A 288,358-nucleotide genomic window follows, 5' to 3' on the forward strand; every position below is an offset into this window, starting at 1 on the left:
TTCAAATTAGAGTTTTCATCTTTTCTGGATATATGTCCAGGAGTGGACATGCTGGATCATATGGTAGCTCCCCCTTTACTTTGAAAGGTGGTTTGGGTGAATAGATATTTCTAGACTCAAAGTTATTTTTTCATGAAACTTTGAAGATATCATACCGTTATCATCTGACTTTTATTGTTGAGAAGTCTCCTGTCAATCTAATTGTTATTCATCTACAGGTAGTCTTGTCAACCCTCCTCTGCTGCATATCCAACCCTCTGCTCACTCCATAGCCTTTAAGATTTTCCTGTTGCCTTTTGAGGTCCACAGCTTCACCACCATGTTTTTAACTTGTGGATTTTATTTTTATATCTTATTCTCACTCATCTCAGAAAACCTTTTTTTTTTTGGCTGTGCCATGTGGCTTGTGGGATCTTAGTTCCTCGACCAGGATTGAACTGGCCCTGGCCATGAAAGTGCCAAGTCCTAACGACTGGACTGCCAGGGAATTCCCTCAGAACAACTTTTGAAAATAAAGATTCATGACTTTTTTTAAGGCATGGAAAACTCTTAGCTAACATATCTTTGATATTTCCCCCGTCCCTATATTCTTTTTCCAAAGTCAGGATTACTGAAGAACAATTTACATGCAGTAAAATTTACCTTATGGAGACAATACCGTTGGGTGAATTTTGACGTACGTAGTCATGTAACCATCACTGCAATCGTAGCATATTTCCATCACCCCCAAAAGTTCCAGTTCCCTCATTTCCTGTGGTCAATCCCCTGTTTTCACCCCAGCCCCTGAAAACCATTCATCTGATTTATGTCTGCAGTTTTGCCTTTTCCAGATCGCCAAGTGAATGGAATCACAGTCTATAAGCTTTGTGTCTGGGCTTTTCACTTATGAGATTTGTTGATGTTGCTGCATGTACTCAGTATTTCCTTCCTTCTTACTCCCCTGTAGTATCTCTTTGTCAGGCTATATACCACTATTTGTTCATGTCTTCACCAGTTAATGGACATTTGCATTATTTCCTGGTTTGGGCAATTAAGAGTAAAGCTGCTATAAATATTCATGTATAGATCTTTGAGGGACCAATGTTTCATTTCTCTTGGGTAAATATTTAGGATTGGAATTGCTGGGTCATATGGTAATTGTATTGTAACTTTATAAGAGACTGTCAAACTGTGTTCTAAAGTGGCTTATAGCACTTTGTATTCCCACTACCACCTGTGTTTAGAGATCTCTTTGCTTCATGTTCTCACCAGCACTTAGTATTGACAGTTTTTTTTTAAAGATATTCATCAGTCTAATAGTGTAGTGGTATTTTAATTAATTTATTTATTTTTGCTGCTTCATTGCTGTGCACAGGCTTTCTCTAGTTGCGGTGAGCGGGGGCTACTCTTCATCGTGGTGCGCGGGCTTCTCATTGCGGTGGCTTCTCTTGTTGCAGAGCATGGGCTCTAGACACACGGGCTCAGTAGTTGTGGCTAGCAGGCTCTAGAGCGCAGGCTCAGTAGTTGTGGTGCACGGGCTTAGTTGCTTCGCAGCATGTGGGATCTTCCTGGACCAGGACTCCAACCCATGTTCCCTGCGTTGGCAGGCGGACTCTCAACCACTGCACCACCAGGGAAGTCCCTGTAGTGGTATTTTAATTTGTATTTCCCTAATAACCAATTACCAATATAGCAAGCATCTTTTCATGTTCCTGTTTTGCCATCTATATATCTTCTTTGGTGAGGTGTTTGTGCAAATCCTTTGCTCAGTTTTAAAATTAAGCCTTTAAAATTATTGTGTGTATTTTAAGAGTTCTTTAAATATTCTGAATGTAAGTCCTTTATCAGATATGTGTTTTGCAAATATTTTCTCCCAGTCTGTGGCTTGTCTTTTCTTTTTCTTGAGTCAGACATTTTAAGTTTTGATGAAGTTTATCTTTTTTTTTTTTCTTTCATGGTCTATACTTTTTATGCCCCATGTAAGAAATCTTATCCCTCTCATGATCACAAAGATTTTTTTCTTAGGATTTTTCTAGAAGTTTTATAGTTCAGATTTTATACTTAGGTCTGTGACCTAACTTTTCACATATGTTATAAGGTAAGTATTGAAGTTCCCTTCCTCACTTCCCACAAATGTTGATATTTTGTGCTTTCATTTCCATTTAGTTCAAACACTTTACAATTTCCATGATTTCTTCTTTGAGCCATAGATTATTTTAGAATTGTCTCATTTCATTTTCACATATTTGGGGGATTTCCCAGAGATCTTTCTGTTATAGGTTTCTAATTTAATTCTTTTATGGTCAGAGAACCCATTTTGTATGACATGAATATTTTATGTTTATTGAATCTTCTTTCATGGCTCAGAATATGAACTATATTGATAAGTGTTTCATGTACACTTAAAAAGAATGTCATCTTGCTATTTTTGCCAGAGCGTTCTGTAAATGTCAATTACATCAAGTTGATTTATATTGTTGTCCAAATCTTCTGTATAGTTACTGATTTTCTCTTTGTTCTATAAATTATTTAGATCAGTTTTGAAATAAATTCTAATTTTGCATTTATCTATATTGCCTTATAATTCAATCAGTTTTTGCTTCATGAATTTCAAAGATCAGTTATTGGGTACAAAATATTTAGGATTGTTTTCTACTCTTCATGAATTGACCCCTTTATCATTGGAAATGATTTTATTTATCCTTGGTGATATTCTTTGCTTTGAAATCTACTTTGTCTGATTTTAATATATCTTCCCCAGATTTCTCTTGGTTAGTGTTAGCATCCTTTTACTTTTACTTATTTGTGTCTTTATATTTGAAGTGCTTTTCCTGTAGGTAGCAAACAGTTGAATCTTGATTTTTTTAATCCAGTCTGATAGTCTGTGACTTTCAATTGGGGTATCCAGGCAATTTACATTTAATGTGGTTACTAATATAATTAAGTTTAAATGTATAATCTTGCCATTTCTTTTCTCTTTGTCTCATGTATTCTTTGTTCCCTTTTTTCTTTTCTTCTGCCTTCTTTTGGATTAATTAAATTATTTTGTGATTCCATTTTGTCTCCTTTGTTGGCTTATCATACATAACCCTTTCCTTGGTTATTTCAATGAGTGCTTTAGGGTTTATAGTATGTATATTTAACTTATTACAGTCTACTTTTTGTTTGATTTTTTTTGATGGGGACCAGTTTTTAAAGTCTTTATTGCACTTGTTAAAATATTGAACTTGTTACAATATTGCTTCTGTTTTATGTTTTGGGTTTTTTTTGGTCTTAACCACTGGACCACCAGGGAAGTCCCTACAGTCTACTTTCAAGTGATATTATACCACTTTACATATGAGAACTTTACAGTAGTCCCCCCTTATCCATGGTTCTGCTTTCTGTGGTCTCAGTTACCTCTGGTCAACCAATATCTGAAAGTATTAAATGGAAAATTCCAGAAACAAACAATTCATAAGTTTTAAATTGCACACGATTCTGAGTAGCATGATGAATCTTGTGCTGTCCTGCTCCATCCCATGCAGGATATGAATCATCCCTTTGTCCAGTGTAACCATATGGTATATTCTACCTGCCCCTTAGTCACTTAGTAGCCGCCTTGGTTATCAGACTGACTGTTGCAGTATCACAGAGACTGTATTTGAGTAACCCTTATTTTATTTAATAATGGTTCCAGAGTGCAAGAGGAGTGATGCTGGCAATTCAGATATTTCCTTACTGTTCCTAATTTATAAATTAAACTTTTTTCATGAGTATGTATGTACCATAGGAAAAACATATATAGGATTAGATACTATCTGCAGTTTCAAGTATCCACTGGGGGTACCATCTCCGCTGATAGGGGGACCACTGTACTTCCATTTCTGTCCTCCTAACCCTTGTGCTATGGTGTCATACATTTTATTTTTACATATGATATAAACTCCATTCTACGTTGTCATAGTTTTTATAGCCAATTATGCTTTTTAAAAAAACAGCTTTATTTAGGTATAATTTGCCCATTGTAAATGTACAATTTAATGATTCTTAGCACATTTATAGAAGTGTGCGATCATCACCATAATCCATTTCTACCACCCTACAAAGTTCCCTCATGCCCATTTGCAGTTAATCCACATTTGCAACTTCAGCCCTAGGAAAAAACTAATCTGTTTTCTCTCTCCACAAATTACATACTCTGGAATTTTATAGCATGTAGTCCTTTGTGTCTAGTTTCTTTCCCTTAACATAATGCTCTTGAGATCCATTCATACTGTTGCATGGATTATTAGATTGTTTACTTTTATTGCTGAGTAATATTCCATTGTATGGATGTACATAGTTTGTCTTTTCATTTGCACATTGAAGAACATTTAGATTGTTTCAGTTTTAGGCTATCCCAAATAAAGCTGCTTTGAACATTCATGTTCAGATTTTTGTATGAACTGAAGTTTCATTTCTCTAGGATAAATACCCAGGAGTGTGATTGCTCAATTGTATGTTAAAGTATGCTTAATTGTACAAGAAACCGTCATACTTTTTTCCAGAGTGGCTCCCCCATTTTACATTCCAACTAGCCATATATGAGAGGTCCAGTTGCTCCACATCCTTTCTAACAGTTGGTATTGTCAGTCTTAATTTTAGCCAGTGTGCAGTAGTATCTCATTCTGCCTTTAATTTATATTTCTCTAATGACTAGAGAGGTTGAACATCTTTTCACATACTTACTTGCTATCTGTATATCCTTTTAATCTTTTGCATAACTCTCAGTCACGGAGACTTTCTCCAATATTTTCTTCTAAAAATTTTATAGTTTTACATTTGTTATATAAATGACCCAAAGATGGCTTCTGTGTATTGACCCCTAGGTTGTTTATTTCTTCACTGCAGGCGGAGACTTATTAGCTCAAAGCCCACTGGTGCCAAACGCAAATTTTTACACATTTAATTATTTTAAAAAATAGCCGAAACAAGGATATTCAGAGCCTGCTTGCTTTGCATACCTTGTGAAACCTCACAGAGTATCTGCTGACCATTAGTAAGATAGAGCTTTTTAGTTATAAGACCCCCAAGAAGGGACTTCCCTGGTGGTCCAGTGGGTAAGTCTCCACGTTCCCAATGTAGTGGGCCCAGGTTCGATCCCTGGTCAGGGAACTAGATCCCACATGCATGCTGCAGCTAAGAGTCCACATGCTGCTACTAAGAAGCCCGCATGCCACAACTATGAACCCACGTGCCTCAACTAAAAGATCCCACATGATGCAACTAAAGATCCCGCATGCCTCAAAGAAGATCCTGCATGCTGCGACGAAGACCTGGTGCAGCCAAAATAAATAAATAAATATTTTTTAAAAAGGAAAGACACCAAGGAGCTCTCTAAGAGACTCTCTACTGTGCAGCTAAGTGACAGCACCTAGACATGTAAACCTCCTCTCAGATCATCCTCTTCTCCAGGAGCTCCTTTGCCCTCCTCCCATCCTGGGTGGAGGCCCCCCAACTGTGAACCTCTGGATGGTCTCATACTGTGAGGGAGTTTCCCTCTCAGGCAATCCTGTCCAACCCCTGCCCAATAGAGCATGTGTATTACTGCCTCTCATGGTCATGTCTTTTTTTATTGATCAGCTCCCAAATCCCTTGAACCCCCTATAATATTTTACATTTAAATCTATGATCCATACTGAGTAATTATTTTTGTGTAAGGTGTGATTTCTTATTTTTTTTTTGCTATGAGTTCCAATTGTTCCAATGTCATTTGTTTAAGAGTATCGCCTGTCCATTGGATTACTTTTATATCTTTATTGAAAATCAGTTGATCATACTCGTTTGGGTCCATTTCTGGGCTCCATATTATGTTCCATTATTTTTTTTCTATTTTGATACTATTGTGAATGGAGTTGTTTTCTTCATTTTTGGATTCTTTATTATCAATATATATAGATACAATTGACATTTGTATGGTGATCTTAGATCCTATGACCTTGCTAAACTTGTTTATTTGTTATTATATTGTGTTACATTATTTTATATTATAATATTAGGTTTTCTTTTTTTTTCCCCTTTGGGATTTTCTATATACAGTATCATGTCAACGGTCAATAAAAACAGTTGTATTTCCTTCTTTCCAATTTGAATTGTTTTAATTTCTTTTCTTCTTTTTTCTTTTTTTGGCTTTATTTTGTCATCTAGACCATCCATCATGATGTTGAATAGATTTATTGAAAGCAGACATTTATGCCTAGCTCCTGATCTTAGGGGAAAATCATTCAGTTTTTACACTTAAGTATGGAACAAGTTGTATATTTTTCATATATTATCTATCAGGTTGAGGAAGCTCCCTTAGAATCCTCATTTTTGGGGGAGATTTTTATCATGAATGAGTGTTAGATTTTGTCAATTACATTTTCTTCATTCACTAAGAATATCATGTGCTACCCACCTTGCATTCCTGGGTAAGTCACAGGATAAATACATTCTTGGTGTGATTATATAATTTGTTGATGTGCTGGTGAATTCAGTTCGCTAATATTATGTTTAAGATTTTTGCATTTATACTAATGGTGGATATTGATTTGTAGTTTTCTTTTGTTGTGATATTTTTGCCTTTGTTATCAGGGTAATTCTGGCCTCTTAGAATTCATTGGGAAGTGCTTACTTCTCCTTTATATTTTGAAAAAAAAATTGTGAAGAATTGATAATATTTCTTCTTTAAATGTTTGATAATATTTACCAGTGAAGCCAATTTGGCCTTGGCTTTTCTTTGTGAGAAGATTGTAATTATTAACCTAATTTCTTTACACGCTATAGGTCTATGAGACTTTCTTTTTCTTTTTGAATGAATTTGGAATTTCTTTCTAGGAATTTGTTCATCTCATGTAGGTTAGTTATCTAATTTCTTGGCCTAAAGTTGCTCATAATATTATTTTATGGTTCTTTTATTTTCTGCAGGGTGAGTAATTATGTCCCCTTTTTCAGTCTTGTTTTTTGCTTGTTTTCTTTTTCTCTGTTCTTTTTTTGGTTGGTTAATCTAAAGGTTTGTCACTTTTGTTGATTTTTTCTTTTTCTTTTAAAATTTTATTTATTTATTTATTTATTTTTGGCTACATTGGGTCTTCATTGCTGCGTGTGGGCTTTCTCTAGTTGCGGTGAGCGGGGACTACTCTTCGTTGTGGTGTGTGGGCTTCTCATTGAGGTGGCTTCTCTTGTTGCAGAGCATGGGCTCTAGGTGCATGGGCTTCAGTAGTTGTGGCATGTGGGCTCAGTAGTTGTGGCTTGCGGGCTCTAGAACGCAGGCTTAGTAGTTGTGGTGTATGGGCTTAGTTGCTCCGCGGCATGTTGGATCTTCCTGGACCAGGGCTCGAACCCATGTCCCCTGATTGGCAGGCAGATTCTTAACCACTGTGCTACCAGGGAAGCCCCTGTTGATCTTTTCCAGGAACCAACTTTTGGTTTCTTTGTTTTTCTGTTTCGGATGCCATTTATTTTACTCTTTTTTTTAATCTCTTAATTTAGAGGTCAATTATTGATTTGAGACTGTTCTTCTTTTCTGATACAGGCATGTAATGCTGGCTCTAACTGCGTTTCATAACCCTTACTATATTGTGCTTTTATTTTCATTCAATTCAAAATATTTTCTAATTTCCCTTCTGACTATTTCTTTGAGCCATTAGTAATATAGAAATATGTTATTTAAATTCCAAATAATTGAGTTTTCCCAGATTTCTTTCTGTTGTTGATTTCTAATTTAGTTCCATTGTGGTTAGATAACATACTTCGTAGGATTTCAGTTCATTTAAGTTTATTGTGGCTTGCTTTGTGGCCTAATATATAGCCTATCCTGGAGAATGTTTTGTGTGTGCTTGAAAAGAATGTGCATTCCTCAGTAATCGCATTGTGCATTCTAAATATGTTAAGTTGGTTGATAATGTTGTTCAAGTGTTTCATATCCTTGTTGAATTTCTGTATATTCGTTCTATTGATTATTGAGCGTGATTTATTGAAATATCCAACTCTTATTGTTGATTTGTCTATTTTTCCTTCAGTTCTGTCATTTTTGATTCATATGTTTTGAGACTTCATTATTAGTTACATATACATTTATAATTATTATATCTTTATGATATATATTGACCCTTTTATCATTATGAGATATTCCTCTCTTAGGTACTATTTCTTGTTTTGAAGTTTATTTTCTCATAGATTAATATAGTCACTCTACCTTGATTATTGTTACAATTAGCTTTGTAAATCTTTTTCCATCCCTTTAGTTCCTACCTATTTGTGTCTGAATTTAAGGTGTTTTCCATAGACAGCATGTAGTTGGCTCTTGCTTTTTTTACCTCCAATGTGATAATCTCTGCATTTTGATTGGAGGCATTCAAACTATTCATGTTAATGTAATTATTTACATGGTTGGATTTACATTGGTCATTTTTCTATTTGTTTTCTGTGTCTTCCTCCTATACATAAATGTTTCTTTTTAAATGCCTCTGTTGATTTTTTTTACTATATTTTTAGTTATTTTCTTAGTGATTACTATAAAGATTATTATATGCATCTCAATTTTTCACAGTTGCCTTCAGATTAACATACTCTCAACTTTCCTAAAATACAGAAACTCTGCTGCAATATGGCTCCATTCCTATCCCCACTTTGTACTACCATGTTATCATATACATTCCATCAATACATGGTAAAATGCAACAATACAATATTATTGTCATTGCTTTACACAACGTAATGTCTTTTAAAACAATTAAGAGAAGATACAATATATGTATAAAATATTTTATATTGGCCTATTTATTTACCATTTCCAGTGATTTTCATTTCTTCTGTGTATTCAAATAACTGTCTGTTGTCATTTCCTTTTAGCCTAAAAGATGCCTTTTATTATTACTTGTAATATAGGTCTGCTAGCAACAAATTCTCTCAATCTTTGCTTATCTGGGAAAGTCATCGTTTCATAATCATTTTTTTTTTTTTTTTTTTTTTTTTTGCGGTACGTGGACTTCTCACTGTTGTGGCCTCGCCCATTGCGGAGCACAGGCTCCGGACGCGCAGGCTCAGTGGCCATGGCTCATGGGCCCAGCCGCTCCGCGGCATGTGGGATCCTCCCGGACCAGGGCACGAACCCATGTCCCCTGCATCGGCAGGCGGACTCTCAACCACTGTGCCACCAGGGAAGCCCTCATAATCATTTTTGAAGGATAGTTTTGCTGGTTATAAAGTTATTGGCTGCGAGTCTTTTCTTTCAGTACTTTAAGTGTCATCCCACTGCCTTCTGGCTTCTATTGTTTTTGATGAGAAGTCTGTTGTTAATCTTATTGTGGTTGTCGTGAGGGCAACTGCTTTTCAAGTAGCACGGGGCTCTGGCCAGGATAATTCTGCCATCACTGCCAGCCTCCTAGATCTCTGCCTCAAGCACTGCCTCCGAATATGATCTCAGGCTGATGGTGGCTGGAGCTTGGAGAAAATGATATACAAGTGACCAAATAGTGCTTGCATAACTGGGTCCAGGACTGGGATGGATCTGTGTCTCCAGGCCAGTGACAGTACATCTTTGGCTGACTGGACACCTGGCCTTGTCCTGATCTCCCTTGGACTTCATGTCATTTTTCTCTTGCTATTTTCAATATTTTCTCTTTGTCTTTTGTTTTCTACAATTTGACTATGATGTTTCTGGGTGTGGATCTATTTATTTTCAACATACTTAGAGTTTGTTCAGGCTTCTTGGATGGATATATTAGTGCTTTTATAAATTTTGAGAGGTGTTCAAGCATTATTTCTTCAAAAAATCTTATGTCTCCTTCTCTCTCTTGTTACATGTATGCTGGTGTGCTTGATGTTTCCCCATAGATTTCTGAGTCTCTATTTATTTTAAAAAAATCTTTTTCCTTAATTTTTCAGACTGGATAATTTCTATTGCTCTATCTTCAAGTTCACAGATTCTTTCTTCTACATTCTGTGGGTTTGGACAACTATATAATGACATATTTCCATCATTACAGTATCATACAAAGTATTTTCTCTGTCCTAAATAACCTCTGTGCTCCACCTATTCATTCCTCCCCCTTCCCCTAGTCCCTCACAACCACTGGTGTTTTTATTGTCTTAATAGTCTTGCCTTTTCCAGAAACTCGTATCGTTGGAATCATACAGCATGTAGTCTTTTCAGTCTGACTTTTTTCACTTAGTTATAACATTTAAGTTTCCTCCTTTTCTTTTCATGGCTTAATAGTTCATTTGTTTTCGGTGCTGAATAATATTCCATTGTCTGAATGCATCAGTTTATTTATCCATTTACATCTGGAAGGATTTCTTGGTTGATTCCAAGTTTTGACAATTATGAATAAAGCTGCTATAAACATCCATGTGTGGGTTTTTTTTGTGGACATGTTCTCAACTCCTTTCTGTAAATATCAAGGAGTGCAGTTGCTGGACCATGTGGTAAGAGTATGTTTAGTTTTGTGAGAAGCTGCCAAACTGTCTTCCAATGTGGCTGTACCATTTTGCATTCTTACCAGCAATGAATGAGAGTTCCTCTTGCTCCACATCTTCACCAGCATTTGGTGTTGTCAGTGTTCCAGATTTTGGCCATTCTAATAGGTGTGTCATGGTATGTCATTGTTGTTTTAATTTTCATTTTCCTAATAACATAAGATGTGGAGCATCTTTTTATGTGCTTATTTGCCATCTGTATATCTTCTTTGGTGGGGTATCTGTTGAGGTCTTTGGCTCATTTTTAAATTGGATTATTTGTTTTCTGGCTAAAAGAATTTAACCCAAATAAGGAGGAAAGAGAATCTTCCCTAAGCAAGTAATAACTTGAAAGAAGAAACTTGAATGATGAGTCAGAGTTGGATAGGTTAAGAGATAGGAAGTGGGAAGGAAAAAAATTTATAGACAAAGGGGAAAATTATATGCCAGCACAAGTATTTAAGAAATAGGTGTCACATTTGAGGAAGCCTGGAGGAGAATCAAGCAAAGGGGAGAATCCTGCCTAAAGTATGCAGGATCATGGGTTCTACAAGGTTACTTGAGATTTGAGATATTTTCCTAAAAGAAGAGCCAAAATGAAAAGTTTTAAAGAGCTGTAGGTGGTGGGTTTGGGTAAGCAACGTGATCATCTTTCTAGTTTACAAAGACCTCTCTGGTTGCAAAATGGTGAATGGATTTAGGTGGGACACAAGATGGGTTGCTAGGAAGCCAGATTGGAGGCTACTATAGGAGGCTGGTTGAAAGGTCATTGTGGCTTGGACAATGGTGACCATAGTGTGGATGGAGAGAGACATACAGATATGAGATGTGCTTAACATGTTGAATCAAGAGGACTAAGTTTTTGAGGTATGCAAGAGAGGGAGAGAAAGTAGTTAAAAATAACCTTTAGATTTCTGGCTTGAGCATCAGAATAGATAATGGTGCCATTTATTGAGGTGGGGAACAATGTCACAGGGACAGGTTTGGGAGAGGAAGAGAGAAAAGTTATGTGGTCAAGTCTAGCCATATCCAGGAAATATAATATATGGATTTGGAGCTTGTGGGAAAGGACTGAGTTAGATATATGGATTTGGGAATTGTTGGCATATCCCTGGTAATGGAAGCTTGGGGAGAAGATAGGGTTGCACACACAAGCTGTGTAGATGGAGTCAAGAAGAAAGACAGAGCCTGTAAGATTGCCTGACATTAGGATGATTCCAGGAAAGGAGAATGCATAAAAATGCTTAGGAAAGATGGGAGGGAAACCAGGGAAGTTTGGCACCCTGGAAACCAAGGAAAAGGATATTTCTCAAAAAGAGTAGTCAGTGGTATCAAATGGCAGATCAAGGAAAATAAGGACTGAAAATTGTTCTTTGGATTAGTCACAAGAAGGAATCAATTTTTCTTGGTAAGAGGAGTTTCAGTGGAATAGGTGGAATAATGAACTGGTTGAGGACTAAGCTAGTGGTAAAGAAATTAAGGTCATGAGCTTTGAGTCAAGAAGTTTGGCTCTTACCCTGACTTCTGGGTTGCCTAATCCAAAGGCCACTTTCCAGTCTTTTTTTTTTTTTGAACATGTGACCATTATGTGTTTTGGTGAGGATGTTCATTTGTCAGTTTTGCCTGAAATATCTCATTCTCAAAAGTTTAAAAATGCTTAGTTTGTATAGACTTTCTCTTATTATACTTTTGAGTATTGCTTTGCTGTATTTGCTCTTTTTCTGCAGAAAGATCCACTCATTAGTGAAATTTTTGTAATGTGTCCAATTTATCTGCCAACTCCTCTAATATTTTTATTTTCATTCAATATTGCTTTAATAGTTGATTAAAAAAATTCTGTTAGTGTTTCTCAAATTTGTTCTATGCAGCATTTAATCAAGTTTGGGCAGCATTGTTTTTGCCATGTCCCATACAAATGTTTTTTTAATTAAAAATGTTTATATCAGTTGGTGTTTTATATCAGTTTGTTTTTATTTAATAAAAATATTTCCCTTGTATCCTACTGAACATAAGCAGTGGATCTTTTATGAATCATTCTTTTATTTCGTGAAGTTTAGTAGAATATCATTTATCCAAGAGTCTAAACATAAGTATGTGATGGAATTATTACATACTTGTTATATCCTTAGTTTTGAAAAGAAAAAACATTGCCCACTTTAAAAAATCATTTATTATAGAAATTGAAGAATGATTTCCTGAAGTGAATGATCCATGGTGATGCTGAGTTCCACTAAGCTGGATCTGTGATGGTGAGAGTTGAAATGGATGGGTGAAGAATGCCTTTATCTGATGCTATTTTATACTGTGAAAAGCTCATAAATTTCATGGGACAAATATCATTTATTACTGAGGAGAAGATGGCTCAGATGTCGAGGCTGAAACAGAAACCTGAACGAGAACAGCAGAGGAAGGAAAAGCAGATGATGGATCTTTTCATCAGTGCTGTGGCACCGTTCCATTCTCGGTTTCTGTGCTGCTGTTACATCAAACCCTGTTGATAAGGGACCCTAGTCACATCCCTCTCTTCAGATCAAGAAGGATTTCCTGGGAAATAAAAACTTCATTTCAAAAAGTAATTTATCATTTTTATAAATGTGTCATTTTTAAAGGAAATGAGGGTAAAGCAAATTCCATGTGTTTGAATTGATAAGTAAAATATAGTTGCTGTATTCCCATTATTAAATATTAGTTATATGTTATTTTTTCATTTTCAAGTTAATCCGGATGTTTTTCATTGGTGCAAAATGATGGCTTAATATTTAGCATTCTTCAGTTAGGTTGCATGATACATTTATATTAGATAAAACTCTACTAGGATATATAAAACTTTAAAACTAATTTATTTTTTACTCTGCCATAGGTACCACATAATATTTAGATATCTTAGCTTGTTTGAAGTTAAGATATCTAAATCTGGAAATACTACATTGTTCTGTAAGAATTCAAATCATGCACATACTGGTGAAATGATCTTCCATTGGAAAACTGTTTTACAGGAAACTCTTCTTTGAACCTTACTTAGAACTTTACACCTTTCTCTTGAACTTCAGAACATTTTATGATCTCTCTTGATTTCTTATCATAGCATCCCCAGGTGGACTCGCCATTTCTGGCGTGTAAGGAAAAGGAAGAGCGATTGCTGGCTGCCACTATAGCTGGCACCACTGGTCAACATTCAGAAACTGTCAGACAAGTAATTTCATCATCTTGGTGTCCAATATTTTCTTCCCACAGCACAGCTTTTAAGCTAGAGAGGAGAGTCAACATAGATGGTTTCATGCTTGCAGAGTTGGAAGCATAAAAATGGAAAGAGATGGCAGGATGAAACCTCACGAAGGTGTTCTCATGCACAAAGGCTCAATATATCCCTGTTACCTATCCCTAAAGGAGTTTATTATGTCAGCTACAGAAACTCCTGTCAACCTGCACTACACTGTCTCCCCTACCTCTCTCTTTTATTTGCATTTCCATTCTTTATCTGGTCCACAGTCTCAAGTGTTTTTCTAATGGGGATGTGATTTTTTAATAAAACTGAGATGTCTGTCTAATTCTGATTCAGTAATTCTCTTTCAGTCACCACAGCAGTACAGTCTAAATCATCCCATACTTTCATCACCATATATGGAACCTCATACAAGGTTTCCAGGTGTGATATTTAACCAGACCCAAATGTCTTCCTATTTAAGGCACTATTTTTCAATCTTGATCCTTATGACCCATCTGACTCTACATGGGTTTTTATTTCCCATCTATTCCTTCTTGAACATACAGTAGCATATGAATATCCAGTGTTGGGCAGCAATTAGTATTGTTTCTAATCCTCAGGATGCTGGTTGATAACCTTTCCCATACCTGAGGTTGGCGGTGGCTTTGTATCATGTGTCTAGCTGTTACTGGTGCATAGCAAATGTTTAATGAAATTTCCTAAACATCCAAACAATCTAGGCAAGACTAAAGGCTTTTGTAAGTAGAGTTGCATTTCAGGAAATGAAGAACTGTGAGAACAATCAGTTTTTCAAAACTGATTGTGAGGGCTTCCCTGGTGGCGCAGTGGTTGAGAGTCCGCCTGCCGATGCAAGGGACACGGGTTCGTGCCCCGGTCCGGGAAGATCCCACATGCTGCGGAGCAGCTGGGCCCGTGAGCCATGGCCACTGAGCCTGCACGTTCGGAGCCTGTGCTCCACAATGGGAGAGGCCACAACAGTGAGAGGCCCGCGTACAACAAAACAAACAAACAAAAATACTGATTGTGAGATAACTGAGGCCGTGGCTCACAGAAGGGGTGATGGCTAAGGGGAGAGGGTTCCATTTTGGAGCAGTGAAAATGCTCTAATATTGGTTGTGGTGATGGACACACAACCCTCAATATACCAAAAGCCATTGAGCCTCGTAGGCAGAGAAATGCAGGGAGGGTAAACCTAGAGGTGGGGGAGTAAAGTTCATGGCATGTTCTAGGAATGGAAATTACTTCATAATCACTTATTTTAATTATTAATTTTTTAACTTTATTTTTTGCTGATTTCATCAGATTGCTGTTCATTCCATTTTTCTTTCTGTTTTCCCCCTTGTTAATTTGGGTATTTGATCAAACATTTGTGTTTCATTCTGTTCCCTTTTGCTGTGTTCATAAGATCTATATATTATGATTTGCAAATAAGATTCCAACTCTTTACTCAAGAAAGGCACACTGTTCCTCCACCAGGGTATTCTGCTCCCTGTGCGTCCCAAGCCCAAGGGTAATGGTCCCCTCTTCCTGGGATCTGTCACTTACAATCTCTGCCTCAAGGTTCTGTGATGCTGGCCGCACGGGTCTTGCCCAGCTCAGAGGGGAGAAACTCTATAGAGTCTCTGCCTATTGGAACCCATTCCCTCCCACCTCCAGTCTGTCCATTTGAGAAGCTGACCATCTCAAGAGAGGAACCAGGAAGGAATAAGAAGGGGAGACAGGTGTGGAATACTTCAAAAGACCTGAAAGATGCAATCTGCTCCAGAAAATGACTATCAGATTAGGTGTGAGCTAAAGACCTGTAAAAAATTTAGGAAAAAATATTAAAATCTAAAAGGATTCTGCTCTCAGAGTGTGTCACAATTGTCTTTAAATTCTCACTCCATTTTAAGGAAACCGAGACTGAAAACCAGAGAGGAGGCATATGGGTGTGGTTTATGCAGGAAAGATAACACAGGAGTCATATCCTGTGCTGGCCAATACCACACACAGGTGTTGTGCCTTCAGCCACATGTGGCTGGTGATGACTGCATTAGGACAGGTATAGAACATTTCCAGCATCACAGAGAGTTCCACTGGACAGCACTGCAAGCAGGTGTCCCCGCTCACAGAAAAGTCCTTGCCTCCCCATTACAGACATCAGTTAACCAGCATGCACATGTACGTCGTATATATTTAACACATGCATTGTTTAATGGCATGCTTTTGTAACTGGCTAAGACTTTTAAGCAATCAATGGCTCATCTCCCAATCTCATTGGAGAATGACATTCTACTGTGGTTATAAGTTGTTATGTGCAAAGTGAAACGAATAAATAATGATTCAGAAGACGGGGAAAGCTGGAGAATGAACAGTAGGTGGAGCCTCTGTTTTCTTTACAGAAAAAAATAAGTAAAGGACTTTTTATTTAGTTAGAGAGCACTAGTTTTTAGGATGGACTTCACGGAGGATATGTGATTCAGTACTTTGCCCCATGATTCTGGAGGTGAAGGCGCTTGTAGTACTTAGTCAGTTGGCTAGCAGATTGGGTTAGTCTGCCTGTCCTGGACAGCCACGCCTGGTCTGTGGCCCAGCTAATCATTCCGGGAAGCCCTCTCAGGACCACCCAGCAGACTGTACTTTCTATGTCAGACTTACTCGTGTTTCTCTTGTTTTTTTTGTGTGTGTGGTACGCGGGCCTCTCACTGCTGTGGCCTCTCCGTCGTGGAGCACAGGCTCCGGACGCGCAGGCTCAGCGGCCATGGCTCACGGGCCCAGCCATTCCGTTGCACGTGGGATCTTCCCGGACCAGGGCACGAACCCGCATCCCCTCCATCGGCAGGCGGACCCTCAACCACTGCGCCACAAGGGAAGCCATCGTGTTTCCCTTTAACTTGTAATTTTCTTCCCCTACTGTAAGTTCCATGAGGGCAGGGACCATGACTGGTTTTGCTCACCACTGTATCCTTGGTACCTAGCACATAAAAGGACATCATTAAGTATTAGTTGAATGGAAGATTATATCAACAAAAAAGGTTTAAGAGCCTGGTGATCACAGGTGTGCATCAAGGGGGGCTTATTCCTTCAAGGAATGAGAGGTTGGTCCCTCCACCCCTGGAGACAAGAGCATATTTCATTTACACTTACGCCTTGGCACCCCACGTCACCAGATTTTACAACTCATTTACAATAGTGTCTGGCTCATAAATAACCAGGCAAGTTAAGGCTAAAGAAAAAAAAAAAACAGTTGAAGAATTAATTGCTTGTTTTAAAAAACTCATTTCACAATGCATTTTCTTTCTTCTTATCAAAGAGGCAGGAAGCTCAATGTGTATGAATGTTTAATGTTACACGTCCCCCTTTGAAATGAGGACAAGTTCTTAAACCTCTCTGTTAAGCAATCTCTTCGTGCAAGTTTATGATGTATTGGGAATAGAGTGTGCTCATTTAAGTGGGATGCACAGGGAAAAAAGAACACTGCAAAAGAAAAAAACAAACCTTAATTTTACTTAATCTCAAATCATGACTGATAATTACACAAGAAAGAATAAGGATCTTCAAAAATATAAGCAGTCTTTTATATTTCTATTGACAACTTGGTTGTGTACCCTAGCAATCAGAAAGAGGTGTTAAAGTTCATTTTCAAGGACTTGAAATAAAAAGGCAAATAGCAAAGCGTATGCCAAAACAGGCCACTTGTGAGTAACTTCTTACCCCAGGACTCAATGACTTTGTGAGAGATATCAATAAGGAAACTTCGTACATAAATAAGCTGAAGGAAATGTCTTGATTTTTAGAACTGATAGGATTTCAAAACAGGAAAGTCTTCAAAGCAGATGCATTTTTTTAAAAAAAAGAATGAAATAGTTCTTCCCAAGGCAACATTCATACTCTAGAAATAGCTGAGCAATCTCCCTGTTGAACTTTCCTTTTGTTCTGAAAACTTTAATGATGACTTGGGTGCCATTTTCTCACCCTGTTCTTGAGTAGATGTGGTGCCCTGAGTTTCAGTCCCTAAATAAAAGTCTATATTTGTAAATTCTCCACCTTGAGAATGAAATATACATCTAAATCACAAGAAGGAACGGTTATGGCAGCTTTGCATTATTCTGATTTGTGGAGACAAAGGAATCCTTTAAGCACCAACTACGTAGGATTTCTCTACAAAACCCTCATCATTCCCTTATAGACTGACTCCTTTCTGGAATCTTGGGCCACCTGAAAGACTCAAAGCTGTGTAAATGCAACACACTAGTTGTTGGAAACACAATAGCTTCTTGTCTTCTTACTGTTGGGTTGTGAGCATTTGTAAATGTGGCCACCTGAAAGCAGTTGGGGAGTGGAAACAAAAATTGTAGGGTAGCAGTTGTGCCTTTTGGCTTCATGTAGGACTGAGCTCTTCTGTTCCAATGGCTTTTCTTTCTTTTAAAGAAATCTTTTAAAAAATTGCAGTATAGTTGCTGTACAATATTATATGTTTCAGGTATACAATATAGTGGTTCACAATTTTTAAAGGTTATGCCCCACTTAGAGTTATTATAAAATACTGGCTATATTCCTTGTGTGGTACAATATAAGCTTGTAGCTTATTTTACATCTAATAGTTTGTATCTCTTAATTCACCACCCCTCTGTTGCCCCTCCCCCCTTCCCTCTCTCCAGTGGTAACCATTAGTTTGTTCTCTATATCTGTGAGTCTGCTTCTTTTTTGTTATATTCACTAGTTTGTTGTATTCTTTAGATTCCACATATGTTATATCATATAGTATTTTTCTTTCTCTGTCTGGTTTATTTCACTTAGCATAATGCCATCTAAGTCCATCCATGGTTCTACAATGGCATTATTTCATTCTCTTTTATGGCTGTGTAATATTCCATTGTATGTATGTGCCACATCTTCTTTATCCATTCACCTGTTGATGGACACATAGGTTGCTTCCATGTCTTGCCATGCCTTTTCTTGACCTTCTTCTCCATCTTGGCATTGACTTGTTTCCTTAGACACAGCAGATGTGCAACTTCATCCCCCTTACTATTGGAAAAGAGCCTGTGCAGGTGTGTTGGAGTTTCTTCCAATGGCCATTCTTTTGCATCCTCAAGGAGAATTACTTTGAGACCTTGGTCAAGGGGCATCATTCCTGAGGAGAGGAGTGATTATATGGTAACTTTGGTCCATCTCACAGGTTGCCTTCTCTAGAACTGCTTCCTTCTTCCTTTCCCTTGTCGTGTGGTTGACCGTTCTCTTTTGTGTGCCTTCACTGTACTCCATGAGATTTCTGTCCTGGCACCCAGCACCCTTGGCTGCATTAACTGTCTACTTTCCTGATCCCCTCACCCTGACACATACTTGATTTTGAGCTTCCTGAGAAGAGTGAAAACAGCATTAAGAAATATCATGATGACTGCCATCATCATCTCTAACATTTATAGATTACTGACTGTGTACCAAAGCCTGTGTTAAGTACCTTGTATCACTTTCTCATTTCACTTTTACAATACTTTTACAGAAGAGTACATTGAGGCTCAGGAAGGGTGAGTGACTTGCACAAATTGGTAAGTGGCAGAGACAGGATTGGAACACAGATATATCTGAACTGGGGACCTGTGTTCTTCATCATGATGCTCTGCTTCCTCATCATTTATTCATTCTTGGATCTCCAGTCACTAGTGAAGGCCATAGCTCACAGCAGTCCTTGGCCAACTTTTATGAAATAGATGAATGAATGAGAGTGTGGAGAATTGAATGGAGCAGCCCACGAAACTGACTAAACAGAAGCAGGGCTGCTCTTGGCCAAGTGTGGAAGGAGGCCAATGTTTTCCTTGCCCTTATTAGGAGGAATGTCCCCTTCTTATATTCCACTGGACTACCTTAGTCTTCCCATTTTCCTTTCTAGCCAGGCTTATTTTTATAAAGGGTGGGATCAATTCATTGATGTGGTCAAGATGTGACCCTCCTACCAGAAGCAATGGCATTGTAATGAGATGTCAAATTTTAAAGGTGACCCTGAAAAAAAGAACTTGGCCTTAGACATCCCTGTTGGAAACAAGTTTGTAGGGAAGTTCGTGGGGTTTTATGACCTGCAAAGCTACTCAATTTAGATGTTAAACAGGCTAGTTCTTCCTAATTGTGCCTTACTTCAACTGTGTCCTCTTGACATGAAGGGTTCCCCAGGGATTGGGCTGGGTATAAGCCTGCAAAAGAGTGAAAGATGTCCCTGTGCTCTGCGGCTGCTAGTGGGAAGCAGCCGCATAGCACAGGGAGATCAGCTCGGTGCTTTGTGACCACCTAGAGGGGTGGGATAGGGAGGGTGGGAGGGAGGGAGACGCAAGAGGGAAGAGATATGGGAACATATGTATATGTATAACTGATTCACTTGGTTATAAAACAGAAACTAACACACCATTATAAAGCAATTATACTCCAATAAAGATGTAAAAAAAATAATAAAAAGAAAAAGAGTGAAAGATGAAAAAGTTTGTTCAATCATTGGGAATTGCTAGCATACTAAAAATTGGATAAATTAACATTCAACCAGATGTTTTGGTTCTGGCCAGCCAGACAAAGCCAATTTCTATATTTGAACTGCTTAGGAATCTTCTTCAGGGATTTCTTTTTCTTTCTTTCTTTTTTTTTTTTTTTTTGGCCGCACTGTGCAACTTGCGGGATCTTAGTTTCTTGACCAGGGATCGAACCTGCGCCCTCAGCAGTGAAAGCGTGGAGTCCTAACCACTGGACCACCAGGGAATTCCCTCTTCAGGGATTTCTTGATAGATTGCTTCAGGGACAGCCAGTCCATCACAGGAGTCCTAAGACGTAGCCAACACCTCATCCACATTGGTTTCTTTTGGCAATCTGAAGCTGTTGTGGTTTTTCAGAGCACCCAGGAGATGAAAGAGTGACATGACAAGTGAAAATCATGTTCAGTAGACCAGTGGTTGCCCACCTGAGTCATTTTGCCCCAGCAGAATATTTGGCAATGTTGTGGCATGGTTTTGGTTATTACAGTGGTGGAGAGGTGCTAGGGGTGTTCCATAGTACTCTGACATGATGCTTTAAAGAAAAACAAAACTCACTCAGAAAGCAAATGAGGAGGGAAATTAAATATGGAGGGAAGTGAATTTATTGACTGTGTTTGTCTTGATATAGCTTGATAGGATCATGAGTCAGTGTGGCAGAAAGAAAAAAAATGCTGTTTAATGAAAAAAAATGAGTGTCAAGTTTCCATCTGTTAGGGACAGAACAGCATGAATGTTAGAGATGAATGGCTCTTTGATGGATAAAATACTTCGATGGGCTGTGTGGCTGAGAAAGGTGAGCCTCTGTCTTGCTTTTTTGCCAACTTCTAGGCAAAGCCTAGGTTTTTGAGGGTGAGAGGGCTCAACTGCTTCCACTAGAAAAGTAAGGATTTTGAGTGTTGATGGACAGCCCAAGAAAGAGGGTTTGAGGGACCCAGTACGTGAGAAGAGGGCCTCAGTAATATGGCAACAGGCAGCACCTTAGGGAAAATCATGGCAGTGAGAAATTCCTTGTGGAGGAGGAAATTGGGGACCTACGAACGAAATGGCACCATTTTAAATTGGGTGTTGAGTTTCTCCGGTTGTGAGGAAGTGATTTTGAAGAAACCTCTTTTGTTGTCCTTAAAAGCCTCAGTGAAAGTGAACCACACACAGTAGCCTTGGATAGTGCTGTTTGGAGAGAGAGGGGAAGAAGCAAGATGAGTGGTAATCAGAAGAAGCAGAACAAAGATGTGACCAGTAGAAATGTGTTTTGTCCCATTCTCTCCTCCCCATTCACACTCTCTCAGACCCTAGAAAAGAAACAGGACTTCTCATGGTACTAAGATGGGGCCTTGAGCCATGTTGTTTGGATAATAAAAGAAAATGTGCCCTCAGCAAGCCAGACAGTACTGGGGGCATCTGGCTTACAGAACTAAGTGAATGAGAAGAATTGTCAAGCAATGGTACAAAGTGGGCCCTGCCTTTTCACGAGTCTCCCTGGGCACGTGTGTCCTGCACAGGTATCTGTGGCTTTCTCAAGGTCACGTACAGCCTGAAGCTTTCCCAAGGGGCAGGAGTCTAATCCTTCTTGCCTGACCTGGCTACATGAAGGAGAGGAAGGGAGATGAGGTAGGAGATGGCTCTAAGATGGTAGAGCCTGGGGTTGCATGGGCTGGAGCCCAGGCTTTTTGCTGGCATCACTTGCTTCAGAAGATGGATGAATTCTACGTCATCTTCTGAAGTGTGTCCCCCAAACATCTCTTAGTTTTGTTGCATCGCAAAGATCGTGTCTGCTATGTCTCCCTACAGTTCTGGGAGTTCCCAGCTGCCAGCTGGGAACAAGCACAAGAGGCCATTGAAAAGGCTGTTTGCCAAAGGTGAAAAGTTGGAGGTGCCAAGGCACTCGCTGCAGTCATTTTTCTTGCCCAATATTCATTCTCTTCCATTAGTCAGGAGTACTAATGAATAGTCAGAGTGTCCAAATGACAATAATTCACCTTTCCCCCAATCCTACCAAGACTGTTTAAATGCAGCTGTAGGAATTGTAACGTTTGTGTATTATTGCTGTGGTCTCAGTTCCATAGGCTTTCCTTTCTCCTGGAGTTTTGCTCACTAAATCAGCCCTAACACACTTTCATCCTCTCTCTCTGTCTCTCGACTTTCTCCTAAATCTTGTCCCTAGATATTCGCTTGGTTGGTTCCTCATCATTGCTCGTGTCTTAGTTCAAATGTTACCTCTTTGGAGAGACCTTCATTGCCCCCCGCCAGCCAACCCTCCCCATTTAGAGTGTTCCTCCCCTGCCTCTCTGCCATTCTGTAGTTCTGTTTGTTTTTGTTTGTTTGCTTGTTTGTTTGTTAGGTAGTATTTATCACTAACTGCATTGGCTTGTTTAACTCCTCCTTGGTTATTGCCTTTCTCCTTCTACTAGAATACAAGCTCAGTGAAGACCAAGGTCTCATCTGACATATTCATCATTGTATCTGCATTACCCTACACTGTGCCCTGCATGTAGTAGTAGGTTCTCAATAAATATTCATTCAGTAAATGGAGAAATGAATGAATAAGTGAAACTACTCTTTTTTTTTTTGCGGTACGCGGGCCTCTCACTGTTGTGGCCTCTCCTGTTGCGGAGCACAGGCTCCAGACACGCAGACTCAGCGGCCATGGCTCACGGGCCCAGCCGTTCCGTGGCACGTGGGATCCTCCCGGACCGGGGCACGAACCCATGTCCCCTACATTGGCAGGCGGACTCTCAACCACTGCGCCACCAGGGAAGCCCAAAACTACTCTTTTTAACGAATAACTTTATGATCTTGCCCCCAATCTCATTCTCCTCAATGTCCCTGTTGGTTTTCCACCACATTCAGAATGACTTTTTATCTTTCCATGCATGTGAGTCCTTACCTAATCAAGGGCTGGTCTACTTACCTTTCTATCTCCTGCCACTCTTTGCCTTGCTCCAATCATGCTATCTTTTCTTTATTTGAACAAGGTAAACTTATTCTTTTTTTTCCCATGCATTTAACTTTTACTCGTACAGGAAACACAGAGAGCAGTTACAAACCAAAAATAAAATGCTATTTGCATTTACTTCTGTAGTTTCCTTTACTGGAATTCTTTATTTCTTCATATGGCTTTGGGTTACTGTCTAGTGTACTTTCATTTTAGTATGAAGAAATCCCTTTAGCATTTCTTGTAGGGCAGATCTACTAACGATGAACTCCTTCAGCTTTTATTATCTGAGAATGTGCTAAGCTTATTCTTGATAGTCAAGAGCACAGGCTCAGGACTCAGCTGCATCTGGGTTGGAACCCCAGCTCTGCTTGTTGCTAGCTGTGTGATGCTGGGCAAATTCTTCCCCTTGTCTAACCCTCATTTCCCTCACTTATAAAGTGCAAGTAATGATAGCACCTACCTGATATGTGGTCACTACATGGGGCCGCATACTCAGAGAATTAATGAAGTCTCAGTGAATGTTAACTCTTGTGGACACAGGATGGATTGGGTCAGGGTTGCAGACTTCAGTTTGCAAGGCTTTTACAGGAACATAAAAAGTTGGTGATAGGTGTGGCTGAGTTCTCTAGTGGGAAGAGTGTGGAGCAAGGAGGTGGAGGATCAAAGGTTGTGTGTTGCATCTACAGCGAGATGGAAAAGCCTCAGAGGGAAGGCATCAGAAAGGGTGGGAAGCAGATCAGGGCAGCTGTTTGGGAAGCTGGGAGAAGTGGGGTGGCTGCAGAAAATGAGGTCAGAGATATGAGATGGTGGTAAAGTCTGAAGCCCGTGGAGTATCATCCAGGACATCCTGGAATGTCATCCCCAGAGCTTGGGATGTCCTTTGTCCTTAAGTATTTAGGGTCATGGATCCTTAGTGGATTGAATAGTGTCCTCCCAAAATTCACGTCCCCCTCAGAATGTGACTTCGTATGGAAATAAGAGTCCTTGCAGATGTAATTAAGGTAAGGATCAAGCCGAGGTCATGCTGGATTAGGGTGAGGCCTAAATCCAACTAGTGTCTCTATAAGAGACAGAAAAGAACACATAGAGACACAGGGAGGAAGGCCACGTGAAGACGGAGGCAGAGATTTGAATGATGTGACCACAAGCAAGGGAACACCAGGAGCCACCAGAAGCTGAAAGAGGCAAGGAAGGAACCTCCCCTAGAGCCTTTGGAGAGAATGTGGTCCTGGGAACATCTTGATTTTGGACTTCTGTCCTCAAAAACTCTGAGACAGCAATTCCTGTCGTTTTAAGCCAGGAAGCTTTTAGTCATTTGTTATGACCGCTTTAGGAAACTAATCCAGTCTTTTAGAGAATATGATAAAATCTATGGATCTTTTCTCCAGAAAAAGACACGTATGCACACACGTACAATTTTGCTTTCAGTTTAATGGATGTTCTGAAGCTCACCCATGGGTGCCAAGTTTAATGGGGCACCATTAACCCAATTGGGTATGAATTTCAAAACAGTAATCATGGAAGCAATATTGAGATGAAAAGGAATTAAGGGAGATTTTAACTACTAAAGACTTATAGTACAATCACTTCCCTTTTCACACTTTTGCAAAATATAACATTATTTTCTTCTGGAAAATGTTAAATACAAAAGTAACTCAATAAGGTTGCTTATCATGTGTCCCAAAGCAGGATTTTTATTAAACAAAAAGGAGCAATGATTTTAATTTCTGCAGTGTGCTCGCAAATGATGGTACCGTTGTGAAGAGGAAAAACACCCAAGTGTAAATACTGTTTTGTCTCAATTCACTGGAATTAGGTGGAGAGGTGAGGGAGATGTGAGTGGAATAGTTGAATTTTCTGAATTCTGAGGCCAAAGGTGAGGCTGTGCTGAAAGTTCAATACCTGAGTCGAGGTAGGTGCCTGATGAAGTTGGAGGCCGTGACCAAGCAGCCCTGGCAAGAGGCAGGAGAGCGATGCTATCTTGGAGCCGTGGAGAAGGAGCAGCACACTGAGTGGTGCTCTCTCTGTGTATCGCACACTGAGTGTATCCCCGCTCTATGGAAGTGACCACTCTGCCTTTACAAATTTGGGTGAAGAGAAAGATAATACTTCTTGGAAGATTCTGTATATATTGGGGAAATAGCTTTACTCCACATGCTGGAATATATTTTCTAAATATGAATGGTGTGTTTTTACTGCCATTGTGTGGTCATGGAGAGAGGAAGAGCAATAGGTTCAAATTCAAATTTTGCCTTGTGTGCATTGGGACCAGTCACATATCTAAGCCTCAGTTTCCCTATTACAATAAAACAAGTTATTGTTAGGTTAAATGAGGCAATATCTGCCTGGTGTACATTGTCTGTGGACTACTCAGTAGCCTTCCCCACCCATACATTTTTTATACTTTTTTTTTTTTTTTTGCTAACAGCATCCTAATTTATTTCAGGATAATAGAACCCTATCTCAGGGAATTCCCAGTCAGGACTTGGTGCTTTCACTGCCATGGCCCTGGTTCAATCCGTGGTTGGGGAACTAAGATCCTGCAAGCCACATGGCACAGTCAAAAAAAAAAAGGAACCCTATCTCAGCCCAGGGGCCTGTGACCTAGATCTGGATAAGCAGATGAAAGGGGAAATTTCCCAAAGAAGGCCAAGCTTCCAAATAAAAAGTCTCACAGGGATAAAATCTTTGTCCCTTCTTCTTCATTTTGCTTCGAACATTGGAAGTGATGTCTGGGGCTGCAGCAGCCATCTTGTAACCACCAGGATATAGGCAGTTTGTGAATGATGGCAGAACAGAATAAGAAAGAGCCCAGATCTCTGACAGTATCACTGAGAAATTGAACCACAGGCAGCAACCACTAACTTTTAGGCTTTTTGTTAGAAAAGTTAAATAAATTCCTGTTTTCTGTTGCAGATGAATGGAATCCTAACTGTGAATCCTAAATGTGAAACAGTATGTTCTCATCCCAGTACTTGGCAATAGTGAGTGTCAATAAATGCCAAGAACTTTCCCTTCCCTCCTTTCTTCTGGTTTGGTTTAAGTTGTGCTTTTTCCTGTATCATTTCCCAAGGACCCCATTTCTTTCTTTTGCACATACCTTCATTACATGTTTAATTTTATTCAATAACATCTTATTTGACCGAATGTCACCTATCCACCAAACCTACCTTTCTTCAACATAGTTAGGAATCCAGGGGAAAAAAAAACAATTAGTGGCGATTGTGCAGAAAATTAGAGATGAAAAACTTCATTCTCTAAAGGTAGTATGAATCTAAAAGCAGAATCTAAGCAGAGAACCTCACATCTTTCTTGTAGCTTATATATTTTTACTTTGGATTCAATTTTTATCAAAACTTGGCTAAATGGTTGGAAGCCTGCTCAAATAAAAAAAGTGATGATAGCATGGGAGGAGACCAAAAAAACTATAAAAAGAAAAAGTATGAAGTCAGCATTGTAGTAGCTCTAAGTCATTTCATGTAGCTGCAGTCACCCTGTATGCTTGAAAATCCCCAGGGGGATCTCTATATCACAGCATAGTGCAAAAGCTGACATACCTAATTATCCAGAGACATATAGAAAAGGTTAATCTATGTTCCATATATTCTGCCCAAGGCACAGAAATGTTTTAGCTTCTTCTGAAAGATTTCCATTAAAAAAAATCTTTTGCTTGAAAACAGTAAACTTCTCATATCTGACACATTTCACTTTAAATATTTGGATATACATGTTATCTTGTTGCCTAGACATTTTACAGCTTTAGAAATTATCATCCTGAATCCTTAATTTATATCTCTGCTCACACTTTCTACAGAGATAAACCATGAGAGACAGGCAATACAGTCCTATTGATTTGACTTACCTTTACATGTAGAAGCTGTTGGGTATCATAACTTCATTTAATCTTTCAGCTTTTGAGAGTTTGTGTCACACTTAGAAGAATTCAAGTGACACCAGTTATGGTTGGGTGGGTGATCTCAGGGTCTCAGGGGCCTTCAGAATGCCTTGTCTATGAGAGAAAAAGCACACTCTTCAGAGCCCCATGTTACAAAGTGTGAACTGGCTAGATAAGGGCTAGTGCTGCTGTAGTCTTGGCATGGAAGGAGGTGATGGGTTTTCGGTTTGGGTCTCAACCATTCGTGCCCTTCGGTTAAGGGGAAGAACATAGACCCTCCTTCACTCCATCATTAGAATAAGATGGTGAGAGAACAAAACAGGCAAAGCGGACACAGATATAGAACAAAATTCAGGTGAGAAAGCTGCAGCACCACTCAGTCTGGATAAAGACTTAGGGACCTCAGCATGGGACATGTGGAGCCTCAAACATGGGAAGAAGATCAGACCAGACCAGAGCAGAATATGTTTCTTCATTTCTCTTGGCTGTCCTGGTTAAGGGAATGCACACTTTGCTTTGGAAGGACAGACAGTCAATTCAGGAACCCTGGATATACTTCCTAGTACCTTGTTTCTAGTGATGGGGGGGATTAATGATGCTGTTCTCATGACAGACCTTGCCATCATTCATTCTTAAAACGTTGTCAACTTAAGAAAACACTAAGTTAAACAACGCTGGGTCTTGTTCATTTTAGATACGTGGGCTGAGCGGACCCAAGGTTATGACTTCCAGAGTAGACAGAAATGAGGTGTACAATACTTAACGTCAAGCGTTCTTCATCTAGATGTCCATGGATTTATATTCAAGAGAAATGACAAGTCACTGGAAATCCATACAAAGTTCTGTGTCTCGCTGTATGTGTGCATTTTCAAGGTCAGCCAATCAATAGCCTTCCATATGTTCTCAGAGATCTGTCACCCTAATGAGGTTTAAGCAACACAGCTTTTTAGAATACTCTCAAAAAATTTATTATTTTTCTAATACATAAATAATACATTGTTGAACTTTTAGAAAATGCATATGAATGAAAGAAAAAAAATATACCAAAAATTACTTATTTAGCTATTCCTCCAGTTTTAGATATTAAAAAAATATGTATGGATACAAATATGTACACACAACTGAAATATACATATATACATATTATTTATACTATATATTCTTAGAATAAAATAATTGGTTATAACCAAACTTTTTAATTAATTTTTATTGGAGTATAGTTGCTTTACAATGTTGTGTTAGTTTCTGCTGTACAGCAAAGTGAATCAGTTATACATATACATACATCCCTCTTTTTTGGATTTCCTTCCCATTTAGGTCACCACAGAGCACTAAGTAGAGTTCAACCAAATTTTTATTGTTGTTGTTGCTTGCGTTAGGTCTTTGTTGCTGCGTGCGGGAGCTACTCGTTGTTGCAGTGCGCAGGCTTCTCTTTGCCGGGGCTTCTCTTTTTGCCGAGCACTGGCTCTAGACGCACGGGCTTCAGTAGTTCTGGCTCATGGGCTCAGTAGTTGTGGCGCATGGGCTTAGTTGCTCCACAACATGTGAGATCTTCCCGGACCCCGGATCGAACCCGTGCCCCCTGAATTGGCAGGTGATTCCTAACCACTGTGCCACCAGGAAAGTCCCTAACCAAATATTTTTAAGTTGTGTTTTGCCTTTTTAAGTCATATATGTCTTTTCTTATAAATATACATTTACATAACCATCCTCAATGACTGTATGGAATTCCATTGTATAAATGTATGATAAATTTATTTAACCATTTAAGATTTTAAAAGAGATTTCCCTATTATAAATGATAATGATATGTATCTATATTTTTGCCCATATCCAATTATTTTTAAGGATAAACTCCAGGAAGTAGACTTTCTGAGTCACTTTTTAAGTCTTCTAATATTTTGTCCAATTACTTTCCAAAAAATTTGCACTCTTAAGAACAGTATAAGAGAGTGCCTCTCTCCCTATTCCTTTGCCAACATTGGGCATGATCATACTTTTTATCTTTGTTAATAAGATTGTTAAAAAAACGAACCTCAATATTTATTAGCATTTATTTGGTGATAGTGAGGTTAAATATATTTTAACATTTTCTGTGGTTATTTATATCCTTTCTTTTAAGAATGAACTTTTAAAAAATATCCTTGGCCCCTTAAAACATTACTTTTTAAAAAAATACTTTATTTTCTTTCTTTTCTTTTCTTTCTTTTTTTTTTGGCTGCGTTGGGTCTTCGTTGCAGCACGTGGGCTTCTCTCTAGTTGTGGTGTGCACGTTTTCTCTCTCTAGTTGTGGCGCGCGGGCTCCAAACACGTGGGCTCTGTAGTTTGCCGCACGCGGGCTCTCTTGTTGAGGCATGGGCTCAGTATTTGTGGCGTATGGGCTTAGTTGCCCCGTAGCATGTGGGGTCTTAGTTCCCCAACCAGAGATGGAACCCGCGTCCCCTGCATTGGGAGGCAGATTCTTTACCACTGGATGACCAGGGAAATCCCAACATTACTTTTTTCCACTGGTAAAAATTTTTTCATATGAATCCTTTGACATATGTGTTGTACATAAATTTTCCCAGTGTGTTGTTGGCTGAATATTTTGTAGAAAAGAAATTTTAACCTGTTATGTAGCCAAAGCTTTAAATTGATTCATTTAAGTAATGTCCCTCCATGTTACATTTAAATAGACATAAGATTATATAAACATTCATCCATATTTTCCTCTAGAGACTTCATAGTTTCTTTTTTACGTTTCATCTTTCTATTTCTATACCACCCAAATTTTCTTTAGGTTGTTCATGGTAACGAATGATCCCTAAATTTTAATGGCTTGTAATCATACATATTTATTTCTCACTCACTTTGCATATTGGCTGTAGGCTAGCTTTGGTACTGGTCTAGGTGTGCTTCGTTCTGGGACCCCACCTGAAGGAGCAGCCTCTATCTCCTGCCAGAGGGACAAAGAGCCCTGGTGGAACCATGCAATGGCACACTGAACTTCTACTAGGATGTGGCATATTCACTGACCAAATCAAGTCACATGGCCAAGTCTATGCCATGGGACATGGAAATATAATCTAATAGGAAGAGCAGTCGACAATTCAGAATTAAGTATAACTTACCGTATGTTTATTGTAGGGTCTAACTTTTTATTTTTTGAAGTACTTAGCCTGTTGTTTCAATACCATTTATTAATAGTCTTATTTTCCATGCTGCTCTGTGATGCTGCTTTTATCACATGCCACTTTCTTTTAGATCCTTCTTTTAGTTCCTGGACATTCTGTTGGGTTGTACTTTTAAAGTCACCTAGGGAAAGGTTCATTTTATTTCCCTTTGTTTAATAAATGTCTTGAGTAATCTCTGTGTTTATTATTCTAGTTGAATTTTTGAAAACCTGTACCATTTATTTAAAAAAAAAGTCATATTGAAATAATGGTTGGATTGCATTATATGTTTGGATTAATTTGGAGGAGAACTAATTTGTTTGCAATATTAAGTCTTCTCATCCTTGAACATAGTATGTTATTTTATTTGCCCAAACTATGCTTTACATTTTCTTAGAGTTTTTTAGATATGACAAAGTGTGTCTTAAACTTAAAATGTACTTCAAGAAATTTTATAGTTTTTGATACTTTTATGAAATAATTCCCCCCCATGATATTTTATAAATGATTGTAACTAGTATATAGGAAAGCTATTATCTTGGTTTATATTTATTTTCTAATAAAATTAGAACTCTGAACTCATTTATTTATTTAATAGTTTTTAGTTAATTCTCTTTGGTTTTTGAAACCAAATAGTGATATATGTTTTTTTCCCTGAAATTTACATATTATTTCTTTTTCCAACTTACTGCACTGACCCAAAGTTCCAAGACAATACTGGTTATTTCAGGAATCATTTTCTTACTCCTGATTTTAGAAGAGGAAATCTTATTGATGTTTATGAACTATTCTTCTAACTCTACTGTTAGGATTGTTTAACCAGACATGTAGTTGGATTTTATCAAAGTGTTTTCTTTTTATACTTTTTTATACTTAAAGATCCTCACAGAGTTTTTATCTGTGGGTCTATCACCATGGTGAATCAGATTGATGATTTCATATATTGAGCTATCCTGTACATCTGGAAATAATGCTCACTGGACACGGTGTGATATTTTTGACTATATAATTTTATTTATCTTGTTATAATTTTTAAAATGACTTTTGCTTCCATATTTAATATTGTAATATCTTTAAATTTCCTTTTTGGGGGTATTTTTGTTAGATTTTTTATGCCGTCAGGGTTATACTGATTTTAAAAAATTAATTAGAGAGTCTTCCTCTTTTTCTAAATTTCAGAACAGTTTCAAGAGTATAGGTATTTTCATAAAAGAACCTCACCTGTAATACTCTCTGGTCCTAAAACAAGTTGGGGAAAGCTTTTTTAAAAAAAATTTCTTATATAGTCATTTGTGTTTTTGACATTTGTACTTCTCAAGTCAGTTTTAGTGATTTATAATTTCCAACACATTTTCCCACTTAGTTAAGTTTTTACGGTTAATTGACATAGCATGCACAGCAAAGGAAACTATCAATGAAATGAAAAGGCCACCCACTGAATGGGAGAAGATCTTTGCAAACTCTGTGTCTCATAAGGGGTTAATATTAAAATATACAGAGATGTTATACAATTCATCATCAAAAAACAAACAACCCAATTATAAAATGGGCAGAGGACCTGAACAGACATTTTTTAAAAGAAGACATACAGATGCCCAACAGAAACATCAAAAGATGTCACCATTACTAATCATCAGGGAAATGCAAATCAAAGCCACAATGAATATCACCTCATACCTGTCAGAAAAACTATTATCAAAAAGACAATAAATAACAAGATTTGGTGAGGATGCAGAGAAAAAGGAACTCTAGCACACGGTTCATGGGAATGTAAATTGGTGCAACCACTATGGAAAACAGTATGAAGATTCCTCAAAAAATTAAAAACAGAATTATTATATGATCCAGCAACTTGACTTCTGGGTATTTTTCCAAAGAAAACAGAAACACTAGTTTGAAAAGATATAGGCATCTCTATGTTCATTGCAGCAGTATTTACAACAGCCAAGATATAGAAGCAACCTAAGTCCATCAATAGATGTGGTATATATACACAATGGAATATTACTCAGCCATAAAAAGAATGAAATTCTGCCATTTGCAATAACATGGATGGACCTGGAGGGTATCACGCTCAGTGAAATAAGTCAGACAGAGAAAGATAAGTACCATATGATTTCACTTATATGTGGAAGCTAAAAAGCAAAACAAATGAACAAACAGAACAGAACAGACTCATGGATACAGAGAACAAATATGTGGTTACCAGAGGGGAGGGAGTGGGGGAGAATGAGTGAAATAAGTGAAGGAGATTTAGAGGTACAAATTTTCAGTTAGAAAAAAAAAAAAAAGAGTCACGAGGCTGAAATGCACAGCATGGGGAATATAACCAATGATATTGTAATAGCTTTGTATGGTGACATATGGTAACTATACTTATCATGGTGATCATTTTATAATGTATAGAAATATTGAATCACTGTGTTGTGCACCTGGAACTAACATAGTGATGTAGGTCAATTATACCCCAATTAAAACAATATGTAGACACTGGGAGGAAATGAATCAAAATGATAATGATGGTTATCTCTGGGGGGTGGGGATTATGAGTGATTGCTAATTTTCACTTTATGCTTTTATGTATTTCTAATTGTCTTCAATGAAACTGTATTGCTTGTAAAATTAGAAAACAATAAATGTCATTAAAAATGAAAAAAATTTTATTGACATAACATCTAAGGTATCTTGTACCATTTAAAATATTTCAGAAGCTGTAAATTTAAAATAACTTGGAAACTTTGATTTACAAGATTTCTTAGATGGGAACAAAGCCAGAGGAAAGTTGTCAACTCTGTCTGCCACCAACAGATGGCGATAGCAGTCACTTTATATTGTTAATTTCGTTTTAAGAACAAATGGACTTTGAAAGTCTTCCAGGGGCAGGAGAGGAATAAAGACGCAGACATAGAGAATGGACTTGAGGACACGGGGAGGGGGAAGGGTAAGCTGGGACGAAGTGAGAGAGTGGCATGGACATATATACACTACCAAATGTAAAATAGATAGCGAGTGGGAAGCAGCCGCAGAGCGCAGGGAGATCAGCTCGGTGCATTGTGACCACCTAGAGGGGTGGGATAGGGAGGGTGGGAGGGAGACGCAAGAGCGAGGAAATATATGTATATGCATAGCTGATTCACTTTGTTATACAGCAGAAATTAACACACCATTGTAAAGCAATTATACTCCAATAAAGATGTTTAAAAAAAAAAAGTCTTCCAGAACCTGATCTCTTCTGGAGACCTTTTTGCCATTCCTAACTTTATGTAATTGTGCCCTGTTTACTCCCTTTTTCCTCTGCTTCCCTCATTTCTTTCTTTCTCATTTCACTCCTCTCTCCCTCCCTCCCTCCCTTCCTTCCTTCCTTTGCTTAGACTTGGAATGTGTTGTTCTTTTCAAAGAATCAGAGTTTAATTTTTGACCGCCATTTATATCTTTAACTCCTTGTTTTTAGATTCCATGCCTTTTCCCAGTTTTTTTTGAAGTTAAGTGCTTAGTTTATTTATTTTCAATATTACTTAATAATGAAAGCATTTAACTCCATAAATTCCACTACTGATTAACACCTTGGCTCTATTTCATTAGTTTTTTTTTTCATTCCATTAGTTTTGATATCATCTGTTTTCATTGTGATTAACTTCTAAATAAGCTGTCATTGCAATTTTGACATCTTCTCACACATAATTATGTAGGATAGTTTGTTTTACATTCCAAGAAGGGGAGACTTCAATATCTAACTCCCTACGGTTATGAAGTTGTATAGGGTAGCAAAATTGTCACAACATGAAATGTTTACTGAGGAATTAAGCATTTATAAAATCGATCTCGTCTTAAAGGTCCTTTCACCGGTAAGACCAGGGTCTTTACCTGGCCATCTGGTTGATCATGGTCATTTAGTTGATTATTGGATGTTTTCCTGACAAAACAAAGCAAACATATTATATTCGATCAAAAAGAGAGCCTGAAGAATTTTTAAGGTTGAAGGTGATGTTGGAGAACTGCTGCAATCACCCAAATTTCTTTGACAAATGAGGATCTGGCAGAATGCAAGTGAAAGAAGAGGAAAATCACAAGATGATGGCGTATAGTGTCAGGGGAGAAACATCTAAAGAGAAAAGCATTGAAAGGACCCTTGGGAAACTGATAAAAGCTTTGATTTTTTTTTTCAGCAAAGTTTTTCTTTCTATTATTCAAACATGAGGGGTGTTGTATCATGAGATCACAAATTTGTCAGAATATGCCAAAATCAATATTTTTTGTTCTTTAATTTCATTAAATATGTAATAAAATAAATTTACCTTGATAATTTTTTGTTTCATTTTTCAAGATAAAATTCCACTCCAACTTTTCTTCAGTGCTTCTTATGAAGTTTTGAACTTCCTTTTAAGGAGATTTACTTTGAAAGGATTAGTCTCAGTATCAACTATCCTCAAGGAATGTCTGTTATTAAGAAATAATTGTACTGAATTTGTGCATTTTATTATTATATGTTTTATGTTTATAAATTTTCCATAATTTCCAGGAAAATGTACTCACTCCTCACCTCATTTTAAAAGTTAAGCTTACTCATTTTATGAGTTAAATCCTTTATATTTTGTTTATTTTTGTCTAGTTTATCTTCTAAAAACAATAATGGTATGTTGACATTTCACAAAATTACAGTGTTTGTGTCAGTTTTTCTTTGTATTTCTAAGAGGTTTTTTTCTTTATATACTTAAATGAAATATTTGTAAGCAGCAGAACCACTCAAGAAAGTTACACACTTATTTTAAATTTTAGTAGTAGCTAACATTAAATGTTTCATGCATTTTTTTGTTCCTAAAAGGCTGTGGGAATTGATAAGTATTTGCTGAATATTGCACCCTATCTTCATTTTGAATTATATCCCTTGTTACCATAAAAGTTTCCCTTCTGGCACATTTATTGTTTTTTCCTAGATTTCTTTTTCATCTAGTATTCATTTTTCATTTATACCACATCTTCTTGTAGTCTTTTGTTTTTTAAACACATTATATCACTTTTATTTTATATTTATATTTTGTGAAAAACGTACAGTTGACCCTTGAAAAATGTCTGTTTGAACTGCGGGGATCCTCTTATAGGTGGATTTTTTTCAATAGTAAAATCTATGGTACTACAGGATCCCTTGTTGGTGGAATCCAAGGATGCAGTATCTCGGATGCAGAGGACTTGCGGATTCAGAGAAACGATGGATATAGAAGACCAACTTTAAGTCACACAGAGATTTTCCACTGTGTGCAGAAGGTGGGCACCCCTAAGCCCCCGCGTTGTTCAAGGGTCATCTGTAGTTTTTGGCTTAACATGTTTTTGTAGCCTAATTTAAGTGTCTTTGCCTCTCTTTTGGGCCTTTATCCCATTTACTTTTGTCATTATAGTAAATATTACCCCTGTCATCTTCACTCATGTTTCCTGTTTTTTATTCTTCCTTGCTATCTCTATTTTTTGTCTTATGCTCTATGGACTGTATCGACTTTGCTTTTATATTTGTCTGTGTTTAGAGGCTAATGTAACATGTAAATTCTCATAGAGATTATCTTTAGTGTTTCAGATTTGTTCTGTGATTTTTTTTCTAATTGCAGGGTCAGGAGCAAAGGGGTATCTTTGGACTCCCCAACCCACCATCTCCCATTTGAGGCAAAGTATTTAATACAGTTTACTTCCCCCTTCTTCACAGGCTTTAAGTACCTGATATTATTACATTGTTGCTTTTACATTCACTTTCAGTTTTAAAAGTAGATTTCAAACAGTTACTTAGACCTCACTATTTTGACATATCTCAGTGTTTATTGCTGGTTTCTTTATGATAGTTCCATTCCTGAGGCTTTTTTAATTGGAATATATAATTAGTAATTTTTAAAAATAGATTTTATTTATTTATTTATTTATTGGCTGCGTTGCGTCTTCTGTGGCTGTGTGCGGGCTTTCTCTAGTTGCCGAGGGCTTCTCATTGTGGTGGCTTCTCTTGTTGCGGAGCACAGGCTCCAGGCACGCAGGCTTCAGTAGTTGTGGCACATGGGCTCAGTAGTTGTGGCACACGGGCTTAGTTGCTCTGCGGCATGTGGGATCTTCCTGGACCAGGGCTGGAACCCGTGTCCCCTGCATTGGCAGGTGGATGCTTAACCACTGCGCCACCAGGGAAGCGCTAGGTAATTTTTTTCCCCCCCAAAAAAGCATATTTTCTGAGTTCATGTTCATATGGGAATGTTATTGTATTGTCTTTACATATAAATGACTAACTTCTTGGTATAAAATGCTTAACATTTAAAATTTCTATAAAGTGGTAAGTCTTTAGTGCATCACTGTTTTCTTCCTTTACAGCTTCAGATCTTGCTTCCGTTCTGTTTTTCCTCTTCTTTAGTAGCACTTAAAAAAAATTATATCTTTGTTCTCCATCCTCCATCTTCCATGATTATCATATTTTCTCTCTTCATCTCAATCTCTTTGTCCTTTTATTCTAAATTCTGGGAGGTATTCTTAAGTTTGCTGTCCACATCACGTACTATCATTTATTGTCTGTAATGTTGATTTTAATTCTTCTACAACATTTTAAATTTCCTTGAAATCTTTTATGTCACTCACTTCCCTTTTTATTTTTTTCTTTTGCCTATTAATCTTTATCTTTTCTTAGGATACTCTGGTCATTATTTATAGAACCTATTTTTTGGGTTTTTTTTTTTGTCCTTTGAGAATCCCAACCGGAAAACTTCCAGTTTTCTTCTGAATTTTGGAGTAGCTCATCTTCAGAGGCAAGTTCTTCCCTGGATCCCTCCTCTTTCCAGATTTCTTGTTGTTTAGGTGTGCCTTTTCCTCAGATGAATTCACTATTTTCCCTCTTACTTTGTGATAAAGTAGAGTGAAATTACAGCCTTATGGACATCTATATGTTCAGGAAAATGCAATATTTCACTCTTATCTTAATGAAAAGAAAAATATTTCTCCTCTTAGTGTGTATTTTTAGATATGCTGTTAGTTGAAATCAATATAATAAAGTTTTTCTCCAGAAAAAACCTTGTCTTTAATGGCCTCCTTCAGAGCCCTGCAGAGATAATTTCTGAAAGTGCTTTTATTGTATTTTGTTACAGAACTTTGCTTTAAAAAATAAACTTTATTTCTTAGAATAGTTTTATATTCACAGAAAAATTGCAGAGATAGTACAGAGAGTTCTTATATACTTCTCACCTAGTTTCCCCTATTATTAACACTTTACATTGGTATGGTACATTTATCACAATTAGCAGCTAATGCTGATACATTGCTATTAACTAAAGGCCATACTTTATTTACATGTCCTTAATTTTTACTAATACCATTTTTTTCTGTTCCAACATCCTATCCAAGTTACCACATTACATTTAGTCATCATATCTCCTTAGACTCTTCTTGGTTGTGACAGTTTCTCAGACTTTCCTTGTTTTTGGTGAGCTTTTGACGAGTACTGGTTGGATATTTTGTAGAATGTCCCTCAGTTGGGATTTGCCTGATAACTTCCTATTGATTAGAATGGGGTCTTTGGTTTTTGAGAAGAAGACTACAGGAGTAGAGTGCCATTTTCGTCACATCATATCAAGGGTACATACTATCAGCACAGCTTATCACTATTTGACCTTGGTCTTGATCACCTGGCTGAGGTTGTGTTTGTCAGGTTTCTGTACTCTAAAATTGGTCTCCCCCACTCCTTTCCATACTGTGCTCTTTGGAAGGAATTCACTATATGCAGCTCACACCTAAGGAGTGGGGAGTTATGCTCCACCTCCTTGAGTGTGGAGTATCTACATAAATTATTTGGAATTCTTCTGCACAGGAAAATTTGTCGCTTCTAACCCATTTATTTATTTATTTAATCATCCATTTATATTAGTATTTGACTCATGAGTATTTATTTTATACTTTGGATATAATCCAATACTACTAAATTTATTTTGTTACTCAAATTGTTCCAGCTTTGGCTATTGGAAGCTTTTTCAGTTGGCTTCTTTGACATACTCCCATCACTGTGGGTTTATTTATTCATTTTGAGTACTTCTTTATTTTCTGGTACTATAAGATATTCTAGGTTCATTTTGTATATTTTCTGCCTTAGTCCTAGAATCAGCCATTTCTCTAAAAAGCCCTGGTTCTTTTTACAGGATAATGAATAGTTCTAGCTACCTCCCATTACTTTTCTGTAAACTCCCACTACCAAACCTTGCTTTACTTTTTAAAAAAATTTATTTTATTTAAGTATAGTTGATTTACAATGTTGTGTTAGTTTCTAGTGTACAGCAAAGTGATTCAGTTATACATACATATACATTCTTTTTCACATTCTTTTCTATTATGGTTTATTACAGGATATTGAATATAGTTCCCTGTGCTATACAGTAGGACCTTGTTGTTTATCCATTCTATATATAATAGTTTGAACCTTGCTTTACTTTTAAAATAACATTTCCTTAAACAAAATGTCCTGATTCTATAAATGTGTCTGTTTATGTGTATGTATATTATATGATCATTGTGGAACATTTAAAAATTCAACAATGTCTATGGAGAAACCCCAAATATCCTTCTATATTCAATCACTGTTAACATTTTACCACACACACATTGTTACACATTTACACACACACACACACACACACACAGTTTTATGAATAAAACTGTAATCATACTAGATATACTATTTTGTAATCTGCCTTTTCCACTCAACAATGTATAATGAACTTTTCCCCATGTTCGTAACTATTCTTGAAGGTCATGATTTTAATTACCTGAAGAATATTAACCTTTTAGGCATGTACATTTTAATCATTTTTGGTATTATAAATGACTATAATAAATACTCTTAAACATGTCATTATACAAATACCTAATTTTTTGTTTAGAATAATTTGTGGAAGTTCAATTACTTAGGATATGACCATTTTAAGGAGAATGATAAACAATGTCAAATTTCCTTCCAGAAAAGATAGCAACAATTTAGCTTCCTACCAACATTGTACATAAGCTGTTTTCTCTACATTCTTAGCAATACCAAGTATTGGACTAATTTTTAAACATCATTAATTGATTAATTAAAATGACATCTTGCTGTTCTTTTACATTGAATTTCTTTTATAACAAGTGTGTTTGAATAGTCTTTTCCTAAGTTACTTGCCCATTCATATTTCTTCATTTCTATATTGCCTATTAATTCCCTTGCCTTGCCCAGTTTTTTGAGTTAGGTATTTTCATTTCAAAATAACATTTTAATATAAAAATTTTTCAAAAACAAAGAAAAATACAAAGAAAAATAATTACCCATGATCTCATCACCCATTCTAAGTTTATTGCTATCATTTCCATTTTGATGTGTCTATTTACACACCAGAAATCAATATTTTACATTTTATAAATGGTTAATTAGAAAAATGGTACTGGACTCCTTGTTTTGTAGTTGCTTATTAATCACTTAATGTTATATCATTAATATTTCCTCAGTCAACACACAATGGTCTTTTTCTACTTAAAAGAAAAGACCTCTTGAGAATGAGTTTCTATCCATCTATGTGCTTCTTCTGTGGCCAACCTTCGTCAGGAAGTCTGACTCCACTCAACAGGCTGATAAGGACCCAAACCTGGACCATCTCTTAATTCTATGACACCATTCTCTGGGTCACAAGGATTTCTATAGGATTAGCATTCACTGACTTCCTGGAATCATGAGCCACTCTGTTCCCTCGAGCTGCTTCTGCTGCTACCCTGCTGCCTTGGGGGCACGGCATAAGGACAGACGGCTACTCTCTGCTTTATCAGTACATTCCAATCATACATACAGGCTTGACTCTGAATTCCCCATAGCATAACTAAGATAGTGCTGCAACGTTTCACAAAACTGAAGACTTTGAGATAAGAGACATTGAACACAGAGAAAGTTAAGATTAATTATTGGGCTATCCTTAAAGACCACAGGTCCGAGTTCCTCCACCTGAGTCCCCATCTGGCACTGCCAAGGCCACTTCCTAAACTGGGTAATTCTGGTTGAGGTCCATCTCATTCTCGTTTTCTCCAATGGCTTCCTCCACTGGCTTTCTTTTTCGTGGAGCCTCAGGTTCCCTCCCCAATGCAAGTACCCATATATCACCTCCAGATTAGTTTTCTGCCATAATGATTGACAGTTGCAGTGGCTACTCCTCTCAGAAAGAAAAATAAACCTAGCACCCTCCCCACAGGGGTGAGGCTTGCTTTGGGGCACCCTTGCTCCCAACAGATTGTAACGATCAGTACATTTTCTGAAGTCAAGTTTCAAAAAATTGAAATCTTGCTATAGGCTAGCAAAAATTCAAAAAAGATACAGGCATAAAGCTAATCATTGTAGTACCATTTGTAACTGCAAAAGGCTGTCCATCAACAATGGGCTGACTGAATAAACTATGATACTGACACATCATGGAATATTAAGCAGCTGTAAGAATAATAATTCTAAATAATGCTAAGGAATGATCTACAAGATATGATGTTTAGTGAGAAAAGCAAGGTAGAGAAAAGTGTGCATAGTATACTAACAGTTATCTAAGAAATGGGGTATATGAATGTATATGCATTTTTATTTATGTTAAAAAATTCATTAATAAACCATGAAGTAAAATGGTTACCTACAGAGGGAGGGAGGGAACAGACTGGAGGGAAAATGGTAGAAGCTAGACTTCCCTAAATATACTGTGTTTACAAATTTAATTTTGGAATGATGTAAATATTTATACAATTAAAAAATTAAATAGAAAATAAAAATGTAATCTCTAAACATCAAAATCAAAATGAAAACAAATGACTCTAAGTGCGTAGTGAGCTGGTGGCTTAACCAAGCATGGAGAAGTTATTTCAAGGGACTATAAGACAAAGAAATGTGACTGGACATCCCTTGTGGGATATACCCTAAGGACCAAAAGGACTACAAAAAATTTCTATCTTTGTTCATTGAAAAGGTCTAGAAACAATGACCAACCCATAGGTACAAGTTGATGTTCACTTTATGGCATCTTGATGACGTTTCTCAGTGAAAAGAACCAGGGATCATTGGTGAAATGGTAGATTCCAGATCTGGTGCAGGAAGTGGTTATTATACCTGAGTATGTTTTCATACTGGAAAGTGAGGGTGCATTCAAAGATTCAAGAACCAACTGCAAAAACAGGAACAATTTGATCAATAAGAAGAGAAACAATGACAGTGGGGTGAGATATATTAAATATGTTAAAATTCATGAGTTCATCATGGCACTAAAACAAATAGCGTATGATCTTTTGGAGGATGTTGGAGAACCAACTCATAATTTGGAAAACATAAATAAAAGGAAAAAATGAAGAATTTAGCAATCCTTTCCTGTACAGATATGCCTTAGGGCAACCAAAGAGTTGGTCAGGGAAGATTTCATAGAAGTATCCAGCTGATAAATAAGGAAGGAGTGATAAATGACCACCATTTTGCAACACCTAATGAAATGGATCTAGGCAGAGATCACCAGTGGCTGCTAAAATTACAAAAAGAAAGACAGGCAGACACTATGTGCCTTCTGGTGGGAGTGTACAACACCAGCTATGAAGTATTCTTGCCCCCCAAACAAACCCAAATCTAGATCTAGCTACCAGCATGTAGAAGATACTAGGTACCAAAGCATATGCTAAATGACGCTGCTGACAAATGCTTTAGTTCTTCCAACAAATAAATTGCAAGAAAAAGAGACAGGGGTCATGATCTATACAAACCAACTGTGAAAAAGTATTTATGAGACAACTGGGGAAATTTGGACATCAACTGAATATTTGATGATATCAAACAATTAGTGTTGATCTAGGTGCGATGGTGGTATTGTAGTTACATGCTACCTGTCCTTCTATATTAGAGATATTGACACACTTTCAGATGAAGTGATGTAATTTCTTAGACTTGCTTAAAAATAATCTAGCATGTGGGGTGAGGGAATGGGACAGTAGAGAAGAAATAAGAATGGGCTCGGGCTGGTGTTTTTTGTACCTAGTAATGGGTATGTATATGCAGGCTTACTGCATTATTCTCTCTACTTTTGCATTGGTTTGGAATTTTTCATGTAAAAAAAAAAGGTAAAAAAAAAAAGATTAAAAAAGAAGAAAGGAGGGCTTCCCTAGTGGCGCAGTGGTTAAGAATCTGCCTGCTAATGCAGGGGACATGGGTTCGAGCCCTGGTCTGGGAAGATCCCCCATGCCACGGAGCAACAAAGCCGGTGTGCCACAACTACTGAGCCTGTGCTATGGAGCCTGCACGCCACAACTACTGAAGCCCGCGCACCTAAAGCCCGTGCTCTGCAACAAGAGAAGCCACCACAATCAGAAGCCTGTGCACAGCAACGAAGAGTAGCCCCCGCTCGCTGCAACTAGAGAAAGCCTGCACAGAGCAATGAAGACCCAACACAGCCAAAAATAAATAAATAAATAAATGTATAAAAATAAAAAGAAGAAGGAGAAGAAGAGGAGGAGGAGAAAAGAGGGAGAAGTACCCCTGTAGGTCTTCTTTAGTACTAGATTTCTGTCCCCTTAGGGTTCCTCCAGAAGCTTGTGGTGAAGAAAGAGGCTCTCAGGTCCTGTGTAAGGGCCTCTGAGCATTTATTTCTGGGCTCCTCTTGGGGGACTTCGTGGTTGAGAACATACACACTCACCTCCTATAATGTAGGAACCATGCCGTCTAAGTCTATTTAGAAAAGAAACATTTCCATATAATATTCAAAGATGCAACTTTACCCACAACAGAGATAGCCTTTTACACAATTCTGTAGAATTGCAGTTCTCAAAGAGTGGTCCAGGTCCCTCAGGATCCCTGAAATCGTTTCGGGGATTCACACAGTCAAAACTATTTCCGTAATAATACCAAGATACTTTTGCCTTTTTCACTCTCATTCTCTCACTAGTGTATGGAGTACTTTTCTAGAAGTTTCATGATTCTAGACAACTGTATTCCTCTGGTGGCTAACAAGAGTGTGTGCTTGTGTGTTATTTTTGTGTGTGAACTCCTGTTTTAAAATGTTTTCAACTTAATGTCTAATACCGTGAATAACAGTAGACATGTAAACACAAGTTCTTTGGCGTTCCCAGTCTTGCTGAAGACTGTCAATGGATCTTGAGAGCAAAAATTGAGATCCTCTGATAGAGTTTAGTCACTTGAAGCTATACTGATAGACATATCTCCTTCACAGTCATGTCATTGATATACTATGTACAAAAAAAATTGCATTTTGATCTTCTTAGACAAAGGAGTGTTGGGCCAATAAATTTAAGTCCACATTCCTTCTTCTTACAACACACACACACACAGACACGCACACACACGCACACACACAGACACACAACTAAAAAACATACTTTTTGCTTCCCAATATTCACCCATTTCCTACTCCAAGATTTCAAAATCACAGGACCAATTTCTTAGTTAAGGCTTAAAGCCAAACACTTGGGTTTTCTTTCTCCCGGTGGGCTCTGCAAGAAATAACTTTTTCCTGTGCACATAGCCCACAGGGAGTCTGGGCCTACTTCAGGCAACAGAAGGTCTACCTTCCCTTTCTGGAGCATATCTCCAGGGTTATGACCTTTATTTCTTACATCTATAAAATAAGGCCAATTGTTTTTCTTGTTGAAATGATAAAATGATACAATATGCATATAATAATTCAGTTCTGCATACAATGCGTAGAAGAAAAGGCAGATTCACTCCACTGAAAATCACCTGAGTCTGTAAACAGCTCAACACATTTCTTTACTTTTCCTTTCAATTAAGGTCATTCAAAGACTCTCTCGGTTGGGTTTCTGGAAGGTTCTTCCTTTTCCTTCTCCCTCCCTCTTTTCTCAGCCCCTCTTCCAGCCCCAATATCCATGGTCTTTTCCAACCCTCAGTTCCTACCTCGGATTCACCCTCTGTTCTTAAGGTCTTCAAGGTTCTGAATATGGATCCCGCCTCTGTCCTGCTGGGACAACAGTAGGTCCTTACCGTGTGAGTAGAGGAAACAAGAAAGAGGCAGTGGAAACAAAAGATGGTCATATGTGGAAAGCATGTGGGGACTTCCTGGCAGTCCAGTGGTTAGGACTCTGTGCTTCCACTGCAGGGGGGCACGGGTTCAATCCGTGGTCGGGGAACTAAGATCCCATGAGTTGGGTGGTGTGACCAAAAAAAAAAAAAAACTGAAACAAAAGCATGCAGCTCAAGGTAATTGCTCACGAGTGGTCACTGCCGTCACTGACTGCACCATTTGAAGAGCTCTTGTCACTTGCAGCAGTCCTCACTCGAACAATCTTTGTACCAATTCACTGACCAACAATCTTGTTTGTATCATCTCTACACGGCCCCCACGTTGTCACATGCCTCCTTATCTAGCTTAGGTTTGGTCACCATCATCCTTTCGTTACAATCACTTCCTTACATATACTATTAACTCCATTTCCTCTCTCTCCTTCCATTGAACTCACATGGCAAATCCCACCCTTGCTTAAACACAATGCCCAGCTTGCCCTGAACAACGGAAAGTTATTGGATAAAGGACAACCTTGCTGACTGGTTTAATTCACTTCTGATCACAGATATCCAGTGGGCCTTCCGTACCTCCCAGCAACACCTCCCTATTTTCCTAGTCAGTCCTCTCTTCTCCCAAGTCAACTTTTCATATTTTAAAATCTGTCTTCAAACATCTAACACTAGAAAAACGATACATGTTTGGTCTAAATCTAGATAGCCTGAGGAGTAAAAGGGGGTGTTATTAATAATGCTGGGGGGACAACAGATTAAAGAAGTATTGTTCCAGGCAAACCACATTTTCCTATCTGATACCCCTCACTTTCCATCTGCTGATTTCGTGGCTCATTTCATGGGGAATATAGAAATACAGTAAGTCCCTTACATATGAACAAGTTTCATTCTGAGAGCATGTTTGTAAGTCCAACAAAGTTAGCCTAGGCGCCCAACTAACACGATCGGCTATTAGTACTGTGCTGTAATAGGTTTATAATACTTTTCGCACAAATAATACATAAAAAACAAACAGAAAATAAAGACAACTTTTTTTTTTTTTTTGTGGTACGCGGGCCTCTCACTGTTGTGGCCTCTCCCGTTGTGGAGCACAGGCTCTGGACGTGCAGGCTCAGCGGCCATGGCTCATGGGCCCAGCCGCTCCGTGGCATGCAGGATCCTCCCATACCGGAGCACAAACCCATGTCCCCTGCGTCGGCAGGAGGACTGTCAACCACTGCGCCACTAGGGAAGCCCTAAAGACAACATTTTTAATCTTACAGTACAGTACCTTGAAAAGTGCAGTAGTACAGTACAACAGCTGGCATACAGGGGCTGGCATCGAGGGAACAGGCAAGAAGAGTTACTGGAAGAGGTTGAGAAGGTGGGAGATGGTAGAGCTGAAGGATCGTCAGCAACAGGAGACAGAGGGCAAGCTGCACTTTCACTAATGCCTTATGTGATTGGACATGTGAAAACATGTTCGCATCTTTGAAAGTTCGCAACTTGAAGGTCCGTATGTAGGGGACTTACTGTAATAGAAGAGAGCTCCAAACTTGCCAGTGACTTCATATGCAGCCACGCGCTTGGCCTGCCTTGTTCTTCCAGAGAATGATGTATTAGTTTCCTGTGGCTGCCATAACAACTTACCACAAACCTGATGGCTGAAAGCAACAAAAAGGTATTCTCTCGCAGTACTGGGGGCTAGAATTCTGAAATCAAGGTGTCAGCTGGACCACACTCCCGGCAATGGCTCTGGGGAAGAATTCTTCCTTCCTAGCCTCTGGTGATTGCTGGCAGTCCTTGGCATTCCTTGACTTTTAGACACATTTCTCCCATCACTGTTTCCATTGTCACATGGCATTCTCCCTATTGGTCTCTGTCTCTATTTTAAGGACACTAGTTATTGGTTTAGGGCCAACCTGAATCATGTATGACCTCATCTTAACTAATTACACCTGCAAATAAGGTCATGTTCTGGGGTTCCGGGTGGACACAACTTTTAGGGGGACACTATTCAACCCAGTACAGATGGACTCTGTGCTCCTAAGTCTAGCCCCTCCACTTTGGCCTTTTGCATCCCTTCTTCATTGGCCTTTTCAAGGACCCTGTTCCTGCAATTCTTCTCTTTACTGCATAACCATTTCCTCCTCATTACTGTGTCATTCCTATCATTCTACAGACTTGTTATCATATCGTCTGTATTAAAAACCCTTCCTGCATCTGATGCCCCCTCCATCTACTGACCCACTTCTCTGCTGTTTATAGCAAAAGGCCTTGAATGAGTAACCTGTGCTCACCATCTGTACTTCCTCTCTGCCTAAGTCTCTTGAACTCACTTCCGTCTAACTTTCAACTTTCCTGCTCCACCAAAACGGGCCCTGTCAGGGCCACCAAAGATCTCCACGTTGCCAGATGCTATGATCAGTCCTCTTCTCACCCAGCCTCCCACAGACATTTAATGATCTGTCCTCTGTCTCTCACTTGGCTTTGGGACACAACACTCTCTTGATTCCCTCCTATTTCAATCACCCCTTCTCAGACTCCTTTGCTGGTTCCTCACCCTCTCCCTGACCTCTAAATGCTAAACTGCTCTAGGGCTCCGTCCTAGGCCCCCTTTCCTTCCAGGTATGTGCCCAGTCCTTACCATTTGTGTGCTGACCACTGCCACCATATCTAGCCTCAGTTTCAGATTCACATTATTATTATTATTATTATTTGGCGGTACACGGGCCTCTCACTGTTGTGGCCTCTCCCGTTGCGGAGCACAGGCTCCGGACGCGCAGGCTCAGTGGCCATGTCTCATAGGCCCAGCCGCTCTGCGGCATGTGGGATCTTCCCGGACCAGGGCACGAACCCGCGTCCCCTGCATCGGCAGACGGACTCTCAACCATTGCGCCACCAGGGAAGCCCCTCTGATTCACATTATTGAATCCCCACTCATGTCCACTTGGATGTCTAAACACATCTCACAATTAACATGTTCTAAAACTGAATTATTGATTTCCCCACACCCAGGCCTAATACAAATACAAATACCTACCAATTACATTTCTCCCAGTTTTCTACGTCTCAGTAAATGGCACTTCCATTCTCCCAGACACTCAGACCAAAAATTTAGGATTCTTCTAAGTTCCTCATAGCCCACTTATCCCGCTCTACACCTCCCATCCAACCACTTCTCTTTGTCTTGACACTTTCCCTCTTAGTCCACACCACAAGGATCTTATACCTGGACTTCCAGCATGGTGTCCAGCAGCCCTCTTGTTCCTCTTCATTCCAGTCTCTACCCAGGAGCCAAGTGATCCAACCATATCATCTCCTTGTTCACAGCTTCCCCAATGACCTCTCACATCACTGAGAGTGGAATCTCAATTCTTTACATGGCCTACCAGGTCCTATCTATCTATCTATTTATCTATCTATCTATCTATCTGGTCCTTGGTTAGCTCTCGGGCTGACCTCTACCTGTGCTCTTGCTCACTCAGCTTCAGCCACCTTGCTTAACGGCTGGACCTTGAACATACCAAGCTTCTTCAGCCCCAGGGCTTTGCCTTTGCTGTTTTCTCTCTGACATTCTCTGTCCTCTGATTTGATTTGTGTTCTCTTTCACTTTCTTTTGGGTTTCAGCTCAAATGTCATCACCTTAGTGAGGTCTCAGCTAACCACCTTATCTAAACCAGTATGCTCTTCCAAGCATACACCCGTGTCAGTTCCTTTCTGTCTCTTTACCTGGGTTCATTTTTCTTTGTGGTTATCAGTCCAGGAAATAATATTACATATGTATGTTATTTTCTTATTTCCTTCACTGTCTCCTCCACTGTACTGTAAACTCCTTGAGGGCAGGGCATTATTAGTTTTGTTCAGTGAGAAAAATAACTAACATGCTGTAGACACTGAATAAGTATGACTTTACTTCAATTACTATTGTTATTATCATGATTATTACCATTGAAGTAAAATGTTTTAAAATTAATGCTAAAAATAAAGTTTAGTTAGTAACAAGGGTTTCTATGTGGCTTAAAAACAATACTCAGTTTGAAGGTTTTATTTGATTTAATGCCTTTCTACAGGAATCTTGAACATTCAAAGATATTAGTGACACAAGTTTGAAGCTGGTAGTAGTAGTTGTAATATTAATTATAACAGATACCATTATTCAGCCGTTATTAGTGGCAGGTGCCTTGCATGGATTATCTTATCTAATTCTACAAAAACTCTATGGGTTATCTATCACCTCAATTTACAGATGTAGTGTGGTGGTTTTAAAATATGTCCACAAATTCTTTGATGGTCCTCCCTTTAGAAGGTGGAAGCTAATTCATCTCTCCTTGAGTGTGGGCTCAGCTAAGCTGCTTCTGAATCCCTAACCTACAGAAACTGTGAGACAAGAAATACCTTTTGTTTTAAGCCACTAAGTTTTGGGGATAATTTATCGTGTAGCAATAAATAACAAATACTTTTGGAAATGGAAGGACAGAAAGGTTAAGTAAAGAGCGTCATAGCATACACCTAGCAGTGATGATGCAGGAATTGGAACCCAGGCGATCTGAATCTAGAGCAGAAATGTTCAACCACCCCACTATACAGGAGGTCAAGATCAGGTCTCAAGTGATATCAGAAGGAGATTGCCACTTTCTAATGTGGCAGTGGCTCTGTCAGGGCAGTGGATACAATCTATCCTTGGATATTAAACTGGCTGTTCTTGGTCTATTGCAAGGCCATGTTCTAGGCAGCCACTGCCCTTGCTTCTAAGTTCCCTTTCTGCCCCAGGCTTGTTCTAGAATATAGTGAATATCTATCTTCCCAGCATCCATTCTCCCATTCCTTTGGGCTTCTGCTCATCCTCAATTCCAAGCAGGTAATGCTGGTAAAGCTGCCAGTCATTCCACTCTTCCTGCCCCATAGGTGGGCATGTGACTTAAGCTGAGCACTGTCAGTGATTGGCTACAGTCATTGGGCCAAGACAAGAACATATGATGCACATCAGCCAAGCAGAGCCTTTCCCTGGGAGTTCGAAATACTCTATGAGGTCTCTAAGCTGGGATGATGTGAGCTGCCAGGTGCCATATTCTCAGATGCCTGGAGGAAGTCCATCTTCAACAGGAAAGGGTCCAGCATGGGGGGTGGAGAGGCAGAGTGAGAGACTCCATTTTATATCCTTTGAGACCTTGAATCCAGCCAACGCTGAGAGCAATTCCATCTTTTTCTAATCTACGTGAGTCAGTAAATTCTCTCTTTGTTTTAAATTAGTTTGAGTTTCTATCAGCTGTCCTTGATTGTGACTAGTATGAAGAGTCCATCCATCCCACTTTGTGGAAGATAGTAGTTATCTTCCATTCTCCATGAGCAACGATGGTTGTATGTCATCCGAAGAACCTGGAGCAGCTCTGTCCATTGGTTGGGCTGACCTTCCCACAGAGGGTGAAGAACCTTCTCTTCATCCTTTAGGAAGCTTTTCCAAAAGCCAGCAATGGTCTGGGGGCAAGCTCAAAAGAAAATGGTGTTAGGGGAGGGCTTCCCTGGTGGCGCAGTGGTTGAGAGTCCACCTGCCGATGCAGGGGACGTGGGTTCGTGCCCTGGTCCAGGAAGATCCCACATGCCGCAGAGCGGCTGGGCCCGTGAGCCATGGCCGCTGAGCCTGCGCGTCCGGAGCCTGTGCTCCGCAATGGGAGAGGCCACAAAAGTGAGAGGCCCGCGTACCGCAAAAAAAAAAAAGAAAAAAAAATGGTGTTATGACGGATGGGGTGCTCAGTCACTCAGTTTAAAACCTTAGTCATCTCTGTATCCTTTCTTTCCTTAGTTGCTCACCCCCTCCCTCAATGCCACACACACACACACACACACACACACACACACACACACACACACATCCTGTTAGTCATCAAGTCCTGTTGATGTGGATCAAATACTTTATGGAAGTAGGTGGAGTAGCCATAAGGAAAGTCTGTGGCCAGCGGGTCCTTCCTTCAGAACATCCTGTAAATCCAGTTTTTCTTCTTCATTTCTACCTCTACCACCGTGGTCCACTGCCCCTGGTCTCCCTGCCTCTAACCTCAACCCCTGCAGTCCGTTTTTCATATTTCTTCTAGAATTTGTCTTCTAACACAACTTTTGATTGCCACATGCTTTTGATGGATTCAACAGTCTTCAACCAGTTTTCCACTGCGGACTAGCTAAATTGCAAGCTTCTTAGCTTGGTATTCAAGACTCTCCATGAACAGAGCCACATTCATTTTCCAATGTGCTGTGACTTCCACGAATCAATCTTCTAGTCTTCTAACGCCCATCCCACTGCAGCACTGCCCACCATCTACACTTACCTCTTTCTCCAAAGTCACTCCTTTTCTATGAGTCTTCGAGGTCCATTACAACACTATCTCCTCCATAAAGTACTCCCCGAGCACGCCAATCCGCAGTTAATATCTCCTTCTCTGAACTCCGTAAACAATTGTTGTCTAGACGAAGGTTTTTTCAAACTGTGCTCACATCCCCAGGGAGTTCTTGGCCAGCACAAGTTTTTGGTGTTTTTGTAAAACTACTGATTATATATTCAAATTTGGCTGAGCGTATTATTTCCAAACCCAGTTTCTTTCTTGTCTTCTACTTCCAAATTACATCCTTATGCTATGGTGGTGCATTTATTCCCAAGTACAAATTAAGGATCATTATAATTTGTTTTGTGACCTACAGATAGAGAACTGCTTATTATTAATATTATTATTTAAAACAATGACCATGGGGAAATTATCAGTATGAAAAGGGAAGAGAACTGCTATGACAATCTCCACAGTTTCTAAACCAAATACACTTTATTTATTTCCACATCCTCACCCTTCCTCCCCCCATCATAGTAATATGGGATTTTAACTACAAATTGGTATAAAATCGGTTGTATTGGTATAATCTACAAACATTCATTGTGTACCCACTCTGCCAGGAATAGGAATAGTGATCACATTGCCATGCTTATGATACAAAGATAAACAAGCTGCTGCAGGAACAGTTTTCCAGATGGATTCAGTGTGGAAGGACATTCTAGTCAGAGGGAACAGCATATGCAAACTCATGTGTCCTGGAATGAGCCAGACATGAACACCCTGTGGTCCAGATTCTGTGGAATTTTTTTTAACTGAAAAATTTGGTGACTTTTAAAAATTTGATAATGTCTGGATTAAACCCTTCCTCTTGTTGTAATTCCTCTTTGCCATCTCCCTCTCCATAAGGGCAGTTCAGGGTTCAAGTTCAGACACAAATAACTTTATGGAATTCTGCTGGGTTAGGCCACTTTATGTATGCAGAGATCCTCTCTTCGATTCTCACATCACCTTAGGTGTGTATTACCATCTCCAATTTAGAGATGAGGAAAGCAAGGCTCAGACGGGTAAAGTAACTTGTCCATAGTCTCACAAATAGGAAAAGACGGAGGGAGGATGTGAGTTAAGTCCACATCACAGCTGGAGAAAGAGACCAACTGGGCATTTTTTGGGCGAGGATGAGGAAGACCTTTCTTCCAATTTCAGAACAGCCTGCCTTCCCAAGTCCTCAGTTAAGTGTATCTTTAAACATAAAGGTGACCACTTGTCCACAATGAAGTAGGAAGAGATAACTTAAGAACTCGTTTGGATTTCAGAGTCCCTCCAGCTCTGGAGCCTATCACATAGTAGGAGCTCCTTTTGGCTGAGCGATTGAATCCGCCTCACATGCGCGTGGTTCATCTCTCCACTTGGATTCAAACTCCCTTGTGGGCAGGGTCCCCGTCATGCCTACCAGGGACACGGTGCAGTTGGGTAGACTTTGGAAGATGTTTGTTGAATAATGGATGAGTGAATGAATGGGGGCTGGGGGTGGTTGAGGGAAGGCCACGCCCGGCTCTAAAGACTTTCCAGGGTTGACCGGGGTGCAGTCCTGGCTCTCTCGGGCGCCTCTGGATGGGCCATTGCGTCCCTCCTCCTGGGGCCTCCACATCTCACTAACCAGACTGGAGGGAGGGGCTATGCAGCTGGGGAGGGGCCGCGTCTCCCCGGGCGGCGCCCACTCCCTCGCGGGGGTTGGGGGCGAGAGGGGAGGCCCCCTGGCCGGCCGAGCCTGCCGGCGGCCCCTTCCCCGCCGCGGCCCGAAGCCCTCTACCTGCCTCCGGCCGCCCCTTCGCAGTCGGGGCCGGGTGCGCCCGGCGGGTACCTGGCCCGCCACCCCCGGGGTGCCCCGCCGGCCGCCTCCGGGGCTGGCCCGGGGCGGCGGGGCGGGCCCGGGCGCTCCCCGGCTCCGGGACTGGTCCCCTGGGGCGCGGCCGGGCAGCCGCCCCCGCCCCCCCCGCCCGGGGGGCCGGGCCGGGCTCCCGGGGGGCGGGGACTCGCCCAGTGGCAGCAGCGTCCGGGCCGGCGGCGGGCGCGGGGCGGCTTCCTGCAGGCGGCGCCGGGGCGAGCCGTTGCCCGCCGCAGCCACCGCCGCCGGGTCGCCGGGTCGTGGGGGCCGCGGCGCTCGGGCCGCGTCTGTGCCTCTCGGGCGCGCTGCGCGGCCGTCGCTACTGCCCGCGCTCGTGCCGCCGCCGCCGCCGCCGCTGCCGGTTACGCCAGCCCCGCCGCCGCCCGCTCTGATTCTGCGCATAGGCAGCCCCCAAGCCTGTCATTCTGCAAAAACACAGTTTACTCAACACACCACACACACACTCACACACACACGCGCGCACACACACACGCGCACACTGCCCCCCTCGCGCACACGCACGGAGGGCGCGAGCGAGAAGACGCGCACACCCGGCGAGCCAAGTTCCGCAGCCTGGCATGGCTTCTGGGGACCTTTACGAGGTACGGGGACGTGGGTGCGCGGGCCGGCCCCAGCCCGCGGGCGGCGGGCGGCGGGCGGGCGGCGGGCGGCGGGGACCGGGCCGGGGCCGGGGCCAGGCGCGAGCCGGAGTTGCCGAGCCCGCGGCGGCGGCGGCGGCCAGAGGGCGGCGGGGGCCGGGCGCTCCTCCCGCCCGCCCTCCCGCGGCGCCCGCGCCCGCTCCCTCTTTCTCTTTCTCTCGCACACACACTCTCTTACTCCATCTACTTTGCGGCCTTGGAGGGGAAGGAGGAAGCCGGGCGGAGCCGGGGCGGGGGAGGTAGCGGTCCCGGGGAGGTGTTTCTCGCCCGACGAGCCGCCTCGAGTGCAGAAAGTACAGGTAAAAGTCGGCGCCAGACGTGCCGGGAATGCGGGGGGCCACGCGGCGGCCGGCGGGGGTGCGGGCCCGGGGGTGCGCGGCCCGGGCTGGGCCGGGGGCGCGGGAGGGGATGGAGGCGGGCCGACGGAGCGGAGCCCGGCCGGGCCGAGGCGGGGTCCTGGGGGGGGCGGCCGCGGGGGGGCGGCCGGGTGGGGAGTTCGGGAGGCACCCGCCAAACTGCTCCCCGGGGCCACCAGGCCACCTCCGCCCTCCTCCCACCTGCTGCCCCCGCCACGGGCTCGGGGCTGGGGCGTGGGGGCGGTCCTTGCGGGTGTCGTGCTCACTGGGGGCGAGAGGGGGCGCTGTAGAGGGCCTTCGGTGGAAGGAAGAGCACATGGAAGGCGGAGGTGGGTGGTAGCACGTTGCTAGAGGACATGGGATGTGAGCCCAGCTTCTAACGCTCTACGTCACCCTCGGTGGATACCTGTCTCCAGGTCCACACAGGTTAGTGGCCAGCATCAGATACTTTGAAAGCGTCTCAAAAGTGCTCAAGGAAGACATTAGTCTGGCGTCTTTGAAACAGTGGAGAAATAGCCGTGGCCTCTGGGAGTTAGGTTTTACTAGCTCTGGATACAACAGTTACTGCTTTTGGATTCCCGACAAGTGGACAAAACAAGAAGCAACCCCCTTTCCCTGGGGAGAATGCCCGAAAGAGCTGTTGGCCCCAAGAGAAGGTTCAGGATAAGGAAGCTAAGAGACCTGCCATCTTCAACCCGAAGGCCTGCTGATCCTCCAAGAAGCAAGTCAGAGTTCAGCCTGGACCTGGACTCCCCTGCACATAAATCGATGAACACTAGCTCTAGTTCTCAAGGCTTTTGGTTAAATTGAGATGAGCACCCCAAGGGGTGGAATTAGCCTTCTGGGTAGGAGACCACAGGGGTGATTCACCCACAGTGAGCTTTTTCCTCTGGGCTTTCTGGACAGCTGAAGCGTTTTCAGATGGTGGATTTGCTGGCGGGTGTGAGAGAGGAAGAGTGGAGAACAGGCAAGGTAGCATCTCAGCTTCCTGTGCATCCAGGGTCTTTTGGATGATTCTGGACTTGGTGAGGTGCAGTCATGGACCACTAGTGGGCTCAGGTGTCATGAGAGGACACTCCAGTCCTATGCAGAGGTCCATGTGGTGAGGAGTTGACACCTCCTGCCAACAACCAGCACGAGCTTAGCAAGCTTGTGTTTGTGAGCCACCTTGGAAGCATAACCTCCAGCCCCATTCAAGCATTCAGATGACCACAGCGCTGGTGAACATACTGACTGAAACCCCATGATATTTGCTGGGGCTGAACCATCCAGCTAACATGTTCCTGGGTTCCTTGAAAGAATGATCCAAGTTGACCTCTTCTCTACTCTACTGCCTTCCTCATCCCTGTGCTGACAGAGAAGATGAAGTTGGGTAGAGACCTGGTGAAGAACTTTGGAAGATTGTGCCCAATGGGTCATCCAAGCACTTTTGCCTATTTTAAGATGGTGGAGCAATTTCTGAAACCAAGAAAGTTGAAGCACAGTAAAATGGGATGTTTGAGCTTCCCGAAGTATAACCAGCACGATTAGGACATTGGCCAAAAGTAGATATTGTTCAGGGGCAAAGCTCATCTCGCTGGGAGTATGGATTTTTCTACCCATTGATCTTGAGTCATCTTAGAGCTGCTGACCTTGCCTGGTGAAAAGCTGCATCAAGAGGGAATTAAGAGGACACGTTAGGAGCTGTCAGTATTTCTCCATTTAAAGTTTGGAACTTATGAACCTTCTGGGGATAATTTCTTGTTTAATGATCATCTGAAATGCCCTCCTTAACATGGGTAATTATAGTTGCCAGATGAGTCTGTTAAGAGGGGAGTTTTCACACCTGCCTTGGAAGTATCTTAGCACCTCAGCGAGTTCTTATTGAAGTTCAGTAAACAAGACAATAATAATAATTACTTCTGTGATAGTAGGTAATTGTACTAGATGTAAAATAGTTTTCCTGTGGCTGATTATTTGCACAGTCATTACTAAAAGGGCTAAATTGCATTACGAGTATATAACCAATGTCAACATTTTTATAGCCTGTGTCTACATTACATAACACATACTGAGGAATTTGTTGACCAAATTTAGCTTTAAAAACAATTAAGAAGTGCTAACTGTCCATTAGCATATATATTTGTAACTGTAAAACTGTTGTGTGTGTAAAAAATAGGATGTTGATTTAAGGACAAATCTTGGAATATCCAGTACATTGATTGACCTTTAAAGAAAAAAAAAAGAGGAAAACTGATACCATTCTCAATTATCATATTACTTTAATTAAATATTATACTCAAGGGTATATAAAATGGCTTCTTGTAACCTCCAACCAAGAACCCACATTTTGAGTGGGCAAGAACTATTACATTTGTAATTGATTTATTTCACCTGTGTGTCTGCTGACACTGTCCTTGACCTTTTATGGTGAAGATGTGATTTGGATTGTAGAAATTCTTCAACTTCTCTTTGGTGCCTCAGACAATGAAATTGTAAAGAGTAAACCTTCCCTGAATAGCATCTTTTAAGGAATAGGTGCTAATTTTAAAGACACCAACAAATGAAAACTTTGTTTATGTAATGACACTCTTCAGTCATAATGAAGAAATATGGAATCAAGCTCAGTTTCCAAAATTTTGGTTCTTGATAGATTATTTCTCTTATAGCAGGGTTCTCATCATCGTCCGGTATATCATAGCCATCACCTATAGGAAGGTGATCTTAAATAGGGGTTGAGCATTTTAAAATCAGATAATCTAGATGCAAAATGAAATTCCTTATCCAGATGCTCTGGTCTACATTTTGCTAAACGTAAGAGTCATGAAATGGTAATCTGTGAGCCACGTCTAGGCTAGCTGTGTGTTTTGCCTCACCTTGATGGTAGATAAGAGAATTGGATTTGAATGTCTTTAGATGGGGCATGTGATGTCTAGTTTATAATTGACCCAGTGCTCCCTCTTACCAGGTACCCTTTCTACTTCACTCGTAAATTACTTATCTGGCTCCAGTAGGCATTAGAGTTTGTAGCCCCAGGATGCTTGTCAACATTCACTAAGATGCTTGGATATCAGGAAGACGTAATCAGTGGAATAAGGAGCCCAGTTGTCTTGTCCATCTCTGTGTCCTTGCGCATTCAAATACTTGTTACTGAATCACTGAACAGAAGACTGACTTAAGTATAGATAAAGTACCTTGGCTGACCTTGTTATGCTTGTGTTGAGCACTGCTCTCTGTTCTCTTTTCTGCTCTGGCTTGTGGTCTCTCCGTGGTGGTAGTACCATGTGTAGGGGTGGCTCTCAGTTCTCTCTGAAAGGAAGTTTGAGTGATTCACCTTCCAGAGAGCTAGACGGTTATTCACTAAAAGATGCGTTCATTGAATGCATCTAAGCTTCAACCATGTGGCTTTCCCTGTGGCTGTTGGGTGGTATTTTATACTCTCTCCTGTGTGATTAGCTGACATGGAGGAGGTCTCCCCTTTGGTGGCAGAAATGTTCAAAGAGAGTGCTGTATGTCTATAGAGAAGGTCAGTAGTGGCCAAGTTGAAATTTATCGAGATGGACTTAGCAGTGTCAGTTCCTGATGTTTGTCAACATTCTGTTGATTTATATTTCCCAAAGTTTTATCTTAAAAGGATCAAATGTGCCATGTGTTTTTTGGGGGGGGGATTGATATGCATGCATGTATCCATATCTCATAAATATGTATGTGTTTATATCATACGTATATAATATATACATATATATGTTTATATAATACGTGCATAATGTGTATATATATTAAAAAATACTGCTTTCATTTCATTCCAAATAAAATAAATAGCAATAATAATAGGATTTTAGTTTTGTTGAAAGAAATTTACTCTAGTTAAAAATCGATGCTGCTAGCACAGGCAGATCAGCTAGGTGGTTTGTGACCACCTAGAGGGGTGGGAGGGAGGGAGACGCAAGAGGGAAGAGATATGGGAACATATGTACAGCTGATTCAGTTTGTTATAGAGCAGAAACTAATACGCCATTGTAAAGCAATTATACTCCAATAAAGATGTGAAAAAAAAATCTGTGCTGCTGCACTGATGAACACTGGTGTCTCCGCGACAGCGCCACATACGCACCCTGCGTCCTGCCACATCACGCACTGAAAATAACAGGCTTGTGGGAAAAAGAGGATTGAGGCCGACTGCTGAAAGCATTGGGAACTTCGTAACCAGGAACAAAAACAAAACCAAATCTAGTAAACATACAGCTCAGTTAAATCTCCACCTGGCTGGTGTTTGCCCTCACCAGGTCAGTCCATCCTTTACAGCCTTCAAATTGGGCTTGTTGCTTCTTTCTTCTCTCTGTAGATCACAGACGTCATTCTCTTCTAATAGAGACCATTTTCACTGAAATTAAATCTGGCCCAGAGCGTAGCGCTCTGCATTCATCTGTATAGAGAGAAACCTTTCTGTAGCTTCTTCATCTGAAATTTGCAGCATTGCTAGGCAAGGTACGATGGTGGAAAGGTAGTAGTGCTTGATGCCACGATCGGCCCCACTCATATTGGAGGGAGGCACTTGAGCGTGTTTCCAGCTCCGTTCTGAGGTCTTCAGACATCTTTGTCCTTCTCTTTCCTTGTGAGAGCTCTTTCCTGTGATTGTGGTCAGTGATAAAACTTCTGAATCTCCGTACCAGTATTTGCAGAGGAAAATATCATCAAAGAAAATATATCGGATGAGTTGAATTGATGTCTTGGCACATGGTAGGCACCTGAGGAATATTGAATGGCTGTATGATTCTCCCAGCTTTTGAAAGTTATTTTAAATTATCCCATGTGGGTAGATATCAGCTTGTTTTCAAGTAGTATAGACTTTTATGTGAAGTCATTCCAGCTCTGTTCTAAGGTCTTCAGACATCTTTGTCCTTCTCTTTCCTTGTGAGAGCTCTTTCCTGTGATCGCTTAAAAATATTAACAAACTATGAAAAGCACATGAGAATCGACACAATTTGTTATCGTGGCATATTCTCCTCCTTACCACCCGTGCCTGAGGTGAAACGTGTGGTCAGTGATAAAACTTCTGAATCTCTGTACCAGTATTTGCAGAGGAAAATATCATCAAAGAAAATATATCGGATGAGTTGAATTGATGTCTTGGCACATGGTAGGCACCTGAGGAATATTGAATGGGTGTATGATTCTCCCAGCTTTTGAAAGTTATTTTAAATTATCCCATGTGGGTAGATATCAGCTTGTTTTCAAGTAGTATAGACTTTTATGTGAAGTCATTCCAGCTCTGTTCTAAGGTCTTCAGACATCTTTGTCTTTCTCTTTCCTTGTGAGAGCTCTTTCCTATGATTGCTTAAAAATATTAACAAACTATGAAAAGCACATAAGAATCGACACAATTTGTTATCTTGGCATATTCTCCTACTTACCACCCGTGCCTGAGGTGAAACGTGTGGTCAGTGATAAAACTTCTGAATCTCTGTACCAGTATTTGCAGAGGAAAATATCATCAAAGAAAATATATCGGATGAGTTGAATTGATGTCTTGGCACATGGTAGGCACCTGAGGAATATTGAATGGGTGTATGATTCTCCCAGCTTTTGAAAGTTATTTTAAATTATCCCATGTGGGTAGATATCAGCTTGTTTTCAAGTAGTATAGACTTTTATGTGAAGTCATTCCAGCTCTGTTCTAAGGTCTTCAGACATCTTTGTCCTTCTCTTTCCTTGTGAGAGCTCTTTCCTATGATTGCTTAAAAATATTAACAAACTATGAAAATCACATAAGAATCGACACAATTTGTTATCTTGGCATATTCTCCTACTTACCACCCGTGCCTGAGGTGAAACGTGTGGTCAGTGATAAAACTTCTGAATCTCTGTACCAGTATTTGCAGAGGAAAATATCATCAAAGAAAATATATCGGATGAGTTGAATTGATGTCTTGGCACATGGTAGGCACCTGAGGAATATTGAATGGGTGTATGATTCTCCCAGCTTTTGAAAGTTATTTTAAATTATCCCATGTGGGTAGATATCAGCTTGTTTTCAAGTAGTATAGACTTTTATGTGAAGTCATTCCAGCTCTGTTCTAAGGTCTTCAGACATCTTTGTCTTTCTCTTTCCTTGTGAGAGCTCTTTCCTATGATTGCTTAAAAATATTAACAAACTATGAAAATCACATAAGAATCGACACAATTTGTTATCTTGGCATATTCTCCTACTTACCACCCGTGCCTGAGGTGAAACGTGTGGTCAGTGATAAAACTTCTGAATCTCTGTACCAGTATTTGCAGAGGAAAATATCATCAAAGAAAATATATCGGATGAGTTGAATTGATGTCTTGGCACATGGTAGGCACCTGAGGAATATTGAATGGCTGTATGATTCTCCCAGCTTTTGAAAGTTATTTTAAATTATCCCATGTGGGTAGATATCAGCTTGTTTTCAAGTAGTATAGACTTTTATGTGAAGTCATTCCAGCTCTGTTCTAAGGTCTTCAGACATCTTTGTCTTTCTCTTTCCTTGTGAGAGCTCTTTCCTATGATTGCTTAAAAATATTAACAAACTATGAAAATCACATAAGAATCGACACAATTTGTTATCTTGGCATATTCTCCTACTTACCACCCGTGCCTGAGGTGAAACGTGTGGTCAGTGATAAAACTTCTGAATCTCTGTACCAGTATTTGCAGAGGAAAATATCATCAAAGAAAATATATCGGATGAGTTGAATTGATGTCTTGGCACATGGTAGGCACCTGAGGAATATTGAATGGGTGTATGATTCTCCCAGCTTTTGAAAGTTATTTTAAATTATCCCATGTGGGTAGATATCAGCTTGTTTTCAAGTAGTATAGACTTTTATGTGAAGTCATTCCAGCTCTGTTCTAAGGTCTTCAGACATCTTTGTCCTTCTCTTTCCTTGTGAGAGCTCTTTCCTATGATTGCTTAAAAATATTAACAAACTATGAAAATCACATAAGAATCGACACAATTTGTTATCTTGGCATATTCTCCTACTTACCACCCGTGCCTGAGGTGAAACGTGTGGTCAGTGATAAAACTTCTGAATCTCTGTACCAGTATTTGCAGAGGAAAATATCATCAAAGAAAATATATCGGATGAGTTGAATTGATGTCTTGGCACATGGTAGGCACCTGAGGAATATTGAATGGGTGTATGATTCTCCCAGCTTTTGAAAGTTATTTTAAATTATCCCATGTGGGTAGATATCAGCTTGTTTTCAAGTAGTATAGACTTTTATGTGAAGTCATTCCAGCTCTGTTCTAAGGTCTTCAGACATCTTTGTCTTTCTCTTTCCTTGTGAGAGCTCTTTCCTGTGATTGCTTAAAAATATTAACAAACTATGAAAATCACATAAGAATCGACACAATTTGTTATCGTGGCATATTCTCCTACTTACCACCCGTGCCTGAGGTGAAACGTGTGGTCAGTGATAAAACTTCTGAATCTCTGTACCAGTATTTGCAGAGGAAAATATCATCAAAGAAAATATATCGGATGAGTTGAATTGATGTCTTGGCACATGGTAGGCACCTGAGGAATATTGAATGGGTGTATGATTCTCCCAGCTTTTGAAAGTTATTTTAAATTATCCCATGTGGGTAGATATCAGCTTGTTTTCAAGTAGTATAGACTTTTATGTGAAGTCATTCCAGCTCTGTTCTAAGGTCTTCAGACATCTTTGTCTTTCTCTTTCCTTGTGAGAGCTCTTTCCTATGATTGCTTAAAAATATTAACAAACTATGAAAAGCACATAAGAATCGACACAATTTGTTATCGTGGCATATTCTCCTACTTACCACCCGTGCCTGAGGTGAAACGTGTGGTCAGTGATAAAACTTCTGAATCTCTGTACCAGTATTTGCAGAGGAAAATATCATCAAAGAAAATATATCGGATGAGTTGAATTGATGTCTTGGCACATGGTAGGCACCTGAGGAATATTGAATGGGTGTATGATTCTCCCAGCTTTTGAAAGTTATTTTAAATTATCCCATGTGGGTAGATATCAGCTTGTTTTCAAGTAGTATAGACTTTTATGTGAAGTCATTCCAGCTCTGTTCTAAGGTCTTCAGACATCTTTGTCCTTCTCTTTCCTTGTGAGAGCTCTTTCCTGTGATTGCTTAAAAATATTAACAAACTATGAAAAGCACATAAGAATCGACACAATTTGTTATCGTGGCATATTCTCCTACTTACCACCCGTGCCTGAGGTGAAACGTGTGGTCAGTGATAAAACTTCTGAATCTCTGTACCAGTATTTGCAGAGGAAAATATCATCAAAGAAAATATATCGGATGAGTTGAATTGATGTCTTGGCACATGGTAGGCACCTGAGGAATATTGAATGGGTGTATGATTCTCCCAGCTTTTGAAAGTTATTTTAAATTATCCCATGTGGGTAGATATCAGCTTGTTTTCAAGTAGTATAGACTTTTATGTGAAGTCATTCCAGCTCTGTTCTAAGGTCTTCAGACATCTTTGTCTTTCTCTTTCCTTGTGAGAGCTCTTTCCTGTGATTGCTTAAAAATATTAACAAACTATGAAAATCACATAAGAATCGACACAATTTGTTATCTTGGCATATTCTCCTACTTACCACCCGTGCCTGAGGTGAAACGTGTGGTCAGTGATAAAACTTCTGAATCTCTGTACCAGTATTTGCAGAGGAAAATATCATCAAAGAAAATATATCGGATGAGTTGAATTGATGTCTTGGCACATGGTAGGCACCTGAGGAATATTGAATGGGTGTATGATTCTCCCAGCTTTTGAAAGTTATTTTAAATTATCCCATGTGGGTAGATATCAGCTTGTTTTCAAGTAGTATAGACTTTTATGTGAAGTCATTCCAGCTCTGTTCTAAGGTCTTCAGACATCTTTGTCCTTCTCTTTCCTTGTGAGAGCTCTTTCCTGTGATTGCTTAAAAATATTAACAAACTATGAAAATCACATAAGAATCGACACAATTTGTTATCTTGGCATATTCTCCTACTTACCACCCGTGCCTGAGGTGAAACGTGTGGTCAGTGATAAAACTTCTGAATCTCTGTACCAGTATTTGCAGAGGAAAATATCATCAAAGAAAATATATCGGATGAGTTGAATTGATGTCTTGGCACATGGTAGGCACCTGAGGAATATTGAATGGGTGTATGATTCTCCCAGCTTTTGAAAGTTATTTTAAATTATCCCATGTGGGTAGATATCAGCTTGTTTTCAAGTAGTATAGACTTTTATGTGAAGTCATTCCAGCTCTGTTCTAAGGTCTTCAGACATCTTTGTCTTTCTCTTTCCTTGTGAGAGCTCTTTCCTATGATTGCTTAAAAATATTAACAAACTATGAAAATCACATAAGAATCGACACAATTTGTTATCTTGGCATATTCTCCTACTTACCACCCGTGCCTGAGGTGAAACGTGTGGTCAGTGATAAAACTTCTGAATCTCTGTACCAGTATTTGCAGAGGAAAATATCATCAAAGAAAATATATCGGATGAGTTGAATTGATGTCTTGGCACATGGTAGGCACCTGAGGAATATTGAATGGGTGTATGATTCTCCCAGCTTTTGAAAGTTATTTTAAATTATCCCATGTGGGTAGATATCAGCTTGTTTTCAAGTAGTATAGACTTTTATGTGAAGTCATTCCAGCTCTGTTCTAAGGTCTTCAGACATCTTTGTCCTTCTCTTTCCTTGTGAGAGCTCTTTCCTGTGATCGCTTAAAAATATTAACAAACTATGAAAAGCACATGAGAATCGACACAATTTGTTATCGTGGCATATTCTCCTCCTTACCACCCGTGCCTGAGGTGAAACGTGTGGTCAGTGATAAAACTTCTGAATCTCTGTACCAGTATTTGCAGAGGAAAATATCATCAAAGAAAATATATCGGATGAGTTGAATTGATGTCTTGGCACATGGTAGGCACCTGAGGAATATTGAATGGCTGTATGATTCTCCCAGCTTTTGAAAGTTATTTTAAATTATCCCATGTGGGTAGATATCAGCTTGTTTTCAAGTAGTATAGACTTTTATGTGAAGTCATTCCAGCTCTGTTCTAAGGTCTTCAGACATCTTTGTCTTTCTCTTTCCTTGTGAGAGCTCTTTCCTATGATTGCTTAAAAATATTAACAAACTATGAAAATCACATAAGAATCGACACAATTTGTTATCTTGGCATATTCTCCTACTTACCACCCGTGCCTGAGGTGAAACGTGTGGTCAGTGATAAAACTTCTGAATCTCTGTACCAGTATTTGCAGAGGAAAATATCATCAAAGAAAATATATCGGATGAGTTGAATTGATGTCTTGGCACATGGTAGGCACCTGAGGAATATTGAATGGGTGTATGATTCTCCCAGCTTTTGAAAGTTATTTTAAATTATCCCATGTGGGTAGATATCAGCTTGTTTTCAAGTAGTATAGACTTTTATGTGAAGTCATTCCAGCTCTGTTCTAAGGTCTTCAGACATCTTTGTCCTTCTCTTTCCTTGTGAGAGCTCTTTCCTATGATTGCTTAAAAATATTAACAAACTATGAAAATCACATAAGAATCGACACAATTTGTTATCTTGGCATATTCTCCTACTTACCACCCGTGCCTGAGGTGAAACGTGTGGTCAGTGATAAAACTTCTGAATCTCTGTACCAGTATTTGCAGAGGAAAATATCATCAAAGAAAATATATCGGATGAGTTGAATTGATGTCTTGGCACATGGTAGGCACCTGAGGAATATTGAATGGGTGTATGATTCTCCCAGCTTTTGAAAGTTATTTTAAATTATCCCATGTGGGTAGATATCAGCTTGTTTTCAAGTAGTATAGACTTTTATGTGAAGTCATTCCAGCTCTGTTCTAAGGTCTTCAGACATCTTTGTCTTTCTCTTTCCTTGTGAGAGCTCTTTCCTGTGATTGCTTAAAAATATTAACAAACTATGAAAATCACATAAGAATCGACACAATTTGTTATCGTGGCATATTCTCCTACTTACCACCCGTGCCTGAGGTGAAACGTGTGGTCAGTGATAAAACTTCTGAATCTCTGTACCAGTATTTGCAGAGGAAAATATCATCAAAGAAAATATATCGGATGAGTTGAATTGATGTCTTGGCACATGGTAGGCACCTGAGGAATATTGAATGGGTGTATGATTCTCCCAGCTTTTGAAAGTTATTTTAAATTATCCCATGTGGGTAGATATCAGCTTGTTTTCAAGTAGTATAGACTTTTATGTGAAGTCATTCCAGCTCTGTTCTAAGGTCTTCAGACATCTTTGTCTTTCTCTTTCCTTGTGAGAGCTCTTTCCTATGATTGCTTAAAAATATTAACAAACTATGAAAAGCACATAAGAATCGACACAATTTGTTATCGTGGCATATTCTCCTACTTACCACCCGTGCCTGAGGTGAAACGTGTGGTCAGTGATAAAACTTCTGAATCTCTGTACCAGTATTTGCAGAGGAAAATATCATCAAAGAAAATATATCGGATGAGTTGAATTGATGTCTTGGCACATGGTAGGCACCTGAGGAATATTGAATGGGTGTATGATTCTCCCAGCTTTTGAAAGTTATTTTAAATTATCCCATGTGGGTAGATATCAGCTTGTTTTCAAGTAGTATAGACTTTTATGTGAAGTCATTCCAGCTCTGTTCTAAGGTCTTCAGACATCTTTGTCCTTCTCTTTCCTTGTGAGAGCTCTTTCCTGTGATTGCTTAAAAATATTAACAAACTATGAAAAGCACATAAGAATCGACACAATTTGTTATCGTGGCATATTCTCCTACTTACCACCCGTGCCTGAGGTGAAACGTGTGGTCAGTGATAAAACTTCTGAATCTCTGTACCAGTATTTGCAGAGGAAAATATCATCAAAGAAAATATATCGGATGAGTTGAATTGATGTCTTGGCACATGGTAGGCACCTGAGGAATATTGAATGGGTGTATGATTCTCCCAGCTTTTGAAAGTTATTTTAAATTATCCCATGTGGGTAGATATCAGCTTGTTTTCAAGTAGTATAGACTTTTATGTGAAGTCATTCCAGCTCTGTTCTAAGGTCTTCAGACATCTTTGTCTTTCTCTTTCCTTGTGAGAGCTCTTTCCTGTGATTGCTTAAAAATATTAACAAACTATGAAAATCACATAAGAATCGACACAATTTGTTATCTTGGCATATTCTCCTACTTACCACCCGTGCCTGAGGTGAAACGTGTGGTCAGTGATAAAACTTCTGAATCTCTGTACCAGTATTTGCAGAGGAAAATATCATCAAAGAAAATATATCGGATGAGTTGAATTGATGTCTTGGCACATGGTAGGCACCTGAGGAATATTGAATGGGTGTATGATTCTCCCAGCTTTTGAAAGTTATTTTAAATTATCCCATGTGGGTAGATATCAGCTTGTTTTCAAGTAGTATAGACTTTTATGTGAAGTCATTCCAGCTCTGTTCTAAGGTCTTCAGACATCTTTGTCCTTCTCTTTCCTTGTGAGAGCTCTTTCCTGTGATTGCTTAAAAATATTAACAAACTATGAAAATCACATAAGAATCGACACAATTTGTTATCTTGGCATATTCTCCTACTTACCACCCGTGCCTGAGGTGAAACGTGTGGTCAGTGATAAAACTTCTGAATCTCTGTACCAGTATTTGCAGAGGAAAATATCATCAAAGAAAATATATCGGATGAGTTGAATTGATGTCTTGGCACATGGTAGGCACCTGAGGAATATTGAATGGGTGTATGATTCTCCCAGCTTTTGAAAGTTATTTTAAATTATCCCATGTGGGTAGATATCAGCTTGTTTTCAAGTAGTATAGACTTTTATGTGAAGTCATTCCAGCTCTGTTCTAAGGTCTTCAGACATCTTTGTCTTTCTCTTTCCTTGTGAGAGCTCTTTCCTATGATTGCTTAAAAATATTAACAAACTATGAAAATCACATAAGAATCGACACAATTTGTTATCTTGGCATATTCTCCTACTTACCACCCGTGCCTGAGGTGAAACGTGTGGTCAGTGATAAAACTTCTGAATCTCTGTACCAGTATTTGCAGAGGAAAATATCATCAAAGAAAATATATCGGATGAGTTGAATTGATGTCTTGGCACATGGTAGGCACCTGAGGAATATTGAATGGGTGTATGATTCTCCCAGCTTTTGAAAGTTATTTTAAATTATCCCATGTGGGTAGATATCAGCTTGTTTTCAAGTAGTATAGACTTTTATGTGAAGTCATTCCAGCTCTGTTCTAAGGTCTTCAGACATCTTTGTCTTTCTCTTTCCTTGTGAGAGCTCTTTCCTATGATTGCTTAAAAATATTAACAAACTATGAAAATCACATAAGAATCGACACAATTTGTTATCGTGGCATATTCTCCTACTTACCACCCGTGCCTGAGGTGAAACGTGTGGTCAGTGATAAAACTTCTGAATCTCTGTACCAGTATTTGCAGAGGAAAATATCATCAAAGAAAATATATCGGATGAGTTGAATTGATTTCTTGGCACATGGTAGGCACCTGAGGAATATTGAATGGGTGTATGATTCTCCCAGCTTTTGAAAGTTATTTTAAATTATCCCATGTGGGTAGATATCAGCTTGTTTTCAAGTAGTATAGACTTTTATGTGAAGTCATTCCAGCTCTGTTCTAAGGTCTTCAGACATCTTTGTCTTTCTCTTTCCTTGTGAGAGCTCTTTCCTATGATTGCTTAAAAATATTAACAAACTATGAAAATCACATAAGAATCGACACAATTTGTTATCGTGGCATATTCTCCTACTTACCACCCGTGCCTGAGGTGAAACGTGTGGTCAGTGATAAAACTTCTGAATCTCTGTACCAGTATTTGCAGAGGAAAATATCATCAAAGAAAATATATCGGATGAGTTGAATTGATGTCTTGGCACATGGTAGGCACCTGAGGAATATTGAATGGGTGTATGATTCTCCCAGCTTTTGAAAGTTATTTTAAATTATCCCATGTGGGTAGATATCAGCTTGTTTTCAAGTAGTATAGACTTTTATGTGAAGTCATTCCTCATCACATAAGATCATTTCTTCAGGGGCTTAAACTGTCCTTGAAAGGAGTTTATATGGCTTCTTGCAGCCTGATCAATTGAAAAGGGATGGTTCAGGCATGGTAATGAGCAAAGATCTTAAGTATTGGAGACACATTTAGCTTCCAAAGATGTGGGTCCTTTTCGGCATCTCTTGGATGGTGAAGAGAGGTGTAGATGTGGCTGAATTCATAACACCATCATTCATTTGCTCATTTCACGTAAATAGAACACCAGATATATCCCAGGCACTATACTAGAGAAACATGAGATTGTGCTCCCTGGACCTATGGTCTAGTGCAAGACATAGTTAAGAAAGTAGGCAGTTTGCCGTGCTGTGGGAAGCGTGTTAGTACAGGGCAAGATGGTGTTCTCTAAGAGCATGGGAGGACCAGCCTTGGGGGAATGAGAGAAGGCTTTCCAGAGGAAGTGATGACTGTGGAGAACTTTGAACTAGGAAATGAGCATGATCAGGTTTGCAGGACTTACTGAGAATATTTATCTTTTCTGTTTTTGAAAGCAATTTATATTTGTTGTTGCATCTTGGAAAAATACAAACATAAAAAAATTATAATACCTAAGGTAACTACTATTATACATTTAGCATACACTTGATGTTTATTAAATACTAATGTGATATCTGAATTAAAATGATAGCTTTCTTGGTGTAGATACAAATATAAGAGTGAAATTACTTTCTGTACGTATTTATGTAATTAAAATATCAAATTGGAACATAGGGTACATATTGTTTTATAACCCTTTTTAATATATGTATACATATATATAAAATGAGCATTTCCTTTTATCTTAAAATATTACTCTATATTGGGATTTTTAATGACAGGCCAATTTTCACTTGAATAGATGCACTATTTTGTGTATAACTGATCCCCTCTTGTTGGACATCTAGATTTTTTTCCGTTTATAAACCATTTAAATATTGCTGTTATTAACCTCCATGAACATAATTATTTGTCTTCCTATCTTACTATTTTCCTGAGGATAAATTCTGAGAAGTGAAATTTCTAGGTTGAAGAATGCTAACATTTTTAACACTGTTGATACATAATCTTAGATACCCCCTCAGAAATGGACAGTGGATTAGTTTGGAGGAAGACTACAAGTATAGTGACCAGTTAATATGCTCTTTCAGTAATTGAAACAACTGACATTGGTGACTTGAACCAAAGGAGTGGTAGTAGAGATGGAGAGAAATGGTTGGAATTGAAAGATTTAAAAAGAATCAACATAATTTGGTATACCAGTCAGGATTTTGTTTGGCTGCTTATAATAGAAAATGTACAGTAACAGTGGCTTAAACAAGGTTTATTTTCTTACACGAAATAAACTTGGAGTTAGGCAGTCCAGGGTTAGTGTGATGCTCCATGAACTTCTCAGGGTATCAGGCTCCTTCTATCTCTTTCATCTTCAGCTGTGGCTTCTACCCTTAAGGTCACTGCTTGATCTAAGGTGGCCATGGAGCTCTAGCCATCTTTTGTGTAAGAAGTTGGAGGAAACAGGAGGGAGGGAGGGGCAAAAGTTGAGTCATCCTCTATAAACAGCTGCTGGAAGTTCCATGCAATCCTGCTTTCATCTCATTGGCCTGAATAATTATATGGTCACACCTAGCTGCAAAGGAGGCTGGAAATATGATTTTCAGCTGTACTCTCCTCTTCCCTGCTCAAGTTAAGACTTGACTGACAGTATGTAGGGACTGAGGGAAAGGCAGGAGTTGTGGGATAACTTCGTGGTTTCTGCTTTGGTCCATTAGGTGGATGGTGGAACCAGTCATGGAGGTAGAGACCCGAGGAAGAAGCATTGAGTGGAGGAAGTGGGGACGGTGGAAAGGACAATGAGTTCAGTGTGTTCGTGGGACATCCAGGTATAGATGTTCATAGCAGTAGGTCATGTGAGCCTGAGACTCAAAAGCATTATCTGTCATGGAGATAGAGATTGGAAATCATTAGTGTATAGATTATAATGAAAGCCAAAGGACAGGGTATAAACACGAGGAGGGTCCATTGGAGGAGGACTGGAGAAAGTGGACATTTACAGGATGGAAGAAGAGAAAGAAGATCAGATTTACAAGGAATAGCAAGAGCGGTAGAAGGAAAAACAAGAGGCTTTGCTGTTATGGAAGGCAGTGGAAAAATGCATTTCATGAAAGAAGGGTCAACAGGGTCCTTTGGGTGTAATAACCAATAAATCATTGGTAACCTTAAGGGACATCTGTCTATTCCATAGAGTGTGCTGGTGGGAGGGCTTGATTGCAGTGTGACAGTGACGAGGGGTGGGTGTGTGTGTGTGGGGAATGTGGATGTAGAGACATCTTACATGGTTAACACTTTCAAGAATCTTGAGTGTGACAGCCATAAAAAAGAATAGAACAATGCCATTTGCAGCAATGTGGATAGACCTAGAGATTATCATACTAAGTGAAGTAAGTCAGACAGAGGAAGACATATCATATGATATTGCTTATATGTGGAATCTAAAAAAGTGGTACAAATGAACTTATTTACAAAACAGAAACAGACTCAGACATAGAAAACAAATTTATGGTTACCAAAAGGAAAAGGTGGGGGAGGGATAAATACGGAGGTTGGGATTAGCAGATACACACTACTATATATATAAAATAGATAAACAACAAGGTCCTACTGTATAACACGGGGATAACAATATCTTATGATAAACTATATGGAAAAGAATCTGAAAAAGAATATATCACTGTGCTGCACACCAGAAACTAATACAACATTGTAAATCAACTAGTCTTCAATTAAAAAAGAATCTTGAGTTTGATAGTGAGGAGAGAGTGAGTGTAGTATTGAGGGGTGAAGTGGGAGAATGGATCAGCCATCTCCATTCTCCTAGTTCTACACATGCTCTGCTACTTTGGATGACTTGGATAACAAAAAATTGTGATATACACTTTGGGCTATTGGACTTACATTCTTAGAAGAAGTGATTTTCCATGAATTCTACAAACCTCTCTCCTGCTGGACTATGACAGTTGGGTCCAACGTCTTCCGTAATTTTAGCTGGAGAAAAAAAGTAGAGCATGTTTAATATCGTCACCCAGAACCTTTCAAACTAAAGTGTAATCAAGGAAAAGGTCTTGATGTATTGAGTTCTTCTGAGAGGAGAGATCACTGGGGTGCTATTGATAAATGAATGTGATGGTGTTTATGTGTCAGTTATTCAGTCAAACACTAAAATAGGTGTTGCTCTGAGGTTATTTTGTAAATGTGATTAAGGTCCATAATCAGTTGACTTTAAGGGTGATTATTCTAGATAATCTGGGTGGACCTGATTCCGTCAGTTGAAAAGCCTTAAGAATAGAACGGAGGCTTACCTGAAGAAGAAGAAATTCCATCTGTGGATAGCAGCTTCAGCCTGGAAGAGTTCCAGGTTTCCCTTCCTAATGACCTGCCTTAAGGACTTTAGACTTCCCTAGCCAGTTCCACAACTACATAAGCCAGTTCCTTGTTAGATCTCTCAATGTATATTTCCTAGTGGTTCAGCTTCTCTGAGTGAACCCCGATTGATACAGTCAGCGTACTCGCCCACATACCACCAGTTGGTAACACTGTGAAGCTAGATCTGTCTTTTAGTCTTTTTGAACCTTGATGGCTTCTGCTGTAAAATGAGAGCTCTTCTATTTTTGAAATTCCTCCTTCTGATTGAGTCTTGTTACTTCTTCACATAAACACCGTACTTCTTGGTACCTGTCATCGTCTTGTTTTTCTGTAGGTGTGAAGGCGGGCAAGCTCAGAGCTCCAAGAATCCTGCCATTTCTTTGTCTTTTGGAGTTGTTCCCTGGAGCCATGCTCGGGATGGCAGGCAGAGGTGGTGTTGGACCCCTGGGGAGGCTTCCTCTGGGTCTGAAATTGACCCCAGCCTTGAGTTAGCCTCTGCTCTGATTGTTGAGTGAATGATGGGGGCCGTGGGATAGCTCTTCTTGGTCCTGATGCATGCCTTCTTGTCCCTCCTTCCAGCTAGTTGTCCCCCTCTGACATTGCCCAGTTAGCCCGAGCCACTGGGTGGAAGCAGATGCCTCCAAAGGTCCTGTTACTCAGGTGCAATGCCCATCCGTTGACCAGGCCTATATAAAGCTGTGATCGGGTTCCTGGGAAGCCTGGGAGAGCCATAAGTTTGTCATTTTATGTCCTGCTTTCTCTTAACCATGTGTTTGATAATAGAAAACCTAATGCAATTTATAATCATAGATGTTTTTATCAATAAAATGTTAAATAGTAAAAACTAAAAAATATTCTTCGTTCACTCCAGTCATCCCGTCTCTCCCGGAATCCCCCCAGCGTCGATCTATCACCACATTGCTTTCTAAGTGACTTACAGAAGCATCATTGTGGAGACTGGAGGGACATGTATGCGAGACTGGGGCCCTGGGCCACACTCTGCCACACCAGGAGTTCCCCTGCCAAGGGGCCACCACCCTACTCTCAGATTCCTGATCAGGGAATTTTCCTCTTTGATTTTCATTTCCTTGTCTTTGAGTCTAGTGTCCTAAAAATTGTATCTCAAGGGCTCTTGCTAATAAACCATGGATCTTATATAAATGCTGGATTTGAATTTTATTTAAAAATAGTTATTTTTGTTCAGCAATCCACCAATCAAATAGTTATTGTTTGGTAACTACGTGCCTAGAACTATGCTAGATGGTGGGGCTGCAGCCATAAACGTCTTTCAAACTGCTGTTCAGAATGGGATCGTGAAAAAAACCTAACGCCCGCATATGCTTGTATACCACATTTTTAACACAAGGCAGTGTTTTTAGTATGTTAAAAGGGGCAGCCAGCTCAACTGTTTTTTGCGAGCAGACCTCAGAATACAGCTTCTCTTGCCATCTCTGGACATATAACTTGAACTTCCAGTAAATGCAGTGTATTGGCAACATTGTACGTCTGCAACGTTCTTAAAAATTTTTAGGCCTGTTCATACCTCCTCACGTGAAAGTGTACAAGCAAACACGCTTTGTAGCACAATGCACCTCACTCCATTAAATACCACTCAAGGTTCAGGTGGTGCGGTGGTGAATGTTCTAGACCTGGTGTAATAATCAGTGTGTGGCAATAACTGAATGGCTAAAGCTTTGTCTCTTTATATTGTATACAAGGTGGTGGGGGGGTTTATTGAGAGTTCTGGGTCCTTCTGCCCTGACTTTTAAATTTGAGAGAAAGAATGTGAGCAGTTGTATGTTAAAGGTTCAACCATGAAACAAACATCAGACTTCAGGATCAGTTAGAGTGAAGGACACCCTGAGATTGCAAGGCGAGATTATGAAACCGAACCAAATCTGATACCACTTGCAACTGCTTTTCGTAGCAAATCAGAGATTGTTTTCTTACGGACAAGCAAATCACATGCGGAAATAAATTGCCGAGGCTGTCATAGGAAGACAGTAACATCCTCAGACCTCATTTAAAAACTTTGCTCTTAATCAGAATAGGCTTTATCGCTCTCACGAGTTAACTCAGCGATAAGAAAGTGTCATGTTATACTTACAGAAGACATCTCCACTTAGAAGTTATCACATGTATCTGATTTTATGTGTTAGGTTTCCTGGAATCATTTTGATGGGGGAAAAGGGTTCCATTCCTGAACTCCAGAATTTTCTGCTGGATTCTAAGCTCTGTGAGGGCAGGGGCCATGTCTGTTTTTTCCATGATTGTCTTCTCGAGTTGTGGCACTTTGTTGGGCACATAATAATCTTTCAATAAATATTTGTTGAATGAGTCATTGAAAACATTCAAAACCTATGCTTCTCGGCCACCTCGGCTTTCTCTTGAGTGAGCATCCTTTATTGTTTTCTCTCTCCCTTTTCTAAGATTACTTCAGATTGTCCTTGAAATTCAAGTTTCCATTTTTCCTCCCACCAGATCTTATATAGGTTTATTAGGTAACAAAAGTCCCTTAAGGTGCATTCAAGCATTCAAGCCATTGTTCTTCATTGTGGGTGACAACTGGATTGAGAGTGGCCCTTCTCTGTTAAGTGCTGCATGTGACAGAGCCCCTCTCACGCTGACACGTACAAAGACCGCCCTACAGTTTGCAGCCACCTCTGCCATGGGCACCTCTGCCTCTCCACTCAAGCCTCAGTGTTGTGGCCCAGTTTGATACGCACCATCCGTTTTAGGTTGGTCTGCCTAGAACTGGACTCTGAACTGGAGAATTGTATCCAGAGGGTTTACTGAAGGATGCTCTTGGGAGATACACTTGTAAGGAAGTGAGGAATGCAGGATGGGACAGATGGTGAAGCAGACCAGCAGTGAGGTTACAACTGAGGTCTCAGCGGATCCTTAGGAAGGCTTGGGAGCTGGGATGGCTCTTCAGAAATGTACCATATTGAGGCCAGGGAACTGGACTTTCATATCCCTAAGTCAGGTAGCTGTTGCTGGTAAGCTGCCCCTTGGAGGTGGTGGGAGGAATGTATTCTTGGGCAGGGCAGCTCCCTGTGGTGGAGGGCAGTTCCCTTTGAGGGGCACATCTGTGAGTCTTTAGCAGCATGGATATTCCTAGAATTGAGGGGATGGGCACATCGACCCTGAAAAGGGGACCTGGGTGGAGTATCACATTGTCCAATACCATCAATTTTTGCTGTTCACTGATTGATTGGTGAATCTGTCTGCTCTGGATCCACCAGAATACATGTCTGTCACCTAGGTTGTATTTTAGGTTATTGGCCCTTCCCAAAGACATCATTTGTCATTTGACAGCTTCTTGGGGCAGCCCAGGTCTTGAGTACTGACACACTGGCCATGTGTTGGGATCGTGCTTGTGATTCCTTATCTCTCCATACAGCGTGCAGCGTAGGATCACACGCGGGGAGATATTTCACAGGCCGTCATTTCTATTGGGTCTCCACCCCTTACTCTTGAGACATTTTCCTTGACTGGCTTTCCCACTCCTCAGCTGCCTTTATGTCCTCATCCTTTGCTGCCTGTTCCTTAAACTTGGAGCTTCTTAATTGTGTTGACCGAGGGTTCTTCTGTTTTCTCATTGTGCTACAGTGACTATATGGGTGATGCCCAAGTCCCTGACACTTTGCCTGTTTTTTTTTTTTTTTCCCCTGAGCTCCGGAGAGGATATCCATCTAACCTGCTTGGGCTCTTTAAATTCAGTATATCCAAAATTGAACTTATGTTCAACCTATGTAAGACATGCTTTTCCTTCTGTTGTTCCTAGCCTCAATAGTACCTCCATCCACCTGCTAGAAATATGGCCTCCTTTGTTTTGCCCAGTCATCATGTATGTTCTGTTGAAGCCGCATCCTGAATATTTCTTGAGCCCGTCCTTTTCATATTCACTCTCACCACTTTAATTCAGGAGACAACTCCCATTGTTTCAGTCGCTCTGTTTCAGCTACCTCTCAGCTGATATCTATGCATCTAGTTAAACTTTTCTCCATACTGCGCTCACAAAAGTCTTTCTTTCTTTTTATTGTAAATGGTTTTTTTTTTTTGATAAATTTATTTATTTATTTTTTGGCTGCATTGGGTCTTCATTGCTGCGTGCGGGCTTTCTCTAGTTGCAGCGAGCAGGGGCTACTCTTCGTTGCGGTGCGTGGGCTCTAGGTGCACAGGCTTCAGTAGTTGTGGCACGAGGGCTCAGTAGTTGTGGCTCGCAGGCTCTAGACACAGGCTCAGAAGTTGTGGCGCACAGCCTTAGTTGCTTCGTGGCGTGTGGGATCTTCCTGGACCAGGGCTCGAACCCATGTCCCCTGCATTGACAGGCGGATTCTTAACCACTGTGCCACCAGGGAAAGTTCTTTCTAAAATCCCCATTTTACTATGTCTCTCCAGATGAAGTATCTTTAAGTGATGTATAGGCTCTTTGTGATTTGGCCCCTTCTCATCTGTTAGTTCTCCAGTTACAGCAGATATTCCATCCAGAGAGCTCTGCTCTCAGTTCTTGGATGTTCCATGTGCTGTCCTTTAACCACACCCTCCCAAGTGACTGGACGATCTTCATTACCAGCCCTGCCACAATTTTGCTTCCTTAATTCTTTCTCAGCCTTTAGGTCTCAGCTGAGATGTTGCTCTTGGCAAAACTTCCCCGACTCATCAAGGGTTTTCTTTGGGCTCCTGTAGAACCCTGTTCGTCTCTCATCACAGCACTCATGTTAATAGGTGGTAATTTGTTAACTTATTCTCTGAATCTCCCACTGGGTTGTAAGTTTTGAGAGGGCAGGGATTCCCTCTGACTTGTTCCATCTTTAGCACCTAGCACATGATTTATTTCTTTCCTATGTGTTTTACATTGAGTTGTCCAGATGGCCTGACAAGACTCAGAAAACAATCTAATGAAAGAATTAATCTGTTCAGGTCTTTCATTTACATGAGAGTTGAAATTGTCTCATATTTCTACAGTCTGTTTTGTAGGAAGCTTGAAGTCATTTTCAATCTCAGTGTTCCTAAGGGTGTCTAAGTCTTGAGTCTATTTTCTATGTCTTTATTGATCAATTAATAATTTTTTTGGTTTCTCATAAGCAAAACTCACTGACAGCATTCGGCTTTGTGTTATCAGTAAAGCTAATACAGTCTTGTATTCAAAGGATTATTGAATCTTGGAGTCGGATGAGAGTTTTGAAGTCCTCTGCTCAGTCTTTCACTAACATCTCCAACAAGTGATCAGAATAGAGGGACTCTTTTACTCTTTTGAAGTGCTTGAGATGCTAAAAGTGGCTGTTTGTCTTCACTAAAATCTGAGTGTGTCATCCATGAGACAGAGATGATATCTTCCTCGACTCTTCTGGAGAGTTGCCTTGGAAATCTTGATGTCATTATCGCCTTCTTACGCAAGACTTAGTAAAGGAGGCCAGTGAGGCTCAGCACGGCCTTGAGTCTTGTTTAATCCTCTCGTTGATGGAGAATGGGGTTAGGACCTGCCTCACCGACTGACATCACAGGCCTTGACATTATGGGGAGCACTTGATATCTAAACTTTTCCTGGAAGTCCAGACTCGTTTATGAACTGTTGGAAGTCAGATCAACTCATGGAATCCCAAGCTCCTTTGGCATTAAAAAGTGAATGGGTAGCATTTTAGTGTCCTGATATTTACATTGCTGTGTTTACTTGTCTGCATTGCCACCTAAAACCATGTTCACTTTGAAGAATATGGTACACGTGGTGGTTTGTGGAATAGACTTTGGTAAGGGTCTTGCAGTTAATAGAAAGGGGAAAGGAACCACATAATGGCTGCCTTTGGGATGTAAAAACATAATGGATCTTCTTCAAATTATTGACCTAATTTTCTCTCCAAAATTGATGTATATTTTAGTACCATGTAGGATTGTCACAGATTGTTTTCTTGTCTTGGTTATCAAACATGGCCGTGATTCCACAGTGTTTGAAATCTTGAGGCACTTCTATGTTTTATTATCCCCCCACTCTCCAACTCTTGTGTGGCTATGTCTATGGTATTGACTTTTTGGGAAGCTGGTGCAAATCCCATTCGCTTTTGACTTAATGAACTGGTATATCTTTTGAAGAAATCTGATCTCTGATCCTGGTTGATGTATAAAGAGGTTTTTGAAGTGTAACTTCCTATGATTCTTGTATAAAATAGTCTTATTAATAATAGTAAAAACAGTAATAATAGTGTTTAATGAGTGTTTTCAGTGTGCCAGACACTGTGTAAATCGTCACGTGCATTATCTCATTTAGTTCTTCCTATGGGATTGGTACTAGTAGTATCCCCATTTTACGATTCAGAAACTGAGGCTCACAGCCACCAGATGGAAAAACCAAGATTTACACGAGGTCATCTGAGGTACTCACCTCTTGGTAATTTATAAGATGCCCGTAGTTTTCCTTCTAACTTCCCTCCTTTTGTTACTAGGTGGTGTTTCTGCTCTAGCACTCTTTTGCACCTGTGCTTTACACAGAATCCCAGGTGGTATGGGTCAGTGGGTGTTACATCAAAAACAAGAAAAGGAACAGGAAAATCTTTCTGCTTCCTCATACTTCTAGCATGAAAACATAATTATGTATGTTGTATTGTTCAAGACAGGGATGACACAGGCCAGCCTGTGCGTTGGCCTGTGAAGGAGTTCGTGTGAAGTGAGTTAATTGGGACGGGAAACCTTCCGTTTGAGTCTGTCTGTTTTTCAACACTGCTTTAAGTCATGCTGCTTCAGAAATAGTGATGGCTCTGCCATCTAGTAATTATGATGCAGGAGCCAATTTCAGTGGCCTTGGTGCTGGTCGGCCTTACTCAGGCTTTTGCATTGAGGAGAAGACTGGTTTTGAGGGCAGTTGGTAACATTTCTTGGTCAGTGTCGTTTCATTCTTTCAGCGTATTTATGAGTCTCTGTGCATTTTTCCACATGCTTTTTGTTTTGTTTTGTTTTGGTTTTGTTTTGGTTGGCATGGTGTTTGCATCCCGTCACGATTGGAACTGGCAGGATGGTGTGTTTGAAACTCTTTCTTTACTGCCATATACTGTGGTGCCTGTTGGACAGTGGTGCCTTGGTTGTATGGATTTGTCCTCAAAACAGCTAGGCTTCACATGGGTGAGGCAAATAATCCCAGATTCTAGTAGACAGGTCTGTACACTTGGCTGAAAAGAATATATTAACAGAGCGTTCACAATTCTCTTTTTATTTTTTTTATTGAAGTATAGTTGATTTACAATGTTGTGTTAGTTTCAGGCGTACAGCACAGTGATTCATATATATATATATATATATATATATATATATATATATATATATATATATATTCTTTTCAGATTCTTTTCCCTTATAGGTTATTACAAAATATTGAGTATAGCTCTCTGTGCTGTACAGTAGGTCCTTGTTGGTTATCTAGCTTATATATAGTAGTATGGATATGTTAATCCCAAACTCCTAATTTATCCCTCCCCCCTCTTTCCCCTTTGGTAACCATAGGTTTGTTTTCTACATGTTTCTCATCTTTATTAAAATTAAGTTGATATATACAAATAAGTTGAAGCTTTATATCAATACTTAAATACAAAGAACCAGAAAGAGAGCAGTAGTACAATTTTTTCACCATCTGCATGACAAGCTGTAAAGTACTGACAATCATTTATCCATGTACTTTTCTAGAAGAAACTCAGTTTGAATAGATAGGAAAACTGAGATATGAGACAATACATATACATACACAAACACACACGATTTATTTCTTTCCTAGGTGTTTTACGTTGAGTTGTCCAGATGGCCTGACATTTCTCTTGATTTTAGAGAAGAGTCTTAGGGACTTCCTTGGCCGTCCAGTGGTTAGGACTCCGTGCTTCCACCGGCGGGGGCATGGGTTCAATCCCTGGTCGGGGAACTAAGATCCCACATGCTATGCGGCATGGCCAGAAAAAAAAAAAAAGGAAAGAGTCTTAGAGGTTGGGATGTCTTAGATGTCACCTCGTCTGATTCCTCAACCAGCCATTCATCCTTCACATACGATCACCCCGTTTCTCCTAGAGAACTTTCAAAGGAAACAGGGTGCTCTGTCTTGAAGGGCAGGCTCTTCCATTTTGGCCTAGCTGTTGGAAAATGCCTTGTTCTAGTGAGCCAAGGTCTGCCTTCTTGTGCAATTTCTACCTGTTGATAAGAGCTGTGAATTCAGTCACCAAGAGCTATCAGTTTCATTTCCTGGGTAGCTCCATTTTCCCCTACTGCCATTCTGGTCCAAGCCATCCCTCTCTCCCTTCTGGAAGAAACAATAGCCTCTTAACTGGACTCCCAACATTGCCTCTTTGCCACTCTCTGTCCTCATACTGTATCTAAAGTGATTGTTTGAAAAGGTAATTCTGAACATGTCACTTTCTTCCTGAAGTCTTCAATGGCTTCCTATTGCTCTCAGGCAAAAATTACAAATACTTAACATGATCTGAACCTGCCTACCTTTCCAGGCTCAGCTAAGACAGCTCTCCCTTTTCTTCTCTGTGCACCACTCTTGCTGCCTCTTTTCAGGCATCCAAACGTTTTTTAGCTTCAAGACCTTTACTCATGCTGTTTCTTGTGCCCGGGAGACCCCTGGCCCAGCCTGGTCTCCTTTTCCATCCCCTTTCAGCTCTAAAGTTGATTCAAGTATGCCTTCCCTGACTCCCAGACCACAGTAGACCTCCCTGTTATGTATTCTCTGAGCATCCTGTGCTTCTCCTCCACAGCATTGGTCCTTGTAATCAGTCATTTATTTTTGTACTTAGTTAAGGACTGTCTTCTTGGAGACACGGTCACATCTGGTTCAGTGATGTATCTCCAGCACCTAGAGCATAAAAGGTGCTTGTGGAAGTCTTCCAAGTATTCCAGAAAGGTCTGGGCTACTAGAAATTAGGGCCGTTTTCTCCTCCAGAATAAGCATCACTGTATTTTTTTTCCCGCTCTTATTGGATGTGTTTCCCAATCCTTTACCTTCCTGGTTGTTCTCTCCTGGATATATCTAGTCTATTTAGCACTCTACTTTAAATGTATTACCTAGAATAATTCTTGGTTTCATCAGTAAAGGTCACTTCTTGTAATTTGGACAGTGGACTTTTTATTAATTTATTTTTAAGGAAAACCAGAACCTGAATTGCAGAATATTTAAAAAATAACATGAATGAAAACAATATTCATAGAACTTCTGTACAATGGGTGCTTAGAGGAACATTTTTAACCTTAAACACATACATTAAAAACAGAAAAGAATAAAGTCAGTATTCATTTCAAAAAGTTAGAAAAAGAACAACAAAATGAATAAAGGGAAACGATAAAGAAGGAATAAGTGTAAATAAAAAAACATTAATAAAGTAGAAAAGAGAAAAACAGTAGAATAAATGCATTGAAGGATTTACTAGCTTTTTTTGGATGTCAAAGTTTTACATATATTTTTTTAATATTTTTAAAAATTGTGGTAAAATATATATATTTGACCCTTGAATGATGCTAGGGTTAGAGGCACTGACCCTCCACGCAGTTGAAAATCCATGTGTAACTTAGAGTTGGTCCTCTCTTTCTGTGGTTCTTCCATATCCGTGGTTCCACATCTGTGGATTCAACCAACGTCAGATTGTGTAGTACGGTAGTATTCACTATTGAAGAAAATCCATGTATAAGTAGACATGTGCAGTTTAAACCTGTGTTGTTTAAGGATCACCTAGATTACATAAAATTTGCCATTTTAACAATTTTAAATATACAGTTCAGTAGCACTTAGTATTTTCACACTATTGTGCAGCCATCACCACTGCCTTGCTCCGGAACATTTTTTGTTTTAAAGGAAGCTGGCCTTCATGAATGGAGCACTGGATCAAGAGTCCTGTGATCCTGCTATGTTGTTATTGTTATTATTATTATTTTCTTTTTTTGGCTGCACCACGTGGCATGTGGGATCTTAGTTCCCCAACCGGGGATCAAACCCGTGCCCCTTGTAGTGGAAGCACAGAGTCTTAGCCACTGGACTGCCAGGGAAGTCCCCAGAACATTTTTTTTTATCACCCCAAGAGGAAACCCTATACCTATTAAGTAGTCATTCCCCATTTCCCTAGCCTGGCAACCACTAATCTGCTGTCTTTATGGATTTGCCTATTTTGGATATTTCATATGAATGGAATCATGTAGTACACGGCCTTTTCTATCTGGATTTTTTTTCTTACTATAGTATTTTCCAGGTTTATTCACGTTGTGGCATGTAGTCAGAATTTCATTTTTGTGGCTGAATAATATTCTATAGTATTTCGTGTATACCAGATTTTTTTATCCCTTCATCTGTTGATGGACACTTGGGTTGTTTCCATCTTTTGGCTATTATGAATAATGCTGCTATGAGCTTGGCATACAAGTATCTGTTTGAGTTCTTTTTTTCTTTTTGGTTATATACCCAAGAGTGGAATTGCTGGGTTATATTGTAACTCTTTGTTTAACTTTTTGAGAAACTGCCGAACTGTTGTTCACTACATCTACACCATCTTGCATTCTCACCAGCAGTGTATTGAGGGTTACAATTTCTCTGCATCTTTACTTGTACTTGTTGCTTTACTTTTAAGTGTTGAACATCTTTTCATGTGCTTATTGGCATTTGTATATCTTCTTTGGAGAAATGTCTATTCAAAGTCTTTTGCTCATTTTTAGATTGGATTGTTTGTCTTTTTGTTGTTGAGTTATAGGAGTTCTTTATATATTTTGGATATTAAACCCCTATCAGATATATAATTTGAAAACATTTTCTTGCTTTCTATGGGCTGTCTTTTCAGTCTCTTGTCAGTGTCTTTTGATGCACAAAAGTAGTAATTTTAATGAAGTATCTATTTTTCCTTTTGTTGCCTGTGGTTTTGCTTTCATACTTAGGGTAGAACTTCTAGTACTTTGTTGAAAAGAAGTGGAGAAAGTGGGCAGTGTTGTCTTGTTCCTTATCTTAGGAGAATAGGTTTCAGTATTTCATTACTGAATATGATGTTGGCTGTGTATTTTTCATAAATGCTCTTTACCATGTTGAGAAAGTTTCCTGTTCCTGATTTTCTGACATTTTTATTATGAAAGGTTGTTGGATTTTATCGAATGACTTTTGTGTGTCAGCTGAGGTGATCATGTGTTTTTTTCTTCATTCTGTTAATGTATTACATTTACTGGTTTTTATATGTTGGACCACCCGTGCATTCCTTGGATAAATCCCACTTGGTCACGACGTATGATCCTTTTTATATGCTTCTGGATTTGCTTTGCTAGTATTTGGTTGAGGATTTTTGCATCTATATTCATAAGAGATTTTAGCCTGTAGTTTTCTTTTCTTGTAATCTTTGTCTGGCTTTGGTGTCAGGGTAATGTTTACATCATAAAATGAATTAAGAGGTATTTATTCCCTCCTCTTCAGTTTTATTTTGGGAGGTGGAAGAATTTGAGAAGTATCGGTATTAATTCCTCTTTAAATGTTTGTTAGAATTCACCAGTGAAGCCATCTGGTCCTGGCCTTTTCTTTGTTGGGAAGTTTTTGTTTATTGATTCAATTTCCTTACTTGTTGTAGGTCTATTCAGATTTTCTATTATTTCTTGAGTTAGTTTTGGGTAGTTTGTGTGTTGCTAGGAATTTTTCCATTTCATGAAGGTTATCCAGTTTGTCATGTAGGTATCCAACAAACTGGATAACCTACATGAACAATGCTATTTGTTCAGAATATTCTCTTATAATTCTTTTTATTTCTTTAAGGTCTGTAGTAATGTTGTCTCTTTCATTTCTTATTTTACCAGTTTGGGTCTTCTCTCTTTTTTTCTTTGTCAGTGTATTTAAAGGTTTCTCAATTTTGTTGATCTTTTCAAAGAACCAACTTTTAGTTTCATTGATTTTCTCTGTTGTTTTTCTGGTCTCTATTTTGTTTATCTCAACTCTAATTTTTTTTATTTCCTTCTGCTAGCGTGGGCTTAGTTTGCTTTTCCTCTTTTAGTTCTTTAAGTTATACAGTTAGGTTATTGATTTGTAATCTTTATTCTTTTAAAATGTGTTTATAGCCGTAAATTTCTCTTTGAACACTGCTTTCGCTGCATCTGTTAAGTTTTGATATGTTTTCCTTTTGTCTTAAATATTTTCTAATTTTCCTTGTGATTTTTTTTTTCTTTGACCCATTGGTTGTTTAAGTGAGTGCTGTTTAATTTTCACATAATTGTGAGTTTTCCCATTTTCATTCTACTGTTGATTTCTAATTTTATTCTATTGTGGTCAGAAAAGATACTCTGTGTGATTTCAATCTTTTAAAATTTAGTAAAACTTGTTTTCTGGCCTACCATGTGGTCTGTCCTGGAGAACATACTGTGTGCACTTGAGAACAATGTATATTCTGCTGTTGTTGAGTATCCTCTATATGTATGTTAGATGGAATTGGTTTATAGTATTCTTCACATCATCTGTTCTCTTATTGATCTGTTTGGTTGTTCTATTCATTATTGAATGTGGAGTATTCAAGTCTCCAGTTATAGTAGAACTGTATATTTCTCCCTTCCATTCTGTCAATTTTTGCTTCATATATTGGGGCTATATTGTTAAATGCACATATGTTTATAATCATTATATTTTCTTGATAGAACAGTGTGGGCATTTTACAAAAGCCATTTTGTTATTTGGTTGGGTCATATGAATCTTAAAGTCAATTAAAACCTCCTAGATTTCTTTTCACACAAACAGTTCCCAGTATTGTATCTGGAGCCTGTTCTAGCACATACTTTTCTTTTGATTTTCTAACCTAAATGGGTACAGTGATTTCTGTTAAATTTGCACCTTGCCTCTTTAGCCTATTGAAATTATTTTGAAAACCTGATTGAGTGTTCTCTCCAGCTTGTGTAGGCTTTTTATTTCTGGGCTTTAGCATAGGTAACCTAGAGAAGTGTGTTGGACAAGTGAGTACCAAGCATGAAATGGGACAAGTTAAAGCATAACAAAACTTGCTGTTCTTACTGAGATTCAGATATTTTTCTTGAATAAATCCCCCCCCCCACACACACCACAACCGATTGCTGGAAGCCTTTGGTTAATTTCCAGAGTTTTTAAAAAGCTGGTACTGACAATATTTGCCAGTTTTCTTATTGCTGTTATGGAGGAGACAATTTTTGGAGATCCTTATTAGTTCACTATTTTGTTTCTTTACATTACCCTTGTGTTATTGACATTTATGGTTTTTTTCTAAATGATATGGAAAATTTTGTCAAATGCTTTGTTGCTTTTAAGATACTGTACATCTGTGTAATTTTTCTTATGTGCAATTTTCAAATCCTTTTAAAGGAAGAAAAGAGATTGGTGTGAAAAGGACTTGCTTGTTGTGGTGGTTCCATGTTGTTATTGATAAGTCTTTCCATACTTTCATAAAGACATATAAACTGACCTGATAAAAATCCATTTAGGATTTTCTCGCTCACAATTCACAAAAGCATCTTACTTAGCATTTTGTAGAACAAGAAAATCAGGGTATGTGTCTCTGTTCTGATTTTAAAATATTTAAATTAATAATATTTTTTTATTCTCTGTTGTTTCTAACTTCAAGTTTCTATACAATGTGGTCAGAGATTAAGATGTATATTTAACTGCTTTTTGCAGTGTTACTGAATTTTTTGTGACTTAATGTCTGATCAATATTTTATTGATACTTGAAATTGCATAGCCTCTAGAGAGCACAAAATGTGGTATCTATATTATATGAATAAGTATATATTGATAGTTAAGATATATACCTATTAAATAAAGCTGATTAATTATATCAAGTAAATTCCTTAGATCCTTACTGGTTTTTCATAAGATGAGAGCTAGTTTGAAGTCTCAAGGTCTTCTTGTAGAAGTATTGAATAGGTTTCCATGTTAATGTATATAGATAATATTTATTATGAATACTGATACGTTTGAAATTATTTATGAAATCATATGTTATATTTTCTGTTTATCATGCTTTGTTGTTTTCCTTTACTTGCTTTTCTTGGGATTGATTATTTTGTGACTTTTTTTTCTTTTAGTATTCTAGTATTTTTGTATATGCTTCTTATTTTTGTAATGGTTGTCCTTAATTTTTTTTAACAAATTTGATACTATTCTTTATGCTAATGTCTAGAGTTAAACAGTTGTTAGAGCTTCCCTCTTGAAGAAGGTAAGCAACTTAGCTGCTCTTTATTTCCTCTCTCCTGTCCACCTCTCCTGTTTTTTAATTTAATTATTTAAATCTTATATACAGATTTTTTTGTTACTGTTGTTTTTATACTGTACCTACTATCTTAGGCATTGAATTTTAACATTTCTTTATTATAATAATTAAATTATCAACAATTATTTATATTTAAATATAACTTTACTTATACCCTCACTTATTACACTTTTATATATTCATATTCATGGAACATGAACTGTGTTCCATGATGCTGGAGTATATCCTCAGGTAGCTCTTTCAGAGAGGGACTATGCATAGAAAATCTGATTCCTTGAACATGTTATAGTTCCCTGTTTTATAAAAATAGTTTTTTCTATTGAAATCCTCTTTTGATCATTTGATACAATTTTACAACAAATTTCTTAATGCTCCATATTTTGGAAAAAGTCCTTCTTGCTGATGATTTTTTAAAAATATTCTGATAAATTCAGCCAGCTGCTATGCTGCTTATCCTTCCTGTTGTGGCCCCTGCCTATCTTACTACTCTTACCTTTACTTTTTGTGCTTTGTTCATTCTGGCCTTCCTACTGACTTTGAATGTACCATGTTTCATTGTAATGAACTATTCAAAATACTCTTCTATCTTTTCGTGGAATGCTGTCCTCCTGCTACACTTATTAATTCATATTCATTTTCTGACTCTTTTTTTCAATGTCTCTTCCTATGAGAAGTCTTCCTTGACATCTAATACAGATTAGGTTTCCCTGTTTTATATTCTAATATCTTGTTCTTATTTTTTTCATAGGACTTGTTATGGTTTGGAACTTATTTGCATGACTAATTGGTTAATGTCTGACTCCTCTAAAGCTCACGAGAGAAGGAAGTATATTTGTCTCACTGTTGTGTAGTCCTGACCCCTAGTGTAGTGAGAGATTCATAGTGAACATGCCATTAATATCAGTTGAATTAATTTTGCTTTGTCTTGGCCACTTCTGCTTTCTGTTTCTATTTTCCTTATATATTTTATCCATTCTCTTATATGTTTACTTATTTATTGCCCAAATTATAAATATTCACCTTAATGAATTATAGAGTGAGTACCTGTCTCATTATCACCAGGTCTTCATATCATAGAACACTGTCAGCACCAAGAGACCCCCATGTACATGAAGTTTGTTCTTAATATTCTTTTACCTATTTAAGCTGTATGGTGATTTTCCTTCTTTCATTACTGAGAACACTTATATTTATCCTCTTGCTCCTTTTTCCCAATAATAATTGTTAGTGGTTTAATTTTTTAAAAGTGTTTTGGCTAACTCTTAGCTTTGTAGATTTTTCTATTGTTTTTTTCTATTTCATTTATTTCTGCTTTTATCTTTATTATTTTCATCCTTCTACCTTTTCTGTGTTTGTTTTCCTTTTTGTTAAAAAAATTCTTGGGGCTTCCCTGGTGGCGCAGTGGTTGAGAGTCCGCCTGCCGATGCAGGGGACACAGGTTCATGTCCCGGTCCAGGAAGATCCCACATGCCTCAGAGCGGCTAAGCCCATGAGCCATGGCCGCTGAGCCTGCGCGTCTGGAGCCTGTGCTCTGCAATGGGAGAGGCCACAACAGTGAGAGGCCCGCGTACCGCAAAAAAAAAAAAAAAATTCTTGACATAGTTGTTTTTAGCTCATTAATGTTCACCCTGCCTTTTCCCCCAAGTATATTGATTAAAGTTGTATATTTTAATTTAAGTACTGCTTTAGCCATATCCCTCAGGTTTTAATATGTAATATTTTCATTATTATTGAGTTTAAAACATTTTCTAATTTCCATTTTGCTTTAGAAGTATATTTGTTAATTTCCAAACTTGAAGATTTTTCTAGTTATCTTTGTTCTATAGAGTTTTGGATTAATTGTTTTGTTAGAGAAAACATTCTGATATTGACACTTTAAAATATGTTGATACTTGCCTTATCACCTAGTATGTGGCTACTCTGTGTTTCATGTGTGTTAAAACAGTTTTACTCTGCAGTTTTTGGATAGCACATCCTATGTACGTCCTTTATGTCAGTGTTATTATTTGTATATTAAAACATTTGTCCTTGCTCAGTGTTTGGTCTGCTTGTTCTATCAGTTATTGAGAGGATTTATAAAAATCTGTTTTGACTATAGATATGTCTGTTTCTCCTTGTAATTTTGTCATTCTTGTATTTTATATTTTGATATAGTTTTATAAATTTTTACATTATGTATTTTGAGTTTATGATATTAGGTGCATACAGATTTATAATTTTTATATATTTCTTGGAAATTGAACCTTTTACCATTATAAAATAATCTTTTTTAAACTCTGGTAAAGTGTTTTGCTTTAAAGAATACTTGTCTGCTCTTAGTGGAGACACATTATATTCTTTCAATAATGTTTGCATGGCATTCCTTTTTCCATCATTATACTTTCAACTTTTCTGTATCCATTATGTTTTATATGTGTCTTTGGATATGGCGTATAGTTAGGTTTTTTTAAAAAAATCCAATCTGATAACCCTTATGTTTTAATTGGAGTATTTAGACCATTTATATCTAATGTAATTATGCATATATTTGGGTTTAAAACTACCATTTACTGTGCTTTCTCTTTGTCTTACCTATTCTGCATTACTCTTTATCTTCTTTCTTGTATTTTTATTAAGAAAATTTTATTATCCCATTTTTCCTCTATTTTTTTTCCTTTTCTTTTAGCGGTTACTCTAGAGATTAACATACACACTTGACTTAAATTCTAATATCAATTGGCTTTTTACACTCTTTCCAGATGATGCAGAGGTCTTAGAAGTCTTTTTGCTCCAATTTATGCTCTTTTGTCTTAGGTGCTATTGTTTTTTAGTGTTTTATTTATGTATGTTTTTAACCCCATAGGACATTGTTATTATTATTTTGACTTTCCCTTATTTCCCATTTTTGGAGCTCTTTATTCCTCCTTCCATTTCCAACCTTCATCTGAGATCATTCTCTGAAGAACACTCTTTATTATTTCCTTTAGCGAGAAGCAAATTCTCTTCATATTTCTTTGCCAAAAAAAATCTTTATTTCACACACATTCTTTTTTCTCTTCCAGTTTTATTGAGGTATAATTGGCATACTGTACTGTATAAGTTTAAGGTGTCCAGCATAGTGATTTGACCTACATACATCATGAACTGATTACCACAATTAGTTTAGTGAACATCCATCATCTCATATAGATACAAAATTAAAGAAATAGAAAAAAATTCTTTTTGTTTGTGATGAGAACTCTTAGGATTTACTTTCTTAACAACTTTAATATATAACATACAGCAGCATTAAATATCTTTATCATGTACATTATATCCCTAGTACTTATTTATCTTTTAACTGGAAGTTTGTACCTTTTGACAGTCCTTCCCTCCCTCTGCCGCTGGTAACCACAAATCTGATTTCTTTTTCTATAGGTTTGTTTAGTTGTGTTTGAAGTGTAATTAACCTGCAGCACTGTTTTAGTTCCTGTTACACAACATAGTGAGTGGATATTTCAATACATTTCAAAATGATCACCATGATAAGTCTGGTTATAGTCTGTCACAAACAAAGATATTACATAATTATTGACTATATTCTGCACACTGTACATTTCATACCCATGATTCATTTTTTTTTTTTTTTGGCAACTGGAAATTTGTACCTTTTAATCTCCCTCACCTATTTCTCTCCTCTTCTCACCCTTCTCCCCTCTGGCAACCACCCATTTGTTCTCTGTATCTATGACTCTGTTTCTGTTTTGTTATATTTGTTCATTTGTTTTGTTTTTTAGATTCCACATATAAGTGAAATCATACAGTATTTGTCTTTGTCTAACTTATTTCACTTAGCATATTACCCTCTAGGTCCATCTGTGTTGTTGCAAATGACAAAATTTCATTCTTTTTTATGACTGGGTGATATTCCATCTTCTTTTTCCATTCATCTGTTGATGGGTACTTGGGTTGCTTCCATATCTTGGCTATTGTAATTATTGTTGCAGTGAACATGGGGGTGCATATATCTTTTCTAATTAGTGTTTTTATTTTCTTTGGTTAAATACCCAGGACTGGAATTGCTGAATTGTATGGTAATTTTATTTTTAATTTTTTGAGGAGTCTCCATACTGTTTTCCATAGTGGCTGTACTAATTTACATTCTCACCAACAGTGCACAAGGGTTTCCTTTTCTCCACATCCTTACCAACACGTTATTTATTGTCTTTTTGATAATAGCCATTGAACCAGGTGTGAGGTGATGTTCACTGTGGTTTTGATTTGCATTTCCCTGATGATTAGTGATGTTGAGCATCTTTTCACGTGCTTTTCAGTGATCTGTAATGTCTTCTTTGGTAAAATGCCTATTCAGGTCCTCTGCCCATTTTTTAATTGGGTTGTTTGTTTTTCTGATGTTGCGTTGTATGAGTTTTTTTGTATATTTTGGATATTAACCGCTTATCAGATGTATCATTTGCAAATATCTTCTCCCATTCAGTAAGTGGCCTTTTCATTTTGTTGTTGGTTTCCTTCACTGTGCAAAATCTTTTTAGTTTGATGTAGTCCCGTTTGTTTATTTTTGCTTTTGTTTCCCTTGCCTGAGGACCTGAGGAGACATATCCAAAAAAAGAAAAAAAAATAAGTGCAGTGTCAAAAAACATACTGCTTACGTTTTCTTCTAGGAGTTTTATGGCTCCAGGTCTTGCATTTGGGTCTTTAATTTGTTTTGAATTTATTTTTTTGCATGGTGTTCACATTCATTCTTTTTTTCCCCCTGTAATTTATTTCTAATCTTATAGCATGTGGTTGGAAAAGATGCTTGATGTGATTTCAGTTTTCTTAAATTTACTGAGGTTTGATTTGTGACCCAAGATGTGATTTATCCTGGAGAATGTTCCATGTGCACTTGAGACAAAAGTGTAATCTGCTGTTTTTAGATGGAATGTCCTATAAGTATTAGTTAAATCTGTCTGGTCTATTGTGTCATTTAAAGCTTGTGTTTCCTTATTAATTTTCTGTCTGGATGATCTGTCCATTGATGTAAGTGAGGTGTTAAAGTGCCCCACTATTATTGTGTTACTGTTGATTTCCTCTTTTATAGCTGTTAGCAGTTGCCTTATGTATTGAGGTGCTCCTATGTTGGGTGCATATATATTTATAATTGTTATATCTTCTTCTTGGATTGATCCCTTGATCATTATGTAGTGTCCTTCCTTGTATGTTGTAACATTCTTTATTTTAAAGTCTGTTTTATCTGAAATAAGTATTGCTGTTCCAGCTTTCTTTTGATTTCCATTTGCATGGAATATCTTTTTCCATACCCTCACTTTCAGTCTGTATGTGTCCCTAGGTCTGAAGTGGATCTCTTGTAGACAGCATATATATGGGTCTTGTTTCTATATCCATTCAGTGAGCCTGTGTCTTTGGTTGGAGCATTTAATCCATTCAAATTTAAGGTAATTATTGATATGTATGTTCCTATTACCATTTTCTTAATTCTTTTTTGTTTGTTTTTGTAGATCCTTTTCTTCTCTTGTGTTTCCCACTTAGAGAAGTTCCTTTAGCATTTGTTGTAGAGCTGGTTTGCTGGTGCTGAATTCTCTTAGCTTTTGCTTGTCTGTAAAGCTTTTGATTTCTCTGTCAAATCTGAATGAGATCCTTGCCAGGTAGAGTAATCTTGGCTCTAGGTTCTTCCCTTTCATCACTTTAAATATATCATGCCACTCCCTTATGACTTGCAGAGCTTCTGCTGAGAAATCAGCTGTTAATCTTATGGGAGTTCCCTTTTATGTTGTTTGCCGTTTTTCCCTTGCTGCTTTTAATAATTTTTCTTTGTCTTTACTTTTTGTCAATTTGATTAGTATGTGTCTCAGCGTGTTTCTCTTTGGGTTTATCCTGCCTGGGGCTCTCTGCGCTTCCTGGACTTGGGTGGCTATTTCCTCTCCCATGTTAGGGAAGTTTTCGACTATAATCTCTTCAAATATTTCCTCTGGTCCTTTTTCTCTCTCTTCTGCTTCTGGGATCTCTATAATGCGAATGTTGTTGCATTTAATGTTGTCCCAGAGGTCTCTTAGGCTGTCTCCATTTCTTTTCATTCTTTTTTCTTTATTCTATTCCATGGCAGTGAATTCCACCATTCTGTCTTCCAGGTCACTTATCCGTTCTTCTGCCTCAGTTATTCTGCTATTGATTCCTTCTAGTGTAGTTTTCATTTCAGTTATTGTATTGTTCATCTCTGATTGTTCTTTAATTCTTCTAGGTCTTTGTTAAACATTTCTTGCATCTTCTTGATCTTTGCCTCCATTCTTTTTCCAAGGTCCTGGATCATCTTCACTATCATTATTCTGAATTCTTTTTCTGGAAGGTTGCCTATCTCCACTTCATTTAGTTGTTTTTCTGGGGTTTTATCTTATTCCTTCATCTGGTACATAGTCCTCTGCCTTTTCATTTTGTCTATCTTTCTGTGAATGTGGTTTTTGTTCCACAGGCTGCAGGATTGTAGTTCTTCTTGCTTCTGCTCTCTCCACATTCATTCTTGAAGGATAGTTATTCATTGAGTAAAGAATTCTCAGGCTTCAGTGATTTCCTTCCAGGGATTAGAGATGCCATTCCATTTTTTTGTGGCTGGCATGTTTATTGGGCTACTTGAATTTATGGAATTGATGTTTTTCATCAATTTAGGGGAATACTTAGCCCTTTTCTCTCTCACCCTGCCCTTTCTCTTCCTTCTGGTGTTCCTTCTAAATGCATGTTAAAGTCTTTCCCTGTAGCCTCTTTGTCTCTTCATCACTTTTTCAGTTTCATTCTTGTTATATTCCAATTCACCTTCCAATTCACTAATCATTTAATCATGTGTGTCTAGTTTGTCTTAAAATTCTTCCTCTGAGGCTTTAATTTGTTGTTGTTGTTGTTCTAGAAATCTGCTGTGTTATTTTTCAGTTTCCATTTCTTTGTTGAAAATTTCTATATTGTCTTTTAGCTCCTTGAACATACTAAACATAGTTATTTTAAAGTCTTTGACATTTCAACATTTGGAGCACCTGTTTGTACTATCTGGTATTTCTGCCAGTTCTCATTAAAATTGTCTTCTCTTGTGTCTGTTTATCTTTGCTTTTGTTCTTGGAATTGTATTTGGGGAAAAAATCTTTGTGTAACTAAATGGAGGCCTTGAATGATTTTACTTTCTCTAGATTTGATATTCATCTGCTTTTGTCAGACACTGGGGCAAGATAGGCTCATCTTGAACCACTTACAGGGGTGGAGATTTTCTTGACCAGCTAGATAAGTGAAATCTTGGCAGTGGTCTTTTTCTTAAAAATTAATTAATTAATTAAGTTTTGGCTGTGTTGGGTCTTCGCTGCTGCGCACAGGCTTTCTCTGGTTGCGGAGAGCAGGGGCTCTCCGGTGTTGCAGTGCGCAGCCTTCTCATTGTGGTGGCTTCTCTTGTTGTGGGGCATGGGCTCCGTAGTTGTGGCGCACAGGCTTAGTTGCTCCGCAGCATGTGGGATCTTCGTGGACCAGGGCTCGAACCCTTGTCCCCTGCATTGGCAGGTGTATTGTTAACCACTGAGCCCCCAGGGAAGTCCCTTGCCAGAGGTCTTTATAGGCTAGTTTACTTACTGTTTACCCTACTCCTAGAGGGCAGAACTTCAGGGTTCCAGTACGAATTCTCAGCAGGTCCAACCTCTGTGATCCTCTTAGCTGACTCTTCTGGCTCAGGAAATGCCCTCCTATGGCCCCAATTCTAGATCAATTCCCTGATTTTCCATTTTCTCCCAGTTCTTGTCTGGATAATTAGTTAATACCTTTTTAATTCTCTTGTTCCTCTATTTTTCTATGTTAAAAAGGAAGCAGAGTTCTTAGTGGTGTCTAGTGTGTAAAACTTTTCCCCAGTTTTTGTTGGAATAACCAAGGATTTTATATTTGTTTTTATAGGTTTTTAAATACTATGTCTTATTTAAGGAAAGATAAACAGCCTTTATATAGTTACATTGTTAAGAATTAGACAGCAATTCTACATTTTACTTTTCTTTGTGCTTATGAATTATTTGATGGCACATCTGCCTCATTTTATTTATTTATTTATTTTTTTGCTTTACGCGGGCCTCTCACTGTTGTGGCCTCTCCCGCTGCGGAGCACAGGCTCCGGATGCGCAGGCTCAGCAGCCTTGGCTCACGGGCCCAGCCGCTCCGCGGCATGTGGGATCTTCCCGGACCGGAGCACGAACCCGTGTCCCCTGCATCGGCAGGCGGACTCTTAACCACTGCGCCACCAGGGAAGCCCTGCCTCATTTTAAAATTTATCATTTTGATACACGTTTTGGTCAGTGGTATAATTCTTTTTGTTTGTTTTTGCTCAGGAAGAACAAATGTATGGGTGATGTACTTTGTGGGCTCTTGCAGCTCTGAGCTTGGAAAATGTGAGGTTTTTTTGTTCTTCCACGTGAACAGTATTCAGCTTGGCTGGTTGTGAAGATTTGGTTGCACATTTGTTTTTTTTTTCTCTTGAAAATCATGGTGTGGAGGAGAAGTCTGATGCTAACATGATTAAAAACTTAATAACTTTCTTTTGTGGTTCTTGTAAGATTTGTTCTTTATCTTTTAAATTAATGCATTTCAGAAGTATATATCTAGTATGCAGTTTTCATTAATATAGGTTGGTACCAGGTCTTTTGATACGTAGTGAAGTCCTTCAAAATTATGTTATTGGTTATTACTTTCTTCCTTAATTATGTAACATTGGTTAATATATTGTAGTTTTTTTGGATATTACCCTCAATATTTCTAACGTTTTGCTCATTTGTTCTTCCTCCTTAATTCTCAGAGAACTTTATAAGCTAGTCTTCTGATTATCTCATTCAGTTTTCTGCAGTGACTGTTGCTGACTCCATTTGTTTTGCAAAATAGATACATTGGTCTTATGAAACCTGGTACTTTATCATATAAACAATGCAGAAATGCTTTTTTAATTTAATACCTTTGCAGTTATTTTATTTTAAACTCTAATTTCCTTTTCATAGATGTGATGGTCTCAAAGTCATTGAGAATGCATATTGTATAATACATAAAGTCTTACGAAGTTTTTCATTACTGTTGTACTGGGAAGTGAGTAATCTGATTCCCCAGTTTAGTATCCTGAATTTCATCTGTGCAAATATGTCTGATTTTTTTTCAGTGTCTTTATCTGTGTTTTATTTGTCCAGTGTTAGGAGTTGAGCTAAGACTCTGCCTGTAAAAGTATTAGTTCCTGTTCAGATCATTCAAGCTGAGATGAAGGGAACTAGAAGTTGATACTTCCCACTATTTTGTTTTGCCTTATTTGCAGAAGGAGCTGCAGCCAGAAGTGTTGACATGACCAGAGCTTCCAATCTCTGCTGAAGGATTCCTTCTTATGTTTATGGTGACAGCCTGGTATCAGCATGTGCAGAGTCCCTTCTCTAACCAACTTGGCTGTCCATAGAGTGGCTCTTCTTTTATAGCATGCCAAGACTAAGGGAAAATGATACATATCTTTTAGAGCCTGAGAATTAGTTGAGAGATGATACTTGCTAAGCTTTAGTATAGTTACTTGCACGTATAAGTGCTCAGTAAATGTTGGCCTCCCCCATCACTTCCCTCAGCTTATGCTTGGGCTAATGTTTTTCTAGTATTACAACTTTTTGACCTATTAGCTCAATCACATAATGACCTAATAAATTACAACTGATTAGAATGTGACCATATCCCTGAACATGCATGATCTTAAAAACCAAGACACTTCCATTTCTTCCATTTACTCCTGAAATGTGGAGCCACTGGCTATGGACATGACTGAAGCACATGGGCTGGAATTATGGGAGATGATGGTGTAATGGGTGTTTGGTACTTGCTTGATGAGGTCCATCATATTCTATGCTAAGAAGTTTGGAGTAATAGGGACCATTGAAGGTTTTATAGTAGGAGACTGGTGGTCAGCACCATGCTTTTTTGTTTGTTTGTTTTTGCGGTACGTGGGCCTCTCACTGTTGTGGCCTCTCCCGGTGTGGAGCACAGGCTCTGGACGTGCAGGCTACGCGGCCATGGCTCACGGGCCCAGCTGCTCCATGGCATGTGGAATCTTCCCGGACCGGGGCACGAACCCATGTCCCCTGCATTGGCAGGCGGACTCTCAACCACTGCGCCACCAGGGAAGCCCAGCACTATGCTTTTGATAGTACAGGCTTTGTAAGTAATAGAATCATATTGATAACAACAGCTAACATTTATGAATGCTTATATTCCATTTGATTCTATGAGTGCTTTATCTGCATCATTTAAAAAAATTCTCAAGCACCTTTTTTTTTTTTAAACAGACATTAAAACTAAGGCACCAAGAGGCTGCAAAACTAATTTACAAAGCTAATAGATGGAAGAGGCAGGGTTTGAACCCAGGCAGCCTGATTTCGTGTTGTTATGTTGCCTCTCAAGCAGGAAGCTGGAAGCATGGACATCAGCTCTCATAGGCGAGAGATGTTTGAGGCCTTGACATTGGGGGACAGTGATGAGTGGGCCAAGTTCAAGAGATATATGGGAGCTAGGTCTGATGGCTAATGAATGGGGAGGCGGGACAGAGGGGAATGAGGTTTAGGGTGTTGCCAGAGTCTCTTATATGCTCTTTGACTTCCTTTGTGGGCCGCAACATGCTTATTTGACTTAGTAAAAAGGACATAAACTAGGAAACTATCCAGACCAGGTTCTAATCCCAGGTCCTTCATTCATTACCAGTGTGGTAGTAGGGGGAGTTGGCTCTACCTTTCTAAAACCTGGTTTTCTCTTATGTGAAATGGGCAGAGTAGCCATGGTGTTGCAGGACTGATAGGAAGACTAAATGAGTTAATTCATGTTAGGTGCTCGACACTCACAAAGCATGGGTACAGGGAAGGTGCTCTAGAAGAGGGAGCCATTCTCACTGATGTGCATGGTATGAGAAGGTGGCGCAGGAGAAGAGGGCAGACCAGGGACGCTCCATATGAGCTCAGTGCCATTTGATGACAGCTTCAACTGCAGCTCCTTTTCCTATCTTATAGTGAGAGCTCGAGACCGTCCGGTGCCTGGCACATAGTAGGCGCTCGATAAATATTGGTGGAATGAATTTTTTGACACTAACCAGCATCTCATTCTCTAGCATCCTGTGACTATGTAGACACGAGCTTTTACAGGGTGCATGAGGGTAGCCTAGGCCACTTCCATGGCTCAGGCCTCATCTACCGTGAAAAGTCTTTGGGGATGCCTTGAGCAAGAATGAAATGATTAGAAACCAAATTATTTTGCATTCGGTGTTCATCGTATCTTATGACCCCTGATGGTCCTTCCTTTCGACAGTTCTGTTTTCTGTAAATGCTGATGAATAGTGGAACCTCCGTGCAATGAAAGCCCCACCCCAGAATAAATGGGGCGGGTGTTTTCCCTGTTGCATTAAGCGCCTGTGAAAAGTAGCAAATGAAGCTCTCCTCCCCTGAGAAACACAGCTAAGTATAATTAGTCTCTCCAAAGGAAGATATGCTCAGAGAGTTCTTTGGAAAGTGCTATGCAAAATACTTGGGGTATTCCTTGGTGTAATTGGGGAATGAAAGAAAAAAAATCCATTTATGCATTTGTTACATAGTTGAGTAAAGTTCCACCATGTTGAAGGCTGATTGTCTTCTGTCTGTCTTTCTTTTGGGAGAGTATGAGAGGCAGCGTGGTGTCGGGGGGAATGTGCAGGTTCTGGAGCCACACAGAGTCACAACCCAGCTCTGCCACTAAGTAGCTTTGTGACCACTGGAAGGTTTTCTAGACTGCTCTGTGCCTTGGTTTACTCATCTGCAAAATGGGAGTAATCGTACCTGCTTCTTAGGGTGGTGGGGAGGATTAAATGTGTTCATATGTGTAAAAAACAGTGCCTGGTATATAGTAAGCACTTACTGAATATTTTGTCGTGATTTACACCTGTGAAGATTGCATGGCTGGTACTTCTTTATTCCTGGTTCAGGTTTTAAACGTTACTCTCTTGTTTTGTGCTGTTGCTTTTTATACTTCTTTTTTGGAGAGAGCAGTTTTGCCTCCTGCACGTTGTAGAGCTCAGAATCTGTAGTCAGATATATGATGTATACGGAGTTACTAGTTGTGTTGTCTTGGAAAACTTCTGTACCTTCTGAAACCCCAGTTTTTCCCTTCGTAAAGGCCTTAAATAAGAATAGTACCTACTTCACTGGGCTGTGTCGAGATCAGATTATTTTTTAAAAGCTTTTGATATTTATTATTACTCTTTTTTTTTCTAGAAAGGTTATACCAATTTTAAGTCTCATTACCAACTGGAGAATACTGTTTTCACTAAACATTGGTCAAGTCTGAGTATTATCATTAAAAAGCATTCAGTAACTTTATAGGTGAAAAATGGATTTTCACTTTAATTTATTCTTCTTTGTTAGTAGAGGTTAAACTTGCCCCTCTATTTTTTTATTTTTTAAATTGAAATATAACTGATTTACAATATTTTGTTAGTTTCAGATGTACGGCAAAGTGATTCAGTTATATGTATATACATTTTTTTCAGATTCTTTTCTATTATAGGTTATCACAAGATACTGAATATAGTTCCCTGTACTTTACAGTAAATCCTTGTTGTTCATCTCCCTCTATGTTTTATTGGCCATTTGAATGTCCTCCATTGTGAATTTCCTCTCCTTGTCTTTTGCCAGTAACAGTTGTATTGAGATAGGATTCACATACTGTACAAGTCACTCCTTTAAATTATTCACTTCAGTGGTTTTTTAGCATATTTACAGAGTTGTGCCAGTCATCACCACAATGGATTTTAGAATATTTTTCATCACCCCTTTGAAAAAACATGTACCCTGTCACTCTGTTCTACCCTCCCCTCTACACGCCCCCAGCCCTAGGCAACTGCTTTGGAGTTGCCTGTTCTGGACATTGCATGTAAATGGAACCCCACAATATGTGGGTTTTTGTGTCTGACATTTTTCACTTAACATAATATTTTCAAGGTTTATCCATGTTGTAGCCTGTGTCAGAACTTCATTGTTTTTTTATTGCCAATTAGTAGCCCATTGTGTGGATAGAGCACATTTTGTTTATCCATCCCTCCACTGATAGACATTTGGGTGTTTTTCAGTTTTTGCCTATCATGAATAATGCCTCTGTGAACACCCGTGTAAATGTAGGTTTTCGTTTACCTTGGGTATATACCTGGGAGTAGAATTAGTGGGTCATTTGGTAACTCTATGTTTAACTTTTTGAGGAAATGTCAGACTGTTTTCCCTAGTATGCCTATTGTTTTTTAACTGGGGTGGAAGTACTTTGCTTAAAGGTTCTTTGCTTTTTATGTTAGAGATTTCAGATATTTGTCAGATTTGATGAAAATATTTAATGTTTGCTTTTTAGTAATTGTTTTATAATTTTTATGTAGTTAAATCTATTTTTTGTGTCTTTTGTCATTTCTTCCATCACTTTTAAACTTAGAAACCTGCCACCAGGGATTAGATGAATGTCAGATGGATGCAGAGTGGAATATGGGCTAGCTTGGACGGGATAAATATTGTGGGGTCGGATGTGGGCAAGCTTATGCAGACCTCACCTGGCCCACCTTGCAGTGAGCTTTTGCACTGAGGGCCCTTGACACTAGACCTGTAAAAAGGCAAAGAGGCCTGTGTATTAGGCTCTATAAAAAGATGCACAGTCTTCCCTCAGTAACTGTGGGAGACTGGTTCCAGGACCCCCACGGATACCAAAATCCATAGATGCTCAAGTCTCATATAACATGGCGTAGTATGGTCTGTCCTGCGGTTGGCAGAATCTACAGGAGCAGAACGCACGGATATGAAGGGCTGACTGTACAATATAGAGTTGGTACCCACCGCCCATTCCACACCCCTTCCCCCTCACTCAGCACAAGGCCAGCTTCTCCCAGGCCAGGTGCTCCCTTAGGATGGAAGTGGCTGGGGATGGGCCTTGCCCCTGGACCTCCTTTCCACTTGCTTGTTTTGTTGGGAGAAGTCCTCAGAGTTAAGCTGATCCCCAGGTCATCCCTGAAACAACAAGGTGGGTGCTAAGACCACCCCTGTTCCTGGTAAGGCCTTTATTTTCTTAACAGTGCCCTCCACTCCCCCTGATGGGCCAAGCCCCACATGTACTTGCTACCTGAAAGCATCCAGCATCTGTCCTGGGCTTTTCCATCTGAATACAGGGCTGGCCTCTCATTGCCTCACTTCCCAAAAGTTAGTTTAGAGAATTGAGGTCTAATATGATGTGGAACCCACTATTTTATTTTGCTCAGGGGGATCGAAACAGTCTTCTGACTATGACAAAATTATCTCTGCTTCATTGCACATTTAAATGAAAACGTACTACCCGACCATAAAGGTAGACAGCATGCTTTGTTTTTGTTTTATTTTAATTTTACTATTTCCAAAAGGAAAGAACAGTAACAACAGTTTGAGGACAATTCTCTATTACCAGACTGACACTGCCCTTTTGCTCACCCTCTACAGTGAGATAAAAACCAGGAGAACTTTAAGAAATCATTTATGGAATATTAATTTACTTTTTCTCAGTATATAATCAGTATGGAATTAATTTGGGCACATTGTATGAGGATCTAAATTCATCCTGTTCCACGTTACTAACAAGATGACACAACCCAATTTATTTACTAAACTTCTTTCCCCACTGATGCAGGTGACTCCTACAGTACATATCAAAGACCATTTAGGCTGCCACATGCAAAAGAATGAAACAGGACCACATCTCACACCGTACACAGAAGTTAACTAACAAGAGATTAAAGGCTTGAATGTAAGGCCAGAAACCATAAAACTCTTAGAAGAAAACATAGGTGGTAACTGCCTTGACATTGCTCTTGGCAGTAATTTTTTGGACCTGACTCCAAAGGCAATGGCAAAGGAAGCAAAAATAAACAAATGGGACTACATCAAACTAAAAAGCTTTTGCACAGTGAAGGAGAAACCATCAACAAAATTAAAAGGCAAGCTATAACTGGGAAAAGATGTTTGCATATCATATGTCCGATAGGGGGCTAATATCCAAATTATAAAAAGAACTCATACAATTCCATAACAACAACAAAAAAACAGTTTGAAAAATGGGCAGGGACTCTGAATAGACATTTTTCCAAAGAAGATATACAGATGGCCAACAGGCACATAAAAAGGTGCTCAACACCACTAAAGATCAGGGAAATGCAAATCAAAACCACAGTGAGGTATCATCTCTCACCTGTCAGAATGCCTGTTATCAAAAAGATAAATAACAAGTGTTGGAAAGGTTGTGGAGAAAAGGGAACCCTCATACTCTGTTGGTGGGAATGTAAATTAGTGCAGCCACTCTGGAAAGCAGTATGGAGGTTCCTCAGAACAATTAAAAATAGAACTACCATGTGATCTAGCTATCCTGCTTCTGGATGTTTATCTGAAGAAAACGAAAGCACTAATTCAGACAGATATATGCACCTCTGTTTATTGCAGCATTATTTACAGTAGCCAAGATATGGAAATAATGTGTTCCTTGATGGATGAATTGATAAAGAAGATGTGGTACATATATGTACACACAATGGAATATTATTCAGCCATAAAAAAGAATGAAATCTTGCCATTTGCGACAACATGGATGGCCCTAGAGGGCATTATGCTAACTGAAATAAGTCAGATGGAGAAAGACATACCATATAATTTCACTTATATGTGGAATCTAAAGAACAAAACAAACTATAAAACAAAGCCAAACTCATAGATACAGTGAACACATTGCTATATAGTTATCCAAGGGGAAGGGGGTTGGGGGGTGGGTGAAAAAGGTGAAGGGGGGGTCAGTTGTGATGGGTAGTAACTAGACTTACCGTGCTGATCACTTTGTAGTGTATACAAATACTGAATTATAATGTTGTACACCTGAAACTAATATAATATTATATACCAAATTTACCTTAAAAAAAGAGACCATTTATGCTGGTACACAGTACATAAAAGTACAGTAGCGGCATGTGGGATCTTAGTTCCCCGACCAGGGATTGAACCCATGCCCCCTGCATTGGAAGTGTGGAGTCTTAACCACTGGACTGCCAGGGAAGTCCCCACGTTTTTAATCTCTATATTCTTTTCCAGAGATCTGTCTTTTCTTGTCCCAGCAACATACCCTTTTATTCATTATAAATATTTTAGTATTGATAGTGCTGGTCTGTTTTAATTACTCATAATAAAAGATTTTCTTTTCTTACACTGGGATAGGGAGTGGGATTGCATCAGTCTTAAATTTAATTTGGGGAGATTTTGATACTTTAATTTCTTCGATCTTCCTCTCTGGAATAAAACCCTAAGCTCCATTGTTCCAAATCTCTTTTTAAATCTCTCAAAACAGTATTGCAGTTGTCTTTTATATAGGCCATGTGTATTTCTTAAGGCCTTCTTAAGTATTATATAGCTTTTGAGGCCACCATGTAAATAATGTTTAAAATCATATTTTAGAATACTTATTGCTGGAATATAGGAAAGTAAGTGATTTTTATTTATTCATCTTATACCTAGCCACTTTATTAAATGCTATCTTTCAAGTTTTTTTTAAAAAACATGTTAAATCATTCCATATTTAAAGATTATCTTGTCTTGTTCTTTTCAATATTAGCTCCCTTTTCTACATCTCTGATTTCTCCACTGCTTTTCCTGGGTACCCTATTTCATATTCAACACCCGTCTCTTATTTTATACCTTCTTCCCTATTTTGTCTTTTCCCCTAGTTCTTAACACTCTTTGACATACTATATATTTCCTTTAAAGAAAATCAACTTATTTATGGTATCCCAGTAGGATGTAAGCTCCTTGAGGGTAGGGGTTTTTGTTCATCTTCACCACTGTATCCCTAGGACAGGCATCCAGCATTATGCCTCTGCGAATATTTGTTGAATGAATGGACTTGCATTATTTTGGAACTCCAGATTGTAACTAATCTGAGTTCAGAGATGTGAAGCTTTTAAAATTCCCTTCTCTCTTCTCTTTGTTTTACCCTTTCTTTGTTGGAATGATGGAAAGAAATTATTGGGTTGGCCCAAAAGTTTGTTTGGTTTTAAGTAAAAATGAAAGACACATTTTTCATTTTCACCAAGAACTTCATTGAACGACATATTCATTAACTGCACAAACTTTTTGGCCAAGCCAATACGTCTTGAGTAGCTACAGCTGATTCTCATGATTTGCCGTGCTTGTTAGTCACGACAGTTACGTGCTTTATAAAGTCCCTGTGAACGTGGGATTTGCCAGTACACTAGGCTCCTCCATATCCATGGGTTCTGTATCCACAGATTCAACCAACTGCAGATGGAAAATATTGAGGGGCGGGGGGGGGGGCAGAAGTCCAGCAAGTTTCCAAAAGCAAAACGTGAGTTTGCCTTGTACCAGCAACTCTTTACATAGCATTTACGTTGTATTTACAACTCTTTGCGCTGCACTTACATTGTATTAGGTATTAGGTATTAGAGGTAACCTAGAGATGACTTAAAGTATACAGGAGGAGATGCCTAGGTTGTATGCAAATGCCGTGCCATTTTACATTAGGGACTTGAGCATCAGCAGATTTCGGTATCCGAGGGAGGTCCTGGAACCCACTCCCACCCCTCCCACACCCCACGCTCCAGGATACTGAGGGATGGCTGTACTGAACCATTTCCTTGGGGAAACGTAGAGTTTAGAATTGTGAGCCTCTTGTCACGGTACATAACCTCGTTTTATGTGTAAACTTTCTGTTCAGAGACACCTTATTTAATACATAATATTGATTCATTAACGTTGAAAGCACGCCAGTGGCACTATAAACTCACGCCTGAAGGAAGCTAATGTAACACACTTGTTTTCTGCACCAGTAGCCTTCTCAGCTTAGGGCCACTAGGCAGCCCTCCAGCACCGTGTTTGGGGCTATTTTACACAGCGAAATCACCATCAAAAAGCACAAAAATGATAAAGCATGGCACTAAATAGATGGGAAGGGCACACTTGTTTGCAGTATGGGAGCTGAGACAGGAAGGAAGAACGTGCTCTTGTTCAGTCTCAGCCGGGTACGTGCTAGTTGGATGATTCAATTGTCCCTGCTCTGTGTGTGTCCTTGAATGACCACGAAGTCCCCTGGGTATTGATTTTGGGGGTTAGAAATGAATTTTAGTGAGTTGGAGAATTCGCAAATATGGGATCTGTGAATGATGAGGATCAAATGTAGTTTCGTGTAATGCGACTGTAACATCTCTTCTAAATGGTGGAGCATCCTTCCTGAGTCGGGTTTTGGTCTGAATGGCTTGATGGTGGCCAGCAGCTCTGCAGCTGTGAGTTCTGGGTCTTAGCGTCGCCCACCGTTTTTGACCTAGTCACTTTCTTCTCCTCGTGCCTTTGCCTCATGTCTCTGTGGAGCCCAGGCTCTCCCTGTGGTCACATTCTTCCCTAGGTACTAAATTCTTTCTCTTTGTTGGGACCCTCTGCCCTGGCATAGTCAGAATTTCACTCTGGGGGCTCTTTTGAAGTGCCTTTGAGCCGCCTTTCTTCTTAGCATCCCTGGACCACAGACGTAGCCTTTGAATCTCAAACTGTTTTAAATCTGCTTTCCTGAAGTTCGGGTTCTAAAAAGGAGGCACACATCTCAATCACCTGTGGGGTTTTATAAACTACGGTGCCCCCAGCCTCACCGCAGACCCGGAGTCAGCATTGGCAAGGGGTGTAGTCTCTGTATAGGCCGGTTAGAGACGTTCCACAGGTGATTCAGATCTGTGTGGGGGAGGGTTTTGAGGGCTCTGGTAAAGATGACAGCAATTGAAACCGTTAACCGTCAAAACCACCACCATGAACATTAGGCTCCTTATTAAGCTCTTTGTGTGTTTTAATCTTACGGCCCTTTGCCATAGATGTATACTGTGATGAACCCCAGTTTGCAGAGGAGAAAACAGAAGTTCACAGTGTTCAAGTAACTTTTCCAAAGTCACGTAGCTCCTTGGCAAAGGACTGGATCTCAGATGGCTACTTAACCGCCAGTGGTTCAACCTGGAGTTTGCACGGGAATCCCCTGGAGGGCGTGTTAAAGCAGATTACCAGCAACCACTCTCTGAATTTCTGATTCTGTAGGTTTGGAGTGGGGCCCGAGGTTTGCATTTCTAACAAGCTCCTTTGTGATGCTGATATTGCTGTGCCTTCTTTCCTTTTTTCGACTGAGCCATCTCAGTTAAAAGATCTATTAGGTATGAAATAAGCTACAAGGACTTACTGCTCAACGCGGGGAATGTAGGCAGTATTTTACAATAAGTATAAACGGAGTATAACCTTTAATGCAAAAGAAAAAAAGTCTACATGGCATGGTCCATCTGGTTCCCATTACTTTCACCTGCCGAGTTAATTCACTTTGTCACACTTGTGCATTAAGTCCACAGAAGCACATGTTCTCAATGAGTCTTTTAAACTTTTGAGGGAGAAATTGTCATTGGATTGAGTCCAGCCCTAAGTTTCTATAATTTTAAGAATATGGCTCTAGATAATTGGTCACTTCTGTGTCTTCTTGCTCACCTGTCATTCTTCCTGAACCTATAATAGATGAAATACCCAGAGTTGTAGTTAGTGATCTATGTAGCTCATAAGATTTTTATCCTCCCTCCAATAATAGAGCCTAGGTGAGAAGACGCTGCAAGGAGTACAACTATTTTAACACTGTTTTTAACATACCAGAGGCAATGCGCCTCCTCTAAGAAAGCAGGATGCTTTCTTAGGGACAAATGCTATTAAGTTTTCGCTTAGGTGTGCCTTGTCTGTACAACAGATGAACGCATTCCCAAGTTGGATAATAACATAATTGCACGAGGGTAGCCTGCTATTTTTAAAGGAGCCCTGTAGCAAGCCATCTTCGTAAAGTGAACAGTGATACCGCATTTATAATTCTAGATTTTCACCTTTTCCTTAAAATGAAATATGCCTTCAGGTTAGAGCAGTAATCTCTAAACAGTCTTCATGCTGCTACAGTTAACTTACCCGAAGACAGTAATTTCTAGTAATTCGAGTAACTCTAGTAATTTCCAAATCATCTGAGTCATTTCTCCTAGAATTTATGACAGGACCTCAAAGAAAAAAAAATAGTTCAAGATTTTTCCACATGTTTCAGGGAATCTTAGAATTCCCCCGATAGTTTCCTGGTCTTAGGGAAACTTTTGCAGTTGTGTGGTTAGACTCGAAGTGGTTTGTGCAGTTCCTGAATTTGTTGTTATTCTAAGTTTGTGTGTTTATTTTTTTCTCAATGCAGTTACTCCCCTGCAACTGTGTCTTTATAGTTATGCATTTGCTTCCAAGTACCCTTTCACACTCAGGAGTGTGGTCTGTTTTGCCACATTCTAGAGCAGGGTAGGTTGTAACTCCCTCCTATCCACACAAGCAGCAAACACCATCCAATATCAAAAAGAATAATTTGATTGATGTGCTCATAACCATCATGACAGAAGTACTCCTCTATTTATAATTATTATGATTTATTGTTTTGGCCATCCTTGTAACATGTTATTTTAAAATGTGATAGTATTCAGTTGGTATATGGGTTATTTATTTATTTTTTATTATTTTTGTCTGTGTTGGGTCTTCGTTTCTGTGCGAGGGCTTTCTCCAGTTGCGGCGAGCGGGGGCCACTCTTCATTGCGGTGCGCGGGCCTCTCACTGTCGCGACCTCTCCCATTGCGGAGCATAGGCTCCAGACGCGCAGGCTCAGTAGTTGTGGCTCACGGGCCTAGTTGCTCCGCGGCATGTGGGATCTTCCCGGACCGGGGCACGAACCCGTGTCCCCTGCATTTGCAGGCGGATTCTTAACTACTGCGCCACCAGGGAAACCCCAGTATATGTGTTAAAATCATTCAATTAACCTGAGAGTACACATCTGAGGCCAGTTCATTTTGAAGGGCTTGCCAGAAAGTCACGTTATTTAGTACTAAACTTTCTTTGCTTTACTTAACAATTTTTAATACTTATTGTAGTAATTATATAATAATATTATATTTAATTGTATATAACATATTACTTTTATATATTATGTTATGTAATTATATAAGATTAAATATATAAACATTATATATTTACACATAATTGTATAATGCTTTTATTCTTATGTTTCAAAATTTTATTGACTGTACTAGCCCAGTTATCTTCCATGTGAATTTATGGAATCAATTTTCAAGTCAAATAAGATCTTAGTAGCTGGGATTAGAATAATAAATTAAATATTTAATATTGAGCTTGGGAAGAACTTTCTTATTTACTAATAGGCCAATTGGCTTATGTCTCTAATTGGTGCAGATCTCATTTGTATCTTTCAGTAATTTTTTTTTCTTCATGTGAATTTTACGTATTTCTTGGTCCTTTTTTTCTTAGCTATGTTCTGTTCAGTTTTGTTTTTGTTATTGAGAATACATCTTTATTATATTGTTTGTTTATTAATTTTATAGGGTAAATTATTGGTTACTGAATACTTATTTTATAACCTGCCAAGTTAAGAGTTATTATGGTCTCCTACTTAATTCTCTTACGTTTTTGAGTTCAGTTTTAAGCAAATAATGGCCAGTTTCTCTCCTTCCTGATAATGGAAGCTCTTATTTCTTTTACTTGCTTTGTTTACCAATGTTAAATACAGTTGTGATAGGAGCCTTACCCATGATTTTAATGGGAATGCCTGTATTACTTCACCTTAAGTTTGATGTTGGCTGGTTAGTCTTAAACTAAGTCTAGGAATGTTCTTCTGGTCCTAGTTTGCTGTATTTTAAAAACTGGAAATGAATATCAGATGCCTTTTAAAAATGACTGAGATAATGTGATTTTTTTCCACTAATTAATATGATTATATTAGTGCATTCATAGTTTTTGGGGGACAAATCCTTGCTGATAGAGGTATATTTTATTTTATTATGTTTGTGGATTTCAAAAATATTATATTCCTAAGTGATACTGGCTGTAGTTTTAGTTTTAGTTTCTGTGTTTGTGTGTGAATCAAATTTTTCTGTCAAGGTCACTAAATGTCATAAAATGACTGAGGACATGTTCTTTTTTTTTTTTTCTTTACTGCATCAGGAACATTGTATAAAGCTTCTGGGAGTATTCTTCAGCAGCTTTTTCAAATTCATCTACAGCCTTTGCTTAATTTGATGTTCTGAATTCTTAAGTCAATTGTGTTCACTTAAAAATTTCCAGAAAACCCTCTATTTCATTGAGAATTTTAGAATTGATTAATTCTTAAATAATTTCCTGTCATTTTTGAATTGCTGCCATATTTTTACCCTTTTTCATTCTTTATTGTGTCTATTTTTGTTTTCTCATTATTTTCTTTAATTAGACCGTATAGAGGTTTGTCTGCTGGTGGTAGTTTTTGTTTATAGTAGTGTTTTTTAGAGAACCAGCTCTTGAATTCTACTGCTGTTTAGGTTTTTTCTGCTTTTCACCTTATTAATGCTGTGATTCTGTTTTACTTAGGTTTTATTTTGTTTTTTTCCTAACTTCTTGAATTGGATTGTTGGTGCATTTAATTTTATACTTTCTTGTTTAATAATAAAACTTTTAATAATTTTCTTACGATTATAGTTTTGGCCATATATCTTCTAGAGCGGTCTATGTCATATTATCATTATTGCTATTTTTGAACTAATTTATATTTTAATCTCTTTATCCACTTACCCAATAATTATTTAAGAGAGCTTTTTCTAAATGGCCTAGGGTTTCGTTTATGTGTTTATAATTTTTTTATAACTCTGTGATGAATATTTTGCATCTCCCTCTATCTCAAATTATAGGATAGGTTTGTAGAAGCAGGATTAGCAGGTCAAAGGTAAGAATATTTTCTGGACTTTTGATAGATATGGCCGGATTCTTTATTGGCCCTTTTGTCCATCAAGGGCAGCTATGCCTTTTATTGGTTGTAGCTATTTAAAGTCCTTCCCCACAGATGCCAGGTCTCTGTAGACAAACAGTGAAGTGTTGAGTGTGGTCTCTGGTCCCCCATTGATTTCTCCTTTTCCTGTGTGAGGACTCAGGGTTGAGGCGGCCGGGGAGCCCTTCCTATTCGTCCTCCCATAGATCTGAGATGCCCAGACTCCTTGGTAGATTAAGTGGGTAAGAATTCACAGTTCCCTCCACTCTCCAAATGCAAGCAGTCTCCAAGCATCCCTGCTGACACACAGAAGTGTCCTGATGCTTGCTGAGCAACCAGGAAATGTCAGGCATTTTACGTATTTTGCCATCTTAAAATACCTCCATGCATTAAATAGAGTGCGGGTGAGGGAACCAAGACTCTGAGAGGGGAAGCAAGGGCAGAAGCCCGAGCCCCTTACCAACCCCTCCACCCCCTGGAAGTGCACGTGGTGTTGCTGGGCCACTACCCAAGTTCAGGAGTGAAGTTCTGAGGATACTTCTCTTGGGAAGTCATATGGGCTTCTCACCCATGAGGCAGTGTCTACCTTCCCATCTGAGACCCTGCTCTTCCTTGCTGCAGGAGGGTCTTCTGGGGGCCTGTTGATTCCCCAGTTGATGAATACTTGGGGGAAAGAGGGCCAAACTCCATCACACTCCCAAATGAACTTTACAATCTCACCATAGTAATTTATTGCCGTCAGTCGATGCCAGTTCTCCATGTGGATTCCCCTGCCGAGTCCTCCCTGATGGGGGGCTGTTATCACCTCTGGTGTACAGATAAGGGAAGCAAGTATTAGTAGAAGGGCTAAGTGGCTTGTCCAGGGTCATACCTCAGACAAGCCCTGGAGCCATGTGGGCTGACACTGGACTGCCCTTTTCTACAATATTATTCCTGGTCATGAGAGGCCACACTTTATGGATCACGATGGATGTGACAGCTCTGAGATTCTGTCATATTTTCCAAACTACATAAAATTCCTGTGCAAAAAATTCTCTAATGGCAGCGTCTCCTAACTTCTGATATTGGGGTCGCCTTTGCTCCCGACTTAAACTCCATTTGTCCTGAGTCCCAGACTCTTGTCAACGCATCCCTCAGAAAGCCATATAGTCTGTTTCACATTGGGCTCTGCCCATGTATTGGTTGCAGCCGCTCCTGCAGGGGACCTCTGATACATCCATGTCCTTGCTGGTGCTTCACAGATTGGCAAACATTGATTACAGTTTGTGTCTAACCAAGCATCTCAGTACCCTTCTCCATACATGGTGGTGGCTCTTAGGAGCATGTTGGAGACTAGGGTTGTGCTGAGCCTGTAAAATAGGGATAAAAATTGCACTTGCCTTGAAGGATTACTGTGAAGATCAAATAAGATGATGCACAAGGCATGCTTCTGTTATCATTATCCTGTTATAATCCATCCTCCCGGTGCCTCCTACCTCGTTTCTTCCCAGAAACCTGGTTAGTTACCCGGGCTTTTGACAAAGTGGATTATATATTTTAGAAACAAATTCTTTGTTAGACATATGTATTCTACGTATCTTCTCACAATCTATGGATTACCTTTATATTTTCTTAATCGCGTCTTTTGATAAGCAGACGTTCTTAATTTTAAGGAAGCATACTTTATCAATCTCTTCCTTTATATATAAAAGCTTCTTAATGCTTTTTGTGTCCTAGTTTAAGAAGACTTCCTACCTGAAGGTCATGAAGATGTTCTCCTTTGCTATTTATAGAATATTCATTGTTTGACCTATTGCATTTAGACAGGTGGTCATCTGGAATTGATTTTTTGTGTATGGTATGAGGTTGGGGGGCATCAAGATTCTTTTTATTTTTAACGTTGGGAATCCACTGTTTCTTGAAGAGGTTATTTTTTCCCCTACCTCAGTGTTCCCTTTATAATACACTGATTGACCATATATGTATGGCTCTGTCTCTGTTACGTTACTAAAGACTGATGTAAATGAGAGTTTTACTACTTCCCGAAACTTTAGGAAACTTTGACTCCATTTGTCCCACTTCTTTGTTAATGTTGCCATGCATTTTCATTCCACAGTATTTTAAAGACCACATGCCATTATTATTCATTGAATTGAATATTCATTTATAGTTACTCACATATTTATTCTTTCTGCTGATTTCCATTCTTTATTGCATTTCCAAATTTCATTGTGGAAGAATTTTCCTTCTTCCTAAATAATTCTTTTACGTTTATCTGTAACAGTGGCATGACCCTGAGAACTGATCGTGTGCATCTTTTTCCAACTCTACATTCAGTGATGTCACCTTGGTGGCTTAAAATCAGTCATGGTGGGGGTATTTATATCACAGAAATAGAAAACTACAACTAGTTTTGTTAAATATTTACTAGCACATCACTGGTTGGTGGCAAATTCTTTCAGCTGTTGTGCATCTCACAGTGTCCCTGTTTTTTACTTTACTTTAGAAGGGTATTTCGATAGGATAAGTCATTCTAAGTGGCATTTATTTTCTCTCAGAAATTCTATTATTTTTATTGAGAACTCGGATGTTAGTTTTATTGTTGTCTTTTTTTTTTTTTTTAAGGTAATGTGACTTTGTTTCCTTCTCTGGCTGCTTCTGAGAATTTGTGTTTGGTTTTCAGAAGTTTTACTGTGGGGTTTCTAGGAATCGTTTTCTTTTTATTTTTTCTGCTTGTGGTCTTTGTGACTTGATAGTTTCTTTATTTTTAGGAGACTCTTGGTCATCGTCTCTTCACATAATGCTTCTCTGCCATCTTTCTCTCCTCCTCTTCTGGGGCTCCTATCACACATATTTAGACTTTGCTACCATGTTCCCCATGCCTACTGTGTTCTTTTTCTTTTCTTTTTTTTTTTTTTTTGTATTTTTACCTGTTTTTGTTCCCTGATTCTATTTGGATATTTTCTTCTAACCTATCTTTCACTTTACTGATTCTGTGTTTTATATGCTGTTAAACTCATGTATTGAATTCTTAATTTCAGTTATTCTGTTTTTACTTTTAGATAAATTCTGCTCTGGTTAAATTCTCCAGGTGGTTATCTATTTCTCAGTTATTTTCAAGGTGCTGTTTGATAACTCCAGTATTTATATTGCCTGTGGGTCTAATATTTATTTTGACTCTTGGCCCTGCATCTTGGTGTGCCTGGTAATTTTTGATTGAATGCTGGACATTTATTCATGTCGTGGATGATGTTCCCTTCTTGCAAAGAGGATTCACTCAGCCTGTCTCCTAAGGATTTATCCTGTCCTCCGTCAGGCAGAGAAGAGGCACATCACCTCATTTGATCAGAAGCTGAGGCTGATTGTCAGCCTTTGTTCGACTTGGTAACTTCTGGTCATCCTCCTCTCCCTAGCTGAAAGCCTTCAGTTTTGTTTTTGCCTTGGTGGATCCTGAACTCCAAAAATTATTTTCCCAGCTCCATGACCCTCCTGAAAGTTCATTTCAGCTGTTCAGCTTCTTTCTGCTCAGGAGTTTAGTCTCTAACCCTTCTTTAGTTAAACATCAACTATTTTAAAGGGAGAGTAGGTGCAGAGTATAGGCACACTGCCTCCCTTCTATGCCATTTGCAGGAACATGGATGGACCTAGAGATTATCATACTAATTTCAGCTTTTGGACCCTCCAGTATTTTTTTTTTAAGATTTAATTTTATTTATTTTTGGCTGCATTGTATCTTCATTGTTGCACGTGGGCTTTCTCTAGCGATGGGACCTACTCTTCATTGCAGTGCGCAGGCTTCTCCTCAGGGTGGCTTCTCTTGTTGAGGAGCACAGGCTCTAGGCCTGCAGGCTTCAGTAGTTGTGGCACATGGGCTCAGTAGTTGTGGCACGCGGGCTCTAGAACACAGGCTCAGTAATTGTGGCACACGGACTTAGTTGCTCCGTGGCATGTGGGATCTTCCTGGGTCGGGGATTGAACCCATGCCCCTGCATTGGCAGGCAGATTTTTAATCCACTGAGCCACCAGGGAAGTCCCTGGACCCTCCAGTCTTGATTGGGCCCTGGAGTGCCTGATAGGTGCTGATCACAATTTTTGTCTTCCCAGCCCTCTAAGACTGTGGAAACCTCTCCTTAGCTTTCCTGTGCTTCCTTGCTTTCTCTTTGTGTTTCTGCCAAGCCTTTCAGTATCTAACCCCACACCATTTAAGAGCTGGTAAATAACCCAACGGGAAGACCAGGATACAGAATGCTAGGCACACCTCCATGAATTTTTTTCCCTCTGGAATTTTGGTGCATTAGATCCTGGCTGCCTTGAGTGTCTCAGAACAGGTGATGAATCCTAGCAGCTTTCTTGGTTGTTCTTGGCAGGGACATTGGTTTCTTAAAAGTTGCTCTGTTGTGGCTGGAATAGAAGTCTAAAGTTTTTTGCTTTTGTTTTTCCTGCATTATCTGTGTTGGTTTTGGAACCAGTATTATGCCAGCCCCCAAATGGACTGGGAGATTCCATATTTTTCTATAATCTAAAATCTGTTGAGTAACTTTTATATTACTGTTTGAAAGTTTGAAAGAATTAATAAAAATAGTTTGGGCATGGCACATCCTTCCCCCTCTCTAGTTGTTCTTTGGTAACTTTTACTATTTTCTTTCCTGGTTATTAGTTTAATGAGGTCTTTTGATAATTGGTTATTTTGGGGGGGTTGTCTTAATACAATCATTGAATTCTTCTGTGTTTTCCAGTTTGTTGGTTGTAGAGGAAATATAATAGTTGAAGATCACTCAGTGTTTATAGCTTCTTTCTCATAGATGGTGTGTTACATTTTGTGTTCTCTCACTCTCTGATTTGGTTTGCTAGAGGTTTGTCTTTTTTAATCAGTCCTTTAAAAGAACTGATGTTAGATTTTTTTTTGACCCAGTCTTCTCTTTTTACTTTTTTTTTAATTTTATTGGAGTATAGTTGATTTACAGTGTTGTGTTAGGTTCAGATATATAGATATAGATATATAGATATATCTATATCTATATATATATATAGAGAGAGATATATATATATCTCCATTCTTTTTCAGATTCTTTTCCCATATAGGTTATTACAGAATATTGAGTAGCATTCCCTCTGCTATACAGTAGGTCTTTATTAGTTATCTACTTTATATATAGTCTTGTATATATGTTAATCCCAATTCCTAATTTATCACTTCCCCCCACGTTTCCCTTTTGGTAACCATAACTTTGATCCCAATATCTGTGAGTCTTTGATTCTGAGATCATTTGTATCTTTTTTTAAATTAGATTCCACATATGAGTGATATCGTTTGTTACTTGTCTTTGTCTGACTTAATTTCACTTAGTATGATAATCTCTAGGTCCACCCATGTTCCTGCAAATGGCATTATTTCATTCTCTTTTATGTCTAGTAATATTCCATCGTATACATGTACCACGTCTTCCTTATCCATTCATCTGTTGATGGACATTGAGGTTGCTTCCATGTCTTGGCTGTTGTAAATAGTGCTGCAGTGAATATTGGGCTGCATGCATCTTTTGGAATTATGGTTTTCTCTGGATATATGCCCAGGAGTGGGATTGCTGGATAATATGGTAGTTCTATATTTAGTTTTTTAAGGAAACTTTTACTATTTATTTCTCGTAATTATTTTAAAAAAGTAATCCCTTTCTCCTTTGATTAGGATCATTTTGTTCGTTTGTTTTTTCCGTAGCTTTTTTTGTTTTTTTAAAATAAATTTATTTATTTATTTTTGGCCGCGTTGGGTCTTTGTTGCTGTGCGCAGGCTTCTCATTGTGGTGGCTTCTCTTTGTTGTGGAGCATGGGCTCTAGGCGCGCGGGCTTCGTAGTTGTGGCACGCAGGCTTAGTAGTTGTGGCTCGCGGGCTCTAGGGTGCAGGCTCAGTAGTTGTGGCGCGTGGGCTTAGTTGCACCGCGGCATGTGGGATCTTCCGGGACCAGGGATGAAACCCATGATCCCTGCATTAGCAGGTGGATTCTTAACCACTGTGCCACCAGGGAAGCCCTATTCTTATATTCTTCATGGTAGTATTTAGACATGTCCAGAGAGAACATATGATTAGCTCCCTTCTAAGATGTTACCCTCTTTGATGGGTTTCTTTATGTCAGGGTGGAGTATTTTGGAACCCGTGGCCACGTTGGGCCCCTTAGAGCTCTCAGTGCAGTGAAGTTTAGGAGAGTGGGAGATGGGGGACAGTTAAGGTCAGGGGTCATAAGTTATGTTCGGGATGGGGTTGGTGGTGGTGGTTGAGGAGCTGGGTCTGATGGTAGTTGGGGGTGCTGGTAATAATGAATTGAGTTGTTTCACTAATGTTCCTCTCTTCTTCACAAGGATCCTTCATGGTACATCTTGTTAGCCCAGTTTCCCATTTGTGCAAACCAAGCTCCAGGGATGAAGTGGACTAGCTCAGGATTACCCACCTGAGTTTTAAATGGCAGACCCAGGATACAAAAGCTGTGGCTCTGGCCCCCTAACCTGCACTCTTTCCTTTATGTTCTGCCGTCTTCCAAGAACACCTACTGGTGAGAACCGGCTCCATGGATGAACCTGTGTATTGGGGGCTGGGGTCACAGGGCTGACTGCTTCCAAAAGGGCTCATGGTCTAGTGGGGAAGACGAACAAATGTAGAATGTTTGGATTCAGGAATCTTGCCTGAGAATCCAGGAAAGCCTTCTTGGTGCTGATGTCTGATCACAGTCTTCAAACGTGAGTAAGGGCCCGCCAGGTAGGCAGAGGTGGGAAGGGTGTTGCATTCAGAGGGAACAGCCGAAGCCAGATAAACAGGTCTGTAACAGAGATGAGACTTGGTGCGGTGTACGAGTCTGTAAGGCAAAGAAGCTGAGGTGCGTGCTCGGTGGTCCTGGAAGAGTCTGTGTGGACAGCTTTTGGGTGTGGCCGTGTGTGGGTCTCTGGCCTCAGAAGTTGGGAGGGAAACAAATGCAAGAAGTGGCTCCAGAAGGCAGACTACCCCGTTCCCACCAGCTACCACCGCCACTGCCACCACGACTGCTTCTTGCGACAACACTGATGACAGTGACCGCCAGCACTTACTCAACACTAACTGGGTCCCTGCGCCTAGCGCTTCGCATGCAATATCTTCCTAAATCTTTTCCCAAACCCCACGAAGCCTCGGTATTTTAATAACGAAGAACCCCGGGCTTAGAGAAGGTAAGCCCGTACCTGCAGTCCCACAGCTCAGAAGTTGCCAAGTCAGGATTTGAACCCCGCCAGCTCTTGACACCAGATGCTGTGTTCTTCACCGAGGGGTCCAGGCTGGTCCTGCAAATGAGGAAGATGACGTGTGGTGGAGGTTTCCCCAGTCTTCTTGAAATATGTGGGCTTTTCGTCCACCTTTTGTTTTAATTTTATGTTTTGATGCTTTTGAGGACAGAGAGCTATTTCTATGCCATAAGGAAACCAACAGCACACATGATGATAAAGGGCACCTGACGCTCAGCTCTGGGGACACTATAGCCCAGAGTGGGGAGTGTGGCAAACCCAGGAGGGCCAATCGTTAAAATCCAGCCAGTATTGGAATGTGGACCCAGGGCTGCCAGTTCTTCCTTTCTCTTACTTTTTTTTTTTTCTGAAGAGAAGCTGGGATTTTAAGTGAAGTCTACCTGGTTTTAAAAGTCAGCTCAGTTTTTAAATGACCCTAAGCCAACAATAGTAGGGCTGCGGGGGAAGCAGTCTCCCAGAGAGAGACATTGTGCATCAGGATTGAAACCTTTCCAAGTGCATAACCACACCCTAGTGTTTGGTTTAAAAACCTCGGTCCTGTGCTGCGCCATCTGGCCAGAGACACTCCTGCAACCTCGCTGGTCTCTCTCACACCCTGGGGAGGGGCTGTCCGACGTGGTCTATCTCTTTCCTGGCCTGTATGGTGGCCGAGTGAAGATTCTGTGTGGGCTTTCGGAGCCAGGAATCATTCTCAGTCTGTCTAGGACCCTCGACTTCCTGTGCCCTCCGTTCTTGGGGTTACTTTTTTCTGTCTTCAGCACCAACTCAGAACAGTCAGAAGATTTCAGAACACTTGAGAGGACACAGAGAAAATTGTTTAGAATCCGCACTTCAAGAAACCTGGTTGTGGGCTTCCCTGGTGGCACAGTGGTTAAGAATACGCCTGCCAACGCAGGGGACATGGGTTCGAGCCCTGGTCCGGGAAGATCCCACATGCCACGGAGCAACTAAGCCCGTGCGCCACAACTACTGAGCCTGCGCTCTAGAGCCCATGAGCCACAACTACTAAGCCCACGTGCCACACTACTGAAGTCCGCACGCTTAGAGCCTGTGCTCCGCAGCAAGAGAAGCCACCGCAGTAAGAAGCCCATGCACCGCAACGAGGAGTAGCCCCCGCTCTCCGCAGCTAGAGAAAGCCTGTGTGCAGCAACGAAGACCCAACGCAGCAAATAGATAGATAGATAGATAGATAGATAGATAGATAGATAGAAACCTGGTTGTAAGAAGAAAACCAGAGGTCACGGCTGGAGTCAGTGCCCAATGGAACATTTCAAGCACGTTTAAAAAGCCCTTTTCGTCCTGTTGCACAATGCACTCCTGAATCCCTAGCGCTCGGGATTATAAAGCCAGCTCTCCCCTGGTCAGCGGGGTAGGCTCATTTTGTGTCCTTTTATTACACACTCAGCCCATGCTTCTGCCAGGTAGGCAGAGTGGAATTCAGCCTCCCATCCCTTGCAGATCTTTATGCGGATGGGGGATAATGGCCCCTGTTTTCACCCAGATACAGCCCAGCACCCTGATATGGTACCTGGTGGGAGGTACCTCGTCCCCAGAGCCAAAGGTGGAAGGTAGGGCTAGGGAACAGGTCTGGTCTTGTGAGTTTCATTCCCTTTACAGTTCACTCTTCAAATTCAGAGGAATTGGGTGCAGATGATGCCCACTGGGCAGGTCGGCAGCAGGTGTGCTGATTGGCAGGAGGAGGGGCTGTCCTGACAACCACAGGGCTGTTCAGTCAGGTGGTGGTGATGTGCTACCAGTCTGGGTAAACAGTGGTGTCATTGGTCCAACCTGCCTTCCCCCGTCCTCTGAGGCAGGAGGAGCAACAAGAATGGAACATCAGGATTGAAACCTTTCCAAGTGCATAGCCACACCCTAGTGTTTGGTTTAAAAACCTTGGTCCTGTGTAGGGCTGATTTCAAATGGCCCACAGGCATCATAGAGTGATGTTGCAATTGTGTTGTTTTGCTCCTCAAAGCCAAATCTAGGAGCAAAATCACCTCCTCGAACAAGCTGGAAACCTGTACGCTGTCATCTCTTTGTAAAAATAGTAACAGTAATAATAATCGCTAACGTGTATCGTTTTATTGAGCCCTTACGGCAGCAGACATCATTGGAAGTGTTTTATAGGTATTAGCTCATTTAATCTTCATACTGACTCTAAGAGGTGGGCACTGTTATTCTCCTCCTCCTATGGATGAGAAACTTAAAGCCCAGAGAGGTTATATGATTTTCTCAAGGTCACCCAGCTGGTAAGTGGTCGGGCCGGGATTACGTACCCCAGGTGCTCTTGATTCCATTCTGACTGCCTTTTGCCTTGGGGTCTTTGAGTGTCTGTGACAGGGTTTCATTTGGGCTCCTGGTTTCGGGGTCACTAATGTCCTAGGGAGTGGACATCTGGCTTTCCAGACGTTCAGTTCACACAAAAGAGGTTGCCTGATGTTGGGCACAGGTCAGGGGATTTGGAATCAGACAGTCTCAGTTAAAAATCCCACTCCCCCCCGCTGTCCCCATATTCTAGCCAGGGCACCCTCTGGCAGCTTGTTTGAACTTCTTATCTTGGTTGTTCTAATGGGCAGGATGCTTGCAATACCTGGCTTTTGGGGGTGCTTGTGCAGGTGAAGGAAAAAAGCATTGTGCACGCACTTCATCATCCAGAGGACCTCTAGCAATGGTGCTTTTATTGTTCCATCTCTGTCACTGGCCCTGTGGTACCCAAAGGGCCCCTGGGTGCCTGTGTGCAGAGCTGTCCTGAGAGAAGAGGAGGCAGGTGGCTCAGTACTACTGTATAGCTCGGTGCTGGGCTTGTATAACTCATAGCAGGAGGGTGATGGTCCAAGATCGTCACCTTTCTGATTATGCGTGAATGTGCTGCCTGTTGTCACAAGGATAAAATTACTGCTTTGCTACCCTGTCAGCCAAGAAGAGAGCCTGCCAGGGCTGAGTTAACCAGAAGTCCCTTGGCTGTTTTGACACATGGTATCAGACCTTAGTTTGGTCGAGACCCCCCACGTGGACTTTCACTGTAGGTCTTGGTGAGCTGGTGCAACACCTATCACCCGGGCATGCTGCTTAACCTCCCAGAGCCTTTGTTTCTTCACCCGTGAGTTGGGGACAATGACATTTCCTTGGAAGGTTGTTGGGAGGATTAAATAAAAAGCCTTCTGAGGTCGGGACTATGGAATAGGGTTTCTTTCAGGAAGGATGTTGTTCCCGGTGTCTGTGTGAAGTGGGTGTTAAGGGATTCAACACGTGACAGCGAAGAAGAGTTCTGGCAACTCTCTGGAGCTCTGCTGTGGTTCATAGAGTGGCTCATAGAATGGGGCCGCGGGGAAACCAAGGCAGGAAAGGGAAGGCACGGAGAACAGGGTGACATCTGCCCGCGCGTGTGAGCCCCTCCCTGGAGGGAGTTTCTCAGGACTCCACCTTTTTAGCATCGCACTGATTCAGTTCAAATCAGTGTGGGGCTTTGTTGAGTTGCTTTAATTTCTCTGTGCCTCAGTTTCTTTATTTTTAAAATGGGACTAAGATACCTAACTCCCAGGGGTTTGCAAGTATTAAGTGAGTGAATAAATGAGTACATGGGTGTGAAGTATCTATATGACACACTCACATCGGATGTTCCCTTTTCATCTAGGGGGGTCAGCAGCGCCAGTAGCAACAGTACAATCCCACCACCACCCCAGCCACTTACCGTGATGCCTGGCGCACTTAGTAGATGCCACTCCTGTGTTCAGGAGGGACCTTATCCTTCTTTTGGTTTATTCTGTTCACCAGGATGTTGCCTTCTGTCGTCTGTTGTCTTCATCCATAATTGTATATGAAGAGGTTAAATGTTTAAAAAAATTTTTTTAAATTTTCGATTAATATATTATAGGAAATAATCTTACCTGGATTAAGATAATAACAAATAATGGAACATAAGGCTCAGATGTCATGGTTTGGGGGCTTAATGCCAATGCCTCCTCACCAGATGTAGGTGAGACCCTACAAGGATGTAGGGAGCATCTCTCCTGGCTTGTTCTGAATCCTCTTCTCTTGTCCTCACTTTTACAGCATCCTTGGTAATCCTCTCTGTCCCAGATACGCTAGTCCACGTTGGCGTGCTACCTCCTATCAGAACTACTGTATCGATGCAGACAGTTGTCAGGCCTTTTTTTTTTTTTTTTTTTTTTTGCGGTACGCGGGCCTCTCACTGCTGTGGCCTCTCCCGTTGCGGAGCACAGGCTCTGGACGCGCAGGCTCAGTGGCCATGGCTCACGGGCCCAGCCGCTCCGCGGCATGTGGGATCTTCCCGGACCGGGGCATGAACCCGTGTCCCCTGCATCGGCAGGCGGACTCTCAACCACTGCGCCACCAGGGAAGCCCTTGTCAGGCCTTTTGTCTGTGGTTCTTTGAGACCCAGACTTTAATTAAAGACTTTCATACTTTGTGAATTCTTTTGACCTCTCTCTCTTTTATGAAACGAAGACGTTTTTACGAACTTTGGGAAGAGAACACCTTCTGGTTTCGGGGCTGCCTCATGCTGTCTCTGTTCACCATTTACTCCTGGGAGCAGAAGCCTTGGACTTTGGTGTTTAATTGTTCCATGGCTGTTTTGGTGAGGGCTGAAATGGAACCTGGAAATCTGCCTGCCGTGAAGTTAATGTTCAGTACTTGTGAGTGGAAATCCTAAATCAGTGCTTTGTGATTTGAGCCACTCATTCATCCACCCATCCACCCACGCACCCATCCATCATCTTTCCACTCATCTACCCGTCCATCTATCCATTAATTCTGTTATGTGCCTATGCCAGAATGTACTTAAATCAATCCCTTTTGTTGGATGTTAGGTAGTATTCAAGATGCGCTATTGGTATCGATGCTTCCCCGATGGCATCTTAGTGTTGAAGAGTCTGGGCCTAGGTAGTCACACTTGCCTGGGTTTGAATCCAGGCTCTACCACATACTAGTTGTGTGATGTTGAATGATTTTCTTGATCTCTCTGTGCATCAGTTTCCTCATCTGTAAAAATGGAGATCATATCAGGATCTAGATATTACCTTTTTAAGAATTAAGTTACACAATCCATTTAAAGCAGAGAACTGTGTCTAATAAGTACACATGGTGCCATAACATGTGATGATGATGTTGCAACTTTGCACATACTTCTGGTTATTTCCTTAGGCTGTTTTCTAAACGTGGAATTACTGATCAAAAGCTGTGACCATTTCATAAAGGTTTTTCACGGGCGTTGCCAAATGGCCCTCCAGGAATGTTGTAAAGTAGCCTAGCATTTACAGCTGCCCAGCAGTACGTGTGAGTGCCCATTTACCTGAACATCTGCCAGTGCTGGTCAGTTATTTTAACTTTTGCCAATGTTGTGAAAAATGCCAATTCCATGTTTTATTTTTCAAAGTTTTATTACTGGTGAGTTTAAATATCTTTTGTTTGTTTCCTGGTCATTTCACTTTTTTTTTTCTTCCCACAATTCTTTTTCCTGACCTTTTCCATTGATGTGCTCATCGGTTTCTTACTGAATCATAAGATTCATTTAAAAAAACAATAAAGATAATAAATGTTTATCTACCATTTATGTTATGAGTCTTTCCCTCACAATGGTTTTTCCAATTTAGATTATGACACTCTTTGATATACAGACATTTTAACTATTTATGTAACAAAAGCTTTTAAAATTCTCCGTAAGCTTAGAAAGATCTTCTCTATCCCTGAATTACATATGTGTGTGAATGTATTTATTTGTACATTTAATTCTTGAATTAAACTGTATTCATGTTGGTTGATAGGAGGTAGGCATCTCATAATTTTTCTTTAAATAATTAACCAGTTATCCAAACCCACTTTCTTTACTGAATCTAGAATCTAAAATGTCATTTTTATTATATACAAAATTCTAATATATATGTATGCATATAATGTATACCTAGGTCTATTTCTGAGCTTTTTATGAAATTTCTTCTTTTTGTCTCTGCTTACACCAGTTGCTACTTTGTTATAGCTTTATGTTTTAATAAATGGTAATGCAAGGCCTGAATTCATTTTCTTTTTGTTTCAAAATTTTCTAGGCTATTCCTGCTTCTTATTTACTTAAAATAAATTTGTCAGGTTTTAAAAATCCAGATGGGATTTTGATTGAAATTGCTTTAAATTTAAAGTTAATCTTGAGAAAATTAACATGTTTATGGTAATGAAACTTCCCATCCACAAATATAGAAGTGTCTTCATTTGGTAAAATTGTTTTTTTTATGTATCACAGTTGTTTTGTGGATTTCTTCATTTAATCCTGCACATTTTTGTTAAGTTTATTTCTAGGCATTTTATATTTTTGTTGCCTCCATAAATAGGTTTTCTTTTCCTACTATATTTCCTAACCAGTTATTGCTGAATGTTGATTAGATCTTTATTTTGTAACCAGACATCTTTCTGAATTTTCTTACTCTCAATTCTTTCAATTCATCTCTCTTGAGCTACTTAGATGTACGATGATTTATGCAAATAATATTTTTTAGATCCTTTCCTATAGATTACCTCTATATTTTTGTTTCCTGCCTTATTGCATTGGCTAGAAGTTTAAAACAATATTTAAAACAATGATTTTAGAAATCAGGGCTGCACTTTTTAATAGTGCAAAGTTATGCATTACAGAGCTCAAAAGGGTGGGCGTCATAGTTGTATCTCTGTATTAGGACTTCCAAGTGCTTCCCAGGTAACTTATGCCCATGCTTACATTTGGCTGTCTCTGTATTCCCTTCTTCCTTCCCCCAACCTCTACCACTTCAGACTTAAAAGATAAAGAGTGGGAATATATCTGTAGGATCTTGGGCCTTGGGAGGATGGGGGTTGCAGTAGGGAACACAAGTGGCAAATTTCAGGCACGTTGGTTTTTGCTGCATCTTACTGGACTTGCTTATCCCATGGTCTGCACCAGGTTTGAGGAGGGACACTAAAGGGACAAACTTGTGTGGATGTCAACCCTGCCTAATTTAGTTAGTCTCTTTTTTTCTGAGTTAGAGACCTGTAAGCAGCTCTCCTGTCTTCTGTAATTTCTGCTTGCCACCCACCCTCCCCTCACGACCACATGGGAGAAAACAACGTACAAAGGAGAACCGTGAGATGGTTCCTGAGTCTTTTGTTCCTGTACATCAGCATGACTCAGCTTCACCCCCAGCAGACTTGGGCTGCTCTGTTGGGATAATCCAGATCGCCACTTCTGGGTCATTGGACTCTAGGGCCTGTGTGTGAACGGGAGGTCCCAGGTGTGGGGCTTCTGTTTCTGCAGAGCTTCCTTAACTGGCAGGGAATGAGTCTGTCTGTCTGAAAGCAGAGCCCGTGACTCACTCCTGATCCCACACCCCCGAGCTCTGAGCTGGCACTTAGTGCTCCGTGGGCTGGTGCTGGGTGGTAGAGTGGATGGCAGAGCAGGAGGCAGTCAGATCACTCCTGGAAGGCAGCGCCAGTATATGACTGGTGTGCTGGTTCTGTCCTGGGGCTGTGGGCACCGAGACACTCCATTGGTCTGCTCTGATGAGGCTTTAGCTCCCAAGTCTTTTTTTTTAAATTAATTAATTATTTTTTGGCTGCGTTGGGTCTTCGTTGCTGTGTGTGGGCTTTCTCTAGTTGTGGCGAGCGGAGGCTACTCTTCCTTGCAGTGCGTGGGCTTCTCATTGCCGTGGCTTCTCGTTGTGGAGCATGGGCTCTAGGTGCATGGGCTTCAGTAGTTGTGGCTCGTGGGCTCAGTAGTTGTGGCTCGTGGGCTCTAGAGTGCAGGCTGAGTAGTTGTGGCGCACGGGCTTAGTTGCTCCGCAGCATGTGGGATCTTCCTGGACCAGGGATCAAACCCGTGTCCCCTGCGTTGGCAGGCGAATTCTTAACCACTGCACCACCAGGGAAGGCCCAGCTCCCGAGCCTTTTGTCCTGTGAAGCCTTCTCCAAATTTCTCCCTCCTGCTCACAGTGTTCATTTCTCCAGCTCTTATATCCCCCCAGTCTTTTAATTTGTTTTTAAATTGTGGTAAAATGCACATAACATAAAATTTACTATCTTAGCCATTTTAAAAAAAAATTTTGGGCTGCATTGGGTCTTTGTTGCTGTGTGTGGGTTTCCTGTCGTTGTGGCAAGCGGGGGCTATACTTGATTGTGGTGCATGGGCTTCTCATTGCGGTGGCTTCTCTTGTTGCAGAGCACGGGCTCTAGGTGCGTGGGCTTCAGTAGTTTTGGCTTGTGGGCTCTAGAGCGCAGGCTTCAGTAGTTGTGGCACACGAGCTTAGTTGCTCCGCAGCATGTGGGATCTTCCCGGACCAGGGCTGGAACCCGTGTCCCCTGCATTGGCAGGCAGATTCTTAACCACTGCGCCACCAGGGAAGTCCCCACTATCTTAGCCATTTTTAAGTGTACAGTTCTGTAGCATTAAGTACTCTCACATGGTTGTATGACCTTCACCACCATCCATCTCCAGAACTCTTTTCATCTGGCAAAACTGAATTGTGTGAATCATCTCCTTAAATGCTTGCTTCCCATTTTCCCCGCCCCCAGCTGTTGGTAACCACCTTCTACTTTTTGTGTCTATGAATCTGACTCTTTTAAGCATCTCATATAAATGGAATCGTATAGTATTTGTCCTTTTGTGACTGGCTTATTTCCCTTAGCATAATGTCCTCAAGGTTGTAGCATATGACAGGATTTACTTCCTTTTTAAGGCTGAATAATATTCTGTTGTATGTGTATATACCTCATTTTGTTCATCCATTCATCTGTTGATGGACACTTGGGTTGCTTCCACCTTCTGCCTGTTGTGAATGATCCTCTGAGCTTCTATAGCTGATAACAATAAGTGTCAAAGCAGTGAGTGCTTTTTACAAAGTTATCCCTCCGAATTTTCACAGTAATTTATAATTTGCCATTATTATCATCATCTCCACTTTACAGATGAAGAAATGAGGTTTGGAGAAGTCAATAATTTGCCCCAAATTACTCTATTTTAAAAACAGCTTTATCGAGATATAATTCACTTGTCTTACAGCTCACCCACTTAAAGTATACAAGTCAGTGGTTTTAGTTGCATTCCTCACACTGTGCAACCACCACGATAGTCGAGTTTCGAACATTTTTATCCCCTCAGAAAGCAACCCATACCCATTGGCAGTCACTCTCTCCCTCCTCCCCCCAGCCCCTGGCTGCTACAACTCTGTTTTCTGTGTCTATAGATTTTCCTGTTCTGGACATTTCCGAGAGATGGAGGCATACAGTCTCTGGCCTTTTGTGACCAGCTCCTTTCTCTTGGCACAATGTTCTGTGCGTCCAGTTGTAGCCTGTGGGAGCACTTCATTCCTTCTTAGGGCCCAGCGTTAGCTTTTTGGACCCGTGAAGTCTGAACCCAGAGTCCCACTGCTCAACCACACCGCTGACCTGCCTCTTCCTGCCATGTAGACAAGTTTGCGTTTGCTGGCTGTGTCTTCCCGGCTCCTCCTCACATCACGAGACAGGGATTCAGCTGTGGACTTCTGTTGTCCACTGCTATTGTGACACGTAGTGAGCGCTTAGTACATTCAAAATTAGTTCATTAAAAATAAGTGCTTAGTTTGCTGAATGCTGTGGGTTGGACAGTTTTGCACACTAAACTCGTGTAAAGGGTTCTTCATACTAGCATTCTGTGTGTGACAGGTGTCGTGTTTTGCCGTTAGAAATGAGAACAGACAAATGAGACATACTCATTAAAGGCCTCCGAAACAATGTGAATTATACATGTATTGATGGTGGGGATGTGTTACTGTTTGCAATTAGATTTAGGAGCTGCCAAACGGCCCACAAGAGAGCGGTTTGCACACGCTGCCCTGGCGTGTGGCCAGCTGTGGCAGCTGGGTGTTCCACAGTCTCAAGGTCACTGACATATGCCGTAAAGGGCTAGTGACTGAGGGCAAGCTGGCCAGGCGACTCTTAGCCAAGAGGCCGGAGCTGACCAAGGTTGGGAGTCGTTATTGACCTGCTCGAGGCCCCTGACCTAGCCAAGTGCAGACCCGGCCTTGAGTGATTCCAAAGTCCCTCCTTAAACACGCTCTCTCTAGCCTCTGTCATGGACAGGCAGAGTCCAAGGCTGGTAAAGGACAGATGTCTTGTCTGAAAGTCAGAGCTGGTCAAAGCTCCCTGACTGGCTTAGAATTCTTTTGGAGACACTGCGCACATGGAGGGTGTGTTCTGAAGGCAACGCCATGGCTCACAGAGCACTCCGTAGTGATTATTTCTAGAAAGTCCCTGAGAAAAAGGTCTTGGAGCAAAATTTCCAGGGTGCTCTTCTAGACCAAACCCCCAGAGCTCAAGGTGGAATCTGGGGCAATCCTCTGGGGGTCTGTGCCACCTCTGAGAATCCCCTTACTGCCCCCAGCTGGGCCACTGGAGCCCTGTAACATCAGGCATGGCGGTAATGGTCATCACTGCCATCCGGTGAGTGCCTCTGCTCGGCAGACACAGAGCTAAGTGCTGACTGCAGTGCGCTCGTTTATTTCTGATCACGAGGTGGTCAATAGCGACCCCATTTTACAGATGAAAAAACTGATGCACAGACTGGGGGAAACCTGCCAGAGTCTGTAAGGATGTGATCAGACTGTGCTTTGTTTAGAACGCCACACCCTTTCATCTCAAATATTTTTTTGATCTATGTTCAGACCCATTATAATATGGAAGAGTACAATTGATATAAATTTTCTTTGTGGCTTATTGGCAAGTTCAGTAGCTTGGGCACCATTTGTATTCTTGGCTGGCAGGTTCTAGCATGTCCTCGGTTTTGAGGTACATCTTAGTCTGTTTCCTTCATTGGGGCCTCTTCTTCTGCGATCATTTCAAGAACTCTGAAGAGTTCTTGCCCTTGACGGTGGAGGGCAGGTGAGCCATGTGCACGGCTGGAAGAACCAGCCAGTGCCAAGAAAGAGGGTTGAGCTGGGTGGTAAGCGCTCATTTTGTGGTGACTTGAGGACAGTGCACCTTTGCCAAGTGGGTGAAGGATACGGGATGAAGCTTGGCCCTCGGGGATCAGTAGGAAGCCTTTGAATGGAGGGACATCAGTAGTATCACCATAGCCTGGGAGGTCCATTGATTGTCAGTAGTTGGAACACCTTGTGATGGGAGATCCTTCATCACTTCTGGCACCTTAAATTGAAGAAACAGTAGCGCTGGGTTACAAAATTGAGGGCCAGCTGTCTAGCGAATGTGCATGTGACAGTGAGTCATTTAACACCTCCATTTCCTGGAAAACATCCTTAAACTTAAGGGGGTACATCTGTACCCCCAAAGCCCCACACAATGTTTTTCACATAGTGAGTGCTAATGCAATAAACCTCATCAAATGAGTGGGTCCAAACCCCATGCTTCTAATTGCCAAGTTGATTGGCTTCCTGTGAGAAGGTCTTCCTCTTATCCCCTTCCCAAGCCTACTTCCCTTTTCTGAGTTTCTGTCCAGTTTCTTCCTACCTAGATGTCCTGCCTTAGCTCCTCTAGAGCCACAGTGCGTCTGCTTTCCAACCTTGCTTTCACCCTCCAGGGCACCTCTAGCATCCTCTTGTCTTCATGGTCCACATCCCAAGCATCTTAACTTCATGCCCAGGTAAAATGCCTCTCCAAAGCTCCATGGTACAAACACATAGGTGGTCCCCAAAGTTCTCCTCTGTGTAGCCTGGCTACCATTGGTCTAACTTGAAAGCTTTTTTCACCTGAAGTAGATTCAGCAAGATGTACACATTGGCCAAATAAAGTCTCACAGTTACACTTTTGTAATATTGAGCTTTGAGTGTGGTATTTCCTAATATAGTCTGTGAGAAGGTAACTGTGTTAAAATGTCCACCCACATATCTATATGAAGTATGGTGGCTTGATAATTAAGTTCATAGAGTATAACTGTATATCCTAGTTTATCTGTTACCTTTATTCCTGGTAATAATTAGTTAGCAAAGCCAGTCTCCCATTCAGAATAATTTTGGGAGACTTTGTATGTCTTACCTTCAGGGTGGGACTTAATTCTGTTGGGAAGCCATTGCAGAGTTTTAAGAGGGAGGTAAGGCAGTAAGATTTATATGTTAGAAAGCTCAACCTGGTGTCCAAGTGAAGATTAGAGCAAGGAGTCTGAGGCAGAAATCAGTTAGGAGCCATTGAATAATTCTGATCCAAGGTGGTCATTGCGTATGTGATCTGTTATGAGACCATTTAAACTCCTTGATGATCTCACTGCTGCATTACTTTATCCTCCGGGCAGTTTCCTGTGTGGTGCCAACTGCTTTACTTGGGTTTATTGACAAAGCACTGGGGAAGAGGCACATCCAAGATCCTTTGTTTCCTCTTGCTCAGACAGGCATTTCTCCATCTTGCCATAGCAGTGATGTCCCCAGAGGGGTGGGAGTTCAGAAACTGCCATGTCCTACTGGATATGAAGTGAGGTCACAAATGCCTTCCAGGAAGGTGCAGTCAGCCTGTCCAGGGAGCCTTGGAGAATGTCCAGAATTTTCAACATTTTCAGAACGTTGGAATAGGGTGAGGCCACTGCATAGCCAAGATGGCATTATGACACTATTCAGAGTGCTTCCAGCAGATAGAGAAATTGGCTTTCTACCTGTCCCATCCCTGCCCACTCTCTAACCAGGCTGCAGCTGTGGCCCCTTGGAGGTTCTCAGGGTATCTTAAAAAATATGCAGCAGAGATTCTGGAATAATATTAAGAGCTTTTATTTTGATAACTGATTTTGTTACTTCCTACCTCTGTACTCCTCCTGGTAAGCTGTCTTCATCGCTCCCACAAGAGGCCCAGTGCTACGGGGGTGGCTGTAGGAAGAACATTATCCAAAGATGTGGGGTAAATTGGCTTGTTGCTACAGCTTTCACCCTCTCCTGCAGATGCCTCTGAGTCTGCTGTGCTTACACCTCTTCATAGACTGAATAGACCATGATACCTTGAGTCAGGCAACAGAATCCGTGTGTGTGTGTGTGTGTGTGTATTTCCTGTTCCTCAGCAGTCCCAACTTGACTCTTGTTTAGGAAGGGCTATCACCCATCCAAAGGAAGTGTGTGGACCTTAAGAGAGATGAGTGTAGTAGTTTCAGAACAAATGGAACCAAAGGAAGTCCTTACACTACCGTCTGGCAGTTCAGAGCCATCTTCATCACCCCTAATGCCCAGATTCTTAGACTACCTTCTAAATATTTTTATACATTCATTTACTTAGTTATTTTAAAATTTTGTTCATTTTTTGATAGGTCAAATATGTTCATGGCACACAATTCAAAAGGAGCTAAAGGGTAAATAGGGAAAGTAGTTGTCCTCAGCCGTCCCCCTCGACATGACTGTGGTCTTTACCCGCTTCGTGTGTATCCTTCCAAAGAAATTCCGTGCACGTTCAAGCTTGGATGTTTAGAGAGGAGACTTTTTCTTGATTGGGCAGATTTGTGTTTTTCTCTGCATTGCAGCCTATGGAGATCAGAAGGTTGTTGCCAAGATTTTGATTAAAGGAGCCTCCAGACTTCAGTTTAGCCACTTATGTAGGGAACGTACCATATTTCACTGGATGTATTGATAAACGTGCTGTCAATGATGAGATGTCCCACGAAGGCAGAAAACAATACACAGCCAAGTAAACCACGACACTCCCTCGGTTGTAAGATATATATTGATTTCAGAGGTGTTAGCATGTAAAAAAGGCAGTCTCAGCATCAGTGAACTATGGTACTTTATCTTCTCCTTATTCAGTCCGTCTGTCCCATCATCATGGAGCTCATCAGTGAATGTGATACGGCTCTAGTGGCTTGCATTGTGCCTGTTTATTCTCGAGTGAAGGTGGCTCTGAATACAGAGCCTTGAAGTATTGTTGGCCAAAAATTAGTTACACCTGCTCCAATCTGGACTGACTTTTCTCAAGGTCTAGTACACAGCTGGCACCCTGGAGCCCCTTGGCCACTAGTTGGGGAAGTCCCTGCTTCCTTAACTGTGTTGTATCTCTTATGTATTCTCTTTCTTGATTTACACCTTTGTTATGATGGAGCACAGTTAATTTTGGGGGAAGTTAATTTTTTGAGATTTTACATTTCTAAAAATGTCTTTATTCTACTCTTCCACTTGATTGATTATTTGGCCCAGTATAGAATTCTAGGTTGGAAATCATTTTTCCTTAAGATTTCGAAGGCTTTGCTTTATTCTTCCTAGTGTTCAGTGTTGCTTTTGAGAAATCTAGAGCCATTCTGATTCCTCCTTTGGATGTAAAACTTTATTTTCCACCTTGAAAGATTTCAGAATCTTATCTCTGAAGTCCACTTCTGAATTTTCATAGGGATGTGACCTGGGTTAGTCTTTTTTTGATCCTTGTCTGGGATACCTAGTGGACTCTGAATTTAGAAGTTCAGAATTTCCTAGAATTATTGTGGGAATTTCCCAGAATTATTTTATTGATTTTTTTTCTCTTTTAATTTCTCTGTTTTCACTTCTTGAACTCCTGTTATTCAGATGTTGAATTTCCTGGTTCTCCAAGTTTCTTATATTTCCCCTTTTGTCTTCCTTCTGATTGTATTCTTACCTCATATTTCATATTTCCTCAGCTTTGTCTTCTAACCCTTCTATTTCTAACCCTTCTATTTCTGCACTGTTTTTAATTTTCAAGAACTTTATTATTTGATTCTTTGAATAATCCTTCTTTATAGCATCCTATTCATATTTTGCACGTGGATTATCTTCTCTTATGCCTTGAAGGGTGTTTATTTAATAGCTTTGTTGAGATATAATTGACATACAATAAATTATACATATTTAAAGTGTAAAATTGTATAAATTTTGACATAGTAAGTACCTGTGAAACTATCACCTCAGTCAATCTAATGAATATATCCGTTACTTCCAGGTAGTTCCTCTTTCCTCCTTGTAATTTCTCCTACCTCTTTCACTGCCTAGCCACCCCAGTCAACTACTGAGCAATTTTAAGTCAGTCTGAAGTAGTTTCATTTCCACAGTTTTGTATAAATGGAATCATACAGTAGGTACTCTCTTTTGTCTGGCTTCTTTCATTTCATATAATTATTTTGAGATTCATCCAAGTTCTTGAGTGTGTTGATAGCTCACTCCCTTTATTTCTAAGTAATATCCCATTGCATAGATATACTACAATTTATTCATCCATTCAGTTATTGCCAGACATGGGGATTGCTTCCAGGTTTTGGCTATTACAAATAAAGCTGCTATGAACATTCATGCACAAGACTTTGAAAGAAGTATGCTTTTATTTCTTTTGGTTAAATGCATAGGAGTGGAATAGAGGAATCATATAGAAGATGTATGTTTAAGTTTTTGAGAAACTGCCACACTTTTTTCCAAAGTGGTTATACCATTTTATATCCCTACCAGCAATATATGAGAGTTTTAGTTTCTCCATATTTAACATTTGGTATGCTCAATATTAATTTTAGACATTTTTTGGATGTATAGTAGTATTTCATTATAGTTATAATTTGAATTTCCTTAACGACTACTGATGTTGAGAATCTTTTTATGTGCTTATTTGCTATTTGCATACTGTTTTTGGTGATGTGTCAACTCAAATCTTTTGCCCATTTAAAAAAAAAGGATTGTTTTGTTATTATTGAGTTTTATGAGTTCTTTACTCTGGATACAAATCCTTTATCAGATATATGTTGCAAAATATTTTCTTTCAGTTCATGGCTTGTCTTTGCAACCTCTTAATGGTTTTTTTCAAAGAACAGAAGTTTTAACTTTGATAAAGTCCAATTTTTTCCTTTTATGGACTGTGCTTTTGATGTTCTATTTAAGAAATCTTTGTCTAACCTTAGGTCACAGAGATTTTCTCCTTTATTTTATTCTACAAGTTTTATAGTCTTAGGATTTACATTTAGGCCTGTGGTCCATTTTGAGTTAATTTCTGCAAGTAGTGTGAGGTATGAATTGAAATTCTTTTTTGCATATGGATATCCAGTTGTTCCAGCACTATTTGTTGAAAAGACTATATATTTCTCTACTCAGTTGCTTTTACTCCTTTGTCAAAAATCAGTTGTTGATATATGTGTGTGGGTCTATTTCTGGACTCTTAAATTAAGAAGACTCAAAAGAGAGTCTTCTTAAATTTTTCTCAACAGTGTACTTTCCAGTGTATAAGTCTTACAATCTTTTATCAGATTTATTCCTAAGTATTACATATATTTTTATGCTATTGCGAATGGTATTTTTAAAAAAGATTTAATTTCTGATTGTTCATTGCTAGAATATAGAAATATCATTGACGTTTGTATATTCATCTTATATCATGCATCTTTTTTTTTTTTTTTTTTTTTTTTTTTTTGCGGTATGCGGGCCTCTCACTGCCGTGGCCTCTCCCGTTGCGGAGCACAGGCTCCGGACGCGCAGGCCCAGCGGCCATGGCTCACGGGCCCAGCCGCTCCGCGGCATATGGGATCCTCCCAGACCGGGGCACGAACCCGTATCCCCTGCATCGGCAGGCGGACTCCCAACCACTGCGCCACCAGGGAGGCCCTATCATGCATCTTTGATAAATTCACTTGTTAGTACTAGTGGCTTTGTTTTGAAGACTCAACTCGATTATCTCCTAGATAATCAAGTCTTCTGGGAATAAAACCAGTTTTGCTTCCTTGTTTCCGACCTGGATGCCATTTATTTCTTTTTCTGGATAGAACCTCCAATAAATGTTGCGTAGATGTGGTGAGAGAAGACATCCTTGTCTTGTTTGTTTATGAGGTAAGGGGGTAAGCATTCAGTCTTTCACCATTAGGTGTGATGCTAGCTAGATGTAGCTTTTTTTGTTTTTTTTGTTTTTGTTAGTTTGTTGTTTTGTAGATGCACTTCATCAAGTTGATGAAATCTCCTTCTGTCCCTAATGTGCTGAAATTTAAAATTCAAGAGTGGATATTAGATTTTGTCAAATGTTTTTTCTGCATCAGTTGAATTGTTTGTATGGTTTTTATTGTTTTGTTTGTAAATATGGTGAATTACATTGATTTATTTGAATGGTAAATCGACTTGCATCCTGAGGATAAAATTCCCTTTGGTCATGATATACAATTTTTTTTTTCATATATTGTTGGATTGTATTTACTAAAATTGTTTGTTGAACTTTTGCATTTATGTGCACGATGGATATTGGTTTGTAGTTTTTCTTCTTTCTTATAATATCTTTGTGTAGTTTTGGTGGCATGATAAAGTTGCCCTGATAGAACAAGTTGGGAAGTATTCTCTCCTCTTCAATTTTCTAGAAGAGTTTGTATTGAATTACCACCACCACTGCTACTAATGTTTGGTAAAACTGGAGTTTCTCTTCTAAAAAGATCTTAAACTACAAAATCAATTTATTTAGTGGATACAGAGCTATTCAGGTTATATATTTCTTCTTGAATTCAAGAGCCTTGTCTTTGTGTCTCTCCAGAAATTTGTTCGTTTCATATACATTGTTACATTTTTTTGGAAAAAAATTAAAAAGATATTATTCCCTGATTATCCTTTTAAGGTTTGTAGAATCTGTAATGATGTCACCTCCCTTGTTACTGATATTATGAATTTGTATCTTCTCTCTTTTTTTCCTGATCATTCTGGATAGAGGTTTATCAAGTTTATTGATTTTTCTCATTGAACCATCTTTTGGTTTCATTGATTTTTCTTTATCATTTTTCCGTTTTCCATTCATTAATTTCTCCTTTTATCTTCAATGTTTTCTTTATTTTGCTTCTTTGGGTTTAATTTGTTCTTCTTTTTAATTTCTAGAGGTAGAATCTGAGGTTAATTTGAGACCTTAGTTCTTTATTGATAGAGTTGTTAGCATCATACCACAAATTTGATAGGTTTTGTTTTAATGTTCATTTAGTTTAAAATACTTTCTAATTTCCTTTTGATTTCTTCTTTGACCTATGTATTATTTAGAGAAGTGTATTGCTTAATTTCAAAATATTTAGAGATTTTCCAGAGATCCTTCTCTTATTAATCTATAATTTAATTCCACTTTGGTTGGAGACCATTCTTTGTATGACTTCAGTCTTATTAACTTGAGACTTGTTTTATGGCCCAGTCTGTGAACTATATCAGCAAGTGTTCTGTGTGCATTTGGAAAGAATGTTTATTATGCCGTCATGGGGCAGAGTGTGCTAGTCAACTTGGAGTCACAAGTAGTGATGGAGTGTCAGGTCAGGTTGACTGATAGTAGTGCTGAGATTTTTCTATATTCTGATTTTGTATATGTACTGATTTTCTGTGTACTTGTTCCATTAAGTTTTGAGAGAAGTCTTTTTAAGCTTTTGACAATAATTGTGGATCTGTCTCCTTCCACTTCTATCAGTTTTTGCTTTTTGTATTTTGAAGCTCTGTTATTAGGTGCATAAATGTTAAATGTATGTGCTTTCAAAGAAGTGACCCTTTTATCATTATGAAATGACTTTTCTTTTCCCTGGTGATACACCTTGCTGTGAAATCTACTTTGATATTAAAATGGCCATTCCAGCTTTCTTTGGAGTGTTAACATTACATGTCTTTTCCCATCCTTTTACATTTAACCAATGTGTGTCTCTGTATTTAAAGTGTGTTCCATGTAGCCAGCATATAGTTGGTTCTTGCTTTTTTATTCAATTTGATAATCTCTGTTACTTGGGGTATTTAGACCATTTATATTAAGTGTTGTTATTGGTATGACTAGGCTTACTTCTATCATCTTAATGTTTGTTTTCTGTTTGTTCTGGCCGTACCTTGTTCCTTTCTTCCTTTTTTTCTACCTTCTTTTGTATTAATGGAATAATTAAAAATTAAAAATCTCTTTTATTGGAGTATTAGCTATATACCTTTGTTTTCTTGTTTTAGTTATTTAGCTTTACAACAGATACTTTCAGTTTTTGTTTGTCTTGGGCTGTCTTTACTCTGCCTTCATTTTAAAAAGTTATCTTTTCTAGATATTGGATTCTTGGTTGACAGTTTTTTCTTGTGGCGCTTCGAATATGTTGCCCCACTGCCCTCTAGTCTCCATTGTTTCTGATGAGAAGTCTGCTGTTAATCTTCTTGTAGTTCCTTTGTATATGATGAGTCATTTTTTTCTTACTTCCTTAAAGCCTTTCTCCTTATCTTTGGCTTTCAGCATTTGACTATAATGTATCCTGGTGTGATATCTTTGCATTTATTCTACTTGGAGTTTGTTGAGCTTCTTGGATGTGTAGATTAGTGTTCCTCATCAAATTTGAGATATTTTCAGCTATTATTTATTTTAATATTTTCCCTTCCTGTCCTTCAACTTCCATTATGCATATGTTGGTGTGTTTTTTTTATGGTGTCCCATATTTCTCTAAGGCTCTGTTCATTTTTCTTTAGCTTTTTTTTTTCTCTTTCTGTTCTTCAGGTTGCATAATCTATACTGATTTATCTTCAAGTTCACTGATTCTTTCTTCTGTTGACTCAAATCTGTTATTGAGCCTTGCTAATGACATCTTAATTTGGCTATTGTACTTTTCAGCTTCAGGATTTCCATTTGTTTCTTTTTAAGAAATAATTTTCATCTCTTAATTGATATTTTCTATTTGATGTGCTGTATTCATCATACTTTCTTTTAATTCTTTAAACGTGGTTTCCTTTAATTCTTTGAACACCTTTACAGCAGTTGTTTCAAAGTCTTTGTCTGCTATGTCCAATATCTGGGCCCCTTCAGAGACAGTTTCTGTTGTTTGCTTTTCTGCCCTGTTATTCAACACACCACATTTCTTCACAAGTCTCATAATTTTTTGTTGAAAACTGGGCATTTTAGATAATATATTGTAACAAATCTAGATACTGATTCTCTCCCTCCACCCCCAACCATGGCCTGTTGTTGTTTATATTTGGTCATTTATTTACGTGTTTAATGACTAGGCTGAACTAATTCTCTTTTCTCTGCGACATGTAGTCTGTGTCCCTGCTCAGCCTTTCCATCTTGTTTTATCTTTTAGCCTGGCTTCCTAGGGATTCCCTCTGGGTCAACATAAGCCACTTATTGGTCAGATGGTGTGTCTATGCCCCTTCAAGCAGTTACATTTTCACTCTTTACCATTGGATTTGTGTGTGGCTTGGAGACTACTTTCAGGGTTTATGATTTTGCCCTGTGCTGGGGACTGGTATCTGGGATGTTCCCTCTGTGGTCACTCTTGAGGGGATGCAGCCTTGCACATGTGCATAGTCTTCCAGACGACCAGGGATGAATGAGTATGATTTTAAGCCTAGCTTCCTACGGTCATCATAGCTTATTGCTCAATGCGTGTCTGGTCAGAGGTTGTGCCTAAACCTCTTGAACCAGTAAGGCCCCTACCCTTTGCTGATACATCCATATGGGGGAATGCTTTTAAGTCTGCTTCATATCCAGGTCTGATTGATTCTGAATGGATGTTGCCTAACACATGTGCTCAGGTTTCTGGATTCCCAGGGATGAGTATGATGCCAGGAAGGCCCTTCTTGAGTGTCCCTTTCCCTTATTCTTTCTTTTAAACTTATGATTGGTCTGCTGTTTGTGTGATGGTACTAGTTTCATGGAACTACTAGTCTTCTCTTAATTGCTTGCCACCAGTGTCTTCACTGTTTTCAACAATATCCTTAGGCACGATTTCTCCGTGCTGTGTTCCACATAACGTCAGTTCCTTAAGGCCATAGCTTCTGGCTTGCCAGTTCTGATGGCCTCTCCCCCTGTTTGGGCAGAACCTCTACACTACTGTGTCAGGGCTGGGGTTGGGGACAGAAGCTCACATCTCCCAGAGTGATACCACCACTCTGTGCATGGGCACTGGGGAAAGGATGGGAGACCCTGCTTCGCTTTCCCCTCCATGCATGCAACCTCCACCCTACAAGCCATCTGGGTTGGGGAGGGGGGATTAAAGCTCCAGTATTCTTGGCCCCTGCCAAGCCTAGTGTAGAGCCCTTGTCCTGTAAATGGGATTTGTGTTGGGGAAGGAATTCCTAGTCCCTCGCCTGTACCTGAGCTTCTGCAACATGGAGCTGGTGGAGGGGTGGGGTAGGAAGGGAGGATGAGAGACTTTGGGGGCCTGCCCCCGCCCAGAGTAGAATTGTAGCCCTAGACTGGGAGCTGGGGGAAAGGGAACCTCCTTTTTCTTGGCTGCACCACCTGGAGTAGGGCATCTGTAACTTAGAGCTGGGCGGGGGTGGGAGGGGGCAGGTCATAGATCAAATGCCACAGGCTCTCACTATTACTATTGAGATTTAGTAGATAATTGTTTTTATAAATGTTTCTCCATTTGCTGTATGCACTTAGGACAATTTCCAGAGACATTAAATATTTATTTTTCTTGTATAACTTTCACCAGTTAAGTGGTGGTTTTGTTGAGGGAGAGCATCCTCTGAGCTCCTGACACAGCTGTTACAGACGTCCCACCTCTTATTAATCATTTAAAAAATTTAAATAGACTTCATTTTAAGAATAGTTGTAGATTCACATAAAATCTGAAAAGATACTACAAGAGTTTCTGTATACTCCCCACCCAGTTTTTTCTGCTGCTGATAATGTCATAAGTTACTGTGGTACATTTGCAACAACGAAGGACCCAGTATTGGTAAATTACTATGCATTAAACTCCATACTTCACTTGGACTTCATTGAATTTTCCTTAATGACTTTTTTTGTTTGTTTCAAAATTGAGGAATTTGGGGGCTGGTCACGGAAAAAGCTATGATGGTGAGGTGGCAGAAGCACATACAGACTTTATTTGGATGATGCTGTGACTGGTTTGCATGTAGGGGAGGCCCCTCGCAGCATGAGACTGTGCAGGCGCTATGGTACAGGAGTCACTCCTCAGAAGGTGGGAGGGCAGAGGAAGTCCCAGGGGAGAGAGGGGAGGTGGAGGGGACTTATGGGTCTTGGTGATGTTGCTCCCAGCCCAGCAGAGTCTGAGGGGCAACTGGGGCCTGAGGTCTTCATAGTTACAGAGTTTATCTTACCTATGACTAGCAGATGTTGGGAGCAATTTTGCAGGATATGCAAAACAGGCAGGCTCTAAATGGCTGAAAATCTGCTCATTTGGGCTATATTTAAAACAATTGGATGTGTAAACTTTGGAGCTTTGTACCAGCGAGCTTCACAACCTGCTATGAAAAGGTAAACAACCTAGGGGTCAATCTACAGAGGCTCTCTTTGGCTCATTTGTATAACACAGGATCCCATCCAGGATAACACATTATATTCAGTGGTCATGTCTTCTTGGCCTCCTCTGATCTGTGACAGTTTCTCAGGTCCTCCTCATTTCTAATACCTTTGACTGGTTTAAGGAATACTGGGCAGGTATTTTGTTTCAGGTTGGGTTTGTTTGATGTTTTTCTCATGATGACTTTGGGTTATGGGTTTCTACAAGGAAGACACCAGAGGGAAAGTACCATTCTTTTCTCATCATATCAAGGGAGCATGCTATCAACATAACTTATCACCGCTGATGTTGACCTTGATCATGGGACTGAGGTCATATCTGGTTTCTCCACTGTAAAGGTACCACCTTCTTTTCTCATCATATCAAGGGTGCATGCTGTCAACATGACTTATCACCACTGATGTTGACCTTGATCATGGGACTGAGGTCATATCTGGTTTCTCCACTGTAAAGGTACCCCCTTCTTCCTTTTATCCTCTGTTCTTTGGAAGCAAATCACTAAGCTCAGACCATACCCAAGGGTGGGGAGTTAAGCAACCTTCCTGAGGGGAGAATGTTAACATAAATTACTTGGAGTTCTTCTGTGTGGGAGATTTGTCTCTTCTCCCTAATTCATCTAGTTACTTAATTGCTAATTTATATGATTGGATTTGTGTATATTTATTTTATAATTTGGGTTATAATCCACTACTACCTTACTTATTTTATTTACTCCAATTTTCCAGCTTTGGCCATTGGAAGCTCTTTCAGGTTGCCTCATGTGTCCCTTTGACACATCTCCATCTTTTTTTTTTTTTTTTTAAATCACTTCCTTACTTTCTGGCACCACAAGATGCTCCAGGCTTATTTTGTATATTCCCTGTTGCAACCCTAGTATCAGCCATTTCTCCAAGGAGTCCTTGTTCCTTTTATTGGAGAATGATATCGGAACCAAGATCTGAACCCTAGGCATTCTTAATCTTCTTTGTGCTTAATCTAAAACTAGTTGCACTTTGGGAAACATGCCTCAGCCTGTCTTTCATTCAGTAAATACATACTGAATGTCGAGCTCTGTACTTGGGGTCATGTTTTTAGTTATTTAAAACTTGCTCTAAATAGAATTTCACTTTTTTTACCCATACTAATTAGAAATTCATTCATAATTTGATGTTATTTTAGTAAAGGGTTATAATTAAATTGGAGATAGGGCATATAATTATTGTTTGTTGTGCTAAAATCAGCCTCTTTATTTTACAAACGCTTTCATTCCATTGCCAGTTTTAAAAACAAATGCTTATTATTGGGAGCAAACATGTGGATGAATATTTATTTGAGTTACTAAGTGCTCATCAAATAATTTTTCAGTGTGCATGTGGAAAATTTCAAACATACACAAAAATACAGAGAATAATATCCTGAACTTCCAAGGACCCATCAATCAGCTTCAATAGTTTCAACTCATGGCCAATATATTTTTTTTAATTTTTATTGGAGTATAGTTGCTTTACAATGTTTTGTTAGTTTCTACTTTACAACAAAGTGAATCAGCTATACATATATGTATATCCCTCTTCTTTGGATTTCCTTTCCATTTAGGTCACCACAGTGCATTAAATGGAGTTCCCTGTGCTATACACTATGTTCTTATTAGTTGTCTATTTTATACATAGTATCAATAGTGTATATGTGTCAATTCCAATCTTTCAATTCTTCCCACATACCCCTTTTCCTGTTGGTATCTATACCAAGCTTAATTCATCTGAACCTGACTTTTTTTTTTTTGGATTAGCAAATCATTTTTGAACTTGAAATAGATGTCACTGCTTCTTTGTGACTCACACACATACAATGGAAGAAGCTTGAATATATGCGAAGGAACATTTCACAGTCGGCCTTTTAAGAGCCAGTGAGTAACTAATTGTCATCCCACTTCAGAAGATGAAAGATTCCTGTCCCAGCTTATTAGAAGCTTGTGGGTAGAGTGACACTGAGAATGTTCGGGACAAGTGAGAATTTGAACAAATGAAGGTTCACTCATCTGGAACTCAGGTCTCACTCTTGAATAGCAGGGCATGTGTTTGTCACAAAAGCATGCCAGTCACACTGGGGCTGGCAGGCCTTCGGGAGCAAAAGACTCCAAGCATTTTCCAGTTCAGCCTGGGTTCAGGTTCCTCAGGTCGGTCAAACACACCAGTTGCCAAAACTTCTTGTGGAAATTAGGCCCCAGCGGCTGAGTGTAGTTTGTAGACGTGACAATGAGAATTTGAAATTTGTGGGTTGAGATCTGCAGACTGTAGAAGGTGACTTGTTGACTCAGCCATTCAACAAATGTTTCCTGAGTACCTACTGTGGGCTGGGGGTTATGCTGGGGACACAGTGGTGGGCAGGACACACATAGAACCTGTACATGGGGCTTGCTGTCCGGGAGTATAAGAAGACAGTCATGGTGAATCACCCAAATCGCTAATGACAATTGTGTTGTGTTTCAAGGGATAGAAAAGAGTGCTAAAAGTATGGGGTCTCTGATTTTGTCTAGGGCTTCAGGGGAGATACTCTGAGGAAGTGATATTAAACTAGGATTTAAAGGATGCATAGGAGTTGGTGAGGCAAGGCATTGTGTGTGTGTGCGTACGCATTAAAAGTGGATATATGAGACTTGGAAATACTCAAACTCAGTGTATTCCCCAATATATTAAGTTAAAATATTTACTTAATTAAGCCCAATTCAAGCCCAGTATCCAAGGGGATAATACCCACAAAGAGGCTCTACAATGGGAAAGAGTTGAACATGGCCAAGGACCCACTAGACGGCAGCAGGACTGGGGTGGGGTACAGGAGTGCGGCGGGCAGGCAGGCAGCAGACCATGTGTATCTGTGGGCAGTGATGAGAAGCCTGGATTTTATTCCTAAACCACTGGGAAACTGCCATAAGGTTTCAGGACAGGGCCTTTCAGAGTTGGGCAGCGCATGCAGAATGCACTGGTTGGGGTGAGGACTGGAAGCAGGTGGAACAGGTAGGCGGTTGCCACACAGGTCTGGGCAAGAGATTTCATGACTTGGTGATGCAGAGCAGTGGGTAGATGTGAGATCGAATTCATAGAGTTTTAGTGTAGTGGCTTTCAGACTTTTTTGACTGTGATCTACTGAAAAAAAAAAAACAGTTTGCATCGTGGGCTCAGTACATAAATGACTGTGTATGTATATGTGTGTGAAACAAAAACTTCGTAAAACAATGCCTCTCCTATAGGCAAGTCACACTGAAATATTTTGTGTCATGTTTCGTGTGTGTGTATATGTGTGTGTGTTTGAGGTAGGCAGAGGGAGGGTGTTAGGGGATTTTATGGGCCATACTAATGAATCTGGATCTTCGTCCAGCGTTAAGTGGGATATTTCCAAGGTTTTTTTTTTTTTAGTTATTTTTTCGGCTGCGTTGGGTCTTTGTTGCTGTGTGTGTGCGGGCTTTCTCTCTAGTTGCGGCGAGCAGGGACCACTCTTCATTCTGGTGTGCGGGCTTCTCATTGCGGTGATTTCTGTTGCTGTGGAGCGTGGGTTCTAGGCAGGTGGGCTTCAGTAGTTGTGACACGCAAACTCAGTATTTGTGGCTTACGGACTCTAGAGCGTAGGCTCAGTAGTTGTGGCGCAAGGGCTTAGTTGCTCCGTGGTATGTGGGATCTTCCCGGACCAGGAATCGAACCCATGTCCCCTGCATTGGCAGGCGGATTCTTAACCACTGTGCCACCAGGGAAGTCCCTCTCCGAGGTTCTAAAGCAGATTTGTTCTTTGAGAGAAATAACCCTAACAATGATAGAAAATAACAATCAAGAAAAGAGCCTTGTGACAGGAACACTAAGACATAAATAATTTCCCTAAGTCTCTGCCTCCTCCTCCTTTTTTTCTTTTTCATTTTGGTGGGAGTTGGCAAACTTTTTATGTAAAGGGACGGAGGATAAATATTTTTGGCTTTATGGGCCATTTAATCTCTGTCCACTACTCAATTCTGTCATCAAGACTGGAAAGTAGCTGTAGAAAGACAATATGTAAAAAATGGGTATGACTGTGTTATCAGTAAAACTTTATTTACAAAAACAGGTGGCCTGAGGAATGGAAGGGAATGATTTGTGGGATTTATGAAGAAGGAGGATTTGTTGAGATAAAGTCAGTGTGCTGCAGGATGGTGCTTGTCCTGCGTGGTCCTCCAGGGGGATCACAGCATCTGGAGTGTGGTGGCCCTTCCAAGGAAGGCCCACTGGGGCCACAATGCATTCTGACACTCAGAGGGTTTGCAGTGTGGGGAGTCTGGGGTGCAGAAGCAGTTGAAGTTAAGGTCCCATCTCCCAGCCTCAGATTTAGCCACAGACGGAATGCAAACTGTAAATTGGATGTTCAGCTCATTTCCTCAGGGCTGTGAGGCCAAAGCTGGACTTGATACCAGGCCAGGGATTAATTAATACAACCCTTCTGGGCAAAGTTCCCTGCTGTTGGGCCATGCACAGGGAATGCAGCCTTTGTGTAGGGAGAAACAGCTCTTAAGAAGAGATGGCCTGAGATGGCTCTCCAGGCTGCCTTTCCTCTCTCCAGGAATTCCTGGACCCGTGCCACACACCTAAACGTACTTGGAGGCAGATGGTAAGCCTAAGCAGGTACCTGAAATGGGTACCATGACACACAGGGCCAGAGAGGATGGATATATAACACTCCTGCTGACCCTGGCAGGTAAGAGGCTTTCACGCCCTGCGGCAGGATGGGGTCATGGCACCTGGGCCCTCCGTGCCTTTGCCCTCTCTCTCTCTGCTGTGCTTGTGGAAATCCTCCTGACCCTAAGGGGCAAGTCCAGTGTTCCCCTGTATGGAAACTGACTCCTCTTGTCAAGATTATTTTTTCATCTTGTGGACTTCCTCAGCCCTTTGTATGTTGGAGGGTGACCTGGATGATAATGGCCAGGGTACCAATCTGCCTCCTGGAGTGGATTATAAACTCTTAAGAGTACATAGCCTGTGGCTTACCTGTCATTGGATTCTAGCTGCTAGCCCTGTCCACAGAGGAGACACAATATGTTGGAGAACCAGCATGATGTTTTGGAAAGGGCATAGGTTTTGGAGGTCTGCCAATAACTTCCTCTGTAACTTTGGGCAAGTAATAAGACCTCTTTGAGCCTCAGTTTCCTTATTTGTAAAATGGGCCTGATAAAACCAGTCTTAGGTATGTTCTGAGGATTGCAGATAAAATATACATGAAGCTTACACACCCATTCTTCTGTATGCAAAGCACACCCAGCTTTGCCATTGTTGACCTGGTACAGTGACTCATCAGAAAGAGCTGGAGTGAGATCCCATTGTGGTTTTGACTTGCATTTCCCTAATAATTAATGATGTTGAACGTTTTTTCATGTGACCATTGGCCGTCTGTATGTCTTCTTTGGAAAAATGTCTATTCAGATCCTCTGTGTATTTTTTAGTTGGGGTTGTTTGGTTTTTTGTTTTTGGTTTTTGGTGTTGTATGAGTTGTCTGCATATATATACAATGGAATACTACTCAGCCGTAGAAGAGATGCAATCTTGCCATTTGCTAAAACATGGATGGATTTTTGAGGATATTATGCTAAGTGAAATAAGTCAGACAAAGACAAATACTGTATGATTTCACTCCTATGTGGAATATAAAAAACAAACAGACAAAATTAATGAACAAACCAAACGAAACAAAAACTAACCCACAGATATAGAGAACAGATTAGTGTTTACCAGAGGGGAAGTGCAAGGGAGGGGGTCAACTCTATGGTGACAGATGGAAACTAAATTTTTGGTGATGAGCACGCTGTAGTGTACACAGACATTGAAATATATTGTTGTATACATGAAATTTATATAATGTTGCAAGCCATATATAAAATGTTATGTAATGTTACCTCAATCTAAAAAAAGGAACTGGAGTGTTTGGGGGACTTAGCTGAGTTCCCTGGGTAAATTCTGAGCATTTGGCACTGCATTCGCTTTCTTTGACGCCGAGACACCACTGATTATAAGGAGCTCTGTTGTTTCACATGCCTCTAAACATTAGAATCACCTGGGGAGCAATCACATCTCGTGATGCCCAGGCCCCATTTCAGACCAGTTACATCAGTAATTTAGGGTTTGGGCATTAGTTTTCATTCATTCATTCCTCTCCTTCCTTATTTATTTATTTTTTAATTGATATTTTTATTTTTTTATTTTTATTTTATTTTATTTTTTTCTTTTTGCGGTATGCGGGCCTCTCACCGTTGTGGCCTCTCCCGTTGCGGAGCACAGGCTCCGGATGCGCAGGCCCAGCGGCCATGGCTCACGGGCCCAGCCGCTCCGCGGCATATGGGATCCTCCCAGACCGGGGCACGAACCCGTATCCCCTGCATCGGCAGGCGGACTCTTAACCACTGCGCCACCAGGGAGGCCCTAATTGATATTTTTAAAAACTGACGCCAGTGTGCAGCCAAGATTGAGAACCTCCACGCTAAAAAAACCCCCAAATACCCCTGTCAAATATATGATGACTCAGTGCTTCCCTGTCAGTGGGAACTTCTAATTTGTTCATAGGGCTCTTTTAGATGGCGCCCACGTAGTTCCCTAACCACCCTTCCATCAGGGAGGGTCTCTATAGGGGGCGCTGGCGCAGCTGGCAGACCCCAGCCCTGGGCAACGCCAGGATCTCTCGCTCGCCCTGCCTGGTGCACAGTCCCCGAGTGCGCAGCTGGGGCTCCCGCACTGGGGTTCAGTGGGTGGAGGGAAGGGTGGGCAGGACTCTGGGGACTGGGTGGCACCGGGATAAAGGGGAGGGCGTGGTGAGGAGGGGGGCGTAACAGCCGAGTCGTCCCTGTGGGTGCTGCTGAGCTCCGTCCTGGAGAAGCAGAAGGATGGCCAAGCTGGGCCACTGTTAAGGCGCCCTTGATTTTAATCCTGGTTGCAGACATGATAACATGGAAAATTGTGTGTGTTTTAGACCCAGTGAAATGTAGTGGGTTGTGTGCTAGATGATAAATCTGCTTAGAAGAAGGTGGTCACAGATGCCCAGGCTGAGTTTGAGCCTCGTGAACAAGGAAGAGCTCGCAGCCCAAGGAGCAGTGTGGACAGTCATCACCACCTACCCCAGCAGTCCCGACGGAAGGACTTTTTCCTGTGGAGCGGTGTTTCTCTACTCAGACTTGCTCAGGCTCGCGGGAAAGAGCTCAGGCTTCCCAGTCAGTTATGGGTTCACATCCAGCCTTCAGCATGTGTTAGCTCTGTAAGTTTAGGCAGACGCCTTAATTTTCCTGAGCCTTAGTTTGCTCACCTGTCAGCTGGGAGCTGTGAGGAGTCAGTAAGTTACCGCAGGTGAAGTGTTTCTCAGGGCACATGGGAGCAGCCAGAGGATAGCAGTGATTGGTTGTCCTGGTGCTCGTGCCCTGTGGGGCTCGTTCTCATGGTGACGTACTGTCCTCCTTGTTTTGGCCACGCATGGGGGACACTGCGTGGGCTTCAGAGGAAGCCCCCAACTGCCTGGGAGGACGTGACATTTTCCTGGGGTCTTAGCGGAAATGCACTCAGTATGTTTAAAGTCTCTTCAGGATGAGGTATCATGTCTCTGTAGCCACTTCCCTATAATGATGTGATGTGGGTTCTCTTTGGCTATTTTAGTCTATTCTCTTATTTAAGATAAGTAGCCCCACCAGTGACTCTAAAGAGGGCCTTTAAGCAACCACACATGCTCAGTTTCTGAATTGGTTGGGCTCCCAGCATTTGATTTTACAAGTTGGAGTCCCAGGCCAGCCCACTGAAGTCTTCCCTCGCTAAAGCTGCAGAGTTACTGTACTCATCAGAGCAGCGTACCAGCCTCCCCTCATGTGTGTATTGGTCCAAGAGGAAAATGCATCCTGAGTCCCAGGTAGAAACGCCAGGGACACACCTTGTCCGCAGCAACAACTCTCTGAGAAGCCACATTGAAGGCTTGGGTAGGGTCCCCAGTAAAGTCCTTCAAGGTTTAAAGACTGTCAGCAGAGCATCGTGCTCCTTGCTTTGATAGAAGAGTGCACACTCATTGCCAGAGTATTTCCTGTTCTTGGGATCAAATGGAAGTGACGACAAGGTTTGTCGGGGGTTTTATGTGTGTGGGTGATTTTTGCACTGCCTGGTCACTGGGCTCTAAATGGTGATTGTTCGTAAACGCGGTAGAAATTAGCATCACATCTGCACGGGCAAACATGGACAAAACATCCCTAGTTTTTGTCTCCGTGCTTTGCTGGGTTTCTGGCATTTAGAGTTCAGCTGGCTGTCTGTGGTTTCCAGGATCCAGCATGGAATCCAGTGCGTCCCCAGGGAGGGGGAGCGGTAAGGGGAAGTGGAGAGAAGCTCTGGAGCAGCCGAGTGGGTTTATCTCCTCAGCTGGTGCGAATATTGCATAGTTTCAGAGCCCTGCAGAAACCTGGATTCCCTATCTTTACACCCTCATTCGTGACCTGCTTGTTTCTGCCTACATGTTGTCTTACTCTATAATTGCTTTAACGTCAAGGCATAGGAGACGGGATGGTTGCTGGGAAATGACCCAGCACAGGGAATATCCATGGTGCTCATGAAACTCCCCCTGAATTCACGGGGGACTGGGGCCAGAAAGAAGTGGCCAAGGCAGACTTGGTGACTTCTCGGTTTCCCCTCGGGCCGAGTCATCATCTCTGCGCAGACAGACGCAAGCTGTGAGCAAGGTGCTTCCTGTCCCCCGTGACTGCACAGCGTGAAGCAGTCGGGGATGGCCTCCTTGCTTCCTGTTGCTGAGTCTGGGCTTCTAGGAGAGACGGCAGCGTGCACGGGTTCTGAGCTGGGGTCCCAGATGACCTTGTTTTCCTCCAGGCGGCCTTGAGTGCAGATACTTGTTTGTCTCAATTTTGAGTCGCTGGCTGATCCCCTTGTTGGAAAAGCAGGAACTGCCTGCAGAGCTAAAAACAATGCAGTGATTCTCAAAATTTAGTGCATGCCAGTGACCAGTGGTCTTGTTCAAATGAAGTCTCATAGACTGTATTCGAAGATGGTGATGCAGAAGATGTAAATGATGGTCATGATGATCCCGGCTTGTGCTGAATCCCTACTATGTGCCGAGTACATTTAATACAGCAACCCATGAGCCAGTCTTATTTCCTGGTTACAAATGTGGAAACTGAGGCTCTGAGAAGTTAGGTGACTTAGTCAAGGCCACACAAGTTCCCGCTTCTAACTTCCTTCTGGGGCAGGGCCCAGGAATCCTCATGTGTACAAACACCCCCAGAGGGTCCCCAGACTCTGGTTTGAGAAACACTGCCTAGACTTCAAGCTCACAGGAGGCAAGGGCTGTGTCTGTCTTGTTCAAGGCTCCCTCTCCAGGGCCTGGCCTGGGCCAGAGACATAACAGGTTCTCCATCAGTACCTATTGGAGGGATAGATGAGTGGTGTTCTCTTCGAAGCAGCCCCTTGGGAGCCCAGGGCTCTTGCCCAGTTCCCTGGGAGCATTAAGTTGTCAAGTGCAGAGCTCGTGCCCTAGTTCTAACAACTTTGGTCTTGTTGCCAAGATCAATTCGCCTGGCTTCCTGGTTCTGTGCCTGGGTCACCGCATTGTTTCCTGGCCCTAAGTCCTTGCTACCTTCGTACTTCCCTGTTTCTCTAGATCCCAGGCCTTCCCTGCCACTGGTCAGTACCTTTCTTAGGGACCGGGCTTCTGTCTCCAGCCAAGGCCTGGCTGCTGGGACAGGCTTTCCCGAGCCTGCCTGCCGGCTGCTGTTCTAGATTTTCCATCCTGCAACCGGCCACTCATCCCCTCATCACCTGCTGCTGGTGCCTTGGGTGTCAGGTCACGTTTGCCAGACTGGACTTTGTGACTGCCAGATTGCACCTCTTTCAGCTGCATCCATTCCCTGTTGTGGCCAGTGGTACTCCCGAGCCTGGCCACCGTCCCAGCCTGTTTGCCTGGGAGCTGTACGTCAGCTCTGGTCAAGATGGTCGGGTGATACAGATCTTAGGTACTGGAGCGGGTAGGCTCCAGTTCAACCCTTGACCCTTAAAGCAAGCACTTTAACTCTGAAAGCCTCAGTTTCCACATCTGTAAATCAGGTACGATGGTCTCTCCCAGTGGGGGGATGTGAGGATTAAATGGAATTGTGCATATGAGGTGCTTAGTATCATGGCAGCCGCAGGTTATCACTGTTTTATCTATTATGGGATAGTTTACCATCTATCATGTGGGCAAAACCAGACACATACCCCACTCTTGGACCAGTGGGTGGGACATATACTAGTCAAATAGTCCCGCTAAAGGATATATAATTACAAAGCTGTAAGTGCTCTGAAGGAAAGAGCATTTAATGAAGGAATCTCAGTGTGGGGAACCAAATGAGGCTTCTTTCTGTGGAAGTGATATTCAAGCTGAGATAAGAATAAGGACCCCACAGTTACTGAGTGCTTTTTATGTGCTAGGCCCTGTGACTTCCCTAATTTACATATCTTAACTCTGTAATCCTCATAATAACCCCATGAAGCAGGAATGATTATCATCCCCCAGGAGGGACTTCATTTTTTTTTTAAACATCTTTATTGGAGTATAATAGCTTTACAATGGTGTGTTAGTTTCTGCTTTGTAACCAAGTGAATCAGTTATACATATGTTCCCATATCTCTTCCCTTTTGCATCTCCCTCCCTCCCACCCTCCCTATCCCACCCCTCTAGGTGGTCACAAAGCACTGAGCTGATCTCCCTGTGCTATGCGGCTGCTTCCCACTAGCTATCTATTTTACGTTTGGTAGTGTGTATATGTCCATGCCACTCTCTTGCTTTGTCCCAGCTTACCCTTCCCCCACCCCATATCCTCAAGTCCATTCTCTAGTAGGTCTGTGTCTTTATTCCCATCTTGCCCCTAGGTTCTTCATGACCTTTTTTTTTTCCCTTAGATTCCATATATATGTGTTAGCATACAATATTTGTTTTTCTCTTTCTGACTTACTTCACTCTGTATGACAGACTCTAGGTAGACCTCTACCCGAGGGCATAACTGCAAGTCAGGGTCAGGGCTGGAATTTGAACCCAGGAAGTCTGGCTCAGAACCCACTTCTTGCATCTAAGGGGTGGATAGGAGTTAATTAGGGGAAGAGAGATGGGAGATGAACGCACCCTCCAGAGCACCAGGGCTGGGCCCTGAGGTGAGGGTGAGGGGCATAGGTGATTCCAGAAAGTGGCTGGAGGATAGAGAGTGAGGGGGAGGGTGAGGGTGAAGGGGCAGGAGGGGGAGGGAGATGCCACACTGGGCAGGGCCCCATAGTCGCTATTAGGGATTTTACACTTGCTACTTTGATTAGTGGGAAGCCATTGAAGACTATTAAGCAGGGTTAGAGGGTGGGCAGCATGATTAGGTTTTCATTGTGAAAACCCTCTCTGGAGGGAGGATAGAGAAGGGAGGAAGGGATGCCAGGGTGGTGTAGGGTTTTCCACTTGGAGGCTGCTGTGAGAGGCTGGTGGTGCCCTAGGGCGGTGCCAGCGGAGAGTCTTATGGGAGGCAAGGATGAGATGCTCTGATTGTCAAAATAACTACTCCTCTTGGGTCGCTGCTTAGTTGGGGTGTTGATGCTGGTTGTCATCTTCCCTAGCCATGGGTCGCTGTTGATTATGAAGAGGTCATGACTTGGGATCCCACAAAGATTCCTGTATTCTCAGGCCAGTGCCAAGAGGCAGGAATACGGTGTGTGTGAGTCCCTCCTTTCTCAGGGCCTGGGCCAGATACAACACTTCTTCCTCTCTGTGCTTGCTGCCTGGTCCTTGCAGCCACAGTGGCTCATGGCTTGACCAGCATCCCAGTTGTATTTGTGCATCATGCTTCAGTTAGCCTCACTCTGGTCTCACCTCCATTGCTTCTCCAGGTGAGTCAGGTGTAACCACTCATTTGTGTGAGCTTAACCAACTGCTCTGTGTCTGCTGATGTTTCTGTCTCAGGGTTATGTCTCTGCTCCTGAGTGCCTTCAGGGGCTCCGAGGCTGCTCTGAGGCCCCGGCTACGTCCCACCCAGTGGGATGGATAGAAATACCATACTGATGCTGCTCTGTGGAATCTGCCTGTCCACTAAAGGAGCGTTATAAATGCTCACCTTTCATCTCATCTCTGAAACTGGAGCTTCGATCAAGTGCAATGGTAACCTACTTTTGGACTAATTTACCTTTCACCTGGCAGCCTCAGGTGAGCCTCAGAGTTATTTGGATTGAACGTGGAATGTGGAGATAGTATTTCTTCTCAGGGTTCCCGGGTTGGCATCTATGGGAGGTATGCTGGGATTTATGAACCAGAACAGCTGGGAAGCAGAGAGAGCCGTGGTCAGAGATCACTTTACTGAAGCAGCCAGAACTGTGGCAGGTCCAAGGAAGTCTGATCTAATGTGTGAGCTACAGAACAGATATATACATGGTGGGTGACAAGCCAGATGGGCAGCAGTCTCTTGACTTATTTATTTTATTGATGTTTGGTGGTAAGACCCCCAAAAGTATCTAAGGCTAAAGGAGGAAAGGGCCACCCCTGCAGTCTAGGGGCTAATAGGATGGAGGCTCAGTGTCAAGGCTTGAGCTAAGTGGTTTGGGTTTGGGGATAATGTTTCAGTTCCAGTGTTCCAATTAACATGCTGTAAAACAAACCATCCCATAAATTAATGGTGTAAAACAGTTTTAAAATGCTTGCAGATTCTGCCATCAGAAATTCAGACAGGGAACCTAGGAACAGCTTGTCTCTGCTCCACAGTGTCTGGGACCTCCACTAGGAAGACCTGAGGGCAGAGTGACTTGATGGCCGGGGGCTGGAATCATCTGGAAGCATCTTTGCTTGCATGTCTGGTGGTTGATGCTGGCTGTTGGCTGGGACCTGAGCTGTGTTGTGAGCTTAGAACACCTAGTGTGGTCTTTCCATAGGGGCTCTCTTGGGTTTCCTCACAGCATGGCTGCTGGATTCCAAGAATGAGTATCCCAAGAGAGCATGGTGGAAATGAATGGCACTTTTATGGTCTAGGCACAGAAGTCACACAGGGTCACTTCCACAAGCTCTACTGATAGAGGCAGGGTGGTGTCAAAGGTCCTGGTCATCCCCAGATGACCGTTGATTCTCTGAAGCTAATCAGAGGTTTAGAGGGATCTTTTGAGCTCTGGGTTAAGTTTCAGTATGGTTCAAATGGAACATCTTGAAGAGTGACCCATGGCTGCTGCTACAGTGCATCCAAATGGCCATTTGATTTAATTTAAAATGCTGTCAGTCTTCTGGATGTTTACAGATAGCAGATGACAATCCGATTGAGTCTTCTGAATGGTTTCAGAGTTTTCCCCCAGTGTAGTGTACTCACAGCCCCTCCTGGCTTCTCTTCAAACTCTGTCCACCTCTCCATCCATCCATGTTTTCATCCACGTTTCTGCTCACCCTTGTACCCATCTCCCATCCACCTAGCACTTGTTAAGTGTCTACCATGTGCTATGAATTGCCCAGGGCATTATGAGCTGCAGGAGAAGAAGACAGAGTTTAGTAGATCACAGGCCGCACCCTCAAGGAACACGCTTTCTGGAAGAGATAGTCTTGTACTAGTAAGTAGGGCTGCTGGGGGCTGAAGAGAGGCTCTGGTCTATAGCTAAACCCTTTATTAATGAAGCCACACCCACTGGACCTCGGTGCCCTCGGCTTCCAATATCCCTGTGGCCTCCCCCGGTCGTCCCTCTGTTAGGTATTGGCAGAAAGTCCCTATTTTCTACCAAGGAGACCAGTGCCCCTTGGGCTGGACGTCGCTGAGCTTGTGACACCCAGTGGATAGCAAATTGACAGAGCCAGCTGTACATGCTACATAAATCAAATGCAGGGCAACAGATGTGTCTGGTAGCAACTGCATTTTCTTTTCGCAGCCCATTTCCCTTTGCTCCAGATCTGTGCACTGCAGCTCAGGGCTGCCTTACCATATGCACCTTTCAAGGAGAGGGGTTTGCATTATGATTTTCCATTCCAAGCAGCCTGCTCAGGCTTAAAGAGTCCTCCTTCCTCCTCCTCCTGGTAGCCCACCTTTTCCCACTCAGTGAGGGGTGGGGGGAGATACGGCTTCCCCTGCGATGCTGCTCGGGATGGGATTGGTTTGCCGCATTCATGTCCGCGGGTATTCGATTTCTTGCTGCTGTGGCGAGGTACTGGGAGACGTGAGGGGCTAACTGACATGTAGAGGAATGAGCAGCCTGCATCGTGGTGATGCTGATGAATGAATCAGAGAGAATTTCAAGGGCAGGCAAAGGACACCAGGCAGCTACACCTCCTTACACCAGTGGTTTCGTGCACAGTCTCCAGGTCATCAAGTGGTTATTTTGGAGGAACTTTTTGGACATTAAATTAAAACAGACACAACTTAATTGCATTCAGTTGAACCACAGTGAGCAGTAGTTGGTTTTTTCCTTTTTCTTTTTCTTTTAAAGTGTAAAGAGCAATTCTTAGCACTCACTCTCCCCTTTTCCTCCCAACCTTATCAACCCCTACACACATGGCTGCAGCGATCGGGGTGAGTGAAGCTGGTTGGTCCATTCCAGGGCTGGTTGGATAAATGATAATTCAGGATCCTGCTGGGCTGTCCATCCCTCGGTGCCATATTGAATGCAGTCAGCCAGGGCATTATGTTCTTTCTGGGGACATCAGGGGTGGGGTCAAGTTGAGGGGTAGAGGCAGAAGGAATGTCTCTTGAAATATTAGGCTTCAGGTTTAATGAGTATTTGTTAAGCCCTCTTAGGGTCAGGGGTGTTGCTTTTTAAAACACTCAATCCTCAGAACAGCCATTTGAGAGATACTGTTATCCCTGCATTTCTGAAGAGGAAAGGGAGGCTCAGAGAAGTCAAGCAATTTGCTGAGGGTCACCCAGCAAACAGCTTGAATGAAACCCCAGAGCTGTTAAGATCCACTCCTTTCTACTCTGCATCCCAGGTGTTCAGAGGAGGAGAGAGCTTTTGGGTACGGGAAAGCCAACTCACAAAATGTTAATAAGAATAGGACTTTCTATTAAACATTCAAAGTGGTCCCATCTTTGCCCCTGCCCAGGTGTACACACAGGCGTGTCCACCCACTTCCCCTCCACGTTGTCAATGTCTGCTTTCCCGCATGAGAATTTGGACTGATTCAGAGATTCTGACATGAATGGTTCAAGATACAGAGTTTATAGTTTTCACAGAACCCATTGGGTGGTTCCTTCTTGCTAAATGTGAAAAATCCTCACTTCCTGTTGGCCATCTGGTTTGTCCAGAAAGTTGTCTTCTTGGTAATGGCCCTGCTTCCATCAAACCCTCCCACTTCTTCTCCCATTAACATAAGCAGCGTGTAAGCATTGTACTATTCACCAGTCTTTCAATAAAAGCTTTACTTTCTGTGGTATGTTTTGCCCTGTGTATTTGCGTGTTGCAAAGGGACCATTGTTTCCATATTTACAGAAAGCAGCAGGCTGCAAATTAGTTTTAGTGACAGACTGAAGATAACCAGCTGTAGTTCAGGATGCAGATTGGTACTGGTACAAAAATATGTATTCACAAAACTAAAATTTCAAATTACTTCCTTCACATCTTGAAATAAATAGTGTGCTGGGTATGTGATACGCAGTGAAGAACTATTTCTGATTTTTAGCAAAACTGAAAATTAGCTTATTGAAAATCCTTCTTGGTGACTTAGCTTTTTAAAAATTTAAAACACAACTCTGTGTGCTTGTGTGTGTGTGCTTGTGTAAACAAATATTGTTTTCCCAGACTTTGTTTTCATACTGTTAATCAGTTTACATACATTCTTTTTCCCTTTTCCACTTAACAAACCATATATTACAGTCATTTACTATTTGGTTACATAGTCGTTGTAATTATAATGTTCCATGGCTTTGCATACACACACACATCAGTTTCACAATGAACATCTTCACATGTCTTGTTTCCTTTTTCTTGTTAAATTATGTCTACAATCCCTGTTGAATTATGTTTTATGTTTCCTAGAATGGGATTACTTGGTCAAAAGACATGGGCATAACTTGGTATATATTGCCAGATGACCGCTAGAAGGGCTGTAGCAGTTTGAAATGCTGTGTATTTCCTTTAAAAATTAAATCAACCGTGGAAGAACATTTTTCCACGTACAACAAGTTCTGTTTGAAGTGACTTAGGTGTCCCTAAAAATCACCATGCTATCCAGAATCATGCAATAAAAACCCACAGGGTTTATGGGAGAAGTGGGATTAAGGCACAAAGCTCAAAAACTTTGTCAGTGACACAGTCAAAAAAAGAAGGCAGCACAATTCTGAACATATTAAATGGTTAAGAAACACATACCTACAACAATACATGTGACTGGAGGTTGGCCTGTGGAAGTGGGTTTGAGAAGGGCTGCAGCTGAAGAGTGGTTGTGAATTTGGAAGGAGGGTTGTCTGAATCGAGGAAAATTGTGGATCGCTGTGGCTCATAACACACATGGCGAACTGAGGTGGCTGATAGATGTGTGACGTGTGTGTGTGTGCGTGTGAGTGCGCATTATGTATGGGTTTCTGCATTCACCTAGTGTTTCTGATGGGTGAAAACTGCACACGTGAACATGAAATTTGCATTATGTTCAAATTGTACCTTCATATCAATCGTACTGGAACAAATGTGTGTTTTCAAAAGTTATAAGCAGAACTCACTGTGCTTTTTCTTTTTTTTAAAAATAAATTTATTTATTTATTTTTGGCTGCATTGGGTCTCCGTTGCTGTGCGCGGGCTTTCTCTAGTTGTGGCAAAGGCGGGGGCTACTCTTCGTTGCAGTGTGTGGTTTTCTCATTGTGGTGGCTTCTCGTGTTGCGGAGCACGGGCTCTAGGTGTGCAGGCTTCAGTAGTCGTGGCATGTGGGCTCTAGAGCGCAAGCTCAGTAGTTGTGGCACATAGGCTTATTTGCTCCACGGCCTGTGGGATCTTCCCGGACCGGGGCTCGAACACGTGTCCCCTGCATTGGCAGGCGGATTCTCAACCACTGCGCCACCAGGGAAGTCCTCACTGTGCTTCCTCTATTTGTATTTCCTGTTGTTGGACTGGTGTCTTATGCTTCTATTCAATTTGCAAACAGGAGTTGTGTTTCCAGAAGAGAGTTTTTATCTTTGTATTTAAAAATAGGAATGTAGGTAGGTAATTGCCTCACTTTGCTTTATAATAAATAGGGATTGCATCAGTTTTACTTTGTAATACAGATTCCATCTTTACCAGATTCCTGTCTGCTCTGTATTCATACGTTGGAGCTGAGAAGAATTTGAACTACAAAATGAGCGTCTGGTATTTTCCATTTATAAGTTTAAAAAGAAGACCATGCCTTTTATTTATTTGTTCATTTTTTTAAAGAGCATGTACCACATTATATTGAATTCCTTTTCTTATTTTTTAAAAATTTTTATTTATTTATTTATTTATTTATTTATTTTTGGCTGTGTTGGGTCTTCGTTTCTGTGCGAGGGCTTTCTCTAGTTGGGGCTAGCAGGGGCCACTCCTCATCGTGGTGTGTGGGCCTCTCTTGTTGCGGAGCACAAGCTCCAGATGTGCAGGCTCAGTAGTTGTGGCTCCCGGGCCCAGTTGCTCCGTGGCATGTGGGATCTTCCCAGACCAGGGCTCGAACTCGTGTCCCCTGCATTGGCAGGCAGATTCTCAACCACTGCGCCACCAGGGAAGCCCCTATTTGTTCATTTTTAAAAGGAGGTCTGGCTACCAGCTAGTACGTATTGATTGCCTCTTGGGTACAGTGATGCCCTTTGTATTCTCAAGGGACAGGTTGAGTTTTCTCCTTGATGGAAATCTTCTCTGAGCTTCATCCTCAACATGGGATAGTATTGGCTCCTTCTAAGGGAGTGATGAGACTGTACCAAGATAATGGCTGTGACTTCTCTATTTCTTATTGGGTGAATGAGAGTTTCCTCCTATCCTTCCTTCCCATGCTGGTTTTTCTTTTTCTTTCTTTCTTTTTTTTTTTTTGTGGTACGTGGGCCTCTCATTGTTGTGGCCTCTCGCGTTGCGGAGCACAGGCTCTGGACGCGCAGGCTCAGCGGCCATGGCTCACGGGCCCAGCCGCTCCGCGGCATGTGGGATCTTCCCGGACCGGGGCACGAACCCGCGTTCTCTGCATTGGCAGGCGGACTTTCAACCACTGCGCCACCAGGGAAGCCCCCACGCTGGTTTTTCCGTTGACCTAACATCCTCTACAACCTTCTCATGGCACACAGGGGAGGGAAGGGTGCCATCTTTGCCCCACCAATGAGGAGTTTGGCCCTCTGAGCCCTTCTGTTGCAAGAGGAACCATTTGCCATGCTTTCTGGATAATTGTAAGGTTATCTAGACTCCCTCAGTACCCTGACGCCATACTGGAAGAGAAGACACTTGTGGTGTAAGAAACATCAATGGTCTCTTACTGGAATTTTCCCTGTTAATGGCAATGAAGCAATTGTGCCTTGTATTACAGCCCCCTTGAAGTACCAGCCCTGACCTGTGCCAGGGTTCAGATGAGCTTCATTCCCCTAACTTAATGGGTCTGTCTTTCTGGAGGGCTAGATGTGGCCATTCTGTTACAAACAGAATAACCCATTTTGTACAAACATGCAATCTGTTAAAAATGAGGAAAGGATTATGACTTCAGTGTGGGCTTAGACATCAGAATGACACCACAAGCGTCAGGAGTTTGGTGAAGGCAACCTGGGGAAGCTTTGTGTTCTGGCATCTTTGAGGCTACTTCTCTACTAGAGCATTTAAAATCATAGAACCAGAAGGGAATTTCCAGAAGGCTCCTTAAACAAGGATCATCTTGTTCAAGGTTTTTCACATTTATTTTTTATTGTCTGGAAATGTTCTTTTAGCTCCAAATGCGGTATCAGGCAGATCTCTGATCTCTCCCCAAGCAGAGTGGCTGGCTCTGGGTGGATGGACTTAGAAGGGGGGATATTCACTGGCCACACTGCCCCGAGGTGACTTGTTGTGACATGACACCTCCGTCCATTTGTAGGACTTGCCAGAACAGAGGCGGAAGTCTGCAGCTCAGACCTTCACTTTATCTGCCAGGAAATGAGTCTGTAGGTGTGATTCATCCAGTCCCTTAGCCAGGCAGTCAAAGAGCCAGCCCTTCTTACACCCACCTCTGCTCCCCTTGAATGAGACACAGGCCTCTGTCTGCCTCACTCTGATGAAGATGTTTGATTGCCCAGTCTGGGCAGTAGGCCAGGAAGCCTGCACCCCCAGCCTTTGTTTCCTCCTTTTCCTTCTTCCAGGTGGTCCCTGTCCACACCACAGACCTTCTCAACTTCATTCTTGTCCATATTTTCTATAACCTGGAGCACTCTTGTCACGTCTGCTAATTACTTTTGTGTAGGAAGGGGAATGGTTTCCTCTGGGGCTGTCCCATGCTTCCAGGTTGATAATTCAGTATAACTAATTGTTTCTTGGTAGCCGGGGTCAAGCAGTGAATTCTTTCCAAACGTTTAGTGTTTGTCACTATATGTTTATTGGTGATGTTATTGATCAGTATCTGCCTCCCCCACTAGACTGTATGCCCATGAGATTTGCTTCTACTCACCATTGTACCTCTGGTGTCTACCATAGCGCCTGGCACGTGGTAAGCACTCAATAAAGTGTTTGTTGAATGAATAAACGAGTTCCATATTTTGCATTAGCTCTGAGAGAACAGCTGTGGATGCTTGGAGTGTTACATTGAAATGATAATAGTAATTTTATATGGTTAATCTAGAAATGATATGATGATACAGGGTAACCAGAACAGTCCCTAGAGGACCCCACAGGAAGGCCCTTTGGCCTGAGCCAGCACAGGGCGGCCAGGAGACCTGACGTAGGGCAACTTGGATGGGTGGTCATTGACCCCTGGGCACCAAGTCTGGTCCATTGGACATTAGGGGAAAGCCGGGGGGCAAGAGGAGTTTGGCAGCCGCAGCCCAAAAATCCGGAATCTGTGACGCCCAGGTACTCCATGTTTTCATTTATCAAACATTTATTGTTCACCTGCTACGTGACAAGCCTTCAGGTCTACAGTCGAAAGACATAGTCTTTACTTAGCAGCAAGGAGTTCACAATCTAGTTGGGGAAATAAATGAATTTTTAAAGCATAATGCTATATACATGTGTTTTTCTGTGAATAAAAGGAAATTCATAAATATAAAAGAATATAATGAAGATACTCAACTCGAATCCTACTCCCTGGATATAGCATTCACAGCCTTTCCTCTCTTTTCCCAGGTGTATGTATTCTGCATGTTTGAGATAATTCTATAAATAAGGTTTTCTATTCTTGTTAATATTTCCTTCTTGTCTTTTTGTCTAAGGTTACGTGTGTCATATGTTACATGATTGAGCTAGTTCTCTAATACAATTTTATATCATGGTGTATCAGCTACAGACTTAGTGGCTGAAAAATAACAGTTTATCATTCTCATGATTCAGTGGGTGAGCTGGATGGTCTCTGTTGGTGTCTTGGGCTTACTCATGCAGCTGGGATGGATGGTCCAAGGAGGCTTCACTCACTTTTCTGGCACCAGGTACTGGCAGCTGGCTGGGCACCTCTGGTCCTCTCATCCTCTATAAGCTAGACCAGCTTCTTTACCTGGTGGTCTCAGGGCAGTGGACCAAGGAGGTGAAATTAGAAGCTACAGTGTCTCTTAAGGCTTATTTAGAGTTTGGAGTTGAATGACGTCACTTCTACCACATTGTGGTGGTTGAAGCAAGTCATAAGCCTACTCCAGATTCAAGGGTTGGAAAATACACTCCACCATTTGATAAGAAGAGAGGTGAAGTCCCACTGCAAAGGGAGCGCACACAGAAAGATGTTACTCGTTAAGGGCCATAACTGGAACAATTTAGGATTCCCTGAAGCTATGAAAATCATTGTTTTCCATTTAATATTTCATCACTTTTCCACATCATTAAAGCCTATTTGTAGATACAATTTTTAGAGCATACATGTTTCATTTTAACCTGTTTGTTAGAGATTTACGTTTTACTCTGCTTCCATATATGCTGCAGTAGACATGTATGATGCTTTGCCAAGTTTTTGGAGTCCTTGAAGAGGCATTACTGGGTAAAGGAGTATTAAGGCTCTTAATACATATTGTAAAATTCTCTTCTGAAAGTTGTGGCGCTTCACAGTGGTACATCAAGGGGTCCATCCCCTTGTCAGCATTAAGCACTATTGATTTTCAAAAAAAACCCTTTAATTTGATGGATAAAACCCAGCACCTCATTCTTGTTTTTGTTTACATTTTTCACTCATTAATTAAAGTGTTTTTACATATTTAATAGCCATTTGTATATACCATCTGTGAAGAGTTTCTTCATGCCCTTTGCTCATTTATGTACCTTTCTTAATGATGTTCCTGAGATTTTCATGTGGTAATTACTTAAGCTTTTGTCTGAAATGTCTCTTGATTTTTTTTCCATTTTACTGTGTGCCTTTTGATTTTGTTTCTATTTTTATATATAAAATTTTTCAGAGTGAAACATTATTCTTTTTAAATATAGGGTATCTTTCAACTAACAATCAGATGGCTCTCCACCTCCATTTTATTCTAGGTTTTCAGTTTTAAATGCAGCGGTGGTGGTGGGGGTGTGTGTGTCCTTCAGCTTTCTGACTCTCAGAACCATCTGGAATTAGATTTAAACAAACACTAAACTCTGATTCCTCTATTGTGAGGTGAGGATCTGCTTCTCACCCCATTCCTATTTAATCGTCCCACTTATCCAAGAATTCTTCCTTTTGGCACTAATTTTTGATGCCACTTTTTTTCCCTTTCAGATTCTATTTCCTAATATACTGAAGGCTGTTTCTGGGCTTCCTCTCTTATTCATTTGATTTTTTTCCTGCCCAAATACTATACTCACAATGATTGTGGCTTTATATCGTGCTTTATTATATAATTGTGGAAATGCCTCCTCATTTTTCTTCTTTTTCAAAATCTCTTGACTATTTCTGTTTAATTCTTCCAGAGGTACTTGAGAATCATTTTGAACAGTTCTGAAAATGGACCCATTGGGATTTTGATTGTAACTGCATGATTTTTATCGATCAGTTGGTTGCAATCTGACATCTTTAATATATTAAGATTTCCCTCCCAGAATCATTGTACATATAGCTCCATTCATTTGAGCCCTTTAAAATATCTCAGCAGAATTTTGTGGCTTTTCCTGTTACGGTTTCTCAATATTTCTTGTAAAAGTTAACCTCTGCTATTTAATCTTTCTGGTTGCTTTTTGGAATGGGCTCAGTTTTCCCATTATATCTTCTAGCTGGTCATTTAGGTTGTATAGGAAATGCATTTATTTAAAAATATTTTTATTGATTTAACAGTGGCACGGATACTATATAAATAGCTTGCACCGAGAAAAGTTAAACAGTGCAGAAGACTATTGAATAAAAATGAAGGATGCCCTTAGTGCCTCTTCCCTGATCCCACTCCCAGCCTGAGAGCCGAGCGTTGTTAAGAATTAGGCAACAGTTATAGACAATTAACAGTGAATTATTCTAGCCCCGTATCCATTTGCATATGTGTATTTTAACAGAAATGGAGTCATACTGTTACATCAAAGCATATAGCTCTGTTTTAATTTCTTTAATCATTCTCCTCTGATAGATGATTACCTACGGTCTGCCTTTATTTCTTTTTCCCTTTAGAAACAGTTGTACAGTCAGGGTAGATAACCCAGAAGACAAATTGCTGGGTCAAGGATTTGTGCAGTTTTTATTCCCAGTGGTTTGATGCAACAGAGTTTTATTTTTCACTCATGCTACATGAGGAGGGCGGGTTGGTGGGGGGGGGGTAAGCTCCACCCAGCCCCTCAGGGGCCCAGGCTGATGATGGAGGCTTAACTCTCCTGCAGCTGCACCAAAAACAGTTTATGGCTTCCTTGGTGTTACGAGCATGAGGAGATAGAGCCAGAAATGAAATGGTTTTTCTCCAGAGGGGACACACAGTTCTTTTGCTCATGGTCCATTGGCCTGAACTAGTGTGATGTGACCCTACATATAAATACTGTGTGTGTGCATTTAAAAAATTTTAAGATATCTATTATCTGTGCATTAAAATTTTTTATAGATATCTATTAAATTACCCTAAAGGGTATACCAGTCTACACTCTGACCAAAGGCATATGTGGCTGTACATTTCCCCACACCCTTGCCAATGCATATTATCAACCTTATTTTTGCCAATCTTCTTCATTGTTTCATTGCTGCTTTTGCTGATAAGTGATGAGATTGACTGTGCTTTTCCATGTTATATCCATTTTTATTTCTTTGAATTTTTTATTCTGATTCTTTGCCCATTTTTATTGTTTTAAATTTTTTGTTGTTGATTTCACAGTTTTAAAAAATATGGTCTGGACATTAACCCTTTGTTATACATGTCAGTATCTTGTCAATCTGTCATTTGTCTTTTTTAAAAATTTAATTTTTGGCTGCGTTGAGTCTTCGTTGCTGCGCGCGGGCTTTCTCTAGTTGCGGCGAGTGGGGGCTACTCTTTGTTGTAGTGTGCGGGCTTGTCACTGCACTGGCTTCTCTTGTTGTGGAGCACGGGCTCTAGGCATGCAGGTTTCAGTAGTTGTGGCATGCAGGCTCAGTAGTTGTGGCTTGTGGGCTCTAGAGCACAGGCTCAGTAGTTGTGGTGCACGGGCTTAGTTGCTCCGTGGCAGGTGGGATCTTCCCGGACCAGGGCTCGAACCCGTGTCCCCTGCACTGGCAGGTGGATTCTTAACCACTGCGCCACCAGGGAGGTGTCTGTCTTTTTTTTTTTTTTTTTTTTTTTTTAAATTGATGAACCTACATTGACACATCATTGTCGCTCAAAGTTCATAGTTTACCTTAGGGTTCACTTTTGGGGTTGTACGTTCTGTGGGTTTGGAGACATGTGTAATGACATGTATCCATCATTATAATACAGAGAATAGTTTCACCCCCCTAAAAATCCTCTGTGCTCCGCCTGTTCATCCCTCTCTCCCCACCACCTGGCAAACATGGATTATGGACCTAAATGTATATGTGAGGGTCTCTGTGGATGTCCACTCTTTCATTCATGTTATAGGTAATTTGGGTTTTCACTTTCTTTGTTGTTATGTCTGGCTAGAGGTTTATCAATTTATACATAATTTATTTAACAAAATATCTATTGTAATCTTAAAAAAATTTTTTTTAATTTGTGGTATCTTTTTTTTTTTTTTTTTTTTTGTGGTACACAGGCCTCTCTCACTGTTGTGGTCTCTCCCATTGTGGAGCACAGGCTCCGGACGCGCAGGCTCAGCAGCCATGGCTCACAGGCCCAGCCGCTCCACAGCATGTGGGATCTTTCCAGACCAGGGCACGAACCCATGTCCCCTGCATCGGCAGGCGGACTCTCAACCACTGCGCCACAAGGGAAGCCCTCAGATGTAAATTTTTGGTTGACAGTTTTTTCTTTTAGCACTTTAAATGTGTGATTCCACTGCCTTCTGGCCTCCATGGTTTCTGATTGGAAATTGACTGTTAATCCTATTGAGGATCCCTTGTATGTGATGAATCATTTTGCTTGCTGCTTTTAAGATCCTCTCTTTGAGTTTGTCTTTCAGTTGTTTGATTGTAATGTATCTCAGTGTTGACCTCTTTGAGCTTATCCTATTTTGAGTTTGTTGAGCTTCTCGAATGTGTACACTTATATCTTTTATCAAATTTGGACAATTTTGGCCATTATTTCTTTAAATATTCTTTCTGCCCCTTTCTCTTTTTCCTTTTCTTCCAGAACTCCTATTATGTGTGTATGTTGTTACTCTTGACAGTGTCCCACAGGTCTCTTGGGCTCTGTTTATTTCCCTTTATTTTTTTCTTTCTGCTTCTCAGACTGGATAATTTTAATTGAACTATCTTCAAATTTGCTAATTCTTTCTTCTGCCTTTTCACATCTTTTATTGAAACTCTCTTGTGAATTTTTCATGTATGTTATTGTGCTTTTTGTCTCCCAGATTCCTTTTGTTCCTTTTCATAATTTTCATTGCTTTATTGATGTTTTCTATTTTTTGAGACATTGTTGTCCTGGCTTACTTTAACTCTTTGTCCATGGTTTCCTCTAGCCCTTTGAGAATACTTAAGACAGTTAATTCAAAGTCTTTGTCTAGTAAGTCCAATGTCTTTCCTTCCTTAGGAGAAATTTCTGTTAATTTCTTCTGTGAATGGGCCATATTTCTTGTTTCTTTGAATGTTTCATAATTTCTTATTGAAGACTGGACAGTTTGAATATTATTACGTGGTAACTCTGGAAATTAGACTTTCCCCCCTTGTCAGGGTTTGGTCTTGTTTCTTGTTGTGGACTGTTGCTGTTTGTTTAGAGGTTTTTCTAAACTGTTTTTTTAAAGTCTGTACTCTTTGTCATGTGTGGTCTATGAACTCTCTGTTCCTTTATCTTGTGTTAAGCTGGTTGTGACAGATTTCCTTGCATGCCAGGAGAAATAAATAAGGAAGTAAAGAATAGAAATAAAGGAAGAAAGAGAGGGAGGGAGGAAGGAAGGAAGGAAGGAAGGAAGGAAGGAAGCAAGCCTCCCTCTGGCTTTTCAGATTGGCTCTGTGTTGGGACATTCCTTCAGTGCTTAGCCAGGGCATTTACAAGTCTGCCTTAGTCTTCACTTCCTGCATGCACTAAGTTTAGAGATCAGCCAGAGGGGAAAGTTTTAGGGCCATCTTTTCTGGGCATGTTTCCTGCCTTGGGCATGTATGTAGCTTTTTTGAATCCCTGAATTTCCCAAGGAAACTCTTCATCTTTTCCTCCCAGGCTTTTGGTGCATCTATTGTTTTTCTCACTTGTACTCTTTTGTCCCATTTGGCAGCAGATTGTGCATTTGCATACATTGTTTTGAAAGAATGACTCTGCGTAGCTATTTTCCAACCTAAGTAAGTTTTGAGGAAAACAAAAACAAGTGCTTATGTCATTCCTCAGGTAGCCCCTAGACAAGTTAGAACAAATACAGTTCTTTGAGGATAAGGATTGCTTCTCTTCCTCCAGAACCAAGGACCGTGGTTCCATACTGGGGATGTGGGCTGCTTTCTTCAAGACTGCTACTGAGCTGGGGAGTGGGTGGGGCAAGACTAAATAAAAATGACAAAAAGCTTTCCTACTGTTTTTGAGTTGTTTTTCTTGATTCAGCCTTCAGTTTGGTTGCTGCAAACCTTGTTTTCCAGAATTATAAAACAGTTGATTCTGATGTTTTTGCTTGATTTATCATTGTTTCTGTGGAGAAACAAACCCTCGGAGCTGCCTACTCTGCCATTTTTGCTCTTTATTTCAAAAATCAGTTTTTGAATGTCAATGAGTTCAGCTTTTTTACATTTTCTAGTTTGTTAATTTCTGCTTTGATATTTATTCTTTCCTCTTTCTGCCCAAGAGTATTTGTTTTCTTTTACTGCTCGGTGAGGGTAGATGTTTTAACTTCTTCCTTCCTTCTTTATTTCTGCCTCCCAACTATTCGACTACATGTGTACTCATTTTTTGATTTTTGAAAAAAATGTTATTGTCGTTTTTTCTTAGCTCTTTATTTGATGGTTACTTAGGGTCGTTTGTTCATTTATAAGTGGTTGGGATTTATTTTTAAATTGTGTTATCTAGTATTATAGCATTGTATGTATTTAGAGATCACAGTCTTCTTTTTTGGCATTCATTACGGATTATTTTCCTCTTACATTTTTGTATTTAATCAATTTTTATAAGTGTTCCATGGATGATTTTCTTGAAATTTTGTAGAGTTTATTTTCTTTATAAATTATGCAGTTAAAATTTGTGTCATACAAATATATGTAATATTTACTTGATCAGCCATCATATTTATATGTCAGATTCTTTATATCCATACTTTTCATCTGCTTGATCTGTCTCCGTCTGAAAGTATTGAGTTTAAGTCTTCAGTTCAAATTGTTTCTACCAATTTTCTGTTGAACTTTTAAAAGTTACTTTTGGGTTTGTTATTTGATACAGAAAAGTTCATAACTATTATGTATTTAGTAAGTATTTTTTAAGTAAAAAAACTTCCTTTCCTATTTAATGCATTTTTGCTCCTCAAATTTTACTTTGATATTCTTTACAAAATTTGATCCTGCCTGATATATTTTTGTTCTTTCTTTTATTTTTTATTACTAAGTGAATAAGTATATAATGAGTATTTGGAATTGTTAGGTTTTATGATTGTTCTCATTATTCATATGCTTTTTTTAAAGTTTTCGCGTAACCTGCAATTGTACGTTAAAAAAAAACTTGAAATAATTATGGATTTTCAGAAGAGTTATATAGTACAAAGTTTCCATATACCCCTTAACCAGTTTTCATGATTATTTACATCTTACACCATGTACATTTATAAAAACTAAGAAATTAACATTGGTGCTACACTGTAAACTAACCTACAGACTTTATTAGGATTTCACCAGTGTTTCCATGAACATCCTTTTCTGTTTCAGGATCCAGTCCAGGATACCACATTGCATTTAGTTACTGCTTTTCCTCAGTCACCTCCAATCTAAGGCCATATCTTGGTCTCCTTGTATTTTGTGACTTGATACTTTTCCAGCGTACTGGTCAAGTATTTTGTAGACTGTCCTTCAGTTTGGGTTTGTCTGATGTGTAATCAATAGGTTATGGGTTTGGGGGATTATACCACAGAGGGGAAGTGTGGTTCTCAGTGAATCAGATCAGAGTATACGTGACAACAACACGATTTATGCAGGTGATGTAACCTTGATCACTGGTGTGGGCCAGGTTTCTGCACCGTACAGGTACTCTTTTTTTCCTTTGCATACTCTGTTTGTTAGAAAGGGGTCATTAAGTCCAGTCACTTAAGGGGAGAGCAATTAAGCTGCACCTCCTAAAGGGAAGAGGATCAATTGGTGGGCATCTGTTAAAACTACCATGATAGTTCATAAATATGTCGGGGGAGATATTTTCAGGCTATGCAAATATCCTATTTCTCTTTAAAGTTTTACCAACTAGTTTTAGCATCCATCTGTGGCTCTTGTCTGTAGCAGTTATTACTGTGGTGCTCTGATGGTGATTTTTCTATTTCCCTTATTTTTTTTACATTTGGCTCTAAGGAATATTTGTCCCTTCTCCCATTTGTTTATTTATTCCAGAGTCAGCAAGCTTTTTCTGTAATGGACCATATAGCAAATATTTTAGTCTTTGTGGACCATACAGTCTCTGTTACACAACTAACTCTATGATAGTGTGAAGCACCATAGATGATACATAAATGAATGGGCGTGGTGTGTTCCAATGAATCTTTATTCTTAAAAACAGACACTGGGCCAGATTTGGCCTGCAGGCCCACTTCTGATAATTAATTCATTTATTTTTATCAGGTGAACTCATGGGTATTTATTTTACTCTTTAGGTTATACATGTAGTACTATCACTATTTATTTTCTTATTCAAATTATTCCAGCTTTGGCCACTGGGACCTCTTTCAGTTGGCTCCTTTGGCATTCCACTGCCATCATTTGGGGTTGATGGATTGATTGATTGAACATTTCTTATTTTTTGGCATTATGAGATCCTCCAGGCTCATTTTTTTAATGGGTTAGTTTTGTTCTTTAACCAATGAAATGTCTTCCTCCTTCCTTCCCAACTGAAGGTCCACTTGACTGCTTTTAGAATTCTTAAGTTTACAATATTTATGTTTCCAACATCTGTACTATTTTGGATGAGGTGTGAGGTGGGGAGTTTAATTTTTCGAAATTAAGTTTTGCAAGAATAGAAATGAAGTTGATTTATTCTCAACCTTTGCTTCCGCCATTAGAGATCTTTTTTTTGACCTACAGACTCAAGATACAGAGATCTCTTCTGTTATGCCTTATTAATGTTCTTGTCCCATTTTGATTTTTTTCCCTTTGTCAGACTTACATTGCTTGGGTCTCTGTTAACCCTCCTGGATGCCTACACTCATTTTCCTTAATGTTTTCTTTAAAAACCTCTGTGTCCTTTTCTTCTGCATTCCTGGAGAGCTCTTCAAGTATGTCGTATACATCACTGATTTCATTTTCTGCATGTTGGCTCTGTCATTTCCTGGTTCCAATGGGAATTTTATTTCTTTGCCTGTGGTTCCCCCCCCCCCCGCTTTGGTTTCCTTACATCCTTTCTTATGTAAATGGGTCTTCTTTCGATTCAGTTCCCTACTCAACCTATTTATTTCATTTCATCATTTATCTTTCTTTCCTCTCTCTATCTTTTAAAAACAGAGGCCATATTTTCTGTAGTCTTTGAAAACATTGACACAAATGCTATCCAAAAATGTATAGTAGTACTTCTCTTAGTAGGATATTACTGAGAATTTTTAGTTATGATCTCGTTCTGATGTGTTTCAGAAGGTTTTTTTTTTTCCATTTCTAATTTTATTAATTTGAGTCTTCTCCCTTTTTTTCTTGATGAGTCTGGCTAATGGTTTATCAATTTTGTTTATCTTCTCAAAGAACCAGCTTTTAGTTTTATTGATCTTTGCTGTTGTTTTCTTTGTTTCTATTTCATTTATTTCTGCCCTGATCTTTATGATTTCTTTCCTTCTACTAACTTTGGGTTTTGTTTGTTCTTCTTTCTCTAGTTCCTTTAGGTGTAAGGTTAGATCGTTTATTTGAGATTTTTCTTGTTTCTTGAGGTAGGCTTGTATTGCTATAAACTTCCCTCTTAGAACTGCTTTTGCTGCATCCCATAGGCTTTGGATCATTGTGTTTTTGTTGTCATTTGTCTCTAGGTATTTTTTGATTTCCTCTTTGATTTCTTCAGTGATCTCTTGGTTATTTAGTAACGTATTGTTTAGCCTCCATGTGTTTGTATTTTTTAGGGTTTTTTTCCCCCTGTAATTGATTTCTAATCTCATAGCCTTGTGGTCAGAAAAGATGCTTGATATGATTTCAATTTTTTAAAATTTACTGAGGCTTGATTTGTGACCCAAGATGTGATTTATCCTGGAGAATATTCCATGTACACTTGAGAAGAAAGTGTAATCTGCTGTTTTTGGATGGAATGTCCTATAAATATCAATTAAATCTATCTGGTCTATTGTGTCATTTAAAGCTTGTGTTTCCTTATTAATTTTCTGTTTGGATGATCTGTCCATTGGTGTAAGTGAGGTGTTAAAGTCCTCCACTATTATTGTGTTAATGTCAATTTCCTCTTTTATAGCTGTTAGCAGTTGCCTTATGTATTGAGGTGCTCCTATGTTGGGTGCATATATATTTATAATTGTTATATCTTCTTATTGGATTGATCCCTTGATCATTATGTAGTCTCCTTCCTTGTCTGTTTTAACATTCTTTATTTTAAAGTCTATTTTATCTGATATGAGTATTGCTACTCCAGCTTTCTTTTGATTTGCATTGGCATGGAGTATCTTTTTCCATCCCCTCACTTTCAGTCTGTATGTGTCCCTAGGTCTGAAGTGGGTCTCTTGTAGACAGCATATATATATAGGTCTTGTTTTTGTATCCATTCAGTGAGCCTGTGTCTTTTGCTTGGAGCATTTAATCCATTCATGTTTAAGGTAATTATCAAAATGTATGTTCCTATTACCATTTTCTTAATTGTTATGGGTTTGTTTTTGTAGGTCCTTTTCTTCTCTTGTGTTTCCCACTTAGAGAAGTTCCTTTAGCATTTGTTGTAGGGCTGGTTTGGTGGTGCTGAATTCTCTTAGCTTTTGCTTGTCTGTAAAGCTTCTGATTTCTCCATCGAATCTGAATGAGATCCTTGCCGGGTAGAGTAATATTGGTTGTGGGTTCTTCCCTTTCATCACTTTAAATATATCATGCCACTCCCTTCTGGCTTGTAGAGTTTCTGCTGAGAAATCAGCTGTTAACCTTATGGGAGTTCCCTTGTATGTTATTTGTCATTTTCCCCTTGCTGCTTTCAATAATTTTTCTTTGTCTTTAATTTTTGTCAATTTGATTACTGTGTGTCTCGGCATGTTTCTCCTTGGGTTTATCCTGCCTGGGACTCTCTGCGCTTCCTGGACTTGGGTGGCTATTCCCTCTCCCATGTTAGGGAAATTTTCAACTATAATCTCTTCAAATATGTTCTCTGGTCCTTTCTCTCTCTCTTCTCCTTCTGGGACCCCTATAATGTGAATGTTGTTGCATTTAATGTTGTCCCAGAGGTCTTTTAGGCTGTCTTCATTTCCTTTCATTCTTTTTTCTTTATTCTGTTCCATGGCAGTGAATTCCACTATTCTGTCTTCCAGGTCACTTATCCATTCTTCTGCCTCAGTTATTCTGCTATTGCTTCCTTCTAGTGTATTTTTCATTTCAGTTATTGTATTGTTCATCTCTGTTTGTTTGTTCTTTAATTCTTCTAGGTGTTTGTTCTTTAATTCTTCTAGGTCTTTGTAAACATTTCTTGCATCTTCTCGATCTTTGCCTCCATTCTTTTTCTGAGGTCCTGTATCATCTTCACTATTATTATTCTGAATTCTTTTTCTGGAAGGTTGCCTATCTCCACTTAATTTAGTTGTTTTTCTGGGGTTTTATTTTGTTCTTTCATTTGGTACATAGCCCTCTGCATTTTCATCTTGTCTGTCTTTCTGTGAGTGTGGTTTTTGTTCCACAGGCTGCTGGATTGTAGTTCTGGCTTCTGCTCTGTTTTAGAAGTTTTTATAAATACGTTACCAGTTTTTGTCTGTGTGCTCTTGATCAAACAGAGGTCTCTCTGGTTTAGTGTTTTCCAACAGAGTGGGTGTGGGAGTTCCTCTTGGTCCCCTCCTCACTTGGATGCCGCTGTGTTCCCCATTCAGACCCTCACCCGAAGCTACCTTGAATTGCACGGCTCTGAGCCAAATTTCTTGGTCTGCAGCTATTTCCTTAGTATACTGTAATTTGGCTGGACTGAGCGGGACATGCCACGTCTTCTTACTGCCTTCTTCTCTGACTAGATAATCTGAAGCAACCACCATCTTCTAGACCTGAAACAGTCCATACCTGCCTGTCCCCAGAACTTGTCCCATCTTTACTCTTCCTGAGGACTTCATACCCCTAGTCATAAAGATCGGAGCCTGTGCCTCTCTACCTCCAAGGAAGCTGTCCCAGGATGTTGAAAGGATACAGAGTGAGAGGTCCTTGTGGGTGTGGGGTTTGAGGTCCAGAATCTGGGGAATGTCCAAGGATGGCTGCTCTGGTGTGTGTGTGGGCAGACAGCAGTTGTGGACCTCATCTTCCTTTATTCCTTTTCAGCCTTGTTCTTCGCATTCAGAGGTTAAGACATGTACTAGTAACCCAAAGTTTCTCATCCAACGCCATCTGGTGTGAGGGGCCTTCCTTCCAGAGTCTGGAAAATCTTCGTTGGTGATCCTGGATTCCTGAACTATTGTCATTTTACATACTCTTTTGGTTTGATGGGAAGCTGGGATAGGAAATATGACTGATGATTAGTCTTTTTTCCTTTGAACTGATGGAGAATTGGAGCAGGAGGGAAGGGAGGCCCACATGGCATGCTGGGGGACCCCAGGAGAGTCAAGCTCATCAGGCTACTTTTTTTTTAAATTGAAGTATAGTTGATTTACAATGTTGTGTTAGTTTCAGGTGTACAACAAAGTGATTCAGTTATACATACATATATATATCTATTCTTTTGCAGATTCTTTTTCATTATAGGTTATTACAAGATATTGAGTATAGTTCCTTGTGCTATATAGTTGGACCTATTGTTTATCTATTTTATAAATAATCGTGTGTATCTGCTAATGCCAGACTCCTAATTTATCCCTCCCTCCCCTTCCCCTTTGGTAACCATAAGTTTGTTTTTTATGTCTGAGTCTGTTTCCATTTTCTAAATAAGTTCATTTGTATTATTGTTCTTAGATTCCACATATAGGTGATACCATATGATATTTGTCTTTCTCTGTGTGACTTACTTCACATAGTATGATAGGTGAAGTCCATCCATGTTGCTGCAAATGGCATTATTTCATTTTTTATGGCTGAGTAACATTCCATTGTATATATTATATACCAACATATATATATACCACATCTTTTTTATCCATTCATCTGTTGATGGACATTTGTTTCCATGTCTTGGCTATTGTAAATAGTACAGCTATGAATATTTGGGTGCATGTATCTTTTTGAATTAGAGTTTTCTTTGATAGGCCACTTTCAAGCCATGTAAAGATGCTGTAGGTTTTCTGTGACCTGGCAGGAGTTGGGAGGAGCATCAGAAGTTGCACGTATGCCATCAGCCTCAGTCAGGTTGGGCTCACTGAGCAAGAGTGGGGAGTGGATATGGTGTCATCATTGAAAGCATGGGGTCTGGAGCCAAGATGCATCAAACCAAGTCTTATCTCTCTGCTGCTTGTCAGAGGTGGGGTCTTGGCCAAGGTCCTTAATCCCTGGGTGCCTCAGTTTTGTCCTTTATCAAAAAGAGAATAAAGTTACCTACCTCATTCAGGTGTTTTGAAGATTAAATGAGTTAATATGTATAATGTTACATTACTGTGTAGGGATCCCATAGGACAGTGGCTGGCATTTGGTAAATGCTGAGTGAATGTTAGGTGGTGGGGGTGTTACAGGGTCACCTGCCAGTGAACAGCTGAGGAGGCTGTCCTGCTGCCTGGGAAGGCCTCTCACTGGTCCAAATTTTCTCCATCTCTGAAGGCCCCATTCCTTCTCAGAGGAACCTCCCTGTCTATCCAATTTGAAGTAGCCATTCTTTCTCACAGCCCCTTTCTCTTCACCGTCAGAGCACTTTTCATAATTGTTATCACCTGTGACTTTGTGCTCCCTCATTGAAGCGCTGTGTCCCCACCAGCCTGTGGGTGCCATGCTGGCGGTCTGTGGGTTCACCATGGCCTGCGGCGCCTTGTGTACGGACACACATTACAGTGTTGGATGAAGGACTCCATGAAGCCGTCGTCTTCTTCAGTGCTTGGGGGCCACATGCTTGGCCCCTTGCTTGCCTGGTTCTGGTGGCTTCCCACTGGTGAGGTGTAGCCAGGTGGCCTCTCCTTGGGCCGAGGAGTCAGATGAACTAGGGCTCCAATCTTGGCTAACCACCTACTGACTGTGTGATGGCGGGAAACTTACCTAACTTCTCTGAGCCGCAACTTCCTCACCTGTCAGTGGTGAGAATACTGCCCGGTGGAAAGCTTATAAGTTCTTAACACAGCTCCTGGAACTTAGCATGTACCACTAAAGGTGATTGTCATCATCCTCGTTCCTAACGAGACAGCCATCCGCTTGTCATGGTGACACTGGTAATAATTGCCTCAGAATTTCCCTGCCCCCACCTGCAGTAGAGTAGCATCTTGTGTTAGCAGGCATCACAGAGAGAACATGTTAATTAATGATGTGGTTGAACTCAAAGGAATCCTTCAGGGCCTCAGATTGCTTACCTTTGAATAGAGAAGGTGGCAGGTGTGTGAGCACATGCTTTTTTAATATCATTCACGCATTCCTAGGTAACTACAGGAGAAGGGAATTGACCATTGTGTCCATTTGGAGGGCCTGAGCCTCAGGTAGCGCACGAGGCCTGTGCAGGTAGCGTGGGCGCGGGGCATCAAGAGCAGAGTTGCTAGCACCTGGGGGCCCAGGTCTCTGTTTTCAACAGGTGTGAGGAGTTGAGGACAGTGGCGGAGGTTGGGGGGAGCTTAAGGGAAAGACAGGATGTCCAGACAGAGAACGTTGCAGTCATTTAACATTCAGGTCCTAAATAATGTAGGCTTTTGTTATCAACAGGACAGATTAGAGTTCTGGTTCTATTTGAGGATCTCCCCTGAAGAAGAGGAAAAGGGGGTCAGAAAACCTGTACAGGGATGTAAAGAAGGAGATTAGGTCCCAGGGGGTGGCGCATTCAAAGTCTGGTGGGGTGTTTGGGAGCCAGCTCTCCTCTGAGCTCCTTGTGGGCATTTTCATCTTTCAGAAAAAGCAGTTGTTTTTCTGAACCTGAAAAAAACCCGTTTTTTTTACAAAAGGTTTAAACGGTAGAAGAAATCATGTATACAAAATCACTTTTGTCACCTGAAGTTTTATATTTCTCAGAGTGGTTCCACTCATGTCCTCGTTAGTGCTTTGTGGTGTTCAAGGCACTCTACTTTCTCAGTCACACCTTATTCCTTATTCCAACAACCTTGCAGGAAGCTGCTATTATTATAATTATTATTACTATTTCTGTTTGACAGATGGGGACATTGAGTCCCAGAGAGGCTGGGCAACTTGCCCAGGGTCATGTGAATAGAAAGTGGAGGAGCCAACAGTCTCCCCCCTGCAGGTCAGGCCATTAATAATCCTGTTAATCCTGTTCATTGTTGATATTGGGTTAATTTAAGTAGAAATGACTGTCAAGCCACCCAGTGGCTTTCTGGATGGGACCAGAGGTGGAAGCAGTGGCCTTTCTGTCCCTCATAAAGCCACTTGTGACTCAATCCTCCAGTAACTAGGAGGGGAGAGAACTAGCTCCTCCCCCAGTCTGGCCCCAAGTAGCCATGTAGACACTCCACCCTTGCTGACTGCCCAAGCAGTCAAGCAGGAAGGACTTATCTAAGTAGGTGGACTCGACTCTGTCTTCTTCCCGGGGAGGAGTTGAGTGTCCTCAGGGGGTCATGTTCTGCAGGGTGGAGAAACATTATCTTTAGATACCACCCAGGTTTGTATTCACAGGAGGGTATGCAAGATGAAGTGACCTTTACTCTGGAATGTTAATCTCCTTATTTGTATATTCTCCACTATCACCCTATGAGGTAGCTGCTGTTATTTCCCCCTTGTTAGGTGAGTCATCTGAGGTTTAGTAACTTGCTCAAGAACACACGACTCCTAAGCAGGAGATTTCAACCAGATAGTCTTGCTCCATAGCATGTGTTCTTAAATACTATACTAACTTCATTTTGATGAGTGTGCGCCCTCTATCCGTCCACCCATCCATTCCTAAACTCACCTCTCTACCCACCCTTTCACCTGTCACCCATCCATCTAGTCATCTGTCCATTTATAGACCTTTCCATCACCTACCCATCTCACTATCCTCCCATCTGTTTATCCATCTGTCTATCCACCCACCTACCCATCCCACTATTTACCCATCTGTTCATCCATCCAGCAAGGGTGGAGTGTCTACATGGCTACTTGGGGCCACACTGGGGGAGGAGCTGGTTTTCCACTATCCAGCCATCCAACCATCTACCCATCCATCCACCTACCCACCTATCACTGTGTTGGCTCTTTGTCTAACATGGTTTTCTGCTTTATTCTGGGGAAGAAGTTTCTCCATTCTGGGAGCCAAGCACATGCTTTCTGAAGCTGGAGACCTCCACGCCAACACACATCCCTTAGCTCATAGCCCTTAGATGTTTCTGGGCTTCCTCCTGACACTCCTAGGTTGGCCTTCTCAGGGATGCTGCTATTTCCAGCAGTGCCATGTTGCTTGTTCGCTTTCCTCCCTCCGTTAACTTGCAGAGGGTTTCCCCCTTCAAAGTCCTAAAATGGGCAAAGCTGCAGGCTCCTCCAGAGACACTCTTGACTTTCTGCAGCATTACCACAAATGAATACCCAGCTAGTCCCATTCCTTGATTCAGAGATTGGAAGTTGGATTCGTTTGGTGTGATTTTACTTTTTCAAGCTATTTTAGAGTTTGTGTGATACAACTAAAAATTATGTAATAAATCTAAAACAGATGTTTACAGAGCATTTTATAAGGAAGGAAATTTTCATAGAAATAGGCCAATTTGATTTCAGATGGATCAATTAAGGAAACAATTTAAATTGTCTGTGAAGAAGCAGTATTATAAAGAGGCAATATGGCCTAGCTGTTTAGATATTTATTAAGTGCAAAGCAATGAAAGTTGTTTAATTATTTTGCATAGCTTCTGTTGTGTATAGATCATTGGGAGATAATCTCACTTTTCAAAAATTTTTATTTTTTATTATGGAAAAATTTAGACACATAAAAATTCCAACATGCAGGCATAAAGAGTTGTATAATGAACCCACATTTACCTCTTACCCATCTTTAACAATTATCAAGTATAACTGTAACTGCTTCTCCCCTCTCATATTAGTTTTTCTTCCATGAGTTTCGAGGGCATATTCCTCACTTATTACTTCATTTCACTGGGTCGAATTCCATCCTAGAAAAGTATATTATCTTGACGTTAAGCTATAGTAAACTTTTGAATATAATTGTTTACTTTTTCATTGAAATTTAGCTCTTTTTTGGGTAAAGCACTGGACATTTTCTGTCAATTTTTTTAAATTAAACATTTCACATGTATAGCAAAGTTGAGAGAATAATACGTGAAGCCTCACACACCCTTCACCCCGAATCACCAATTAGCCTTCGGACTGTCATTTTCTAAGTGTGTTTTCCCATGTCTTGTTGAAGACAAGAGAGATTTACTTACTTTTGAAGGCACATAGACGGGAGTTACATGGCTCGAAAACCAGATATATGTTCAGATGTACCTCTACCACCTCTTAGCCCTGCATTGTAGGCAGGTTGCCTCATACTTAACCCCTCATCTATCAAATCGGAGCATTAATAATGTACGCCCCGTGGGGTTATGCAAGGTACACAATAGGCGCTCAAAAAATGTCACCCATCACCTTACCTCGCAGCTGTACCCCCTATGTTGCAGCTGGGGGAGCCAAATAGGGGATATTGGGTTTCATTGATTCGAGTCATTTTTGGCCAATATGGAAGATTTTTATAGTTGAGAGAGAGTTGGTATGGCCTAATGATTAAGAAAAAAAACTTGGGGTGAGAGTGGTTCAAATCCCAGTTCTGCTCTTACCAGCTTGGAGCTTGGTTGAGAGACAGTCTCTCAGCCCCATTTCCCTCTCTGTAAAGTGGGGGGATTGGAAGAACGCCTACTGCATCGGGTTGTTGTCTGGAGAAAATGAAATGGGACCATCCCTGCCCAGCATTTAGTAGCGTCTGCCTCACACATGCCCAGCAAATATTACTAATCATTAGTATCGTTGTAGGTGAGGATACATTAGCAGAGTGCCTCTAACGTAAACACTCAGTGTTACTTATTATTATAAGTAACAGTAAAAAACACACACCAAATTGGTCTTTAAAAGTCTGATTCTACTTTGGTGCGATGAAAAGAATAAAGATCTTCAGTGAACGCTTGCAATGCGATTTCGAGTAAGAGTAAGCCTTGGATGGACAGGTCGATGCAGCCAGGCAGGTGTGGCATCATGCAGTTGTCATGGGAAACAACGATGATGGTTGCTGTTCACCGCTGGTTCCCTTCAGCGATGTCCTAAAATAAACCAGCCTTGGGCTTCCCTGGTGGCACAGTGGTTGAGAGTCCACCTGCCGATGCAGGGAACACGGGTTCATGCCCCGGTCTGGGAAGATCCCACATGCCGCGGAGCGGCTGGGCCCGTGAGCCACGGCCGCTGAGCCTGCGTGTCCGGAGCCTGTGCTGCGCAACGGGAGAGGCCACAACAGTGAGAGGCCCGCGTATCGCAAAAAATAAAAAATAAAATAAACCAGCCTTCTTGAAGCCTCCTGGGAGGGTCAGCTTCCTGCCTCGGGAGCAGCTTGCCCCATGGCCAGGGTGGATGCCTCTATCCCGAGGGCTCTGCATTGTTCTTGTGACCTGGGACTAATTTTTTTTTCCTTCTGTCTTTCTTTCTTTCTCTCTCTCTTTCCTGATTCTCCTCTTGAATCCCAGGTTGAAAGGATTGTAGACAAGAGGAAGAACAAGAAGGGAAAATGGGAGTATCTGATCCGGTGGAAAGGCTACGGGAGCACGGAGGACACGTGGGAGCCCGAGCACCACCTGCTGCATTGCGAGGAGTTCATTGATGAGTTCAACGGGCTGCACCTGGCCAAGGACAAGAGGCTCAAGTCGGGGAAGCAGCCCGGCGCCTCCAAGCTTCTGCGGGACGGCAGAGGCCCCTCGGTGGAGAAACTATCCCACAGACCCTCGGAATCCGGCAAGAGCAAAGGGACTTCCCATAAACGGAAGCGGATCAACCCTTCCCTGTCCAAGCCGAAGAAAGGGTACCCGGCCAAGCCCCCTGCAGGCGGGGACAGGGCCACCAAGACGGTGTCTTACAGGACTACCCCCAGTGGCTTGCAAATAATGCCTCTGAAAAAGGCGCAGAACGGGATGGAAAACGGGGACGCCGGCTCCGAGAAGGAAGAGAGGCATTTTGGAAACGGGTCCCACCAGCCCGGCTTGGATTTGAATGACGTGGGTGAGCAGGACCTGGGCGACTGCCACGTGAGCCCCGCGGCGCTGGCGGAGAATGGACTCGGTACGTGGCTGGTCTTCCTCTCGGATGGGGCTTTGCGGGCAGCCTAGGGAAACACACTGCCCCCACCCCGGCCCTGACCCTCAGCCAGGCAGTAATTGGCCCTTTGTCTCTTTCACCTAGGGCACTGTGGGCTCGCTCACGTGCCTGCACTGGTTACAGACACCTATGCCTGAGGTGGGTGGAGCGCCCAGCCACGGATGCTCCAGCCAAGGCTTGTCCCGCGTCGGAAATCCCTGGCTGCGCTTAAAGGCACCCGAAGCCATGGTAACCGCTCTGGAGCCCCTGCTCTGAGGGCGGCTCAGAGTCTTCACCCATCAGGACCGGAGACTCATGTCCCCACAGGACCAGTGCCTTTCGGAGGCTGCACGCACCTCCCAGAGCCCTTGCTTCCAGGCTCGTGCCCTCAGCTCTGTAGCCTGGAGAGGCGAGGTCTGGGCCAGGCTCTGCTGCTTCTCAGTTTGGACTTGGAATTCTCCCAGCTGGTCCTTAAGCTAGAGCCTCCTGCCCCTCATCTCTCGCTAACATGCATGATCTGGCCCCATGTCTGTGTTAGGTCCTAAGTGCTGCCCCGACCCCCTCCTAGGCCAGTTCTTTTGCTTTGTACCTTCTTGCCACCTCCCGCAAGCAACACAGCAAAGATTCAGGAATCCCCCCCTCTAACCAAGTCCCCACAAGCAAAATTAAGGAAAGAGGAGGCGATGACCCAGGTAATTCAAGCTCCCAAATCTGACATCTCCTCAGTAGTGCTCAGTGGCTGAGTCTCCCAGGTGAGCCGTGTGCACCTGTTACCGGGGTTCCTTCATTTCTCAGGTACCCGTGTGTCCACGTGGTGCATTTTTCTCTTTAGCTGCCAGAACTCTAAGCCTTGGGATGTCAGGAAATCCTGCTCAAGTGTGGACAACCCATGCCCAACAGAGTAGGGCCACCCAATGCCCTGGATGGAACCAGAGTGCGTGTGGGAATAGGGGTGCCGGGACGCAGGTGAGACGGGTTGGGAGAGTTTCCGGAAGGATGGGGTGACAGAGGCAGATGCGCGTTAGAAGGATGATGATTTCAGAGTTCAGAGTGCTCAGGGCGCGCCCGGCTGGGGAGAACATGGCATCTTGAGGCATTCTTGCCGGGGAATCCGTGCGATCCGGAATCTGAGCGATCCGCTTTGAGGTTCCTCTTTCTCCAGAGAGAGGAATTTTCACCCAAACAGGATTTATTTAGCAGTCTCTGCCCTAGATTGACTCATGTTTCTGTCTGGGGATCCCTGATGCTGACATGACTCTGCCTGCTAACATATGGAAAAGCTGTTTGTTTTAAAAATCCATCTCTTGGGGAGGAGTGGGCTTGTGTAAATGAGGCCTGGCACAAACATCGGTGTTTGATGTTCCTGGGACAGCAGCAGAGGGATTCCCTGTCTCTCTGGAAGGGGGGCTTGTGAGGCTCCTTGGGTGCAGGCTCAAGGAACTTGGGTGTGATTGCTGGCACCCCAGCCGGTAGCAGCCCTCTACCCTGCTCAAGGCTGCCCTGAGGGTGGGGGGATGGGAACGTGGGCAGGGAGGTGTGCTGACTCGAGCTGCCACACTGCAGGGCCGAGAGGGAAGTCAGACCTGTAGAGAAGTTTCGATGAAGCCATACTTCTCCTTCCATGCCCTTTTCCAGAGCGGGGCAGGGCTGCTAGCTGTCTGCAAATCTGTCCTTGGGCCTCATCGATACCGGCCGGTTCGCGATCTGGTGATGGAGCATGGTTCCCCATGACCCGGGGAAACAGATGAGAATGAGCCCGCCGGCCTCAGTGGTGGCCTTGTTAACCTCGAGTGCTCCCCTAGGTCTTTCTTGTCTTTGATCTCTTCTTGGCCTCATTTTTTCCCGATGTTGAATGTTCTCTACTCCACTCGGGCCCATGCCTGGACAGAGGGGAGGAAGCCACCTGCCTCTCGTTTGTTTGGTTTTGGGTGTTCCCTAAGGGCCCTCTTGTTTAATCGCATCCCACAATATTGGTGTCCTTGAGGTTCTCATAAGCCTAAGGCAGTGGTTCTCAAATTCATGTGTGTAAGATTCCCTGGCACTTTGTTAAAATGCAAATCCTGTAGAATCTGATTTACTAAGTCTGGGGTGGAGCCCAGAAGATGGGTTTTTAACAAGCACTCTAGGTGGCTCTCATGCATTTGGGGACCTGCTCTGTGGCAAAATGGGGTGATAATTACGTTTCACATCAGGTGTCAACTTAAATCGATTCAATACTTCTTTTGTTCTTCCTGAGAGTTAATCACCATGCTAGGTGCTTGGAGTAAAGTAATAAAAAGATAGATAAGGACTGCACCCTCTGAAACTTACAGTCTGCTCTCCGCTAGGTTGAGAGTGGGTGTCTCTGGGTCGTTGTTGAGAAGACTCCTGAGGCTGACTCACTGAAAGGAGTAACACATATGTTACGTAGATGGTATGCCTTTCCGTATCTGCATGACATCTTCTGTGGTCACTGGGGTGATAAATGCCCCAGCCCTGGTCAGCTTTTAACACTGTAGTTAGAAATAGCATAATATCCAGGTTTTGGAGTAGCTGGGAAGAGGAAAAGATTGAGAATCCTTGCCAGAGAGAGAGAGAGAGAGGAGAGAAAGGTTTGGGGTTCTTGGAGAAGACCCAAGACAGAGGGGGTTGTGTCGTTCCAGAACTTGCCAGCCAGGGGTCAGAGTTATAGTCAAGCACAACATGACTCCACTTATGTTTTCAGCCCGAGGGAAGCCTTGGTGCAGCTGGTGTCCATGCCCAGGCAGACCCTGAATGTTTTCCTACCCCACCTCCCCGGCCCCACCTTCTCTGACCACTGCCATCAAGGATCCGGATCCCAGTGGCACAAGGGTGAGGAAGCAGGGTTTTCAGCACGGAGGGGGCCTCATCTTTGCCTTGCAGAAGGGGCACGGGGAGATCCTGGCTACGCTTTCCCAGCATTTGTTTTGGGGGTGGGCTGTTGCTTTTTATATGATTTCAACTTCTCTTTGGTGAATTAAGGTTCTGCATACAGAAAAGCAACTTATGTAACACGTTACTCATTTACTGCTGACTTCCCCGATCTGAGCTGTGGGAACAGGTGCTAAATTGGGGCTCCAGCGGGTGGTGCTTTGGTTTCAGACAGCATTTTCCCCAGCAATGTTTGTGAAGCGCATGCAGCGACTCAGTGCCGCTTTTGCTTCTGATTCTTCTCCCATAATGACAAACGGCTCTGTGGTCCGAGTACCATCTGCCTCAGTATCCCTTCGGGAGCTTGTTAAAAGTGGGCTCGACTCCAATCCAATGAATCTCAGGGGGCAGGGTGTGGATTTTGTCTTTTAAATGCTGAATTTTAACTGCCATGGTATATACGGTAGTTCCTGCATAAGCGTTTGGTTGTAAGTGATGGGTGGTTCATAGATCCCATCCTTTGTTGGTAGATCGAGTTACTCCTTCAGTTTTTAGCTTGTAAGTGGGAGTGTGATTTAGTCCTTTAAACGTTTATAACCTGATATAATTTCTCCTTCTTGCTAATGCACTCTCTACCAGGCATCCCTCTCTCTCTCTCTCTCTCTCTTTTTTTTCCCTAAAATGGACCTGTTTCATCCATATAGAAAAACGGTTGGGTTAGTGAACTCCTCCTATGGTCTGGTCTAGAGCTGATTAGTTCTGTTTCATCAGAATAGGCCAAAGCATCAATCTTTGACAGATTCAGATGAGCCTTTAACCTGTGGACACACCCCTGCCTAGGAGCCAACTCTGAGCCCCAGCACAACACACAGACGCCCAGCGTTTTCCGGATTTCCATGAAGCCAGTGAGTTTCCACTTTGATGCTGACCTGGTGACCCCGTGTTCACATTTCTTTGAATTTGGAGAATCATCGCCCTTGTTTCCCGATGAGTGTTGTCTGTGGCCCAGGCGCTGCATCTCAGACGCTGCCTGATTCAGTGTTTTCAGAATCGTTCCTATCACTGAGTGAGTCATCCCAACACAAACGTGCAACACTTGCCATCGTCTCTCCATTGATCTTTTAAAATTATCTCAGCTTTCGCTTCTCTCATGTTTGTTTATCTCTTCCGACTCACTCTATCAACACCATGATCGTTTTCCTTTTATTGATCGTAATGGAGTAGCCACGTTTTTAAAGCACTTCAGAACGAAGCGTGAACATGGGAGATGCCCTATGACTTTCGAGAACCTCGGGCTCTCAGGCATGGAGCCGGCATCAGAATCCACTGGCGGGTATGTTAAAGCACAGGTTACTGTGCCAACCCCCAGAGTTTCTGATTTAGTAGGTATGGAGGAGAGCCTGAAAATCTGCATTGCTAGCAAGTTCCCAGATGCTGCCGCTGGTCCAGGGATGCTGCTTTCAGAACTGCTCGCTGCTTTAGGCGAATAAGCACCAAGGTGGTTGGGACAAAAATGACAGACAGTGCTTGGGAACACCAGTTGGTGGTACTGGGGAGAGTTGAAGCCCTTTTGCTCTGGTTCTTGAGTTTGCATTCCTGAGAATTCCTAAGTTGAAAGTTTGTGAAATGAAGTTGTTAAGTGGAAGTCTTATTGCATGGGAACTTCCCTGTTAGGCCTTGGAGTTTACAACGTCCTTTGGTGACCCTCTTAGTCCTAACCGGCAGCTGTTAGGACACTACCCATTTTTCGGAGGAGGAGACTGAAGTTACAAGTGTCCAGGTTGGGACTAGGAGAGAAACCCAGACAGTTTACTCCAGACCTGGTCCCTAGATCACTGCTCAGCTGGCTCCCAGGCAGTACAAGGCAGTTCCTGATCCCTGATAAAAATATGCCCTGACTGAACTCTGCTCAATGTTATGTGGCAGCCTGGATTGGGGGGGAGTGTGGAGGAGAATGGGTACATGGATATGTATGGCTGAGTCTCTTTGCTGTGCACCTGAAACTATCACAACATTGTTCATCAGCTATACTCCAATATAAAATAAAATTGAAAAAAAATATGCCCTGATTGGGGGACCCCCAGAGTGCTGGTGGGGCAGAAGCCTCTTGGACTCACCCTCATTTCTTATTGATGGACAGAGACAATCCTTCTAAGCCTGAGAAACTGAGATTAACTCTGTGCCATTCAATTTGAAAGCCAGGAGAAAATGGTCAATTTCATTAAAAAAATACAACTTAACAAAACAGACTCACTGACAACTAGAAAACCTGAATAGGGCAATAACTTTTTTTTTAGCATCTTTTTTGGAGTACAGTTGCTTTACAATGGTGTGTTTCTGCTTTACAACAAAGTGAATCAGCTATACATATAGGTATATCCTCATATCTCCTCCCTCTTGCATCTCCCTCCCACCCTCCCTATCCCACCCTTCTAGGTAGTCACAAAGCACCAAGCTGATCTCCCTGTGCTATGCAGCTGCTTCCCACTAGCTATCTGTTTTACATTTGGTAGTATATATAAGTCCATGCCACTCTCTCACTTCATCCCAGCTTACCCTTCCCCCTCCCCATGTCCTCAAGTCCATTCTCTACATCTGTGTCTTTATTCCTGTCCTGCCCCTAGATTCTTCAGAACCACTTTGGTTTGTTTTTTTTTTTTTAGATTCCATATGTATGTGTTAGCATACAGTATTTATTTTTCTCTTTCTGACTTACTTCACTCTGTATGACAGTCTCTAGGTCCATCCACCTCACTACAAATAACTCAATTTCGTTTCTTTTTATGGCAGAGTAATACTCCATTGTATATATGTGCCACATCTTCTTTATCCATTTATCTGTCGATGGACACTTAGGTTGCTTCCATGTCCTGGCTATTGTAAATAGAGCTGCAGTGAACATTGTGGTACATGACTCCTTTTGAATTATGGTTTTCTCGGGGTATACGCCCAGTAGTGGGATTGCTGGGTCATATGGTAGTTCCATTTTTAGTTTTTTAAGGAACCTCCATACTGTTCTCCATAGTGTCTGTATCAATTTACATTCCCACCAATACTACAAGAGGGTTCCCTTTTCTCCACACCCTCTCCAGCATTTACTGTTTGTAGATTTTTTGACGATGGTCATTCTAACTGGTGTGAGGTGATACCTCATTGTAGTTTTGATTTGCGTTTCTCTAATGGTTAGTGATGTTGAGCATCCTTTCATGTGTTTGTTGGCAATCTATATATGTTCTTTGGAGAAATGTCTGTTTAGGTCTTCTGCCCATTTTTGGATTGGGTTGTTTGTTTTTTTGATATTGAGCTGCATGAGCTGCTTGTATATTTTGGAGATTAATCCTTTGTCAGTTGCTTCATTTGCAAATATTTTCTCCCATTCTGAGGGTTGTCTTTTCGTCTTGTTTATTCTTTCCTTTGCTGTGCAAAAGCTTTTAAGTTTCATTAGGTCCCATTAGTTTATTTTTGTTTTAATTTCCTTTTCTCTAGGAGGTGAGTCAAAAAGGATCTTGCTGTGATTTATGTCATAGAGTGTTCTGCCTATGTTTTCCTGTAAGAGTTTTATAGTGTCTGGCCTTACATTTAGGTCTTTCATCCATTTTGAGCTTATTTTTGTGTATGGTGTTAGGGAGTATTCTAATTTCATTCTTTTACATGTAGCTGTCCAGTTTTCCCAGCACCATTTATTGAAGAGGCTGTCTTTTCTCCATTGTATATTCTTGCCTCCTTTATCAAAAATAAGGTGACCATATGTGCATGGGTTTATCTCTGGGCTTTCTATCCTGTTCCATTGATCTATATTTCTGTTTTTGTGCCAGTATCATACTGTCTTGATTACTGTAGCTTTGTAGTATAGTCTGAAGTCAGGGAGCCTGATTTCTCCAGCTCTGTTTTTCTTTCTCAAGATTGCTTTGGCTATTCGGGGTCTTTTGTGTTTCCATACAAATTGTGAAATTTTTTGTTCTAGTTCTGTGAAAAATGCCATTGGTAGGTTGATAAGGGTTGCATTGAATCTGTAGATTGCTTTGGGTAGTATAGTCATTTTCACAGTGTTGATTCTTCCAATCCAAGAACATGGTATATCTCTCTATCTGTTTGTATCATCTTTAATTTCTTTCATCAGTGTCTTATGGTTTTCTGCATACAGGTCTTTTGTCTCCTTAGGTAGGTTTATTCCTAGGTATTTTATTCTTTTTGTTGCAGTGGTAAATGGGAGTGTTTTCTTAATATCTCTTTCAGATTTTTCATCATTATTGTATAGGAATTCAAGAGATTTCTGTGCATTAATTTTGTATCCTACTACTTTACCAAATTCATTGATTAGCTCTAGTAGTTTTCTGGTAGCATCTTTAGGATTCTCTATGTATAGTATCATGTCATCTGCCAACAGTGACAGCTTTACTTCTTCTTTTCCGATTTGGATTCCTTTTATTTCTTTTTCTTCTCTGATTGTTGTGGCTAGAACTTCCAAAATTATGTTGAATAATAGTGGTGAGAGTGGACAACCTTGTCTTGTTCCTGATCTTAGAGGAAATGGCTTCAGTTTTTCACCATTGAGAACAATGTTGGCTGTGGGTTTGTCATATATGGCCTTTATTATGTTGAGGTAGGTTCCCTGTATGCCTACTTTCTGGAGGGTTTTTATCCTAAATGGGTGTTGAATTTTGTCAAAAGCTTTTTCTGCATATTTTGAGATGATCATATTGTTTTTCTCCTTCAGCTGGTTGATATGGTTTATCACATTGATTGATTTGCGTATATTGAAGAATCCTTGCATTCCTGGGATAAACCCCACTTGATCATGGTGTATGATCCTTTCAATGTGCTGTTGGATTTTGTTTGCTGGTATTTTATCGAGGATTTTTGCATCTGTGTTCATCAGTGATATTGGCCTGTAGTTTTCTTTCTTTGTGACATCTGTGTCTGGTTTGGGTATCAGGGTGATGGTGGCCTCATAGAATGAGTTTGGGAGTGTTTCTCCCTCTGCTTGGAAGAGTTTGAGAAGGATAGATGTTAGCTCTTCTCTAAATGTTTGATAGAATTCGCCTGTGAAGTCATCTGGTCCTGGGCTTTTGTTTGTTGGAAGATTTTTAATCACAGTCTCAATGTCAGTGCTTGTGATTGGTCTGTTTGTATTTTCTATTTCTTCCTGGTTCAGTCTTGGCAGATTGTGCATTTCTAAGAATTTGTCCATTTCTTCCAGGTTTTCCATTTTATTGGCATAGAGTTGCTTGTAGTAATCTCTCATGATCTTTTGTATTTCTGCAGTGTCAGTTGTTACCTCTCCTTTTTCCTTTCTAATTCTATTGATTTGTGTCTTCTCCCTGTTTTTCTTGATGATTCTGGCTAATGGTTTATCAATTTTGTTTATCTTCTCAAAGAACCAGCTTTTAGTTTTATTGATCTTTGCTATTGTTTCCTTCATTTCTTTTTCAATTACTTCTGGTCTGATATTTATGATTTCTTTTCTTCTGCTAACTTTGGAGTTTTTTTGTTTTTCTTTCTCTAATTGCTTTAGGTGTAAGGTTAGGTTATTTACTTGAGATACTTCTTGTTTCTAGAGATAGGATTGTACTGCTATAAACTTCCCTCTTAAAATTGCTTTTGCTACATCCCATAGGTTTTGGGTTGTTGTGTTTTCATTGTCATTTGTTTCTAGGTATTTTTTGATTTCCTCTTTGATTTCTTCAGTGGTCTCTTAGTTATTAAGTAGTATATTGTTCAGCCTCCATGTGTTTGTATTTTTTACAGAGTTTTTCCTGTAATTGATATCTAGTCTCATAGCATTGTGGTTGGAAAAGATACTTGATACGATTTCAATTTTCTTAAATTTACCAAGGCTTGATTTGTGACCCAAGATATGATTTATCCTGGAGAATGTTCCATGAGCACTGAGAAGAAAGTGTATTCTGTTGTTTTTGGATAGAATGTCCCATAAATATCAATTAAGTCCATCTTGTTTAATGTATCATTTAAAGCTTGTGTTTCCTTAGTTATTTTCATTTTGGATGATCTGTCCATTGGTGAAAGTGGGGTGTTAAAGTCCCTTACTATGATTGTGTTACTGTCAATTTCCCCTTTTATGGCTGTTAGCATTTGCCTTATGTATTGAGGTGCTCCTGTGTTGAGTGCATAAATATTTATAATTGTTATATCTTCTTCTTGAATGGATCCCTTGATCATTATGTAGTGTCCTTCTTTGTCTCTTATAATAGTCTTTATTTTAAAGTCTATTTTGTCTGATATGAGTATTGCTACTCCAGCTTTCTTTAGATTTCCATTCGCATGGAGTATCTTTTTCCATCCCCTCACCTTCAGTCTGTATGTGTCCCTAGGTCTGAAGTGGGTCTCTTGTAGACAGCATATATACGGGTTCTGTTTTTGTATCCATTCAGCCAGTCTGTGTCTTTTGGCAGGAATATTTAATCCATTTATATTTAAGGTAATTTTCGATATGTATGTTCCTATTACCATTTTCTTAATTGTTTTGGGTTTGTTATTGTAGGTCTTTTCCTTCTATTGTGTTTCCTGCCTAAAGAAGTTCCTTTAGCATTTGTTGTAAAGCTGGTTTGGTGGTGCTGAATTCTCTTAGCTTTTGCTTGTCTTTAAAGGTTTTAATTTCTCTGTCGAATCTGAATGAGATTCTTGCTGGGTAGAGTAATCTTGGTTGTAGGTTTTTCCCTTTTATCACTTTAAATATGTCCTGCCACTCCCTTCTGGCTTGCAGAGTTTCTGCTGAAAGATCAGCTGTTAACCTTATGGGGATTCCTTTGTATGTTATGTGTTGTTTTTCCCTTGCTGCTTCTAATATTTTTTCCTTGTATTTAATTTTTGATAGTTTGCTTAATATGTGTCTTGGCATGTTTCTCCTCAGATTTATCCTGTATGGGACTCTCTGAGCTTCCTGGACTTGACTATTTCCTTTCCCATATTAAGGAAGTTTTCACCTATAATCTCTTCAAATATTTTTTCAATCCCTTTGTTTTTCTCTTCTTCTTCTGGGACCCCTATAATTCAAATGTTGGTGTGTTTAATGTTGTCCCAGAGGTCTCTAAGACTGTCCTCATTTCTTTTTATTCTGTTTTCTTACTTCTGCTCTGCAGTAGTTATTTCCACTATTTTATCTTCCAGGTCACTTATCCATTCTTCTGCCTCAGTTACTCTGCTATTGATTTCTTCTAGAGAATTTTTAATTTCATTTATTGTGTTGTTCATCATTGTTTGTTTTCTCTTTAGTTCTTCTGGGTCCTTGTTAAACATTTCTTGTATTTTCTCCATTCTATTTCCAAGATTTTGGATCATGTTTACTATCATTACTCTGGATTCTTTTTCAGGTAGACTGCCTATTTCCTCTTCATTTGTTTGGTTTGGTTGGTTTTTACTTTGCTCCTTCATCTGCTGTGTGTTTCTCTGCCTTCTCATTTTGCTTAAGTTACTGTGTTTGGGGTCTCCTTTTCGCAGGCTGCAGGTTCGTAGTTCCTGTTGTTTTTGGTGTCTGCCCCCAGTGGCTAAGGTTGGTTCAGTGGGTTGTGCAGGCTTCCTGGTGGAGGGGACTAGTGCCTGTGTTCTGGTGGATGAGGCTGGATCTTGTGTTTCTGGTGGGCAGGACCATGTCTGGTGGTGTGTTTTGGTGTGTCTGTGACCTTATTATGATTTTAGGCTGCCTCTCTGCTAATGGGTGGGGTTGTGTTCCTGTCTTGCTAGTTGTTTGGCATAGGGTGTCCAGCACCGTAGCTTGCTGGTTGTTGAGTGGAGCTGGGTCTTAGTGTTGACATGGAGATCTCTGGGAGATTTTCGCCATTTGATATCATGTGGAGCTGGGAGGTCTCTGGTGGACCAGTGTCCTGAACTTGGCTCTCCCACCTCAGAGGCACAGCCCTGACACCCAGCTGGAGCACCAAGACCCTGTCAGCCACACGGCCAGGTATGTGGGGAGTTTCTTGCCTTTTGGGAGGTCTGAGGTCTTCTGCCAGCATTCAGTAGGTGTTCTGTAGGAGTTGTTCCACGTGTAGATGTATTTCTGATGTATTTGTGGGGAGGAAGGTGATCTCCATGTCTTACTCCTCCGCCATCTTGAAGATCTCCCTCAGGCAATAACTCTTAAATTATTAAATCAGTCTTTACACATCTCTCATATAAAGCAGGAAGAAGGCACACAAGGCTCAGATGATTTTACAGCCAAGCCTACCTAATATTCTAGAACAGAAACTTTCCCTCTCATATCCAAATGGTTGCAGGGAACAGAAAAAGAGAAAACATTCCAATTCTTGTGAAAAGACCAGTGTAACTTGGGTTTCCAAACCAGACAAGGAAGGGAGGAACAAGGAAAATTTAGGCTAGATTCACTTAAGAGTATAGTGGTAAAAGTCCTGAAAAACCCTCCTGGGCTTGTTATATTTCCCTGATACTTCCTCAAAATTGTGATTGTTTCAGAAACATCTTGTTCCATGCCCTGAACTTGACCCTGGTTCATGACCTTTAGAATCACCACTGCTTCTGGAGGTGCCCAGCTTGTCCCCAGTGGCGCGGGCAGTGGCCCCAAGCCATCTGGTGACTCACAGAAAGTCTGAAGAGGGTGTCCACGCGGGGCCTCTTGTGAAGGCAGGTATCCGTTTCCCTGGGCACAGCTGTTCTTTTAACAAACTTGAAACACCCACTCCCAGGCAGCAGACTTTAACCAACCTTTTTGTTTTTTCAGAAGTGGGTCATTTTCCAGACACATAACAACCACCAAAGCCTAAGGGGTTCTTAGGTTTTGTCTTTCAAAGCATGGCAAGTGAGCAACTTGTGTGAATGAATGAACTTAAAACCCTTTTACGGGTAATGTGCAGACCTGTCCAACGTGGCGGCTGCATCTGAGTGGAAAGTGCCTGGCTGTGATGGAAAATCTGACTGTCAGCTTGACGCAAGGCAAATCCAAGGGGGAATTCGACTCTCCCTGTGGGTTCCCCAATTCCGGATTTGATTTTGGCATCCAGAGGAGGCTGATGGAATCTTGACTACTGTCAAGACTCGGAAATTGACAGATTACTTTCCCTGCCAGCTCCGATACTGTTTTCCTCTCTCAAAAAAAATCTTAGGAACTGTTTCCAAGTCCCATTTGTCAGTGGTGAACAAAAGATGGGGAGTGGGGAGTAGAAGTCGCCCCCCTCCCCAGTCACAAGCTGTGAGAGGGGTACATTGTCTGCAGAGTGTCTCAAAACAATGGTAAAATTCAGTTTGCAGATGTTGGTGAAAAGCTAGTCCTTCCTACCAGGGTGGACCTCCAGGACCAGGGCTCTGGCTCCACCTGCACTGGCCCTGCAAAGAGCCAGTCTCCATTAATGGTGCTGCTAATGTGGTGCTGGGCTCCCACTGTAGCGGAAACCTCACTGTTTGTGTTTAACCAGTGCATATCATTTCATCCCCTCACTGGCTCTCTCACCTAGCAACTTGACAACATAGCAACACAACAAGGATAGCTATGATTAGCCTTGCTTAGAGATGGGGAAACTGAGGCTCAGAGGGGTGGGGACATGGAGTGCCAAAGGGAGGAGCTAGGTGGTGCCAGGTCTGGCGATGCTGACGCTCTCAGAGGTCTGTGACCCGTTTTATAAAAAGACACTTCAGGGATTTAGGTTCAGACCAGCACAGCTCTCCCCAGAGTCCTAGGGCAGCATTCTGGCCAGCATCCCTGAGTCTTCCTATGAGATATCTTCGGTGGTTCCAAAGATGCTGGCTTGGCATTCTAGGGAGATGGAATTGCCAGTCCTGAGGATTTTCCTCTAGGCTTTATTTTCTATTTTTTAAAAATTTTATTGGAGTATAGTTGATTTACAGTGTTGTGTTAGTTTCAGGTGTACAGCAAAGTGATTCAGTTATACGTATACATATATTCATTCTTTTTCAGATTCTTTTCCCAAGTAGGTTATCACAGAATACTGAGCAGAGTTCCCTGTGCTATACAGTAGGTCCTTGTTGGTTGGTAGGTCTATTTTATACATAGTAGTGTGTGTCTGTTAATCCCAAACTCCTAATTTATTCCTCCCCTCCACTTTTCCCCTTTGGTAACCATAAGTTTGTTTTTGAAATCTGTGAGCCTGTTTCTGTTTTGTAAATAAGTTCATTTATATCATTTTTTTTTAACTCTAGGCTTTAGATTAAAAGACACACGCCCCCACACACTCACAACACTTCAAGGGAACTCCCTTAATTATCAAAGTTTATTTCAGTGCTAGAAGAAATAGCAAAAAAGAAAAGTCAACAGCCTCCATCAGCTGATGAAAGGGTAAACAAAATTTGTTACATCCGTACAATGGAATGTTACTCAGTCGTAAAAAGGAATGAAGTACTGACACAGGCTACAGCCTGGAGGACCCTTGAGAACACAGCGCTAAGTGGAAGAAGCCAGTCACAGAAGACCACTTACTGTATGACAGTTTATTTGAGAGGTCCAGAGCAGGCAAATCTATGGAGACAGAAAGTAGATTAGTGGTTGCCAGAGGCTGGGAGAACGAAAGGAATGGGGAGTGACTGATGGTTGCACAACTCTGCAAATACACTTGCTAATCACTAAATCATATACTTTGAATGGGTGGATTTTATAGTATGTAAATTATATCTCAACGAAGCTGTTTCAAACAAAAAGGAAAAGAAACAACAAGTCGAATAAAAAAAATGGGTAGTGCTTGCCACGTGTTAGGGACCCTCCTGAGTGCTGTCCGCAGAGATGCCCCCATTTCCCACACCTCTCAGATGTGTCCAAGGGCCACAGGAGGTGGAGCTGGAATCGAGCCACAATGCGACTCCTGAACGCCAGATCCCACCTATGAAATCCAAGTGCCCTTAGTGGGTCAACAGCACATACGAGTTTCCTGCAGCTGCTGTAACGCACTGGGTGGCTTAAGGCAGCACACATTTCTACTCTTATAGTTTTGGACATCAGAAGTCTAAAATGGGTTGGCAGGGTTGTGCTCCTTCTAGAGGCTCTAGGGGAGGATTGGGTTAATTGTCTTCTTCAGTTTCTAGAGGTCGCCCGCATTCCTCGGTTTGTGGCCCTGCATCTCTCTCTCTGTGACCTCTGCTTCCATTGTCACATCCCCTTCTCTGACTCCGCCCCTCCTGCCTCTCTCTTATAAGGACCCTTGTGATGAGACTGGGCCCACTCAAAGTGTAATCTAGGGTAATCTCCTCATCTCAAGAGCCTCAATCACATTTACAAAGTTCCTTTTGCCACATCAGGTCACATATTCCCAGGTTCTGGGGATTAGCATGAGGACATCTTTGGGGGTGCATTATTCAGCAGACCGCTGGCCCGTAGGAGAATGTGGAGGGAAGAAAGTTGAGGCACTTGGGTTTATATTCTTGTATGGGCAGAAACCAGTTGGTAACAAGGAAACATGAATTTTGTCCTCTGGATCAGACAGTGCATGTAAATGGAATAATCTGCTTGGTGTGGACTGGTAAATGACTGACGGGCCCCGAAGTTGGCGTAAGTTTTTTTTGTTTTTTTGTTTTTTTTTTGCGGTACGCGGGCCTCTCACTGTTGTGGCCTCTCCCGTTGCGGAGCACAGGCTCTGGATGTGCAGGCTCAGTGGCCATGGCTCACAGGCCCAGTCGCTCCACGGCATGTGGGATCCTCCCGGACCGGGGCACGAACCCGTGTCCCCTGCATCGGCAGGCGGACTCCCAACCACTGTGCCGCCAGGGAAGCCCAGTTGGCTTAAGTTTGCTTGTTGATCTTAAGAGATGGGAGGTGAACAGCAGCTCCCACAAGACAGGAAGCACTTTCTGAGTTCCACACGGCATCTCCATGTGACGCATCCCACATCAGCATTTATTTTAGACAAGCTGGCTCAAGCCCTCCGAACGCTGGAGCCTCTCTAATAATGACAAAAGCGGTGACGGCATCAATAACATATAGTTATTACATCCTTGCTGTGGGTCGGGTGCAGGGCTCAGCATTTTACATGCAGTACCTCAGGCAGTCCTGACAGCTCTATGAACTAGGTCATCTTTTCATCCCCAGTTTACAGGTGAGGAAACTGAGCCTTTCAGAAGTTAGGACCTCCAGAGGGTAATGTGGTAGAGTCAGAATTCTGACCCAGCATTTTTTTTTGAGATCCAGGGCTTTTAAAAACTTTCTTACACTGCCTTAAATGTGTGATATCTGACTTTCATACCAGACCCTAATCACACAGTGGGAAAAAGCCTGTTCTGCTCACGTGTGTGCATGCACATGTGTGTGTGTTTGTGTCTGCGTGTGTGGAAAACACTTTGTATGACAACATTTGCATTTTCATTTTTCTACTCAGTATAGCATATGCCTATTTCCACATTGGGCAGGTCTTCATGTTTGTAATTTTAGTCATGCCATTATATTTTTTCAAGAGAACATACAATATTTTTCTTAGTCTCTTGTCATTGGACATTTAGGTTGGGTCTAAACTAGTTTGGTTTTATCTTGTTTTATTTCTCAATTATTTTCTTAGAGTAAATTCCCAGAGGCAGGCTTGTACTGGTGATTTTACCCCTCTCCCTGGCAAAAAAAGAAGACTGTACAAATATCTAACAATAACCAGCGAGGTCTGATTTGTAGTTTTGCCATTGTCTTGCCAGCATTGTTTGTGGGGGGTCTCTCTCCGATTCACGGTTCTTCACTTACCACTGAGGCTGGGTCTTCTCTCCACATGCTCATCGACTCTTTGTGGCTTGGCTGCTCCCATCTCTGAACCTGGGTGGTGTGCTGCCAGCCTTGACAAAGGAGGATGGAGGCGAGGGCAAGGTGTGCCTGCAGGCTGGGGAGGAGGTGGGCTTGGCCAAGGGGCTGGTGCGTGTAGGGAAAGACTCAGGGAGACTTCTAGAAGGCTGGCGGGGCCAGGGTGGGCGATGCCTGGATGCCTGAGGACCTGACCCTAGTTGTACTTACAGGACCAGCTGCTGTGCAGGTCATCAGTGGAATCAATGGAAGGAACAATCCTACATTTTTGATTTAGGGTTTCCTGATGACTTCCTGACCCTAAATTATGGATGAACTGTTGGAAAAGACAGAAATAGCAAACTCTCCTCCTGGCCTGTACGTCAGTGGTGAAGGTGGAGAAGGGAATTGTGACTGCCCTCCACTGCTGCCTCCTGTCCACTTCGGCTGCCCAGCCCAGCACCCTCTCTGGTGCCCTTGGCCCAGATCCCTGTCCCCCCCGGGGCTTCCTGCAGTTCTGACTCAGTCCTGGAGCCCCCCGACCGACCCCTGGAGTCCACGGCTGGGCACGGCCACGCTCCCCGGTCCTTGGCATCTCAAAGTCCTGAGCTGTAGAGGCTCTGGGGGAGCGGCCCCCGCCTCATCCCGTCCCCTCCCTGGGCGCTTGGAGGAAACTTCAGGTCGGTCACCTTGGCCCTCCCTCTTCCTGTTGCCTGTCCACATGGTGAAATGCATTGTCCACTCTTGTCCCTTCTTGCTCTTTTTCTTGTGAGTATTTATATCTTTCTAAAAATTTATTCCTTCACTGCTATTTCAGGGTGGTTTCATGAGAGAGAAATGGGTTGGGATGGTGGCCTATCTAACTGCAGGTCCCCAAAATGCCCCTTCCCTTTTCTCCCCCTGACTTCTTTCCCTCCCTCCCTCCCTCCCTCCCTCCCTTCCTTCCTTCTCTCCCTCCCTCCCTTCTCTCCCTCCCTCTCTCCCTTCCTTCTCTCCCTCCCTCTCTCCCTTCCTTCCTTCCCTCCCTCCCTTTCTTCCCTCCCTCCCTCCCTTCTCTCCCTCCCTCCCTCCCTTCCTTCCCTCCCTCCCTCCCTCCCTCCCTTCCTTCCCTCCCTCCCTCTCTCCCTTCCTTCTCTCCCTCCCTCTCTCCCTCCCTCCCATCTCTCCCTCCCTCCCTCCCTTTCTTCCCTCCCTCCCTCCCTTCCTTCTCTCCCTCCCTCTCTCCCTTCCTTCTCTCCCTCTCTCCCTTCCTCCCCTCCCTCCCTCCCATCTCTCCCTCCCTCTCTCCCTTCCTTCTCTCCCTCCCTCTCTCCCTTCCTTCTCTCCCTCCCTCCCTTCTCTCCCTCCCTCCCTCCCTTCCTTCCCTCCCTCCCTCACTTTCTTCCCTCCCTCCCTCCCTTCCTTCCCTCCCTCCCTCCCTCCCCTTCTTCCCTCCCTCCCTCCCTTCCTTCTCTCCCTCCCTCCCTCCCTCCCTCTCTCCCTCCCTTCTCTCCCTCCCTCTCTCCCTTCCTTCTCTCCTTCCCTCCCTTCTCTCCCTCCCTCTCTCCCTTCCTTCTCTCCCTCCCTCCCTTCTCTCCCTCCCTCTCTCCCTTCCTTCCCTCCCTCCCTTCTCTCCCTCCCTCCCTTCCCTCCCTCCATTTCTTCCCTCCCTCCCTCCCTTCCTTCCCTCCCTCCACTTCTTCCCTCCCTCCCTCCCTCCACTTCTTCCCTCCCTCCCTCCCTCCCTTTCTTCCCTCCCTCCATCCCTTCGTTCCCTCCCTCCCTCCCTTCTCACCTTCCCTCCCTTCCCTCCCCCCTCCCTCCCTCCCCCCTTCCTTCCCTCCTTCCTTCCTTCTTTCCTTCCTTTTTAAAGTTAAAAAGTAACTTATTTCAGTTTAAAACATTAAAACACTATGGAAAGTATAAGCTTTTAAAAAATTCAAGTTCCACCCTTCTTTTTTCCCAAATTCTATTTAGAGGTGACTGATGTTAATATTTACCTATAAATCTTTCTGGACCACTCTGTAAGCTTATGCAAATTATATATATATATTTATTACACATTATGTATTATATGTGTAAAAATGTTCTGTTTGCTCAAATATCTGTTGAAGGAATGATGAACAAGAATAATCCCACATCTCTGGGTGTGGTGGGTGTATATACACACAGGCGCACGAGCACACACATGTGAGACGCCAAGGCCTCACTGAGAAGGTGGCATCTGGGTAAAGACTGGAGGTGGTGAGAACATCTTGTTTTAAATTTAAAAATCCATCTGTGTCAGGCATGTGGATGTGCTTCCCCTTTCTGGCTGCCTGGGGTTTCATGGTATGCAGGGACTTAGCTGTCCTCTCTCTGTTGGGCGTTCAAGATGCCTCCAAAGGCACACACTCTTGCCAGCTCTGGCTGCTGCCAGTCTTCATCATGCTTCTCCAAGCTCTGTTGTTTTGATTTCAGTTTACAAATGAGGGTGAGCGTCTTCTCATGTTCCCCTACTTGTGTTTCCTTCCCTGGGAGGGGCCCAAGTATCGTCATGCCAAGTAGAGCAGGAGGTGACACTCAGTATGGTGGGTGGACCAAGGCATTTGGCCATGTGGCTTCAGGCAAATTGCTTGGCTTCTCTGGGCCGTATTCTTCATTCATAAAAATGTAGATATAATCATGCCTCATGGGGTTTGGTAAAGAATAAGTGAATTCATTCGTAGAAATCCCTTAGACTATTACGTGGCATATGGTAGACATTTGATAAATATTAGCTATATTATTTGAATCCTATGCTCGTTTCTCTAGCTGGGTCTTGGTATTTTCCTATTTGTTTTTCAGAGCATTTTATATATTGTATATATTAATCCCTTGTTATATTTTTTAACTCAACTGTACTCATTGAGTGACTACTGTATACCAGGAACTGTTGAGACCTAGTTGCAATCCCACATAGCATGATGGAGAGACACGGAAGATATTGAGAGAGTTACAAGCAGGAGTGCCTAAGCCAGCTTGGGAAGGGAGTTAGGAGAGGGCTTCCTGAAGGAGGTGACATGCAAGCTGAGTCTGATAGAATGAGCCAGAATGAGCAAGGAGAAAGGCAGGACCTGTGGGAGTAGATGACAGCACCCACCGATCCTTGGATCAGCGTGTGGGTGCATGATAACCACATCGCAAAGAACACGGCAGCCCAGCCAATTCTGGACCACCCTGCAGGGGAGGCTGAAGCTGCAGTGTTGGCTTAAGAACTGGATGGATAGAGCCTGCAGTAGGAGGGTGCTGGGGACTCTTTCTGGAAGAAGCTGAGAGAGTCCCTTGTGCAGCTCGCACGCCCCAGCCCTGCGAAGCCTCTCTGGTCTGGCCTCGCTCGCATCCTTCTCCACGCCATCTCCCCGTATTGGGCATGTGTACGCCTCTCCCTGCCCGCCCTCAGGCGGGCACTTAACCTCTGCTCATCCTTCATGGCTCACTAAGCAGCAGTACCCCCCATGGAAACTCCCCTGACTCCCAGGGTAGGTCAGCTTCCTGTTTTCTCCACACCTAGAACCGTGTTTCCTCGCTGACAGCACGTACCTCGGTTTGTAATGGTCGCAGCCTGATTTCTCGAGTAGCCGCTGCCTCCCTCTCTGGATTGTCAGCTCATGAGGGCAGGGATGGTCTCTAGTTTTGCTTCCACTTGTAGCTCTGACACCTAACCCTGCCGGGCACATAGGAGGTGCTTCAGAAACACCTACCGAATGAGGGGGTGAATGAATGGACGAACCAGAGAGAGAAGCAAGGAGCCTCTCCTGCTTGGAGATATGGGGGTCCTGAGCCCCTGTGAATCGTCGCATGTCTGTCAAGCCCACCCATGGCACCTCCCACCCCAGGCAGACTGTCCCACGTTCTCACATTGCACACCTGCTCCTGGTAGGGTGGCATGGAGAGCCGATGTTTTGTCAGGGCTCTTGATAGCACCTGAAGGATGCCCTCTCCAGAGTTTTGTCTGACAGTTGTTCTCACCACCTGCCCATGGCCCTGCTGGCTGCGCTTCTTTCTCCACCCTTAATATGCACGCAGTCTCACCGGCTCCTAATGAAGCCCCTGGGCTCAGACCCTGCCTGTCCTGCATCAAGGGCACTGCATGTCCTTTTCAGCAGAGTGTGTTTCATTCGGGTCACATGTTCTGTATTTTGTGTAGTCCTTCGCTGCGGAAGAGAAAATGCAGCGGATTTCTTAAGAGAAGGACTGCTTACATAAAGGGCTTTGGGATTTCTCCTGTAAGGTTGTGGGTTTTGGAGGCATCGTGGTGAGGAAGAGCCTGGAAGGACTGAGGGTGGGCTTTGGAGACAGAGGGTCTGTGAGTTCAAGTACAGACCGTCTCCTGTTGAGCCAGGGACTCTAGGCAAGTGTTTCCAGCTTTGAAGCCTTGGTTTTCACCTCTGTCCTAGGGGGTAACAGTACCCACCACGAAGGATTAAATGGTGAGTCCCTGCACACAGGCAGTGCTGGTGGATGTCAATTTCTCTTCTCTCCTTTCTTAGGTGGCAGGCTCGCTGCTGATGGGGCCTCTCCCTTTACTCAAAGGCATGCTTTCCTCCCTACCGCCATGTGCCCTGTTGCCTTCTCATCAACACTAGGATATTCACTGGCATTCCGTTCATGTCAACCAGCAAGGCAAACGCAAGAGGCCCCACTTCTGGGTGGTGGGATGACCCTGACCCTGTCACTTGTGTCCTCAGCAGTAGTCAGAGTTGGCTCTTCCGAGATCATTAGCCTTCTGAGATCATTATTTTTTCCTGCAATTCAGTAGGGAAAAAGAGGCATTTACTTTGTACCCACTGTGTGTTGGGAACTGGGGATTAGAGATGACAAGCCTCATCTTCCAAAGAACTTATTAAGCTAATTAAGGGATCAGATGCTCCCAGATGGCCAGCTGCAAATCCGAGTGCGCTGAGCGCTCAGGAAGACCCCAGACAGACCACCATCGGGGCCCCCGGGGGTGGCTATTCCTGGGGAAGAAGAGTCAGCTGCCTGGAAGAGAAGCATTTCCGGTGGCCCCGAGGATTCCAGGTGTGAAGGTGGACGGAAGCAGCATTCTGGGCCAAGGGGCAGCTGAAGATGGCCCAGAAGCAGGAAACTTCACATCATCCTGGAAATTAGGGTGTTTAAGGGGTAGGCGTGGGAGATGAAGTTCGAAAATAGGGTGAGGCCAGAAGGAAGAGTTTGTGAGCAGAGGAGTGACAAAAACAGATGAGAAAATGGCTTTTCGGTGGGGTTGCTTTCTGCGTTGGAGACCCTAGGGAGTCTTTTGCCGGGCAACAGGATTCTGGTCTAATAGTGCTTTGAGGATCAGCGTGGCCTTGGGTGGGGTTTAACACAGGAGCTGTGATCTCACCTGTAGAAAAGTTTCCTTTTAATCAGGTTATTTTACATTTTGAATTCAGGCTCTGCTGTTTAAAACATTTCGACAACTGACAATAGACATCGTAAGATGTATGACCATCATCACTCCTGACAGTTGGAAGTGATTTGGGAGCCTAGGCTTTCTTGAAATTCCTAGTGTATAGATTTTATAAGGCATGATTATAACATGCCAGATGGTGACTAACATGGCCAAGGAAGATTTTTTTTTAATTTGGCTAATTTATTTATTTAAATTTTGCCTTTTAAAAATATTTATTTGTTTGTTTGTTTATTTATTTATGGCTGTGTTGGGTCTTCGTTTCTGTGCGAGGGCTTTCTCTAGTTGCGGCAAGTGGGGGCCACTCTTCATTGTGGTGTGCGGGCCTCTCACTATCGCGGCCTCTCTTGTTGCAGAGCACAGGCTCCAGACGCGCAGGCTCAGCAGTTGTGGCTCATGGGGCTAGTCGTTCCGCGGCATGTGGGACCTTCCCAGACCAGGGCTCGAACCCGTGTCCCCTGCATTGGCAGGCAGACTCTCAACCACTGCACCACCAGGGAAGCCCTGGCTAATTTATTTTTTAATACAGTTTTAAAGGTTACAATCCATTTATAGTTATTACAAAATATTGGCTATATCCCCCATGGTGTACAGTACATCTCTGAGCCTGATTACACCCAATAGTTCATGCCTCCTACTTTCCAACACCTATACTGCCCCTTCCCCACCACTGGTAACCACTAGTTTGTTCTTTATGTCTGAGTCTGCATTTTTGGTAATATTCACTAGTTTGTTGTATTTTTTCAGATCCCACATATAAGTGATATACAGTATTTGTCTTTCTCTGACTTATTTCACTTAGCATAATGCCTTAAATAAGATTTTTTTTAATGTACTTGTAAATTCAAGCCTTGCTATTGAATTCAGCTCTGAGATCAGGGATTCTGTCCATGGTGACAGTTAGGGGCTGGGACAGTGACCAGCTGTGAAGTGACTGGTGCAAGTACTGAGTGTATGTTGGGCTCTTTGAACTCTCATCACATGAGTGGGTGGAGTGATGGGAGGGTGTTTTCAACTTCAGCACTACCCCCGGCCCACCCACCTCTAGAGATCTGACCCCCAGCCCCGCTTCTGTGGAAAGGCGCTGCTGTCCCCACCTGCGGAATCTGTTGGTGGCACCTCATTCCTTCTGACGGGCAGAGACAAGAAGGCCCTGGTGCGGTAACTCTGCACTCTCATACTTCCCCTCCCAGTGCACCCTCGGACCGGTCCACGCTTTAGGGATCTCCGGTGAGTCAACCACAGACCAGGAAATGGTTCTCAAGCGCACAAACTATCACTTTCTCTTCTAAGAAGTGCAGCTGGAAAACCCTAACCCCGCAGTCAGCAAAGCGTGGTTTCCCTCAACTGCGGAACTGATGAGTCTTCTCTCTTGTTTATTTTAAGCCTCCCCTCTGCCCAGCCCTCTTCCCAGCTTGCAACCGAAGGTGCTCCAGTGTGAAGTGCCCTCTGGGGGGGGCTCCCAGCCCTCCCTTATCTCTCTGAATCGTGTCTGCTTCCCAAGATGGTGATCGTGACTGGGATGCTGGGGGAAAAGGACCAGAAGGGAAGTGCCTAACATTCGCACCTTTTTATGGGGACAGCAGCAGATCCATCACAATTTCCTTATCCTACTCTCCAGCCTCTCGCTCTCACTCTCCCGGTTTTGGTTAGGAGATAGAAACTTCTCTAGGTCCTCTGTTATGTGTTTAGCACTTGCTCCTTTGTCCACCCATTCATTTATTCAGCAGTGATTGAGCCACTTCTGTGTGCTGGGTTGCACTGAGTCTAAAGATGCAGGAAAGGCTAACATGGTTCTTACCTTTAAGAACCTGTGTGCCGGTGAAGAGGGAGCCAGGTGTGCCAGAAAAGCAGTGTCAGGATTTGCAAGGTATGCAAGGTAATTATCCTGCCGCGTGATTACCTGCACTGTCCAGTACGGCAGCTACCGGCCACATGTGGTTAAAGTTAGAATTCAGTGCATTAAAATTAGACGGAAGTTTTTAAGTTTCAGTAGCCATATGTAGCTGTTGGCTACTCTGTTGAGCAGTGCAAATATCAAACAGTTCCAGCATTGTAGGGGGTTCTCTAGGACAGCGCTGAATCAGACTGTAAGTTCTTATGCGCAGGATCCATCTCTCTGCCCATCAGTGTATCCCAGGAGCCAGGTTTGTCCTAGACACTCATGAACTGCATGCTGAATGGATGGAGGGAAGGGCAGTAAAGGCTGTAAAAAAAAAAAAAGATGTACCAGCAGCCACTAGAAGAGGGGTGAGCTGCTCTGGAAGAATTCCTAAGCAGGTCACGGCAGAGCTGCGTCGAGAATGATGAGGAGACCATTACCAGGTGGGCAGGGGAGGAAAGGCATTCCGGGAGAGAGTGACTCTGGTCTCGAGATGTCTTCCTTCTGTGTCCTGATGGCTCACACCCCAAAAAAGTGTTACTGTATTCTTCACAAGGGAAGGAAACTTCATAGCGCTCACACCGTGTTCTCTCCCTGGGCACCTTTGAGAGGTGAGGTCCTGCCTGGCTGTTGTGAAGCAGAAGAGCCAGGCGTGATGTAAGTGCGAGTTAGTCATCTAGGTGTGAGAGCAACCTGATTTCAGGAAACAGACGTTCCTATGTGTGTGACTAATACCACAATTTGGAAGTGTGGCCAAGAGGCTGAGAAATGAGCAAGGAACGTGTTTCGAAATCAGGAGTGTTAAATGCGAAGTTGCCATGTGGTGTGAGGAGGCTGCTCCAGTTACTTTCCTTTGTTTGTTTTCTGCTCATTTATTCGCTTGATGGACACTGCGCTGAGCAGTGCTGCCATCCAGGCACTGTGCTCAGTCCTGCAGACACAGAGTGAGTGACTCTCAGGTTTGTCCCTGAAGAGCCCGCCGTTAGGTGGAGGCATCAGGCAGGTACAGAGATGATGATGATGCAGTAAAACGAGCTCTGCTTGGTAACAGTTGCATGTGACCCTGGAGCCAGGTGTAGCACCCAGATTCTCCTTCCTGCTTTGTTCAGTGGGCTCTTGGGAAGAAAAGCAGAATATCCCTCAGAGCCAGCACCAGCGGGAGGGCCCGAGACCAGTGTTAGGTTTCCGAGTCTTGTTGCTTGAGTCAAGCATCACTTTTGAAGTCAAGATTCTTAGAGCTTGAACCCTATTCTGACCCTTCCTAGTGGCATGACCTTCGGTTTTGCTTTTCTCACCTCTAAAATGTGGCTGAAACGATGTCTTATAGGGTTCTTCTTAGGATTGGGCGACGTAAGCTATGTGAATCACATAATAAGCACTCAACAAAATAGGATTGTTCCATTACGGTGAGGAATCGAGAGAAAGGACTTTGAGGATGATGCTGTACCGACCTTGGAAGTAGCCATCGCGGATTGTTCCGGGCAGGTGTAGATGGCTCCGAGCCCAGTTGCCCATGACAAAGAGCTGCCCAAGATCCTAAATAAGACTAAGTGTGAAACCAGCACAGATGATGCACCCTCCCCTGGGGAGAGCATCCTTTGGTGTCCTGTCTGAACTTCTCCTTCCTTCCTCGACGTCCAGAGGAAGCTTGGTGCTCTTCGGTGCTGGGGTTTGACATGTTCCTGGTGGAGAACGTAGGCACGGACGCTGAGCCCTGCCTGGAGTGGCTAATGCTGCGTGCAGCGGTGTCCTGTGGTCTGTCCCTCGTCTGTCCAGTCCTCTGTGGCCTCCCCCAGACCTTTACCCTCTGTCCTCCCAGAAAGCTCACCCCTCATCCCGGGATAGCTTCTGTTTCTCTTTGTGTGTCTTACAAACTACAGTGCATTTTCTGACACACCTCTTCCTGCTGCACAGTGACAACTGTGCACCATTTCTTGACACTTTTTGAGTATTTCCACCATTTCTCAGTTGATTGGGCCGGTTTCCTTCTCCTGCTAGCTGAGTTGAGATGCCTTTTTCAGTCTGCAAGAGTCTCTCCTTAGGGAATCTTCCACACACCTGGATCTTTTATTCTTTTCTCCAATCTGATCATCTCTATCTTTTAATATAGGAGTCTAACCTGCTCACAAATTAATGTGATTATTAATATATTTGGATTTTTTAATTCTATTTTGCATTTTAATATTATCATTCTGTTTCTCTGCTCGCTCTCCCATCCCCAGCCCCTACCCTTTTCATACTTCTAAAGTGAATTCGTACATTTTATATATTCCGTCTCCCTGAGCTGACTTGGAAGCTAACCATAGATAGTATTTGTATTCTTAAATTTTAGCATACATACTGAACTATGAATTTTTTCTAATAGATGTGATATCCTTCTATTGATATAACAAGGAGGACCCTACTTGGTTTTAACTTCTCAATGAGCCTCTTGTTTTTGTTTTGTTCACTCAGTGTTGTTAAACACCAAAAACTATTTTTATTATTTTTGCAGCCAGGAATTACATTTACTAAATTAAAAATAATCAACTGTGTTTCTTTTATCTCCTGTCTTCCTATGAATTAACTTTTTGACTTGCTGAAGTTTCTCTTTATAATTCTTTTAGGGTCTGTGGTAGATAAACTCTTTTAGTTTTGGGGTATCTGAAAATACCCATTTCTTGGTCCTTTAAATGTGGTTTTAGCTGGGTATAAAATTCTTGGTTGATAGTTATTTTCTCTCAGCATTTTGATGATAGTTCATTTTTTTCAGGCTTCTGTCACTGCTTGTAAATAATAAGTTGAAAATAATTTCAAACTTATCAAACATTGTAATCCTTTTTGGATTTACCAGATTTTAACGTTTTGCCACATTTGCTGTCTCTTTCTCTGTATGTATATGTGTGTTTCTGTACATGTATATGTAGATACATAGACTCACACATATGTACACACTTAGAACTTCTATACAAATGATTATACAGACTAGATATAAATTACTATTCTTTTTCTGAACCATTTGAGTGTAGATTTCATACATCATGCCTCTTTACCCAGTAATATTTTTTGTGGTTTGTTTTTTGTTTGTTTTTACCGAAGTGTAGTTGATTTACAATGTTGTGTTAGTTTCAGACATACAGCAAAGTGATTCAGTTTTTCATATATATATGTGTGTGTGTGTATACACACACACACATATATACATATATATATTGTTTTTCAGATTCTATAAGGTTATTACAAGATATTGAATATAGTTCCCTGTGCTAAACTCCTAATTTATCCCTCCCTCCATCCCCAGTGATATTTAGTATAGGTATTTCTAAGAAAAAAGATATTCTCAAGTCAACACAGTACAGTTACGAAATTCAAGAAATTTAACATTGATAGAATCCTTTTATCTAACCTTTGGTTCTTATTCCATTTTTTTCCTATTATCCCAGTAATGTTCTTTAGATTATTTTTTCCTCCAATATAGAATCCAGGCCAGAATCCTATGATGACTTTGGTTGTCATGTCTCTTTAGTTCCCTGTAATCTGGAGCAGTTCCTTGGTCTTCCCATTGTCTTCAGTAACACTGGCATTTTTGAAGAATACCATCCAGTTATTTTACAGAGTGTTCCTCATTTTGAGTCTGTCTGATGTTTCCTTAAGACTAGATTCAAGTTATTCATCTCCACTGAAACACTTGATATGATGTTATTTCCTCTGTCTTACCCATCCATCTCTTTCCTACTTTCCTTCTTCCCTTCCTTCCTTACTCCCTCCCATCAATCTATCATCACCATCTCTATCTATTATCAGTTCAGACTTGAAGATTATTATTTTATGCAATGGTTTGTAATCCATTTCTTCCCCTTATTTCCTTTTATTTTCAAATTTTCCTAGATTTGGCCAATGGGAACTCCTCCAAGGTGCTTCATATGTCCTTTTGACATGCCTGGTTATTTTTTTGGTCACTTCCTTACTTCCAGGTACAATAAGACTTTCCAGCCCACTTTGTACCTTGCCTGTCCCAGCCTTGGAAGCAGCCATTTCTCTGGGAAGTCCTGGACTATTTTAGTGGGGGTGGTATTTAGAAGCCAACATCTGGGGTCCAAGTGTGCTCATTGCTATGAGATCTTCATTTTTTCTAAGCCCTTTCAGCTAATGGAGCTAGGAAATAGATATAATTTTAAAAGCCCTGAGTTCATACTGATACCTCCAATGTCATTCTAATCCCACTGAGTTCTTCCTTGCCTTCCCACATTCCATATTTGTGTGTCCCTTCTCCCACAGAGAGAACGCTGTTTCTCCATAACATCACACAATTACTCATTTGCTCACCCTATAATTCTCATAAAATAATTGTAGAATTGCTCCACCCTTACCGTTACGAAAAGCAAACCCACTAAGAAGAATTCAAGATTTGTTTGAGGGTATATAAGTCATGATATTGAGTCTAAAAGTTATTTGTATTGATCATCCTCCCCCTTGAATAAATAAGTACTACATGATCCATGGTTGGTTGCATCCATGGATGCAGAACTGTGGACACAGAGGACCAACTGTAAAGTTATATGCAGATTTTCTACTGCATGGGGTTGGTGCCCTTAACCCCTGCGTTGTTCAAGGGTCAGCTATACTCAGAGAAGTGTAGAAGAGAGCTATACTCCTTCCCCATCCCTTCTGCTCTATTCTGTCAACCACTGTGGGTATCCAGTTTCATTGTTTTCTGACTTATTCTTCCTCTGTTTCTTTTTGCAAAAATAAACAGATTTATCTGTTTTCCCTTCTTTCTTATAGTAAAGGTAAAATACTTTTATACCTTGCCTCTCTTTACTTGAAGATATGTTTTGGAAATCACTCATCAATTCATAGAAATAGTTTTCATTCTTTTTAGAGCTGCATGGTATTCCTTTGTGTGGATACACCATAGTTTACATCCCTAATCTATGCTTGGAAGTTTAGGTAGTTCCAATAGTTTGCAATTGTGAATAATGCTGTAAGGAATAATATATATATAATAATAATAGTAATAATAATAATAAATAAATATATATATTTTGGTATATTTTTATGTTATGTTTCCAGAAGCGGGATTGCTACGTTGAGAGTACATGCATGAACAGTTTTCTCACATGTTGCCAAATTCCCTTCCATAGTAGTTGTACCATTTTGCATTCTACCCACAATTACGAGAATGCCCAGCTCCCCACATCCTCTCTAGAAGAGTATACTGTCAAGATACTGAACTTTTGCCAAGTGAATGGGTAAGAAATGGTACCTCCGTGTAGTTTTAACTTTCATTTCTTTTATTATGAGTTTTAGTTTGCATGATTCTTTTGAGTGAAGATGAAATCTTTTTTGACGTTTAAGGGCTGTTTTTATGTAGTATTCGTGGATTGTCTGTCCATGTCTTCTGTTCATTTTTTTTCCTGAAAGAATTTTGGTCTTTTTGTCCTCACTGTTTAAAATTTCTTTACAATTTGAGGATCTTTTATCTGTGATATGCAATTTTTTTCCTGTTTGTCATTTGCTTTTTAATTAGTTCTTTACCTTACCGCTGTGCTCTTTTCCTTTCTGTCTGCTTTTGTCTGAGAATTTCTTATTTATTTTAAATGACTCTTTTTCCCACATCTATCACTTTTAGCATTTTAAACATTCCTATTCTAAAGTCCTTGTCAGATTGTCTCATAATATTCAATTTATCTGATTTGGATTCGTTCCTGTCACCAGTATTGATTTTATTGGCTAGAATTCTGAGCATTAGGTATCTTCCTATTTCAGAATTTTGGTGTACAGGCTCATTTCAAGAGGGAAGTTGGTTTTTGTCTTTCTTTGCTTCCTCTCTCTCCCTCCACCTGGCCCAGAGCTCCCGATAAAGCCTTGGCCGTGGACAGCACGTGGTTTTGTCACTGTTGTTCTGCCTTCGTGGGAGGGCATCACGCCATCGCCTGGCTTCCATCCCCTGGGTCCCTCCTCCCATCTCGAGTGAGAGGCTTGGTTTCTGCTGCCCCCCCGGGTCCCCTTCCCGCCCAGCACTCCTGGCCCCCACCCCTGTGTCGAGCTTTGTGCTGATGCTCTGCCACACACACACAGAGATGCTTGTTTGTGAGCCCAGTGTTGTCTCTGTCACCTCTGCACGACTGGAGCAGTGGGGCTGTGTCAGAGCATGATTTTATGGAGGCTTCCTAATGGGAAATACTCCTGTGTACTCTGAAGGAAGGAATGTGAGAAGGCTTGAAGGGAGTGGAAGGAAGGAAACTAGCCTGATTCGGGGGCGGGGGGTTCCTTCGTCCCAGAAGCACAGCACGTGTCCCTTGACTTCGCAGTCATCTGCATGCGGGAAGTGAGGGCACAGAGGAGGGATAGTGACCTCCAGCCTCGCAGCCCTGAGAGGACGGGGTGCGGGGCTTTGAACGCCGGCCGCCACTGGTTTTTCACTCTGGCCTTCGGGCTCACCAGGGTGTTCACCCATCTCTCCTGGGTCTGTTCCCCGGGCTTGGAGGGAGTGTGGGGGGCTGGGAGTGCGAGAGGCGGGGCTACAAGGACTCACCAGCTAATTCCTCATTTTTGGAATGACTTGGCATCCTTCAGCTAACATTTCTGCAGTGCCTAGAATGAGCCAGGCACTTGCTAATCCCATATCAGTTCCTTAATTAAATTAGCTCGAAACAACCATGAAAAGCAGGTACCACTAACCCCATCTTATGACGAAGGAGACGACACTCTAGGGCTCGTGTGGCTTCCTGGCTTCTCCTGATGAGCAAACACAGGGCTGGGATTCCCATGCTGTCTGGCTGCAAAGCCCCAAACTTCTATGCTTCCGGCATGTTCTATATCCCATGGTGCCTTCCCTGCCAGCCTGCCCCCATCTCTCCAGAGGCATGGTTCCCCAGAAGAGGAGGGCTTGAGAGCACTTCCGTGTGAGGTCAGAGTTAGGTCCAGAAAGGTAACTTAACGCAGCTGTACGTGAGTGAATCCGGGCCCTCACGGAGGCTTCCTCCCTTCCCTGGCCCAGAGATGGTGCATCTTCCAAGTCACCATTGGAGATGTGAGCCATGTGTCCTAATAGAGAATAAACAGGTCTGTTTTCCTCACATAGTTTTATGGATTATTTGGTCAGATGGTTCCTTAAGGGCTGCTTCCCCTTATGCTTTAACAGAAAGACCATGGGCTCCTTCACAGAGAACCCCCCCACCCAATATTTTTTATCATGTCACCGTATCTTTTCCCATCTGTCATTATTTTAACTATTAGTCTACTTGTTTACTTTCCATCTCCCACGCCTGAAGCAAGCTCTGGGACGGCATGGACCTTATTTCTCTGATTTTTGTTTCATCTCCAACATCTAGTGTTATAGCTGGCCCATAGGAGGTGATAACTAATTAGATTTGTTAAAATTTGTCTATTTTTATTTTTGGCTGTGTTGGGTCTTGGTTGCTGCGTGCGGGCTCTCTCTAGTTGTGGTGAACGGGGGCTACTCCTCATTGCGGTGTGCAGGCTTCTCCTGTTGCGGAGCACGGGCTCAGTAGTTGTGGCACGCGGGCTTAGTAGTTGTGGCTCGCGGGCTCAGTAGTTGTGGCTCGCGGGCTCAGTAGTTGTGGCTCGTGGACTCTAGAGCACAGGCTCAGTAGCTGTGGCACACGGGCTTAGTTGCTGCACAGTATGTGGGATCTTCCTGGACCAGGGCTCGAACCTGTGTCCCCTGCATTGGCAGGTGGATTCTTAACCACTGCACCACCAGGGAAGCCCCTAATTAGATTTTGAATGAACGAAGAAGAGGAGAGGCAGCTGCCTCTAATCCTGGCTCTGCCACTTAAAACCTTCACGGCTCCCAGCAAGTTACTCGCTTTTCCTTATCTGCAAAGTGGAGTAAGAATGGCAGTTTTGTAGGACTGTTGAGGAATTTAGAGGCAGCGTACAGAGCTGCTCAGAAAAGGTAACCCTCAGGTCCTCCTCCTCAATATAATTGTAAAGCAGCACCTTGACTTGGTTGTGGGGCAGGAGTTTAATCAGACCTTTCCCAGCCCCGGGAAGCACTGATCTTCCCAAGCCCCGAGCTTCTGACTTCTCACGGGCAAGAGCTGGTGGCCGCTGCGAGCAGCTCCCATGATGCGCTGACCTCTGCCAGCAGGTCCCCAGCACGGATCTGCCAGCTCTAATTAGGAAGCTTCTGAGGAGCTGGAGGTTTTGAGGTTGACCCTGAAGAAACAGCTCCCTTTACACAAGGCTTTTAATTAAATGCTCGCGTTTACTTTCCGGAGTTCATTGAATCATTTACCCACATCATGGTGTTTGACAAAGCCCAGTTGCTGTGGGTAATGGAAAAGTACAAAATGAGGAGGCTTCTTGGAGGCTGTCAGGTGACACAGGCACTGCTGCTTCTGTGCCCCTTTGGGGCTGGGCGCTCGTCTGGGTGGGGACGGGGTACGCAGGGAAAGGGTCCAGGGAAGCATTTCCTGGTCCCTGCCTTTGACTTGGCTCTTGAGATTCCAAGACCACCCCCCCCACCCCATGCTAACGAAGAATCTGAGTCCACCTTGACGTTATCCAGACCCTGGTTCTCAAAGCCTGGTCACGGCAGCAGGGGTAGCAGCATGGGGTGGGCCCAGCAGGCTGGTTTAACAGTCCTCCAGGTGATCCGGGTGCCTGCTCAAGTGTAAGAACAACTGGGGACTTCCCTGGTGGTCCCGTGGGTAAGACTCCACACTCCCAATGCATGGGGCCTGGGGTTGATCCCTGGTCAGGGAACTAGGTCCGCCTGCATGCTGCAACTAAGAGTTTGCATGATGCAACTAAGAAGTCCGCATGCTGCAACTAAGACCCGGCACAACCAACATAGATAGATAGATAGATAGATAGATAGATAGATAGATAGATAGATAGATAGGTGTGTTTCAAAGATGTTCATGATCTTTAAAAAAAAAAAAAAAGTGTAAGAACCACTGGTCCAGGGTCTCAAACCTGCCTGTATGTCAGAATTGCCCGGGAAGTGGTTTTCTTGGGGGTTTTTTTGTTTTGTTTTGTTTTTTAAAGTCAACTTAATTTTAAAATGTACTCTTTAAAATGAACTTCATGTTTTTGGATTTCCAGAACATTTGGAAAGATAATAGAGTTCGTGTGTACCCCGTACTCAGTCTCTCCTATTATTATGAACTTCTTCACTAGTATGGTACATTTGTTACAGCTGATGAACTGCTATTGATCCATCATTATCAACTAAAGTCCATACCTTATCCTAACGTCTGTTCCAAGATCCTGATCCCACATCACATTTAGTCGTCATGTCTCCTTAGGATCCTCTGCACTGTGACAGTTTCTCAGACTTTCCTGGTTTTTAATGACCTTCACAGTTTTGAAGTATACTGATCAGGTATTTTGTAGAACTCTTCTCCGTTGGGATCTGTCTGACCTTTTTTGCATGATTAGACTGGGGTTGTAGGTTTCTGAGAGGAAGACCCCAGAGGTCCAGCGCCCTTCTCCTCACATCGTATCAGGGATGCACACCACGCCATGACTTATCCCTGTTGCTGTTGGTCTTGATCACGTGGCCAGCAAGGCTTTGACTTCTCCATCTGCCACAGTCAGGTTTCTCCACTGTTACTCTCCCCCCTGAGCCCCCCAACTTTCCACACCATTTGGAAGGAAGTCACTTTGTGCAGCCCACCCTTAAAGAAGTGATGTTCTACCCCCTTGAGAGCACAGCGTCTACATAAACTGTTTGGAATTCTTCTCCATGGGAGATTTGGCTCTTGTCTGCCATTTATTCATTTATTCAGTCTCATTTAATTATATCGGTATGGACTCATGGATATTTATTTTGTACTTTCAATTATAATGCAATACATATGACTTTATGTCGTTGCTCAAATTCTGCCGTCTTTGGCCATGGGGAGCTCTTTCAGTTGACTCCTGTGTCCTTTTGACATACCCCCATCATTGTGAAGGTTGTTGTTATTATTATTTATTGTTTGTTTATTTGTTTTTTTAGTACTTCCTTCCTTTCAGCCTCTGCAAGCTTATCTTGCATGTTTCTTGCCCCAGTCCTGGAATCAGCCATTTCTCCAGAGAGCCCTGATTCCTGTTATTGAGAATGAAACCAAGCTCTGGGCCCCAGGTGTGCTCACTGCTATTGGGATGTCAGACTCTGGGCCCTCTCAGCTGACAGAGCAAGGAAATACACAAGTATATACTAACCTGTTTGTACACGCTTATCTGTAAATATTTCTGAATGTAACCATCTGTATCTGTATTGAGTTCATACTGAGGTCTTCAATGCTCATCCATTACCACGTTGCTCATTCTAGCCCCCTCCCCTGGCTGACCTGTAAACTGCCACTCCAACCCTGAAAAACCTTCTTCTTCCCATGTGCCATCCATTTATGTAATCGTTCAACTCCAACCTTCATGTATAATGTCAGAATAGTTAACTCGTCCTTACCTCCATGTGATCAGCTTTATCAGCTGGAGTACACTGCTTCTGTGCAGGTTATTTTGCCTTTAATTTTACAGACTCCACTCATTCCTAAAGTTACTTAGGTCAGTGCCTTCCCCCCCACCTTCAGGGAGGTGGTTTCATACATTTGTCATACAGTTAGATTCTTTTATCACATTCTGCATTCCATCCTTGGATTCCCCCCATCTCTTAATTTAAAAAAAAAGAATTTTGCATACTTCAAGGTTCACTGTCTATGCTGTAGGTCTTCAGGTTTCGACAAATGCTTTATGTCTCATATTCACCATCCTAGTATCATATAGAGTAGTTTCACTGCCCTAAAAAAATCCCCTACACTTCACCAATTCCACCCTCCTCTTATTGCACCTGAACCCCTGGCAACCACTGATCTTTTTACTGTTTCTATAGTTTTGCCTTTTCTAGAATGTCACATAATTGGAATCATGTAATGTGTAGCCTTTTCAGAGTGGCTTCTTAGTAATACGCATTTCAGATTCATTCATGTATTTTTGTGGCTTGATAATGAATTTCTTTTTATGCCAAATATTCTATTGTGTGAATGAACCAGAGTTTGTTTATCCATTCACCTAGTAAAGGGCATATTGGTTGCTTCTGATTTTTGGTTATTATGAGCAAAGCTGCAGTTTTTTTGTTTTGTTTTTTTTTGTCTCATGGCCATTGTCGGGTTCCCCGTTGCTGAAGGCATCCAAGCAGAAGCTGGGTGCGCACGGGTGGATGTGTGGGAGAGGGAATCAAGGATTGCATGGGATCATTCACAGAGAGCCCCCTCTGTGCTCTTCCAAGTTTGGAGATGTAGCCGTTAAGTCCCAGGCCCTTCACCACCCAGAGCAGAGCTGCACACGGGTCCCGGCCACATCGGACCCTTTTCATGAAGATCTGAGCGTTCTCTGATCACACTCCTGTGTGACTGTTCCCCAGTCAGTTTCTCACTTTGTTCCTCTGATTTTGCAAGGCTCTGCTCTGACCAACGGGGGACTAAACCTGCACAGCCCGGTGAAGAGGAAGCTGGAAGCAGAGAAGGACTACGTCTTTGACAAGAGGCTCAGGTACAGCGTCCGCCAGAACGAAAGCAACTGTCGCTTTCGGGACATTGTCGTGCGCAAGGAAGAGGGCTTCACGCACATCCTGCTGTCCAGCCAGACCTCGGACAACAACGCGCTGACCCCTGAGGTGAGGAGGCAGGATGGGGGGTGGGTGTCACTCTGAGGCAGTCACAGTAGGGCGCTGGCTCTCTCTCTGTGCCCTCAGGAGCTGATGGAGGCAGCCGACACTTGTGCAGACTTGACCGCGGGACCCAATTTACTAATCACCTTACATACGTTATCCGTCTGATCTTTATGACCAGTAACTGTATTATCCCATTTTGAAGATGAAGACCCCGGTAAACAGAGAGATTCAATAAACTGATTGTGGTCACAGAATTAGTCAGTATTAGCCCCCAAAACCAAGCATCATATCTTGGGCTTTTCCAGTGAAACTGCATTATAATCAGCATGTCAAATTTCTTTGCTTTAGATGGAATTATATTCACACAGCTCGCTTATAGTTTTTTTAATTGACATGTAATTCACATACCATAAATTTTACCCTTTTAAAATGTACCATTCAGTGGTGTTTAGTATATTCACAAGGTTGTGCAACCATCAGCACTAATTCCAGAACAGTTTCATCACCCCCAAAGGAAACCCTGTGCCCACTAACAGTCACCCCATTCTCCCCCGCCCAAGTCCCCGGCAACCACTAATCTCCTTTCTGTCTCTATGGATTTGCCTATTCTGGACATTTCGTATACATGGAATTCTACAGTACATGGTCTGCCATGACTGGCTTCTTTCACTCAGCACAGCGTTTTGGGGGTTTCTACATGTGGTAGCATGATCAATGCTTCATTCCTCTTCCATGTGTGGATAGGCCACATTTTGTCTATTAGTTCTCCAGTTGAGGGACATTTGGATTGTCTCCACTTTGGGCTATCGTGAAAAATAATGTTATGGACATTTGTATATATGTTTTTGTGTGAACATATGTTTTCAGTTTTTTTGGATATATTCCTGATTACGGAATTGCTGGGTCATATAGTAACTCCATATTTGACTTTTTGAGGAACTGCCGAACTGTTTTCCCCAGTGGCTGGACCCTTTCACATCCCCACCAGTGGTATGTGACGGTCCCAATTTCTCCACATCTTTGTCAGCACTTATGATTGTCTGTCTTTTCTATTATAGCCATTTTAGTGGGAGTGAGGTTCTGTCTCCTTGTGGTTTTGATTTGCAGTTTCCTACTGACTGATGATGTTGGACATCTTCTCAGGTGCCTTTTGGCCATTTGTCTACCTTCTTTGGAGAGATGTCTATTCAAATCCTTTGCCTAGTTTTAAAAATGGGATTTTTTTTTAATTGTTGAGGTTTTGTTTGTTTGTTTGTTTTGAGGTACGCGGGCCTCTCACTGCTGCGGCTTCTCCCATTGCGGAGCACAGGCTCCGGACGCGCAGGCTCAGCAGCCATGGCTCACGGGCCCAGCTGCTCCACGGCATGTGGGATCTTCCCGGACCGGGGCACGAACCCGTGTCCCCTGCATCGGCAGGCGGACTCTCAACCACTGTGCCACCAGGGAAGACCCTTTGTTGTTGAGTTCTGAGCGTTCTCTATATGTTCTGGATACTAGACCCTTATCAGAGCTATGATACTTCCATTCAATGGGTTGTCTTTTTCCTTTCTAGATAGCAGTCTTTGATATACAATTTTTAAAACGTTGGTGAAGTCCAATTTATCTTTTTCCTCTATTACTTTTTAAAATGCTAATCCTACTTATGTCTTAGATGAATAGAACAGGGAAACAGGGAATGCTTAATGCAGTTAGGTAGACAACACCATTCAGAATATGGGATACTTAGTAGGGAGCAATGAAGAGATTGTTAATGGTGCAAATATAGGAAAACATGCATCTAAGCAGTCTTCTCCAACTGGACTGACCGGGGCAGGGCGCAGAGTGATCAATGACAAAAACGACTATGGTGTGGCTAGTAGTGGCTCTTCAGGCTTTATATTTGCTATTTATCCCATTTCATCCCACCAGTACCCTTCTGATGTAGGATTATTATGATCCACCTCTTACAGAGGAGACAAGGTAGGCCTAGAGAACTGAACAGGCCTGGGGTCACAGAGCTTCAGGAGGACAGGGCCTTCACCACTTGCACCCATCCTTTTGTCCTGGCCCTCAGCCCAGTGCCTGGCCCATTGAAGACAGTTCAGTGCAAACCCCCTTTTCCTGTCCCTTAATATCCCGCACTCCAGTGTCCACCGTAGCAATGCAGACCTGGAGGGTGAACCACAGGAGTGTGTTTTCTTTTAGGTGGGACACAGTCAAGGAGTGGCCGCCCAGCCAGATGGAGTTGGCTAGGTGGCCTGGCACTGCCCAGTATGTCCAGTGCACTCAGGGTGGCCCCTGAAGTGGGTGGAGTGGGAGGTGCTGTGTCCTTGAACTTGCAATCACGTGTCTTGTCACTATGATTTACATAGACTGTGGCTCTTTTTCGGGATTGTGGGGTGACAGTCAGGAATGCTTGTCAACCTGTGAGGGAAGAGAGCGGCTAAAGCCTGTGGAGTTGGGGGGCTGCTGGTTGCTCGTTGCCCCTCTTCTAAGCATGGTGTTTTGGGGGTCTCTACCCCCTCCACCTTCAGCAGAACCACCTCAGGGTTCTCTGCTGTGTAGACCTCTGCGTAGGACTCAGAGTCTGGGGTCTGTGGTTCACCCCAAAAGCCGCCCTTCACATGTTTATACACCTGGAAGCCTTGTTATTTTAAGCTCATCATGAAACATTCACATGAGACCAATTCTTCTTAGATTTTTTTTCTACTTCACTGCTTTTAAAAAGGGTGCTTGGGACTTCCATGGTGGCACAGTGGTTAAGAATCTGCCTGCCAATGCAGGGGACACGGGTTCGAGCCCTGGTCCAGGAAGACCCCACATGCCACGGAGCAACTAAGCCCGTGTGCCACAACTACTGAGCCCGCGCACCTAGAGCCCATGCTGTGCAACAAGAGACGCCACTGCAATGAGAAGCCCGCGCACCACAACAAAGAGTAGCCCCCACTCGCTGCAACTAGAGAAAGCCCACGCAAAGCAAAGAAGACCCAACGCAGCCAAAAATAAATAAATAAATTTATTTTAAAAAAATAGAAAGCGTGCTTGAAAAAGGCACAGTATTTTCCTCTGATAAACCGAGTAAATGAGAAGTCTCTCAGTTCATTCTGTCTCTTTGGGGCAGCTCTGTGTACTAACTGTTGCCTTCTCATCACAGAAACATGTGGCATTCAAGTGATTAAAGGTGCCCAGGTTCTCATCTCCCAAGGCGCGGGCTTGGTTAATTAGGGGGTTTACTCCTAATTGGTGTCTGTCAGTAACAGAACAGGAGGAAGACGGAGAAACGGTCATTGATTGGGTGTTTTCAGCCCTTTCAGCAACCAAAGTGGATTGACTCTATGGATAAATTGGCTAACCTGGGTAAAGTAGCCCCGAAATGAAGGTCCTGTTGAAATGAGGAGATGGTGTTAGGGAGGGGTAGAGAGTTAGCGCAGGAGCCTAGCAGACCGGGTTTGCATCCTCCTTCCACTAATTTACCTCTTCTGTTACCTTGGGATTACTTGCCTTCTCTGAGCATTCTCATTTACAGAAATTATACAGTATCTTCCCTGTGGGATTAGAGATCATATCTGCAAAAGCGGCTCTTGGAGTCCCTGGCACCTAGGAGGTATTCAGTGAATGTTCCTATCATTGTTAAGATGAAACGGAGGCGACTTAACAGCCACCAGCAGGCCCAGCCCTGCTCGTTCACGGAGGGACTGGAGGGAGGCCTCCTTCACGGTCATAACTGGATTCTTTTTCTAGTTGTATATGGGACGTTGGCTGGGTCGGCCTCATGGGCAGAAACTCATACGTTACTGGGTAGAGTAACGAGCTTCTGAGGCTAGCGGGTGTGTTGTAATATTCCTCCTGTCTGGAATATAGCAAAGAGCCAGGAAAGTAATGAAAACGCCCCTTAAGGAAAGAGCCAGCAAAATAGATTGTCCAGAGTCTTGGTGATGAAAAGCTCATTCACTTTCCCATTAGGAGAGGACCTCAGGCCCTCACTCTGTTCCTGGTTTTCTTGGTGGCTCCCAGCCTCGGCAGACAGATCACCACCCTCCACAGGGGCACACCTCACACCCTCTTGATCATATCTGCTATATCCACACCGTCTGCAAGCCAGTTAATTCTTAAATAGCTCTCATATGTTTCCTTCTGTTTCCATCACAACCATGAGAGTCCACACTACTAGCTATTTTGTCTGAACTGTTGTAATAACCTACTAGCAAGTCTGCCCACTGTCACGTTTCCTGCCCTGTCATCCGTTCTTCAGAAGGCAGAGTGATCTGTTGGAACTGCAAATATGATCAAGTCACCACCACCACCCCCAGCACACGCACGCCAAAGACATCAATGGCTCCTGTTCATTCTTGATAAGAATCAAAACCCTTAACTAATGTTGCTGGCGAGGCTGGTGCTTCTGACCCTCCAGCCTCATCTCACATCGCATGGCTAGCAAGTGCAGAGCAGGGGCAGTGAATCTCAAGAACGGATTTGGGACTTCCACTCTTCTCTCCCGCTGCACTTTAGTCACCCTGGCTTTCCTTCATGCTCACACCTGCCCCAGGGCCTTTGTACATGCCTGTCTTTCTGACTAAAGCAGCCTTCCTTCCCTCCTGGCTTAGCTGAACCTCGCTGTTCCTAAGGATGTCAGCTCAGCCACCGCTTCCACAGGGAAGTCTTCCTTCCCCTCCTGGACCAGGTTATGTCTGTCTCTCGTGGCCCCTGCACTCTCCCTTCTAGAACACATCCCAGTTGTCAGTGTATGTGTAGCTGTGTGGTAATTTGTGAAATGTCTGATTGCCTCCATTAGACTCTAAACTTCTTGAGGAGGTAAACACTGTGCCATTCACTCAATCCAACAAACATTTATTAAATTCTGTTACATGCACAATTTCCTGGTGTTATAGGGCTAAAAGATGAGTAGAATACTATTTTATTGAAGCTCTTTTTTTTTTTTTTTTTTTTTTGCCTGTGTTGGGTCTTCGTTGCTGCGCACGGGCTTTCTCTAGCTGTGGTGAGCGGGGTCTACTCTTCATTGTGCGTGGGCTTCTCATCGCGATGGTTTCTCTTGTTGCGGAGCATGGGCTCTAGGTGCACGGGCTTCAGTAGTTGCAGCATGTGGGCTCCATAGTTGTGGCATGCAGGTTTAGTAGTTGTGGCACCTGGGCTCAGTAGTTGTGGCATGTGGGCTCAGTAGTTGTAGCTCGCAGGCTCTAGAGCACAGGCTCAGTAGTTGTGGCGCACGGGCTTAGTTGCTCCGTGGCATGTGGGATCTTCCCAGACCAAGGATCGAACCCGTGTCACCTCAGTTGGCAGGTGGATTCTTAACCACTGAGCCACCAGGGAAGTCCTTATTTAAACTCTTAAGGGATGGTATTAGTTATACTACGACATAACACATTGCCCTAAACTTAGCATCTTAAAACAACAAGCACAGTCTGTGAGGGTCAAGCGTGCTGGCTTGGCTTAGCTGGGTACTTCTGCCTCAGAGTCTCCCACAAGGCTGCAGTTGAGGTGTTGGCTGCAGCTGCACTCTCACCTGAAGGCTCAATGGGGGAGGCTCCACTTTCAGGCTCCTCCAGCTGGCTGCTGGCAGGTCCCAGGTTCTCACTGGCCAGAGACATCAGTTCCTTGTCATTGGCTACTCCCCATGGACTATGGCATAGCCCCTCCATAGGGCTGCTCACAGCATGGCAGCCTGCATCCCCTGGACCGAGAGCTCCAAGAAAGAGGTTTAGCAAAAGAGGATGGCTGAGGGAATTCCCAGGTGGTCCAGTGGTTAGGACTTGGCGCTTTCACTGCTGGGGCTCGGGTTCAATCCTTGGTTGGGGAACTAAGATCCCGCAAGCCTCGCAGTGCAGCCAGGGGAAAAAAAAAAAAGGACAGCCAAGACAAGCTATAGTCATCTTGTATCTTAGTCTCCTCTTGAAAGGGGCATCCCATCACTTTACCATAGTCTCTCAGTTAGAAATGGGTCACTAGGTCCTGTCTATACTCGAGGGGAGGGGATTGCACACAGGTGTGAATACCTGCTGCCTTAGAGGCTGCCTGTCACAGGGGTTTAAATCAGGAAGGAACCAGGAAAAAGTAAGGAGACACACGTTCTCCCAGGGAGTTTGTAGAAGTGTCAGAGCAGGGGTTTAAAGTAGTTGGGGTGTCAGGGAAAGGAGGGGGTGGCATTTTGTCTGGGGTATTTGGGAAGGCCTTCGTGAGGGTGATCGCAGTTGAGACGGGCCCTGGGTGACTGAGTTCAGCAAGTAAAGATGAAGGAGAGAGCGGGACCCTGGTCTGCTCCCTTTTTATACCAACTTTTTTTTTTTCTTGCGGTACGTGGGCCTCTCACTGTTGTGGCCTCTCCTGTTGCGGAGCACAGGCTCCGGATGCGCAGGCTCAGTTGTTGTGGTGCACGGGCCCAGCCGCTCCACGGCATGTGGGATCTTCCTGGACCAGGGCACGAACCTGCGTCCCCTGCATCGGCAGGCGGACTCTCAACTACTGCACCACCAGGGAAGCCCTATACCCACTTTTAATGGATTTGGTCATCTGCTTCCAACCCGTGGCAGATCGAAAGGTAGAAGTAGCAGGGAGGAGCATGCTTTCTCTAGCAGACACTCACGCAGGAGCAGGTAGTGGCTGGCAAGCGCAGAGCAGGGGCAGTGAATCTCCAGAACGGACCTGGGACTTCCAAATGCTCCACGGTCTGGCACCTTTTGTAACAGAAGCATGCCCTGGGAGCCTCTGAGGGGACTGCTCCTTTACAGGCTATAGCACTTGCCATGGAGAGGTAGTTACACGTGTGCCATGTGTTCTGTTTAAGAAGGCAAAAGAGGGCTTCCCTGGTGGCGCAGTGGTTGAGCGTCCGCCTGCTGATGCAGGGGACACTGGTTCGTGCCCTGGTCCGGGAAGATCCCACATGCCGTGGAGCAGCTGGGCCCATGAGCCATGGCCGCTGAGCCTGTGCGTCCGGAGCCTGTGCTCCGCAATGGGAGAGGCCACAACAGTGAGAGGCCTGCGTACCGCAAAAAAAAAAAAAAAAAAAAAGACAAAGGAGTGTTTAATAATTTTAGAACCTTTTACTCTAAACACACCAGTTACATTATAAAATTGGTGGTGGGACGGGGCGTGGTCCTTCAAGAAGGTGACACCTTAGCCATCAGTCCAAATTGGATTATCAACACGAGAAAGGCAAAGGAAGGGTATACTAACTAGATATATACATTTTTAAAATTTAAAATGTAGCATGTACTTTTGTTGTATGAACAAGACACAAAGCCACTTTCCATTTAATTCGTAAAGGAGGCAGCCGCTGTGTTTGATTTTGTTTTTACTAATTGACAAGTACGTGTGCCCTCGCGTGGGGAGTCACATGCAGAAGTGCAGCTCATGTCTTCAGAGCAGGGTTTTCTTCGCCTCTCGGAGAAATAGAGTTCATATCTAGGTGAGAGTGTGTCTATTTCTGGAGGCAGATGGATTAAAGGACCCACATGATAGTGGCCTGTTAGCTTTTCTGATGTTCAAAGTGAGTATCTGTGGCTTATCCCCTGTTAAGAGTGGGAAGTACTTCTGTCCTTCTCACAGAGCTCAGACCCTGAGAGTCTTGATTCAGATTGACGTCTAGGCCTGGTTTTTTTCCCACAAAGATTCATCCATTTATTTAAGTCATCCTACAGTGTGCAGTCGTGGACAGAGAAGGGACGTAGGGGTGAGATTTGCATCCTGGTTCTGCCTCTTACTGGTGACCTTGAACCACTTACTTCGCTTCTCTGAGTCTTCCTTGCTTCATCCGCAAGATTGGGATACCATTCCCTACCTTACAGGAATTTTATTTGGAGTAAAATGTTGCGTGGAAGTTAACAGATGCAATCCCTGACCCCCCTTAAGTGCTTAATTAAGCGGGGCGGCGGGGGGGGGGTCATTTAAAGTACAATTTAAAAAACAGTGCTCTCATAAAATTTCCCCACTATACCCTGTGATTCTGCCTTTTGAATAATTAATAACAATCCTTTAAAAGCCCGTTCCTTTACTGTCTCTCCTGTTGGACTGTCAGCTCCACTCAGGCAAGTAAATGCCTTGCTTTTTCTTACCGTGCACTTTTTGCACTTATTTTTCCTGCTTCCCTAACTTCTGTTGGATTGAGTGATTGAGCTTTCTTTATTTTGCCCCTCCCCTGCAGCCATTCGTTGTAATTCACGTACTTTTAAGAAGTTTCCCTTAAGCTGTGTACACGTAGCGGAGCCTAAACGTGATCACGACCCTCTGCACCACTCCCAGACACATAACCTCGGCATGCCCTAACTCTCGTCATCTAACCCAATATTATTGCCTAAGACTATAGTTCTACCTTGTGCAAAACCCCAGCCTCCAATTAGCCACTATCAGTATGATGATTTTTACAGTCAATTCTTATATTGATTTACTAACACATTCTCCACTTTCTGTGCTGGTTGCTGTTCCTTACATGTCAGTTTTTCTTTCTGAACATGGTTTTCTTCTTCTTGAAGTGCATCCTTTTTTATTTCTTTCAGTGAGGGCCTAAGGGTGGCAGACATTCTTTTTTTTTTTTTTTTTTTTTGCAGTACATGGGCCTCTCACTGTTGTGGCCTCTCCCGTTGCGGAGCACAGGCTCGGACGTGCAGGCTCAGCGGCCATGGCTCACGGGCCCAGCCGCTCCGTGGCATGTGGGATCTTCCCGGACCGGGGCACAAACCCACATCCCCTGCATCGGCAGGCGGACGCTCAGCCACTGTGCCACCAGGGAAGCCCCAGACATTCTTTTAACTGAAGATGCCTACTCTTTACCCTTGCCTTTGAATGATGGTTTAGCTGGATACGGAATACGTGTTTCATGGTTATTTTCCTCAGCACCTGGAAAACGTTCTGGGTCTGTTGCCAAAGCCCACTTCCTACGTGCCACCTATGACCCACGTGAGCATCTTAGTGGAGTTGAGGGTTAAGAAGAGTGTAATTAAACCGGGCCTTCTAGTGATGGCTAACATACCTCACCTGGGCTGTGCACAGGAATATTTCCCCACCCCTCGGAAAGGGCTAAACAAGCGAATGCTGGAGGAAGATCTGCAGAGATTTACCAGGGATTAGATGGCTGCACGCCAGGCTTCCGAGTCTGCAGCCAGTGACCCCACTGGCACCTCCGTAGTGCTCTGTGCTGCTTCCGGGATGGTGCAGGGTGCCTGGTTTGGCGTTTCATTGCTTGGTCTGGACGTGGCGTGTGTTCAGGGGAGGCTCCCTGCGCAGGCCGAGTAGACTGACTGGCCTCTGCGCCCAGGGGTCGGCATAGGTCTGAAGGACCCTGGCTTACAAATGGACACTCACCCCCGCAAATCCGTCTCTGCCCACAGATCATGAAGGAGGTGCGGCGCGCGCTCTGCAACGCGGCCACGGACGACAGCAAACTGCTGCTGCTTAGCGCCGTGGGCAGCGTGTTCTGCAGTGGCCTGGATTACTCCTACCTAATTGGCCGGTTGTCCAGTGACCGGAGGAAGGAGAGCACCCGGATTGCAGAGGCCATCAGGTGAGCCCTGCTCATGTTCGAACACTTGGGGACCTGCCTAGGGCTGCCACGTTTACCACTGAAAAATACAGGCTGCTCAGGGACTTCCCTGGCGGTCCAGTGGTTAAGACTCCACGCTTCCGTGGCTGGGGGCCCGGGTTCCATCCATAGTTGGGGAACTAAGATCCCACATGCTGCGTGGTGCAGCCAAAAAAAATTAATAATAAAAAAAAATACAGACTGCTCAGTTAAATTTGAATTTCAAACAATGAAACATTTTCTAAAGCCTAGGTATATCCCAACCCATGCAGTATGTGGGATATACATATACTAAAAAAATTATTTGATGTTTATCTGAAATTCAGATTTTAATTGGGCATTCAGTGTTTTCCTGCCAAAATTAGGGGTGCTTTTACACTCTAGGTTATATCCTACTTTATTCTTTTGATCAAAAAGAGATTTTGTTTCTTTGTATTAAGCCCAGTGTCTGGTAATGCCCAAGTATTATACACACTACTCCCACCCTCTGCCTGATGGTGAAATCTTTGCTTTTCTGGGGGTCCCTGCCTCCTGGAGCTGACATGGCTCAGCCCTGGGGAGAAGGACGGATGTGGGGGACTGTGTATATGCAGATCCAATGGGGTGGGGAATGTTTCCCCCACTGTCTTACTGCCTTTGGGCAAAAAGTGGGATCCTCGGGGTGACATCCAACCCCAAAGATCAGGGTCTCCTCTGGGACACTGAAGGGTAGTTATTTCCCCATTCTTTATGCATTTGTCAAAAGCAAGTGATCGTGATTTCCAGCAAGGCTGTCACGGGTTTTCCATCCTGGGAAGGGCCCATACGCCCACTGCTGCATCTTATGTGGTCCTCAGACAAGCCACGGTTCAGTGATGCCTCCTGGTCCCTTGAAAAGCAGCACTTACGCTGCGTGGAGTTGTGGAGCCTCGGGCCGTGTGTTAGGGATTTTCTGTGGCCTCCAGTCTCACTGGGCTCTGGCAGCGTCTCCCGGAAGCTGATTCCCACCGGCAAGGGAGGCTTCCAGGGGATGCAGAGCCTCCAAGAGGTGACACAGGGACGCCTGCACATGTGGGGTTCCGAGTCCCTCGTTAGGGGGAAGCATCCCCTAGAATCTCTGCTCTAAAACCCCTGTGCACTTCCTGTGGCAGAATTCTTGCTGGAAGAGACGTGGACTACCTGAAGGCAGTTATTAGAAAAGGCGTCGTGGTCTCAGGCTGCTCTCGGGCTGCCCATGTGCAGATAGTCCAGCCGTGTACACGGCCATTTGTTCTTTGCTCCACTCGGCTGTGTCTTTTCACAGGCACCTTGTCACATAGTGAGGGGACCAGCAGGGTCCCCCATAAGCGTCCCTTCTCATTTATGGGACTATCAGAGATGGGGCGCCTACCTCTGTGGCCAGAGGAAAGTCGTGGCTGTACCCTTCACCTGGTTTACGGATTTCACTGGTGGCATTAGCTGGAGTCCCAAACTGGAGGAGATGCTGAACGCATGACCTCGTCTCTGGAGAAACGCAGGCAGTGGAGCTCAGACAGTTGCCATCTCATCAGGAAGGAGAGTTTCTCTTAGGCAGAGCAAAGGGAAAGGTGGCAGAGGAAGTGGAGTTTCCTAGTTAGTGGGCTGGCAGGGACCCAGGGAGATGGAGTGGGGGTGTCCCCTGGGCCACCAGTCCTCAGGCCAGTGAACTTTTCCAAAACCCAGCTGCTCGGCGGTCCCTCCAGGAGCTTATGAGTTAATGTGTGTGAGGTGGGGGTTTTAAAGTTCCCTTGGTGCTTCTAATATGAAGACAGGGTTGAGCACCCCCACCCCGTACTAACCAAGAGGCTTCTGCACCTTGACTGAGCGCGCCAGAAGTTTCAGGAACACAGTGCAGAGAAACCTTCCCCAGAGACTGTTCTGCAGCTTTCCAGAGCAGCATCATGAGCAAGGGGCTCTGTCAATAAATGAGTTCTGTCCCCACTCCTGCGGATTTTCCAGGCACGTTAACGTATTTACTGTCTGAGCAGTCTCTTGAGAAAGAACTTCGTTCACAATCTGGCATGGCTGGGACATATTTTGGCCACAGGACCTTATCACCTGCGGGCATCCCTTGCAATTCTCCCGGCACACGCACGCTCTCGGCACGCAGCCACAGTACCCCCAGCGGTGCTCCCTTCCCATCCTCAAAGTTTCGTAAAGAAGACATGAGCACGCATGGCCCGGGAAGCTGTGTTCCCTCTGCAGATGTTCGCTGAATGGACTGGCAGATGTGGGAAGAGCTCAGATGACTCATTCCGAAGGCGCCTCTATCCAGGATCCAAGCAAAGCTGTCCGCCCAATCCTGGATGAGAGGCTGCCCTCACCCGAACTCCTCACAGGGGATGTGGTGGCCTGCTGGCGGGCTGCTGGGACAAAGAGGAATCAGATAACTTGTGTGCAATACTTGACCCGTGCCTGGCCCAGAATGAGTACTTAGAATAAGTGTAAAGAAGTATTTTCATTGTTACTCCTGTTACTTCCAGCCGCAAGTTCTAGCCAAGCCTGGGTCTGACTATGGAGTGGGCTTCTGGGGGCGGCCCAGGATGGTTGTCACCATGTGTACCTGGTGCTCACAGGTCCCGTCCCGGCTGACTTGGCTCTGAACTTTGGCAGTGGGAGGGCTGCACTGTACGGCTCCGGTTAAAGGGACTGGATAACGGGGTCACAGTTGCCAAGTGCTCCAGGTGAACTCCAGACATCCCCATGTGCAGAATTTTGCTGAGTCTCCTTCAGGCCAGGTGAGCAGATTACAGACCACTGAGAATGGAATGAAAGCTGTGTCCACCCTCCCTGGCCGATGCGCCGACCATGATAGCAGTGGCCTGTGTGCCAGGCACTGTGCTCGTGCCCCTGGTGGACCATCACATTTCATTCTTGTGGACACCCCACTGGCTTTCCCATTTTCCAAGAAGTAAAATGAGGCTCCAGAGACTGGGTAACTTGTCTGAGGTCTCCCCACTAGTGAGGGGCGGTGTTGAGACTTGACCCCAAGTCTTTCAGACCCCAAAGTTCCTGTTCCTTCTGCCACATCAGCCCGGGAGGGAGCAGCGAGGGACTCTGACGTGGGGGGAAGACAGCCAGCCACCTCCCCAGCGCAGCCCCGCCACCCAGACCAGCATCAGCTATCTGAGCGGCAGCGTCTGTAATGCAATATCCTGTGTGTTGTCTGGCTCCCACATCTGGCAGGCCCTCGCAATAGAGATCTACTGCTTGAGGTGAGAGGAAAAGGATGGGGAGAGCGGTCTGCGCATCACATTTTTATATCAAGGAAGTGAATTCACGAGGCTGCTGGACTGAAACAGGGGAGCTTGGGGGTGGAGGGTCGGAGCTGAGCACACCTGGGCCCCTTAGCCCTCCTCGGGGGTCCTTGGTGCCCCTGCACAGAGTTCAGGTTGGAAATAATAGCGTGAAAGTCTCTGGGTCTGGAAGGGGAAGCTTCTGGAAAGTCATGAGGGCCCAGGTGAATTCTGGAAGAACTGTCGTGTGGATGGTGAAGCAGAGTGAATAGGAGTATCAGAGGGGCCCACATAAGGGCCTCGGCAGGGAGGCGCCTTGATAGGGATGGACCCTCTTCATTGAGAATGTTCAACAGAGGCCATGATGTGTCCTCGGGAGGCTGTGGAGGGGATTCTGCACCAAGTGGAAGATTTGGCTCCATGCCTCTTAAAGTCCTTCCCAACTCTGAGATCCAAGATCCTGGAATCGTATGAGGGGATTTAGGAGTGGAACATCTGTTAAAAATCACCCCAACCCTGTGGTTCCAAGGACCCTACAAGGAAGCCCTGCATCTCCTGCAGACTCCAAATTGCATTTGGTAAAAAGCACTTGTTAAAACCAGTGACTGAGGCCACGAAGTTAGAAAGTCAAGCCAGGAAATGGGCCACTGGAAAACCAGGACTCAGAAGGCCATGGTGCCAGGTCTCCCTCTGTGTAGCAGTATCCTTCTGGGATCAGCCACAGTGGGGCAGCAGTGACTGAGATACCTCACAGAGAATCTACTCACAGAACCACACGGAAGTCAGGAAATCTGACGTCTCAGGCCTGGGCGTGTACTTTTATGACAACATGTAGGTTCTAAGATACCTGCTACCCCGGTGGAGTATTAAGCAGTCTTCTCACAGTTCAATCTGATCCCAGCATATCACCATGATACCCACATCTTTTGATAAGAATTCGGGGGGAATAGTATCAACTGAGAAGGGATAAATCAGCTCGACATTTGTATTAGTTAAGTATTAGCTGCTGTAACAAATGAACCCCAAATATATATAACAGCTCAGCTGTGATAGAAATTTACTTCACATATATGTGAACCTAGAACAGAAGTTACTGATCAGCCCATGACTATCCTCCAAGTGGTGACTCAGGAACTCAAACTCCTTCCATCTTGCGGCTCAACAAAGGTCTTCCAAGCTTGCCAAGATTGCCAAGCTTGTCAAGATGAGAGGGCTTGATCAGCTCGGTGTTTTGTGACCACCTGGAGGGGTGGGATAGGGAGGGTGGGAGGGAGGGAGACGCAAGAGGGAAGGTATATGGGAACAGATGTATATGTATGACTGATTCACTTTGTTATAAAGCAGAAACTAAAAAAAAAAAAAAAAAAGATGAGAGGGCTTGGGGGGCTGTGTGGTGGGAGGTTTCCCTGCATCAGGCCCCGAAGTGTGTATTTGGTTTCCACTTACATCCCATCGGCCAGCACTTGGTTACTGGGCCACAGCCAACTGCAAGGGAGGCTGGGGACCGTGTTCCAGCTGCAGCCTCAGGAAGAAGAGGGAAGGGAAACCAGGTCTGGTGAATAGCTCGTGCATCCCTGCCACACATCTGCAGTCTTTGCTCTCATTCTGGGAGATTGTTTACTGAGTGTTAATTCCAGTATGCATGGAGACCAAGCAGTGCCCAAGGCAGACCTGTGAGTTCCCTTAAGGAACTAAAGGGGGAGGAGAACTCAAGTAAGCAAGCAAATAATTAGGATAATTGCAAATTGTGATAGTGGTGCTTTCCAAGAACTCTCAGAAGGCCCATGCAGCTCCTGCACAGTGAGCAGGGGTGAGAGAGACAGGAGGTAAGTCTGGAGAGGTAAGCAGAGGCAGACCAAGGTCATGGTCAGGAGTTTGGATTTTATTCTTATGAGTTCTTGTTAGCTTCCGATCTTCCACCTGAGAATAATGAGGGATGCAGGCTTTGCTAGACATCCTGGATCTTTCCTCCATGTCCACATGAATATTAAAATTTCATAGACCTTAATACAGCAACTAAGGGAAAGGTGAAAAATGTTCTAAGGCAAGGAAGTAGAGGTTTATTGTAGGTGTCTCTGTTTAATATTAAAGATGCACGCTGTAACCTTGATCAACGCAGAAGGGCAGGGAGATAGCATATCGCCTAATTCGTAGTCATGGTGCCAGATGCCTCACACCTCCAGGGGAGCCCAGCGTCCTTCCCCAATTTTGGTCAAAGCCACCCAAATATAGAGACCCTTGTCAGCATTCTGGAACCACCCTGGGTGAGTCTGGCGTGTCTTTAGGTAACTCAGAATCAGACAATCCTAGGACTGAAAGAACTCTTAAATGTCATCCATCCCCACCTGTGCCTACCATCTGAAGCTTGACTTCCCTCTACAGCATCACCCAGGGTGACCATTGGACCAAACTTGGAGCACCTCGAATAACAAGAGGTTCATCCTGTCAAAGCCACCAATATCCACCCTCGCCAGTGCCCTTAGAATGTTCCTTGTCTCCTTGAGTTCACGTACCCCTCCTTGTAACACCCTCCTTTTGGTTCTGTTCAGAACCTTAACATTCAAGTGATCTTCCTTAAGGATATTTACACTTTGTCAGTATCTTGGGGGTGGAAGGACAGGGTAGCCTGGTGCAGTGCTGGGACAACGGGCATGACCTGGGGCCCTCTGGGCAAACCGTGATCACCCCATGAGTTTCCCTCTGAAAATCTGGCACCACCCACTAAGTGTGCCACGCCTGTGCCCGCAGCTCTGGGGCTTGGTGTCTGGGAGAATGAGACCCCTGCTGAGCACCCACTTCCCTCATGATCTGTGGGTGCTTCCCAGCACCTGGGGAAGCTTATTTCTGCCTCGACAGAATCAAGGGTGTCCGTGGGTCTCGGCAGGCCTGCTAACCTGCTAAAGAGGGTCTTCTCTCTTCCCCAGGGACTTTGTGAAGGCCTTTATCCAGTTTAAGAAGCCCATCGTGGTGGCGATCAATGGGCCCGCGCTGGGCCTAGGAGCCTCCATCCTGCCCCTCTGCGACATCGTGTGGGCCAGCGAGAAAGCCTGGTTTCAGACCCCCTACGCCACCATCCGCCTCACGCCCGCCGGCTGTTCCTCCTATACATTCCCCCAGATCCTGGGTGTTGCACTGGTAAGCCTCTTCCTCTCTGCGGCGGGTCCTTCCCTGTGACCCATGGGTTTGGGGTCCCACAGCACCCCTCCTCTGTCCTGGGTTTAGGATACAGCCCTTCACATGGGTAGAGTCCCGGGGGTGCTCCTGGCCTGCGGAATCTGGGGTCAGCTTCCTCTGCCTTCCCAGAGTTGCTGCCAGCCGGTGTCTATGCAGCAGGCCCAACAGGTGGATTGCAAGGCCATTTGGACTCCGGAGCTGGGGCTGCTTTCCGTGGCTTACCATCTCAGCAGCGGTAGGACGATGGGGCAGCCAGCGAGCCCTGGAAGCAGGCACTTTCCCTTTTGATCTCGGCCCCTGTGCTCTGCCCGGTTCCTTCGTGGTCACAGAAATGTTAACCTCATACAGCCTGATCGCTTTCTTTTATTTCAATCATTTCTGAAACTCCAAGAGTGTTGCTGATTGAGACGTGTTCTTCCCGACTGCGTCCTGGTTGGCTCCTTCTACAGGGTTCCTTCCTCGCATTTCTCCTTCCTGAGATGGTGTTTCTGAATACGTTCAATGACGTGTATTTGTCTTCAGACGTCCAACCAGATGCATCCACAGGCTTATTACTGACCTGACAAATTTTTCTTCTTGGGCGTGAAAGATTGTCCCTTGGGTCATCATGACCCTCCAGTGAGAACCAGAACAAAGGGGAAGCACATGCACAGATCCACAGGCTGGGAGAGCTTGACATTTCAACATCCATCTGAGAGCGGCTAAGCCTGCAGGGCCGGGGAGGCAGGTGGACGGCAGGCAGGGAAGGGATTGGGTTGTCTGCTGTGTGAAGGAGGTGGGGCCCATGACCGTCTTGCCCTGATTACCAGCGGGAGAGTCATCTGTTGGTGTCAGTGGGTGACTGCGCTGGGCTCTGTCTGTGCCCGGGACCTTTCCCACGTTGCTCTTCCCAGACTGTGTACAACAGCTGCACGCTTCAAAGTCGGGGGAAGGCCTCTGGGGGGCGGGGCGCAGAGGACACGGCAGGACGCAGGAGGTGTTTCTGCCCTTTGTACCTGGGTACTGCCTGTGCACAGCCCCGGGTCACTGGGAGGGATGTGCCTCTCTGCGTTGGCATTATGGTCTTACTCGGGACGTTTCTGGCTGCCGGTGATGGAAACACTTGAACTGGCTTAAAGGGGGGAAGAAAGGATTTTAACGGTCGCCGTAACTGGCAGGTCCAGCAGTAGAGCCTCCTTTTGGGGGTGTCACACCCAGGAATCCCAGCGCCGGCAGGGCTCTTGTTCTCCATCCCTGCTGTCTTGGCAGCCTGTCCCTCTCCACAGCAGCAGGTGGCCCTGGGCTCAGTGACTTAAGCCACCAGAGAGGGAGGAAAAGTCTTCCCCACCCTCTCCAGCTTGGAGACCTCACAGACAGCTTTAACATCTCGGGTGGCTCACCTGCTCATCCCCGAATCAGTCACCGAGGACGGGGTATCAGCTGTGAACTGTTCCCAGCCTGACACACGTCTCCTCCTGCAGCCCTGCCACCAGACGGGGGCGGGGGGGCAGTGGGTATTGCAGGTGGAGCCCCTGCAGGGACATGGCTTCTTAGGGGAATTCAGTGAAAGCTGTGGACCCTCTGTGCAGAAAGATGCACGTAGACACAGGTGTGTGCAAGCAGCCCCCAAAGCATCTTTGGCCCCCAGTTAAGGATGCTGACTCTGGGAGCCGGGACAGTCGCCCACAGCAGGCAGGCTCGTGAGCAGGCTTGGAGGCGTGCCGGCTCTCAGCCTTCTCCTGCCTTTGCTTTCTCAGGCCAACGAGATGCTCTTCTGCGGGCGGAAGCTCACCGCCCAGGAGGCGTGCAGCAGAGGCCTGGTGTCACAGGTCTTCTGGCCAACCACATTCAGCCAGGAGGTCATGCTGCGGGTCAAGGAGATGGCCTCCTGCAGCGCGGTGGTGAGTTCCCGAGTCTCTGTGTCCTGTGCTTGCAGTAGACCCATTTTACAGGTGAGGGCAACGAGGCTGGAAGGGAGTGACTGACTTGCCAAAGGTCACGCAGGGAGTACGTGAAAGGAGTACGTGATTTAACAGACACCGCATCTCGGTGCCGAGAGCTTAAATCCAGAGGGAGGTGGTCAGCACTGTTAGATATTCCCCATCAGCTCCGGTGTGAAAACCTCACAGAAGAGATTTATACCCTGGGGTAGAAGGGTTGCCTTTAAAGAAAGTCCTAAACGTGCACGAAAACACAAATCATCTATGGTTTTCAAAGAAATGAGAAACAAAGGCGAATAAGGACAGAGGGTGTGAAGCCAGTTGAGAGACGAGAAAAAGCAGTTTCCGCTGTCCTGGTACCTCATTTCTCCTGCCTGTCCAGTGCTCGGCACATGTAAACAGTTCGACTCTGAAGACACCTTGAAAAACAAATAACACCTCCGCGGAGGCGCCGGGTTTTAATTGCGTCGATTTTATCTCATCCAAGTCGCTCTGAGCGCTGTATGGAAATATCCCGTTGAAGGTGGAGAAAGGGCCGAGTGGGAAATGAGGAAGGTGCTTTGGGAGCAGCAGGCCCGGACGCTTTCTGTGCTTCAGCGTCACAGGGATGCTGGGCTGGATTGTGGGGCTGACCCGTGACCACCCGCTTCCTTCTCCCTGTCTACCCCAAGCCTGCACCCGGCTGCCACTCCCCTCCTGATATGCCTCATCCCCCTTTACTGGGCACATACTGGTTGTCAGCTCTGCCCCCCAGAAGCCTGTTGGTCCCAGTGACAGTGGCAGGGTGGGGATGGTGCAGCCTTGTTGGGCCAAGCACTTTGCTCATCCCTTTATGTGAATTCTCTTTTAATCTTCCTGATGATTCTGGTGACCAACTCGTCCCACTTTGCCTGAGACTCTCCTGGTTTTAACACCAAAAATCTCGAGTCCCAGGAAACCCCGTGAGCCTGGGCACACGGGGATGATTGGTGACATGGGGCAGCTGCACAGAGAGGTGAGTGGAAGTTCTCAGCGGAGCAAACGTTGTGAGTGAGGCCACACAAGTCCAAAACCCTGTGTGGAGTCTAGGCAGCAGCTCCTGGTGGTGTGAGCAGGTGCAGGGGCTAGTTGAGGGATGATAAGACTGAAAAGGCAGGGAGGAGAAAGGCCCCAAGGCTCCACTGAGGAGTTTGGTCTCTGGGCAGTGGAGGTGCTCAGATGAAACCGGCTTTTGAGGAAATACTACAAGGAAACCTCTCCTACTCACAGGTGTGAATTCAGGAGCTTTGGGGTGATTCACCTGAGATGGGAATCTACCCCACGGCCCCAGGAGATGGTGTTCTTGGGAGCAATTCTTGGAAGGAGAGAGGCACCCTTGGTCTGCCAGCCCTTTCTCATCACCCATTCGCCTCCAGCCCAAGCTGAGGGATAAGATCACTGCCTCTTTCCAGCCTGCTTGAGCAAGGGAGCTCTTGTCTTGCTTTTTTCTGTTGGAAAGCGCTTTGTGAGACTGAGGACCGAAGCCTCCAGGTCCACAGAGGATGGCGGAGGCCAGCGGAAGGATGCTCGGACGCCCGGCTTTCGGCTATGCCTCTGCCAGACTGAGGCAGCGTGGAGCCTGCAGAATCAGCCAGGCGTTGGCAGGGCACGTCCCTCAGGCGGCTCGGGGCACCTTCACTTCCTGAGCTCACATCTTGGATCTGTAATGCGGAGGTGACTACCTAGCTGTGCAGTTAACTTGAGGAGGAAATAAAAGAATGCAGGAGAGGGCTTCCCTGGTGGCGCAGTGGTTGAGAATCTGCCTGCTAATGCAGGGGACATGGGTTCGAGCCCTGGTCTGGGAGGATCCCACATGCCGCGGAGCAACTAAGCCCGTGAGCCACAACTACTGAGCCCGCGCGTCTGGAGCCTGTGCTCCTCAACAACAGAGTCCGCGATAGTGAGAGGCCCGCGCGCTGCGATGAAGACTGGCCCCCACTTGCCACAACTAGAGAAAGCCCTCGCACAGAAATGAAGACCCAACACAGCCCTAAATAAATAAATAAATAAATAAATAAATAAATAAATTCTAAGATATCTCTTAAAAAAAAAAAAGAATGCAGGAGAAGTGCCTATCGTAGAGCCGGTCGGCTAACAGTGCTTGCCGTGGCCTTATTCTTATCACCATGCTTGCCACCGCTCATGATCATGATTACTGTTACTATTACTACCGTGACTGCCCCTGTATTACTAACATCAGCCAGTATCACTACTGTAATACTATAGCATTCCTACGACCACTGGCATTACGGTCGCTGTTGCCGTAATGCTACGGTGCTGTTACCGTGACTCCTACCACTAACGTTACCGTCATCGCTGCAAGACTATAGCGTTACTGTTGGTATCACCGTTACTGCTCATTGCTACGATTACCGCCATTGCTCCCACTATTACAATGATTGCTACTTTTATCACTACGTGTATTACTACTACTCTTAACTACTAAGCCTGCACGAGGGGCATTGCTGTCAGGGTGGGTCCCGTGGATACTTTGACAACCATGAGTTCATTTCATTATCTTACTCTGTGATCCCAGCCATTCTTTAGGTCGCATGGGGAGGTGAAAGCAGTATTTCCCAAACTTTTTCATGACATCCATAGAAAGTGACTCGGAGTATATGTCAGCGTCACTCCGGCAGTTGAGGTTCATGTGGGTCCCACTCAGCCATCCCAAGGTCTGAGGGCTCGACATCTCAGCATGCCTGCAATCCATTCCTGGCGGTTGCCAAGGGCAGAGGCCTGGGAAACCCCGGACCGGAGGAGGCAACCGCCTGTGGCTTTGGACATTAGGAGGCTAGGTACACCCTTCTGGAACAGAGTCCCTGGCGCCAGGCTAATGAGGCTTGTGTGTTTCCCTCCAGGTGCTGGAGGAGTCGAAATGCCTCGTCCGGAGCTTCCTGAAGTCGGTGCTTGAAGATGTGAACGAGAAAGAATGCCTCATGCTCAAACAGCTCTGGGGTTCCTCCAAAGGCCTGGATTCCCTGTTCAGCTACCTGCAGGACAAAATTTATGAAGTCTGAGGGCCCAGTGCTCAAGGGCAGCTGACTTCCAGCTCTGCCCTGTGTTTCAGAAATCAGAGCACAGTGTATTCCCGGCCAAGGAGTCTGTCAAGGTGTCTCTCTATACCTAGGGTCATGTCCATTTCCTCGTGTCCTTTGGTTGCTCCTCATTGGTTTGGTTTTGTGTGACGATGGGAAACGCAGCATACTTGGCCTCCCCCGTGTCCCCACCCCAACTGGCTGGAGAGCTGTCGAGGGCTGTATCTTCCCAGTCCTCTGCCAGGTGCCCTTGTCCTCTCCCCACTTGCTGAAATGCACCATCCTGGTCCAGGAATTTCCCCATCCTTCTGACTCAGGCTGTGTCTACACAGTGCCTCTGAGTTGGAAACTTGGCTGCCATGGCTCTGTCTGGTTCAGTACAGATCCAGTGACAGGGGACGACCAATCTTAGGGAATTTCTAGACCCATGAGCAGAACGATTGTGTAGATCCAGCCTCGGTCTCCTCTCTGATGCAAATCTGCGTGACTTTTAGGGCTTGGTCTTAAAACCCAGTTGAGTGATTTACAAACCCAGATATTGTACATTTAGGAGCATTTTGTTAAATATATATTTTTAAAACAATGTAAGTGGAAATTCTGATAATTTATGTGTATTATATGTAAAGCTAGTTTTGCAAACACATAACTACTAGGAAAATGTTTTTTTTCTTTAACCCGACCTATTTAATTTATTTATTTTTGTTTATATATTATGATACCTGTTGTTCACACAGATATCATTTCCATACTGCCCTGGACCAAATCCCATACAAGGTTCATGCCGTTTGGTGCATTCTAGCAATGAACCATGTAGAAATAAAATTCAGAGAGATGAAAACGGGATTTCTGTGAATCAAAGGAATAGCCCTGCCCCAGATTTCCTGCGTGTAAAACAGTTCTATGACAATTGAATACTTGCTCTTGGGAGAAATCATGGAAGAGTTTTCTCTTCACTCTGCTCCCTTTAAGGAGATAAAGGGGCCTCCCGCCTGAATGGTCCAGTAATGGAGCAGTAACCAGGGACGAGGCCTCCTGTCCCAGGGCGTGTGGGCTGCAGGGGGGCTCCAGCATTTGTATTCAGACCATCAGCCCAAAGTCCCTGGATCAGCTGTGGCGAAGGAGGGGTTTTGGTTTTGGGTTTTGGTTTTGGTTGGAGAGGAGAAGGTAAACATCAGAGTTCAAGCAAAGAAGTGACAGGACCATGTTCTGTACGAGGGTCAAGCACCAGAGAACGTTAGGTTCCCAGAGTGGCAGGATTTTTCCATTTCCGTCACAATCCCCCCGCCAGGTGTCCTCAAGGACCCCTGCTCCCCCGTCTCCTGCTAGTACCCTCTGTTAGTCACCGGCCCCTCTTGACCCTTCCGCAGAGAAAGGTGAGCAGTGAGAGTTAGGCACAGCTGGGGGAGGGGGAGGCCGGCTGAGGGGAGGGAGGGTCATTGTTACAGTTCTCTCTCCCTTTCCGGTCCTCTTCCCTCCTCTGAAGGCAGCTGGATGCACTGGACTGGGAAGATGGAGAGGACTCATGGCCCTGAGCTTTGTGTCTCGGAGAACAGGTGGACCGTCTGTAGCAGAACTAGAGACATAGGCCTTTAAACAGTGAACCTGAGTTTACCTGGATTCTCCATCCTCCAAATGGTGTTGGTTCCCTCTGTTGAAAGCCTCTCTCCTTCTGAGTTTCCCCATGACTTCTCGAGGGTCAGGGAAGAGGACATGTCTCACTTTCTTGTCACTTCGGCCGGGGGACAGCCACCCTGGCTGAATCCAGCCAGAGGAAGATGGGGCTGAAGTCCAGTGTACCCTCCCCTTGCTCCACGGGGGTTCCCGTAGGAACTGCAGACCTAGACGATGGGGAGTTTCTACAGGGAAACACCTGCTTTTGCCCAAATACCTGTTGTCACACCTCAATTTGGGTTTGTCTTTTCCTTTGAGACCAAAGGCCCTAGACAACCTCACCCTTGACAGATAACTTCTCAACCATCCCTATGTCATCTAAAGAAAGAGCACTTCGTTTTCTTTTTACCTTCTAGGGGCAGCCACGTTCAACGTCTCTAGAAGCAGTGTTAGGATTCTCGTTGGAATGGAAGAGGAAGTTTGGAAATTCCTTTTGCTCAGTGCCCATCTTTGTTCCCTGCTGAAAAAACCAGAAGTGTTTTAGCATTGAACTAAAACATAGCTTTGGATCATCAAATCTAAACTTCTAAACACCTCAAGGATCTCTGATGATGAGGTAGGAATGTGAAACCATCACTAAGGTGGAATGCCTGGTGTTAACCTGTAGGTTTCGTGTATAACAGGAGGTGTTTTACAAGACAGTCTGTGTTTCGGTTGTTTCCATACAGTCAGTTCTACAAGGATGTTCCACAGATTGGGCAAAACTCAGTTACATCTGTTTGCTACAGGGTAGACCAAACCACCGAATTTTTCACTTTCTGGTTAGTTGTTTTGATAATGTATAGATGAGATCCAGGAAACTTCCAGCTGATCGACCTGGGTTGGAATTTGCCAGACCTGTTGTTGTGTCAGGGTTTAACCTCATAGCTTTCTTGAGACAGGGCCCACTTTTTGTCTTCTACCCCAGGACCTTCTCTCCACCCATAGGATCCTTTCTCCCCTCTCTCTACTCTGCTTTGCCTCCTCCCCACCCAGGCGGTCACATCCCAGAGCCAGGGCAGGTTCTTGGAGGAATCATGCTTGGTCTTGGTAGCCCCATCCCAGAATTACCTTTGGGGTTGGAAGAAGAGCTATGGTGGGAAGATGAGGGTACTTCTTTAGTCAAGGAGCCTTCTGGACAATCCATTCTTTGCCATCCTGTTAGCCATGCGTTAGAACTCTCCTCTCCTCCAACCCCTGGTGATTAGCATCCAGCATCTTGCAGTGGAACATTCACGTTAACAGCCTTGTTCCAGGAGGACTTTTTGGAGAACTTTGCTAAGATCATCAGAGATCCTCACCATTTGGAAGCCTCAGCCTAAGGTAGATATACCCATATGTCCCTTCCTGCTTTGAAATAATGACTGTGGGTGAAAACCATCAAAAGTGACCCTCTTGGAATGAAATTGGATAACTCTGAGAAAGTAGTAGAGAATTGATTTTCAATGTTATTCTTGTTTGGTATAAAGTAAACTAGGAAATGTTCTCTCTGAAGCATGAAAATATGTTTTTCCCATATGAAGTTTAGTATGAGGGTGGAAAAATGATAATCACAGTAGACTTTGATCAATGCAACTGTATCTCCAGATATCCACATTTAAAAAATAGCCTTGACTGGATGCTGAATTGCATTTCCCATTATTAATTGTTGGTTTAAAATTTTTTGTAAACTTTTTTTAATTTGAAATGTAGTCACATTCATGTAATTTTCCAGTCTAGTTTCTGTGGAAATTTTTTTAACAAAGAGAAACAGATAGAAACATCTTCAGATCTTCCTAAGTGAATATTTAAAATGCAGAATTGCTTCTCTTCTGTGTTTCTGTATTCAGATACTTAGATCTGTTGTATATATTAGTTTAGACATCCTCACTAATATACACAGTATTTAAGACTCTAAATGAGATTTCTTAAGTATTTTATTTTATTCTCTGTAAATGGTTTTGTATAATCTTTAAAAATCTACACTTTGCCTTTGTAGATATTTAACGGAAACCATTTGGGGGTTGTCTTGCATGTATATTTTTGTTGCAGATAAGTGTTGCTTAGTTATTTCTGCAAATTTTGGTTGAAATGCTTACAGACTTTAATACAATATATATTTTCAGAATATAAACTTTTATATCTCTGTGGTAAGTTAGGATATGCGTTTTAGGCAATCTTTTCCATTAATATCACTTGTTCTTTCAACAAAATAGCATTCTGGTTTGGTGCCAATGGTTTTTTGTTTTTTGTTTTCCATTAGAATCTAGTGCTCTTAAGTTGTTAGAGAGCCGGTTAATTTTCTTTTTCTCAAAGTAATTGAGTTTGAAGTATAATTTGAAAATGTATTGAATTTGTGAATAAGCCTTACCATGAGGATCAGTAAATTTTCCAACCTTTGCAACTACATATGTAGTTGAAGATCTCCCCATAAATTCTCACTGTGTGCCAGTTGACAGAGTTTGTGAACAGAGCCTTAAGCTTGTTGCAAAAAAAAAAAAAAAGGTAATACGGGTTGTTTCTTCCAAGTAGCGTAAGCCATGTGGATGGACTCTGTGCAGTCTGTACGGCATGGCTAATCTGGAGAGTTTGGTTGAGTTGATGGCGGCAGGGGCCAGATAGGCACCTTGGTGATTATCTTTGGCCATACGAAGGGACCACGGACAGGTGTTCTGGAGCCACCTTCGTACTATTCACATGGTGTAGATGTGGTCACAGGGATGGCTGCTGGTCCATCATTTGTTTTGAACCAATGGCATTTTCTGCTCCTGACCTTGGTGGTTGACTCCAGGTTCCTTGCAGGTGACCTGGAAACGTCCAGTCTGGCTGTGGTCAGCACTCCTTGAGAAATGCTAACAAAGTTTACATGTGAGTCTTACTGTGTAGACAATCTGAAGTCGCTTTCAGGTACATAATCCGCATTCCCACATGTCCTGAGTGTCTTATCAGCGAACTAGGTGCGTTAAGCCATACTGAACCTGAGTTTAGCAGGGCACAGGCAAACTAGATGCACAACATACACATCAGCTGAGCCAGTCTATCCGGGGCTGTTTGAATGGCGTGTAAGTCATGGAGCTCACTGGCAGTGTGTCCATTGTGTCTGGGATCTGATAAAACCAACTAACATTTGGAACTTAAATTTTTCTTTTTAATGATGATTCTTTTCAGTTGGCCCTGCTTACCTACTGACTCCTTACCAAGGCTTTAAAGATGATCTTGAGACCAGGGCCATAGAATAGCTAAAGTCAAGTTATTTGGTTCATCTCAAATAAGTGTTCATAAAGTCAACTTATCTCCCATTAGGATGGAGATTTGCTTCAAATATTTGCAGTGTGTGTGTGTCAATCAGAGAAACTGACATCTAGTTTTCAGCTTCGGCTCTGGCATCTCTGTGGGTTGACCACGCCTCATTGGCCCAACACCCGGCCTCACGTTGGTGCTCCTTAAGGTGGCTCTGGGAAGTTTGGAGGGTGTGGAGTTTTCCATCTAGTATTTAATGTGTCCCTGTGCCATTCGTCCCAGCTTGAAGTCATTTGCTGATGTCCATGCTGACAGGATTGTGAAAAAATTGCCTTTCATAAAACCAAGGACCAAAGAATTCCATTATTCCAGCAAAGTACGAGTTTCATAGATTGTGGGCACATCTAGGCAGAGACGTACATGCTTTATGGCACAGAGAAACTGCACCCATCCACCGACCTCATGCTCCCCCTGGCTGGCCCTACAGAAGGATTTGTCGTCACCTTGAGAAGGCTCTGAAAGATGAGCTTTTTGGATTGAAATGCACTCTCTCAGGCTGGTGTTTCTGCTGTGTAGTCCCAGCCTTTATCCATATCAGTACCATAAAGAGTGGAGGGCTGGCATTCTTCAGGTTATCTGAGCAGTGTGGACTGCTCCATCTGAATAGAAGCCTCCAGCGTGAGTTCTTCAGATGTGTCTACACTGAGCAGGGAGATCCTGCAGTTGCTCAATTTCCACCTCCTTTTCGTTCTCCATCAATCCATTCCACTTCCTGTTTAGCCCAAGAAGAATTTTCTTCACTTCTCACACTAGGTGATGCTCCATCTTCATCCATGATGAAATCATTCATCCATTAACCGGTTGAGAAATGATTGATACTGAAGAAGTGGGATTCTAGTGGTAAGGCTTATTACCAAACCTCTGATAATGAAGCAGGCTACCAAAAACGTATCCAGCCTACCCTGGGAGTGTTCGGATTTGATCATGGATCTAGCACACACACCAAAATCCAAGGAGACCTTTGCAAATTAGGCTACTCATTTTCTTTCGCCAGGTTATCATGGGAGAGTCTTTAACTAGTTCTGAATATCTGTAAGTATGAGTAATTCATAGACTTATAAAGCAGGTACAGCTGCCCCTTTCTCACCATGCTGTAAATATTCCCTGAGACTGGGTGCAGTACAGAGGGATAATAATCTTCTGATTTATCAAATGCTGACTGTCTAGAGCAAATTGTACACTCTCTTTGTGAATGGTCCTGTAACGTGTATGAACACATTTCTGGGTGCCTTAGAAGTTGTATTTTTCATGTGTGCTAAAATGCAGTATTTATACATTGTGAGAAGCTGCTTTGAATAAAAAGGTTGAAACTTCGTCTGCGTTTGCTTGTGTTCTCCCTTTGTTAGCCTGCACATAAGTTTCTCAAACAGGTTCTGTGGTTTCTGAACAGAGAAGTTTCTGGGGCCTCCAGGGGGTTGAGACATCTGAGGCTTCTAAGTTGTGTCCGGGTTTCTGGGGAGCAGAGACTCCCTCACCCACATCAGCCTTGAGGCTTCGAGTTATTCAGGCTGGTGGTTGATTGGGAAGGCACAGGTATTGTTTGTCAGAAGGTTGATGGGATCATTCACCCCTTCCCTAGTATACCTGGGATGTTTCTTTGCATAGGGACCCCTCCTCACTCGAGATAAACCTCCAGAGAGCTTGGTTTTGTACAATCCCAGTGGCCGCAGGTGGCTAACGACCGTGTTTGTCACTGAGGAATTATGCAGAATCCTTTCTCGCTGCCTCGGTCATCACCATGTGGCTCTTAGGAAAGACACACTGCTGAGGATGCCTGGCTCCGGAGATGACATGGAGGCTGCAGGCAACAGCAAGAAGGAGTCTTTCGGGGGCTCGTGGCAGCAAGGAATTCTGGGAAAGGGATTTGCACAAGGTCACATCTACCTGTCCGTCCATCCAGCAGCAGTATTAAGCCCCCTGTTCTGCCTCGGGCTGCACAGGTGCCGAAAGGCACAGATGACTCAGACGTTGCCCATCGTACAGAAGCTTGGGGTCCAAGAACGTGAGAAAGGCATGTAATCCTGCCGTGATGCTCAGAGTGTTGACAGTGCAGTACCAGAGAGAACACTGCACAATCGTGAACACCTGCAGAGTATAGAAGACTGTGCAGCGTTCATTGTTAATCTTGCCTCGGGTCCCCTTTCTGTCGGCGTGGGCCCGCCAGCCTTGGCTGGAGCCCAGGATCTTCCCTGTGCTGGTCCCCTTTCCTTTCCCTTTCTCTTGTTCTTGGTGTCATCATTGTCGTCTTGTGTGCCTGTTTACCCTTTCTCTGAGGTCCTGACTCTATCCCAAGTAGTCAAGGTCAAACCTGGGAAGTCCTTTGCTCCTGACTGCTTCTGGTCCTTCTAGGAGACTGGACGAGGCCTTTCAGATGTTTCAGAGTGTAGCATCTATAAGACAAACCCTTCTTCCTTTAACTGTCTCTCACAGGCTAACACTGATGTGATATGATACTGAAAGAAGCCCTTGTCCAATCATAAGAGAAAGTGGGCTGAGGTTCCTATCTGGTTAGACACATCAACAATTAAATGAGTCGCCAATATATTGAATAAGCAGTAATGGAGTATAATTCCAGAAGCAACTTTATTGTGTCTCTCACTGTCCCTTTAAGTCGACTTAACGGAATAGTCCTGACCTCACCCTAGATGACAGCACAGGTGGGCTGTAGGACCTTTCCAATAAATAATATAAAGTCACAAACACAGTGTCAATTCAGTAGTCAAAGATGGCCATGTTCCATTTAAGCATCAATGCTTCCAACTTCATTCAAGACTTTACTCATTCTTGCTGACTTTCATTTCTTTTTCTCGTTGGATTAGGGCGAGCTGGAAAGATTTTATAAGGACCAAATGGTCCTGTTGTCACAGGGGGGCTTTCCTTCTCTGGGCCTCGTAGACTCTCAGGGAACTCGTATGGGTTTCTTGGTGACCTCTTCAGTTGATGGTGGCCAGTCTCTTATAACTGCCAAGTAAACTCTATATCATCAGCCCATCACTCCCTCTTCAGTCCCTAGGAGTCCGGTGGTCCACTACCAGCTTCGTCAGCTGAGGTCTGTTTGTCCCTTTAGGGTAAGATGATCCCCACGTCAGCCCTTTGCCACTCCTGGTCCCCATGTGGCTCAGGGGAGCATTCGTGCAACCTCTGTCCACACAGCTCAGGGCGTGCAAGCTAACGAACTTCCAAACAGGAGCGACTACCTCACTGGTGTACTAACCAGTCAACTAGTTGGCCTCTTATTCGCTGAATTTCTCAGGCATGAGTCAGATGCCAATCTACTGTGTCCCCTAAGTTTTAGGGGGTACATATAAATCACTAAAGCCTCATTCTCCTTTGACTTCAGATGAAAGGGAGGTGGGAGGGTGTGGGAAGGCGTGGCTGGGACGGACTTGTGCTTTAAGATTTCGCTCTGTGACTGTGGGCAAAAGGGGGCTGAGGGTAAGGGGACCCAGAGGAGACTCTTGTAATTGTCCATCTGCCTTCAACGAAGGCTTGACTCAGGGATGGGGCAGTTGAGGTAATGAGAAGGAGTGAAGTCCTGAGTGTATTTTGAAGGCAGACTAAGAGCGAGAGAACTGAGTCCAGGGTGATCCTGGGATTTGGGGCCTGAGCAGCTGGAAAGCGGGAGTTGCCCCCAAATTGAGGCAGGGACCGCTCCAGGGCTTGGGGGAGCAGGTCTGAGTGGAGGTGCCAGGAGCTCAGCTGAGTCCTGGTATCATATGCACGGGGTGTTTGAGCTCGCTCAGCCTTTGGGGATTGCAACTGTGCCTGCCTCCGAAGGAGTTTTTAAATGATTAAATGAGATTTACACGCGCGTACGTGCACACACGCACACATACACATGACTGATGTATATATGAGATTTTATATACATGAGATTTACTTAAATATGTAAAAGTAATATATAAAATTAGATTATATATAATAGTTAAGAGTTGGCACACAGCCTTTTTAATGATTAAATGAGATTTTCATATATCAAGATTTTATATATACAAGATTTACACAAATGAGATTATATATAAGTATCATTATACGTAATTTTTGGAACAGTTGACAGATAGTTACTATTTAATGGTTTAATGTTATTTACATATGTGTATATGTATGTGAGGTTTTATATAGATAAGAGTTATACACATATAGGAAAGATATATAAATGAGATTATGTACATATGTAAATGAAATTATGTACATATGTAAATGAGATTTTATCTATATACAAAATGTTTAGAACAGCTGTTGGCACCTCGTCACTCTTCTTTAAATTGAAGTATAGTTGATTTACAATGTTGTGTTAATTTCTGCTGTACAGCAAAGTGATTCAGTTATATACGTATATACATTCTTTTTTTAAATATTATTTTCCATATGGTTTATCCTAGAATATTGAATATAGTTCTCTGTGCTATACAGTAGGACCTTGTTGTTTATCCATTCTGTATATAAAAGCTCACATCTGCTCACCCCAACCTCCCACTCTATCCCTCCCCCAACCCCTTCCCCCTTGGCAACCACCCGTCTCTTCTCTATGTCCATGATTCTGTTTCTGTTTCATAGATAGGTTCATTTGTGTCATATTTTAGATTCCACGTATAAGCGATATCATATGGTATTTGTCTTTCTCTGTCTGACTTACTTCACTTAGTTTGATAATCTCTAGTTACATCCATGTTGCTGCAAATGGCATTATTTCATTCATTTTTATGGCTGAGTAATGTTCCATTGTATATTTGTGCCACATCTTCTTTAGCCATTCCTCTGTCGATGGACATTTAGGTTGTTTCCATGTCTTCGCTATGTGCATAGTCACTCTTTAGTGATGAAATGAGCTTTATATATATGCATGAGATTAGATATATATATTAGATTTATTTAAAATATGAGATTAGGTATATAGATGGATACCTACCTACATACATATACAAACACACACACACACACACACACACACATCTTTGGGACCGTTGTTGGCACAGCACTGTTATGAAATCAAGAGTAGCCGTATCAGTACTTACGCTGGTGAAGGCCAGGGGCCAAAGTCGGGGACTCAGCGCAGGTAATGTCCCTCTGCTCTCACAGCCGAGACCCTGTCTCTGCTGATGGCCAGATGGAGCCTTTTCCCCAGAGAAGTCCCCGGGCTGTGACACCCTGGCACACCCTTTTCCTCTCTGGCCTCTGTGTCCTCCTGCATGTGGGGCTCACACTGCCTCTCTCAAGATTGTCATGAGGATTAAATGCGAGCGTGTGCGAGGCCTGGTGCCCTTTTCCTTGGGGATTCCCTAACTCAGCCGCATCAGAAACTCTTGGCTTCTGAGGTTTCCGGTGAGTTCTGTACTTCTCCATCCTCCAAACCCCTTCCTGGAAATGCAGATGCAGTGGCGTTGGACCGGGGATGGGCCAGGTGCCTTCCTAAGCTGGGGTGAGGGCGAGAGCCCTTTGGGCACTGAGCCAAGTCGAGAAGTCAGCATCCAGGAGCCAACAAGCCTGATCAGGGCACCAATCTGGAGTGGCTGGCTGCGCACCAGCACCCAGTGACAGAATGGACAACAGGGGCAAGACCCACCATGGGGGTTCACGACGGAGGGTGGGAGGGGAAACCTGTGCACTTGATAGACTGTCCAGGGCACCGGGCAGGCAGTAAGCACCAGTGTGTGCATAGATGAATGAGAATTCCTCCTCAAGGACTGTCAGTTTGTAAAAAATGTGGGGAGATTTTGCCGAGAAGCAACTGGAGAGATCAAAGGCAAGGATGTTAGTGGAAAGAGATGACGTATATGATTTTTATAAGGTCAGACAAACTTGCATTCAAATCTCTGATTTGACTTTAATGAATGGCACACTCTTGATTTCCTAATCTGTACAATGGGCACAATCACTCCTATTACCGGTTATTACGATGCTCATGTGAACCGAATGCAGAAAGTTCCCATAGCGGGGGGCTGGCATGTAGTAGGTGTCCTATACATGCTGATTGCCCGATACCCACCTCCTCCCCTTTCGCTTTAAAGCAGTGGAAACATGGCTGGACTGCAGAGGAGGAGGGGAAGATGTGAACTGGGAGGCAGGGAGAGTCTCTGCAAGTCTGTCATCAGGGACTGACATCCAAGCTGTGGAAATCGAGAAGTGCCAGGAGACCCCACCCACATTGGAAACCCCCCAGCCAGATGGTGACTGGTGGGAAGTAACTTAATAACCTCCTGGATTAGGGGCCTTAAAAATGATTTGTGGCTGTAGGACGGTTGGGGTCCGCAGGTGTAGCCATCGTGTACGGAACACACACACGCTAATAGAGCACTCGGGGATGTGCCCGGTGGGCGAGGGTGGGGAAAGTTTGTCCTTGTGATTTTCCAGCTGTGGTCAAACACAGAGCCCTGGGCTTTGCCAGGACAGATGGCAAATGAGCTGTCTCCAGGTGACAGGGGACCCGATGGGTTCTAGCTTCATGCCACACTTGGTGTCCCAAGATGCCACCTGTGCAGCCACACTTGCTTACACTTTCACTTCTGAAGAGGGGCTTATGGGCTGCTCTCACAGACATTTGGATGGTGACAAGCAGTTACTGACAAAGAGGAGAAAATTCAGATGTTGTGGGCCAATTTCTGACAGAACAGAGCTGTGGTTGACAATTTTTTTTAGAAGTCTTGCGGTTGTGTCTTTTAAGATTCTGTCTCCTCTGGGCCATATTTCCTGTTTGATTGCGGAGTCTTTTTCTCCCCCTTCTCCTCCTCCTGTTGTCTTGTGTTGCTTATAGTATTATCATCATAGCAACAGCCCTGGGGGAGTAGGAAGAGCCTGAAGTGTGGAATCAAATAGAGCTGGGTTCAAAGTCTTCCGCCATCATGGTGTGACGTAATGTGATGACTCGGCTCCTCTTGGCTCCAGATACCTCTTCCAGGTTTTGTTTGTTTGTTTTAAGAATTGAGAAATAACGTATGCAGACATAAAACTAAATAATGTACACTCATTTCAGATTAGTTCCTTACTTATAAAGTGTTTTTATGCCCAGTCTCTTTGCATGCCTTGATCTAATAGGAGAGAAAACTGGGGCTCAGAGAGGTGAAGTGACTTGCTCAAGGACACAAAGTAGTAAGCAGTGAGTAGGAATTCCAATGTGTCTTTAAAAAAAAATTTTTTTTACATCTTTATTGGAGTATAATTGCTTTACAATGGCGTGTTAGTTTCCACTTTATAACAAAGTGAATCAGTTATACATATGTCCCCATATCTCTTCCCTCTTGCGACTTCCTCCCTCCCACCCTCCCTATCCCACCCCTCTCGGTGGTCACAAAGCACCAAGCTGATCTCCCTGTGCTATGCGGCTGCTTCCCACTAGCTATCTATTTTACGTTTGGTAGCGTATATATGTCCATGCCACTCTCTCACTTTGTCACAGCTCACCCTTCCCCCTCCCCATATCCTCAAGTCCATTCTCTAGTAGGTCTGTGTCTTTATTCCTGTCTTACCCCTAGGTTCTTCATGACATTTTTTTTCTTAAATTCCATATATATGTGTTAGCATACGGTATTGTTTGTCTTTTCATTCTGAAATAATTTGACTTATAAAAAAGTTGCAAAGGGACTTCCCTGGTGGTGCAGTGGTTGGGAGTCCGCCTGCCGATGCAGGGGATGCGGGTTCGTGCCCCAGTCCGGGAAGATCCCACATGCCGCAGAGCGGCTAGGCCTGTGAGCCATGGCCGCTGAGCCTGCGCGTCCGGAGCCTGTGCTCTGCAACAGGAGAGGCCACAACAGTGAGAGGCCTGCGTACCGCAAAAAAAAAAAAAAAAGTTGCCAAAATTGTACCCCCCAAATTGCACATACCCTTCACCCAGATCCCCCAAATGATAACATCTTGCAAAAACATGGCACAATTATAAAAATCAGGAAATTAACATTAATAACAGTATTATGATCTAATTATTTAGACTTTACCTATTGTCTCATGAGTGTCCTTTTTCTGGTCCAGAATCCAATCCAAGATCATGCATCACATTTATTTACTCTCCTTTAATCTGGAACTAAGATTTTCTAGACCTTGACAGCTGGAAGAGAATATAACAGGCAGTTAGATTTTGTAGGATGCCCCTCGATTTGGGTTTGTCTCATCTTTCCCCATTATTAAATTCAGGCTCTGCATTTTTGGCAGGACAATCACAGAAGCGATGTTATATCTTTCAGAGTGCATCCCACCATGCCCATTTGTTCCCTCATTGGTGATGTCAACTTGGTCATTTGGGTTTAGATTCCAAGGCTTCTTTTCTTTCAGCTGCACCATGCTACCCACAATCTGATTTCTGTATACTGTATTCAAACTGTCAGAACTGATACTGTCGTTAAAGCAGTTGAAAATAATATTAAATGATATTGCAACTCAAGATGTTGCTTTTACACTGTGAGTATGCTTGCAAGCAAAAACCAGTTTTAAATCTCCAGCGCTTTGTGCCTTGCACAGAGGGAGAGCCCACATGATGTTTGCTGAATGAAAATAAAGAAATAAAATAATGAACACATGAGTGAATGGGATTCTCGGTTCAGTTTGCTCCTTGAGGGCAGGAAAATTTACCTTTACTTTCTATAGTGCCTACAAACATTGGGTACTCAATTAAGTTTGAGTGAGAGAAACTTAACTCTTCCTGGTGGATATTTCCTGACTTAACAGGAGGAAGGGGAAAATGGCTGTTTTATTTTTTAAAAAAAGAAAACAATTTTTTTATTAGTTTCTGCTTTATAACAAAGTGAATCAGTCATACATATACATCTGTTCCCACATCCCTTCCCTCATGCATCTCCCTCCCTCCCACCCTCCCCATCCCACCCCTCCAGGCGGTCACAAAGTACCGAGCTGATCTCCCTGTGCTCTGCGGCTGCTTCCCACTATCTATCTACCTTACGTTTGGTAGTGTATATATGTCCATGCCTCTCTTTCGCTTTGTCACAGAAAACAATTTTTTTGCAGCTCTTTCTCTTTTCTAAAAAGAAGTGTTTCTGCTTTGATCCTGGGGGTGTAAAAATAAAATAATTTTCTTATCTTTGGTCTTTCTTGGTGTCTTTTGCAGATGGAGACCAAGTCTGTTTAGTTTAAGAAAGCTGCTTAATGATTTGGGGCTATGGTAGGCAGAAGGCTGAGATGGCTTCAAGATTTCCAACCCCCACATAATCCCCTGTTCTTGAGTGCAGGTGGGCCTGCCCTAATCAGTTGAACCTTTATGAGACTATAGAAGTCAGAGATGGAGTATTTAGAGATTCAAACTTGAGAGACCAAAGGGAGAGAATCACATGGTAGGGAATGGCAGGAGGTTTCTAGGAGCTGAGATCAGCCACCAGTCCGTGGCTTGTAGCAAGAATACAGGGACCTCAGTCTACAAACACAAGGCAGTGAATTCTGCCAAAACCCTGAGTGAGATTGGAAGGGGACCTGGGCCTCAGATGAGAGCCAAGCCCCAAGGGACACCTTGATTTCAGCCTCAAGACCTTGAGCCAAGAACTCAGCTACACTGTGCCCCAACTCCCGACCCATGGAAACTGTGAGATGATAAAATTGTGTTGTTCTAAGCTGCCAAGTTTGTGGTATGTTGTTACACAGCAATCGTTTGGCCTTTTCCTGACTGTCATATAGTTGGACTCATACAGTATGTAGCTTTTTCAAATGGGCTTATTTCACTTAAGTTTCCTCCATGTTTTCTTTGTGACTTGACATCTGCTTTCTTTTTTTTGCTGGATTATATTTCTACTGTCTGGATGTCCCATAGTGTGTGTATCCGTTCACCTATTGGAGGACATCTTGGCTGCTTCCAAGTTTTGGCAGTTATGAGTAAAGCTGCTATAAATATTCACGTGCAGGTTTTTGTCTGAATATAAGTTTTCAACTTACTTGAGTAAACGTAGCAGTGCAGTTGCTGAATAGTATGCAAAGACTATGTTTCGCTTTGTAAGAAACTCTCAAGCTGTCTTCCAAAGTGGCTGTACCATTTTGCATTCCCACCAGTAGTGAGCGAGAGTTCCTGTGGCTCCATATACTTGTCAGCATCTGGTATTATCATTTTGGGGAGATTTTAGCCACAGAAGGCACTTTCACATTTTCATTACTGCAGGGGTAAGCCCTCTCTCCCTTCCCATATTCCCACTTTTGCTTGTCCTATAGGAAATCCCACCAGTGTCTCCAAGGTGCTGGGGTGACAGCTCCCACCTCCTTCCACCCCTTGTTCAGATATCGCTATGGACAAGGACGGTGCTCCCCTGATCAGTGAGAACCCAACATCTACTGGACCTTGTTTGTCAGTGAGAGACTAAGTCCTGGAGACAAAAATATGCATCTCTCCCCTGGGGTTGGGTGTTCCCCCTTGGGAAGAGGGCTGCCATTTGTTGGCTTCTCTGTCTCAAATGAGGGGAGGAGAAAGAATAGATTCACTTGGGGGTAGGAGGTAGGTAGGTGGTCCTGTGGTGTTTTCTACTCATGTTTTACCAGGGAGCTCAACTTGGATAGTCGTACTCCCATTAATCAATCCATCCTGATATCCCACTTTCAACTTTAGTGTTCCCAATTAAGAAACCGAGAGAGATTAGGCTTCCCCACATCTTCAGTAATATCCATCCATGCCACCACCAAGAGCCATCTGCATTTCCTCTTTGGAAAAATGTCTATTTAGTTCTTCTGCCCTTTTTTTTTTTTTTTTTTTTTTTGCGGTACGCGGGCCTCTCAGTGTTGTGGCCTCTCCTGTTGCAGAGCACAGGCTCCGGACGCACAGGCTCTGGATGCGCAGGCTCAGCGGCCATGGCTCACGGGTCCAGCAGCTCCGCGGCATGTGGGATCTTCCCAGACTGGGGCACGAACCCACGTCCCCTCCATCGGCAGGCGGACCCTCAACCACTGCGCCACCAGAGAAGCCCTTTCTGCCCATTTTTAATTGGGTTGCTTGTTTTTTTGATGTTGAGCTGTTTATATGTATGTTGGATATTAATCTCTTACGAGTCACATCTTTTGCAAATAGTTTCTCCCATTCAGGAGGTTGTCTTTTTGTTTTGTTGATGGTTTCCTTTGCTGTGTGAAAGCTTTTAAGTTTAATTAGGTCCCATTTGTTTATTTTTGCTTTTATTTACTTTAGGATAGATGCAAAAAAAATCACTGTGATTTATGTCAAAGAATCTTCTATGTTTTTATCCAGAAGCTTTATGGTATGTGGTCTTACATTTAGGTTTTTAATCCATTTTGAGTTTATTTTTGCATATGGTATTAGAGAATATTCCGATTTCATTCTTTTACATGTAGCTGTCTAGTTTTCCCTGCACCACTTATTGAAGAGACTGTCTATTCTCCATTGTATATTCTTGCCTCCTGTGTTATAGATTAATTGATCATAAGTACATGGGTTTATTTCTGGGCTCTCTATCCTGTTCTGTTGATCCGTGTGTCTGTTTTTGTGCCAGTACCACACTGTTTTGATTACTGTAGCTTTGTAGTATAGTCTGAAGTAGGGGAGTATGGTTCCTCCAGCTCTCATACACTGCCTTTTATATCCATTGTTTAATCCTTACAGCAAGCCAGTTGGTTGGATAATATTATGATCTTCTTTTTACAGATAATGAAATTGAGTCTCAAAGAGGTTAAGTAACTTTTCCAAGTCCATAACTAGTCCAAGCTAGTAAATGGCAGCTGCTGGGTTTGGAATGTGGGGTGGTCTTGTTTTAAGCTCTGTGACCTTTACTCTGTACTGATGGTCCTCATTCTTCTTGGTCTTAGGTCCCTTTTGTGCTCTTAAAAGTGATTGAGGGACTTCCCTGGTGGCACAGTGGTTAAGAATCCGCCTGCCAATGCAGGGGCACGGGTTTGAGCCCTGGTCCGGGAAGATCCCACATGCCACAGAGCAACTAAGCCCATGCACCACAACTACTGAGCCTGCACTCTAGAGCCCGTGAGCCACAACTACTGAGCCCACGTGCCACAACTACTGAAGCCCACATGTTCTAGGGCCCATGCTGTGCAACAGTAGAAGCCACTGCAATGAGAAGCCCGCACACTGCAACAAAGAGTAGCCCCCGCTCCCCGCAACTAGAGAAAGCCTGTGCACAGCAATGAAGACCCAATGCAGCCAAAAATAAAATTAAAAAAAAAAAGTGATTGAGTCACAACCCCTCACGAGTTATTAAATTTAGGTAATGATCACCATTCCTGTTAATTTCACCAAAAAGGAGACAACTGGACATTATTTTCCTCCTCATGGCAAAACACAATACCACCTGCCTCTAAATAGAACTTGCAATGTCCAGGTAATATATGGGAGAGAAATATATTAAAACTCCATCAATGCAATTAATCAAATCCAGAATGTGGAAAAGTACAGAACAAAGTGTTTCAGCATTTGGTTCCTTTACCAGATGAATTTCAAAGGAGAAAATATCAATGGAAGGAGGGAATTTAGGAGAGACATACATACCAAATGCCATATGAAGATTATGTCAGATCCTGATTTGAACAAAAAAACCCTGTGTGTGTGTGTGTGTGAATAATACTGAGGAATTACTGGTAATTTTTTTGGTGGGATAATGACATGATAGTTACACTTTTTAAAAGTGTTCTTCTGTTTTAAAAATATGTAATTAATTTCTGAGTGCTTTACATACGTCATTTCCCCCATTTTTTTCGGCAAAGTTACAGAAACCCAGAGAAGTGATTTGCCAGCTTCACACCTGGGACATGGCAGAGCTGGGCCTGAAGGCTGGAGATGGAGGGAAATCTATCTAGTTATAGCTTGGTGCTGTACCTTTACGGTCTCTGGTCTAACTTTCTCGGTGTTGATACACATCAAACCATGAGACAAATGTGCAAGTCAAGGAATTTCAAGCTGTGGCTTTAGCAAGATTCAGTGTAGGGGTTTTTCTATGGAATTCTCTAAATACAAGTTTGAAAAATACCCAGAATGAGCTCCATGCCGGGAAAGGTAGTGCCAAAAGCAGCCTGATTAAGACCAAAACTCCAGATGTCATCAACTTTTCGAACACGTGCAATTTCGTGGTGAGTAGCAAGCAGCAGCCGGGAGCCAAGTGGCCGGAGCTGTTTCTTTCAAGAACATTTCACAAGCCAGCTGCCATCGTGACAGTGCTGTGTGGGCCAGGCTGTTCTTACAGTTGACAATGGTCATTCCACATCGGGGGATGCTTCTTCATTCCAAACACGCTCAGAGTTCAAGCACATCTTGCTTTGGAATTTCTGGTCGACAACTCAGAACCCCATCTTCCTTACTGTTAGCCCATGGGGTGGGGATGTGGAATTGAAGAGGTGAAGTCGTGAGTCTGACCTCATAAGAACCCTTTACCTTCCTGAGGAGATGAGTGCGTGGACGCAGGAAGGGGATTTAGCCTGCATCACAGAGCACTTACCGTGAGCAGAGAAGCACTCGTACTGCTAACCAGTTGTCTCAACAACGCACAGGGTTTCTTACAACAGCAGAGGGAGACCACGGATGAGTCACTGTGAAACCAGCCTGGACTAAGAAGATAACCGAAAGACATGGCCGTTCAGCAGCTCCATCTTCTGAGTGGAAGTCCCAGCTGGGCAGCACAAACTCTTTTGTTCACCTGGGAGGCGGTGATATCCGGGCCAGTCTAGAGGATGGTGGAGTGGCCTCATGGGGTTATTTGCCCAAGGCCTCTGGAAAGAAACATTCTGAGGGAAGATGGACTCCAGACCAGGAACAGGGCTGTGTGAGGGACACAATTCCCTGCTGAACTCCCAAGGGCAAGGCAGCTACCATAAAGCCTGAGCACAAAATCAGAGACCTGCTACCCATCAAAACGTGGTGAGGCATTGAGCGCCCACGGCTGCGGGGTTTCGTAACCAGGGAAACAGGATGTAGCACAAATGGGGACAGGTACTTTCCCAGTTGGGGGTGGCTGTTGGAGCACGGCATGACGTCATGCTAGAGGGCATAGTGCAGGGCGATGGTGCTTTGGGGACAACAGTGACCCTCTCATAGAGAGGTGGAGCCCGAGCTGGCCAGGAGGGATACATGGCAGACAGATTCCATGGGGTACCCAAGAGGGGCGTGTTCTTGAGTTTATGTACGACGCCCCTGTGGACTCAATCAGGGAGGTGAGGTCGCGTGTCATAGGGCCAACGTGAGGATTACATGAGAGAATAAGAAGAGCATTGTTACTGATGTTGCTGGTTTTTAAATTTATTTTTATTTTTCTTCACCACGTCTCATGGCTGTGGGATCTTAGTCCCCCGACCAGGGATCGAACCTGGGCCCTTGGCAGTGAAAGTGTGGAGTCCTAACCACTGGACTGCTGGGGAAGTCCCTGGTATTGCTGTTGTATAATTTTAATTGTTGGGTCAAATGAACCTTGTTTCTGAGATAGATAGATATATGTGCTATAAATAATTGAATTAAATTATATAAAGTTACCCAATGTCTGTACACAGTAAGTCCTCAGTAGCTGCTAGTTGCTATGGTTATTGTTGTTATTATTATTATTATTGCAGGTATCAGTGGAGGTAGTTGTACTAGAATAACAGGAGGCCTTTAAAGATGGGCTAGATGCCACTCAATGGTAGATGAGGGTCAAGGATAGAGAAATATATTTTGATTACAATTACCATGACCCCTGTTTTTATCCCTGGCCTAAAAATAGAGCCTGGAACACACACAGGTAATATTTAAGTAAATGTATTGAACTTTGTCAAAGAGAAGGAAAGAGAGACTCAGAACAGGGGCTTTCAGGTTCCAGTTTCCATCTCGGTCCAGCCACACGGGTTGGGTGCCCACCATATGCCACAGGGTTAGGTTCACTCATGCTATAGATGAACATCTGAGACATAGGAAGCTTGAGATGCTTGTCTGAGGATCTGCAGCTGGTTGGCGTCCGCAGCCAGCAAGAACATCTGAACTCGCTGTCTCAGGTGTGAGAAAGGCCCCAGGGGTCCTGGCTGTCAGTGCGATGGGCACAAAACCAGAGACAAAGTGGGTTGGGATCTGGTCTCCCATCTGTGTGGTTGGCTCTTGGAAGAATGTCCCGGTCCAGCCAAGGGGAGAGATGCTGGGTGAGCCGGAGAACTGGTTTGGCTGAATGTTCTAAATTTAGAAGGGGACTTGGATGCACCCTCTGTGGCTTTTGACCTGGGCCCAAGCTCAGAGCGTGTTGGTGTTTTTCCTCTTTGGTTTCCCTGCGGGGTGGGGAGCCTGCTCCCCTCTCGGGTTCCCGAGGGCTCAGTCACTGACGCCCGGTTTATAAATACCCTCTCCCTTCCCCCGGTGGTTCTGACCCCAGCTGATTGTTTGTAATTTCAGGGTTTCTCACAGAGCCTCTGCACTTCGATTCCCCAGGGTGATAATCAGGAGCGGCGGGTTGCCCCCAGCCCCGGGGAGGGTCTGCAGCAGAGGCGCAGCCCTGCAGAGAACCGCTTCCTGGAGCTGCTTCCCTCCGCACTGTGCCTTGACAGGCAGTCAAAAGCCATGTGGGGAAATAACACTTGGCTTTGTCCCACTGAGATAAAACAGTTTGGAGATTAGTGCTGTGTCGTTAAAGGGGCTGGGGGCATGGAGAAAAGGTCAGGGGGCAGCATTCATAGCCTGTGTGCCAGGCTTACGCTCAGTGATTTAATGCTAGTTGATAAAATGAGCTGATAATGAGTGTTCCATGTGCGAAAGCTCCATGAAACGCTTTTTACACGGGCTGTCTTATTTACTCACCCATGTGATTCTGCAACATCTGTACAGTGTTTCACGGCCAAGGCACCTGAGGATCTGAGAAGTGAAGGGACTTACCCGTGTCACACAGCTCTTTCTCTTTCTGCAAGTGCCATGTTGAGAGCCCCTAACGTTTCTGATTTGTAGCATCCTGGACAATTAAGCAACTTAAAAAGTTTTGAAGGTATGTAGACTGGGGCTCAAATCACAGCACTGCCACTTGCTCTAAGAACCTGGGCAAATCCTTTAAATTTATCTGAGCCTCAGTTTTCTTATCTGTCAAATGGGAAGGAGAGTAGAGTCAGTGTGAAGACTAATTGAGATTGTGTAAAACAATTTGGGAAATAGTGTGCCCTGAATCAGTGGTAGTGTATAATACTAATAATACATAATAATAATAATAATAGCTAACATTTAATTGGTCCTCCCTATGTGTCACGCTATGCTATGCACATTATATATTTTATTTAATGCTCTCAACCACCTTAGGGAGACATGCTTTTATTAACCTAATTTTTCAAAAGAGATCTGAGGGTTAAAGAGACCAAATAACTTGCCCATGGTCTCATAGCTAGTAAATGGTGGAATGTGGATTTGAATCCAGAGAGTGACTCCAAGTCCATATTCTTGCCACATATATATTGCCTTTGTCATCAATAGCATCATCATTCACCATTACCATCACCATCATCACAATCATCACCATCACAATCATCACCATTATCATCATCACTACCCTCATCATCATCATTATCATTATGTCATGATTATTGTTATTCTTTAACTATTCCTAGTAGCCCTAGAGCTCCTCCTGGGTTGGGATGGTACCCATACCCAGTTCGGGCTTGACAAACAGTAGGGTCTCAGCACGTGTCTGTAGACTGGAAACATGAATGAGACAATCCTTTATGAGGTCAGCTCATCCAAGAGGCTTTCTCATCCAGGTGCCCAGAGCAGTTGAGGGCTAATGGATCTTAAACCTGAAACTCCTGTGGAAGGGAGCTCTCAGAAGCACATGGTTGGCACAAAGCTCAGAGACTGAGAGTCCTACATTTTCTCTGCACTGTCCAATATGGGAGCCACTGGCCATTTGTGACTATTTAAATTTTAACATTCAATTATTTAAAATAAAATAAAATGAAAAATTGAGTTCCGCAGTTACGCTAGCCACATTTCAGATGTACCATCACCTGTGGCTGGTGGTGACCATATTGGATACATAGATATAGAACATTTGCATCGTTGCAAAAAAGTTCTCTTGGTGCTGTTCTAGAGGGTCTTGATTCTCAGTCCCCTCTGCCCTTTGAGTACACTAATCTCTTCAGACCAGGGGCCTGGTCTGGGGCTTGGGGAATATGCTCACTCTGGCCAACATATACCAGTGGGATAGGAGCTAGAGAGAAGGTCCTAGTGGACTCATCAGTCTTGCCGCCATCTTGCATAAGCGCCCAGGGCTTGAGGTGAAGTGTTTAAAGACACCAGCATTGGAGTCAGGGCTCAGATCTCCATTTCCCAGCTATGCAATTTGGGAAAATTAATAAACCTCCCTGGGCCTCAGTTTCCCCAACTGTGAAATGGGAATGCCAGGACTTCATAGGCATTTCTGGGAAAATTGGAAGAGCTGCGTCAAAAGCACTTGCACAGAACAGGTTGTAAAGTGTTAGTTCTCTTCCCTTCCATTGGAGAGAAGGCCAGGGTGGGAGAGGTTCGAAGCCAGGTGGCCTAGCAAGCTGTAGGGAAGTTCCCCCATCCTCACATCAGCCTGCTTCTCTAGACAGGGTTTGTCCTGTTTGGAACTTTATAGATTTGGGTATTTGGTGAGACAGAGAATCATTACTTTTTGTTACTTTCACCAGTAAACAAAATACAAGGCTTTCCCCAAAGGAAGGAGCGCAGAGGGGAGTTAGAGGCAAGCGTTCTGGCAGCCGTAGAAACGACTCCCCACTACCCCCCAAACCCCCTCCCCTTCTCACCCTCCACCTGCAGTTCCTCCTACTCGCTCCACATGGCCCCACTTCCCTAATGAAAGTCAGCACCTCTGTGGCTCTGAATTTCAAACTCATTAGTAACAATCACACTTATAGCTACTGTTTGTTGAGGTCCTCGATGCTCTGGGCACTGTTCAAAGTGAAATATCATGAAAACCCTCTGATGGGTCACATTATCAGCCCATTTTACAGATGAGGAAGCTGAGGCCTAGAGAGTTTCATTAGCATGCCTATAACCTGTTGTGTGGCAGGTAAAAATGGCAGAGCAGAACATTGAATTCAGGTCCACAGGAAGCCAAAGGCCCCACTTTTCCCACCGTTTCACATGTCCCATAGGGTCCAGAAGATGCTTATGTCAGAGTGACCAGCATAGGGTGGGGCTTTATAACGGTGAGTGATGGTCCAGCTTGGAGGGGAAAGCTCAGGCTTTGTGGCATCAGTTCAGCTTTGAGATCCGGCTCTGTGTTGACCGGCGTGGTGATCTTGGGCAAGCTGCCTCCTTTTAAAAACCACTTTAAGTTTCAGTTTCCCTAACTGTAAAATGAGGATGGCGATTAAACCTCACAATAATGTTTTGAGGATTCAGTGACTGCAATCTGTGTTTGACAAAGTGTTTGGCCTGCAGTGGGTGTTTGGAACTCATTAGAAGCTTCTGCCCTTGTAGGCCTCTCCCCGCCCTGGACGAGAGTTTCTTAGCCTCAGCGCTCTTGACCTTCTGAGCTGACAGTTCTCTGGTGTGGAGGCCGTTCTGTGCATTGCAGAATGTTTAGCAGCATCCTTGGCCTCTACCCACTAAATGCCAGTTGGAATAACAAAAAATGTCTCCAGGCTTTGCTAACTGTCCCTGGAGGGGTAAAATTTCCTCTCCACACCCTCCGGGACACCTGCTGGAGCGCCATCTCCCAGCACCAGACCGTATGGGAGACTGCCATCAGCCTGGGGTGGCCAGCGCTGGCGCCTTTTGAGAACTGGCACCCAGATCACTGTTTCAGCCGGCGATTAGCCGAACAGAAGTGTTCTAATTGCCTGAGGATCAGGTTTCCTTTGGGGGTCATTTCTTTCAAGGCTCCTGTTGCTGTTTATTTATACTCATCCCAATAAAAAGCATGTGCTCAGCTGCAGGGGGTATTAATGATGTGAGGGCCGCTCCAGATGGTGCCCAGGGAGGCGCCTGCAAATCCATTCTCCAGAGCTTCCTCGTTTGCTGGATCTGCCTGGCAGGGCCCTGTTGGGGCTGAGGTGGTGTGTGTGTGTGTCTGTGTGCCGAGAGCGGGCATTTGTTGCCTCTCTGAGTTTAGCACTTGTAATAACACAAATATCTCCCCCAAGGAAGTTTCTGCCCTCCCTTCTGGCCACCGGACTGGGTCTCTGCCAGCCCAGACTTCCTGCACCCATCACGGGCCCCTGTGTCTTCCAGTTTGACTCTTGCAGCGGGGGGGGGGGGTTGCTGAGCCCCAAAGCCATCCCAGCTGGTTATCCCCCTAGAGGGGAGCTAATGAAGTAATGAGGATGCCACACGTGTGCAGGGCTCTGTTCTTAACAACAAGCTTTCTCATGGTGATCGTCACGATGAGGATAATATTAAATAAACAACCTTTATTGAGCACTGACTCTGTACCAGCTGCTGCGCTGTCCATTCATTCATTCATTCATTCACTCATTCACGCAGACATTAAAACAGACAAGTTTTGAGTACTGCTAACCCCAGGAATCATTACAGTGCCAGAGCAGCAAGAAACAATTAGACAAACAAATAGCTCCCATGGAGCTGATAATTTGGGGGATGTTGAGGAGAGACAAAAAACCCCTTCTCCCCTGCAAACGCACAGTTGTAGGCAAAAAAATAAATAAATGAACAAGATCGTTTTAGCTACTGATAAATGCCAGGAAGGAAGTAAAATGGGGGAACATGGCCAACGTTTGTTAAAGCAAGAGGGGCTTCTTCAACAGGAGGGTGTCGTCAGAGGAGACCTCAGGCTAGACTCTTGATAACAAGTGATGGAAGTGTCCTTGGAAGAGAAACAGCAGAGCCAATGCCCTGAGGTGGCAACAAGCTAGAGTCACTCATGGAGCAGAAAGGTGTCCTGGGTGACTAGAGCCTGGAGGAAAAGTGGGGGGCTGTGGGGGTCCTGGGAGGGAGGAGGGGGTCAGAGAGACTGGCAGCGGCCAGGAATCGAAGGACTTCTTCGGCCACAATAAAGAGATGAAATTGAATTCTAAATACAATGGAAACAGACTTCCCTGGTGGCGCAGTGGTGAAGAATCCACCTGCCAATGCACGGGACACGGGTGTGATCCCTGGTCCGGGAAGATCCCACATGCCACGGAGCAACTAAGCCCACGAGCCACAACTACTGAGCCTGCACACCACAACTACTGAGCCCGTGTGCCACAACTACTGAAGCCTGCACGCCTAGAGCCCGTGCTCTGCAACAAGAGAAACCACCACAATGAGAAGCCCGCGCACCGCAACTAAGAGTAACCCCTGCTTGCCGTGCAGCAACGAAGACCCAATGCAGCCAAAAATTTTAAATAAACAAACAAGTAAATAAATAAATATGTATGTGTGTGTGTGTGTATATATATATATATATATATATATATATATATAAATAATACAATGGAAGTCATCAGAGGGTATTATGTACCAGATGTTGTGATCTGATATATGTTTTTCAAAAGCCCATGTTGTCTGCCATGGCAAGAATGGACTGGAGGGAACAGAAGGAAGAGAGGGACCAATTAGGTGAGGGCAGTGCAGAGGTGGATTAGGTTCTTCTTGCTGCTGTAACAAACTTAACCCAAACTTGGTGTCTTGAAACAGCACAAATTTATTGTCCTACTGTCTGTAGGTCAGAAGTCTGAAATGAGTCTCCCTGGGTTAAATCAAGGTGTGGGCAGGGCTAGCTCCTCTGGAGCCTTTACGGGAGAATCTGGTCCTTGCCTTTCTTTTCTAGCTTCTAGAGGCACCTGCCTTTGTTGGCTTGTGTCTCCTTCTGCACCTTGAAAGCTGGCACCATGCCATTTTGCAATCTCTCTCTGTTGTGAGAGATTGCGACCTCTGTTCCTGTCACATCTCCTTCTCTGCCTCTGACCCTCCTGATTACATCGGACCCACCTGAATGACCCCAGATCCTCTCACCATCCCAAGATCCTTAACTTAATCACATCTGCAGAGTCCCTTTTGCTGTGTCAGGTCACACATCCACAGATCCCAGGGACTAGGATGTGGGCATCTTTGGGGGCCATTATCCTGCTGACCCCAGGAGTGAGCCATCGTGAAGCCCTTGATGATGCCGGTGGTAGTGAAGAGGAGTAAGTGGATTGGGGATTTATTTTAGAGGCAGGAACAATAGGACTTGCTGATGGATGGGCTGTGGGCTGTGAGGGGAAGGGAGGAATCGAGGCCCCTTTCTGAGATGGGAAGAGAGCAGACTTGGGGGTGAGGGTGCCGATCAAGAGGTTTCCTTGGCAGTGTTTATTTTGAGATGCCCACTAGACAGTCGAGTGGACTAAGTAGTGGACTAAGATGGATGAGTCTAGCATTGAGGGCAGAGGCCAGGGATGGTGATATAAATGTGGGAGTCATCAGCTTATAGGTAGAATTCTAACCATGGGACAGGATAAGACTACCTGGGAAAACAGTGTCAGGAAGAGCAGAAGGTGATGAGCTTTCAAAGCTGGAGTGGAGAGGAGCCAGCAAAAGAATAATGTTCCTCAAACACACAGCTGACTAGGTCTCCCCAGCGCCCAACTTCTCCTGTCCTCTGAGCCTTAATTTTGACATCTGCGCTTGGGAACAGAGATAACACCCATCTGTGATGGGTGCTCACTGCAGGACATACAGAGTGCTAAGCGCTTTAGACAGATTATTGCATTTCTGCCCCACAAACAGCCTGATGAGGGCATCTTATTGTCTCCATTTTACAGTTAGGAAAACTGAGGCTGAGAAGTGGGGCCACCTGTCCAAGATTCCACAGGTGGAAGGTGCATCCCAGACCCAGGTCTGAGTGGCTCCAAGGACATTGCTCCTTATGCCTCCCCATCACCACCCTCCCCGCTCCCCCGCCGGCAGCATTTTGCACAGCCGTGATGCTTTAGTTCATTGGTTGTTACAATGTACGTATTTGACATATTTCTTCCCTGCTGTGCTGCAAGCTGTGGGAGGCCGAGGGCTGTCCTTTTGTTGGGTGCTGTATTCCCAGGACCCCCTAGCTGAGGGACAGGCTCCGTCCCTAACCTGCGGTCCTCCTGCCCTTACAGCCCCACGGGCTTGGGGTACTGTCACCCAGACAGGAAGGAGCTTGGACGAGAGTCAGTGCAGCTGCGCCCCTTTGTGTGAGGTCAGAGCGGGAATGGAGGTGAAATCCTGTCCTGTCCTACAGCCGTTCAGAACTATTCCCTACCCCACCCCGGCTGTGAGGGCACCTCCTCTGCTTTGGGGGGGCTTCAGGGCCAGCAGACGCACCCCAGTAAGCTGGGACCCCGAGGAGAGCAACGGTTCTCACGCTGCCAGCCTGCTCAGTTCCTCCAGGCCCTCAGTATCTTCCAGGGGCTGGAACTGAGACAAGCAAAGCCATAGCTTCTTTGTGTTGGAAGTTGCATCCTCCTTAAGGAGGCTGCTTGTCCTCCCTTCGCTTACTTCCTTCCCTCCTTCACCTCCCCCTTCCTCCTTCCTTCTTTCCCCCCTTCCCTCCTCTTTCTCCGTCTCCCTTCCCTCCCTCCCTTCTACACACTCTAAAGCAGAGCTAGGCACTAGGGTCACATGGTGGGGTGGAAAGCTGACCTCACTCCTGCCATCATGAGGCTGAGAGACCAGCCTAGTGGTTCTCCTCCCTGCTGGGAAGCCACGCCCCCACCCCCCCAGTAACTGAATTGGAAGGGGTGGGGGGGTAGGGGTGATAGTCCAGTTGCAGGGAGTCAGTCTTCTGCAGTCTTAGAAATGTCTCTAGTTGATTCTAATGCCCAGGGGGACTGAGAAGTCCTGGTCTGGGAGTCTAATGGATCAACTCAGTAACTCTCTAAATAATGTAGAACTGCAACCATGACAGGTGAGGAATGCAGTCCAGAGGGGTCATCTGGGGGGCTTGACTTCGCTCAGGAAGTCAGGGAAGGCTTCTCAGAGGAAGTGACTTTGAATTGAGAACTGAAGGACAGATGATAGGAGTGAAGCAGGTAAAGAGGTGAGGAAAAAGGATGTGCAAAGTCCCTGTGGCGAGAGGGAGCATGGTGAGGATGCTGACAGGACACTCAGGAGAATGAGTGTGTCTGGAGCTGCGAGAAGGGGTTGGAGGGGGAGGGGGTTTGAGGTGCGGGCTGTGCTCTAGATGGGGAGGGTTGGGACGGGTGGGTCAAACCACTCAGACATCACTGGCTTGTCAGCCAAGGCAGAAGCTTTGTCTTCGTCCAGAGATCAAAGGGAAAGCATGAAGGCATTGAGCAAGGGCTGGCATGCTCATGCTTACAAATACACCACAGGCTGTGCACGGAATGTGCAAGGAGGGGGTTCCAGGGTGCATTTTAGGGAGACCAGTCAGGAGGCCATGCCCTGGTCCAGAATGGAGGCCAGGAACTGGGATCATGGTATTAGCGATTAAGAAAAATGGCCGGAGGTCAGACTCTAAGTCACTTGGCTGGATTCTGAGGCCAGCCAGTTCAAACCCAGTTCAATTGCACAGTGCCCACGTAGTAACTCACCGAAATTCTAATTGCAGGCTTCTCCCTCATGGATTCGTGATGTCATTTTTGTGGGTGACAACCAGCATTTGCAAAAAACTAAAAAGGAAAAGAAAACAGGATAGAATAAGGTACAGCACAGACAGGGTATTGCAGGTAGTACAGGTAAGGATTGCTTTGTGCAGATTTGTTCCATTCTGTATTTGGATCTACCAGGGTGTGATGTGTCTGGTCATGGCCAAGGCAAGGTTGGACAGCGCTGCTCCTGGACGCTTTTGGGTTCTCCGTCTGCCCCCTTCTCCTGCTGAGTCTGGATCCCGGTAAATTAGTCATAGGAGAGACCATCCCCTACCCTCTGAGCACTTTGTCGTTTCTCCTAATGGGGTTTCATGAACTTTGGGCAAGGCTGGTAGAGGGGCCTGGTGTATGACCCGAGCCACCATGGCAGGGATGTCCCAGGGTGAGGGGAAGGCCATGTGGGTCCCCCTCAAGTCAGGGTCCAGCCCAGTCCAGACCCCTGCTCCCTGAGAGCACGGGGCTGCTCTCCACCCTCACCCCTGCTTCCCCATCTAATATGCTGCAGCATTCAGTGCCGTCAGCTCCCGGTGGTGAGTCAGAGTCCCCACGGCCCCAGCGTCATCCCTCCATCCCTGGCTGTGAGGTAGGAACAGGGCTGCGGAGCTGAGAGGCCTTTAATTTGTTTGATGTTAAGACTTTGCCGGCAGACGGCGTGCTTTGCCAGCGAGGCCTCTGAGAAAGCTCCCACACATATCTCCAGGACCAGTCCTGGAGGACAAGAGGATGAGGGGCCACTCACGCCTCCCTTCCAGGCCATCCTCTCCCTGGGCCAGGAGAATCCCACAGGCCTGGCCCAGGGAGGGAACAGAATGACCCTGAGCTTCGAAGTCCCCTCGGGTTGGTTTTGAGCTCCAGCTGTGTAACTTCCGACAGCTTAATCTCCCCAAGCCTCGGTTTTCTCATTGGCAGGCCTCCCTCTACCATGGTCTCTGACAGCAGTCATCACTCTCAGAATGATACGAGCAATGCTTGAATTCCAAATAGATCCCCAGTTTGGTTGTAAAGAATGACGAGGGAGATCCTCCCTCCCTTAGTTACTGCTTTAATCATCTATTTATTTAACTCTCTTCTGCTCTACTTAAATTCCCAGCACCCCTTGTAGACAGTTCTGATGAGTGAAATCTAGGCAGAAGTTCCTGGGAGAGGCTTCCCTTCTCAACTAGAACCTGGCTCAGAGAAAACCACTGGTCTCTTCCCTCTTCTTCCGCTAGATGTGGGTATGATATCTGGAGGTACAGCAGCCATCTTGACACCATGAAGATGGGTGATAAAGATGAAAGAACAGAACGGTAGAAGCACATTTGTAACATTGTGACATAGACTTCAACTGCTCACCTTCAGACTTCTTATCCATTTTAATACTGCAATTAGGTTCTTACTTGTAGGAATTTCTGACTTATGTAGGCAAATACAATTTCTGGCTTATTTAGGCAAATACAATTTCTGACTTATTTAGTGATCTAGTGATATGAGGACTTATTCCTGAATTTATTCATTGAACAAACATTTACTGAGTCCCTGCCATGTGCTAGTCAATGGTACCACAAAGGTGAACCAGGTCTTTTTAAAAAAATTTTATTTTATTAAAGTGTAGTTGATTTACAATGTTGTGTTAAATTCTGCTGTTCAGCAAAGTGATTCAGTTATCCATATATATATATATATATATATATATACGCATACATACGTATATATAAATTCTGTTTCATATTCTTTTCCATTACAGTTTATCACAGGATACTGAATATAGTTCCCTGTGCTATACAGTAAGACCTTATTGTTTATCCATTCTCTATAGAATAGTTTGCATCTGCTAATCCCAAACTCCCAATCCATCCCTCCCCCATTCCCCCTTCCCCTTGACAACCACAAGTCTGTTCTCTATGTCTGCGAGTCTGTTTCTGTTTTGTAAATAAGTTCATCTGTGTCATATTTTAGATTCCACATATAACTGATATCATATGGTATTTATCTTTCTCTTTCTGCCTTAACTTCACTTAGTATGATAATCTCTAGGTCCATCCATGTTGCTGCAAATGGCATTATTTCATTCTTTTTTATGGCTGAGTAATACTCCATTGTATATATGTACCACATCTTCTTTATCCATTCCTCTGTTGATGGACATTTAGGTTGCTTTCATGTCCTGGCTATTGTAAATAGCGCTGCTATGAACATAAGGGTACATGTATCTTTTTGGATTCTAGTTTTGTCTGGATATATGCCCAGGAGTGGGATTGCTGGATCATATATGGCAACTCTTATTTTTAGTTTTTTTGTGGAACCTTCATATTGTTTTCCATTGTGGCTGCATCAATTTACATTCCCACCAACAATGTAGGAGGGTTCCCTTTTCTCCACACCCTTTCCAGTATTTGTTATTTGTAGATTTTTAAATAATGGCCATTCTGGCTGGTGTGAGGTGGTACCTCGTTGTAGTTTTGATTTGCATTTCTCTAATAATTAGTGATGTTCAGCACTGTTTCAAGTGCCTGTTGGCCATCTGTATGTCTTCTTTGGAGAAATATCTATTTAGGCCTTCTACCCATTTTTTGATTGGGTTGTTTGGTTTTTTGTTGTATGAGCCTTTTGTATATTTTGGAAATTAAGCCCTTGTTGGTTGCATAATTTGCAAATATTTTCTCACAGTCTGTAGGTTTTCATTTCATTTTGTTTATGGTTTCCTTTGCTATACAAAAGCTTGTTAGCTCCATTAGGTCCTGTTTGTTTATTTTTGATTTTATTTCTATTACCTAGGGAGATTGACCTAAGAAAACATTGGTACAATCGATGTCAGAGAATGTTTTGCCTATATTCTCTCCTAGGAGTTTTATGGTGTCATGTCTTATATTTAAGTCTTTAAGCCATTTTGAGTTTATTTTTGTGTATGGTGTGAGGGTGTGCTCTAACTTCACTGATTTACATGCAGCTGTCCAGCTTTCCCAACACCATTTGCTGAAGAGACTGTCTTTTTCTCATTTTATATTTTTGCCTCCTTTGTGGAAGATTAATTGACCATAGGTGTGTGGGTTTATTTCTGGGCTTTCTGTTCTGTTCCATTGATCCATATGTCTGTTTTTGTGCTGATACCATGCTGTTTTGATTACTGTAGCTTTGTAGTATTGTCTGAAGTCTGGGAGAGTTATGTCTCCTGCTTTGTTCTTTTTCCTCAGGATTGCTTTGGCAATTCTGGGTCTTTTATGGTTCCATATACATTTTAGGATTATTTGTTCTAAAGTGAACCAGATCTTGATCTTGCCCAGAAAGGGCTCCAAGTCTAATGTTGGGGGTAAGAAGTGTGGGATCCTCACAATAAAGGGGGGCTCCCTGCCCCCTAAGATTGAGTTATGATCAGTTGCAATGCCTGTGAATTCCAAGGTGGTTTTACAACCTCAAGTTCAATTTTAGATCAGACTTCTGGCTTCTGTTAGAAAGTTCCATCTCTAAATCTTATTCAAATGAGAAACATTTTCTTTAATCAACCAATCAACCAGCCCTTGCCAATAAAGGTCCTCATTTAGTCCTCATTTAGTTAAGACCTGTGCTTCGACCACAGACTTGGCTAAGGCTTTGCAGAGGCACATCCCAAAAAGTTAAAAATTTAAACATCCCTGTTCTTAAACGTCATTTATTACCTCCTGTAGCTACTCCTCTGTTCTTTCTCCTCTTGCTTTCCCCACCCCCCAACCTCAGTTATTCTCATGGAACGTTACATCCTGTCTAAATACACTCAAGGAAGCTGTGGTGGTGAAGGTAGCAGGGCTCTGAAGTCAGACAACCTAGAGGCCAGTCATCTGGTTTCCCTGTGGCTCATTTTTCTCATGTGCAAAAGGGAGATAATAATTTCCCTTCACAGAACTGGGGATGGGATTCAGTAGGCGGTGCCTGGTGCAGGGTCTAGGGCAGGTATGATATAATCCATATCCTAGTTCTCTATCGCCTTCCCCGCAATGGGTTTATTTTTTTAAAGTTTTCATCTCAAGTAGATCATCACCAGTGGACTCTCTGAGCAGGAGTAGCAGGAATGTGTATATTCATTGTGACCCAAATAGCAGTGAAGTGGAATATTTTCCCATAGAAAATGGGATGTTTGGGACCACTGACCTGTTTGGCTCACTCTGCTCCATTCCCCCAGACCAACGCGCGTCTATCAAGTTGTGTTCTCTTCATGGGAAAGTTGAGGAGATGCTCCTCTGCCCTGTATATACGTGCCCCCGTGTCTAGCCTATTACACTGCTGTGACCCGGAGTCCTCTTTCTCCTGCAAATATGAGGAGCCTGGATCCCTCTCTAAGACTTCTTTTTTTCATTAAGATATAGTTCACATAACATAAAAGTCACCCTCTTAAAGCATACAGTTTGGTTGTACGACTATCATCACTAATTTCAGAGCATTTTCTTCACTTCAGAAAAGAAACCCTGCACCCGTGTGTGCCCTTTTCTTACTCCCCCATAAGTAACCCGTGGCAATCCCTAATTTACTTTCTGACATCCCCATCTTACCTTTGCTCTTGGATAAGCAGGTTTAGTCTTCCCTGAGAGCTATTTTTCACTATTTGCCCAACATTAGAAACTCCTTCCCACATTTGAGAAATTTCTTAGTGTATGGCTTATTGTAGGAGGCCACCTCTCTCTATTAAAGCTAAAAAAAGCTAAATACATGATTTCCAGACTCCCTTGCAGCTAGATCCCTGATGTGTGAGGCTCAACCAATGATTTTATTTTATTTATTTGTTTTTAACATCTTTAGTGGAGTATAATTGCTTTACAGTGTTGTGTTAGTTTCTGCTGTACAGCAAAGTGAGTCAGCTATATACATACATATATCCCCATATCCCCTCCCTGTTGCATCTCCCTCCCAGCCTCCCTATCCCACCCCTCCAGGCGGTCACAAAGCACCGATCTGATCTCCCTGTGCTATGCGGCTGCTTCCCACTAGCTATCTGTTTTACATTTGGTAGTGTATCTATGTCCATGCCACTCTCTCACTGTGTCCCAGCTTCCCCTTCCCCGCCTGTGTCCTCAAGTCTGTTCTCTACGTCTGCGTCTTTATTCCTGTCCTGCCCCTAGGTCATTCAGAACCATTTTTTTAGATTCCATATATATGTGTTAGCATACGGTATTTGTCTTTCTCTCTCTGACTTACATCACTCTGTATGACAGACTCTAGTAGGTCTATCCATCTCATTACAAATAGCTCAATTTCGTATCTTTTTATAGCTGAATAATATTCCATTGTATATATGTGCCACATCTTTATCCCTTCATCTGATGATGGAAACTTAGGTTGTTTCCATCTCCAGTCTATTGTAAATAGAGCTGCAATGAACGTTTTGGTACATGACTCTTTTTGAATTATGGTTTTCTCAGGATATATATCCAGTAGTGGGATTGCTGAGTCATATGGTAGTTCTATTTTTAGTTTTTTAAGGAACCTCCATACTGTTCTCCATAGTGGCTGTATCAATGTACATTCCCACCAACAGTGCAGAAGGGTTCCCTTTCCTCCACACCCTCTCCAGCATTTATTGTTTGTAGATTTTTTTGATGATGGCCATTCTGACTGGTGTGAGGTGATACCTCCTTGTGGCAACCAATGATTTTAAATCTGGAGCTAGTGGCCCCCAAAATCAGGGACAGTGGAGAATCTTTGCTGGTAGTTGTGGTGGCCTCAGCAGTAATATCCAAGGCCTCTGGGCAGCTATGGCAATGGGTCCATGGCAGTGAGGCCATGGTCAGTGGCACCAGCGTCCTCACTGTGCTGGTTCTGTCTCTGACTGTGGTTCTGGCTCTCAGATTCTCTTGTTCCTGGCTGTTGTTACAGCCAGGTCCTGCATTCTTCCCAGCTACTGTGTGAGCCAGACCCTCTCTTTAAAATAGATTCCCTTTCAGCTAAAATCATCTCGAGTTTGTTTCCGTGCTTGCAACTGAGAACCCTGTCTCAGTTTAATAAGGTGTGTTTTATATGAGTAAAGTCTTAGCCAGAACAGGTTTATAGAGGTTTTTCCCCAGAACACTGCAGTTTGGAAGGTGCCACATTTAAAAGATTGACCCTCCCTCCTCCCAGGTTCTTTCTTATTCCTACTACAGTGCGGTGGTGAGCTGGCTTCTTCCTCTGGGCCCATCCCCTTTGTAACAGGTGGACAAAGATGGAGAGAGAGACTCAAGACCAAAGGCATTAAGTGTCCATCTGGGGGTCCCTCTGTCGGGGAGGAGGCCAGGTCTCTCCTCATTGTCTCTGAATTTTGTTTCGAAACTGAGTTTCTGGGTGCTTGTCCTCTGTTATAGATTAAATTGTGTCCCCCCAAAAGACACACTGAAGTACTAACTCTCCACAGTACCTAAGAATGGACCTTACTGGTTAATAGGGTCATCGCAGATGTAATTAGTTAGGACGAGGTCATACTGGCGTAGTGTGGGCCTTTCCTCTAGTATGATTGGTGCCCTTTTAAGAAAATGAGAAGACAAACAGGGACAGAGACACACACAGGGAGGAAGGCCACGTGATGCCAGAGGCAGAGATTGGAGTGATGCAGCTGCAAACTGAAGCTCTCCAAAGATTGCCGGCCAACAGCGGAAGCTGGGAAGAGGCCAGGAAGGATTTTAGCCTCCAGAGCTGGGAGAGAATACTTTCTGTTGTCTTCGCCACCCAGTTTATGATACTTTGTTACGGCAGCTCTAGGAAACTTAACCACATTTTGAACCCAAATCCCTGGCAACAGCTCTGCTTGAGAATCCAGCTTAGAGGCAGACAGAGCTGGGCGTGGGTCTCAGCTCATCACCACCAGCCACATGGCTCAGCATCAGCCATTTACCTTCTCGGAGTCTTCATTTCCTCACCTGTAAATCAAAGATGGACAGACAGACCTCCTTCAAAGACTGTTAAACATTGAAAGTAGTGCCTGGCACATAAATGGCAACTATTAATATTAACCAGGTCCTCCTTGTTGATATGAGGCCCCCATGATCCCTTTCTGCCGAGGGGTAGAGGTCAAAGCCTGCTCTTACAACACAGATCAATGCCACGGATTATTCGAAAACAATGAATTTTCTTTTCAAAAGAGAGGACAATTCCACGCATGCTATGTTCCCCCCCACCTCCATCTCTTTAATATCTTTTTGCTCTTTTAGCTTATGTTGCAGAGGGACCCTCTTCTCAGGAAGGGTGGGTGCTAACACGCAGGGGGGCCCCCATCACCCCAGGACAGAGCCCTCCTCGCCTCCAGCCAGGGGTCGAGGGGTGCAGATGTGGCTCGGAGCAGCTGGTGGGGAATCTGGCCTCTGATCTGGGGAAGCTGAGCGCGGCCCGTGGCTTTAATATCCGCCCTCCACAGCTTCATCTCCACACGAGATGGCCGTGCTGATCGTAGCGCAATAAAGCCGGACAGATGGCCGGGATGGCTCTGCTGTCCCTGCTTATTTCATTCAGAAGCTACTGTAATACTCTTCAGGGAGAGATGGGAGTGATTCGAGGTGATTCAGGACTCCAGGAGGCCCGGACGTTTACGGTTCCTTTTAACCCTGGGGATTTTATGATTCGAGGCGTGTGGCCACACAGGAGGGCTGTCCTGTCTTGGACATGGGAAAGAGATTTAACAGGTTCAAGTACCTGCCGGGTGCTGGGTAGATTTTACCACAATTATCCACGACCCTTGTCTTAGGGTGGGTTCCTTAGAAGTGGGCCCCGCCCGAGGATTCCTGTGCATGTGACTAGTTCAGGAAGAGCTCCCTGGGGAAACCAGCAAGGGACATGGGGAGCAGGGCAGGAGGGAGGAAGGAGCCCAGCAAAGGTGCAACTTCAGACCAAGAGCTGTGGAGGGGAGCTGCAGTCGGCTCCTGCCGGGGCCTCTGGACGGTACATTGTGCCTCTCCTGGGTGCCGAGGAGCTGGATTCCACACCCTGCCCCCAGCACCCACTGGCTGAGGGCCCCAAGGGTCAGGGTTTGCAAACGCCAGGCTCTGATGCTTCTCTCCGTGTGCTCACAAAGTGGCTCCACCCAAGGGCAGGTGGGTGCAAACCCCCCCACCGGAGGCCGGCAGAAGAGCACACAGAAATGGTAGAATGAACGCAGGGGATGTGGGTGACAGCCAGCATGTCAGCTCCAGGACACAATTTTACTGAGATCCCCATTTCACTGAGGCTTAGTATCAAACACCATTCCCTGGAGAGGTGAATGGCCAACTCAGGATTTGAACCTAAGCTTTCAAGGTGTGTGTTCTTTCCGCTGCACCAGGATGGGGGACCTGTGGGCGTCTGGGAACCAGTGGCTGGCAGCATCAGTCTTTCTCATTTCTTTCTGCCATCTCTCTGAATGAAATCAGCCCTGTTTTCGTGGACCTGCTTTCTGCAAGGAGAGACCTGGCTCCATACTTCCTTCTATGTAGACTCCCTCCTGCCCCCAAGGAAAAAATGCCTAAGTCACCTTTTCTATGCTTAAGAAAGCAAGAAATGGAGATGAGAATGAGCGACGCCTACCCCCCACTCACAATATGGATGAGTCTCCCCAGTGTACTGACAGCTGAAAGAAGCTAGACACAAAAAATTCCACTTATCCAAAGTACACAAAGAGAAAAAAGTAATAATCTCTGGTGACAAAAACCAGGCTCTTAGTGACCCTTGGGGTGGGCATTAGAGACCAGAGGGAAGCTCAAAGCATACCTCTTGGGAGGCAGACGTGTTTAGTTGCTTGATTTGGATGCTGGTTACACGGATGTGTTTAGTTTGTGAAGATTCATCGAGCTACATACTTACGTTTTACGTGCTTTTTGTTTGCGTATCACACTTCAGTAAAAGTTTAAATTGTAGAAAGGTGAAAAATAAAAATAAGGGTAAAAAGGAGAAAATAAAATCAGGCATAATCCCACTCAGAAATCACTGTTGTTAATATCCTGGTGTGTGTTTTTCAAAATCTTTCCACATGTGTGTGTTTTCAAACACATAAACATAGTGTTTACGGCTGTGTTGGAGCTGAGGATCCTAATCTGGAGAGCAGAACAGCCTGTTTTTCAGTGCTGACGGCAGTAGAAATAGTAATGGCAACCCCAAATCGGGAACCAATATTCTGGGAAGTTCTGGGAAGGAATAGGTCTGAGAGAGACCTCAGATGTCCTATGGACCTGGGAGGTGGAGGCTCCAGTGGTAAAGCTGCCCTTATTTCTTTAAAGTGTGCACCCCTATTTGCCCCCCGCCAAACCGGTGATGTGGATTATACCACACGCACGATTCATTTATTCTGCATCCAAGCTTTCTACACGGAGTGTAGACTAAATGCAGACTCAACAATGCACGAGTTTGGGGGGCAATGATAAATAAGGCTTAGTTTCAGACTTCAAGGGGCTTTGGGTCAAGCAGTGTGACTCTGGGCAAGATACTACCCTCATGGGGACCTCATTTTCCTTGTGAGGAAAATGGGGATGAATAAAGTCTACCAGGTGAGGTTATTTTGAAGTCAATGGGGTAACATCATAAAGAACCTGGACACAGCCTGGGCTCCATGACTGTATGTGGCGTTGAAAAAATAGTGCAGGAGCCTGCTGGAGCCCACGCTGGGATCCAGGCATGTCAGGCCAATTGTAGGCTGGCACCATCAGAAACCTGTTTGCACGGGGGGCTTTGTAGTCCTCACTTCTCTGAGTGGAAGAATCTCTTCTGATTATAGATTGGGGTCTGGACTCAGGAAAAGTCCCTGTATGTAAAAACTGAAAGGTGGGCTTCACAAGGAGCCCAAGCAGAAAGCGGAGTGAGGCGTTTCCTTCCTCACGGGTGGCAGTTGTGTCTGACACAGGAGGAGACAGTGGTGGCGGGTCAGGGGGTGGCACCTGGAGGTTATCTGTGATGTTCGGAGCCCAGAGCTCTGGTAGGAGCGCCAAGGAGGTTGGGAGCCAGCGCAGGTGAAGGTCATGGAGATGCCACGTGGAAACTGGCTGGCCTGACTCATTGGTGGCTGAGGTGCCCCCAGGGATGCCCCAAGGCTTGGGATGTGAAACCTGGCTGGAGAATCAGCTTTGGTTGGATTTTCCGGGTTGTCTCCTTCCTCGTTTTGTTTTTAGTCGGGACGGGGGCCTAAGTTGATGGCCGTATGCCATCCTTTGACTTCTCTCTCTAGCTCTTCCTCTGAACTGTGGCTTTGGGTGGGCTGGGCTTGGCCGTGGAGGAAGATTTCAGGAAGAGAAAAAGGGTAGACCGACAGTGTTCCTAAACTCCTAGCCCTAACCCCTCTCCGGGGGGCACTTGTTGGGGGAAACGTAGACTTCCTCGTCCTGGAGGAGCATTTCTCCAACTTGAATGGGAACGAGGGTTCCTGGGAATCTTCCTAAATGCAGGTGCTGGTTCAGCAGATCTGGGATGGGGCCCCTGAATGACCGTTGTGTGTAAGTGTCGGGGGCAAAGAGCAGGGGAGGACAGAATGGAAGAAGGGCGCACCCTGCCTCGTGGAGCGCGAGCAGCTTTACTTGCCGCTGCGCGTGAACAAAGGTCTATTCCTAAAGCAAGGTTTAAAGAGTACTAGCCTAGGGCCTCCCTGGTGGCGCAGTGGTTGAGAGTCCGCCTGCCGATGCAGGGGACACGGGTTCGTGCCCCAGTCCGGGAAGATCCCACATGCCGCGGAGCGGCTGGGCCCGTGGGCCGTGAGCCATGGCCGCTGAGCCTGTGCGTCCGTAGCCTGTGCTCCGCAATGGGAGAGGCCACAACGGTGGGAGGCCCGCGTACCGCAAAAAAAGAAAAAAATAAAAAGGCACTCATTTACTTGATGGACCAGTCCCATGATCCAGGGAACCAGTCCCATGATCCAGGGAACAGTGCTTCTAAAATAGGGCCTGGGTGGGAATAGAGATGTTGACTACCCCACAGACTGAGTACCCACCCTGTGCCAGATTTTCTGCCAGGCACTTGGGTAGGGGTAAGAATAAGGTAGTTTGTGTCTTTAAGCCTAACAGACTGCCAAATGCATAACTTCTCTTGACTGGATTGTTGAGTCAATGCAGCCAGTTACTACAGACCAGAAAATCAGTCTTTTGGATTGAATTGATCCATCAATCCAGACTAAATAGAAAAGCTGGTTATATGTGTAGGCAGGGTGGGGAGGGGGAAGGAAGGAATGGTTCAGACAGGTTACAAATGTGGACGGAATGGGAGGGGGATTAAGCATAGTACAAACCAGGTTTCTGTTTAGACACAGTGGGAGGGGGATAAAACATAGACTTGAGGAACATACAAAACAGTAGTTGCATTCTTGATGGGGAGATTGGTCCTATGAGCAATTCCTGATATGATGACATTGCATGAATGGAATGGTAGTCTGACATCCTATGGACCAGATGGATGGTTGATTGTTGGGGATTTGAGGGGTTTGGTGAAAGAATTAGGAGCAGTTGCTCTGATGAACCCCAGGGAATATTGTTAAATGTCAACACTGTGACACTGATCATATTTATAACAATAACATAATTGCTGTGATGGTCATCTCCCAGCACTTACTGGTTCTCTAGGTAGTACTGATGATGGTGATGATGGTAGTAGCAACTCCCCTTTGTTGAACATCTACTAAGTGTCAGGGGCTTTATATAATTTCTTCTTGTCTCCCAACAACCCGCCATGTAGAAGTTATGCTAAGGATTCTAAGGTTCAGAGATGTTAATTTCCTTGTCACGTATCTGCCGAGTCAGCAACGTAGGCAACATGTGTGCCCGAGTCAAGTATTGGGGTTTCGGTGCCTCCTCTGACACTTAACACTTGCTTGAACTTAGGCAAGCTGTGAAAATCCTCTAAGGCGTGGTGTTCCTGTCTGTAAATTGCGGCTGTTGTGAAAATCCAAAGTGCCTGTCACGTGGTAAATAATCGACAAATGTCAGCAGCTGCTGATGTTCTTTTCATTTCTTTTCTTCCTCTTCTTTTTCTTTCTCTTCTTCTAAAAGTGATAACATAAATAATAGTTGTATTATTACTATTATTATTAATTATTGATGGCAGGGCTGGCTACCAGACAGTCTGGCTACAAAGCAGCATCCTTCTTTCAGCACCACGCTGCCTTCTGGGGGCAAGGGGATGGTAGGTTGTCAGGTGAATCTGTACCTTACTTCTTTATTCCTTTTGTCTCTCTTATGACTCTCTGCCACTTCAGATACTCCAGGCCACCCAGAGAGGTGCTTTGGGAATGTATCTGCCTAGAGTCCAGGTGGCCTGTCCTCTTTCCAGCCAATGACAGAGGCAGAGGCCACTTTCCAGGTGGGAATGAACTAGAGTGCCTGCTGCCCAGTTAGAGGGGCATCTCAGTGCCACACTCCCACCCAGAGTTCTGCTTCCTGGAGTGTCCAGCAGTGGCCTCTCCCCCTGTATTGCTAAAGCCATGGGGCATGTTTTGAAGCAGGGGAGTGAGAGACCACAAAACATCTGTTCAGGGCCTCTGATTAATACACACTTTTGGGGGGTTACTGGGCTCTTTGACCATGTCTGATTAAAGCAGCCGGGGGCGACCCAAATATAGCCCCAAAATGTTAGCTAAGGAATTTTTGGTTTCAGGCAACAGATAAAACTCACTCTGGTAGTGTACGCAAAGAGGAACACTGTGTTGAAGGCGTTAGAGGCGTTTCATAAACCCAAGGGTAAAAATACAGTTGAGGACCTCAGAGGTTGCCGGGAACCCATGGCGTGAACACTGTACTCTCACTCTGGTTATGATGCACAACTGCTACGTTCCTTCCTTCCAAGAGGTTCTCTCTCTCTGCTACCCCTCTGGGAAAAATATGGCCTCCCCAACGCCCCTGTCTTTGTGCACAGGTCCAGCCACATGGGAACTTCCTCTCTGACTCTCTTTCAAATCTAAATACCAAGGAAGCATCTCTCATTGGCCTCGTCTGGTCAGGTCGCCACCGACAAGCTTGATGGAGTTGCGTGCAGATATTGAGAAAAATCAGTATAAACCCTGATAGGAACGTGGCGATGCTTTTTTTTTAATGGGTCTCTGTTCCTTCACTCTATTTAAAAAACAATTCTAGAGTCGAGTTGATTTACAATGTTGCATTAATTTCTGCTGTACAGCAAAGTGAATCAGTTATACATATACCCACTGTTTTTTAGATTCTTTTCCCATATAGGTCATTACAGAGTACTGAGAAGGGTTCCCTGTGCTATACAGTAGGTCCTTTTTTTTTTTTTTTTGGCAGTACACAGGCCTCTCACTGTTGTGGCCTCTCCCGTTGCGGAGCACAGGCTCCGGACGTGCAGGCTCAGCGGCCATGGCTCACGGGCCCAGCCACTCCGTGGCATGTGGGATCCTCCCGGACCCGGGCACGAACTCGTGTCCCCTGCATCGGCAGGCAGACTCTCAACCACTGCGCCACCAGGGAAGCCCCATATACAGTAGGTCCTTATTAGTTATCTATTACATATATAGTCATGTGTCTCTGTCAATCCCAGTCTCCCAATTTATCCCTCCCCGCTGCCCCATGGCAATGCTTATTAAATGATAACTAAAGGAATTAGACAAAAGTGTGAACCCAGCGGGATTATAACTCTTTAAATCCATTTTTTACGTATGGTTAAATAGTAGAAGAGGCCACAGTGAGATGTGTTCAGTGACTTATATTCTGGTAAACTTGGTTTATTTGGCCGCTATTGCTATAGTTAATCATAATAATTGGCACCTATGCTGTACAGTATAGCTCAGGAGGCAAGGCCACTGTGGGCGGGTGTTCTTCACGTTTGTAGGTGAGTAAACTGAGGTTCAGAGAAGTTGGGGATCCTGCTAACAAATAAGTAGAGTCAGACTGTAGGTCTCGTGATCTTTCAACTGCACCGTCTTTACATCTCATGGTGTACAGTTGACCAAAGAAACAGAATTTGAAAATCATTTCTGATGATTTATACAGAAAAGTGTTACTGACCTGAAATATTCCAGATCCTAAAAATACCCTGAACTTCCCTGGGGATGCCTGAGCTTCCATTACTAGAGATGGTTTCATATTAAGGGGGGAGTCTAGACCTAGGATTTCCTAGGATTTGAAATACCACTTTGTTTTTTGTTAAGACTCCTCATTGGAGATGTTTTCACCACTCTGAAAGCTCTGTTATGGCCCCAAACATGATCTACTTTTTCTTCAAATGGGGAACATAAGACTAAATATTGCTTGACTGAATGACTATCTCTGGCTCTCTTTTCCTATTCAAGGGCATATATTACGTATTTTCTAAATTCAGAAGAGTAAGGGTATTTCCCCCATGTCAAAGACATATTGGGGATAATTGTAATTTTTCAAAGACCAAGAGAGGGTGGTGGTGGGGGAGAATCCAAATCTTAGTCTATGGTGATTTTTGCTTTGGAAGAGGCGATCTAGCTCAAAGCCAGAATGCAACCAGTGAAAGTGGCTTTGAGAGGCAGGCACCTGCTGGAGCTTTTGGCAGGCTGCTGCTGATCCCCTTCTCAGATGGTCCTGCTGTTCAGTGATGAAGATTTGGGAGCTCGTAATGCTAATGATGTGTAAATGCATTTCAGTTATTTTATTAAGCTGGTCTTTCCAGGTTCATTCTCATTAATATTGATGGTAGGGAAATGTTCCTCCAGAGAGTCTGCAAATAGCTCTCCTATTGTTCAGGTAAAATTTATAGCAATTTGGACTAAGGGGAGGCACCGGTGAGTCCAGGCTTGTACTTCTCATAGGAAATGAAAACTTTATCAATGGTTTTGTATGACTGTGGATCCTTAGTCTGTAGATCCAGGCATCTCTTAGTTTTTTTTTTTTTTAATAAGAGTTAATTTACTGTGCTGTTAGGAATCCAAGGGGAATGTGAATGCCTCTGTGCTGGAGGGCAGAGAGCGGGTGATACAGACTCTCCAAGATTATCCTCCTCCATTGTAAGTGTCTTTGGCAAGTTCTATACCACAGTCTCGGCCTCTAGCAAAGGGGCAAAGGGTTACTGTTTCGGGCCTCCCTGGTGGCGCAGTGGTTGAGAGTCCGCCTGCCGATGCAGGGGATACGGGTTCGTGCCCCGGTCTGGGAGGATCCCATATGCCGCGGAGCGGCTGGGCCCGTGAGCCACGGCCGCTGGGCCTGCGCATCCGGAGCCTGTACTCCGCAACGGGAGAGACCACAACAGTGAGAGGCCCGCATACCGCAAAAAGAAAAAAAAAAAAAAAAAAAAAAAGGGTTACTGTTTCCTCTGGATGCAAAAGTGCAGGCAGGACCCCAGCAGAGTTCCCTGCCAAGTGGGATGGAAGGGTCTCCTTGCACAAAAGAGCCCACACAGAGCCCTGGCACTTAAGGCAGTGGCATCTGCACCTGCCAGAGGTTTCCCACTGCTACATCTCAAATGGGGCTTGAAATTTCTGGCTGGGCCAGGAGGAAGGAAGTGGCTTTACCACTCAGCCATGTGTCTGCTGATGAGCTCTGGGTAGGCTGGGGAACAATAGGGAGAAGACAGATTTAGGGATTGGAATCAAATGTTACCTCTGGTACCTTTTAAAACAATGAGCTAATCTCTACCTCCTCAAAACAGTTTTTTTCTGGAGGGTATGGGGGGGTGGTCTCACAAGAGCATGAGCACCAATTCCAGAGGCTTGACCAGTTCAGTACAAACTGACATACTTGATTCCCGAAAAACACTGGACGCCAGGCTCAGGTGAAATCCTCACCTGTAAAACCAAGGAGTCAGATAGATGATATCGGTGATCCTCTCCCTCAGTAGTGCATTTCCTTGCTGCTTGGATTCTAACAAGATGTTGTTTATGTTGGAAATTGTCAGCACACATAGAAGCTGTGCCTGGGCGAGTGGGTATTCTGGTACCCAGACCTCACTGGCTGAAGGATGAGGTTGGGTCCATGGTGGTACGTCTGGTCTCTGAGTCATGACAGAGGAAGGGGAAGCACTCACCTGTGACCAAGACCTGCTCTTGGGCTGAATTTCCTCTATAATTACAGGCTGCATCTGGGTCCAATCAGGAGGGGCTCAAGGAGGCAGTGGAGCAGATGGCCCTGGGGACTCCAGGGAGAACAAATACAAATTCGATACCACCTAGAGGGGGAGAATAGAACACAGGGGTTCTAAAAACAGCTGAACAGCTCGAGACGTGACAACCAAATGCAATATGTTACCCTTGATAGACTCCTGGGTTAAAAAAAATAGCTATAAAGGACATTATTGGGACCATTGAGGAAATTTGAACATGACTATATTAGATGATATTATTGTATCAATAATAAATTCCCTAAGTAGGAAATTGGGGTTATGGGTGTTTATATATATATATATATATATATATATATATATATATATATATATATATATATATATATATATACACATATAGGGAGGGAGGGCGAGACATGAAGCAAATGTTGTAAAATATTGAGTTGGTGAATGTGGGTGAAGCTTATGTGGGTGTTCATTCTCTCCTCTTCTGCAACTTTGAAGTTTTTTAAAACAAAAAGTGTGGGGGAGATGCTCGAAAGTCTAATACGTGCTATAGTATAGGTTCTCCATCCTGCAATCTCTTTGATGTTTATTCATCTCACTCTTTTAGAAGAACTCACTTCTGCTGTAATTTAAGCTCATTTCCTCATTTGTTCTGTTCTCTCTGGAGATAGACAGCATCCTCCTTGTAAATCTGGGGCTCAGCTGGCTTGATGATATGGGGGAACCCCAGGGCTGTTCCCGGATGGAACTTGTATTTATGTGTGTCTTGGGCTACTCTCCTCACCACCCCAGTGAGACCCACTGTTGAGTAACCGCAGTGGATCTCAGCCTGAAGCTGCACTGAAAATACCTGGAGAGCATTTTCAGAGTATATTCATGTGGGCCCCACTTTCCAGGGGCACTGAGATTTGCAGTGGGGTGCAGATGTCTGTTGTGTGGATAGGCTTGACTGTTTGGCTTCAGCCACCATGGTCTTTTTCAGCCTTGGCCCGTCTCCTCTACCATCACCACGTGGAGAGTAAACCCCTTTTACTTGAGGGATTTGCCTTGGCTCTTCTTTTCTGCTCGGACCCCCATCTGCTTGGGTTGGGCTTTTGTAGCCTCCCAGGATGCAAGCTGGTGCCATGGCAGTGGGAGAACGAAACTTGTCCTGCACCTTTCCTCACTCCTGGCTTGTTGTGGAGTTGTGGGAACTTAGGAGGAAGCGTCTGTGGGCCCCCATGCAGGGTGACTTGTGCATCCTGACAAGGATCCTCCAGAGAAGGAGAGGACCAAGGCACAAAGGAGAGGGGCTGCAGCTGTATCCATAAGGTTTATTTTTTGGATGAATCTCAACAGCATTATGCTGAGTAAAAAAAGTCAATCTCAAAAGTCTACGTACTGTATGATCCCATTTATATAACAACCATTTTGATATGACAAAATTACAGAAGTGGAGGGCAGATGAGTGGGTGCCAGGGGTTGGGGGGTTGCTACAAAAGGGTCCCACGAGGAGCTCGGAGGGTGATGGAAAGGCTCTGTGTCTAGGCTGAATCAGTGTCCATCTCCTGGTTGTGATATTGTACTATAGTTTTGAAAGATGTTGCCATGGGGGAAACTGGGTAGAGGGTACACAGGATCTATGTTATTTCTTACAGTTTCACATGAATCCTCAGTTATCTCAAAATAAAATGCTTAATTAGAAAAAAAAGAGGTTATAAGGCAAACATGGCAAAAGATTAACATCTATTCTATATGGGTCGTGGAAATACGTTATATTTGTTCTATCATTTTCATTATTTTCAGAATGTTTTAAATATCTAGTAAAGTAAATAAACCCTCCGGAGTTCTCTAGGCAGCTTTTGACGTGTGCATCCTTCCTCAGGACCCGCTCCTGGTCCCCTCAGACTGGTGTGTTGGAAGGACAGGCCTGAGGAGTTTCGCAGGGGGCAGTGCTGACCCAACTGAGAACTGCGCTCTTGACTTCTTACCACCCTCGTTTAAGCTGGGAAAGCACCTATAGGTCCCTGAGGGCTGGGACACCCTGCTTCCCTCCTAGCCCCACTCTGCTCCACTGAAACTCCCTGGCATGTCAGTGAAATGGGCAGAATCACACTTCTATTCTAGTTCTTGGTGGCCAGTACTTCTAGACGAAAAGAACTGTCTCAAGGAAGGCTGTCTTCTCACTAGAATTCTTTGGTTTTGTGTATCGTAAAAAAATGAGGCATACATACAAGAATTTATTTATTATATAGCTAAATCACAAATTTACAATACATTCGAAATGGACTAAATGAGACATGTAGAAGAGTTTAAATGTAAAAATAGAAAGGAATGTCCAAAAGATCATTTAGATTGGATTATAATTTTAGGAATCTTTAAAGAGTGAAGTTGTTTTCAGCCTGGAGTCCCAGGACAGAACGTGGCCATTGCAGGTCTATTCACATGGATTCTGAATGACAATCAGAAGATGTTCCTTATCTGTGGAGATATATGGACAAAGTTAATCCACCCTAAAAATTAAATTTAATAAATGAATACTTCAGCTAATCTGCTTTTCTCTTCAACACATCACTTGGACCTTGTGTAGATCAGTGGGCTCCCAGCCTGGCTGCACATCAGAATCACCTGTTGAGCTTTCAGAAAATACCATTACCTGGGGCCAAGCCCCAGAGGTTCTGTCTTTATTGGTCTGGGGTGGAGTCCCAGGTGTCAGTAATTTTTTTAAAGCTCTCCAAGTGATTCTAATGTGCAGCTTGGGTGAGAACACAGGTGTAGGGAAAGCTTTATTTAGTTTGGGGGTAACTCTGATTTTACAGTTGTACTACAGCGAAGTTTGTTCTAGACTAGATTTAGGAACAGGAGCCCTGTTTTACACTGACATCCACAAAAACTGTGAATGTACCTCCTTCAAGGAAAGAAGTATTTCTGTGGCTGCTGTCTTTTGATAGCCCCAGTGAATGTGCTGTACTCCAGGGAAGGTTTAAGACCCTACAGACCTTTGATCTGCCCTCTACGTTATCCCCTGGACAGGAGACATTTCTCCCACTCTTCAGAAAGTCTGTGTGCTACGTTCACATAACAGGAAACCTACACCTCCTAAATGTTTTGATTACTAACAACAAAAACAAACGGGCAAAATACAACGTCTTCACTAATTTCACGGAATTTTCACATTCAAACTTCTTCATTTTGTAATTGAAGAGCAGTATGTGTCCTATTGCATGTTAAAATCCACACTCCCCGTTATTTGAGACAAAGCTTTTATCCAGTAAAGTAGAAAGATGCCTTAAATAATGAAAAGAAATGCCACATTACCTGGAGCTACCATGATTTCATGTTTCTTTGATCTGATCCTAAGAAAAGTTAGGTCGTTCTGAGGATCAATGTCACGGACTGTGCTCTTGGCTTTCGCGGTCAGCTGATGAAGGAGACCCGCATATTGAACTGTTGTTGAGTTGTCTAAGGTCGTTCGGATGGGAATGCCTGGTACGAGATTTAATTTGGGGTTAAACATTTTTTGTTTTGATTATAAAAGTAATATGTGCGTCGTAGAAATACTGGAAAATACTGTAATTGTAAAAAGGAAGAAAAAGTGATGGCTCATATCACTCAAAGGTAACAATTTTATTTCCTTCCAGTCGTTTTGCCATTATGTGGATTTTAAAATTTAGTTGCATCAAACTATAATTACATATTGGACTGTTGCTTTTTTCTTCATTTAAATTATAGCATACAAGCTGTCCTTGTTGACGATGCCATCAACATTATTTTTAATGGCTGTAGACTTTTGTATTTTTTTGGATATATCATAATATAATCAACCCCCTACTGTTGGATTGTTAGGTAGTGTGTTTTTGTTTCTGTAGCTAATGGTGATGAACATTTTTTACACAAATCTTCTGGAAGTTGTTAATTGATTACTTCAGTACTAAGTTAACATATTACTATTACTATACGGTGCATTCCCCTAAGCATCCTGTCTACGGTGAGTCCACTGTGAAATGCTTGGTCTGTGACATGGTGCTAGTCTCTCCCCTGAGGGCAGAAATAGAAAGGGGATATCACTGCACATGCTAGAGGGTATATCAAAAGGGATTTTCAAAATTTCTTTGTAACTTCCTCATACGGTATTTTGCAAACCTTAATTTTTATGCTAGAAAATACAGCAACAAAGACTCTGCAGTTCGGCTGGGCATTCCCTGGTTTGCACTCACTCTTGGTTTAAGCATGATTAAATTTGGCTACTTGTGTGCTCTATTGTTTCATTATATGAGTTTAAAACAGAAGCTATTAATTTAACTGGAAAAATCTAGCCAGACGAATATGCAAGTATAATTCAATTCAGTTCATATCAATCCAGCTCCATTCAGGTCACTCAGCGCTTATTATGGAACAGGTGCTGTGCTAGGTATTTTACATATACTATGTCTAATCAGAACTGGCCTTCATATTATTTTGAAAACTACCAGATCAACCAGGGAATTCCAGGGATTTGATTTGCAGATGTGCCTTGCGTTTAGGGAGACATATGAAGGTGAATTTGGGATCACTGTCAAGTTCCTCAGGAACCTGAATTAAGGCCAATCAATAAAAAAGGCTGACGTGGCTCTCTTGGGTTTTCCCTCAGAGAATGTAGCTCCAGAAACTGGTAAACAAGATGAGCGCTTCTAACTTGGGACTTTACCTGTTTTTCATGAAACTCTTTGAGAGCCTCAACTCTGACTTTGGAACAGACTAATTTCTTTTTAAGAAAACCATTCTCTCCAGAGTGGGTCTTGCCAAAGAAGGCAATGACAATATTTACAGGAAAACCTATTTAAGTAGGGTTTTACAGAAAACTTGTTAATTTCTGTATTATTGTTTCTTGGCCACTTTTTCTCCAGAAGTCAGTTCTGTCTTTCACAACTGATGAACCATCACAAGGCATGTGTCTTTAACAAGCAGGAAACTGAAGTATAGCAAGCACTCAACCTTTCAAGGGCACCTTTTGACCAAACAGTTTTATTTTGCATCATGAAGACCGACTACCTACAAAGTCTGCATTGCTCAGTGTCAAAAAAGAAATACAACCAGAATAAATTATTTAAACTGTAGATGACAGGATTATGAATCAGATACTCAGGCCTACTTAGTCAGTCTATTCATGATCCAAGTCAATAAATAAAAGGGCTAGCCTTTCTGAATAATAAGTGCACACCGTGGAAACTCTTGGAGTTTTTCATATCCACTGTAGACCCTTGGGAAAAAAATCAATCAACAAATATTTATTGAGTTCTTGCTTGAGACTATGTGAGGTAATTAAAAAATAATTTATTAGGAAGTAATTTTAGCACATGGTATAAAATTCACCCACTTCCCCTTCTGAGAGGTAACCCCTGTTCTCAGTTTCTTGGGTGTCCTTGCAGAGATATTCTAAGTCTATTCCAGTTTGTTTGTGTTTGTATTCTTTAACTGTATCATTTTCTATTCTGTACCTTAACTTTTTTCATTTAATACACTCGGGAAGTTGTTCCATTCAGTCCGCATAAGGCTAGGTCATTCATGTTAATGTCTGTGTAATGTGACTGTTGAATGGATGCTTTGTAATACATGTAACTAATATATCTTCCTGACAGGCATTTGGGCTGTTCCCAATTTTTGACTTTTATAAACAAGGCTACAGAATATGTCTGTGTGCATGCCATTTCACATTTGTATATATGGGTAGGATAAATGCCTAAAATGTAACTTCTAGAACAAAGAGTATATACTCTATCTTCCTGAACTTAATGACACTACTTTACAGTATGACTCTTCATGATCCCAGTAAGCTGCTATTCTTCAACTGTACATTTGGTTGATAGATTATATTTCAAAAATAAAAGGAATTGGCTGGATGGCTGATAAAACCTGATGAAACTCAAATGACGGATTGTTAGAAATGTCAAGAATATTTAAAATTAAGAGTCTGCAGAAATCAGGCTTATATACATAAGAATATATGACAGATATGACTGTCTGGGAAACAAATATACATGTTCACCAGTATCTAGTTCTGTGATCAGTACTGCAATACTGTAAACAATGAATTATTTTGTAAATGGGAAACCAATGTTAACAAAGAATTTAACAAAAACCTATACTCCTCAGCAGTGGGCTAAATTGATAAGTCCACTTTATTGTCATGAATAAGAAGTCTATGTTTCAATAATAGTGAAACCAAAGGACACTATTTAACATGGCAGAGGATGAGATCTAAATGGATAAACGTGGTAGAAGGCCTACCTAGCCACAATTAAAACCTAAATTTTTTTTTTAATGATTTGCCTAGAATTAGTGGACTAAAACCATTGGTACAGAACAAGAACACATGAACACTAGCTTAGTTAAATATTTTCAGTGTTAAATTTCATGGGACTTCTGAAAGCTGCAAAGCTGCACTGTAATAGATGGCACTTTCATCTAAAATTGAGTAGGCTGTTGAGATGGAGTATTTCATTTCATTCTGGTCACACAACTTATACCATATGCTGTTAGTAAACATCCTTGTCATATCCTCTGGTTGTTAGTAATCTGACCATAAAAATAAGCCCCTCATTTATATTTTTGGGAAGAAGGTTAATTTGGCTTTCAGAAAAGTGCCCTGAATCCTAACACAACCTTATCCTAGTAGAGGTTAATTAGAAGTTTATGGGTATTAAAACTAGTATTTTGTTGCCTTTGGATGAGAAAAGTGTTAATTGGGAGACCTCAGGAAAATAAAAGTCATTTTTAATTCTACCACTCAGAGATAGTCACCGTAACATAGCCCTGCCTTTCCTTCCATATTTCAGTGTGTATGTCTGCCTGGCCGTATTTAGGATTAGAAGATGCTGGCTACTGCTTCGTCTCCTGCTTTTTTTCATCTAATATTGTGAGTAGTTTTTCATGACTCTAAATATTCTTCAACATTTTAAATAGAGTAATGGTTCACTGAGTAAATATTATATAATAAATTTTAAAATTTGCCTACTGTTGGGATTTATGTACTTGTCTGTTTATTTACTGCTATTATATATGGTGCCTCCGTAATATCCTTGGCACCTGAATCTTTTCTTCATCACTTCTTAAACAAATTTCTAGGAGTGGAATTACAGATCATAAGGTATGGATATTTTTCAGACATTGGATGCATATTGCCAGGATTATGTACTTTAGACTAAGTCTTCCAAAGTAACACATTAGATACATTGTCCAGGGTGTCACAGGTGAATGCATCTGAACTGGGTTGAATAGTGTCCCCTCCAAAATTCAAGCCCACCCTAAACCTCAGAATGTGACATTATTTGGAAATAGAGTCTTTGAAGATGTAATTAGTTAAAATGAGGTCATACTGGATCAGTGTGGGACCTAATCCAACGACGGGTCCTTATAAGAAGAGAAAACAGAGCACAGAGAGGAGAACGTACACGATGATGGAGGCAGAGACTGGAGTGATGCACCTACAGACCAGTCAACAGCAAGGATCGCTGGAAATCACCAGAAGCTGGGCAGAGGCAAGGAAGGATCCTCCTGTGGAGCCTCTGAAGAGAGCCTGGACCCACTGACACTTTGATTTCAATTTCTAGCCTTCCAGAACTAAGAGAAAAGAAATGTCTAATCTTTTTTAAGCCACTAAGTGTGTGGTGCTTTGTTATGGCAGCCAAAGAAAACAAATAAAGCATCTCTGTGAAGTCACGCAAATAACCCATCTCAGGGGGTATGGCAGAGTTTATGCAAATGCCTGAAACTAAAATCAGTTCAACCAGAACCATGGACTTGGGCTGGACCGCTTCCTGGAAATATGAGGCATAGCTCTTGACTTTCCTGTAGGCTGATGTTAAATCCTCTCCCTCCTGATCACTCAAGCTGGGTGAATTTATTATATTCATTTGACACTGAGTTTATTAAAATTTTATTTTATTATTTTGTAAAACACATCAACTGTTTTATCTGTACAAATAAATTAAAACTTCCCACATTCACAGAGCTATTTAATTACAATTCTGTTAAGTGTTAAGTATTGTGCCAGGCACTTGACAATTATTATTTCACTTAATTGTCACAGTCACCAGTAAAGTAGGTTATTTTGCATTTTTAATGATAAGGGATTGAAGTTTAGAGTTTAAACAGACTTTCAGTGGGTAGTTGCTCACTAAATATTTATTGATGGATTTGCTCCAGAATAATGATTAGCTATGAGAGTCTGTTGCCAAGCACTGAGTTGGCAATGTACCAAATCCATAGTTGTACCATGGATTATGTGAAGTAGCTACTCTTATTTCAACTAGTGCTCTGGGGTTGGTGGCACCTCTTGCCCTTGCAAATGCCTGAATCAGCAATGAAGCCAGCAGAAGCCTTTAAGAGGCTGCCACCATAGCTGAGCATGGAACAGTGTGCCAGAGAAAAGGCTTTGGGGATTGTTAATAGGCAAGTCTCTGGTATAAGTCTACAGATTTCATAGGTGGAAACGTATTGGCCCTTCTTAAACTATAACCACAAAGACTATACTATAAATTACATTAAAATTAATTCTCAAAGATTTCATTAACTACGGTAAAGGAACAATTTCTTTTAAAAATGAAGATTGAAACTCTGTACGCTTTAGAATGTTAAAACGAAAGCAAACTGCCAACAATGGTATTCTTTCTATCTTCAATATAATAGTTTTATTGATACTCCTGAAATGTTAGAAGAGAGTTACCAAAGCTTTAAAAATTAGACAATGTGCAGCATTTCTTAGGAATATACAGATGTTTTTAGGCATGTCTTATTAATATTTATCTCCCTACCTCTTAGCAGAGTTCTTGGCATGTAATTAATAGATACTCAACAGATCTATGATGAGTAAATGCTCTAGCTAAAATATACAAGATATACTTTTGATTTAAAATTCCAAGATGTTTGCCTAAGGCTTCACACAACAAACAGGCTCTTGGTCGGCTTCTGCCCCTCAAGAAGGCAGCCTGTGAGGTGTTTACCTTCTGCATTTACAACCATCGTTCCTATAACCCCTTTATGGCTCTGGATCCTCTTGAGGGTTTCCTCCACCTCTGCCTGGAAGAGATCAGGAAGAAAATTAACCAGAGAGTCTCTGTGGTGACCCCAGTCCTAATTAGAGTAATGTTCTGAAAGACCCCTATTCTCCAATCTCCTTAAACTAAGATTTAGAAGCTCAGATTTTTGGAAGAGAGCTTTGAAATTGTCAGGTCCCATATGCAAGCCTATGTAAGACCCTCTGTGTACAACCCTGACAAATATCTTGGCTTGAACTCTTATTGAGACAGAAAGCTTCTTGCCTCACAAGAGCTCACTCCATTTTTATCTGTCTCTATTTACTGGAAAAGTATCCTATGTTGTTGAACAGAAATCTGCTCCTGGTCATCCTTCATTCATTGATCCTTCTGTATTCAAGTGAAAAATCCCTTTTCTACATTATAGATTTAAAAAATATTTATGGAGCTATATCACTGCCTCCTTCTGTCTAAAAGCATCACTTAATGAGAAATCATATTCTCAGTCCTAAATGCCACCTAATTGGGAGTTCAGATGGTTAAATTCAAAATATTCTGTAAAAACAGTGTATTCCAGGATTCTGAATCACATGCATAGACTATATATATTGTACCAGTTTCTTGCCTTCTACAAATGCTAAAATCAAGAATAATTTTTTCCAGCCTGCATATTTTCCATAACTGAGTAATCACTGGATATTCTGAATTCAAACAGTATTCTGCAGAGTCTCTTGATGAGGATTTATGATATATTTTTCTTTCCAGCATTGTACAGGTGAACGTTATGTTGCTTTAGTCAAAAGACAGTTTTCTTTTGCCCCTAATGTGGGTGGGAGCACTTATTTCCTCCTTCCACCACTATAGCAGGTGTTTTCTAAATTTCAGGCATTCATGTACTAGATTTATAATTTTTGCCATTATGAATACCATCTATATTATTTACCCAGCACATTCTTAAAATTATTTCACTGCTAAAAGCTTAAATAAATGCATTTTAAAAGGAAATTATAGATCACTACCACAAATGTAAATCTGGTATCATTTGTCATAGGCAGAAATAACCATAAAGACAAACAAAACAAAGAGAGAACATATTATTAAATTTTACCCCAATGAAAGCTCTGAGCCTGAGGTCTGCCCTTCAGGTGAAAAATCAAAACTACCAAAGGATGTGGTATTAACGACCTAACAGTGCCAGAAACTCTCTCCTGGATACAGTCTAAAGGCTGGAAAAAAAAAAAAAAAAAGGAATAACTTTCTCTGATGTGATTCACTCTGTGGTTTTTGGTTTTCTGAGCCATCTTAAAGTAGCAACTAACGTCTGCATCTCACGTTGGGAAACACTTATCTTAAAGCGTAATAGCTGTACAGGGATCAATGACTTACTACAGTTTTTTTGCCATCTATAAGACAACGTCCACAGGTCCTTACAACCGCTGCCCTCGTTTTATCTTTTTCTGTCTTACTTCTCTCCCAGACGCCTCTCGCTGATCTTCCTGGCCTTTCCCTCTCTTTTCCCAGGTGTTTTCTCCTTTGGTGATTTTTGAGCCCCCCTAATACGGTCTCTTAATTCCCAGCGCCAATTCGCTTTTCATTCCTGTCTTAAAAAGAAACTCTTTGCTTTCACTTTGTTCATTTTCAAACCTTCCCGTCTCCATTTTCCTTTTCTTCTCCTCCCCCTCCCATTCCTGCTGTCTCTTTATTTTCCTTTCTTCTCTCTCAATAACTCCTTCTCCCCTCTCGCCATTTCCTTGTGCTCCTTGTCCCCTCTTTCTTCCCTCTCAGGGTGATTTTTCTCCTCTCCCTCGCGCCGCTCCCCTTTTCAAACTTGCCTCGCTGTCGAGGAGATTTCTCATTCCCCTCAGGATCTTTCATCCCCTCCGTATCTCTCTTCTCTTTCTCCATATCCTCCCTCCACAAGTATCACCCCTCAGAAGTCACCCCCCCCCCCCAGATATCTATGCCCCAAGATAGCTTCCCCTATCTAGACATCTTCCCTCCCTCCACGGTCGCCCTCTGGTCCCTCCAGGGTCTCCGTGTCACTCCTCCAAGAAGTTTCTGGAGCCCCCAGCCTTCGCCCCGGCCCCGGGCCCGGCCGAGCCTGGGTCGGCCCCAGGAGCGGGACAGCGAAGGTCCCCTGCCGGTCGCCGCCCTTGGAGCGGCGGGTCGCGGACAGAGCCCGAAGATTTACCATCGCGCGGGCGGCGAGACTCTGAGCTCAGTACGATGCCACCGCTGCCCGGGATGTCAGCAACGCTGCGAGCCGTTGCTACGAGACAGGGGAGGAAGTGACCTACCGGAAGCAAGGGTGCCCGCGCCTGCGTGCGCGCGGGTCGGGCCCCTCCGGGTAGGCTCTCCCGCCCCGAACTGGCTTGACGCCTCCCGGCCGCCGTAGGCGGAGGCGGGGGACCGTGGCTCCGAGCGCTCACCTGAGGCGCGCCCGGCGCGCGAGCCGCTGGGCATGAGGAGAGCTGAGGGGCTTAGGCCAGGCTCCGGGTCATTCGTTCGTCCTTTCACTCATTCATTCCTTGAGGTACGCGTTCGTGTAACCGCCACTTCCACGTTCAAGAACGATTTATTGACCACCTACCACGTCCCGTCCTCTGGGCCTGTGGTACATTCTAGCGGGGGAGACAGACGAAATGCGACAAACGAAGCAATACTGTCCAAGTGTGATACGTGCTGTGGAGCAGATAAACCGGGGTGGGTCCGTGTGACTCCGGGGTGATCTTGGGTATAGCCTCAGCTGCCCAGTGACCCTCGGAGTATTTTCTGTGGTGTTGCCTTGTGCAGGGGCTTGTTCCCCCCGCCCACCAGGGGCGGTTGTTTTTTTAATTAAAGAAGAACTATATCGCAGTATGGAATAGTACAATCATATATATATCCATCCGTTTACATGTCCCCACCTCCCAAAGCGTAGGTGAAGCGCCATCTTACGTCTTAGGTTCTCACGTGTTGTAGCACGCCCAAGCTGCTCTTCTCTCAGTTGGAGGGTTGCTGCTTCCTAGCGATTGTGTTTAATCCATCAGGAGCCTTAGTTATTTTTTTATATAAAGTTATTTGCCCACCCTTCTGAGTTGCTGAAAAATGGCAGGCGGTAGTGCTGGAGGTTCTACAAATCGCCGTAGAAGAGCGGTCCACCGGGCGTTTAAGGAACTGATGGAGGAGACAAGTTAAAGATGAGTTAGGGATGGTTAGAAGTCCCTTGATCTGTTGAAGGGCCTTGGATATATCTCTGTAGCCTGGGA

The 288,358-nt window shown here is 42.8% G+C and overlaps 2 protein-coding genes across 2 annotated transcripts; one reads left to right on the forward strand and one right to left on the reverse strand.

The window, feature by feature from the left end:
• The first annotated feature begins 52,585 nt into the window (after nt 1-52,585).
• CDYL2 (chromodomain Y like 2) lies at nt 52,586-232,444 on the forward strand. The gene is made up of 7 exons (XM_082606028.1): nt 52,586-52,948; nt 175,924-176,512; nt 210,757-210,974; nt 220,289-220,461; nt 226,637-226,847; nt 228,623-228,766; nt 231,685-232,444. Exons 1-7 carry the CDS (start codon nt 52,925-52,927, stop codon nt 231,841-231,843), a joined length of 1,518 nt encoding a protein of 505 aa, XP_082462154.1. The 5' UTR covers nt 52,586-52,924; the 3' UTR covers nt 231,844-232,444.
• A 45,883-nt stretch (nt 232,445-278,327) lies between these two features.
• DYNLRB2 (dynein light chain roadblock-type 2) lies at nt 278,328-287,422 on the reverse strand. Its single transcript, XM_082607131.1, has 4 exons — nt 287,302-287,422; nt 285,078-285,153; nt 279,415-279,582; nt 278,328-278,577 (listed from the first exon to the last, which is right to left on the reverse strand). The coding sequence occupies exons 1-4, from the start codon at nt 287,302-287,304 to the stop codon at nt 278,534-278,536; spliced, it is 291 nt and encodes a 96-aa protein (XP_082463257.1). The 5' UTR covers nt 287,305-287,422; the 3' UTR covers nt 278,328-278,533.
• Between the last annotated feature and the right edge of the window lie 936 nt (nt 287,423-288,358).

The sequence above is a fragment of the Mesoplodon mirus genome (genome assembly GCF_964341445.2).
Source record: "Mesoplodon mirus genome assembly, chromosome: 19".
Taxonomy (NCBI): Eukaryota; Metazoa; Chordata; class Mammalia; order Artiodactyla; family Ziphiidae; genus Mesoplodon; species Mesoplodon mirus.

Coding starts and splice junctions, on each gene's coding strand:
- CDYL2 (XM_082606028.1), top strand. CDS start 52,925: ATGGCTTCTGGGGACCTTTACGAG. Junction 210,975..220,288: donor ACAACGCGCTGACCCCTGAG/GTGAGGAGGCAG, acceptor CTCTGCCCACAG/ATCATGAAGGAGGTGCGGCG. Junction 226,848..228,622: donor AGATCCTGGGTGTTGCACTG/GTAAGCCTCTTC, acceptor TTGCTTTCTCAG/GCCAACGAGATGCTCTTCTG.
- DYNLRB2 (XM_082607131.1), bottom strand. Junction 279,583..285,077: donor GATGGTTGTAAATGCAGAAG/GTAAACACCTCA, acceptor ATCTCGTACCAG/GCATTCCCATCCGAACGACC. Junction 278,578..279,414: donor TGAAATCATGGTAGCTCCAG/GTAATGTGGCAT, acceptor ATATCTCCACAG/ATAAGGAACATCTTCTGATT.